The sequence below is a fragment of the Oncorhynchus masou genome, chromosome 1 (assembly GCF_036934945.1).
Source record: "Oncorhynchus masou masou isolate Uvic2021 chromosome 1, UVic_Omas_1.1, whole genome shotgun sequence".
In the NCBI taxonomy this organism is placed as follows: Eukaryota; Metazoa; Chordata; class Actinopteri; order Salmoniformes; family Salmonidae; genus Oncorhynchus; species Oncorhynchus masou.
The window spans coordinates 56899335-57171252 of NC_088212.1; the positions used below are offsets into that span (position 1 = coordinate 56899335).

Sequence of the window (271918 nt, forward strand, 5' to 3'; positions counted from 1 at the left end):
ATCCAGACGGGAGATGACAAGTGCCTGGATTAGGACCTGCGCCGCTTCCTGTGTGAGGCAGGGTCGTACTCTGCGGATGTTGTAGAGCATGAACCTACAGGAACGGGCCACCGCCATGATGTTGGTTGAGAACGACAGGGTGTTGTCCAGGATCACGCCAAGGTTCTTAGCGCTCTGGGAGGAGGACACAATGGAGTTGTCAACCGTGATGGCGAGATCATGGAACGGGCAGTCCTTCCCCGGGAGGAAGAGCAGCTCCGTCTTGCCGAGGTTCAGCTTGAGGTGGTGATCCGTCATCCACACTGATATGTCTGCCAGACATGCAGAGATGCGATTCGCCACCTGGTCATCAGAAGGGGGAAAGGAGAAGATTAATTGTGTGTCGTCTGCATAGCAATGATAGGAGAGACCATGTGAGGTTATGACAGAGCCAAGTGACTTGGTGTATAGCGAGAATAGGAGAGGGCCTAGAACAGAGCCCTGGGGGACACCAGTGGTGAGAGCGCGTGGCGAGGAGACAGATTCTCGCCACGCCACCTGGTAGGAGCGACCTGTCAGGTTGGACGCAATCCAAGCGTGGGCCGCGCCGGAGATGCCCAACTCGGAGAGGGTGGAGAGGAGGATCTGATGGTTCACAGTATCGAAGGCAGCCGATAGGTCTAGAAGGATGAGAGCAGAGGAGAGAGAGTTAGCTTTAGCAGTGCGGAGCGCCTCCGTGATACAGAGAAGAGCAGTCTCAGTTGAATGACTAGTCTTGAAACCTGACTGATTTGGATCAAGAAGGTCATTCTGAGAGAGATAGCGGGAGAGCTGGCCAAGGACGGCACGTTCAAGAGTTTTGGAGAGAAAAGAAAGAAGGGATACTGGTCTGTAGTTGTTGACATCGGAGGGATCGAGTGTAGGTTTTTTCAGAAGGGGTGCAACTCTCGCTCTCTTGAAGACGGAAGGGACGTAGCCAGCGGTCAGGGATGAGTTGATGAGCGAGGTGAGGTAAGGGAGAAGGTCCCCGGAAATGGTCTGGAGAAGAGAGGAGGGGATAGGGTCAAGCGGGCAGGTTGTTGGGCGGCCGGCCGTCACAAGAAGCGAGATTTCATCTGGAGAGAGGGGAGAAAGAGGTCAGAGCACAGGGTAGGGCAGTGTGAGCAGAACCAGCGGTGTCGTTTGACTTAGCAAACGAGGATCGGATGTCGTCGACCTTCTTTTCAAAATGGTTGACGAAGTCATCTGCAGAGAGGGAGGAGGGGGGGGGAGGAGGATTCAGGAGGGAGGAGAAGGTGGCAAAGAGCTTCCTAGGGTTAGAGGCAGATGCTTGGAATTTAGAGTGGTAGAAAGTGGCTTTAGCAGCAGAGACAGAGGAGGAAAATGTAGAGAGGAGGGAGTGAAAGGATGCCAGGTCCGCAGGGAGGCGAGTTTTCCTCCATTTCCGCTCGGCTGCCCGGAGCTCTGTTCTGTGAGCTCGCAATGAGTCATCGAGCCACGGAGCGGGAGGGGAGGACCGAGCCGGCCTGGAGGATAGGGGACATAGAGAGTCAAAGGATGCAGAAAGGGAAGAGAGGAGGGTTGAGGAGGCAGAATCAGGAGAAAGGTTGGAGAAGGTATGAGCAGAGGGAAGAGATGATAGGATGGAAGAGGAGAGAGTAGCGGGGGAGAGAGAGCGAAGGTTGGGACGGCGCGATACCATCCGAGTAGGGGCAGTGTGGGAAGTGTTGGATGAGAGCGAGAGGGAAAAGGATACAAGGTAGTGGTCGGAGACTTGGAGGGGAGTTGCAATGAGGTTAGTGGAAGAACAGCATCTAGTAAAGATGAGGTCGAGCGTATTGCCTGCCTTGTGAGTAGGGGGAAGGTGAGAGGGTGAGGTCAAAAGAGGAGAGGAGTGGAAAGAAGGAGGCAGAGAGGAATGAGTCAAAGGTAGACGTGGGGAGGTTAAAGTCGCCCAGGACTGTGAGAGGTGAGCCGTCCTCAGGAAAGGAGCTTATCAAGGCATCAAGCTCATTGATGAACTCTCCGAGGGAACCTGGAGGGCGATAAATGATAAGGATGTTAAGCTTGAAAGGGCTGGTAACTGTGACAGCATGGAATTCAAAGGAGGCGATAGATAGATGGGTAAGGGGGAGAGAGAGAATGACCACTTGGGAGAGATGAGGATCCCGGTGCCACCACCCCGCTGACCAGAAGCTCTCGGGTGTGCGAGAACACGTGGGCGGACGAAGAGAGAGCAGTAGGAGTAGCAGTGTTATCTGTGGTGATCCATGTTTCCGTCAGTGCCAGGAAGTCGAGGGACTGGAGGGAGGCATAGGCTGAGATGAACTCTGCCTTGTTGGCCGCAGATCGGCAGTTCCAGAGGCTACCGGAGACCAGGAACTCCACGTGGGTCGTGCGCGCTGGGACCACCAGATTAGGGTGGCCGCGGCCACGCGGTGTGGAGCGTTTGTATGGTCTGTGCAGAGAGGAGAGAACAGGGATAGATAGACACATAGTTGACAGGGTACAGAAGAGGCTACGCTAATGCAAAGGAGATTGGAATGACAGGTGGACTACACGTCTCGAATGTTCAGAAAGTTAAGCTTACGTAGCAAGAATCTTATTGACTAAAATGATTGAAATGATACAGTACTGCTGGAGTAGGCTAGCTGGTAGTGGCTGCGATGTTGACACTGCACTAATCAAGTCGTTCCGTCGAGTGTAATAGTTTCTACAGTGCTGCTGTTCGGGGGCTAGCTGGCTAGCTAGCAGGTTGATTGCGTTACGTTACCTTAAAAAGAACGACAATAGCTGGCTAGCTAACCTAGAAAATCGCTCTTGGCTACACAATTGTCTTAGATACAAAGACGGCTATGTAGCTAGCTAGCTACGATCAAACAAAACAAACCGTTGTACTGTAATAGTTACTACAGTGCTGCTATTCGGGGCTAGCTGGCTAGCTACGTTAAAAGAACGACAATAGCTGGCCAGCTAACCTAGAAAATCGCTCTAGGCTACACAATTGTCTTAGATACAAAGACGGCTATGTAGCTAGCTAGCTACGATCAAACAAAACAAACCGTTGTACTGTAATAGTTACTACAGTGCTGCTATTCGGGGCTAGCTGGCTAGCTACGTTAGAAGAACGACAATAGCTGGCCAGCTAACCTAGAAAATCGCTCTAGACTACACAATTGTCTTAGATACAAAGACGGCTATGTAGCTGGCTAGCTACGATCAAACAAATCAAACCGTTGTACTGTAATGAAGTGAAATGAAAATGTGATACTACCTGTGGAGCGACGCGGAATGTTGACCGGGTAGTTGGAGTTCAATTCGGTAGAGGTTGGCTAGCTGTTGGCTAGCTAGCTAGCAGCATTTCCTACGTTAAGGACGACAAATAGCTGGCTAGCTAACCTCGGTAAATTAAGATAATCACTCTAAGTCTACACACTCTAAACTGCACAATTATCTTGGATACGAAGACAGCGAAGACAACTATGTAGCTAGCTGTAGCTAGCTGACACTACGCTAATCGAGTCGTTCAGTTGAGTGTAATAGTTTCTACAGTGCTAGTGACCAAATACTTATTTTCCACCATCATTTGCAAAACATATTTTTAAGTGGAAGAACTTGCACAATTGGTGGCTGACTAAATACTTTTTTGCCCCACTGTATGTAGTGGAGGGGCAAACTCAACCAAGTATTTTGTAGATGCATGCCAGCGAAGCCACTACACAACACAACACTAACAATACATTACATGGACTATAACGGTGACAAACGGTGTCCACAAACTGTTAGGGCCTACACAAAGCTGTTCCGACAGCGGTGCTTTCCTTTCAGCACCGTGGAGTCAATCCTTACCACAACTCCACCTGGCAATCAGCGGAGACTCGTCTGGCAGTGAAACAGTTCTTTCAGCCGGATTTACTGCCTTTTTAAAAATCATAGCTGAAATGGCTGACTTGCTTAAATATGGTTTCTACTGACTCCTTGTGGATTTGTGTAAGTCGATAAGAACCGCATTCTCCTTCAATAATAATGTCACGCCTTGGTCTTAGTATTTTGTGTTTTAGTTAATTAGTTGGTCAGGCCAGGGCGTGACATGGGTTTATTGTTTGTTGTAATTCTTAGTGGGGTTTTTTAGTTATTGGGATTGTGGCTGATTAGGGGTGTGTGTTGCATAGGTTTGGCTGCCTGAGGCGGTTCTCAATCAGAGTCAGGTGATTCTCGTTGTCTCTGATTGGGAACCGTATTTAGGTAGCCTGGGTTTCACTTTGTATTTCGTGGGTGATTGTTCCTGTCTCTGTGTTAGTGTTCACCAGACAGGCTGTATAGGTTTTTCACGTTCCGTTTGTTGTTTTAGTTATTTCATGTATCGTCATTTTGTTCTTTTAAAAACATGAGTAACCAACACGCTGCATTTCGGTCCGACTCTCTTTCGACAAACGAAGAACGCCGTTACAAATAACACGTTTTTACTTGTTTTGAACCTTACATAAACATTATTACATTTATGTTCAGTAAATTCATAATGTTTGTTCTTATATATTTAACATTTACACTACTGTTCAAAAGTTTGGGGTCACTGAGAACTGTCCTTGTTTTTTAAATAAAAGCTCATTTCTGGTCCATTAAAATAACATCAGATTGATCAGAATACAGTGTAGACATTGTTTATGTTGTAAATGACTATTGTAGCTGTAAACGGTTGATTTTTTTAATGGAATATCTATGTAGGCGTACAGAGGCCAATTATCAGCAACTATCGCTCCTGTGTTCCAATGATTACAGAGGTTGTAATCGCTGCCAAAGGTGCTTCAACAAAGTACCTTGTAAAGGATCGGAATACTTATGTAAATGTGATATTTCAGTTTTTTTTTATTAATTTGCAACAACAACATAAAACTGCTTTTGCTTTGTCATTATGGGGTATTGTGTATAGATTTATGAGGGGGGAAAAATATTTTATCCATTTTAAAGTAAAGCTGTAACGTAACAAAATATGGAAAAAGTCAAGCGGTCTGAATACTTTCTGAATTTACTGTACACTTAGTGTTACTTTCTTAGCTACACTATACATATGTCTCTCCCTGGCATATTACATCACTACTGCAGCAGCATACAATACATACTTCTGGACTCACCTTTGTCGTGCTGTGCCCATTCGAACAGGAAGGTGGCGCGACAGTCCTTCTCGTGGTCAAACTTCTCAGTTACTGTGTCTGTGTTTTTCTGGCCTATTGTGTTGCGAGTGAAGGTTTTTATCTCTTTAAGGGTGTTCGTTTTGGATCATGTTTGATGTACCCTTAAAAGGGGGTAGGTCGTCATAATGCCTTTGTAGCCTGTAATCACCTTCACGCATGGTACACCAGCAAATGCCTGGGCAGGGGTCTGCTGACTCGTCATTGCCCCGCAGTGCTGTCTCACAATTGGCATTCAATTTAATGCATACTATAATTCTGGCAAACACGTACCTATTCTCATCCATTCGTTGGTTGTGAAAGTCATGGCTCGTCTATATGTATAGCTGAGCTACAACGTTTGACTTCCCCAGTAATCCCAGTTTAACAGCGTTGTCTACATGTGATACACAATTCTCATGTTTTGAGACCCTTTCTGACACGTTTTAAATCTTTAAGCCCACTTGGACCACCCACCCTCTCCACTGAATAGCAGGCAGTGGAAGCAAAATTGTGATTGCGTTGCTTCCTTCCAAACCACTCATTGTTGAATTTGAAATTTACAACTTGTTGTGTAAACGTTTATGTCCAATGGTCGATGTGCACCGAGACATTTTATCTTTAATATCTCTTCATATTACAGTGATTGAAAAGGATTTCCTAGTAGATTGTTGACATAATTCATGATGACTGCTTATCTAGCTAGGTAGTTTGCTAGCTAAAATTTAGAAGTATGATGTTAACATGATCAGTCCAATCAAAGCTACAAGGAGATATAACGTGATTTGACGTCATTTTATCTGTGGCCAATGATCTTGAGCTTTCTTGGACGGGCACTTCTCCTGTAAATCTATGGCAGCACCATAGGGGGTCTTGAAGTGCCTAGCTCTCCTTTAGATTCTGCAGTGATGTACAGTAGTGTCCCCATGAGCGACAGAACCATAAGCCAATCACAGCACAACCAGAGATGATTAACAACGCCTACTCTCTGGGCTTTCGCTGGCTACCTCTCCACCATAGAAGGCACTGAGATAGTTTGAAACAGATGCATTTTGCACAACTTAATACATTCAACTGAAATGTGTCTTCCGCATTTAACCCAACCCCTCTAAATCAGAGTGGTGCGGGGGCAAAAGAGACCAAGTTTGTATGCTGCTTTGTTAACTCAAGGATTTCTTTCAATACATTGTTTGCTAAAATGTGACACAAATTAATGTCGGAATTACATGCAAAGCAGGCCAACTTTTATTTTTTTTAAACAGGTGGCTCTGCCCTACCTGCCCTGAAAGACGGGTCTACACAAATAGAATGTCTATGTCTGTATTAATCATCTGTTAAAGGTTAAGACGAAGTTTGGATATCGTATTTGGGATGAACAACTGACTGAATTGCTGAAGACAGTTTCTGGGACCCCCGTGTTAACGTTGTCTTGGATGCACATCTTTTTCCCATCATGCACCAGTGATTTGGAGCCTATTTAGCCTCTGGATGTAAAGATCGAGGAAAAAAAATCTGTCCTCTGAAACTGGCGCTTGATCAGATTTTTGTCCAGTAACTTACTATGGTAAAAGTTAGGCCCAGGTGCCCAGACGCAGATCCTATCACAGTGCTATGTGCGTACGTACCGGTTTAGTTAGGCACCTTCTCCCCGGATTTGGGAGCTTTCAGAACAGACGCTGACGAGGCCAACGTCGTCGAAGGCAATATTACCATAACTGCATGAGTCTATCAGCTTAGCTGCTCCCAAATGCCAGATCCCTGTCAAGCGTGTCGCTGTCATCGCCGTGTGTCATGTCTGCAGCTTTACTGCAAATTCATTAGCCGAGCAACTCTGAGAAATTAAATACGTTTCAAGTGTTTTTTTCTGCTTCCTGAGTATGTTTCAATCTGAGCGTGGTTACGTAAACCCAAACCTAAATTTATCAACGCTCATTTTATTTAAAGCCTGAGCTCCCGGCGCAGCCTGTATGTGTGAGACTTGCTCAGAACTGGAGGATGCCTTTTGTTTCCCTTCGAGCCATTTAGTTTCTATTTTGGTCTGTGAGAAAAACAAGATTTAGAAAGGTCATGCTAATTTTAGTGCAGGTTCTTGGAGGAGGAAGATTTATGGCTTTCGGTTCACACTCGTGCAAACAATCAAAGCAGACCTCAATCATGTTACAGATGTGCAGCAGTTTACAGTCGACTATGAGTGAATGAGGTGAACGTTACATCTGCACATGCTGCATGCCTGCGCGTGTGTGTGTGCATGAGGTCATTGCCGCATGCATTTATATTTCTCTAGTTTGTGTGGCTGGAGAAGTGCTCTATTTCTGCAGGAAGCTGTTAGCATCCCTCTCCTCTCTTTCTTTCCTCCTCTCCTCGCCAGTCTGGGAGATGTCAGACTGAAATGTGTTAAGGTCATGTATCTCAAACAAGCAGTGACAGCACACAACTACCTCAGCTTAGCCAAGACTAGCGAAGACCGTTATCATTCTTTCAGGTGTTCAGTCAGTGTGCCACTCAAACGGCCATTCAACTCTCTCTTTTTGACAGATGGCTAATTACAATTCCCAAGTTATCTACAATAAGGACATATATTTATTGCTATATCTTTGTGAATAATGTTGTATCATATGTTGCTTTTCCGTGTTCATTTTCCACAGATACTGTATCTATTTAGAATGACTTACCTGGTGATTTTTTTTACTGTCCTGTTCCCCAGTAAAGGGTATTAGCAGGTGATCAATATCAAGATACTTCTCTTTTGTCGGGCTCATGCCATGGACTGAGAGACACCTTCAAAAGGCTTAGTACAGTGTGCAAACCAAAGAGCATACCACTAGAATGGTGAGTTGTGATATGCTCTGACGTAAATTCAAGGGCACATACTGTATTCCCATCCTTCAAAACATGTAGTTATTTACTATTTATGGCAGTTCAAAAGCGTAATTTGTCACCATAGACCAGGGATCATCAACTACATTCAGCCGCGCGGCTGATTTTTTTTCTTGAGAGGATGGTCAAGGGGGCCAGATCAAGGGGGCCAGAACATAATTACAAATCATTTGACTACAAATTGATCGCAAGAAGCCCAAACAAATATAACATTTCACTAAAACCTAATCATTTCAAACCTTGGTTACATTTGTATACAATCACATATACAGAATCTCTCTATTACACATGGAAATTCTTTGGAACAAATTTCTAAAATTAAAATCACTTGGAGCTGATTTGCTGGTGTTTTTTACAGTCTTTTATGTCAGAAAACTTGGGTCGCCAAACAAAATCACATGTAGGCCGTCAGTTGGGGAACCCTGCCATAGACAGTGACAACTTGCTACACAGAAGGATTTTTATTCTTGCCCTGCTAACAGTAATAAGTAGTTAGGAAGTCCTGAAATGATCACCAAAAGTCATATTTTGTCATGACCCTGTGGATGTTTTGCCTAGCTCCCGGTTGGTCCCCGGGACGTCCCTGAGGATGTTTTTAGGACATTCTTGGGACGTTATGTCATGGTCCCCTTGAGGTTTTGTCTTGTGCCCGGTTTGTCTCAAAGACGTTATGAGGATGTTTTTAGGGCGTTCTAGGGACATTGTGTCATCTTCCCCTAGAGGTTTTGTCTCGTTCCCGGTTTGTCCCGGGGAACGTCCCGAGAACAAACCGGGAACAAGAAAAAGGTCCCCCAGAGAACGTTCCTTTGTGACCATCACACAACGCCCTAAGGACTAGTTAAATTAACCTCCTGAGAACATTCTAAAAAGGGACGTCCCCAGGAACTTACCGAGAACTCGACAAAGGTCCCCCAGAAAACGTTCCCTTGGGACCATCACGCGACGTCCTAAGGACTAGTAAAACGAACATCCTAAAAAGGGCCTGACAATGTCCTCAGTGATATCCAGGGAACTTACAGGGAACTAGACAAAGGTCCCCCAGAGAACATCCCCCAGAGTGCTGGAATCAGAACGTTCTCAGGATGTTCATTTTGCTAGTCCTTAGGATGTCGGATCTTACAATGAACTAGACAAGGTCCCCCAGAGAACATTCCCTTAGGAGCATCACACGATGTCCTAAGGACGAATAAAGGACAATTAAAAATTAACTAAAAATGTCCTGACATGGTCCTTATTGACGTCCTGGGAACTTACAGGGTACTAGAATAAGGTCCCCCAGAAAACATTCCCATGGGTCCGGCACGCAACGTTCTTAGAGCGTCAGCGGGGTAACGTCAAGCCGAAACCTTTAAGGGACCTAATGGGAACGTCACCGCATGTCCTCAGGACATCCCCTGTTTGCTGGGTATGCACTTTACCTGGAAATCCAGTGGCAGGTTTTGATTGAACCGGGTCTTAGCCTTTGGTTCTTCAAATTCTGTGCACAACAGAACGTTTAGCCTTTTCAACAAGATAAACGTCTCTTTCAAAATGGAGGAGAGCTCTCCTCTGAATCAGTCCTGGAATCAGACTAGCCCCTTGCCAGGGTATGTTTTTTTTGCTCCAGACAAACCATACTGGCAGTTACCATGACAACAAACACAATTTTCCCTTCACACGTCACCCAAATGCATTTTCGCTGCCAGAGCAACACAGCGCACTCTCTCTACGCACAAACCGTTTCACTCTTGGCAGCATCCTCTAGAGACAAGGGAATGAGCTCAGACAGAGCTCCTGCAGACAATTGGAGCAAAACATCACGTGTTACATAATGCCTACTATCAAACTGATGTCTTATTTGCAGCCATTTCATTGATAGGCTGTGATGAGCCCAGAATATTACATAGTCATCTCAAAGTGCACACGTGAATGGCTAAACATTTGGATCGACTGCACTAGATCATACACAGACTCATTCTGTAGGTAACTGCTAAACATATTTCTAGCTCAGCACGTTAGAATGACAAGGTGACCACAGATGACCTAGTTGAATTGCCATTGCAGTGTAATGTATCATGATGTGTGTATTGAATATTATTGTCTTTAACATAGATCTTTAATGATTTGCTTCTTTTTTTAAAGACTGGTGTATATAGTCAAGCGAAGTTTATTCAAGCAGCAATTTTTGAAGAAAATTATTTTGTCCAGCATCCTTTTTTCTCTCTCTCCCTCTCTTTTCTTTTGCAACGGTAGACAGGGAGTTAAAGGAGTAAAGCCACCTCATCACAAAGCACTCCTCACATGACCTTACAAAACATGTTTTTAAATCCATTCAAGAATAGAATTCTCCCAAACCTTGTGGTTATCTTGGATCTGTTGGGATTACGGAACAGTAAAGACATAATAACATGCTCCAAAGCTCTGGCTGGCATATCAACGCAATAGTCCAAGACCTCTTCACTGGACCTTGACCTTCCTTTGGCAGTTGACCTGTTACCACCTAATCCCAACCACACAGAGGTGCCATGATGAATGTACTGTTGTGAGTTGATTACAGATGTTATGAGTTCAGTGTCAGGGGTTCAACCACAGATAATGATATATTGTACATGAATGGGCTTAATCTGTCTGCCTGTTCATCACATAGTACCAGATTGTTCCAACTTTATATGAAGGATCACCATTTGTAAGCAGTTAACAATGTATACTTTCAATGTAATTATAACTTACTTGTTTATTTGACTACCCTGCAAATGCATGATTTTAGTGTCTCCAAGGTGGGAGCACATTATTTTCTGTCATCTAGGGTGCCACCTCTTCCAAGTTAGGCAGTCCCAGCATATAGCAATTTCTGCTTACATTAAGATTTGATTTGTTTTGTCAGATGACGGCCTGAACAGTTGACAACTGAACAATGAGTGTAGGCACTGAAAGAGCATATTTGTATTTTTATCGACCCCCCCCCCCTTTTTTATCACACTCAAGTTTGCATTTCAGTATTCTCAGTACAGTATGTAATCACGGGGAAATGCTTCCCGTTCTCAGAATTAGACACGTGCAGGGTTAACAGTTGTGTCAACAAAGATAGTGCATGAACATTTAGTCTTTTCAGAAAAAACACCTCAGCAAACACTACTGCATCTCAAAACATATTTTTACATTATTCCGATGAAGGCCTTCAATGTGCTCACCTTAACAGTTTTATATTTACTTATGCGAGCAATATGTGATGAGTTGACAGAGCAAGAAAAATGTTATTGCTCAACATCCAAGGTCAGGGCCAGTCACACTGTCTGCAGTTCTTTGTAAACACACCCTTGAGGAAGGTTGGTGCTTGAGTCATATCACAGTTGTCTTTGACTATTATCGTTTTCAAAAAGTATAAGAACATCTTATCCATCAACATGACATGTTATTTTGTCACCTGTTGACATTAGTGGTGATTTGGTAGGACATATACGTAAGTTATCTCCATATATTTGACAACCTGCAGTCCTATTGTAAACACCACTATTGCAAATGGTAAGATAGCTCGTAGGAGGGAGGGATATGAAGGAACAGTGGTGTGTTTAGTAGTTAGACAGGTACCATTGGGGATTTGGGGTGTCCCATTTCAGGGGCCGGTACTATACAGAGGCATTATGTTTCCAGTGCTCCGAGTAGAAGGCGGCAGAAAAGAGGAACACCACATTTGCTGGCATGGGAACGTAGAGCTGGGCCTACCATGTGCAGGGATATTGTTCCCTGTCAAGTCTTGTGTTACGCCTTTGAGTGATGGAGCCTATTCCTGGAAGACGGTGGCAGGCGCGAACAAAAGCTATGGAACCGACGTCAAACATTACTCTATATGCGGTCTTGGTGTGTGTGTGTGTGTGTGTGTGTGTGTGTGTGTGTGTGTGTGTGTGCGTCGACATGTGTTTGTGTGCGCAGCAAGTGTATATAACCAGAACCTTTTGTATCCCCCTCTACAGGTTCACCCAGTTTCAGAGGACAGCTGTGATGGGCGCCCGGCTATATATAACTCCACACAGGTCTAATTTACGCCCCCGTGGTCTGGCCCCAGTGTCACACATTGACCTTTGAGAGAGAACACCATCCCACACAAAGACAAGTGCATTATTACCTCATTCCTTTTCTTAAAGGGGAGAGGACATTTCAAATACACCTGAAGCAAGGGTAACAAAATAATTGTCTCCTTGATGATCATTATGATAAGAATTCAGAATCTTCAAGGAGACAATTGTTTTGTTACCCTTGCTTTTGGTGCATTTCAAATGTTGTGTCCTCTTTAAAAAACATTACGAAGCAATATGCACGTATCACTTATTTCATGTTTCCTTCAACATTTTCAAATACTTTAGCTATTTGTACGATTTACGGCTTCAGTGGTATTTGTCTAAAAACAGCTGGGTAAAATGTCCCTGTGGTCAAGCTCGTGGTTTGGCTACTGCGAACAGTGGCTGCTGCTGTGGACGTGTCCCTGTGGAGCTAATTGTGACAAGCACAGAGAGCAGGTACAGCGCAATGCCTTTGACGAGGGCTTGACTGATGCGGCTGGCGCTTGTCCAAGAATCAAGTAATTGCAGCACGACGGACCCATTTAAAATATTTAAACAGCGCCAAACATGAATGACTCGAGCATCAGGTTTCAAAAACAACAACCTAAAGACCCTTTTGGAAGAAAACGCTATCGTGATTCTCAGTCTCTAGTGCTGAGTGAGAGACAAAAGGTGCCAGTTATTAAAAAACATGCTGGATCATTTTATCTAACTGAACAGTAACTGAGGGAGAGACTCAGAGCCAGCGAACCACTGCCTCCATGTTGGTGTCAAATGTTCCATGACATTAACATTCTGCTTTTATAATAAATGAATCATGATGCAACCAAAAGGGACAGTTCACATTCATTCCAACCAGCAACAGTTGATAGCTTACTTGCTGAAGTGGTTGACGATTTTGAACAACAAGATTCATATTTAGATGTGAGTTTCAGAGATTACACTGGTTATAGTCTCGCGATGCCGTACTTCCAAAAGCACATCGTTGTCACGCCTCCCTTGGCGGTCTGGAGAATTCTGTATAACAAAAATGTTTTGAATTGTCCGCTGGCTCACATCGACAAGATTTTGATTGGATATTACATTTCAAGAACCCTCCACCCACATGCCCATAGAAGTGGTGCTGTGTGTTATGTGCATCACTATTTTCCATCCGGGTAGGACACACTTTGTAGAGGGTTGCTAGTTTCAAGTGCTCGTTTTCAAGTTATCAAGTATGGCCGACAGTCTGCAATTTATATTTCTTAAAACTGAAAGTGGATCATGCTGGTAAAGTCAAACGTCACAACACATTCTAAACCGCTCTGGCGACAATTCCATTTGTCCACATGGCTGCGCTTTGCTATCACTTGAAAAATCTTGAAGATTATTATTTTGTTTTTGTAAGGATCCAAAAACAGAGTCGGTGGGAGACTCTATTCAAGTCAGTAAATACATTTTGAAAACTTTGAAAAAAATGATCTATTACCGTGCTAGTAGTAGGCCACTTTGAAAGCTAACTCAACTGAGCTGCTAGCTAGCTAACTAACTTTACACAATGTTTAGCTAAGGGAATTAAGTACATAACAATGGCTAACTGTGAAATTTAACACCTTCTCACAAAGAAACTGTGCATACCAGCGATATTTCTGTATACAACATTCGCTAACATAGGTAGGCCTACCTACACTCAGAGGCGTGAAGGTGTGGAGGTGTGGGGAATGTTTTCCTGGCACATGTAAGGTCCTTTGATACCAATTGATCAACGTTTCCATGCCCTGAAGAATTCAGGCTGTTCTGGAGGGGAATGGGGGGTCCAACCCGGAACGAGATGGGTGTTACTAATAAACGAATAACTAATGTATATGCCATGGGTTATATGTGTGTATGCCTACCTATGTAAGCGCATGTTGTATACAAAAATACCGTTAAACATCACACACAAGGTATAAACCTATTACAATTGGAGCAGGCCAATCCTGCTGAAGGTCTGCTGGTGTGTAGGATTATGTTTCAGCCCAGCAATAACACACCTGATTAAACTTATCAAACCTAATGAGTTGATAATCAAGTGTGCTATTGCTGGGTCAGAACACCCAGTAGATCAGGGATCAGTGGAGCAAGGTTGGCCACATAAGGAGTTTTTTTTGTTCACCTGAAATTATGCTTTAGCAATAATAGCCTACTTGTTACTACTCAATTATCTATTGTTGTTTATACCAGGGGTTCCAAAACTTTTTCTCTCAGGGCACCTCTTCCAGCATTGGGGAACATCCCACGCCACGTCTATTTTAATGGGCACAAGCACTGTTTATGACATAAACGGTTCACACCCCTCTTGTTGGTGGAGAGAATTTTGAGAGTAGCAGCAGCGTGGGGGGGGGGCAATGAAAATAGTCTGGGTAGCCATTTGATTAGGTGTTCAGAAGTCTTATGGCTTGGGGGTAGAAGCTGTTTAGGAGCCTCTTGGACCTAGACTTGGCCCTCCGGTAACGCTTGCCGTGCGGTAGCATCACATCACAGTACATCACTGGGGCCAAGCTTCCTGCCATCCAGTATCTCTATACCAGGCGGTATCAGAGGAAGGCCCTAAAAATTGTCAAAGACTCCAGCCACCCTAGTCATAGACTGTTCTCCCTGCTACTGCACGGCAAGTGGTACCCGGAGCACCAATTCTAGGTCCAAAAGGCTTCTTAAGAGCTTCTACCCCCAAGCCATACGACTTCTGAACAGCTAATCAAAGGGCTACCCAGACCCCTCTTTTACACTGCTGCTACTCTCTGTTTATTATCTATGCATAGTCACTTTAACTCTACCTACATCTACATATTACCTCAATTACCTCAACTAACCGTTGCCCCCGCACATTGACTCTGTACCGGTACCCCCTGTATATAGCCTCGCTATTGTTGTTTTACTTGTTTATTTTTCTTCTATTTTTTACTTAACACTTATTTTTCTTAAAAGTAAGCGCTTTCACTGTCAGGTCTACACTCGTTGTATTCGGTGCATGTGACAAATACAATTTGATTTGATTTGGATTTGATTCCATTTAGCAGCTTATCACATGGCATGCATCGTCAATGCAGCCATAGGCCTACAGTATGGTGGCGTTACTGGCCTCATGGGGACCTGTCATCTGAAACAGAGAATAGCTCAACTTTACATGTTGAGCTCTATGTTCTCAATTTAAAATGATACCAGCAGACACTGTATATGAGGCAAACCATATCCCAGATTTTGCACATGCCTTGTAAGTGCTGACATATACAATTGTTTTGTACAAATCCAACCCTTGTAATTTAGGTACAGTATGAAAATAAAGAGATGACAATTTGGCTACAGGAGATTGTCATTACAAGTAACATATTATGAGGTTTCATTTAATTTTATTAATTTTAACAATTTTGGTTGCAAAAGGTTTGCCGTTGTTCCCATAGTAGATAGACCAGGGGCATTCAACTCGTACCCTACAAGGTCCGGAGTCTGCTGGTTTTCTGTTCCACCTGATAATTATTTGCATCCATCTGGTGTCCCAGGTCTAAATCAGTCCCTGATTGCAGGGGAACAAAGAAAAAAGCATTGGAACTGGCTTCCAGGTTGCAGAGTTGAGTTTTGAGGGAGATAGGACTACATAGAGCAACCTTGTACTGTCTATCACTGACCCCAGATAAGCTAGATACTGGGTTCACAAATATCCTTTTAGGTCAGTAACATGCTGTTTAAAAAAACATGTAATGGCTTTCTACACGTGAGAGAAATTGAACTAGCTAGTAGCTAACGGTAGCTAGTTATACCTAGGTAGCTTACAAGGTTAGCTGACTTTTCTCAAAATGAACTTCATTGTGGCTAGCTACTTCCTATCCCTCATGCTAGCCTGCACAGCCAAATATCACTCCAGAAACATAATTGATATATATATATATTGATATGTTCAATATGTAGATATCTTTGGTCCTCACTGAACTATTCTGGTGTGCACCTTTGGAGCTCAGCCCAAGCAAGGCATTTGATTGGTTTGGCATAGTTTGACCCCTCTTTAGCTCATTTCCGCCATGGAACTTCCCCAGGTTTACTGTTTTTGGGAAGCCTGTTTCGCAACGAGGCTACACTGGTTATAGTCTCGAGAAATCCATGCAGCTCTTAAGATTTTTTTGAGGACATTGTTGTGGACTAACACATTTTAGCAATGGTGTACAAGGTCTTTCAAATGATGAGTTCAGAGTAAAATACAATTGTCAAGAGAAGTTTATACAGAATATGTCTGGTTATTGGGAAGCCTTCGAGGCAACTGGGTGACAGATGTAAGAAAGCTTGGCACATTCTAAAAGACCCTGGGTGACGCTCCGTTTCCAAATGTGGAAAAACTGGGATGAGTCACAGAATGCCTACGGCAACAATAAACATTTTTAATGTGAACATCTTATTCCAAATTTAATTCATAAAGTCCTTATTTATTGTAACTGCCATATGCGTCTTTGGATTTGTAATATTGTTGTACTGGTCAAGCAATGCTCTTGATGATGAAGTGCTCCTCAATGTTATACACATTGGAATCCCATGTCATTGTTTTAGATCTTTTGGTGCCAACATGGGTCCTATTACTGTAAAATTCTACATCTTGAACCCTGCAAAACATGTCCAACAGGTGCTTCTTGCATAAGGGCATAACCAGTCAATTACGAGGTAACATATGAATACCATTCATAGATCATGTTGTTGCAATCCCCTACAAGTCACTCTCGCAAGTTGTTTTTATTTCATATATTATATTTTTTCTTTATTCAACATTGCACATACTCCGTTCGATGACATCTCATATTGCTGCCTACAAAAATGATATTGATGTAGAAAATCCAAAAGTCTGAAGATTTACCTAAATAAAAAAAATAAAAAATAAAATAAAAATAAGGGTAGGAAATGAACGAGCTCCAAAGATAGTACAGAGAGAAGAAGTAACTGCAAGAAAATAATACAAACATCTCCATTTAGGATGCACTTTTCAAAAACAAAGAAACATGCAGAAAAAAAGCAAGGCTGACCAAAACATCGGTATTTTATCACATTTGGACTGTAGGAATATTATAACATCTTGAAATACACTTCTACGGAGTTGTTTTAATATCAACTTTAAGAGACAGTTTTATTTTGATTTCGCTCCCTTAAATGACCCTCCAGTGTTCATGAAAATGAATGGTTCAAATACACACACACATACTGGGACAGCATTAACATTTAGTTACATTTTAACAGAAAAATAACCCATGTCATTTCCATGTGGATGTTCATGGCAAACGTACTTCGTGATGGTACAATGATTCCATGGCTGAAACATATTACTGTAACCAAAACATACACACACACTCCCTACGTACGCCCACAAACACATAACATGCACGCACATTTATATTGACGCAACTCACACACACACACACGCACGCTGCTGCTACTGTGTATTATATATCCTGTTGCCTAATCACTTTACCCCTACCTATATGTACAGCACATACCTACCTCAATTACCTTGTACCCCTGCCCATTGACTCGGTACAGGTACTCCCTGTATATAGCCATGTTGTTTTTATTTGTTATTCACTGTGTATTTATTCCTTGTGTCACTATTTAAATGTTGTATTACATTTTTTAAAATCTTTAACCGCATTGTTGGAAATGAACGCGTAGGTAAGCATTTCACTGTTCGTCAACACCTGTTGTCTACGAAGCGTGTGACAAATAAAACTTGATTTGATTTGTTTATGTTTGTTATATTCATATATACAATGGACCCTTAGTAGCTACCCGATCTATACCCAAGAAGGCACAACTTTAAAATGTACACAATAGTTAAACATGTCATTATAATGATTTTCAAGTTGTGAACTTGATTTGATTTGTATATGTTTGTTATATTTGGGGCCGTTATGTATCAAGCATGTCAGAGTGCCGATAAAGGATCGGTTTGGCCTTTTAGATCAACAATGAATAAGATAAACTGGACAGGGGAACTGATCCTAGATCAGCACTCTTGAGACACTTTGCATGAACAACAGGTTAGTGTTCAAAGACAGACCAGCTATAGTTGTCAATTTTCTGGACCTTTTCACTGTAACTATGCACACCTTGAAGCAGGCCTCATATCTATACTAAAGATGCGTGTAGATACTGCAGGCAGGGCTAAGCCCCATCTTTGATATTAGGGCATTGTGAAAAGCCTTTTCATTGACTTTGTCTTTTCAGTTCGGTCCAATCACAGTTCATCCATTACCATAATGTAGTCAAATATCATTGTTGTGGTCTTGAGGCTACACAGGCTATACGGATGACTTAGAATGGCTTTTTGTATTTTTTTTTTTTTTACAGTCTCATCATTATGCGTAGTGCTTTAGGCCGGGACATAACACTGATTGATATTGCCAAAAGAAGCCATCCCTTCGGAGTTATACTACGGATTGGGCAGATAACTAGGGAGAAGGTCAGCTTTGCTAACAGTATACAGTATCTAACAGTATAGAAACATTGTAATATCCTAGAAAAACTTGATGTTGAAAGATACCTCTTTCTCTTCCCTTAAGTCACTGCTTATTCAACTACAATTTGGGAATCCAGAGTATTTTAGCGTAACTATGGCAAGACACAACAACTTCTTGCTAGGCACACCTAAATGATACCATTAACTGCTGAGGGATTTAGCCTTAAACTATTACACTTCGACAGACATCAATTATCAGAATGTGCATGGGCTTTGTGTTTGCTTCAAAATGTAAAACAATGGGACTATGGGATCAGGGAATAAACAGCACTTACTTTTTCTGCAATCATTGGTAAATAACCAGTTATGCTTAAAGAATTTGATAACAAAGTACATTTTAGCAGAGGCTAGCATGGCATATTTGATAGGGTTTTCTGAACATTGAGGAAAATCTTGACCACAGACCTTCACCTATTTTGTAATAGAGGAATATAGGGTCTCCAATAACAATAGACATGTATATGGAGTAGGGGTGGTTGGGGGTATAATTAGGATTTTCTATGTAAGCAGATGAAGAACAGACACTGATATGAGAGCACTTTTCATCTCCAGATTCAAGTGTTCTATGTCTTTTCAGACAGTACAATGAAATATGTATGTTTTCTTTTTATGGAAGAGAATAGAAATGCAGTCCATTGTCTATGTCAAAAATACTGTACATAATATTAGGTTCCACCCCTTTCAATAACATAAAAAGAATAAAGAACTCTGGTGTTGTTGGTGCCCTGAAGCACGGTCATCTTGGGCCGACATCACAATAATAGACAGCACGCCCAGGAGCGAGAATTACTAAGATCTTGGCTGTTGACTGAACATAAGAAGGATGGGCTTAAACATAAGCTGGCATTTATGTTTTAAAAAAGCAAACACTTGATTTGTCTGACAAAGCTGCAACAAGCAAGCAGTGCATACAACTATGTGTCTTTGAAAGCAGACCAAAAGAGAGCGGGCGGATTTTCTACGAGCAGTTATATGAGAACAGCACAATAAGAAACTCAATTGAAAAATCTCAAATCTAAATTGAAGGGCAAAATCACAGATCTTGTTGGAGCAGCATCCACAACATGTTCAATGTTCATGTAAATAAATATGGAACATGTCTTCTGAAGATATGAACATTGTTAACAGTCAAACTAAGTAGAATTGTCTCAAATGTCATGATTTGCGACACATTGTTGGACACAGAAATATAAACATCGGCATATGTTCTATTCAATGTGTATCTATTTTCACAACATCTCCAGAGGAAGTGTACACCACGTACAATAAAATCAGGGTTTAAACTTTGGTTAAGTAATAGTCAAGGCTCGGTTTAAAAAAATATATAACACACATCCATGTTACTTTGCATACAGTTAACTTTAAATGGATCGAGGTTTGTGTCAACAAAGCAGCTGGTCAATTATATCACTAACATAATAAAATTTGCATCTTAGGGAAAACCCTTTTGTGTCCCTTCGGTAGATCATTCTGTGTGTTTGTGTGTGTGTATGCGCACCTGACATCTTTTGTGTTTGAGAGTGTGTGAACAGATGCTTACAGTATGTGAAAAAAAAGGAGGACAAAAATAATCAGATATGTTTCATGTATATTGTAGAGTCATTTTGTCTCGTTTTTGACTCCCTACTCCTTTCTGAATTGTAATATAGTTGTCATAACATGATGTTGTGAATTGAAAGACATTGTAGCTGGTAGCTGAGCGAGCAGCTCCGCCTCAAGCCAGCCTTATTTTGGTTGACAATACGAAACAAGATAAAAATAGATCAACTCATTCTGCTTGCTGCACATAAGCAGAGAGAAACTCCACCATTTGGTTATCAATGACAACTACAAAGCAGACCCAACTAAAACATTGTCAACATTACAACCAAACAATTTTTCTCTATCTTAATAAAATATTCACATCTGTTCTTTACAAGACACTGTTTCACACATAAAGAAAAACATATTTGAACTCGGATAAGTCTCTAGTTTCATCACTTCATATATAGGTATATATGTAATAATTAAGGCAATCATTTGGGCCATGACTTACTCATTTCCATGCCTCCAGGCTTTCTAGGAAATATCTTTGTTCCTTGTGCGCTCCGTATAATGTCCCAATGTCTAATTTGTCCATTCAAACTTCTGATGTCCGATCGCTGGGTTCACTCTTGCAGTAGACCTGTTGGTTATCGATGTCCGTTGTCTCACCCCAGATGACCAGTCATAATATTTGCTCTTTCTCTGCCAATTCCAAGAATACCAGCCAGCACATCCTCTCCTAAGCCATCAACTGATAGCACTGTAACAAAAAAAAATAAAACAGGACATGAATACCAGGTTATCATTCCAGGTTATCTACAGATACCAGGTTATCAAAGACCATTCCCGGTTATCATTCCAGTTATCTACAAAGACCAATTTATCATTACAGGTTGTCGTTACAGGTTATGTATGGGTACCAGGTTATCATTACAGGTTATCTATTACCAGATATTATCATTCCAGTTATCTACAAATACCAGTTTATCATGCCAGGTTATCTAACAGCAGGTTATCAATATAGCATATACAATATCTATCAGGTTAGCAACTGGTGTCAGCGTTTATGAACATGAAACCATTCCCATATTTGAATCTCATGGGTACCAATACACTGCAGTCTCTCCTTTTTTTTATTATGGCCCAGTGGAATATCTGCAGCATACCACATCAGATAACAATCGCCCTCGCTCGGCCATTAAGTCTGAGTTATTGGGTCCCTGACACCCTTTTGTCCTCTGTTCAGCTCGGAGCCAAATGCCTCATGTAGTTCCAAAACATTAACCTGGTTTGCCAAGGGTGGGAACTGGAGGCCAACATGGAGGGGTGCGTCATTCCACTACTGGTGAACTGCATGCTCCCTCTGCGGCTAGGGCCTCATTGGGAAAATAAACCCAGATTTAAACATTTGGATAGATAAAATGTATTAAATATATGTTTTATTGCCTAGAGCATATCGTGAAAATGGACTCTTCTCGTAATATCTATATATGAGACATTGATTGAATTAGCAATACAATTCCTTAGCATTGCACTTCTTTTTCTGTGTAATGTAAACATACCTAATTTCATGTGTATTTATTTAATAGTAAAGACATGATCAATTCAAGAGCCCTCTTCTTTGAATGAAACAGCTGGTGTTTCAGTATATCAGTAATTGCAGGATTCCCAGATTTCTCACACTGTCTCGGGCCTAGACCCAGACGTTCTGTGTTAACTCCAAGCTATGCCAGAGACTAGACAACTACAACTTTCTTACTGAGTGGTTGTGTTGTGAATGGTCAGGCTCAAGGACAGTCATGTCTGTCCTTAGGCTGCTCTCCGAAATAACTGAATTAGCATTGCATCTATGTGACATGTCCTGCTGTCTCATTTTACAACACAAACGGTACATTGTTTCCATGCACTGAAGCCAGAACCTAGTGTTGTAGAGTTTCTTCTGATGACTTTATGGATATTTTATGACTGGTTAATGCCACTTATGTTTATACTAAACCACTTATGGGTAAACATACCAAGTGTGTAAACATTCTTCGTCAAACAATTGACACACTAGTAGCAAAGTCCAGAACATAGGTCTAGGAGAAGCAAAAGTGTTAGCTTTTCACGGGTTTCACACTAGCTAGTGTAAGTTATACAATTATACAATGGATTATATAGTAGCTCCCCAGTCTATACCTAAGAAAGCACTACATTCAAAATGTATGCAATGTCATTATAAAGATTTTCATGAGTTCCATGAGCGTAATCACTATTGTTTATGTGTCTCAATTCTTCAACACGGCCACATAAATCTTCATGAATTCAAAGTGGAAATCCCAGTCTCAATTGAGCTAATTGTGCTGCCACAATACTATCGTACAGCCACTGTCTCCCCTGCCACGATATACCATCATTGATGATGACAACATTTAAAACTATTCCCCTGAATAGGTAGAGGAGAGGGACCGTAAACCTGTGACCTCAGAGACTACTTTTGTCTAGAGTTGTCTTTTTCTCTGTGCTCCTTAATAAGTGTTATATGTGTCAAAGCGCACTCGATGAGCTGTATAGGGCCCTAAGCAAACAAGAAAATGCACATACAGAGGCGGCACTTCTCGTGGCCGGGGATTTTAATGCCGGGAAACCAAAATTAGTTTTACCAAATGCTTTCAAGGAGCGGGACACTAATCCGGACGCTTATAAGATATCCTGCGATGCCCTCCAACGAACCATCCAACAGGCCAGCTTCTATCCCCAAGCCATCAGTACAGGACCCGAGATAGTATCCTACTACACCGGCTCTGGCGCTGTAGTGTGACAGGGCTTGCAAACTATCACGGATTACAAATGGAAACCCAGCTGAGAGCTGTCCAGTGACGAGAGCCTAACAACGAGCTAAAATTATTCGATGCTCGCTTCGAGGCTTGCAACACTGAACCATGCATGAAAGCACCAGCTATTCCAGAGGAATGTGTGATCACACTCTCCAAAGCCGATGTGAGAAAGAACTTGTTGAAAGATAACATTCACTAGGCCGCAGGGCCAGATGCATTACCAGGATACATACTCAAAGCATGTGCTGACCAGCTGGAAAGTGTCTTCAATTACATTTTTAACCTTTCCCTGACCCAGTCTGTAATACCTACATGTTTCAAGCAGACCACCATAGTGCCCAAGAATGCCAAGGTAACCTGTTTTAATGACTATCACCACGTAGCACTCACATCTGTAGCCATAAAATGTCTACTCTAACAATTTGCATTGTATGTCCACCCCAACCCCTATTTTTACGCTGCTACTACTCTCTGTTTATCATATATGCATAGTCATTTTAACTATACATTAATATTATTACTACCTCAATTGGGCCGACCAACCAGTGCTGCCGCACATTGGCTAACCGGGCTATCTGCATTGTGTCCAGCCACCCACAACCCACCACCCCTCTTTTACGCTACTGCTACTCTCTGTTTAATCATATATGCAAAGTCACTTGAACCATATCTACATTTACATACTACCTCAATCAGCCTGACTAACCGGTGTCTGTATGTAGACTTGCTACTTTTATATCCTCGCTACTGTATATAGCCTGTCTTTTTATTGTTGTTTTATTTCTTTACTTACCTATTGTTCACCTAATACCTTTTTTGCACTATTGGTTAGAGCCTGTAAGTAAGCATTTCACTGTAATACCTGTTGTATTCAGTGCACGTGACAAATACACTTTGATTTGATTTGAAAATGCTTTGAAAGGCTGGTCATTGCTCACATCAACACCATCATCCCAGACACCCTCCAATTCGCATACCGCCCCAACAGATCCAACAATAATGCAATCTCTATTGCACTCCACACTGCCCTTTCCCACAAGGACAAAAGGATCACCTACATGAGAATGCTGTTCACTGACTACATCTCAGCGTTCAACACCATAGTGCCCTCCAAGCTCACCACTAAGCTAAGGACCCTGGGATTAAACACCTACCTCTGCAACACGATCCTGGAATCCTGACAGGCCGACAACACATCCGCCACGCTGACCCTCAACATGGGGGCCCCTCGGGGGTGTGTGCTTAGTGAAATTTCTTGACACTTTTTGCACTAACTATTTTGACTCATCATATGTGCTGCTGTTACTGTTTATTATCTATCCTCTTACCTAGTTACTTTACCCTATCTATATGTACATTTGATCTGGCCAAGACTTTCGAAACTGTCAATCACCACATCCTCATCGGCAGACTCATCAGCCTTGGTTTCTCAAATGATTGCATCGCCTGGTTCACCAACTACTTCTCTGATAGAGTTCAGTGTGTCAAATCGGAGGGTCTGCTGTCCGGACCTCTGGCAGTCTCTATGGGGGTGCCACAGGGTTCAATTCTTGGACCGACTCTCTTCTCTGTATACATCAATGATGTCGCTCTTGCTGCTGATGAGTCTCTGATCCACCTCTACACAGACGACACCATGCTGTATACTTCTGGCCCTTCTTTGGACACTGTGATAACAACCCTCCAGGCAAGCTTCAATACCATTCAACTCTCCTTCCGTGGCCTCCAATTGCTCTTAAATACAAGTAAAACTAAATGCATGCTCTTCACCCGATCGCTGCCTGCACCTGCCCGCCTGTCCAATATCACTACTCTGGACGGCTCTGACTCAGAATACGTGGACAACTACAAATACCTAGGTGTCTGGTTAGACTGTAAACTCTCCTTCCAGACCCACATCAAACATCTCCAATCCAAGATAAATCTAGAATTGGCTTCCTATTTCGCAACAAAGCATCCTTCACTCATGCTGCCAAAAATACCCTTGTAAAACTGACCATCCTACCAATCCTCGACTTTGGCGATGTCATTTACAAAATAGCCTCCAATACCCTACTTAACAAATTGAATGCAGTCTATCACAGTGCCATCCGTTTTGTCACCAAAGCCCCATATACTACCCACCATTGCGACCTGTACGCTCTCGTTGGCTGGCACTCGCTTCATGCTCGTCGCCAAACCCACTGGCTCCATGTCATCTACAAGACCCTGCTAGGTAAAGTCCTCCCTTATCTCAGCTCGCTGGTCACCATAGCATCACCCACCCGTAGCACGCGCTCCAGCAGGTATATCTCTCTGGTCACCCCCAAAACCAATTATTTCTTTGGCCGCCTCTCCTTCCAGTTCTCTGCTGCCAATGACTGGAACGAACTACAAAAATCTCTGAAACTGGAAACACTTATCTCCCTCACTAGCTTTAAGCACCAGCTGTCAGAGCAGCTCACAGATTACTGCACCTGTACATAGCCCATCTATAATTTAGCCCAAACAACTACCTCTTTCCCTACTGTATTTATTTCATTTTATTTATTTATTTTGCTCCTTTGCACCCCATTATTTTTATTTCTACTTTGCACATTCTTCTACTGCAAATCTACCATTCCAGTGTTTTACTTGCTATATTGTATTTACTTTGCCACCATGGCCTTTTTTTGCCATTACCTCCCTTATCTCACCTCATTTGCTCACATCGTATATAGACTTGTTTCTGCTGTATTATTGACTGCATGTTTGTTTTACTCCATGTGTAACTCTGTGTCGTTGTATGTGTCGAACTGCTTTGCTTTATCTTGGCCAGGTTGCAATTGTAAATGAGAACTTGTTCTCAACTTGCCTACCTGGTTAAATAAAGGTTAAATAAATAAATAAACATATCTGCCTCAATTACCTTGTACCCCTGCACATCGACTCGGTACTGGCACCCTGTGTATATAGCCAAGTTATCGTTACTCATTGAATATTTATTCCTCGTGTTAATATTTGTATTTTATTTTTCTCTCTGCGCTGTTGGGTAGGGCCTGTAAGTAAGCATTTCACTTACAAAAGCATCTGAAAAATACAATTTGATTTGTTTTGAAACTAATTATACCAAATAAGTAAATGATATAATATAATAAAATAAAATAAATTATATCAAATATACCAATAAATGTGAAGAGCAACATAGATCTCTGACTGGACTTCCCCTTTAAGGGTTCTAATTATATTTTGTTGAAAAGAAACACTTTACTTGTACAGGACTGAAGGTGACTAACGAGGCAAGTGCAGGGCTTAAATACCTATCGTCAGTCCCTTCACCCTGACAGAGATTGATATGAATATATTGCCAAAGTCAAACAGGAGCCTATTAGCGTGCAAAGAGGAGTGGATCTGTGTGCCCAACGACTTCAGAACCAAAGCTGATGCCATACATTTCTCCTTAAGCACAATACCACAAATTCCACTTCGGTAACATTTTACTTAAAACCTGCAGGTGTAATGCATTATGACGCAATTATCATAATTCACCACAGAATACACATGAACTGTGACACTATTTGTTTTGTGCTTTCTTTTTGATTCTTCAATTTATTTATTTTTCTCTTTTATTTTGATGTTTCTCCCCTGTGTACTGCTTGTATTTACCGCTTCTACGTTACCTTATACTCAATATAATACAAGATAATTGTTCACAAAAGAATATGCAGTTATCATGAGCAGTTGTCATGAGCATGAATGACCCCACTTAAATCTATTTCTAATAATCTCATAATAAACCACATTAAATACCATCCTGGTATTGGAGTAATCATTTCAGAAGTTCTAACTTCAAATATAAGACATTTTAAACTATTGACGTGTTTTATGATGCAGCTAACTCCCAAACATAGCTTCCCAAGGAACAACGTACCCGCAGTAAGACTGTAGCAGCTCCTTTTTAAATTGCTGTGGGAAAGGCCATGCTTGGGCTTTCGTCGAACAGCAGCGGTATCCCACAAACTGCTCCAAATAACAATCATTTTAAAAAAAGAAGGAAAAAACATTTCCTGGCCAGAGGAAAATCAAAACATGGCTTAATAGAATGTTTTCCCTGTGACATTTTATTTACAACATTACTTCCGACCTTCGGGAATCTGCAATACCAAACAACATTCTTCTCGAATGCAGCTACGAGCTGTGTTTCATCGGAGTCAAATGTGTGATGAATGCTGATTGGCTTGTTAGATTTCATGGAGTGGGCTTGAAGTAGGCGAGTTGTTGTCATAGAAATAGAATGTGATTCAGGAAATAAGAGAAGGAGGGAGGGGTTTGATGGGTTAATAGATTGGAGAGGTTCCGCATGAGGCGTCGCAATTTAGGCAAAACTCTCATGGGCTTCCCAGTGGACTGTTAAAACATTTTAGAACACTAAATGCAGTCTACAGTGGTCCAATAACAATTCTGCCACCAAATGTAAGTTACCTGTGACATTTGGGGAGTTACAAATGAAACACTCGCCATCTTTTTACTAACAGACCAAGAAAAAGGCCCAAGGGAGGAAAGGCATACAGAAGCACTGTAGAGGAGCGCTGTGATCTCTCATCGCGAAGAATAAGCGACAGTGTGCAGTGTCCTGCGATGCGTACAGATCGGTGGCAGAGCTCTGCCGTAATGTCCCCACACCTCCTCGACAACTTCAGGATGAAGTCGCCACTCCCCTAGTAGGAGGTTCCCCTTCCCATGTACCTTGCTCTATGTTTAAGGACATCTGGGCCCATCTGGGCGCAATGCGCACATCTAGCATGGTCCACATAACCTGCCATTGCATGGTCCACACCAAGGCAGGCAGCACATAACAGATGGGAATCAGAATGGGCCATGTAATTGCTGAAATTGCCAGGACAAGCCTTGTTAGCCTTGGACTGCTTTCTCTCCCCCTTCCCTGATGACTTGCTCGTTAAACCTGTCGCCATCTCGTTTCGACCGGGAGCGAAGCGAAGGATACACGCACCACAAGCTGCTATTCAACAAAGGTAACATTAGCTGGAAGCTAGGTAAGCAGAAAAAGAAAGCTTTATTCACCAGGGGAGTGGGAAATAAAGCAATTCTATATACTTTCAGGCTAGTGAAAATAGCTCTAAGAGTAATGCTAGCTAATTAGCAGGCTATAACCACCTGAGTGACGATAGGCAGCTAGCCACGCCAGTGGGTGTTAATAACCACTAGCGTGGGTACCCACTGGCATGAGGCGGCAGGGTAGCCTAGTTGGACTAGTAACCGGAAGGTTGCGAGTTCAAACCCCCGAGCTGACAAGGTACAAATCTGTCGTTCTGCCCCTGAACAGGCAGTTAACCCACTGTTCCCAGGCCGTCATTGAAAATAAGAATGTGTTCTTAACTGACTTGCCTAGTTAAATAAAGGTAAAATTTAAAAATATATATATATGCCGACTGTGTTTAAACCAAGTAACTTGAGGTAAAAATGCACTGCTAGGCTTATCTTTTACAAGGGGATGGTGCTTCAATGTTGGGGTAACACACTTTGAAGAAACAGCCACAATCCTGTTAGCCAAACAAAACAAATGGTGGCTTAGCATGAAAGGTTGCTAGCTTTGACACGTGTGGTGCCGTTCGCTATCTATCTAGATAGCTCGCTGAACTGTCGAGTGACCTAACTCTAAACGGTGGGAACCAACGTAGAGCTAGAGACCTTGAGTAGAAGCTGCTAAAACTAGTGGAAACCTGTTCTTAGCGGGATGCTAAAGCAGTGGCGCTAGCGAGTCAACAGCACTAATTGCATGCAGGCTGGCTACGTACTGTGGCTGGGTCGTTCCACCTAACGCACCTAACTCCACGTAATTGTTGCAGATTGTGGCAAGGGTTTGAATCTCACATTCGTTTTTTCCCCCCCTTTGAAAATATAGAATTACATTTATTGTGTTAGTGTGTTGAGAAGAGCAGGAAAACCTTGTAAATGAAAATGATGAATACCTTTAATGAGGAGTTTCTTGTTGGAATACCTCTTGCAGATGTCACATAGGCTACTACATACATAGCACAGCTACATAAATAATAATCGCTACTATAGGCTATATTACATAGACTACACTAACATGTACTATTTCTATGCGTTATTATAATCATCGACTTTGTCACATATGCGTTATTTGAATCAAGCATCGAGGACCAGCAGTGAACAGTGTTATCCTTAACAGAAATGCTTGATGCGAGGGGTGCTGAATCCAATGTTAATGTGCACTGTTGTTTCAGTGTCAACCGCTTTAGCAGTGTGTGCTACCAGACAGAAATGATGAAGACAGTAAATTACAGCTATTTGATAAGTCCATAATGATCTTCAAAAATGTTTTTAGGATGAATTAAAAACTTAAACGTTGTTGATAACTGCATATTTTTTCTCTCCATAAAAGCACATGGATGTGTGTGAAATGGATGAGCAAAAATGTGGGATTAGGTTTCCATCCAATTGGCGACAGATTTTCATGTGAATATTCTAAAATACGCATAAAGGAAATATGCACAGTTGACCTATTTTAAGAAATGCCATTGGTTGGTGGATATAAAGTCTAAGATATTTGATAGGCTGATGCAGAATTTGTTACAGGAAATAATCACTGCCACCTGCTCAGGTTAGCATAGGGCTAAATGTGTCAGGTTGTGTAATTGGAACAGCTAACGTAGCGTTTGATCACGTGCAAATAAGTCAACAATTTAATTGGCTGATGAGCATTTTGATGTCCAGGTTAAACTTAAACTTTTTCTAATGTTCGCAAGGAGGGACCCTGAGAGTCTCCTTAATGTACATATTGTCATGAATTTTACTTGTGATTCCAACTTGAATGTGTTATTGTGTATGTATTGTAATATCCATGAAATTCAGTATCTTTGACTGCCATGTGGATATTGGTAAAAACTTGAACTTGAACATGCGTGTGTCGGCTATCACCGGTTAACGCTTGATCTGATTGAATCTAGGCCTTGCCAAGTACAGGCATATCCAAGCAGTGAACAAGAGGTAGGCCTATACAGTGTGTTTCACCATAACTTTACTGATCTAAATTACCTGTGAAGAAGCTGCCTACCCTGCCTTAAAAATTCAGATTTCTTGGTACCAATACTCATAGATACGACAACCTCATAGGCAAAGCTTAATAATGACCAAAACCCAAGGCACATCTTTCTCAGATATAATTTGATAGACTAACGTAGGGACCAAATCCCTTGAGCCAGTGACACAGACTGACTGATGAAATGCAGAATTATCTTGGACTGCTAAGAATTCTCAACAGCCTCATTCAGATTCTTTGAATTCGTTCTCTATTGATGTTCAAGTGGCACGGATTTCAAGTGGATACAAACCGATATGGAGAGGACTGAAAACCTGAACTAATGGAGGGGATGATGGCTGTCATGAAGGGCTTCAAGACAATCGAGAGACTATAATGGAAACACTATGTACTGTAGTATGGAGAGAATTAAAACAGACAGCCTTAGAGACCCAACAGACACACGTAGCTCAGGAGGGGGGGGGGGGTGCAGCCTTCGCTTCCTGCACACTGACACTAATCCAAAGGCTGGAGGATTCTTTCCTCATTCTCCTGCAGGCACTGCTCTCAGATCAGTCCTGACATTCACAGTCACACAAAGCAGACTATAAATATGCAGGCCACACACACGCAAACGCACACAAATAATCAACATTCGGTTCACCATTCTCAAGCTCATTTTAAGCCCACAGCCGCCAATTGTCCGCAGAAAATATTCAGACGTCGTTTTGCTACGGTTCATCAATGCAGATTTATCTGCAATGTACTCTTTTGCTGCCATGGTTGAGTGCCCACACAGACGCTGTTTCTTTTTCTCATTGGCTGTGCTGTGTTGGTCAGCTGTGCTAGCCAAGGCAGCCCATGCAAACAAGCGTGGCGTATGTGACGTTTGTGGGACTCAAGTTGATTCAAAGCGACTAAGGGGGGGCACTCGGAAAGCACATGTGCAATGCACTGTGAGTCATATTACACCATGACAGACCATCACGGCGAATTAAAGGCATGGCGCTGGCGGGGTGGCGGCGGTCGGTAAACATCATTAATGCAAAGACGCCCTCGTCCCATGTAAACAAGCTCTGTGCACATGGGATGGCAGGACTGGCAAGAGCAGATCTACGAAATACGGTGTTTACGAGTGAATTCACTACAAACCGACTAAGGGAGCTTATACAGCCGCAACTCAAATAACTTCAGTCCTACAATAGCTTTTTTGTTGGAACATTGCTGTGAGGTTGAAGAAACTATGTTTAGACACTTTTCTACTGGTGTAAAAGTGGAAAGCAAACCTGGCTACAGTCAGGTTGCTAGGCAGTGACAAACGCTCCAAATGCACTGTGTTTATGGGATGTAGGGAGGTCATTGCTGGTATAATAAAAGTCCATAGCAAATATATGCCAAAAGATATTGAAATAATAACAACTAATGGCAGCTATACACAGTTATACATGTGCAATTCTACCATGGTTGTGCCACATTGTACAATTCACAGACACATTTTTTAAAGGACCAGGGCATCATTACTGGCACAGAGTGAGAGGTTCAACCATGAATAACTCATATTTATTTATGCACCAACTCACAAGGGCAAACAGTAAAATGACTGTGCATGTCTACCTTATAAGCTTAGGAAGGATATACTACTATTAAGAGCCATATTTCTACTTTGCACATTCTTCCATTGCAAATCTACCATTCCAGTGTTTTACTTGCTATATTGTATTTACTTTGCCACCATGGCCTTTTTTTGCCTTTACCTCCCTTATCTCACCTCATTTGCTCACATCGTATAAAGACATGTTTATACTGTATTATTGACTGTATGTTTGTTTTGCTCCATGTGTAACTCTGTGTCGTTGTATGTGTCGAACTGCTTTGCTTTATCTTGGCCAGGTCGCAATTGTAAATGAGAACTTGTTCTCAACTTGCCCACCTGGTTAAATAAAGGTGAAATAAATAAAAAAATATATAAAGTGTTGACAACGAAGTACAAAGTTTACACCTATTTGTTCAGATGGGGTTAAAATACCTCCCTAAAAACTAGAAACAAAACATCAAAATGTGAGGATAGAGGATTGCGAATGCACGAGCAGGACAAACCTGCATCGTGTGAAACCACAGCCAAAATGGGAAAGTTCAGCGAGCATGTCTGATTCTGAAGCCTCTATACAGCCAAAAGCAGAAATGGTAACATGTCTGTGACTCCCTAGCAGAGGAGAAATGCCAGAATGGTTGATTTATAGCCCCACTTCCCACATAAATCACACAGATGCATCTGAAACAAAAATTATATCAGCAGTCATCTCTACCCAGACTTCCATCCCTCCTCTTCGAATTAATTTATACTGTCAATGACCTTCATCCATACGAGAATGATAAAGCCATTTGTTTCCAATGAATTGCAGCTCATACAAATGATCTGTCCATGAATGCCGTTGTTTATGTATGTGTGCGCGTGTATGTCAGTAAAGTATTGAGTTAGCGTGTAGTAGGTCCCTGGTTTTATCGCAGTTACAGTTAGGCAGCAAACCACACAAATATGCTACACTGGTGTCAGAAGTGGGATGGATGGCTGTGGTCAGGTATTTTACATGAATGTTATATGACCAATTAGGCCCATGGGCCTTACTGAAGTCGCAAGATCAAATCTGGCTCACACGAGTGGAATTATTGCTTATTGCTTTTCCATTCCTCTTCATTACCACAACTCTGTCTGCCTATTGGATCATATTACGCTGGGGTCACTAGACACAGCTTTCTTTGTAACGCCTTTGGCCACAAGTGCCTTTCCTGACCGCACAGCACTGCTGAAGCTCCTTTGCCTAATCTTACAATAACACCTGAGAACAACTTAGTCCTCTTTACCTCCCACATTCGCCTACCACAGAAGGCCAATGCAATAAACAAAGGTTTGAGTTAGCGACGGCAGTTGGTGACACATTAAGCATAACTTGTAGTAAATAAAGCAAGAAATGTAGGAATGACCCACTTACACACATTAAGTAAAGAGTTCGGGTCAAGCAAGCAACTCATAGGACATAGGACACACATAAATAAAGTAAAATGCAAATGAAAAGTGCATTGTGCAGTCCATTTGGCGTGAATAGTGAAAAACCTCATTTCATAATTATCTTGTGCCAGGAATCCAGTAAGCCATGAAACGCTGCCCAGGCGTCTGGACCTGACTGAAACATTTGGACTTCATTAATGAGAAGGAAAAGGTGGATGTAGGGGGATGATTAAGGGGGTGCTGTGAATGAGAACAGCTGAGAAAAAACACATAAAATTGTTGCTTTGCTCTCTTTCTTGGCTTATTCCATTGATTAGCCATTTTTTTTTGTTAACTACAAAGGGGCTGGGAGCGGGTGAGCGTGATTAGCCAATGTGATTGACCACACAGTGATTGTTCACACAGGAACTTTCTGGAATTTTCTAACTATCTTAAGATGAATGCACGAATTGTAAGTTGCTTAGAGGGTCTGCTAAATGACTAAAATGAATCCGCTGCAGAACAAATACCATTCCCTCAATAATAGCATTTCACAGATGTAGCCCTTTGTAACAACCAAATGGTTTTGCTGTAATACTCGAGAACTTCCTAGAAGTGATCATATTAGTCAGAACCACAGGTCTCCAGTGGCTATCCGGATGCCAAGGAACCAATCTGAGCAGCATTACTTGATTGATGGGCGGTAAGGAAAGTCGATGAAGGAGTGCACGAAGACGTTTTGAAAACCAATACAAATTTCAATGTGGGTGATAACAGTATTTACACTTTCCCAGTCAGGAGCTAAAACACAGACAGACATGTATAAGGAGGAGTTCAATAGATGTTGACAGTGCCAAGGTCAGGAGTTCTGGGATAGATAGAATAGGATAGTTCCATCAGCCAGAGTGCAAAACACACGTTACACTGGTATCACTAGGCCTAGGATAATACGGTTATTATTCCACTGTTTTTACACCGTTACTCTATCCTTCTAATTCACAAACGTTGTGGGGTGGATACATCTCAAAAACAGTACATACACAAAGAAATGCAGGTACACAACCAAACAGTAACAAACACACACTTCCCGTGTGTCCATAGCTGTGTGAAATCTTGCTGCGCGACATAGAAATGACAGCGAAGTGCCACATTTTGACACGTGGCGTTGCAACTCTGAAAGTGTGATGAATAATGCAACCACACACTGAGAGTTAAACCACGCTCCCCAGTCAGAGGGCAGAAACCACTTAAGGGCACAACATGTAACACATCAAAAAGGATCAGAAAAGTGATATTAAGAGTTTTCCCAGTTTTGCTGAATTGCAGTTGGATTTCAGACTCCAACCCACAGGTGCTGTAACTGCTAGATGGAGTCACAAAATAAATCTCTCATATATTAAGTTGCAGTCTGCCAGTGGTTTGTTTGTGGGGAAACTGCACATATTTTCCAAACAGAGGGTGAGAGTTGGAAAAACAGACTCTCAAACCACTTAAAAATACACATATACAGATGAGCGTACACACACACGCACAGGCATACGCACACACACTTTACTCCGACACAGTATACATCAGAAAATTCCAGTCACGGTTGCTATGACAATGCTTACACCACAAATGTTCTCCTCTGCAGCTTATCGTGGCCCCCAGCCCCCTTGGGAAAAGTGTTTTTAACTTTAGGCCTGGGAACATAACAGTGGAGGAGCATAAGCCTCAACTGATTGATCAACTCTGATTGCCCAATTTGTGTTCCAAAGCTACACCGGAGAGCCTGGTATACAGTTAAACCTTCCAGATGTTAATATTCCCAATTATTTCAAAAAGCAATTTGGAAATGACGTAATACTCAATGATGAAAGTATGAAAAGGTCATGTGTTTGAGCTTTTGTTGGCATATGTATTGAGAGAAAACCAGAACTCTCATTGACTTGAATAGGAGCTCTTACAGTGTATTACAGATCGTTATCCTTCTCTTTTGAACTTACATGAATTAAGACAAAGGTAATCTCGTGCCACAAGGTTCTCTCTGTTCTCTGTGATGACACCCCTTGGTGTGTCTATACAGAATAAAGATAGCTGGCAACGCAACAACAAATGGCATCAAGACAGGTTATTTTCAAAATACAAAATCTCTCCCCAGCACAGCAGGAAATGCTATCAGCTATTTATAGCCTCAAACGTGCAATTTTTCAGCCAGCACTCAAGGGAGGGCACAAAGTCCCAATTAACTCACCGGAAACTCACCAAGGCAAACAGTGAGATTACTAATGATAAGGCAGATGCTCAAATACAAGCTAGAATATTTTATCTCAAAAGGCAGCAAGTACCACAGCCTCGCAGATGTGTCGTACAACAAAGGTGTTTGGCCTTAATACTATTAATCTCCTAAACAATAGCAGTCAACAACAAATGATTGTGGTTCAGTAGACTATGTGTAAATGGCAGCGGGGAGGAAATTGGACCGTTTTTAAGTGAATAATGTGGAAAATTGAGAATTCTTTGTGACCTTGTTGAGTGGGATAAATGTTCATGAACAGCATTTAAGCCACTTCATTCAGGATATTGCAGATTTGATCATTTCTTTACACCTCGGTCATTTTGTTAAATGCAGGTGTTTCGTTGCTTTTGGAACATTGAAAGAGTAGGCCCAATTCTACATAGGACATAAAGTGGCAGTTGCCCCGAACACAGATTAAGCTGAGTTCTGGACTAAAAATCTGTGTCCAGGAAACCAACCCAAAGAGTGCTGTGTGCATCTTGAGTATTTCTTGACATGCAGTGAAAAGTACAGTAGACTGGCTGTATGATCTGTTAATCGATGTCAAATAGTTAGAACGTGTTAACCAAACCATTAACATCATTACACTGCAACTATCTACAGTACAACCAGCTACCAAGTACACAAATAAGAAGCTGCTATGTTAATTGGAATTAAGGATGGAAGATCCCTTTATAAATCACCAATAAAGAAGAAACAAATAATACTTTGTCTTTCATCGTGTTTACGTTACCTAGTAATTGTTAGATAAACATAATTGCTGTATAATCATTTACTCGAGAGATCCATCTTTAATCTTTCTCTTTCCACCTGCCGGTGGAGCAGAGTTGTTTCTCAAGGATGGGTAAAAAGGATTATAGAAGAAAATAACAAATAAACAATTTGTTATTTATAAAAATGGAGATGGAATTTTCCATCACACGAGCAGTGTTTTAACGTGCCAGCTGTAGAAGACCTCTGACGAATGAGCAGAAAACCATGACTGTATAAAAACCAAGACTTGGCTTGAGGGAGAAAGGACTTACTGTTAGTGGCTCGAGAAGTAAAACAAAATCCTAAAAGAGAACTTTGTCGTTTCCTGCGTAATCCACCAAAGAAGTGAACGCCTTCCCAAAATAATTCTGTGGATCTGGCCAAATAAAATTTGAAGACATACAAAGCCCTTGAGCACTGACTGTTACTTGTAAAGAGAAGTAGCATGTTTTGCCAAGGGGCATATCTGCAAGTCTCCATCAAAACCTCTGTGAGGAAGCCAAAACCAATCATATTTGACCATTCAAGTGCTTACTGGTACATTTTTGTAACATGAGTTTTTATAAAATCAAAGACAAGGATAATTGTAAAGCAAAGGTTCCACAACGACTCCTTAGGAAAATATATCCCAAACATTTATGGTCGGGGGTAACGACATGTCTATGTTATCTGACGAAGCCGTGAGAGACTCCATAAGTAAATAAATCATTCAATTATGGATGTTAATGACATCAGCAATATAAAGTAAACAACAGCATTCTCCACCCCTCAGCAGTATTTCTGTAACTATTTACCTCAGTTGGTTTAAAAACAGCTCCCTTTGACTATGTACTAGACCAATTACAACCATGCGTTTCAACTTTTTCTTTAAAACGGCCAATTGATTTTTTGGGTAACACTACATTGAAGCATACTTTATAAAGGGTTTATAAAGGGTTTATAAAGGGATTGTAAGTAGCTTATGGACTGTTCATTAAAAATGTATGGTTAATAATAAGCAGTTATCACTAATATTAGTCTCACAATTTGTCAATCAAAATCTCAATGAGTATAGCTGTTTATTATATTACCTATAAACATATAATACATAGTCAATAAACCACTTACAAACCCTTTACAAAGCATATCTTGATGATGTAAAATGTTACCTGGTTTGAATCATTTCACTTTGAGAAAATATGATTCCGCTTGCTTCCCTTGACCTAAGCATATCTTTGAACAAAACCACGTGGTTTGTCAAGCACCATAACAATAAGGGTTCTCTTTCATTATCAGAATGTTCATAATTTTTTACAAAAGACCAACTCCCATGCACTTTATGCGGGGGATCTTGGTCTTTGTAGTCCTCCGGGTTGCCTTCTGAGTCATTTACAGTGAGTGGAGGCCCCTATAGGCTGGCTCCTTGTGTACACACGCATGGACTCACACACGCACTCACACATGCACCGATACACCCCGGGCCCTGGAGAGCTAGCATTAGTCACTCCACATAAAAGCTTCCAGTCACTCCAAAGCAGGAGAGCACAGAGAGTGAGTGGGAGACTAGGTCTACTTGGTCTCCATTTATGGCATCCATTTTGGCTCCACCTGGACGAAAGATGCCACTGCTTTGATTTTGGGAATACAGGCTTACGTTTATATAACTGATCAATAGAGAGGGAGGCTCTGATCACGTATCACGGGTCATCCAGGGTTGATGGTTTCAACGTCCATTGGGAGTGGCCTTGATTAGTCATGAGTGAAAAATGACTATGCTTGATTACATATATCCCTGACTAGGAACATGATCATGTTGCTCATTGCATTTCATAACATATGGTATCCATCGTAAAACGTGTGCTGGTTAACGTAATCGATTTGTAAACCATGATATTACTTTGGATGAAATCATGGGAAAACAAACTAATTAAGTGGTTTACATCCTTCACATACATTGTCATTTCGTGGTTGGATTACACAAATAACCTGGTTGCATTATCTAGGTCTAGGATCTATTTTTGAAGCAACCCACATTTGTAATGTGTAACATTTACACTATAGGCCTTCATTATATCAACTGATATTCAAACCTCTATCTACTTTACCTTTTAACCTTGTTGCTTTACCTGATTGTTCGACATTGATTGCGCAATCTTGGATATGAACACTACATGAAAAGTTTACACTGTACAGCTCATGTGACGTTGTTTGTTAGGTGTTTACGACAACCAGCGAGGCCCTGCTTACTCGTCCCTTACTTATCTCAACGCTCTGTTCAAGACTCCCAAAGCTGATGACACATCTGGAGCCACTAAAGTTTACCAGCAGGCCACTAGCCTCCCAGCCAGCAGCCCGCATCGTCAGGAGGAAAAAGTTTGATGGTTGAGCAGCTGTTGCATTGCATTAAATCTCGAGCTTGTTAATATACTACCACTGCTTCTCTGCAGGGCCTTCGCTTGCACCCCTAGGGACAACCAAGTCTGAGTAAGACTCCATGTGACAACTCTGGGAAGTGCTTACCTGTCCAGCGGTGTGCTAGGATTTAATTTCCTCCTGCCCCAGTTTACATGTGTGACTCCAAACTTGAGTCTATTCTAAGGACAATATACACACTTCCTAGCTACGCTCATTAAGACTACAAAGACTCATAAAGACAAAGACTTGGTAGCATTGTTGTGCCAATTTATGTCACCTTACCATAAGTCATGCTTTTTCATTACTCTGTAATAAGAGTTTAACTACTGTCCTTACACCGTAACATCACGCAACAACCGTTGTCTCCATACATGTGAGTCAGGAAACCCTGAAACCCTACACTAAAGCATATGTGTAACTAGCAACATTATCTACACGTCTAGAATGAGGTAACATAATCGACTCCTGCGCGCACCATCCGATTAATTCAGCTCATTGGAAAGATCTGTGGTGAGATTTTGTGTTGTTAACAAAGACTCAGGTTGCTATCTTTCAATGGAGGCATATTGTGTAACTTCAACATTGAAACCCCAAGGGGGGGTTTCATTTACACAGAGGTTAGTCTCCTTAAGCGCCCACGTGTACATTAGTCAATCTCTTCCGCAATTGAGAACTACAGTGGGATTGTTTCCATACAGATCAGCCTTTCAGTTTCCATGCACACACAATATTTGTGTAACTTAGAATTGCAATGCAATACAACATAACATAGTCTATAAATATGTCAGAGGGAGGCCCAGACATACTGCACATGTCCAAAGAGTCCTCTGTAGCTCAGCTGGTAGAGCAGGATGTTTGCAACGACAGGATAGTGGGCTTGATTCCTGGTACCACCCGTACGTAAAATGTATGCACAAATTAAAGTATTCAGACCCCTCTGAATTATTTTATTGTGTTACAAACTGCGATTAAAATGGATTAAAATGTACTTTTTTTGTCAAGAATATACACAAAATACTCTCATGTCAAATAACTCAAAATAGTTGTTGTATACAGTAAGAATTCAGCCCCTTTGTTTAGGCAAGCCTGAATGACTTCAGGAATTTTTAAAAACTAAATCCATTTTAATCCCACTTTGTAACACAATGAAATCCAAGGGGTCTGAATACTTTTGCAAGGCACTGTAAGTTTCTTTGGATAAAAGCATCTGCTAAATGGCATATATTATACTGTATATCATAAACTGTACTAGAGAAGGCTCCAAACAGAAATGTACTGTTTTTGCATCAGAGCAAAGTTTGCACCTATTATTCTCCCAAGGGAATAAAACATAAAAGGGAGAGACAACTTTGTGCTAAGTGAACTGTTTTTATCTTTTCGATCAGATCTGACCCACTATGTAGATTCACAGAGTATTCCACACATACAGTACGTAGCTTCAGTCAGACTGGTTGTACATACAGCCTCAATGGGAAAATGCACTAAACCAAATACAGTGTACACAAATTGACTTGCCAGGGTCACCAAAGGTCACCTATAGCAACAGCCATCCAAATGAACACTGTATCCTTTGAATTGATGCCTGGAGATGAAGAAACCCCATGCAAATCTGAAAATGTTACACTAATTTATCCTACTCTTCATATGAGGTGAGTGTATGGTAACAATTGACACTGCAAAGACCGTCACGCACATGAAATCAGAGGTCAAACACACTCATAATAATGTAAACTTATGACGCCTGACTTAACATTGGCATGTGATGCCCCAACCTCTTTTTAACCAAGCTTGATGGCAAGCAGTAGCCGTAGCTGACACAGGCTTAAGTAAAAATGTTTTAAGTTAAAATTGAAGGCATTGATGCCATGCTGGGGAAACGGCAAGCAGATGCTGAGTAACCTTTTTGATGAGTCTGGATATGAGTCTGAATGTACTGTTTCAAAAGAACAGTGAATGCCAGTGAATGTTTTTGTCTGACAGGCATTGACAGGTTTTCTGGATAAAGACCCAGAGCTCTGAGTGCAAAGAGTATACAAATACTGCTTTGTACAACTCAGTATTAAATATTAAAGTATTATATTAGGCAGAATGTCAGGGCCCCAAAAGCATCAATGCTGTCAAACATTAAGAGTGTGTGTTTGTGTGTGTGTGTATTGGGGCTGTACAACCAAGTAGTTTCGGGTGACTAATTAAATGAATGCAATCAGCAGGCTAGTAGTGGCCTGTGCAGCACATTATCGTTTGTTTTGATATAGTTGGCCTAGTCTATTCATATTTAATGGGATTACTACCGTCAATGGAAAAAGTGCGTGAAGTTATACCTTTATGTACGCGCATATCTTACTTTTTATAATGTTGCATTATTGAATATAGTTCAAAATGTATGTATATCCTACTATAAAATGTGGGTGTAATATGGCAGTACCTGACCTGATTCAAAAGCATTCAGCAAGCAACTAAGGCTTTCATCAATTCATTTGGAACGTCTCCAAATGGTTCCAAAGTGCGTCACATCAAGTGTGCGGTGACATCAGTGTGTGTGTCATGCTCATATACAGAAAACCCCATCACAAAAATGTGTATCTGTGAATGGTGATTGTATTTAAAAGGTGAACATACCTTGAAAACAATCGCCTGCTGGAGATCTTGGTGCTTTCTGGGATGACCAACAGACCTTCCTTTCTTTCTTATATTAGAGAACTGTGCACTAGGTCCAGCGAACAAGAGATAAAGTTCACAAACCCAAAGTTTCCATGATGACAGTCGTTTTTTCCCATGTTGGTTTCAGTCAACGTCCGTGTAAAGGGATATTGTCAGTTAGTTTGAGGTGGTTTTAAAGGGACGGGGTTGTAGTCGCGCAAGATATCCGTGCAGGACCTCCCGTGACAGCCCGTGTGGAGCAATTTCTCATGTCAATCTGCAGAGTATCTATTGTAATTCTTGTGCTTCACCTCCGTGGTTGGTCAATAAAAGGCTTTATTTAGGCCTAAGCGTTGCAGAGAATGTTGTTTGCCAAGCGGTTCACTTGTTGACCGCAGTGTGCTGCCGAAATAGATATCATGCTCATTTACTCAAGAATCTCACACATGATTTAGCTATTTCAATGTTTCCGATCGATATTGAATGTTTATTTTTTTTGTGTGTACACAGATAGGTTAGACCTACACTGAAACGCAATGAGAATGGATTATTGTTCACAATAAAAAAAAAATCTCAATACTCTTTAGTCAAACGAAGGGTGTATAGGGTGCCCTATGGCCTACAGTTTCTGTCTCTCAACATAACTTCAAAGTCTATCTCTCTTGAAAGTCAGCGACTCAAACAAGCTTTTACAAAAGTGCAAACAAGGCCTACTATGAACGTTGCCTTTATCGCATAACAGCAAAACGACATCTATATCTCCCCTTCCATTATTGACAAATGAAACTCATAAAGTGCGTATGCATAGCCTGTCTATTCAATATTTTCGATTTCATTTGTAGGTTTACGAGGCCCAGATAGGTAGCCTATATCTGATATCATATATATCTGATTACATTGGTGATAATAGTTATAAAGCTTTTGATTTGGACGTATATTTTCCCGTAGGCCTATATTCCTCTAATCAGCCACATGGCAAAATAAAACCCCATATTTGAACTTCCCAAAATCTAGCTAAATATAAAGTATGTGTGCGTCTGTCTGTGTGCGTCTGTCTGTCTGTGTGCGTGTGTGTGCGTTCCTGTATGCGCGCAAGTGCGCACTTGTGTGAGTCTGACCACCTATGTGTGTGTGATTTGACAGCATATCTTTCTTCACGGGAATAATATTTGTTTTTGTCATCACACATCAGTCTGTTGTGACTTTGAACATGTACTGTTTTTCCTGCCAATGTCTGTCCCATTTCCTTTACTCGGGCTTTTGTCCACCCCACACAGCGACTCCGTTACCCCCTCTTCCATCTCCATGTACTCCGCTTTATCACCCAGCGAAGAGCCTGAGGGGGAACCTTTACATTTTTTTAGAAAGTTGGGGAAATAGGGGCAGGCAGGTGGTGGGGTTTCAACAACCGGTGGCGAGTCTGCTTCATTATCAGTCTCCCTGTGGTAGAAGTAATTGAAGTTGGATACAATGACGGGCACTGGAAGAGCTATGGTTAACACACCCGCTATGGCACAGAGCGAGCCAACTATCTTCCCACCGACAGTTATTGGTTTCATGTCTCCATATCCGACCGTGGTCATAGTGACGACAGCCCACCAAAAAGCGTCGGGAATACTTGTGAATTGAGACGCGGGTTCGTCTGCCTCGGCGAAGTACACTGCACTTGAGAACAAAATGACACCAATAACGAGGAAGAAAATCAGAAGCGCTAGTTCCCTCATACTGGCGCGGAGGGTATGTCCGAGGATCTGCAGTCCTTTGGAGTGCCTGGAGAGTTTAAATATGCGAAAGACTCTGACAAGGCGGATTATTCTCAAGATTGCAAAACTCATTGCCTGGTCCCCTTTGCCTTGCTGTTGAGCAAGATCTGTGCCGAGCGTGATGAAATAAGGCAAAATGGATACAATGTCTATAGTATTCATAATGTTTTTAAAGAAATCCGTTTTACTTGGACTTGCAAAGAAGCGCACAATAATCTCAAATGAAAACCAAATAATGCATACCGTCTCCACAATGAAAAATGGGTCGTTAAAAGGGGTCTGTCCATGGGGTTCTGTCGAATTATCTCGTGGTTTAAGGTATTCTTTTTCGTCCCTGAACTCTGGCAACGTTTCCATACAGAAAATGACTATTGATATAACAATGACTAAAACGGACACGACTGCAATCCCTCTCGCAGGCTGTGAGCTCTCTGGGTATTCAAAAAGAAGCCAAACTTGGCGTTTGAACTCGTCCTCTGGTAAGGGTTTCTCTTCCTCTTTGACAAAACCCTCATCCTCCCGAAACTTCAGCATTGCCTCCTCCCCAAGTTCATAGAATTTCACCTCCTCAGAGAAGATGTCAAAAGGTACATTTTGCGGTCTCTTCAATCGCCCCCCCGACTGGTAATAATAAAGAATGGCATCGAAGCTTGGTCGGTTCCTGTCAAAAAAATATTCGTTCCTTAGAGGGTCGAAGTACCTGATTCGTTTGTCCGGGTCTCCCAAAAGAGTGTCAGGAAACTGTGTGAGAGTCTTAAGTTGAGTTTCAAACTTTAGTCCGGACACATTAATAACAACTCTTTCACAGCACCCATACTCACTGTAAACATGTTCGTATCCTGATTGGGGACGTCTATCTGTGAGTGAGACAGTCTCTTCATCATCCATATTACAGAGAAAACTGGAACTCTTGCTTCCCCCGTCCTCCTCTTCTCCGCCTTCCGCCTCGTCCTCCTCTATCATATCCTCCTCGGATCCAAGTAGCGCCAACTCCGAGTGGCGCAAGTCCCCACCGAGAGTCTGGCGACTCCTTCTCCAACGTCCTACGCCGCGTTGCTTTTTCCTTTCTCTGAGAACCTGCTGCTCAGACTCATGGTGGTGCTGCTGTGGCTGTTGCGAGGAGGAGGGGCGCGAGACGGTACTGCCGCTACTGTTGTTGGCATTTGATGAGGAGGCGGTGCGAGACTGATGCTGCTGGTGGTTGTTAAGGAGATGGCCAGAGGACTCCCCTCCTTCTCCAATTGCTGCACCCTCAGCAGCGGCTGTTGCCTGTTGTACCTGTCTCTCCCTTTCGTGCTCCCTTTCCCGTGCGCGAGCATACCCGTAAGGCAGTCGAGTTTTGCATCCATTATCTGAACCTATCATGGCAAACTCCATTTTGAGGAGGGTGTAAATTCAGTTCCCAGTGAATGATGTGATCCCTTTAGCGACTCGTGTAGGCTAATGGAAAGTAACAAGTTGTAGCAAAGGGCGCACAGGTTGGTTGATCCTGCTTTGACAGATAGCAGGCACCTGTTATTCAGTGAGGCGTAGGTGAGTTAAGAATGCGTAATTAAAGGTCCATTTTTGAACACAGTTCACGTTGTCGTTGACATAAAACACATTACTATATTTTTGTAAAAGCGAACTCATATTTTATGACATCATTATTACAGCCAAGAAAATATAGGCTGTGAATGTGTAGGCCTTAAATTCTTTTCAAATGTGCAGCCTATTAAATCACCAGTTATTGGACAATATATTCACAAAACCACCTCATGTGTCCCTCAGGTGGTTAACTCCAGTGTGAATACTTGCAGAAATACGGCATTTTTGCATTTTCGTGGTCCCTCCTGGTTGCCATCTTAGGTGATGAGAAAACCGGCCCTTTTATCCTGTACACCTTCAGTGATTCTGAATGACTTTATTCTACTGACGTCTTCAGCAGCTGCAAGGGAGAAAGAGCAGTTCGATTAGACAACCTACAAATGTATGTATTCAAATGCATGTCCTGTGTTTGGGCGATACATGCACTATAGCCTACGCATCACCAACTTAAGACCAGCAAAACACGACAAGTCTAATAATACTAATAATTATAATGACAATATTTATAACACGAATTAATCATTAATCGTAATAATAACAATAACTAGCATGGTAACAGGAGACAGACAACGCATGATAACGGCAACAATAGTCTGTGCAGTTAATCATAAACATTCCTTCAATTACGCACGAAATTGTGTTCACTCTGTTAAAAAAAATACCCCACCTTCATTAATTTAGACATTCTCCTTACATTTGATAAAGGCCGAACGAAATCGTTTCAGCACCTTACAAAATGTGCTGTAGGTGAGGATGCAATTCCCTGGTTTGCCCAATTTCGCATCTTGTTTTGGGAATATTAAAATCCCTCGACGTATCCAACCGGCTAACATATCACCTATACATCTGTGTTCGATTGCACTCGGGGGATGACACTTTTTTGACGCGTCTCGACGTTGTCTTGTCTCAATTCAACAGGATCTATCTACTGAGTATCACCCCATTCCCGAAAAAAGGTCCACCGCTGCATCAGTGCTGGAAGCGAAACAATATAAAACGCAGGTCTAGCGAGTATCAATAGCTCAGCCTATTCAAAGAAGCTGCGTCGGAGAGAGGGCAAATTAAAGTTTATGTTCATATGTGAAATAACCCACGGTTAAGTTAGCGCATCACATATCTGTCCGTTGCCTCTACCTCCCCTATTTCCCATTGTGCGTGTTATTGAGGAGTTGTGCCTCGTCCAAATCGAGCATGTGCCGCAGCGCATGCAGAGCTCGATCATCCCCCAGTGGATAGAGCGGGTCACTACGCACCTCAGCCACCACCACTTCTAACACTGGGAGAGTCAAATGCAACTGTTGTCACCTATCAAAGGTAACCCTCCAAAGTGCCATTGATATAATTTGACCGTCTACTATGCAACCAGATTGAAAGACACATGGAGCACATGCATCCTGCACCTGCTGAGCACCTCATCTAATAACATCTCGAAGCGAATGCAAAACAAAAATATATATAAAACATGCACATCAAATGATAAACAAATGGATAGCAAATCTGTGTCTCTAGTCAGCTTCAGGCAGAAGTGGAGACAGTTTTTGATCTGTCTTCAAAGTATTGACCTAATGGACTAGTTGCAATTAACTTATGCCTATATTTACAGAATTCCATCATCAAATAGCATAGTATAGAATAGATACTTTATTGTTCATTTGGTTAGAACGGAAATGTCAGCCTTTTCCCCAACACACCCAGAAACATGCTAGAGAGACAAGTGGTCAGCCTTCATACAGTGTGCCTGGATGGAGAGCTAATGTCAGTTGTGCCAGCAACCTCTACGGCCAAAGTCAGCCTGATTTTATGGTAGCTGTATACTGATATTCTAATGCACTGTTTTATATATATATATACACACACAGTGCCTTCGGAAAATATTCAAAGCCCTTGACTTTTTTCCACATTTTGTTGCGTTACAGCCTTGTTCTAAAATGGATTAAATAAATAACAATCCTCAGCAATCTACACACAATACCCCAAAATGCAGAAGCAAAAACAAGTTTAGACATTTTTGCAAATTAATTAAAGATAAAATACAAAAAGACCTTATTTACATAGGTATTCAGACCCTTTGCTATGAGACTCGAAATTGAGCTGAGGTGCATCCTGTTTCCATTGATCGTCCTTGAGATGTTTCTACAACTTGATTGGCGACCACCTGTGGTAAACTCAATTGATTGGGCATGATTTGGAAAAAAGTCAAGGAGCCTGAATACTTTCCCCGGTGGGCCTGGCACCTACTACCCCATTCAAAGGCACTTAATAATTTTGTCTTGTCCATTCACCCTCTGAATGGCACACATACACAATCCATGTCTCAATTGTCTCAAGGCTTAAAAATCATTCTTTAACCTGTCTCCTTCCCTTCATCTACACTGATTGAAGTGGATTTAACAGGTGACATCAATAAGGGATCACAGATTCACCTGGATTCTCCTGGTCAGTCTATGTCATGGAAAGATCTGGTGTTCTTAATGTTTTGTACACTCAGTGTATATGTGCGTAAATACACTCACTGGCCAGTTTATTGGGTACACCCATCTAACACCGGGTCGGAACCCCCTTTGCCTCCAGAAGAGCCTGATTTCTTCGGGGCATGGAAACATTGCTCAATTGGTATCAAGGGACCTAACGTGTGCCAGGAAAACATTCCCCACATCATTTCACCACAGCCACCAGCCTGTACCGTTGACACCAGGCAGGATGAGGTTATGGACTCATGCTGCGTACACCAAAATCCTAACTCTGCCATCAGCATGACGCAACAGGAACTGGGATTCGTCGAAGCAGGCGATATTTTCCCACTTTTCAATTGTCCAGTGTTGGTGATTACATGCAGAGTGGAGCCGCTTCTTCTTGTTTTTAGCTGATACACTCTTAGAAAAAAAAGGGTTCCAGAAGGGTTCTTCGGCTGTCCCCATAGGAGAACCCATTTGGGTTCCAGGTAGAACCCTTTTTGGTTCCAGGTAGAACTCTCTGGGGAAAGGGTTCTACATGGAACCCAATAGGGTTCTATCTGGAACCAAAAGGGTTCTACCTGGAACCAAAAATGGTTCTTCAAAGGGTTCACCTATGGGGACAGCGGAAGAACCCTTTTAGGTTCTAGATAGTGCATTTTATTCTTAGAGTGTAGGAGTGGAACCCGTTTTGGTCGTCTGCTGCAATAGCCCATTTGTGACAAGGACCAACTAGTTGCGAGTTCGAAGAGCCCATTCTGCACCCCGCTTTTGTTCTGCGCCATTATTTGCCATTTTCCTTCTACCTCTCTTCAACGAGCTGTTTTCGCCCACAGGACTGCCACTGACTGGATGTTTTTTGTTTGTAAATACCTAAGTCCACCACCGCTCGTTGGATCTACAGTTAAAGGGTAACATGTCTCAGGATCTCAAATCGAGGGTAATACTTCTCAGAGGATAACATGACTCATTAGTAATGAGAATAACATAACATGTCTCATTAGAGGATAACATAATAACACTGTCTCAGACAGTAACATGTCTCATCAGCGGAGTTTGATGGTATGAGGTTATTATGTATGTGGAAATATGAAAGGAGAAAGTACTATTCCCGAATATGCTGTTACCAGAGATAAAGTAACATATAAAGAGCATAATGGGTTCCTAGAGATTTGATTAAGTAACAATAGAAAAAAAATATATAATATACAACTTGCACACACACATGTATACGTCCGTAAGTGGTGTAAAAGGTATTAAGAGAAATTAATAGTGTAATGGGTTACTAGATTATGATTTTTTTTTACATCAAGTTTTTATTAATTCAAGTCATAGGATTCATACAATACATTTAAACATATATACATATATTTTTTAACCCCACCGGCAATCTGATGGCATGTAAAATAAATCATGAGATAAAACCAATAATATTACTTAGTAAATCTGTTGAACAGTCATCATATAGCCTCAGAGATAGTGTACAATTAATGATACACATTCATGGATGTTAAGGCCTATTGGTTAAGGGTTCAGAAATGTCCGCTGCTGCTTTTTTCAATGTGTCCAGAGTGGACACCGTGGCCCTATGGATTCTTGTCGTGGAGAGTTCCATAAGTACAATTTCCTTAAATGTGAGCAGCCAAGCGGGTGGCGCAGTGGTCTAGGGCACTGCATCGCAGTGCTAGCTGTGCCACCAGAGACTCTGGGTTCGAGCCCAAACTCTGTCTCAGCCGGCCTCGATCGGCAGGTCCATGGGGCGATGCACAATTGGCCTAGAGTCGTCCAGGTTAGGGAGGGTTTGGCTGGTAGGGATATCCTTGTCTCATCGCGCATTAGCGACTCCTGTGGCGGGCCGGACGCAGTGCAGGCTGACCAGGTCGCTAGGGGCACAGTGTTTCCTCTGACACATTGGTGCGACATGACTCTCGACCTTCATCTCTCCCGAGCCCGTACGTAGTAACTACTAAAAACAATTAGATACTATGAAATTGGGGAGAGAATTCTTTTATTATTTAAAAAAATATAAGCAGCCATTGTTTCAATGGTAACTGATGAGGTGGAATACATTTAAAAAATATATATATTTTAATTTTACCCACTTTTTCTCCCCAATTTCGTGGTATCCAATTGTTAGTAATTACTATCTTGGCCTCATCGCTACAACTCCCGTACGGGCTCGGGAGAGACAAAGGTCGAAAGCCATGCGTCCTCCGAAACACAACCCAACCAAGCCGCATTGCTTCTTAACATAGCGCGCATCCAACCCGGAAGCTAGCCACACCAATGCGTCGGAGGAAACACCGTGCACCTGGCGACCTTGGTTAGCGTGCACTGCGCCCGGCCCACCACAGGAGTCGCTGGTGCGCGATGAGACAAGGATATCCCTACCGGCCAAACCCCCCCTAACCCGGACGACACTAGTCCAATTCTGCGTCGCCCCACGGACTGCGACAGAGCATGGGCGCAAACCCAATGTCTGCGACAGAGCCTGGGCGCGAACCCAGAGTCTCTGGTGGCACAGCTAGCGCTGCGATGCAGTGCCCTAGAATGGAATAAACCTTTGTACAATAATTTTCTTAGCAGCTGTGGTTCCTGCCAAACACACTCTCCGTTGGCATTCTGACAAGTACAAATCAGACTCATCACAAAGCAACATCACTATTAGATATATTGGCAGTATTTTATCTATTAGTACAGAGATGACATCATTGACTTTCCCCCAGAATTCAACCACCCCAGGCATTTCCACAGCACATGCTGAAAAGTACCAAGATCCCATGTGGTGCAGAACACACATAATGGCAATGGACTAATACCCATGTGATGTATTTTTTGAGGTGTTAGGTTCTATCTATGTAAAAAAAAAATATATATATATATATTATTTGGTGATTGGGGTTTCTAGATGATCCAGATATATTTTTACATACTGTCTCCCAATTTAGCAAGAGTGAAATCCTTTTCCCATACAGTGGATAGAGTTAATGGTTTTTGTGCTGCTAGAATTAATTGACTACAGATATTAGAAACAACTCCTTTTTAGGGGTGTCTGTCCGTTAGAAGTTCGACCAATGGGTATAGTGCTAGTTCTGCTCCCCAGGAGACCCCATATGCTCCCATGGATTAGCAGAGTTAAAGGTAAAGACAAAATGATGCGCAGGTGTGCGTAATGACGCAGGTGTGCGTAATAATGGGCAGCCTGGCATCCTTGAGAACCAGTGAGGGGGAGCGGGAGCAGGCATGACAGTACCCTTCCCTCTAGGGGTGCCACTCGGCGTCCCACCTGGGTGAGCCTGACGGGCCGGCCGAGGCACGGGTGCTGGACAAGCCGGCTGAGGCGTAGGAGCCTGAATATCCGGCTGAGGCGTGACAGCCTGATGATCCCACTGAGGCGTGGGAGCCTGACGAGCCGGCTGAGGCACCCCCGTGAAGCATCAGCAGCAGCACCCAGAACCAACGTCATCAACAAAAACAAAAACTCCCTGATTCTTCAAAAACTGTGGTGTCAGCATTCTGTTAGGACAGACGCTTGGAGACGAGAAGCAAGTACAGGGAGTAAACATTGAATTAATTTAATGACATGGGATGGGAGCCTGCTGAGCCAACTGAGGCAAGGAAACCACTCCAGCCAGCTAAGATGTGGAAGCCCGATGAGCCAGCTGAGGCACCCCCGGTTCCATCGGCAGCGGCACCCAGACCTGACGTCACCAACAAAAACAAAAACTCCTCGATGCCTCAAATTGTGGTGTCATCATTCTGTGAAGACAGACGCTTGGAGACGAGAAGCAAGTTACGAAGGTGACAGGTTTGCTGGAGCAGGCATGACAAATTGAGATTCTAGCCTGCCAAGTGGCCATAGCAGACCATCTTTTGGATTTTTGGATCTTTTGAAAGGTTTCTAAGTCGTTCTTCCTGCAAGTAGTGTGAATAGAGGGGGATATGGTAATGCCTAAGTACCCAGACCATGAGCTGAATGCTGTGAAAGTAGACATTATTGGCTGGAGGGATTTCTGAGCGTTTGCGATGTAGACCAGTATGTCATCTGCATACAGAGAAATGTTGACGAATGCTTTGTGCCAGTGGTTCAAGAGAAAGAGTAAATAGCATAGGGGAGACGGGACAACTTTGTTTACATCCTTGTTGTATGATAAATGGAATAGAATGCGTAGTGCCTGCAGATATAATAGAAGGATTCACATACATGGTGCTAATCACATGCATAAATCTAGCTCCTAAACCAAAATGTTCAAGAACAAGCCATAAATATTCCCACGCTAAGCGGTCAAAGGCTCTCCCTGCATCTAATTGTAGCCTGGTGAAAGTAAACCCAGCACAGGACACAAACTAATTTGGGGTTGTTTATTCCGTCGAAGCTTACATTTAAAATAGGATAAATCATCACAAGACGAAGTCACCATGAAGTAAAATTCAGTCTAAATCACAATCAAGTGAAATAAATCTGTTAGTAAAGTGCATAAAAACAATCTGAGTGCAATAAGTACAAATGCACTGCCCACGAGATACCATAACCCCACATGGAACAGTAGATCCTCATCTCACCCATACAGCAGCTTCAAATAATATTATCATCAATGCCACAATGTGGTTCTGAGAGCACTGGTTTTCAGCTAGCAAGAAGCTAACATCCTCATGTCACTCCATCTAAGTAATGTTGGACCCACAATGGATTTCATCAGCTCTCCAGTGTAACTGCTTGCACTCACTCTTACACACTGCGCATGCGCAATCCCATAAGCGTTTGCACACCTTATTTATGGATCTCTTAAAGAGACAGTGCCATCTGGTGTATATAAATGAATACAGCTATGCTCTTTTACCACCTGGCTACAAAATGATTACACAGCACACTGGGTATCCAGATTGGAAGCCTCAGCAACCACATGAAACAGGCGGTGAATGTTATCGGTTGCCTGACGACCCTTAATAAACCCTGTTTGGTCAGGATGTATGAGCTTGTTACTAACTTTCTCTAGGTGCATGGCTAGAACTTTTGGCATACATCTTAATTTCTTTTCCGATTAGACTGATTGGCAGACAATTAGCACAATTTGTGAGGTCTTTTCCTTTCTTAGAGATTAGGGATATAATAGCTGTATTGATGTCTCTGTAGAATTGTCCACAGAGTTGAGCGAGTTGAGAATGAGTTTGGTAGGTATTCCATCAATACCAGGATCTTTCTTCATATTTTAAAGACCAGCTTTCAGTTCAGATAAAGTGAGAGAGTTTGGGCAACGTAAGGATCTCCAATAACTGCCGACAAGCAGAAGTATCAAAGCTATGTGAGGAATTGTATAAATCTGCTCTCTAAAAGTTGCATTAATTTTTGTAGAATCCGATATCAGTCCCTTAGTAGGGGATCTGATCAGCTGTATTGATGATCTTGTTTCAGCATGTTTAGGCTGCAGCGCCAGTAAGTGGCTAGGCCTACTCCTTTGAAAATAGTATTTTTGTCGTACCCTCTGCATAATGAATTCTGCTCTACGTAGCAACAGGTCTACGTCTTCTCCAGTTGAAGTCGGAAGTTTACATACACTTAGGTTGGAGTCATTAAAACTCATTCGGTTAGGACATCTACTTTGTGCATGACACAAGTAATTTTTCCAACAATTGTTTACAGACAGATTATTTCACTTATAATTCACTGTATCACAATTCCAGTGGGTCAGAAGTTTACATACACTAAGTTGACTGTGCCTTTTAAACAGCTTGGAAAATTACAGAAAATGATGTCATGGCTTTAGAAGCTTCTGATAGGCTAATTGCCATAATTTGAGTGAATTGGAGGCGTAACAGGGGATGTATTTCAAGGCCCTACCTTCAAACTCAGTGCCTATTTGCTTGACATCATGGGGAAATCAAAAGAAATCAGCCAAAACCTCAGAATTGTTTTCTTTACACCTCCGCAAGTCTGGTTCATCCTTGGGAGCAATTTCCAAACGCCTGAAGGTACCAAGTTCATCTGTACAAGCAATAGTACGCAAGGGGGAGGCTTGCAAGCCGAATAATACCATCCCAACCGTGAAGCACGGGGGTGGCAGCATCATGTTGTGGGGGTGCTTTGCTGCAGGAAGGACTGGTGCACTTCACAAAATAGATGGCATCATGAAGTCGGAAAATTATGTGGATATATTGAAGCAACATTTCAAGACATCAGTCAGAAAGTTAAAGCTTGATCGCAAATGGGTCTTCCAACGCATACTTACAAAGTTGTGGCAAAATGGCTTAAGGACAACAAAGTCAAGGTATTGGAGTGGCCATCACAAAACCCTGACCTCAAATCCTATAGAACATTTGTGGGCAGAACTGAAAAAGTGTGTGTGAGCATGGAGGCCTACAAACCTGACTCAGTTACACCAGCTCTGTCAGGAGGAATGGGCCAAAATCCACCCAACTTATTGTGGGAAGCTTGTGGAAGGCTACCCGAAACAATTGACCCAAGTTAAACAATTTAAAGAAAATGCTACCAAATACTAATTGAGTGTACGTAAACTTCTGACCCACTGGGAATTTGATGAAATAAATAAAAGCTGAAATAAATCACTCTCTCTACTATTATTCTGACATTTCACATTCTTAAAATAAAGTGGTGATCCTAACTGACCTAAAACAGGGAATTTTTACAGAGATTAAATATCAGGAATTGTGAAAAACTGAGCTTAAATGTATTTGGCTAAGGTGTATGTAAACTTCCGACTTCAACTGTACATATGCACACACTGTACATCGATCTTTCTATTTTTCTTTTCTTTTGTGTTATTGACTTTGTTTATGTGTCACTCTGTGTTGTTGTTTTTTCTGTGTTGCTATGCTTTATCTTGGCCAGGTCTCAGTTGTAAATGGTTAAATAAAGGTAAAATAAAATAAAAGGTCAGTTAGTTCCAGTACTTGTTTTTAGCTCAATTTCTCTCTCTGTTGAATAGTTGTTTTTAAGAGAGTCTTCCAGGATTTTACAAGGAATTTCCAATTCCTGAAACCTTAATTTCTGTAAATTAGAGGATAATTAGAGGATGTGTAGTGTTTCCTCATATGACACATTTTACAACTAATCATACCATAGTTGAGTCCTCCACAGAGTGGTAATTTATTAAAAACAATTATTTTAAATTGGATCTAAACTGAAAGATTATGTCAAGAGGTGTGTAGTAAAGTGTTATTAAACCTCAATCTCAGCGCACACGTTTTCATTGGGAAGAATTGAAATGTACAAAGAATGGGATTATGATCAGATAAAATGCGTTCTGAATGCGTTCAACTGAAACATGTCTTCCACATTTAACCCCTCAATGAACCATAAACAATTAATGAACATGCACATGTGGAACAGTCGTTAAGACACTAACAGCTTACAGATGGTAGGCAATTAAGGTCACAGTTATGAAAACTTAGGACACTAAAGAGGCCTTTCTACTCACTCTGAAAAACACCAAAAGAAAGATGCCCAGGGTCCCTGCTCATTTGCGTGAACGTGCCTTATGCATGCTGCAAGGAGGCACGTGTGGCCAGAACAATAAAATACAATGTCCATACTGTGAGACGCCAAAGACAGTGCTACAGGGAGACAGGACGGACAGCTGACATGTAGCAATACCTACACAGGATCGGTACATCCGAACATCACAACCAGCAACAACGTCGCCTATGGGCACAAACCCACCGTCGCTGGACCAGACAGGACTGGCAAAAAGTGCTCTTCACTGATGAGTCGCGGTTGTCTCAACTGGGGTGATGGTCGGATTTGCATTTATTGTCAAAGGAAGGAGCGTTTACACCGAGGCCTGTACTCTGGAGCGGGATCGATTTGGAGGTGGAGGGTCCGTCATGGTCTGGGGCAGTGTGTTACAGCATCATCGGACTGAGCTTGTTGTCATTGCAGGTAATCTTAACGCTGTGCGTTACAGGGAAGACATGCTCCTCCCTCATGTTGTACCTTTCCTGCAGGCTCATCCTGACTTGACCCTCCTGCATGACAATGCCATACTGCTCGTTCTTTGTGTGAGTTCCTGCAAGACAGGAATGTCAGTGTTCTGCCATGGACAGCAAAACTATATTAGACTGCACCAGATTTGCCAGTTCTTGCTGTGAGATGTTACACCAGATGTGTAAGATGTTAACCCATTATAAACTCATAAAAAAAATAAACGCCCTCTCACTGCCAACTGCGTTTATTTTCAGCAGATTTCATGTGTAAATATTCTTCCATCAAGGCACCTGCAAGTTCCCAGACATTTCTGGGGGGAATGGCCCTAGCCCTCACCCTCCGATCCAACAGGTCCCAGACGTGCTCAATGGGATTGCGATCCGGGCTCTTCGCTGGCCATGGCAGAACACTGACATTCCTGTCTTGCAGGAAATCATACATAGAATGAGAAGTATGGCTGGTGGCATTGTCATGCTGGAGGGTCATGTCAGGATGAGCCTCCAGGAAGGGTACCACATGAGGGAGGAAGATGTCTTCCCTGTAATGCACAGCATTGAGATTGCCTGCAATGACAACAAGCTCAGTCCGATGCCGGTGTTCAGCTATGGTATAACTGAACCACCATCAGAAAAAAATTGGCCCTAGGACGAGTTACGGTTTACAATGCTTGCCAAATATCAGAACTCAAAATCAAACTGATCATGCAGTATAATGTGCGTTGGGTGTATTTTGGACCATTTTCAATGATGTTGACTACTTTAACATGCAAACGTCACGCCTCTCACGCCATGTGTTAGCTAGCGTCCAAAAAATTGGTACATAGGTCCCTCTTCACACAAAACATATTTGTAGAGAAGGTGGAAAGTTTTAAGTTCCTCGGCGTACACATCACGTACAAACTGAAATGGTCCACTCACACAGACAATGTAGTGAAGGCGGCACAACAGCGCCTCTTCAACCTCAGGAAGCTGAAGAAATTTGGCTTGTCACCCAAATCCCTGACAAACTTTTATAGATGCACAATCAAGAGCATCCTGTCGGGCTGTATCACAGCCTGGTACAGAAACTGCACCGCCCTCAACTGCAAGGCTCACCAGAGGAATATGTGGTCTGCACAACGCATCACTGAGGGCAAACTGCCTGCCCTCCATGACACCTTACAGCACCCAATGCCAAAAAGATCATCAAGGACATCAACCACCCGAGCCACTGCCTGTTCAAACCGCTACCATCCAGATGGCGAGGTCAGTACAGCTGCATCAAAGCTGGGACCGAGAGACTGAAAAACAGCTTCTATCTCAAGACCATCAGACTGCTAAACAGCATTCACTAACTCAGAGAGGCTGCTGCCTACATTGAGACCCCAATCACCGACCACTTCAATAAATGGATCACTAGTCACTTTATACTATGCACTCTAAATAATGCCACTTTAACCCCCAACAACAACTATTTTCCAGACGTCGATTAAGGCAGCCCCCTGCACCGGAAGTGGCCTCTCCCGTGGTGGAGGGGAGACTGACCGGCAGTTTAACAAACCATGGCTGCCGCAGAAATAGTTACTGTCACCGCAGGGTCACTAGACTATGGTGCATTTTTCTCGGTTGAAACCTGCAGGACTGACTTTACTGAATGCAGCAGAGCCTGGCCAGCTAGGGACATGGCTAACTTTCCCTACCATTGCTTCATTGGTAACATAAGCTCCAGATCTCTTTGCTCCAGCGCAAAGTGTACATTTTAGTAACAATTTATTTGACAGTCTGGTTAACAACGTGTTTAGTTATTGTCCATCAGGAGACCTACAGACACTAGCCACCACCCTTCTTGGTTTGGTCCAACCAGTGGTGTAAAGCACTTACATAAAAGTACTACTTAAGTAGTTATTTGGGTTATCTATACTTTACTCATTTATATTTTTGACAAGTTTTACTCCACTACATTCCTAATGAAAGTAAGTTTTACTACATACATTTTCCCTGACACCCAAAAGTACTCATTACATGCTTAGCAGGACAGAACCAATTCACAGACTTATAAGGAGACCACCCCTGGTCAACCCTACTGCCTCTGATCTGGCAGACTCACTAAACACAAATGCTTTGTTTCTAAATTATGTCTGAGTGAAGGAGTGTGCCCCTGGTCCTGGCTATCTGTAAATGAAAAAGAAAACAAGAAAACGGTTTGCTTAATATAAGGAATGTGAAATGATTTATACTTTTACTTTTGATAGATAAGTGTATTTAAAACCAAATACTTCTATACTTTTTCTCAAGTAGCATTTTGCTGGGTGACTTTCATTTTTACTTGAGTCATTTTCTATTAAGGTGTTAACTTTTACTCAAGTATGACAATTGGATACTTTTCCCAACACTGGATTTATCTTCAAGTGTGAGCAAGGTTGGTGAATGTGTCAGAAATGATAAAATACTAGAGTCACTGACTTAGCATATTCCCCTATAAAATGATTAATATTAAACTGAATAATGGTTTAGTCAAATGATCGCACTTTCATGAAAATTAACCTATGCCAAATAAGATTCTTTAGAGATAAGCCTCAATTTAGCCATTCTTATGCATCGCCAACATATAAAGGCAGCCAATGGTTCAGAAGGAATGCAATAATTATGATACACCACAGAATGGGATTGTCAACCGAGTGCCTCCATTGGTCAAATAGACAGAACCTCTACAAGTGTAGTCACACAACCATCTCTGTTACATATTAATGTATCCAAGGAATATCTATAGTGCGGACAACACTGTTTCGAGTCGGAAATGACAGAGGATTTGGTGTGCTGTCCTCTTTCTGAGAGGGGGCTGACAGGCACCTACGTTATAAGAGATGGAGGCGTTATATGTGTTTCCCATGCGTTGGCAGTGTTACATGTTGTTTCTAGTGGGAGCACACACATTGCTAATGCATTTAAGCCATTCTGCTTTGACACAGATAGTCTAAAGGTGTGAGCTTGCTCCCCTTGTGTGGGTGAATTGACCTTGAGTTACAGACCTGAGCCTGTCCACGTACCAAAGGAGCTAAACCACTATATTTACACTTAGACAGACAGGTAAGACAAATCTCACTATTCCAAGGCAACAGAGCTTAAAAGATTTGAGTCCACCCCCGTGCAAGGTATAAGAAAGGTCTTTGTCAGATTAAAGCAATCATATATGGAGCAATACCCTTATGATAATATCTATACGTGCAGAGGATAACAGAGCTGGGGCAACCCTTCTCTAAATCAAAAGGGAGAACAGGTGAGCATGTTGACTTTGCAGACTCTTGTGTTCATTGCTGATTTCATTGACTATCTCTGCCTCTAAATGTCAAGCCTTAGTGTGTGTGTGTGTGTGTGTGTGTGTGTGTGCGTGCGTGCGTAAACTAGTGGATATCTGAATGGCATGCGTGTTACCCCTGAATATTTATGTTTGACTGTAATTTTTGTATTTGACATGCTCAAAATAGATGATACAACTTGTGGGGAGGTAGAACTTGATCTGGAAATGTTCCAAGGCAGTGTGATCTTTTCAATGTGACTAAACGGAATAGAAGAAAAATACAGGACAACTGCCATTGATAAATTGATTGATTGATAGTGTAATGTTTATTTGAATTCTAATGGTTTTATATTGTGGGAATGTTAAATTGTTACTGTTGTTGAAAAGTTGAAAAATTCAATGAGATTTGATTTTAAGATGTACTGTACAAATATAATCTCTTAATTGTCTCCCCTTTTCACCTTCTAATTTGCTTGGGTACCCTGACTGTAGCGTTTTATAATGCAATAATATAATAATACAATAACAACAATACATTTTTCCTCATTTCAAAAGACTCCGTGTAGCACAGATTATTTGATCAACTAATTGACGATTTAATCTGAACATTTCATGTAATCTAATTCAACATCATTTTGGTGATACATTTGTCCTCCCTTCTTCCCTCCCCTGGACGCCTGCATTGACTTACATCAAATTACTTTTTATAGATGATCTTATCTTGTCCACCGCACAGTAACAATAGCCTGAAGCTGTCACTCTTTGCACCCTTCATCCTGGCCACAAACATCTAAGAGTGCTATGTTGATGTAGAATAATCTATTCTCTTAATGAGTGAAGTAGCTTCCAACGATATACCATCTTTGTCCTCCCAAACCTACTATTGGTTTTGGCTCATGACCAAACAGAAAATGACTCATCTGACTGTCTGTATTCTTCATGTGATTTGATTAGAATCTCTCTTTGCGCATCTGAAGATCTCAGATTTTGATGGCATTATCTCTGACAAACATCTTTAACAGAGCCACAGCAATGTCCTCTGAGCGGTTGTGAGTCACTGATTGAAATGGTAGATAAAGGCCATCATTTTAGATGTCCATTTGGGAGACCAAGAGGGAATGTTATGTGGTCTGAGAAAATCTCATTTAGGAAACCCGCCACTATGGCCATAATCATATTCAGGTTATAATAGAAGTGATACAACAGGTACAATACTTTTGTCTGGTGCTATGGCAAATGTGGCACACATAACCCTATATGCCACCCTTCATATAGGATGACATTTCCTTAATGATTTGGGGTGCCCTTATAAAGGGAGTCTGAAGGCCTTATAAGATAAACGTTGTTTAAAGTGTGACCTAACATGCTGACCAGACCGCTTGGGCACATCTGCATGCACCATTGCACGCATGTTGATTTTGTCCACCCACACCAGATGCGATCAGGACATACAGGTTGAAATATCAAAACGAACTCTGAATCAACCACATTGTGGAAGCATTATGTACTGCAGCCACTTAAGGAAGCTGCAGCTGGCCATCATGGCAACACTGTGGATGACACCAGTGAGGGCGGGGACAGACTGCAGATGTGGCAGCCGACTAAACAACATGAGTCACGGAAACATCACCTTCTGCGCCGGCCTGTGCGAAACAACGGTAGCGAAATAGGGATAGACAGTACTTATTTAGGATTGTGTGTTTGTTTATTAGGTACCAAACTGGACAAGACTGACTGAAACAGGGAGGGCCTACCTGGACATATTTTTATTTTCTGATACAAAAAAATCTCTGTTGAGTGCACTAATGAACAACACTGTTGTTTATCAAAGGTTACAATTGTTTTTCATTACATTGAGTTATATTATGTTGCATGTGAGATGTTGTGTAATATATTGTAGTGTAGCCATGCTACAGTGTCTGCTGTTTAATTTAATTGTCTAGGACTATGTGCTAATTGAGCTAAATCATTAATTATACTATTTGATGTTGCACTAGCACCGTTTGATAAATACTGAACAAAAATATAAACACAACATGCAACATTTTCTAAGATTTTACTGAGTTACAGTTCATATGAGGAAATCAGTCAATTGAAATACATTCAATAGGAATCTAATCTATGGATTTCACATGCCTGGGCAGGGCAAAGGCCCACCCACTGGGGAGCCAGACCCAGCCAATCAGAATTAGATTTCTCCTCACAAAAGGGCCTTATAACAAACAGAAATATGCTGTCACACAATGGCGCCGACGGAGATGGCAGCATCGCGACTAGCTCTTAAGCAACTCTGCAGTATTTTGTTTGTTTATGTACTATTTTTTTAACGTTATTAGCTCAGGAATTGTTTTGTGTCATTACATACAGCCGGAAAGAACTATTGGATATTAGAGCAGCGGCAACTCACCAGAACATCCAGCATCACGGCCAGGATTACGACTTCCCTGGAGCGGATCCTTTGTTTGCTCTTCCCGAAAGCAATCACACTTATTCCAGAGGCTGACCCAAAACAACGCCGGCGAAGGAGAGGTACTAGAGGCGGTCTTCTGGTCCAACTCAGGAAGCGTGCACACCACCCACCGCTCCCGAGTATTTTACTGGATAATAAAATTGATGAGCTCAAGGCGAGAGTTGCTTTTCAGAGGGACACCAGGAATTGTAACATATTCCGCTTTACGGAAACATGGCTCTCTCAAGATATACTGTCTGACTCTGTAAAGCCAGTTGAGTTCTCAGTACATCACGACAACAGGAACATCTCTCCGGGAAGCAGAAGGGTGGAGGTATATCTTTTATGATTAACAACTTATGGTGTAACTGTGATAACATACAGGAACTCAAGTCCTTCTGTTCACCCAACCTAGAATATCTCACAATTAAATGCCGACCTTACTCTCTCCTGAGATCATTTATGTCAATAATAGCCATAGCGGTCTATAGATGGGATCCGTGGATAGATGGGAGCATTCGCGCAAAACTGACAGCACGAACTACTACATTTAACCAGGGCAAGACGACTGGGAATATAGAAGAATACAAATAGTGTAGTTACTCACTCTGGAAAGTAATCAAGCAGGCTAAACGTCGGTATAGGGACAAAGTTGAGTCCCAGTTCAACGGCTCAGACACGAGACGTATGTGGCAAGGTCTACAGAGAATCACGGATAATAAAAGGAAAACCAGCCATGTCGCGGACACTGACGTCTTGCTTCCGGACAGGCTGAACACCTTTGCTCACTTTGAGGTTAATACAGTACCACCGATGCGGCCCGCTACCAAGGACTATGGGCTCTCCTTCTCCACGGCCGACGTGAGTTACAGGCTGACGACACTGCTCGCATCGAATACTCGAGTGTTGCAAAATAAATTTAGACATCATATTCAGTTATTGTGCCAATGAGCATCTGCATTGCCAAGGGCTAAAATAGACACAGATCGCGCTGCAAATCCTGCCTCTCCCATCTCATTGGTTTGTAGAAGGAGGTACCCACGTCCCATCTCCTCATTGGTTATACCCACGTGGGTGACTGAAAAACGAACGAGGTCAGTGGTGGTAATGCACATAATTTATAAGTTGCCAATCGCAATATAAAGAGCAGAAAAAGCCTGGAAGGAAGAGAAATTACTAGAAACGATTCGGTTGACCGTTTTATGTGTGGATTCATTGGCGGAGTAGAGGACCTTGTGCATTTCAGGTAAAATAACAACTCAATGCTTGTATCCCAGGACAAATCAGCTTGCAATAGCAAGCTAGCTAAATAGGACAAATTAGCTAGCAAGTGCCAGCTAGCTAGCGAAATGCCATAAATGTTTAATGCTTTTCGACCTGTCCCCAAATTAATATAATTGGTTCAGAGTTTGTTTTGATATTTTAACCTGCGTGTAGTGATCGCGTTTGGTAGTGGGGGAACAAAATACATTTATGCACAATGGCGCACTCGCACAGCAGGTTTGGGTTCCATGTAAGACATTAAAGAGTGTTAACCCTCGCATGGCTGACAGCCCAGATGGTATCCCTAGCCGTGCCCTAAGAGCATGCGCGGACCAGCTGGCTGGTGTGTTCACAGATATATTCAAATCTCTCCCTATCCCAGTCTGTTGTCCCCACATGCTACGAGATAGGGACAATGGTGGCTAAGAAAGCAAAGGTAATTTAACTAATTGACTATCGCCCCATATCACTCACCTCTGTCATCATGAAGTGCTTTGAGAGACTATTTAAGTATCATATCACCTTCACCTTACCTGCCACCCTAGACCCTCTTCAATTTACTTACCGCCCAAAAAGATCCACAGACGATGCAAATTGCCACCACACTGCCCTGTCCCATCTGGAGAAGATGCATACCTATGTAAGAATTCTGTTCATTGACTATAGCTCAGAATTCAACACCATAGTACCCTCCAAGCTCATAATCAAGGTCAAGGCCCTGGGCCTGAACCCCGCCCTGTGCAACTGGGTCCTGGACTTCCTGATGGGTCACCCCCAGGTGGTGAAGGTAGGAAACAACACCTCCTCTTCGTTGATCCTCAACACTGGTGCTCCACAAGGGTGCATGCTCAGCCCCCTCCAGTACTCCCTGTTCACCCATGACTGCGTGGCCAAGCACGCCAACTCAATCATCAAGTGTGCAGATGACACAACAGTAGTAGGCTTGATTACCAACAGAGATGAGACAGCTTACATGGAGGAGGTAAGGGCTCTGGGAGTGTGGTGCCAGGAAAATAACCTCTCACTCAACATCAACAAAACTAAGGAGATTATAGTGGACTTCAGGAAACCGCAGAGGGAGCATCCCCCATCCTCATCGATGGGACTGCCGTGGAGAAGGTGGAAAGCTTCAAGTTCCTTAGCGTACACATCACTGACAAACTGAAATGGTCCACCCACACAGACAGTGTTTTGAAGAAGGCGCAACAGTGCCTCTTTAACCTCAGGAGGCTAAAGAAATGTGGCTTAACACCTAAAACCCTCACAAACTTTTACAGATGCACAATTGAGAGGATCCTCTCGGGCTGTACCACAGCCTGGTACGGCAACTGCACCGCCCACAACCGCAAATCTCTCCAGAGGGTGCCTAACGCACTACCAGAAGCAACATTTCCACCCTCCTGGACATCTACAACACACACTTTTTGAAAGGCCAAAAAGATCATCAAGGACATCAACCACCCGAGCCAGAAGGCGAGGTCAATACAGGTGCATCAAAGTTGGAACCGAGAAACTGAAAAACAGCTTCGATCTCAAGGCCATCAGACTGCTAAACAGCAATCACTACTGGCTACCTATAGACATAGATTAGGATTCAATGGCCATTTTAAAGAAATAAAACACTAGCCACTTTAATAATGTCTTTGTATCTTGCATTTCTCATCTCATGTGTGTAAACTATACTCTATACCATTCCACGGTATCTTAGTCACTTTCATTGTTTTGGAATATTGCATCACCCATCTAATATGTATATATACTGTACTCTATACTATGCCACTGTGTCTTAGTCCAATGCCGCTCTGACATGTATGTATATTCTTAATCCATTCCTTAATTAGATGTACGTGTATTTTGGGTATACAGCTGAAGTCAGAAGTTCACATACACCTGAGCCAAATACATTTGAACTCAGTTTCTCACAATTCCTGACATTTAATACTATTAAAAATTCCCTGTTTTAGGTCTGTTAGGATTACCACATAATTTTAAGAACGTGAAATGGCAGAATAATAGTAGAGAGAATGATTTATTTCAGCTTTTATTTCTTTCATCACATTCCCAGTGGGTCTGAAGTTTACATACACTCAATTTGTATTTGGTAGCATTGCCTTTATATTGTTTATCTTGGGTCAAACGGTTTGGGTAGCTTTCCACAAGCTTCACACAATAAGTTGGGTGGATTTCGGCCCATTCCTGCTGACAGAGCTGATGTAACAGAGTCAGGTTTGTAAGGCCTCCTTGCTCTCACATACTTTTTCTGTTCTGCCCACAAATGTTCAATAGGATTGAGGTCAGGGCTTTGTGATGGCTACTCCAATACCTTGACTTTGTTGTCCTTAACTTCCTGGCTGATGTCTTGAGATGTTGATTCAATATATCCACATAATAGTCCTACCTCATACCTTTTTTGTGCTTAAAATTAGAGCGAAATAAGCTTTTTGTGTGTGTATGGAACATTTCTGGTTTTTTTAAATTTCAGCTCATGAAACCAATACTTTACAAGTTGCGTTTATATTTGTGTTCTGTGTAGCTCACAACGGCAGCAAAAAAGTAGCACAATGAATCATGCAATAAAAAAAATGGTTTTCATTAACCGAATTGCAGACCGGTTTGAGCTGTCTTGCCAAGTCCTATGGTTATTGCCATGCCATTAGTTGACTATACATCACAACAGATCTGGGACCAGGCCAGTGTTTCAACTTACTGGTATGAATGCGGTCATTGACAGGATTTGAACTATCAGAGCAAACGTTTGCCACGCTCCCAGGGGGTGTGTAACTTCAAGGAGTGGTCCTACGAGGTTGACCTGAAAGGTTGTCCATCCGGGGCCAACCCCTACATTATACCTGTTGCCAAAAGCTGACTACATCAAATGCAAGACAGACAACTCCAACTGTGATCGCATAAGCATGGCAACACCCAGCTGTGTAGTTAACCCACTAGAAGCGTAATACTGTAGAGTTGAACTGTGGCTGCTCCAACACTCTGTGTAAAGCAACAGTTGGACTATTTTATGATACTGTTGTCATCATTGATATGCTCACAGAATAAAACACTTTAGTCAAAGTATTTGCTTTTAAATACTCAAGTATCAAAAGTAAATGTAATTGCTACAATACACTTAAGTATCAAGTAACAGTATAAATAAGACAATTATATTAAACAAACCAGAGCCGCGTGTTCTTTATTTATTGATACCCAGGGGCACAGTCCAACACTAAGATATACTTTACAAACGAAGCATGTGCTTAGCGAGTCCGCCATATCAGAGGCAGTAGGGATGTTCTCTTGATAAATGTGAATTAGACCATTTTCTTTCCTGTTACACATTCAAAAAGTAACAAGTACTTTTGGGGGTCAAGGAAAATGTTGACTAAAAAGTACATTATTTTATTTAGCAATGTAGTGAAGTAAAAGTAGTCAAGATATAGTAAAGTACAGAACAAATGAAAACTAAAGTAGTACTTCCCAGTATTTTTAATATCACTGTGACTATGGGTAATTTATCACTACCCATAAATAGACCTAATATGTCACAGAAAAGAATTGTGAAATTGCACAAAACACCCTTTATTGGAGCTCATCTGTGGTAAACCAGCACACTAGTTTTAGCCGCTTAACACCTCGTGGACATTTGAAGGAAATTGATGCAAAACCACACATACAATACTGAGGAAGCCACCAGTCACATCACCGATAATTATTCTAAACATTTTGTAGACCTGACCACAAGGGTTGGATTCTGGACACTCACATTTTAATAATGATTTAAGACCAATGTAATTGACAGCTGTGGGCACAAAACAAATACAGTGCCTTGCGAAAGTATTCGGCCCCCTTGAACTTTGCGACCTTTTGCCACATTTCAGGCTTCAAACAAAGATATAAAACTGTATTTTTTTGTGAAGAATCAACAACAAGTGGGACACAGTCATGAAGTGGAATGACATTTATTGGATATTTCAAACTTTAACAAATCAAAAACTGAAAAATTGGGCGTGCAAAATTATCAGCCCCTTTACTTTCAGTGCAGCAAACTCTCTCCAGAAGTTCAGTGAGGACTTCTGAATGATCCAATGTTGACCTAAATGACTAACGATGATAAATACAATCCACCTGTGTGTAATCAAGTCTCTGTATAAATGCACCTGCACTGTGATAGTCTCAGAGGTCCGTTAAAAGCACAGAGAGCATCATGAAGAACAAGGAACACACCAGGCAGGTCCGAGATAATGTTGTGAAGAAGTTTAAAGCCGGATTTGGATACATGATTGTGTCCCACTTGTTGATTCTTCACAAAAAAAATACAGTTTTATGTCTTTATGTTTGAATCCTGAAATGTGGCAAAAGGTTGCAAAGTTCAAGGGGGCCGAATACTTTCGCAAGGCACTATGTAAACCACTAATCAAAACAAGGGGAAAATTGCAAAAAACAATGCAGAAAACGAAACAGAAAATTCCTCACGCATGCCTACTTTCGAAAAAGGTCCAAACAAATCTGTCATATACCTTTTTCCCCCCTTGCATGAGTTCTTGTAGCGAGGCACCGGTGAAGTGTATGTGCATACACTTTCTTGAATTGAACCTCTGTACAGGAATTAAACTACATATGCAGTGTCTATAACACCTGGTTGAAACCATTGTGGGAGTATTATTTCTTATTCATTTACTCTTGATACATAATCAAATCAAGTTTCTCTTTTCGCAACTTCAGACCATTTCTTATTCTCGCTTTACAGAAAGATGTATTTATTATTGATCTCAACAGTCATAGTTGAAGGTCTAAGTGTGGGGAGACCCGCCAGCGTACTTGTTGTGGATGATCTTGCCCTCGCCCCCACCTGCTCATAGAGCCGCTTGCGGTCACAGCGGCACTCCACACCTGCGAGGGCTGCACTCGGGGCAGGGGTAGAAGCAGCCCATACATTCCGCATCCAGGCAGTCACATGTCCTTGCCGCAGGAGAGCAGGCGCCCTTTGCTGTCATACACTTTGCTCTTCGCCCCTATAGTCTGTCTGCAAATACACAAAAACGGGAACGTATGACAGCCCCGTCAGTTCTCTCTGACCTGCAAGTAACTAAATTCTGCATCTTGCACCATTTACAGAATGACACTGCTTTCTGTTGGATTACCTTCTCCCTTAGACCAATTTGCACTGACTAGTCTCTCCAGTAAAAAAGGCAACAATTTGAAACGCAATAATGAAAACAAGCATACATTGCAGCCTTTGAGGAAAGTAGCAGAGCAGTGCACCAATGCAGTGATGGATTCTGGAAACATGTGTCCACTCTTACCGGTCAGTGTTTGAGGAGACTCCTCCTCGTTGTCTTCTGCCATCACCTCTTCCCTGCAAAAAAAAAAAAAAAAAGAACTGAGTGAATGTTGATGACAGGGGGAAGTATGCTCTTGTGCATGTGAAAAAAGCCCCTGAAAAACAGCACTTAACTGTGCAAAAATGCACAAACTCCCTATATGCAGCAACAGGATTTACACTAACATTCATTTAAACATCATTGAGGGGTGATTTACCAAACAAAGTAAAGTATGAAATGTACGCGAGCTGTGAAAACATGACACACACACCTTGCCAGTATCCCGGGTACTCTTTGGCCTTGCTCTTCTCCAGCGCCTTAGCCCTCTCCCGGTCTGATGGTGCCCCGAAGCGATTAGCCGCATTTGTGTCTTTGGTCATTATCCCCCTTTTTCGTAATTCAGGCTGCAATGTTAACATGCATCTTATAGTCTAGTTGAATAAAAAAATTAAAAAGACAGTAGGCAAAGCTCGATGGAGCTACTATGAAACCACCTATTATCTTCGATTAATCAGCACCGAAAATGGTGGGCACTACATCTTCCCTAAGAAACTGTTTGCCATTGTAGTCTCGGAAACAATCTGGGTTAAAATGCTCTGAGCAGAGGCAAGTGTTAGGTGTAGGGATGAAGTTTTTCATCCCCAAACCTTGTACCCAAAGGTTGGCAAGCTGAGGTTTACTGATGGGGAACCTCAGAACAACAGGACAAGAAACACTGCTTAACACAAGCAAGCGCAGCTGACACATGCATTCCCTCTCTCGCACGTATAAACACACCTAATTTAGCTAGCTTGCTAACTAGACTCAACAGCGACGATCTAGTTAGCTGGCTAACAACTAGCGACAACAACATTTGAAGAAAGAGTTTGCTAACGATAGTTTGAAGTCCTTTACTCCTTACCTGTAAAATCTTATTTCTGACCCTTTGATAAACTTGTTGGTGCAGCCGTTTACTGCACAGATGACGGGCATGATGAACCTCCTGCTCGTATGGTCTGATGCCAATTTATTTAGTAACAATACAAACTATCAGAAGCGCGCGTCCACAACTCCTGTGATTCTTCTTCTATTATAAAATAGCTGTCTGCAAACAAACGTTTGCCGCCACCTACTGTGCTGGAGTGTGTAGTCAATCACGGTTTACAACATTTGCGCCACATGTCTAAATCCTCTTACCTAACTCAGTGCTTCTGATAAAATAAAAAAGAGCCCTACGAACTTCCAATAGACCCTTCCCAATCACCAAAATTCCTTCCAAACCCCACCAACCTCAATGACCCTACACTTCAATATTTCCCTCTCTTCAACATACTTACAACAATGTAACACATGCTCCACCATTTCATGACCACACACATGCTTGCCGACCAGCTGAAATGAGGAGTGCAATGTCCTAGGCACATTGGAGCAAACACCTCCTCTTTCTTCCTAATCAGACCTATGAATCTTGGTCCACCGACCTTTCTTTGGAGGGCATATTCTGTAAATGCCAGCTCTTGGGCTCAGAGTCCCATCACTTCTGCCACACATCTATCAAAATAGCTCTATTCTTACATTTGCCTCACCTCTAACCAGTGGAACATTAGTATCAATTATATCTTGTTTTAAAGCTCTTTTGGCTAACTGGTCTACAATTGAATTCTCTTCCACACCCGAATGGGCTGGGACACAGCAGAATCTCACTACCACACCCAGTCTCTCAATTCTGCATAATAACCTTATTACTTCCAATAGTAGGGCACTCCTATTAGATTTTTCCAGATGATAAACAATTCAATACAGACAGGGAATCTGAGCCCACCATAATTCTGACAAGTTGTATGTCCTCCACCCACTAGAGGGCAACTACTATCGCCAACAGTTCAACTGAGTATACTGACAATTTGTCTATTAGTCTTCAACATATCTGCACATCAAATTCAGGAATGTAAACACCTGCTTGACCCACTATCTGGATCCATCTGTGAAAAGTGCAAAAAAATTTACTTGTCAATCAGTTTCACTATATCACTGACTTCTGACCAATCTTTCCTTTTCTCTGCCAAAGTTGGATCTGGGAGTAACCATGGAGGAACATTCTCTATCACCACAGAAGGGCCAACCTCAAACCACTCTCATCAGCAAGCATTTCCAACTGTCTAACCAAAACCACTGCCTTGTCTATTAGTATATTCCCAACAGTCATCTAGAACAGTAGCAGTGGGATGGTCAACCTCACAGCCTAACCCAATAAGCTAATAACTATTTTTTCCGCTGTTTTTCCAAAGGCATCTCACCTGCCTCCAGAAGTAAGAAACATAAGGATATTGATTTAAAATGCACCATTACGTATCCTTAAAAACATATATAAAACTATGTACTGGATTCTGTCCAGCCTCTGAAGCCAAGTATTCGCTGCTGTTTCATAAACTATACACCAGTAATCAATTGTCGTCCTGACCAGAGCTCTATAAAATATTCATCAACGATTGTTTGCACCCTACTCATAACCAGACACCAAACACATAAGATTCACCACCTTCTCACACTTTGTTTCAAAATTTATGACATGCTCTTCCCCATGTATATCGCTCATTGAACCATAGACCTAAATATTTGTACTTAAAAACCCTCCCCATAAGCTGTCCATACAGAAACAACGGTATATTATCAGCAACTTTCTTCTTCGAGAAGAACATACAGCAAGATTTCACCGCTGACATTTTAAAACTGAACCATCTTTCAACATCCATTATAGCTTGTTGAATAGATATGGTCACATGAGAGATATTCCTTCCCCTCTTCCAAATAGCTCCATCCTCAGCATATAGGGAAGCCCCAATACTTTTATTTATTTAACCTTTGTTTAACTAGGCAAGTCATTTGAGAACTAATTCTTATTTACAATGACTACCTACACCGGCCAAACCACGAAAATGCTAGGCCAATTGTGCGTCGCCCTATGGGACTCCCATTCACCACTGTTTGTGATACAGCCTGGAATCGAACCAGGGTGTCTGTAGTGATGCCACAAGCACTGAAATGCAGTGCCTTAGACCGCTGGAACCGCTCCAGAAGTTCCAGCTCGGCAGGCTAACGTTATTTGGCTAATTCAGTTGCTAGCTATCACACAGTAAGCATATATTAATCATTATATACATGCCATCACAATTTACTGTAGCTAACGATGGCTGAAAACACAATCCTCGCGGGATGAACGAGTGTAAGGGACAGCCATTAAAAAAAAAAATCCTTCATTTTTTTTCTTAACAACAAATCAATACAGGAGGTACATGTGGGTTTAAAAGCACGAATCAATCTTTCCTCACCTTGTAAGTGTGTACTCGTTAGACGGCACCAGCAGTGTCCAATTAATTTGAGGGTTTGTCTTTTAGGTGTTTGGACTGAAGCCATTGTTTCCTTTTGATTTAACCAGGCAAGTAAGTTAAGAACAAATTCTTATTTACAATGACTGCCTACCGTGGGTTAACTGACTTATTCAGGGGCAGAACGTCATATTAAACTAATATTTTTCTATGGCTTTCGGTAGCCAAAGTAATGCTCCTTTTCGCCGCCTGGAGGATGAGCATGGTTCCAGACCACCATGACCTCTGTGATCTAACATGGAAATACATTCTTTGACCGTGTTTTCTTTCTGCTCTGCTTTTCGTATGTATATTTTGATGTGTATTGTCTGTAATTTGTCACCCAGGGCTCATCTGTAGAAGAGACATTGGTCTCAGTATGACTCCCTGATAAAATAAAGGTTTAACAAATTAAATAAAACCATGGCAGGAATGATATCGTTTGCTAAAGTCCCCACATATTCCAGAAATACTACCGCGTTCAGAACAACTGGGAGCTTGGAACTCGGAAATAACCGACTTCAGTGCGTTCAAAACAACTTGGAACTCGGAAAAAAACTAACTTGGATTTGAACGGTCCGAAATTTGAACCGTCTTCCAACTTGGAATTCCAACTCCAGAACTCGGGCCTCTTTCTTATATATCCACATGAAGATCACCGCGGTCACAATTTGACCTCGTAGTTTTCCGAGTTCACAGTTGTTTTGAATGCAGCATACATTGCGATCCCTCTTCAAAATGGAGTGAGTTTATAAATTGTCGTCGTGCTATCGATCAGAAGGTTTTGGACAAGACCGGGGCTGGTGCAGTTAAATATGTGGCATTCGTAATAATGCATTTTTGTTGTGTTTAGCTATGTGTCAACTCTGACAAATCTTTGCGTCGGTTGAAATTTATTTAGGCCTAGCTCTACCCATTTCCTGCTCAAGTCACATGATTGAATACACCAACCGTGCAGCAGGACTTCGTGGGATCTGTCTGGCTAGTCGCTACGAAACGGGGTAACTATCGGTTACAAACTCAGGCAAGCCACCAATTCTGACCTTTTTGTGTTGCTTAGGATAATTTGTCTTGTGATGCCAGTTTAGACATGATACAGTTGTCTTTTTCGGTCTACTGAAATAGCTAGCTGACGAACTTGGTAGCTAGAATCCACCACCAGCCAGAGTTAGCCCTTGAGCCTTAGTTAACGTTAGCGTGCTAAGCCTGTCTGTATTCGTTTACCGAACGAGCTAACATTAGCTAGTAAGCTCTTTTCTAATTAACTAGCAATAGAAAAACAGCGCATGACGAGCCACAGAAGACGTCTAACAGCTGAAATGTGAAGTGTTTGTCAAGTTTAAATGAGTTGTGCCTAGCTTGCTGCGTTAACAACTTGCTAACTACTAGTAGTTACCTAGCTAACGCTACCTATTTAGCCAGTTAACGTCAACATTACTGATGTCATCAGAAAACAATCTAGTTTGCTGGCGGTTAGCTAACTAATGTTAGCTATCTAACTACCCCAATGATCGTGATGACTTGATTGCGAAATCGTACGTTGGGATCTTGACATATATTGCAACAGAACTTCAATAGCAGGACAGTGTTGTCACATAAGTTAGCGAGGTACAATTTTATAGGTACATTTTAGCCGTTTTAAACAGACGCCCAGAGCGATTTACAAGAGCAATTAAGGCACATCGGCGGATTGTTCACCTAGCCGGTTCGGGGATTCGAACAAGGTCGCTGTGCTACCCTGCCGTTAATTTTGACATCAAAGATGATGGTGACTAATGGAGCACACTTTTCAGACAGAATTCTTACAAATGAGATTAGTTGTGTTTTTGAACATAGGTTGTTCAAATGTGTTTGATTAGCTAGCAGATTGTAACGGGCGAACAATGTTATGTTCCATTAGCCTTTATTTAACTAGTTAAAAACATTATTAATTTCATGGAACAGTGCCTTGTTAAATGCGGAACAACAGATTTTTACATTGTCAGCTCGGGGATTTGATCTTGCAACCTTTTGGTTACTAGTCCAACGCTCTAACCACTAGGCTACCTGCCGCCCCACACTGTGTGTGGAGGAAATAAAGGCACAGCACAGCACACCAACATCAAAACCTCAACCCAACTGTAAATGATTGTAGAGGGAGCATCATGGTTTGGGGCTGCTTTGCTGCCTCGGGGCCTGGACAGCTTGCTGTCATTGCCCGATAAATGAATTCCCAAGTTTATCAAGACATTTTGCAGGAGAATGTTAGGTTATCTGAAGCTCAACAGAAGTAGGTGACTCAACAGGACGACAACAACCCAAAACACAGAAGCAAATCAACAACAGAATGGCTTCAACAGAAGGAAATACACCTTCTGGAGTTGCCCGGTCAGAGGTACTGTTTGGTTTAACACAGTTAAACCAAGTTTTTAAATCAACCGTAACTTGGTGACACTAACTTCATTTTCGATTTGGCCAAACACTTATCTTGTAAAATGTCTGTCTAGTTGCAGGTGGTTCATTTGAATTTAGAAAATGCTCTGTTATTAAAATAAATGTTTTGCTCCATGAAGTAATCCAACAATGTGTAGGCTGCCATCTTTTCCATTTTAAAATCTAATCTCAAATTTTATTGATCACATACACATATTTAGCAGATGTTATTGCGGGCGTAGTGACATGTGTTCCTAGCTCCAACAGTGCAGTAATATATAACAATTAACAACAATACACACATCTCAAATTAAATAAGGGAATTCAGAAATGTATAAATATTAGGATGAGCAATGTCGGCGTGGCATTGACTAAAAGTAGAGTTGATGACAGTTTACATGAACGAAATGAGTAAAGCGGTATGTAAACATTATTAAAGTGACCAGTGGTTCTATGTATATAGGGCAGCAGCCTCTAAGGAGCAGGGTTGAGTAACGGGGTGGTAGCTGGCTCGTGATGGCTATTTAACAGTGATGGCACTGATAGAAGCTTTTTTTTTTTTAGTCTCGGTCCCGGCTTTGATGCACAGGTAAGTTGCTCGCTGGCATTAAACGTATCTTATAAAAAACAATCAATCACTAGTTAACTACACATGGTTGATATTACTAGTTTATCTAGCTTGTCCTGCGTTGCATAAAATCGATGCAACGCTGGGGGATGATTTAACAAAAGCACATTTGTGAAAAAAGCACACTCGTTGCATGACTACCTAACCATAAACACCAAGCCTTTCTTAAAATCAATACACAGACGTATATATTTTTAAACCTGCATATTTGGCTAAAAGAAATCCAGGTTAGCAAGCAATATTAACAAGGTGAAATTGTCACTTCTCTTGCATTCATTGCACACAGTGTCAGGGTGTATGCAACAGTTTGGGCCGCCTGGCTCGTTGCGAACTAATTTGCCAGAGTTTTACGTAATTATTTACATTTACATTTAAGTCATTTAGCAGACGCTCTTATTATGACATAACATTGAAGGTTGTATAATGTAACATGAATATTTAGACTTAGGGATGCCACCCGTCAGATAAAATATAGAACGGTTCCGTATTTCACTGAAAGAATAAACGTTTTGTTTTGGAAATGATAGTTTCCGGAATCGACCATATTAATGACCTAAGGCTCGTATTTCTGTGTGTTGTTATGTTATGAAAGTCTATGATTTGATAGAGAAGTCTGACTGAGCGATGGTATGCACAAGCAGGCTAGTAAGCATTCATTCAAACAGCACTTTCGTGCGTTTGACAGCAGCTCTTCCCTGTGCTTCAAGCATTGCGATGTTTATGACTTCAAGCCTATCAACTCCCGAGATTAGACTGATGTGAAATACTAGCTAGCGGGGTGAGCGCTAATAGCGTTTCAAACGTCACTCGCTAAGAGACTTGGAGTGGTTGTTCCCCTTGCTCTGCATGGGTAACGCTGCTTCGAGGATGTTTGTTGTCGATGTGTTCCTGGTTCGAGCCCAGGTAGCGGCGAGGAGAGGGATGGAAGCTATACTGTTACACTGGCAATACTAAAGTGCCTATAAGAACATCCAATAGTCAAAGGTATGTGAAATATACAAATGGTATAGAGAGAAATAGTCCTATAATTCCTGTAATAACTACAACCTAAAACCTCTTACCTGGGAATATTGAAGACTCATGTTAAGAGGAACCACCAGCTTTCATATGTTCTGAGCAATACTGCAAATGTATTGCTATTTGAGGTTCCAAATATATTGCTCAATATACACTATATTAACAAAAGTATGTGGACAGCCCTTGAAATTAGTGTATTTGGCCATTTCAACCCCACCCGTTGCCGACGTGTATAAAAATCGAGCACACAACCATGCGATCTCCATACACAAAAATTGTCAGAAGAATGGCTTTACGGAAGAGCTCAGTGACTTTTAATGTGGCACAGTCATAGAAAGCCACCTTTCCAACAAGTCAGTTCGTCAAATTTCTGCACTGCTAGATCTGTCCCGGTCAACTCGAAGTGCTGTTATTGTGAATTGGGAAGGTCTAGGAGCAACAACGGTTCAGCTGCGAAGTGTTATGTTATAATAAAGTCTATGATTTGATAGAGCAGTCTGACTGAGCGACGGTAGGTAGCAGCAGGCTCGTAAGCATTCATTCAAACCGCACTTTTGTGGGTTTTGCCAGCAGCTCTTCGCAAGCACAGCGCTGTTTATGACTTCAAGCCTATCAGCCTAATGGCTGGTGTAATCGATGTGAAATGGCTAGCTAGTTAGCGGGGTGCGCGCTAATAGCGTTTCAAACGTAACTCGTTCTGAGACTTGGAGAAGTTATTCCCCTTGCTCTGCAAGGGCTGCGGCTTTTGGGGAGCGATGGGTAACACTTCGAGTGTGGCTGTTGTTGATGTGTTCCTGGTTCGAGCCCAGGTAGGGGCGAGAAGAGGGACGGAAGCTATACTCTTACACTGTTAATACTAAAGTGCCTATAAGAACATCCAATAGTCAAAGGTATATGAAATACAAATGATTTAGAAAGAAATAATCCTATAAATACTATATTAACTACAACCTAAAACCTCTTACCTTGGGATATTGAAGTCTCATGTTCTGAGCAAGGAACTGAAACGTTAGCTTTCTTACATGACGCATATCAGTTTACTTCTCCAACACTTTGTTGACCATTGACCATGTTTCATTATTTATGAGGCTAAATTGATTTCATTGATGTATTATATTAAGTTAAAATAAGTGTTCATTCAGTATTGTTGTAATTGTCATTATTATTTTTAAAAAATGTCCGGTTAATCGGTATCAGCTTTTTTGGGGGTCCTCCAATAATCGGTATCGGCGTTGAAAATCATAATCGGTCAACCTCTAGTGTCTACCCCTTCTATAAGATTATAGCGGTCCGGGAACAAACGTTAGAGATGCATGCCGCCACCTACTGTAGTGTAGTCAATCACAGCTTAGAGACTAAATTAATAAAGAAACATTAAGAGAAACTAAACCCTCTTACCTAATCCTGTACTACTAAGAAAATAAGAGCCCAGCTAACTTCTAACAAACCCTCCCCCAAATCCCTTCCATCCCTGTCCAACCTCAATAACCATACACATCAATCTTTCCCTCTCTTCCACATACCGGTTTATATAGAACAATACATAAACGCATGCTTCACATGGCAGGTAGCGTAGTGGTTAGAGCGTTGGGCCTGTAAACGAAAGGTTGCTGGCTCGAATCCCAGAGCTGGCAAGGTAAAAATCTGTCCTGCCCCTGAACAAGGCAGTTAACTGTTCCTAGGCCTTCATTGAAAAAAATAATTTGTTCTTAACTGACTTGCCTTGTTAAATAAAGGTAAAAAATAAAAAATACACTCCAGTGGGTCCACCCCAAAGTGCAGTATGCCATTATGACACTCACCTGTCTCGCTCAATGACAGAATATTTTAAATAGACAAGATGGCGACGTACACATTGTTGGATTTCTTCATGAAGGAAAACATGGAGTTCTTTTAATAACTGAATTTAGGAAATGCTCCAACGAACCACTTGCAACTGGACACTGACTTTTTTAGAAGATGGTGTATTCAGACCCCTTCACCTTTTCCACGTTTTGTTAAGTAACAGCCTAAAATTTATTTTTCTTCCCCCTCATCAATCTACACACACTACCTCATAATGACAAAGCAAAAACGTGTCACATTTACAAAAGTATTCAGACCTTTTACTCAGTACTTCATTGAAACACCTTTGGTAGCGATTGCAGCCTCGAGGCTTATTGGGTATGACGCTACAAGCTTGGCACACCTTTTTTGGGGAGTTTCTCTCATTCTTCTCTGCTGATCTTTAAGCTCTATCAGGTCTCACCAGAGATGTTAAAGTCCGGGCTCTGCCTGGGCCACTCAAGGACATTCAGAAACCTGTCCTGAAGCACTCTTGTGTTGTCTTGGCTGTGTGTTTAGCGTCATTGTCCTGTTGGAAGATGAACCGTCACCCCAGTCTGAGGACCTGAGCATCCTGGAGCAGATTTTCATCAAGGATCCTGACTAGTCTCCCAGTCCCTGTTGCTGAAAAACATCCCCACAGCATGATGGTGCCAAGTTTCCTCCAGACGTGACGTTTGGCAATCAGGGTAAAGAGTCAATCTTGGTTTCAGCAGACCATAAATCTTGTTTCTCATGGTCTGAGAGCCCTTTGTGCCTTTTGGAAAACCAAGTGGGCTGTCGTGCCTTTCACTGAGTAGCTTCCATCTGGCCACTCTACCATAAAGTCCTGATTTGGTGGAGTGCTGCAGAGATGGTTCTCCCATCTCCACCAAAGAACTCTGGAGCTCTGTCAGCATGACCATCGGGTTCTTGGCCACCTCCCTGACCAAGGCTCTTCTCCCCCGATTGCTCAGTTTGGCTGGGCGATCAGCTCCAGGAAGAGCCTTGGTGGTTCCTAACTTCTTCCATTTAAGAATGGAGGCCACTGTTTTCTTTGTGACCTTCAATGCTGCAGAAATGGTTTGGTACCCTTCCCCAGATCTGTGCCATGACACAATCCTGTCTCGAAGCTCTACAGACGATTCCTTCGACCTCACAGCTTGGTTTTTGCTCTGACATGCACTGTCAACTGTGGGACCTTTTATATAGACCGGTGTGCCTTTCCAAATCATGTCCAGTCAATTGAATTTACCACAGGTGGACTCCAATGAAGTTGTAGAAATATCTGAAGGATGATAAATGGTAACAGCATGGACCTGAGCTCAGTTTACAGTCTCGTGGAAATAGATCTGAATACTTAACAGAAATACCTTATTTACATAATACTTTTGTAAAAATGTCATCTGTTTTTGCTTTGTCATTATGGGGTATTGTGTGTAGATTGCACATTATTCATTTAATCCATTTTAGAATAAGGCTGTAACGTAGCAAAATGTTGGAAAAAGGGAAGTGTTCTGAATATTTTCACAATGCACTGTACATGTTTGGCCAACTTGAGAATGAGGATAGTATCGTTATGGTTGGTCAAAAGTTCTCTGTGCTACTCCAAACAGTACCTATACGGTAACTGATAATTGAGCATCACATTATCCCTTTACTAGCTAGCAAAGCTAGTGGTTGTGTCCGTGTCCAATTCTACCTGTGTGTGTGGGAAATTTTATTCAATGTTACTTTTCTTTCCTCAGTGGGTCAACAGAGGCTAAACTCATAGGAATAGAATGACTAGTTCTCTACCTTAAATTCCCTAAAATGTGATTTTTGGATAGTCAATCTGCTAACGTTACTGTATCTTCCTTTCACACACTGTTTTCGGTGCTGAGTATGGAGTACTTTTGCTTAACCAGTAGAGTTACATCTGCTGATGTGACGTTCAGGAGAAAAATAAAAGTTACACCCAATTTGCTTACTGGCACTAGATGATCTACTGTGAGGGAGCTCGGTCTTCTGCTGCCTTTTACTGTGAGGTTGTACGTGCTCACATGCATGCTCCATCAAAGGAGGTACTGAAACTTGGGCATTAGCAACATTTTGTATTTTTATTAATGCTTTGAATGGTATCATCACCATTGTTCAGTAACAATCCCATGTTTACAAGTGAGGGGATCGTTCCATATAGTTCTCATGACAGGCTTAGAATAAAGTACAGAATAAAATAGGTTAAAGGGCATATTCCTAACTTCCTACCTCAATGTCCACTCCCTCAAGCCATGGGAATAAATTCATAATCTATTATGACCAAAAGGATATCTTTCAGGTTTTTGAATTAGGCCTCTTCAGGAATTAGTGGGTGTATATCATGAATTAAGGGGAAATCTGCATCCATTTTTTTTAAAGATTTTAAAATGTATTGTGAATGCCTCCTATGATGTAAATTCTACCTGTCTTTGAGAACAGTAGCACTCATTCCCTGGACAAAGGTACCTGACAAGCTCAACAGAGCATTGGACTTGAGTGAGGTGACTTTAGGTAGATGGTTACATATTACAATATTTCAATAATGTTTGTGAAAATACTACTTCATTAGTTCTTTGGAGTTCTGTACTTTACTATGTAATTATTTGAAAAAATGTTTTTCTCCCCAATTTTGTGATATTGGTAGTTAGTCTTGTCCCATCGCTGCAACTCCCATACGGACTCAGTAAAGGTCAAGAGCCGTGCATCCTCCGAAACATGACCTGCCAAACTGCACTGCTTCTTGACACAATGTCCTCTAAACCCGGAAGCCAGCCGCACCAATATGTTGGCGGAAACACTGTACAGCTGGCGACGAAGTCGGTGTGCATGTGCCCGGCCAACCACAAGGAGTCGCTAGAGCGTGATTGGACAAGGACATCCCAGCCTGCCAAACCCTCCCCTAACCCGGACGACGCTGGGCCAATTGTGCGCCGCCTTGTGGGTCTCCTGGTCACGGCCGGCTGTGATACAGACCCGGGTTTGATCCTAGGCTGTGGCGAGAGCCCTAAATTGTGTAGACACATTTGAGGTGTTGGCAGCTGCGAAGGCTATTCTCGTTGAGCGTGGCGACATACTGTTAACGTTTTATCCACTCCCTGTCCTTCGCTGTTGTAATCTGGGAAGACGCAGTGTTCTCAAACTGGAGGTTTAAACTAGTTCCTGGCTACGTCTCACAAAAGCACAGTTCAAATTTGCCAATTTAGATTAGAATTGATTTACAACGTGTTTTGTTTTAACGGAATAGCCTGAAATGTGTTTTTCAGCTCAGATTTACTCACGGCATAGGCCTGCAACCCGGCATAGCCTATACAGTGGGGCAAAAAAGTATTTAGTCAGCCACCAATTGTGCAAGTTCTCCCACTTAAAGATGAGAGGCCTGTAATTTATCATAGGTACACTTCAACTATGACAGACCTTATGAGAAAAAAAATCCAGAAAATCACATTGTAGGATTTTTTAAATGAATTTATTTGCAAATTATGGTGGAAAATAAGTATTTGGTCAATAACAAAAGTTTCTCAATACTTTGTTATATACCCCTTGTTGGCAATGACAGAGGTCAAACGTTTTCTGTAAGTCTTCACAAGGTTTTCACACATTGTTGCTGGTATTTTGGCCCATTCCTCCATGCAGATCTCCTCTAGAGCAGTGATGTTTTGGGGCTGTTGCTGTGCAACACGGACTTTCAACTCCCTCCAAAGATTTTCTATGGGGTTGAGATCTGGAGACTGGCTATGCCACTCCAGGACGTTGAAATGCTTCTTACGAAGCCACTCCTTCGTTGCCCGGGCGGTGTGTTTGGGATCATTGTCATGCTGAAAGATCCAGCCACGTCTCATCTTCAATGCCCTTGCTGATGGAAGGAGGTTTTTCACTCAATCTCACGATACATGGCCCCATTCATTCTTTCCTTTAAACGGATAGGTCGTCCTGGTCCCTTTGCAGAAAAACAGCCCCAAAGCATGACGTTTCCACCCCCATGCTTCACAGTAGGTATGGTGTTCTTTGGATGCAACTCGGCATTCTTTGTCCTCCAAACACGACGAGTTTAGTTTTTACCAAAAAGTTCTGTTTTGGTTTCATCTGACCATATGACATTCTCCCAATCTTCTTCTGGATCATCCAAATGCTCTCTAGCAAACTTCCGACTGGCCTGGACATGTACTGGCTTAAGCAGGGGGACACGTCTGGCACTGCAGGATTTGAGTCCCTGGCGGCATAGTGTGTTACTGATGGTAGGCTTTGTTACTTTAGTCCCAGCTCTCTGCAGGTCATTCACTAGGTCCCCCCGTGTGGTTCTGGGATTTTTGCTCACCGTTCTTGTGATCATTTTGACCCCACGGGGTGAGATCTTGCGTGGAGCCCCAGATCGAGGGAGATCATCAGTGGTCTTGTATGTCTTCCATTTCCTAATAATTGCTCCCACAGTTGATTTCTTCAAACCAAGCTGCTTACCTATTGCAGATTGTCTTCCCAGCCTGGTGCAGGTCTACAATTTTGTTTCTGGTGTCCTTTGACTGGTCTTTGGTCTTCGCCATAGTGGAGTTTGGAGTGTGACTGGTTGTGGACAGGTGTATTTTATACTGATAACAAGTTCAAACAGGTGCCACTAATACAGGTAACAGGTGGAGGACAGAGGAGCCTCTTAAGAAGTTACAGGTCTGTGAGAGCCAGAAATCTTGCTTGTTTGTAGGTGACCAAATACTTATTTTCCACCATAATTTGCAAATAAATTCATTTAAAATCCTACAATGTGATTTGCTGGATTTGTTTTCTCATTTTGTCTGTCATAGTTGAAGTGTACCTATGATGAAAATTACAGGCCTCATCTTTTTAAGTGGGAGAACTTGCACAATTGGTGGCTGACTAAATACTTTTTTTGTCCCACTGTAGGCCTAGTGTTTTTTTTATTTTGTAAATATATTTTTTATATTAATTTGGGTTCACATTGAGGATAGACCTGAGGTCCCCGTACCAAACGGTTCCGTACAAATAGTCTACTGTTACACCCTAACTTGTGATTTGTTAGCTCTGTTAACTAGCCTACTTTAGGCCCCTTTTTTGTTGTGTTTGTGAGAAGTGGCTGGTTAGATACACTCCAAGAGGAAAAGACTTGAGCAGCAACAAGGCCCTATGGGGATTTCAGAGCCATGCAAATGACCGATAGTTACCTCTCCTGTGTTCCCGTTTTCACCCTGCCTCCCCTCACTCCCTCTTTCTGTTTCTCTCTGACTCCCACAGAGTGTTGACAAGCAGAAGGGTTTGTTTCTCTGAAGATATTATTCTCGTAAAACTTCCACGTGACCGAGGACAGAGGGATTTAGTATTTTTTGTTGTTGAGTGGAACACACAAGCCTGTCCTTTCAAAGCTGTTCATCTGTCAATGCCAGGGTAGCAGCCACATTGAATGAGGTTTCAGTCTCACATGGGCAAGATGGACCGATCATAACAATTACTTCAAAGGTATGTTGAACACCAGATGCCCAATTCAACGGTCCCTCTGGTAAATCTCCTAAACACACTGACACACAATACTTGTGCCGCTCAAACGAGTAACAGGTCTATGCTACGTCTGTTTTATTTTTAAAATATTTTTTATTATGCCTACATTTGCCAAAATGTTTAATTGAATCAATGTCAATGCTCATATCTGAAGATAGGGCAGACGGCAATCAACTAAAAGTGTTAAAAATCTTAGTAATTTGCAGACGCTCTTATACATAGTGATTTACAGGAGCAATTACAGTTAAGTGCCTTGCTCAAGGGCACATCAACAGAGCCTAATCGGCTCTGGGATTCAAACCAGCAAACTTTCGGTTACTTGCCCAACGCTTTTAATCTAGGCCACCTGCCGTCCTGATTTTTTCTTAGTTGATCATGTTTGCACAATGCTGATGAAGGAAAAATACTGGCGTTTTTGTTGCAGGTACAGCCAACTAGTGCAAACTTTAAATTTGTCAAAATTATACAATGTCGCAATCATTAGTTTTGGGGCTATACAGTTTGTTTACTTACTTTACTCTAATGTTTGTAAACAACGTAAGCTTTGGGTTCTGATGGGGACAATTGAACTAAACTCATGAGGCATTTATGTTCTTAAAGAATTAGTTGGTATCAATGGTTCTACAAATAGAGTACAATTCTCATCCCTTTGGTATTTTAATTTTGTTAGATTAAATGAAGCGTCCTTTAATAAAGACCACATGGAACATTCTATATATATTTATGAATAAATACAGCATTTTTGTAATGTTTTTCAGACTTCTAGGAAGATTTCAACCCACTTAACCTCAGTCTCCTAATTTTCAACATCACTAAAGCCCTAGTTATGGGCAGTTCCACAGTAATGGAGACCCTTAAAATGGATACCAATCAAAAAAAGGTCTACTTTTAAGAATTGACCCAGAACTTTTTATAAAAACACATTTACTCAACTGTGCAGATGCAAAGTTTGGTAGCAGAATTTCAGTAACAAGTCATCACGTTTTCCTAAAAATGTTAAATAACTGCGCCAAATTAAGATTCAAAGATGTCTGCAGAAAAAATGGGGTGACAACTGACATGACATGTTGAACATCTCAGTTGGTTTTCAGTTAGTTATTGAACTACATTAAGTGAAGTGGATTTACACCTGGTAACAGAATTGTGCTAATACCAGAGATTCCTACGTGGCCCATTTTTATATTAGGCTGGTGGTAATATTGGGCTATATCAGCTAACCCGGGTAGACTTAGTTTGAAAGAGGAGTTGGGGCGAAATAAAGGAGAGTGGACACTTTTTGACTTAAGCTACATTTTGCATAAGTTGTGGCGGCAGGTAGCCTAGCGGTTAGAGTTGGGCCAGTAACCGAAAGGTTGTTGGTTCGAATCCCCGAGCCTTCAAGGTGAACCTGTCTGTGCCCTTGATAAGAGCATCTACTAAATGTGAACTGGATGATTTTCAAGCAGTGTGAAATCTATTTCCAGTCAGTGTTGGAGTCTATTTAAACTATAGCCTGTCATATTTAGGAAGTTAAAGACTAGTGCTCTGCTTCTGCATCCTATATAGCCTAGTCTACAGGCTATTTAATTGAGAACACACGTAGAGGCGCACTTGATCTGGCACACTTTCTACTTTTTCACTTCTTTATGGCATTTTCCTTTACATAAAGTATGGTCTTTTGTGTCTATTGGCTCTTATATTAGTTATATGATATTATTTTATTACCCCCCCAGGTGCAGATTTGATTTCGTAATGACAAGCTGCTGTGCAGAAGATGTCCACACTGTCTGCGACTGATATCACAGATGTTGGTCATGGTAAGAGAGCCCCATGTTTTAGTCATGACCTGACTGAGTCCTTGAACTGTTGATGTGAATTTACATTATCTCCCATTCATCAGCTGGGTTCTCAGTCGACCCCGCGTGTCATTACACTGATTGGGAGCATTGACATTGTAGGTCACTCCACAAAGTACACTACAGAATTGTAATCATTTTGACGATTTTAGATAATTATTTAAGAATACAGATGAAAACAACTTGAGCAGGCTTAGTCTCGTATTGAAAATATTAAATGTTTAAATAAATGAAATGGCTTAGTAAGATTACTTTCTTACCTTTTCATAATCTAAAACCCATCCGTTTCAGGGATGTGAAGTATTACTATTGTTTGTTTTCAACCTCCTAGAACCAATAGTGTAACAGGAAGACATTGCTGTTTGTGTACATTGTCGTAGAACCTAGCGTTGCCAGCCGATCGGCAGTAAAACATCTACTTTATAGCTTCATGTTGTTTACAACTACAGATAGGCCTATATCATTGGCATTTAGGACTGTTTTCAGGTGGAATTGTTGCATGTTGTCAGAGCCCATTTAGGCCTAAAAGGGAACTTCTCACAATCTTGTGACTTTTAGTATTAGAACTGAGTGTCATATGTGGCCATGTATGATTTCAAAAGTAAAGCCACAGTAAAGTGGTATAACATCTAAATTTGTAGGTTGTCCACCCACTCTGCCCACAGTGGGCGAAATGTTTTCTTATGTTATAAAATATATTTTACAGAGATCAATATTCTTGTTCCGAATCGTTCAGTGTGATCTTTCTCTAGCATATCATTTAACGTTATATCCAAAAAGTCAGATTTCGTAACCTAATACATCCCATAATAAGCACCGGGCTCTGTTGACATAGCTGTTCAGGTTTCCCTTAACTTTTTAGGATAAAAAATATTGTGGTTGTTTCCACGGGACGCAAAAAGCTAAATTAGCATGACACGAGCAGAATTACATTTTAAAATATTAAGCCTGGTATGCGCTCGGTTGACATTTCAGGCATGCGCTTGTTTTTGTAATAAAAGTGAGACGGTCAGGAAGACAGTTGCCTTAATTATTGCACAGAGGGGAGGAGGGGGCTCTTTTTATTCAGTCACCCTTATTCTGCCCATCCTACAAGGGTAAAACATTTATTGGAGTTTTGAAGATTATTTACAACCAGCGATTCTCAACTGAAAGTTTTGAATGGGTCGTGGGTAAAATACAATAATACTCCAGTCTGAATTTAAACCAGGTATGTGGAATGTTAATGTACTTTTTCACACTTGTTTTTCTGATGTATGAACTCACTACTGTAAGTCGTTTTCAATGCAGCGCTAATTAGTGCTATTTTTGGTAGATCTGTGGTCTCAAACCAGTGAGGTTATCAAGAATATGGGCATCATTTTATTATTGACATTGAAAGAGGTGGAAAGGATGAGCCCTTGTCATATAATTGCTACATTTGCTATCAATATAGCATAAAAAAATAGTTTTCCAGATTGTATTCTGGTGACTCTTTTTTTTTGTTTTTTTTTGTGATGTGAATATTGGGTTGCTACTGAGACAACCTGGTTCAATTTGGGTCCTGAGGCAAAACCAGTTGACAACCACTGATCTACACAATTTACATTATTTTACCCATTGGTCAAAATATGTGTTTTTGATTGGACACCCTACAATGTGTGTTTCTATTTATTTGTTTTACCTTTTTATGTAACTAGGCAAGTCAGTTAAGAACAAATTCTTATTTTCAATGACGGACGAGGAGAAGTGGGTTAACTGCCTTTTTCAGGGGCAGAGCGACAGATTTTTAAATTGTCGGCTCGGGGATTCGATCTTGCAACCTTTCGGTTCCTAGTCCAACGCTCAAACCACGAGGCTATCTGCCGCCCCGTATCACAGGTGAGGTGTTTGACGGGGACCCAGAGCTGCAGCTGGACTGCCTCTGCAGTGGTGACGACCGCAGCAGTGCAGAAATGAAGCATGAGGGCAACCTCCTCCCCCTGGAACCACCTGACCATGCAGGGTTTTCCAGCTCCCCCCAGAAAAGGCCTCCCTCACTAGCTGAGGATAGCAGCCCATTGCCCATGGAGCCCAGTGACATCAAGGCCGACCCCGCCGGCAGCATGCCTGCCAACACAGGTGCGCATGTTTTTGCATTTTGGTTTGATTTAACCTTTTGTTTATCTATAAATTCCCATTTGAGTTCAAGAGACCTATTTTGTGAGGGAGACCTGACACCTGTGTTCAGTAACGTCATCAAACCAGTCGGACTGGTCCAAGCATCAGGCTAATCTGTCTCATTTTATATATTTAGAATACATACCTATATTTTCCCAGATAGTTCCATATATTATATTGACAGTACATGTATGCATTTACTGTTTTCTCTGATATCTGCATATCATCTATTGATAGTACATATATTTTATATATTTCCACAGAGGGCCAGCCGGTGAAGAGGAAGAAGGGTCCAGCCCCCAAGATGCTGGGAAACGAGGTGTGCAGCGTGTGCGGGGACAAGGCCTCAGGCTTCCACTACAACGTGCTGAGCTGCGAGGGCTGCAAGGGCTTCTTCCGGCGCAGCGTCATCAAGAGTGCCCAGTATTCGTGCAAGAACAACGGCCGCTGTGAGATGGACATGTACATGCGCCGCAAGTGCCAGCAATGCCGGCTGCGCAAGTGCCGTGAAGCGGGCATGCTGGAGCAATGTGAGTTGTGGTTGCCACTGTTCCTTTTTATATATATATATATATCACACCTTTAGCTTCGGCAATACCTGTGCTTTTTTTGGGACCTTTTCCTTAGATCTGTCGGGAAATGTAGGATTTTTTCAAAATAACAAACAGAAGATGCTTCTATAAAAAGCTGAAGTACATCATTGAAATTTACCTCCCAAACTATGGTAGTACTTATTTTTCCTACTTTTCATTACTGTGCTGATTGTGTTCCTGGCACCCACAGGCGTTCTCTCAGAGGAGCAGATCCGAGTGAAAAAGATGAAGAAGAACGAGGAAGAGACTGCACGCACGTCTGCCGTGGTGACCCCCACCCCGGTGCCAGAGGTGGTCCCGCTGGCGCCCGAGCAGTTGGAGATGATCGAGAAACTGGTGGCCATGCAGAAGCAGTGCAACAAGCGCTCGTTCATCGACCGGCCCAAAGTCACGGTGATTGTCTGAGTGTCCCAATCCTTTGACGCCACAGGGCAAACTACAAACATATGTTATGCTTAGATATCTTAAACAGTTTGGATTGATTGACAGTTGCACTAATGTAAGAATTGGTATGAAATCGTCATCTTGATGTGGAATACAACATTTCTACATTCCACAATATTTACACACCACCTCCATGTTCAAAGACATGTTAGCCAAGAATACTGCAAATATATTCTTACTGTTGAATTTTGGACAAATTAACTGTCATCCAGACAATTTTTGGTAGTTCAGCAGCTTTGAGCACATGGTGAAATTCTTTTTCTCATCTAATTTCCAGCCGTGGCCCCAATGTCAGGACCCTCAGAACAGGGAGGTGCGGCAGCAGCGCTTTGCCCACTTCACTGAGCTGGCCATCATGTCGGTCCAGGAGATAGTGGACTTTGCCAAGCAGTTGCCTGGCTTCTTAGAGCTCACCAGAGAGGACCAGATTGCCCTGCTGAAGACCTCAACCATTGAGGTGAGTTTTTCTAGTGTATTGCTCTTTCCCCTCATATTCTCCCAGGTTTGTTAAAGTGGTAAATATAGTAATACCAAATGCCGGCTTGATATTGTCTTTCGCCTATTAAAACCCCCCCCACAAAAAAAACACTTGTAGTCAAGACCACTGGGAGGGGGGAATCATGTCTGGCTCAATAGCATTATGTTGGTTTTCAGGATCACATATCTCAATATGTCAAGTAGATTATCTACTTTGCAGGATGTTTCACACTTGATCCCCAGTCACTGAGATGTGCCTTGTTTTTTGGCAGATCATGCTGCTGGAGACATCGCGGAGATACAACCCTGCCATTGAGAGCATCACGTTCCTGAAGGACTTCAGTTATAACAAGGAGGATTTTGCCAAAGCAGGTACAGCATCATATTTTGTTTGTCTGAGATGTTCATGGTCTACATTCAAGCTGCAATCAGTCAAAAACAAGCTGCTCGCCTTCAACTCCCTTTTGTTCTGTACCCCATACTCCAGGGGCTCCCACCCTTTTTCCCCCAGGGTCTCCTTTTTAACATAAATTACTTTTATTTTTTTGAAGGTCATTTCCTGCAATTCCATGTAGTTTAAGAAGATCCATGACACATTTTAGGTAGGCTATTTGATGAGGATAATAATGGATAAGGAAAATTAAGTCTATACCAGTCTTCCCAAAAATGTTATTCCGCTTAAATGTTTTTATTATAATTTATGAACCCTCAATCTTAAAAATAAAAAGGTGAATAGATCAATTGAAAGCGACAGTCACACAAGATTACTTTGACTTTACTTTAGGTCGTAGCTCAGCTTCTGATTGTCATGGAGACAAACCAAATATATCCCCATGTGCATCAGTCGTGTCTTTATCTGACATTTTACCACTTAATCATTTTTTTTTTTATATATACAGTACCAGTGAAAAGTTTGGACACCTACTCATTCAAGGTTTTCATCAGGTCATCACTCGCCTTAGCAAATAGCCTTAGCAAATAGCCTTGGCAAATAGCCCTTACACAGACTGGAGGTGTGTTGGGTCATTGTCCTCTTGAAAAACAAATGATAGTCCCACTAAGAGCAAATCAGATGGGATGGCGTATTGCTACATAATGCTGTGGTAGCCATGCTGGTTAAGTGTGCTTTGAAATCTAAGTAAATCACAGGTAGTGTCACCAGCAAAGGATCATCACACCAACTCCATGCTTCACGGTGGGAACCACACATGCGGATATCACCCGTTCACCTACTCTGCTTCTCACAAAGACATGGAGGTCAAATTTGGACTCCAGACCAAAGGACAGATTTCCACTGGTCTAATGTCCATTGATCGTGTTTCTTGGCCCAAGCAAGTCTTCTTATTATTGGTGTCCTTTAGTAGTGGTTTCAGAAATTTGACCATGAAGGCCTGATTCACAGTCTCCTCTGAACAGTTGATGTTGAGATGTACCTGTTACTTGAACTCAGTGAAGCAGTGGTGGTCCTCATGGGAGCCAGTTTCATAGCGTGTGATGGTTTTTGACTGCACTTGAAGAAACTTTCAAAGTTCTTAATTTTCTGGATTGACTGACCATGTCTTAAAGTAAAGATGGACTGTTTTTTGTTTGCTTATTTGAGCTGTTCTTGCCATAATATGGACTTGGTATTTTACCAAACAGAGATCTTCTGTATACCATCCCTACCTTGTCACAACACAACTGATTGGCTCAAATGCATTAAGAAGGAAACATTCCTCAATTTAACTTAACAAGGCACACCTGTTAATTGAAATGCATTCCACCTCATGAAGCTGGTTGAGAGAATGCGTAGTGTGCAAAGCTGTCAAGGCAAAGGGTGGCAACTTTGAAGAATCTCAAATGTAAAATATTTAGCTTTAACACTTTGGTTAGTACATGATTTCATAGTGTTGATGTCTTCACTATTATTCTACAATGTAGAAAATAGTAAAACATGAAACAAGTTTTGTTTGGTCACGTAGAAAAGTCCTAGTTTTTGAAAAAAGCTTTTTTTCCCACCATTAAAATAATGTAAAATTGATCAGAAATAGTGTAGACATTGTTAATTTTGTAAATGACTATTGTAGCTGGAAACAGCTGATTTTTATTTAAATTTATGGAATATCTACATAGGCGTCCAGAGGCCCATTATCAGCAACCATCACTCCTGTGTTCCAATAGCACGTTGTTAGCTAATCCAAGTTTATAATTTTAAGACTACTTGATCATGAGAACCCTTTTGCAATTATGTTAGCACAGCTGAAAACTGTTGTCCTGATTTTAAAGAAGCTGATGCTCAACTAGTCTAAAGGCCAGTTTTATCGCATTTGTGGGTTCGATTACAGCTCAAAATGGCCAAAAACAAAGACCTTCTCAAATTCGGTGGTATATTCTTGTTCTGAGAAATGAAGGCTATTCCATAGATATTACATAAATCAGCTGTTTCCAGCTACAATAGTCATTTACAACATTAACAATGACTAGACTGTATTTCCGATCAATTTGATGTTTTTGTAATGGACCAAAAAAATTAGCTTTTTTTCAAAAACAAGGGTATTTCTAAGTGACCCCAAACTTTTGAACAGGTATGTATATACACATACACACACCTCCCTCAAATCAAGGAAGATCACGCACACCCCCCCCCAGGAAACTTTGGCGCCACCCCTGCCATACTCTGTAGAGACATTGACCTGTTACCCTTAACCCATATTTGTTTCCCTCTGTCTGTATTTCCCTCTCCTCTCATCCCCCTCAGGGCTGCAGTTGGAGTTTATCAACCCCATTTTTGAGTTCTCCAAGGGCATGAACGACCTGCACCTGGACGAGGCGGAGTATGCTTTGCTCATCGCCATTAACATCTTCTCTGCAGGTCAGAGGTCAAGTGGTATGCTAGTGTGGAACAGAGCCCATATGCAAGGTCCCTTTATTACAAAGGTCTGGACATTGTCGTAATCATTAGGGACTCACGTATGTGGATATTCTGGGCCGATACCAAAATAAAATATTTTCTTTGTAATATCGATTTTTTTTTTTAAATTTTTTTTTTAAAGTTATCGGCCGTTATCAATATTGTCACTGACATATTGTGCATCCCTAGTAATCATATGCGGAAGCGTCCCGAAAACAAACAAATTCATGGGAACAGAGCTGTTTTTATAGATTCTACAGGGTTTCAGGTGAAAATATGACCAGGGGTCAGGAAATTAAGTAATAAGGTGGCTGTAGATATTTTGAAAAACTTTTCAATAAATAGAATGACAGCTAATGATGCAGTGCCTTCAGAAAGTATTCATACCCCATGACCTATTTTAAAATGGACTGAATGTTATCTACATATAATATCCACATAATGACTAAGTGAAAACAAGTTTTTAGCAAATTTATTGAAATATAAAAAACATATCTAATTTCCATAACTATTCACAATACATGTTAGAATCACCTTCGGCAGCGATTTACAGCTGTGAGTGTCTGGGTAAGTCTCTATGAGCTTTGCACACCTGGATTGTACAATATTTGCACATTATTACAATAATTCTTCAAGCTTTGTCAAGTTTGTTGTTCGATCATTGCTAGACAGCCATTTTCAAGTTTTGCCATAGAATTGTAGGCCTATAAGTCAAAACTGTAACTAGGCCACTCAGAAATATTCAGTCATCTTGGTAAGCAACTCCAGTGTATATGTGGCATTTTGTGTTATGCTATTGTCCTGCTGAAAGGTGTATTTGTCTGCCAGTATCTGTTGGAAAGCAGGCTGAACCAGGTTTTCCTGTAGGATTTTGCCTGTGCCTAGCTCTGTTCTGTTTCTTTTTATCCCAAAAAAGTGTGAACACCTTCTGAAGGCACTGCATGCGTTTGCTGAGGAGTTCACTATGTATGTCTATTATCCACTTTGAGTGAATGGTAGCGGCACGGAAAGTTCACCATCAAAGTTATTTTCACCCGCCTCGCTGGTCTCCTTGCCTAAAAGCGAAAGAATTCTAAACAAAGAGTTTGGGATATCAAAATATTAATGTCTTGACCTGGGTACTACAAAGACCTTCCCCATATGTAGGAAGTAATATTCAACAGATATCTATGCATTGTATTGGGTGTAAAACATTCAGCTGTATATGTATGTTTCCCAGACCGGCCCAATGTGCAGGACCATGAACTGGTGGAGCGACTGCAGCAGCCGTATGTGGACGCACTTCGTTCTTACATCATGATAAAGAGACCAAACGTGAGTGTCCTAGTTATATATATGATTTACCTTGTACAAGCCGCCATGTGTAGGTTTTGAGGATTCAGTTGTCACATGCACCCTTGAGTCCGCGTTGAGTTCCGTTTTCAATTCCAGTTGGTGCAGGAAATGTATTGAAATGCAGGTCATGAGTGGGAAAATCCAAATAGAAAGTAATATGAAAATGTTGGGTTTAAAAATACAAAATGTATTGATCCCCACAACTGAATTATGAACAGGGTTAAAATAATCCTTCTTGGGCCTCCCGGGTGGTGCAGTGGTCTAAGGCACTGCATCGCAGTGCTAGCTGTGCCACCAAAGACTCTGGGTTTGAGCCCAGGCTCTGTCGCAGCTGGCCACAACCGGGAGGTCCATGGGGCGACGCACAATTGGCCTTGCATCGTCCGGGTTAGGGAGGGTTTGGCCGGTAAGGATATCCTTGTCTCATCGCGCACTAGCGACTCCTGTGGCGGGCCGGGCGCAGTGCACGCTGACCAGGTCGCTAGGGGCACGGTGTTTCCTCCGACACATCGTCTCTCCTGTACGGGAGTTGTAGCGATGAGACAAGATAGTAACTACTAAAAACAATTGGATATTACGAAATTGGGTAAAAAAACAACAATTATTTCTCTTCCGTCTAGGATCACCTGATGTTTCCACGCATGCTCATGAAGCTGGTCAGCCTCCGCACCCTCAGCAGCGTCCACTCTGAGCAGGTCTTCGCCCTGCGCCTCCAGGACAAGAAGCTCCCGCCGCTGCTGTCTGAAATCTGGGACGTCCACGAGTGACTCCACTGACACCCTCACGGAACTCTGCTGCGCTTCGCAAACGTGTGTACTTGGATGGACATTGGATCTGTCTTTCAAGTGTCGAAAAAAAGACTTGAGAATGAAGCGATGCCTCCAAGGCTAACCAAACACGACGAACCTACAGAACCTACAGATTGGAGGAACTTTTTAAAATTATATATTTTTTTTAATGTCTTCTGTGCAGTTTGGCAGGATATTGATGGCCCTCTGTCCTGCAGACTGGGACACTAATCTCATGGGGGAGGTTGGGGCACAGAAATGGAATGAATATAATTGGTATTTCTATGGGTTGAGGATTGTGCACACCTGATTTCTGTCCCTCGCCCATTCCGTTGTATTAAAGGTGAGACGGCTTGTGGTGAGATTGTGCTGCCATGGTCAGTTTGGCTCAGACTTGCTAGCCAGTGTTAACCATTTAAATCTATTGATATCTGTTGATAGTCAGTCTCGTGATAGACATATCTTTAATGACAATTGCCATGAAGCTTCAATTGCCAAGAAGCTCCACTCTCAGATCCACATCATCGATGATAACCCATAGTGAAAATAAATGGAAAAATACATGTTATAGCCCTGTGTTGCAATGGGATAGGATAGAGGTATTTTAACTGCTGCCCAATGTTAAGAAATGTCTTTTTGGTGTCCACTGTCCAGATGTATATTAGAATGGTAGGTCGCCTGCTTGGTACTGTTGCGATTTTAGCAGTTTAATATTCAGCCATCTGATTTGTTCTCCTCTCGGGGAAGGAACAGGAAAGCAATTCTGATTTGAATTGTTTAAGGTAAAGTGATTGGAAGTGTTGGTATCGTCTACCACTTTCAAGCACAGGGCCCCCCACCAACCGTTTGTAAATGCACTCAAACATTGATTTACATGTACAAAGTATATATTACTATGACAAAATATATATATTTAGTATGCCCACAAGTGAAGACATCCATACAAAACGACTGTACAATCAACACTCACTAACGCACAAGCTAGCGGTGATTTATTTTTAAGCATGACTGGGTATGTCACGGACAAGCTGAGACCTTATACACTGGAACAACTTCAATGCTACGCTTAGCTAAGCTTAGGCTATAGGAGGGGGCACAAAAAAACTGAACTCATCATGCAGTGGCTCGTGGATCTGCTTACCCACAATCTGCCCTGTCTACCTTGCGAGCAAAACATAGTGCTCCTTCCTTAGTGCTCCTCCCGGAATGACAGTGAAGAGAACACATTTTAGTTTTAAAGTCAATTTCCTGCAATTCTACACTTTTTGCCATAGGGCGGAGGCAAATGTTTGCAGTTTTTAATATGGTAACTGATTATCAACCGGTCGGTCATTCGACCATGCTTACTACAAGTTTTGTAAATTAGCTGGCCGCTAGACTGTCTAATTAAGCTGACCTGGGCTAATTGACTGATGCACAACCCAATTTTTTTTTTTAAATTGCACTTTGTCTTTTATTGTAACTCGCAACAGTAAGTTGAGACCCCATCCCTGGTCTAGTCATATGTACTGTCCTCCCCTCCACCAGATCAGCATGATTCAAGACATCGGAGTGGAAACTTTGTCTAAAATGTGCTTTGCATCCCACAATAGTTGGAATATCAAATTAAGTAATTGTGCTCCTTGTGTGGGCAGTACTTTCTTCAAAGGTAACATTTGTGGGTTACACTTTATAACTTCAATGAATAAACCATTGTAAATGTTTAAACGCTTATATACATCTATGAATGTCTACTAATAATGAAATACTTAATAGTTTTAAACTATTTATAAATGGTTATTCGTGAATGTTGTTATTCTTACCCATTTGATTACTAATAAGGCCATTATAACGTTTCACTCGACTAAGCTCTGTTATTCATCTTTTTTTCCCTTCATGTTTCTATCACAGTCCTTTTGTATGATGACGACTTCTCTAATGTGACACTTTTATTAAACAAACGTTCAGAAGGAATTAGAGAAGGAAAGCTTTTTTTGGTTGTGATTTGAGTGACAGTTTTGTCCATTCCTTACCTTACAACTCAAATCAGTGAAATAGAGGAGAGTTGAGGACTCAAGACAAAATGGGGCGATTTATCATAAGTTGCACAATATGTCAAAGTAGCACAGAGATAAAGGAGTAAGATACATTGGGGCAAAAGGTTTTCACACACTTCTACACTATTCAAAGGGTTTGCGCTTCCCTGGGCATGTGTGGAGCCATCTATTTTCAATTACTCTTGAGACCCAAATGTCAAAACCATACAATCATTTTTTTTTTTTTTTCATTCAATATGTGACTCATACCAGTGAATGATTGTCTGCATTGAAATTACATTATTTCAATATTAATAGAAACCTAAGCATTAACACAAGGTATGCAATTTAATGGTATGGAGTCTTGGGTCTAAATTATGTTTTCAGTTGTTTGGAATACACAATGTTCCTTGAAATTATTGTTAATACTGTTGGTAACTGAAAGTTGATTGTAATAGAATTACCGACATTCTGGTGTACAGAACTCATTTAATTCCCTTCTCTACATCTTAAAAGGGTGAAGCTGTAAACAATATTGTCATAAATGCAAACTTATTTGAATGTTTTAACACTTTAGGACCTTCTATATTCTTTTATATGCATAAATTAAAACAGAAATATTGTAGTCTATTGCCAGATAATGTTTCCGAAACACACATTTTCCAGATTTTTGTTCTATTATTATTACAATTTCAAAGTGATTTAAGCTCATACAACATTAATAAATTGTAATTGTTCCTAGTTTTTTTTCAATATGCTGCTTTTAAATATTTCAACACTAGGTGAAAGAAATGAGTTATTTCTCTTAAATGTAGCACGGCCAGTAAACCGGTCTTGGGAATTTATTCACCCACACTTGTTTATTTGGTGTTCTGTGGTCAAATAGCAAAATAACTGTTGACTGCTCTATTTATACTTTTTTTTTTTTTAAATCAGAAGCGCTTGTAAATACAGAATGAATTTGGTTAAGTTGGAAACTACCTTGGTATTTTACTGTATTGACAACCATTTACTGTATTACACAGTAGGCTTCATGCAATTATAGTTCTAGTCTGTTTGGGGTCTATTCTTGTCATTTAAATTATGCTTAGTGAGAGCTCCCAAATATACTGAACAAAAATACAAACGCAACACGTAAAGTGTTGGTCACATCTTTCATGAGCTGAAATAAACAATCCCAGTAATGTTCCATGTGCACAAAATGTTTCACGCAAATGTTGTGCACAAATTTGTCCTTGTTATGGCGCATTTCTCCTTTGCCAAGATAATCCATCCACCTGACAGAAGCTGATTAAATAGCATGATCATCACACAGGTGCATCTTGTGCTTGAGACAAAAGGACACTAAAATATGCAGTTCTGTTACAACACAATGCCACAGATGTTTTGAGGGAGTGTGCAATTGGCATGCTGACTGCAGGAATGTCCACCAGAACGGAATGTTAATTTCTCTACCATAAGCCGCCTCAAGTTGTTTTAGAGAATTTTGCAGTATATCCAACCGGCCTCACAACCGCCGACCACGTGTAACCACACCATCCTAGGACCTCCATCCGGCTTCTTCACCTGTGTCTGAGACTAGCCACCGTCCGGATGGAGGTCCTAGGATGGTGTGGTTACACGTGGACGGCGGTTGTGAGGCTGATGAAACAGGAGTAATTCTCTCTGTAATAAAGCCCTTCTGTGGGAAAACTCTATTTCTGATTGGCTGGGCCTGGCCCCCCCAGTGGTTGGACCTATGCCCTCCCAGGCCCTTCAGTAACTGGGCCTATGCCCATCCAGGCCCCTCAGTGGCTGGGCACAGGTGAAGAAGCCAGATGGAGGTCCTAGGATGGTGTGGTTACATGTGGTCACGTGGTCGGCGGTTGTGAGCTGATGAAACAGGAGTAATACTCTCTGTAATAAAGCCCTTCTGTGGGGAAAAACTATTTCTGATTGGCTGGGCCTGGCCCCCCCCAGTGGCTGGGCCTATGCCCTTCCAGGCCCTCCAGTGACTGGGCCTATGATGCCCTTCCACACCCACCCATGGCTGCACCCTTGCCCAGTCATGTGAAATCCATAGATTAGGGCCTACTTCATTTATTTCAATTGACTGATTTCCTTATATGAACTATAACTCATTAAAATCTTAAATTGTTTTATGTTGCGTTTATATTTTTTGTTCAGTATACATTGTAATGATGATTAAAAGTACACTAATCAAGTTTTAGTTGCTAATGAATTCAGTGTTGACTTTTCTCCTTAAACTACACAATCCTTACAATATTTCTGGCCATTTAGGAGACCCTTTTTGACCATTAACTAATTTCAATGAATTAGTCCCTGTATTAAATTCCGGAGACACCTGAAACCCCACCTCTTCAAGGAATACCTAGGATAGGATAAGTAATCCTTCTCACCCCCCCTTAAATGATTTAGATGCACTATTGTAAAGTGGCTGTTCCACTGGATGTCAGAAGGTGAATTCACCAATTTGTAAGTCGCTCTGGATAAGAGCGTCTGCTAAATGACTTAAATTTAAATGTAAATATTGGACTAAGAACTGGCAATAACACATCCACCCAATGTTACACAATGCAATCATTTGACAATCAATGCAATCATTTGCTGTAGTGGCAGCAAAGAGACTTTCAAGCTCCCTGTTCCGTTTTCCCAATGACCTATGTGAAGCTAGCCATAGTAAGGATTACCCACAAAAAAAGTCCCTCATTGAAAGTGATGCAAATGGATACAAATACACTTCAGAATTGCATTTGGGGCATACTTGTAATTCCCTTTACAGCCTTACCTATGGATTGGGGATCAATGAAATGGGGTGTCAGTCTACTCAGTGACACCTACAGAACAGTGAAGAGTTTACACAAATATTAGCATCGTAGCTCATATTGCGGGACTCTGAAGCGCCAACTCTAGGTCCAAGAGGCTTCTAAACAGCTACTTACCCCCAAGCCATAAGACTCCTGAACATCTAATCAAATGGCTACCCAGACTATTTGCATTGCCCACCCTCCCCCTCTTTTACGCCGCTGCTACTCTCTTATTATCTATGCATAGTCACTTTAATAACTCTACCTACATGTACAGTACATATTACCTCGACTAACCGGTGCCCCGGCACATTGACTCTGTACCAGTACCCCCTGTATATAGTCTCGCTATTGTTATTTTACTGCTGCTCTTTAACTACTTGTTACTTGTTTCTTATGCATTGTTGGTTAGGGGCTTGTATGTAAGAATTTCTGTTGTATTCAGCGCATGTGACAAATAAAATGTGATTTGATTTTTATTTGAAACCACTGTGAAATGAGCCACATTAAGCTTACCAATTAAGCCACTATGTGTATTGGAAATTCATTTTGCACAGTACAGCCTTACCCATGGATCCTGGATCAATAAAATGGGGTATCAGTCTACTCTTTGACACCCACAGAACACAACTGAAGGATTTCACAAATATTAGTCTCGTAGCTCATATTGCGGGACTTTGACTGTGGGAAATCACCTCCCCGTCAGTCTCTTGTGCGTATTGACATTCATATTGTACTGTACAAGTGATTTCCCACAGTCAATGTCTTGCAATAAGAGCTACACCGCTCATATCTGTGGCCCTAGGTTTCACTGAGTAGACTGATACACCATTTAATGTATGCACAATCCATAGGTAAGGCTATACAGTGCAATATGAATATAAATATGCACAATAGGCCCACAGTCAAAGTCCTACAATAAGAGCTAAGAAGAAGAATACCCCTCTCCCCACATGTGTGTTTACTACATCTGAGGGTTTAGAGATCGAGGTAGTCATCTCATACAAGTACTTGGGAGTATGGCTAGATGGTACACTGTCCTTCTCTCAGCACATATGTCTAGTTAAATAAAAATAAATAAACATATCAAAGCTGCAGGCTGAAGTTAAATTTAGACTTGGTTTCCTCTATCGTAATTGCCCCTCTTTCACCCCAGCTGCCAAACTAACCCTGATTAAGATGACCATCCTACCCATGCAAGATTACAGAGATGTCATTTATAGATCGGCAGGTAAGGATGCTCTCGAGTGGCTAGATGTTCTTTACCATTCAGCCATCAGATTTGCCACCAATGCTCCTTATAGGACAGATCACTGCACTCACTCTATACTCTTCTGTAAACTGGTCATCTCTGTATACCCGTTGCAAAACCCTCTTAGGCCTCACTCCCCCCTATCTGAGATATCTACTGCAGCCCTCATCCTCCACATGCAACACCCATTCTGCCAGTCACATTCTGTTAAAAGTCCCCAAAGCACACACATCCCTGGGTCGCTCGTCTTTTCAGTTTGCTGCAGCTAGCGACTGGAACGAGCTGCAACGAACACTCAAACTGGACAGTTTTGTCTCAATCTCTTCATTCAAATACTCAATCATGGATACTCTTACTGACAGTTGTGGCTGCTTTGCGTGATGTATTATTGTCTCTTCCTTCTTGCCCTTTGTGCTGTTGTCAGTGCCCAATAATGTTTGTACCCTGTTCTCTGCTGCCATGCTGTGTTGTCATGTGTTGCTGCCATGCTATGTTGTTGTCTTGGGTCTCTCTTTATGTAGTGTTGTGTTGTCTCTTGTCGTGATGTATGTTTTGTCATATATATATTAAATCCCAGCCCCTGTACCCATAGGACCTTTTGGTATATATATTTTTTAATTTACTTTAATTGACTTGTCTAGTTAAATAAAAGGTAAAAAAAAGACTGATACACTATTTTATTGATCCACAAGCCATAGGTAAGGCTTTACCGTTAAATAAGTATGCCCTAATGCAATTAGGAAGTCTTATACATCCACAGTGCGAATTCAACTGATTGTTAAATGTGTATAACAGTCCCACCTTGTTAAACATGTCGTCAAAATATGACATGACCGAAATATTTGCATCACTTTCAACGAGGGACTTTTAGTTTGAAGACGAACAGCAATTTCCACTTTGTGGCTAATCGTTATTGTGGCTAGAGTCACATAGGTGTCACGATGGTACAGTCTGCCCCCATCCGCGGAACTCCAGTCCCTGCAGACGATCTGGTGGAAATGTTATGAAGGCAGGTTTTAAGCCAATAATCATACGCGAGCAAGCATTTCAGTCTAAAATTAGGTGTGGATTTAAAGCACACATTGAAGAGCTGTTGAATCACCATCTCTGGAAAATGGATCCAGGATACTTATTACATATCGCTATTTGAAATACGTCTCAATTCATCTCACTCACTGGCTTTCATTCTACCATCAATAACATACCAGGCCGACGACGATTGCTAACTAGCTAGCGGGTATTCCTAGCCACCTATCTAACATACTGGTAAGATGTTCTTGCATTTTTCTATTCGCATCTTTTTTGGGAGCAAATTTCACAAATGTGACGTCAATTAGTACTGACGATAAAATGTTACTTGCCATGGTAAACAAACTTGAAGATCGACAGCCAGCTACTTATGATAGCTAACGTTAGCTACTTACGATAGCTGTTAGCTAATGCACTCGTGACGTACGTATGAGTGATGGAGTTGGTTTGCTCTGTAACTGTGTTCTGGAGGATGCTGATTATTTATAGATGGTAATAATCAGCTAAATACTGGAACAATAATTAAATGCAGGTCGTTGTAGATAGAATATCCACGTCCATATTGACATTGTAATTAAACATGGCATGGTACTTGTTAACCATTTGCCGGTAGCTTTTCCGTTAAACATAATTAAGTCACCATCACCACGGTCTTCGTCATTATTCCGTCAAGACAGTGTGAGGTAGTATTATAACTAAGCTCTATCTAGCCAGCAACCCAGGCTATGTAGCTATCCGAGAAGGGTGCCATTGCGGCTCGCAATTCAGGGCGTTCCTGCACCCCTCTTTATTACTTCGATTGATCCATTTTTAAGCTAGGACTCTGGTACAAAAGCTGGAGTTAGTCGCCCCAGTACAGTAGGTGGCGGAAATGCACTTTAACATTGGACGCCAACCACTGATAAAACCTCCGTATTTTATTTTTAAAATTTAACTAGGAAAGTCAGTTAAGAACAAATTCTTATTTACAATTACGGCCTACCGGGGAACAGTGGGTTAAAGGCCTTGTTCAGGGGAAGAACGACAGATTTTTATCTTGCCAGCTCGGAGATTCCATCCAGCAACCTTTTGGTTACTGGCCCAACGCTCTTATCACTAGGCTACCTACCACCCCTAGTGATGGGGAAACTAAGCTTTGAGGTTTTCCACCCAATTCTGTCGAAAATAGGTTAGTTACTCTAGGCTTTGACCAACAAACACAGTTACTATTGGCACCTGCTGGTCAAAATAATTTAGAGCTGCCAAATTGTTAGAGATGATGTCCCACATCCCTAGCACGTGCGCAATTAGCCTTTTTGTCTTCTACCAAACCAATACCAAACCAACCAGGTGGTGGTGCTTCGGATGTCATTGATCACATGCTCTGATAAATTGATACAGGGATTGGCACACTTCTTTGAAGTACACTGCTTAGCTATTTTGACACGTGCCTCGGAGCTCCGGGATCAAACGTACCATCACCAGGTAGACGGTGTCCTTCGCCCTGGCTATCAGGCACTGCTTTCCTGCAGTTTTGTTAACGATGGCGATGCTGTTGTTCGGGCAGGTGGGAGCGAAGGATACTGTGTTAGCTAGCTAGCTAGCTAGGACTCCTGTACACAGCAGGCGGGATAGGTAGCTAGCACAGCAGCAGACTGCACTTTGCTCACGCCTGTCGGGCACTGTTTTCCCGCAGTTCTGTTAATGAAGGCGAGGGCTGGTGTTAGTGAAGGACACTGGGTGCTAGCTGGCTGGCGGAATAGGTAGCTAACAATAGCTAGGACACCAGTGGACGGTGTACTTCGCCCCCGCCTGTCGGACGCGGCTTTCCCACAGTTCTGTTAACGACGGCGAGGCCAGGTGTTCGACAGGGAGCAAAGGACATGGTGTGCTAGCTAGTAAGCTAGCTAGCTAGGCGGACTCCGGTACACAGCTGGCGGTTGGCAGGTGCAACATCGCTAACTAGCTAAGACACCTGTAGACAGTGTCCTTCAAACTCAGATAATACTTATTTCCCCTTTGACCCACATTTTAATCCATAGACAATCAGAATATCCAGAATATCAAAAGTGTCACTCAAGCATGAAGAGGGCGTGCTTAGGGGGGCGTTCATGCAGGAACAATGAGATGCTCGAGGAGGGGGGCGCTCATGTACGCCGCAATCACACACTGAGTTAGCCTGCTTCTAGCAAGACACGATGTGGATGCTACTCAGAAGTCTTTGAGGGAAAACCTTTCTAAAGTCCCTATTTGTAGTTAAGTAAGGTAAAGGCTACCTTGGATCTTGGGGTCAAGGGCGTTTTGACCCATTGTCACCAATGATGTATTGTCACCTATGCAGAAGAGTCTTGCACTGTCTGGCTGCAGTTGCACGTCATCAATTATGATGACATTGCAAGAATGAGAGAATCTCAAGCCTATAGCTTAAATACTTGCGTGAGTACTATTAAAGCAGTTTTGCTTGTACTAGTCAGTGTCTTATTCATTTGATAGAGGGCATAACATATAGGCACCTAGGCCTAATATAATATATTAATTCTGCCTATGTCTGATTGCTGACACACTAGCCACAACATCAAGATCCGTTCCTTTAGGCAGCCCAAAAGAGATGTGAAGAAATAGCCACAGTTGTTTATTTACTATAAGACCATGGCCAGCCAGCTGGTGTGATGGAGTCATTTTCATGTTTTGAAACACCATCAAGAGCACCAATTTCCAGTGAATGGTGAAAATGCAGTATTTTAAACTGCAGTATTTCAGAATATTTCCGACTGTACAGCACTTTTGTGTACTTATGTTAAATGTTTCTCGGTGTCTCTCCACAGTTTTAGTTTTGTACGCAGCAAAACTAATAAGACATTGTCTTGTCCAATAAAGGGACAATCTGGCTATTTAAAAATGTGAGGCCACTGCAATAGGCTACATCCTTTCCATTTTGGTTGCAATTCAGTGTTAGAGTTGGTTTGCATGTTGTGTGAATCATATCTCCCCTCAATGCTTACATAACCAGTCAGTACCACCTGCAGAGTCGACCACTCTGACCAGATTCAGCTGTTGCCTTAACCTGGGCCATTATTTAGCCTCTGAAGATCATTCGATTGGCGGGGACCTGCTTTCTCTCACATGGTTCAGTCATTACGCTAGCCTACTCTGATTTTAAGCTCTCTGGGAAAGGAAGGCTTTGATTGCTTGACCCAGAGCTCACCTCTTGTCAGATGGTTTACAGTGTATCTTGTATTTTGTCAGTGTTGCTGTTGGATTGGTAAACTTGACCAGGAGCTCTAGCTCTGTCATCCCTACTTTAAAATGTGTATTTTCAATAACCCTATTTCAATATTATGTCAGTGTTAAAACTTTTTGTTGTAGGTGTTTATTAATATTTCCTCCCGCTGTCGAAACCCGACATGCAACGCATAGTGTACACAGTGACGTTATAATGAAGTAGGGTTATTGGTTTTGGTGAGGAAATTGTGTATGTTGTCAGCCCTGTATGTTGATGCTGGGGGCCTTCAATTCCAGGCCAAATATAAAAACTCTGGTGTTGTCATTAATGTGGCATAATGAAGGTGGCAGTTAAATGTTTTGCTATATATTGGACAGAAAATAACTGCCTAGCTGGGCCTTAACTGTATACATTTAGGCCTGGTTCGCAGTCGGTGTTCCAATTCCTCCCAAAGGTGTTCGATGGGCTTGAGGTCTGGGCTCTGTGCAGGCCAGTCAAGTTCTTCCACACCTTATCTCAACAAACCATTTCCGTATGGACCTCGCTTTGTGCACAGGGTCTGAAACAGGAAAGGGCTTCCCCAAACTGTTGCCCCAAAGTTGGAAGCACAGAATCGCCTAGAATGTCATTGTATGCCGTAGCATTAAGATTTCACTTCACTGGAACTAAGGGGCCTAACCTGAACCATGAAAAACAGCCCCAGACCATTATTCTTCCTTCACCAAACTTTGCAGATGGTACTATGCATTGGGGCAGGTAGCATTCCCCTCTCATCTGCCAAACCCAGATTTGTTCGTTCGACTGCCAGATGGTAACCACTAGGCTACCCTGCCACGCTTATGCGCTTCAGCACTCGGTGGTCCTGTTCTGTGAACTTGTATGGCCTACCACTTCGCGGCTGAGCCGTTGTTGCTCCTAGACCTTTCCACTTCACAATAACAGCACTTCTAGTTGACCAGGGCAGCTCTAGCAGTGCAGAAATTTGATGAACTAACTTGTTGGAAAGGTGGCTTTCTATGACTGCGCCACATTAAAAGTCTGAGCTCTTCCGTAAAGCCATTCTACTGCCAACTTTTGTGTATGGAGATTGCATGGTTGTGTGCTCAATTTTTTTTTTTTTCACGTCAGCAACGGGTGAGGTTGAAATGGCAAAATCCACTAATTTAAAGGGTTGTCCACATACTTTTGTTAATATAGTGTATATTGAGCAATATATTTGGAACCTCAAATAGCAATACATTTGCAGCATCGAATCGCAATAAGTCTCTTCTCGGCAACTATGTATTGTGACAATATTGTATCATGAGTTCCCTGGCAATTCCCATCCCTAATTTTTGCACACAGATTCCATCTCAGCCTCATGAATCATATTCAGTAGAGTTGAATCCAATTGGAGGAAGGCATCCTAATGGTAGTTTGTTACTTGGACAGGTTTGAATTATTTTGTAATGGTTGTCTAGATCCTTGAGGCATTTAAATTTAGCCTTTTGCAGTCTGCTACAGGCTGTTTTCAGTAGAGGTCGACCGATTATGATTTTTCAACGCCGATACTGATTATTGGAGGACCAAAAAAAGCCGATACTGATTAATCGGCCAAATTTTTATTTATTTGTTCATTTATTTGTAATAATGACAATTACAACCATACTGAATGAACACTTATTTTAACTTAATACAACAAATCAATAAAATAAATTTAGCCTCAAATAAATAATGAAACATGTTCAATTTGGTTTAAATAATGCAAAAACAAAGTGTTGGAGAAGAAAGTAAAAGTGCAATATGTGCTATGTAGGAAAGCTAACGTTTAAGTTTCTTGCGCAGAACATGAGAACATATGAAAGCTGGTGGTTCCTTTGAACATGAGTCTTCAATATTCCCAGATAAGAAGTTGCACGACTATTTCACTTAGGCCTAGTAGGCTAATATTTGACCCATCAGATCAAACACAACCATCTTTATCAGATATAGGCTACTGGTAAGCTGATCTGGTTGTGGAATGTTTGTCTTTCTGGGTGGAGTTTCAAAGGCACCACTTGCAAATGTATCTAGTTTATAGTGCAGAATGCACTGAGTAGTTGTAGGCACTGGACTACTTTGTTAAATGGTCACGTGGTCTGGCACTAGATGTAGCCTAAGCCTAACTTCTGAGTTATAGATTTCTAGGTGGAGCCAACATTTCAACACCATTAAGAAGGGCTCCCGAGTGGCACAATGGTGTAAGGCACTGCATCTCTGTGCAAGAGGTGTCACTACAGTCCCTGGTTCAAATCCAGACTGAATCACATCCGGCCGGGATTGGGAGTCCTGGGTTTTGCCGGGGTAGGTCGTCATTGTAAATAAGAATTTGTTCTTAACTGACTTGCCTGGTTAAATAAAAAAACTAAGGGAGGCTACTGGGAACAAGATACAAGCGTGCACAGTTTTTACATTGCCACAGATTTGTTATTTGCTGCCACTTCACTGCTGAGGTCCCTAGTGCATTAGCGCCCACACATTTGTAAATTAATTATGCTACTCCAACAAGGAAGGTAAACAAACCAGTGAAGAAGGCTCAGGCAATATTTCCTCTGTGTTATTGATATAAAAAAGCTAGGCCAGTGTACATGCGGTGGCATCTTAAATTATGATTCTAGACCGTTTATAGGCCTAGTTGCTTTGTTGACCATTCATAGGAGTGGGCCTTTTTTGACACCTGAGAATAACCTTCCATTGACATTTGTTTGTACCAGCCTTTGACGTCTGCTTAATATTGTAAGGGCATGACCTGAAGTTGAGCACACAATTAAGCATTATCCATATCCGAGGCCTGTGGGTAGGTAATTAGGCTTTATTGTGAAAGGAGCAACTAAACAAATGAGCTGCAGGCGTCATTGAGGAAATTGAATGAACTAGAGCTGCTGTAATCAAACATTCGGCTACATTTCAGTGAAAGGCCAGTTATGTACAGATTCTGCCAGAGAAACTCATCAGGATTCATGCCTATTTTAGATTGCAGCCTCAAGTTTTTAATGAACCCATTCACATTATTCTTTGAGTCTACTCGAGGTACTTGTCTTCTTCCCGTTTTGTGCTAAGTTTGGTCAGGCCTTGTCCAGAGCCATATATAGGCCTCATTCTTCCTGGTTTTTTTGCTTTGTAGCTGTCATGGTTAATTTCCTCATTTGACCTCATCGTATTTTGTAAAATGGCCCCTTAGCCTAGATAATAAAACCTTTGGTGCCACTGATAACATGGTGCCCTGCCCACTAACATTCTCTGATTTTAAGAATAGCCGACACACAGCTGAGCAAGAAAGAAGCAGGTTTGGGTTGCTATGACAACTATGCTGATTGTTATTACCTCAGGGCTGATCCTAGGGCTGTAGGCGGAATAAAAGATGATAGACTGTGTAGCAAGCAGGTCACATGACCAGTTGAGCAAGGCTGTTAGACTTCCATTCTCTTCTTTCTAGAAATGTTTCTCTCAGATCCAGCAGGTTTTACACAGACTCAGTATGCTGATATTTCCTTTATGAATTGTGCCTTAAGCCTAGTTTATATCCTATGTACTGATGCGTGGAAGAACTACAAGTAGCTATGTAAAATGGTGTTGCGTAGCAAACCTACACAGATATGCGCAGCCCAACAATTCATAATTTTGCACAAGAATGCAGGCTCTCATTTAGCATACTGTTTTTGTGTTGCGTACGTAAGGTATAAACCAGCCTTAATTGTTTTAGATGGGAAGGCAAGATGGCTATCCAATACAGTGGGGCAAAAAAGTATTTAGTCAGCCACCAATTGTGCAAGTTCTCTTACTTAAAAAGATGAGATGCCTGTAATTTTCATCATAGGTACACTTCAACTATGACAGACAAAATGAGGAAATAAAATCCAGAAAATTACATTGTAGGATTTTTAATGAATTTATTATGGTGGAAAATAAGTATTTGGTCAATAACAAAAGTTTATCTCAATACTTTGTTATATACTCGTTGTTGGCAATGACAGAGGTCAAACGTTTTCTGTAAATCTTCACAAGGTTTTCACACATTGTTTCTGGTATTTTTGCCCGTTCCTCCATGCAGATCTCCTCTAGAGCAGTGATGTTTTGGGGCTGTTGCTGGGCAACACAGATTTTCAACTCCCTCCAAAGATTTTCTATGTGGTTGAGCTCTGGAGACTGGCTAGGCCACTCCAGGACCTTGAAATGCTTCTTACGAAGCCACTCCCTCGTTGCCCGGGCGGTGTGTTTGGGATCATTGTCATGCTGAAAGACCCAGCCACGTTTCATCTTCAATGCCCTTGCTGATGGAAGGAGGTTTTCACTCAAAATCTCACGATACATGGCCCCATTCATTCTTTCCTTTACATGGATCAGTCGTCCTGGTCTCTCTCAGCCCCAAAGCATGAGATTTCCACCCCCATGCTTCAAAGTAGGTATGGTGTTATTTGGATGAAACTCAGCATTCTTTGTCCTCCAAACACGACCAGTTGAGTTTTTACCAAAAAGTTCTATTTTGGTTTCATCTGACCATATGACCATTCTCCCAATCTTCTTCTGGATCATCCAAATGCTCTCTAGCAAACTTCAGACAGGCCTGGACATGTACTGGCTTAAGCAGGGGGACACGTCTGGCACTGCAGGATTTGAGTCCCTGGCGGCGTAGTGTGTTACTGATGGTAGGCTTTGTTACTTTGGTACCAGCTTTCTGCAGCTCATTCACTAGGTCCCCCTGTGTGGTTCTGGGATTTTTGCTCACCGTTCTTGTCATCATTTTGACCCCACGGGGTGAGATCTTGCGTGGAGCCCCAGATCGAGGGAGATTATCAGTGGTCTTGTATGTCTTCCATTTCCTAATAATTGCTTCCACAGTTGATTTCTTCAATCCAAGCTGCTTATCTATTGCAGATTCAGTCTTCCCAGCCTGGTGCAGGTCTACAATTCTGTTTCTGGTGTCCTTTGACAGCTCTTTGGTCTTGGCCATAGTGGAGTTTGGAGTGTGACTGTTTGAGGTTGTGGACAGGTCTATTTTATACTGATAACAAGTTCAAACAGGTGCCATTAATACAGGTAACGAGTGGAGGACAGAGGAGCCTCTTAAAGAAGAAGTTACAGGTCTGTGAGAGCCAGAAATCCTGCTTGTTTGTAGGTGATATTTATTTTCCACCATACTTTGCAAATAGATTCATAAAAAAATCCTACAATGTGATTTTCTGGATATTTTTTTCAAATTTTTGTCTGTCATAGTTAAACTGTACCAATGATTAAGATTACAGGCCTCTCATCTTTTTAGTGGGAGAACTTGCACAATTGGTGGCTGACTAAATACTTTTTTGCCCCACTGTATGTGTAGATGAGTTTGTCATAGGCCTTATTAAATAAAGGTGAAATATATATATGTTTTCAAATTCACATGTCAGAGACATGCCTCCATGAAGTCGCTTCAGGCTCTTCTAGTATGTTAATCTGTTCTGTAGCCTAAACGGTACTTGGAGACATGTTTATGTCTTGCCGTATTTACTATCCAAATGGCCCATTTCGTGTTAACTTACAATGTCAGCCCAGCTATCTATCTCAAATCTCTGTCCACAGGCTGATTTGTGAGATATTTTGACTCTTAGCAAAAACTGCTTTCTGAGCAGAAGTGTCTGCTCTAATCACTGAATCATGCCTTAATTTCCACCCATTGCCATCGAGGCAGATTGATAGTTTTGCTTGGTCGAGTGCTGCGAGAGACTTGCAGCCCAAGTGATTCTCCACAAGCACTTCCTAATCAGAGTATTTCATTATGATAGCAGTATACGTCTTACCAAAATGTATGTTTTTGGAAGAGGAGTTCTAGGTCTTTGAATGTGGCACAATGAGACCTATAGTTTATGATACACAAACTCACTGGTCACTTTTCCTGATTTATGTTGAATTTGCAACGTGTGTTTTGAATTCCTACGTCTTAGTCATGGGTTGGTGAAGTTGTAAAGGTTGGATGTGTAGAAAGCTTATTTCCACGTTTCAAATCCCCTGTCCTTTGGGCTACATCTCCATAAATGCTTAGCTGGATTACTTCTCATGTTCTCAAACACTTGAGTTTGCAGTCCTCACTACAAATTATTTGACAGACCTGATCTGTCGTCTGTGAGATAATGCAGTACTATCGCTCAGCAAATGCCCTCTCTCTAGCGTTAGGAAAGTGCCTCATCAGATGGGCTTATAATTCAACATCAGCACAGCTTTTCTGGGAATATCAGATACCTGTTAGGCATACCAGAATGCCACAGGCCTTGCAAGCATTACTTTGTGGTGTCATGCACAATGAACGTAGCTCCCTTTAAGTAACTGTCCAGGGTTTCCAGATTTCTATGAAATATACAATATTAGTGAAATAGTTGTCCTTTCATTTCAAAAATGTTTTAGTTAAAAAGCAGCTTTACTGTGTTGGAATGATGAGGGCGTACCACAACAATGATGTGGTCATTATAAATATTCATGCGAGTTTAGGCTGTCCCCGAAAAAAATAATAAACTCTTGGTCGACCAAGAGTTGTTTGTTCTGTTATCGAAATCTGAAATGTTACCGAAATTTGTTTAGGAAAAACATTCCCTATTCCCTCAACCCATGCTCTCTTTATGTGACAGGTATGACCAAAGACCAGTGGTGGGGAAAAAGTACCCAATTATCATACTTAAGTAAAGATACCTTAAGAGAAAATGACTCAAGTGTAAGTGACCCAGTAAAATACTACTTGAGTAAAAGTATTTGGTTTGTAATAAACTTAAGTATCAAAAGTAAATGTAATTGCTAAAATATACTTAAGTATCAAAAGTAAAAGTATAAATCATTTCATGTTCCTTATATTAAGCAAAACCAGACAGCACAATTTTTTTTACAGATTGCCAGGGACACACTCCAACATAATTTACAAACGAAGCATTTGTGTTTAGTGTGTTCGCCAGATCAGAGGCGGTAGAGATGACCAGGCATGTTCTCTTGATAAGTGTGTGAATTGGACCATTTTCCTGTCCTGCTAAGCATAAAAAAATTAACGAGTACTTTTGGGTGTCAGGGAAAATGTATGGAGTAAAAAGTACAATATTGTCTTTTGGAATAAAGTCAAGTAAAAGTAATCAAAAAATATAAATAGTCAAGTACTACTTAAGTACTACATAAGTACTTTACACCACTGCTAAAGACCTATTCGCAAAGGACTATAATTACTAGAGAACGATATAGATACAGAATTACAGTATATGTCCAGGTGATGGGGCCATACTGATAATTCAAGCTTGGTTCCCAAGATTCTAAACCACACCGAACCGTCTTTGGTATAGTGTCGCCATAATATTTGAATTGAGGAAGTGTGATCATAATCATTAGGATATTTTAGCGATCCGCAGTACGTCCTAAATGGCCCCCAGCCTTCAGATGTGAGCTAAGTAGTGCAATTGCACTTGATGTGTTTTAAAGCTATGGATGAGAAAGTTAACTAGTGCCTACTTTGATAATAATAATAATAATTTTCACTTTTTGCAATGTAAAAATTTGAATAAAAGCCTTCCATGTATATTTGAATTGCCTCTTCGTTAATTCTCCTGACCCCACAAAAATTGTTATGTGAAAAAGTAGATTTTCACCCCGGGCCTAATATTCTAAGAATCAATTTGGGTTGGGCGGGCCTGGGTTTAGGGTTTGCGCAACATTGTAACCTATGTTTGAGACCAACGCGTGGCTGTGTGAGAAGCGCGCCAGTATCTCTCACATAACTAGAATGAGATTCACTTTCTATCATCTCTGCTCTGATAGACATGAGCCTGCAACTGTCATCTCTCCAGCGTTGCACTTAATAATTTATTCTCTTATAGATTCACAGCTGCCTGAAGGGTTCTGAACAGACTGCAGCACCCCTTAAAAATGGAAATACATTTGCCAAAGTTATAGAATTACTGCTGTCTGTTCAGAAATAAATGAAATCATTCAGAATAGCCTACTACACCATGATAAAGCCTATAATTTAGCCACAGAGGTTCAGTATCTTATTTAAATTGCTGCGCTGTGGATTGTAGCCCAATAACAAGGAATAGCCTACAGGCGGGAACGCGCGGCAAATCTCAGTGAACAAACAGCTGCAGACAAAACGGGCCTTAAGCAATATTTCAAATACAATCGAGGGAAAGCAAATGGCTCCTGCTGAAAAGAGAAGACTATGCTGTAGACTACCAAAATATTTTTATCAAATTATTTTGTTTTACAAAAGAGAGAGCGAGTGAGTTGCGCATCATTGGGCGAGTCTGTGAAACTGGAAAGCATTTTTAGGACTCATTTCCTCATATTGTAGCCTACAATGTGGCTCCACACACCTAGACCTAGGCTATTGATGGATTCAAGACAAGGTCGTTTTTATTGATCTCGGATTACTAATGTCAGAGTAGCCTGCCATTTCGATAATTTTCGCGGTATTAAAAAAAGATTATGCCAAAGTCATGTAAAATTACAGTCATGTAAAATTATGTAAAACTGCATGAAATGAGTTTATAAAAGGCCAAAATTTCCCCCGATCCTAGGCTACAAAAAAATCTCCCCATGTGTGCAACTTCTGTAACACGCTGACCAGACTGGACACGTCGCGTGCGCCGGAAAATAAATGTAGAAATCCACGTTATTCAATTATTGCACCCACACTGCTCGCGCGTGCCAACGAGCGTCTGCGACGCCAAGGGCTAAAATAAAACTCATTCCTATTTCTGACGCAGATCGCGCGGCAAGTCCTGCCTCTCCCATCTCCTCATTGGTTTATAGAAGCAGGTAACCACGTGCCTTCTCCTCATTGGTTGTACCAACTTGGGTGATTGAAAGACTAACTGTTTTGCCGGTAGTGGTGGTAATACAATGAACGTTTAGATGCGATCACCATATAAATTAAACGATGAAAAGGCCTAGAAGGAGGAGAGATGACTAGAAATGATTCAGTTGGCCGTTTTATGTGTGGATAAATTGTCGGAATAGAGGTTCTTGTGCATTTCAGGTAAAATAACAACTCACTGTTTATATTCCAGGACAAATTAGCTAGCAAAAGGAAGCTAGCTAAATTGGACAAATTAACGTTAGCTAGCAAATTGCCATACATGTTTAATGCTTTTCGGCCTGTCCCCAAATTAATGTCATTGGTTCAGAGTTTGTTTTGATATTTTAACCTGCGTGTCGTGACCATGTTTGGTGTGGGGTGGCAAAATAAATGTATGCACGATAGCGCACGCCTCTACTCTAATGCTACTATGCAAATGCAATGATATACATGCAATGCTTTATTATAAAGTTTATTTATTCATTTGTTTATGCATTCGTTACCTCAGAACTCCCCAGCCCCCCCCCCCCCCTTTGCTCTCACTTTTTTTCCCGGCACCTCCCAATTTACAAATGAAGCACTGAAGTTGTCATTTCTAAACATTTAGTTCAGCTATGCTGCTTTCCTATCTAACAGCAAGGATTGCATTTAATAGGCTCAATAGTTTTTACTGATGCATTTGGCAGTATTCAGTTATATAAACAAAAGCATTCACTGTGAAAGTTGATAGTCTACATGTAGGCCATTCATATATAAAGCTTATGCGTAGCACATAGTTAAAAAAATGTAATTTATTGTTGTACGAACCGCAAGCTGTCAAACAGACATTTCTCTCAAAACACAGGGATGTCGATTCGCACGGGACTAGTATTGTCAGAGGACATTGGAGTTCGCCAAGAAATAGTAGGTTATTCTGGCTGGAGTTGTTACTCTCATGCCATGTAAAACAAATACTGACATGGCAGATTCGGACAGAACTAAAATGACAGATATGGTGTTGTATACTTGTGCACATGATCACATTTCCCGACCTCCCCCAGTAAAACCTATCCGGTCCGAATATGGGGCCTGACTATGGGGCCCAAATAGAGGACGTGAAAAATAAACTGGGAATGGGGGAATGTTTACTGGTTGCTCAGGAGGTAAATGGAAAGTCAGATGGGTGGAATACATTTGACTAGTTGTGGAAAATACTAGAGAACAAGAAAGATAACATGCACCCAGCTCTTGCTCTTTATCTTATCTGTGCCAAACAGGTGCTGTATAGAAAACAATACGATTTTTCTGACCCTTTGGAACAATGTAAACAACACTAAATAAATTATAAGCCGACCAGAGACTCTGTAAAATTGTGTTTTTGTTAAGCCTTTATTACAGCAAAGACTCAAAACAGGAGCATTCATTATTGAATGCAATTTCCGTAATGGAACGGTTTGTTTATTGTTTAAACTAATTATTCATAGTTATATTTTAAAACAAATGTTTGATTGCATTTCAAATCATGAATGACTTGTATGCTGTGTGATGACATGAATGAATGATTGATACAGTAGCCTCTAAGTAAGTATTGAAATGTAGACCGAAGTAAGTTACGGTATTCAGACTAAACAGGATGAGCTCTTAGGCCAACAGCTCAATGGTGTTTATACAAGGCTGCTATCCTAAGGGTACTAATGACAATGACGTTACTTATGATCATAATAATAGTAATAATAACAAATATACATTTCATTTTGGAAGTGTAAACCACACTAAATAAATTATAAATAATACCAGAGAGTCTGTACTAATGAAAAAAGTGTAAAGCCTTTCTTACAGCAAAGCAAAGATTAAAAACAGCCAAATTTGGGAAGTTGTTTACTTGACATGTCATTCATTGCATGAGGCTTGGTGCTCACGGAATCAGCAGGCTATTAAACAAACAGTCACACTCAAACAGGCAACAGAAGCAGGATCTGTCTTATTTCTATAGATATATTGTTGATAAAGCCAGGCACATTTAACAGTTAGGCTACTGATTATAGACCTAATTAAGTTGGTTTCCTCTCTCCTCACTTTTCTTAGACAATAAGGCAAGGTCTGTTTTGTCATCTCCTCATTCTTCTACTGCCTCTGCTGCATTGTTCTCAACACCAATATGCTGGTTAACTTGGTCTAGGAAAAGGCGCCAATTCAACAGTGCACTGATGTGTGTTTGGATGTCAGAAGGTGAATTCACCAATTTGTAAGTCGCTCTGGATAAGAGCGTCTGCTAAATGACTTAAATGTAAATGTAAATGTTTGAACCGTGGACTGCGACTACTATCCAATGCTGGAGAAAGCGCATTTGTTATAAAATAATAATATTTTTATTCGTGTTGCATCATTGTTTTTACTTAATATAACCGTCTATATTTTCAGTAGCACATCTGACTGATGGACTGTGCCATCCCTATGGCCTCCACGATGTATCAGTCATTCGTAAAGTATTCAGACCCCTTGACTTTTTCCACATTTGATAAGGTTACAGCCTTATTCTGACATGTATTAAATCCTTTTCCCCCCTCATCAATCTACACACAATACCCCATAATGACAAAGCAAAAACAGTTTTGTTGAAATTTTTGCTAATTTATCAAATAAAAAAACTGACATCACATTTACACAAGTATTCAGACCCTTTACTCAGTTCTTTGTTATAGCACCTTTAGCAGTGATTACAGCCTTGAGTCTTCCTGGGTATGAACTACACGTTTGGCACACCTGTATTTGTGGAGTTTCTCCCATTCTTTTCTGTAGATCCTCTGAAGCTCTGTCAGGTTGGATGGAGAGCGTTGAGGTACAGCTATCTTCAGGTCTCTCCAGAGATGTTTGATCGGGTTCAAGTCCGGGCACTGGCTGGGCCACTCAAGGACATTCACAGACTTGTCCCAAAGCTACTCCTGCGTTGTCTTGGCTGTGTGCTTAGGGTCATTGTCCTGTTGGAAGGTGAACCTTCGCTCCAGTCTTGAGCTCTCTCAAGCAGGTTTTGATCAAGGATCTCTCAGTACTTTGCTCCGTTCATTTTGCCCTCGATCCTGACTATAGAAAACTATATACTTGCCTTTTTATATAATTTGATAAGTATTAGCTATCAACACTGCACTTTCAAATGGTGAATGCATGACGTTTGGTGCTTATAGACAGCTAGCTAATACAGCAAGAAAGAAATCACATTTTGTTGCGTGATAAAAGTATGTAGCCAAGGCTATATACAGTTGAAGTCAGAAGTTTACGTACACCTTAGCCAAAGACATTTAAACTCAGTTTTTCACAATTCCTGACATTTAATCCTAGTAAACATTCCCTGTCTTAGGTCAGTTAGGACCACCACTTTATTTTAAGAATGTGTAATGTCAGAATAATAGAGAGAATGATTTATTTCAGCTTTTATTTCATCACATTCCCAGTGGGTCAGTAGTTTACATACACTCAATTAGTATTTGGTAGCATTGCCTTTAAATTATTTAACTTGGGTCAAATGTTTCGGATAGCCTTCCACAAGCTTCCCACAATAAGTTGGGTGAATTTTAGCCCATTCTTCCTGAATGGGCTGGTGTAACTGAGTCAGGTTTGTAGGCCTCCTTGCTCACACACACTTTTTCAGTTCTGCCCACAAATGTTCTATAGGATTGAGGTCGGGGCTTTGTGATGGCCACTCCAATACCTTGACTCTGTTGTCCTTTTGCCATTTTGCCACAACTTTGGAAGTATGCTTGCTTGATGTCATTGTCCATTTGGAAGACCCATTTGTGACCAAGCTTTAACTTCCTGACTGATGTCTTGATGTTGCTTCAATATATTATCCACATAATTTTCCTACCTCATGATGCTATCTATTTTGTGAAGTACACCAGTCCCTCCTTCAGCAAAGCATCCCCACAACATGATGCTGCCACCCCTGTGCTTCACGGTTGGGATGGTGTTCTTCGGCTAGCAAGCCTCCCCCTTTTTCCTCCAAACATAATGATGGTCATTATGGCCAAGCAGTTATATTTTTGTTTCATCAGACAAGAGGACATTTCTCTATGATCTTTGTCCCCATATGCAGTTGCGAACCGTAGTCTGGCTTTTTTATGGTGGTTTTGGATCAGTGCCACTTCACGTCTTGCGCAACTCACAAAAGTGTACCCAGTTCCTAGTTGGCCTACTTCTTCATTGCACAAAGGAATATCCTCAACCAAATTCCAAAGACTGGTGACATCCAGTGAAGCGGTAGGAACTGAAAACAGGTTCCTAAGAAATATCCCTTGGCAATAACACCTCAGGGAACAGAGAGAGGCAAAAAAAAATCTGAACAGTTAGTCCTCTGGGTTATGCCTGCTACATAAGTTCTGTTATACTCACAGACATGATTCAAACAGTTTTAGAAACTTCAGAGTGTTTTCTGTCCAAATCTATGAATAATATGCATATCTTATATTCTTGGCATGAGTAGCAGGAAGTTGAAATTGGGTACGCTATTTATCCAAAAGTGAAAATTCTGCCCCCTAGCCCCAAGAGGTTCCTCTTGGAACTACCCATCCCGGATCCGGGAGATTTGTCATCAACTATACTAATTAGCATAGCGCAACGGTCAAAAAATATTACTAGAACATATTCATGAAATCACAAGTGAAATATAGTGTAACACAGTGTAGCCTTTTGTTAATCACCCTGTCATCTCAGATTTTGAAATTATGCTTTACAGCCAAAGTAAGACAAGCGTTTGTGTAAGTTTATCGATAGCCTAGCATAACATTATGTCCAGCTAGCAGCAGGAAGCTTGGTCACGAAAATCAGAAAGGAAATCAAATTTTTTGTTTACCTTTGATGAGCTTTGGATGTTTTCACTGACGAGACTCCCAGTTAGACAGCAAATGTTCCTTTTGTTCCATAAAGATGATTTTTTTTATACCCAAAATACCTCCTTTTGTTGGTCACGTTATGTTGAGAAATCCACTGGAAATAGAGGTCACGATGACACCGAAAATGTTTCCAAATTATGTCCATAATATTGACAGAAACATGGCAAACGTTTTTTATAATCAATCCTCAAGGTGTTTTTCAAATATCTATTCAATAATATATCAACCGGGACAATTGGCTTTTCAGTAGGAGCGAGAGGAAAAATGACTACCTCTGCCTTTTAAGGAAGAATCACTCAGAGCCCTCAGCTGGCCACTGACGCAATGTAGTCGTTTACGCTCATTCTTCAAAATAAAGGCCTGAAACTACGTCTAAAGGCGGTAGACACCTTAGGGAAGCCACAGAAAAAGGAATCTGGTTTATATCCCTTTCAATGGGCAATAGGGATGTATAGAAAGACGGGGGTTTCAAAATAAGAGTCACTTCCTGATTGGATTTTTCTCAGGATTTCGCCTGCAATATCAGTTCTGTTATACTCACAGACAATATTTTTTTTACAGTTTTGGAAACATTAGAGTGTTTTCTATCCTAAGCTGTCAATTCTATACATATTCTAGCATCTGGTCCTGAGAAATAGGCGGTTTACTTTGGGAACGTTATTTTTCCAAAAATAAAAATAGTGCTCCCTAGTTTCAAGTGACATCAATAAGGGATCATAGCTTTCAACTGGTCAGTCTGTCATTGAAAGAGCAGGTGTACCTAATGTTTTATACACTCAGTGTATATGTGTCCTTAACTTTATGCAGAAATGTGGTGGAAATGTGCCCCTTAAATTACTGTTCCATAGGCTTGGGCGATACCCTGGTATACGATACCCTTGCATAATAAGTAATGGTAGCCTTAGTATTGTGTACCATACATCCCATTCAAAAAGGTAGAGTTGTATTGTTCCATTTTCAACATTCAGGGAAAGTACAGGGAAATCCAAATGGCAGCCATTTAATTCAAATGACCACCCTTGTTGACTGACACGCTTCCCAGACTGCCTCCTATCTTTAAAATGTTCCTTAAGTGGGCGGCAGGTAGCCTAGCGGTTAAGAGGTGAAAAATCTGTCTACGTGCCCATGAGCAAGGCACTGAACCATAATTACTCCTGTAAGTCAGTCTGGATAAGAGCATCTGCTAAATTACTAAAATGCAAAATGTAACGGTATCTAGTAATGTACCATTTTATCATAAAATATACAATTTTGGGTATATTTGATTCTTATCCAAGTGGTTCAGCAGTGGGGGATGGTCATGGTTACTCCTGTTCGCTGAGCCTGCTGCCAGTACCTGTTAGAGTGATGGCTGGACTATAGTGCAAGCTCTGAGGGAGCTTACATTCCCGGAAGATCTCTCGCACAGGACCCCTTTACCCCCTAAGCTGCTTACTTTGAGACCCGCTATTGAAAAGTCTCCCTAAGTCCTACAAGTGCCTCCAACAGAAAGGAGGCTCAGTATAGAAATTGCCTGAAGGAGAGCTTATTGTCACATTTTGCAGTAGAGGTGACACAGAAATGCCACTGTTGGTGTTTGTTTTCCTTGTATTCATACTTCCATGTGCAACGCAGTTATCAAGCACTAGTTAGCACTTTCATTAGCTAGCATCAGCACACTCATGCACACTCATGTATATAGCCTTGGCTGCATATTTTTTCACACAACGAAATGTGATTTCTTTCTTGCTGTATTAGCTAGCTGCCTATAAGCGCTAAACGTCACCATTTGAAAGTGCAGTGTTGATAGCTAATACTAATCAAATTGTAGAAAGCTAGATGTACTCGCCTTTTTATCTAGTGATTACCAATAGTGTTTATTGACTAGCAACAGTAGTTGCTAACCTAGATACAGAGACAACTGATCATTATTAGGACTTAGCCTAAAGGCCATGATTTAATTATTGTGAATATCTAGATTATAGAATGTATTTTTATTTTTATACATAGAGCACATGCACTGAGTATACCAAACATTAGGAACATCTTCCTAATATTGAGTTACACCCCCTTTTACTCTCAGAACAGACTCATTTTGTCAGGGCATGGGACTCTAAAAGGCATTGAAAGCATTCCACAGGGATGCTGGCCCATGTTGACTCCAATGCTTGCCACAGTGTGTCAAGTTGGCTGGATGTCCTTTGGGTGGTGAATCAGGGAATGGAAGGTTGGGGAGGGAAGTGGTTCGGGGGGGGGGTTATTAACACTAAAGATAACAATTACATTACAAATATATATATTTTTTTATATTTCTTTTTAAACAATGGTAATGCTAGCTATTCTCTCTTGGAATCTGAAAGGCTTAAACGGTCGTATGAAATGTTCCAGCTGTCTTGATGTCCTAGCAAGAAACCATGTTGATAAAGCAATGCTCCAGGAAATACACCTGGTTCAAAAGGACTCGCATGGAATAGAGAACCATTTGTATTAACTGGCTGCTTTTTCATCACCCCCAAACAAAACTAAAAGTGTAATCATAATGATGCATAAAGGCTAACTAACTGAAAAGTTGGTCACATAAAAGAGACAACTGATCGTAGATTCTTAAGATATTTGCCCGGAGTGGACATGTTTCCAATGGTAATTGTCTGCACTGTCTGAGGTGGGGTGGGAATCAAATCAAATAAATTTTTATAGCCCTTCGTACATCAGCTGATATCTCAATGTGCTGTACAGAAACCCAGCCTAAAACCCCGAACAGCAAGCAATGCAGGTGTAAAAGCACGGTGGCTAGGAAAAACTCCCTAGAAAGGCCAAAACCTAGGAAGAAACCTAGAGAGGAACCAGGCTATGTGCGGTGGCCAGTCCTCTTCTGGCTGTGCCGGGTGGAGATTATAACAGAACATGGCCAAGATGTTCAAATGTTCATAAATGACCAGTATGGTCAAATAATAATAATCACAGGCAGAACAGTTGAAAGTGGAGCAGCAGCACGGCCAGGTGGACTGGGGACAGCAAGGAGTCATCATGTCAGGTTGTCCTGAGGCATGGTCCTAGGGCTCAGGTCCTCCGAGAGAAAGAAAGAAAGAAAGAGAGAAAGAGAGAATTACAGAGAGCATACTTAAATTCACACAGGACACCGGATAGGACAGGAGAAGTACTCCAGATATAACAAACTGACCCTAGCCCCCCGACACATAAACTACTGCAGCATAAATACTGGAGGCTGAGACAGGAGGGGTCAGGAGACACTGTGGCCCTATCCGATGACACCCCCGGACAGGGCGAAACAGGAAGGATATAACCCCACCCACTTTGCCAAAGCACAGCCCCCACACCACTAGAGGGATATTGTCAACCACCAGCTTACCATCCTGAGACCAGGCCGAGTATAGCCCACAAAGATCTCTGCCACGGCACAACCCAAGGGGGGGCGCCAACCCAGACAGGAAGATCACATCAGTGACTCAACCCACTCAAGTGACGCACCCCTCCTAGGGACGGTATGAAAGAGCCCTAGTAAGCCAGTGACTCAGCCCCTGTAATAGGGTTAGAGGCAGAGAATCCCAGTGGAAAGAGGGGAACCGGCTAGGCAGAGACAGCAAGGGCGGTTCGTTGCTCCAGAGCCTTTCCGTTCACCTTCACACTCCTGGGAACTCTCCTTTCTGTAGAGTCCGTAAAGCTGTGCATGTGCACGGCACACACTACCTCAAATTAGTAATTTTTTAACAAACTTTTTCAAGCTTGTCATAGCAGTATTAGCTAGACAAGCTTGAATTACAAAACAGTGTTAAACAAATAAGCCTTGTGTGGTTAGCTGCTTTTTCAATTTACCAACACTTTTTTTTAGGCAATAGATTTCCATTAAAAAAATGTACAATTACCCTAGCTTTAGCCTTGTTCACACAGCAGGCCTTAGTGCTCAAATCCGTTTAGAAATACTGACTTTTCAAACTGTAAGTTACAATTGATCAAATTGCATTTGTGTGTATTCAGACCGCAGTCATTTGCTGACATGGCTATGCTAGTTTTCATAGTAACGACGGGTGTGCGCGCAATGGTGTAGGTTGATTGGTGGTGCTCGTGCTTTCTATCAAAACGAGTCTTTTTAGGCGGACCACAGCAGTCAACTAGCTATCTAGATAGTTTTTCAGCTTTCTAACACTTTCTCTAATTTGTTTGGTAACAATTAACAAGCTAGTTAGCGACCGCATGTTCTTGTCAAACTGTCAACAGAGTAGCTAGAAAGCAACAAAATATGCCAAATAACAGTCTAAAAACTTGAGAGAAAATAAATCGCATGGCCAGGAATCAGATTTGTATGTGGCTTGAAAATCCCATTCCATGTGCTTTTGGGCTGTTCAGACTGCAGGAGTTTTTCATATTTATTTCTCTCTATTGTGTTATTGACTGTACGTTTGATTGTGCCATGTGTAACTCTGTGTTGTTGCTTGTGTCGCACTACTTTGCTTTCTTGGCCAGGTCCCAGTTGTAAATGAGAACTCGTTCTCAACTGGCCTACCTGGTTAAATAAAGGTGAAATAAATAAAAAAAGACTGCAGGAAAAATGTGTGTGCCAAAAAATTGGATTTGAGTCACTTCAAACTGCCAGTGTGAACAAGGTTTTAGTGACCGAATAAAGCTGAAAACCATAACCGTAGACGTAACACACTACATTTTCTTGTTTTACAGGTTTCCCCATTCTTTTCTCAGATGTCCACAATGACCACTAAGGTCCTGCATGCTCCTCCCACACCTAGCCCTGCCTCTTCGTGATTGAACAGCTGCTGACTGACCAGAGAGGTGATATATGTCTGTGTGGCCATGACTTAAAGACGTCATCAATCAAAGATGGAGAAAAAGAAAATGTGCCCCCGTCTGCTGGACTACCTGGTGGTGGTTGGAGCCAGGTGAGGACTTCGTAGGGATGGTTGGGAGATAACAGTCCAATCCCAAACTGATTCCTACTACCTCACATTATATTGTTAGGCCTTTGTTTTTGTGATTTTTGCATATTTTTTTAATACAATACTGTTTCTATGCCAATTCTCCCGCCATCCTACCTTCCAGGCAGCCCAGCACTGATACCGGGTCCCAGACCCCCCAGCTCCTTCGTCGCTACCCGCTGGAGGACCACCCGGACTTCCCCCTGTCTCCGGATGTGGTCTTCTTCTGTCAGCCTGAGGGATGCCAGAGCATCCGGCAGCGCCGGGTCAGCCTGCGTGATGACGCCTCCTTCGTCTTCGCACTCACTGATAAAGACTCGGGCATCACGCGCTACGGCATCTGCGTCAACTTCTACCGCTCCTTCCAGCGTGGGGGGCACCGCCGTGACAAGGCAGGTAGTGGTGGAACGGCGGCACAGACAGCGGAAGCGACCAGCGAGGGTTCTGATGGCAGTGGTGGCTGCCCCACTGCCTCCACGTTGCCGACACCTGCCAGTGCCGACACAACAGCCACGTCCACGCCAGGCACGGAGCCGGGACCGCCCGGTGGTGAGCCAAATGCCGGCAGGTCCCCTCGGCACAAACGCAGCACTGCCAAAATGGTTAATCGGAACCGCGACAGCACGCTGACCTCGCTGTGCATGATCAGCCACTACCCCTTCTTCTCCACCTTTAGGGAGTGCCTGTACATCCTCAAGAGAATGGTGGACTGCTGCAGCCACAGGTTGACCCAGCGCGCCGGCCTGCCACGCGGAACTCAGAGGTTAGACCTATGCATAGTGCCAGGCTTATCAAACAATGCATCCCCCTGGTTTCCATAATTCCTTTCAGGAGATTCAGTTGAGTAAAATCACAACGTTGCTAAAACTATCCTAAAACTACCCAGACTAGAACACTTCCAACCGTAGGCCTATCCCTACCAAAAATGTGATTCAAAGGTATGTGGTCAATAGTTTTTTTATTTAGGCTGTTTTTATTTTAAACCACCCAGCTCAGTTGCCACCACATGTGGTTGTCCACCTCTATTTGAAAGCAAGAAAAGTATTAGTCGTAAGCACTTATTTTGGAAGATTTGTTTGTAAAGTTTATAAATCCAGAGCTGATATTTGGGATCTGGTCACAGTATGATACATTTTAAATCCAGATCAACATCCAGATCAACAGATTCAGTCTGATCGGGTTGTAATATACACAGCCCAAAACAACATTTTTATTTGAGTATTTGACTGATTATTTGTATAAAAATAATAATAATAATTTAAAAAAAAACAGTCAACCAAATTGTATTTGGAAGTTTTCATTAAAACAATTATTATGCGTGGGAATGTATTTGTGTTTTTTCAAATACATTCCAATATGCAACTACTTGTTTTTAAAAATAAAAGTTATTGTTTTGAAATCCAGGAATTAGTTGAAATTGAGTTAATGAATTGGGAATAAAAAACTATTGAAAATACGGTAATGGATAATGTACCAATTTCTTATGGCCTTTCAACCCCACTCATGACATTTAATGGACTAGATGGAATTGCCTCACTCATTACATTTTTAAACAACACTATGGTCTCCCTTCAATTCTTGGAGGGAGTGTCAGTGAGTCAGCATGGCCTTGCCTTGTCCCCTATTGTGGGGTCTCCTAACAAAAGCAGCCTATCATGCTGCTGTCAGCTGGTGTTCATGCAAGGCAATTGATGAAAATCCGAGAACATTGTGTGCGTGCACCTTTACGCACACAGGATATGAGCCATTCCCATGCAAAAGCATTTAGTTTTATATACAATAAGCAAAATGTTAATGTTATTATAGAACACAAGTTCTATTATGTTTCCTTAGAGATTATATTGAAAATAAGGCTGCAATTGGAACTTATTATTTTAATAATTTTAACTTATTTATTTGCTCTAGGCAGCCTATCTTGTTTGAGCAGTGTGGAGAAGAGCGTTGCGGTGAAACACTATTAGACATGTATTTATTTTAGATTTTCTTTTAGTTCCACTGGTGCTCCCATAATAAAACCCCAGGTAGTACAGCAAAATATTAAGTCGTATATGCGTCCAAATTGGTGAGCACTTTAGAGCCCTGGCTGTGCTGCCTTACATAACACTGTATCAGTCTACTGCGTTGCAGGTTGCTGCTGCAACACACATACACACACACACAGGCGCACAGACAGACACACACACACATACAAACGCTCACACAGTCACACTTCCACACTCCCTATAAGTCTATGACATGCACCAATACACCCCCCCTACACACACACACACACACACACACACACACACACACACACACACACACACACACAGTGCTCGGCTGACAGATTGAGGTCTCTGACTGCCTTCAGGGAGTAGCTGCAGTGGGCGGTGGCCCAGGGCGAGCTCTGACGAGCTAATGATTAATCTCCCTCCTTCGGCAACAGATGCCAGGCAACTGCAAAGAGGGTTTAATGCCGCCAGGTTGTGTGTAAGGGTGTGTACGTTCAGAGTTGGAGGGCTGTCGACATATCGGCGGCCTATATCGGCATGTTGTTTGCTCATTACACAATGACAACTTACAGTAGAATGCACAGGGAATGGTGTTTTGTCTGTGTAAATGTAGTTATAAGGTTTTGATGATGTAGCGCTTGCCCAATATTAGAATAATTTATGTAAACAGGTGGAGTTGTGGTACGGTTTGATTGGGTGGATTATCTCCCAGGATGTGCTTGCTTTTATCACCTGTTGAGAAATATGATTGTGATATGATTTGTTCACTGTCTCCTGTCAGGGACACCATTTCCCTCTCCATCTGTATCTAAACTGTCTGTTGTCAGTTTGTTGACTGACTTGTCATTCTCCCTTCAGGGACACCATGTGGCGCGTGTTCACGGGGGCCCTGTTGGTTGAGGAGAAGGGCAGCCAGCTGCTGGCTGACCTGCGGGAGATCGAGTCCTGGGTCTACCGCCTCCTGCGCTCTCCGGTGCCCGTGGCGGGCCAACGGCGCGTAGATGTGGAGGTGCTGCCCCACGAGATGCAGCCGTCACTCACCTTTGCCCTGCCCGACAACTCTCGCTTCTCCATGGTGGACTTTCCCCTGCACCTGCCCCTGGAGTTGCTGGGTGTGGATGCCTGCCTCATGGTGCTCAGCTGCATCCTGCTGGAGCACAAGGTTAGGGGAAAGGGCTGACGTTTTTAATGGAGTTTACCTTGAGAACTACTTTATAGCCGTGTTTGAGAGCTTCAAATCTGCAACTGAGCAGACTGATCTACAAATCATAATAAGTAGTTATTTAGGATACAAAGTGGTTTGTCGATCAGTCAGTTGGTGCAGTCGGTGATCAGCGACTCAGAATAATTTATTTTTTTCCAACAGCTCTGGGCGTGTTCCACATTGCAGCCAACTTTAAAGGCAAGTCAAGACTGACTGATCTACAAATGACCTTGCATCATAAATAACTACTCAATATTATTTGTAGATCAGTCAGTCACAATTAACTCATGATATATCAAGGTTTTGATACTCTCGAACATGGCCTCTGCCTTTAAATATGGCTATTGCCCAGTCACAAATCAACCCATTGCCTTCTAGGTGTGTCAGTGGAATGAGTACTGTTGTGTGTTCCTGCCCTCAACAGCTATATGTTAGGGATGTGGATTTTGCTTAATGTTTAAACTGCCATTTTTTTCCCGTTAACTATCTTTTTTTAAATCATAAAATTCGATGTCAATTCACAATGCAGAATAATATTCCCATTACGTATCTAGTAGTAGACAAATATGGGAAGAAAGTTGGCACGGCCAAATGCTTTTTAGCATTATCATTACTGTATATCATTGTCATTGTAATGCATATTTATCTAAACTAGTTCTTTAAATATGCAAAACGTGTTTAAAAAAAATTCTGTTTAGACATTTTCGTTGGCTGAATTAAGTTCGATCTGTCTTTTGAATTGTGTGCTCTGTATTTCGTTTAAGATGCGTTCAAAGTAGGCCTATTGTAAAATAAATATAGTTAGCCTATTGCTGTCATTTGTTGGGTACGGTAGGCACTAGCCTTTCTTGGTGAATGCAGCAATACAGGCTGTTCAAAACTTATGAGATTTGTTTCATTCTGAGTAATTCTTTTGGCCAAATTTAAATTCCAACTGTAATTTTTGCTCCAATATGCTATCCTGCTCGTATTTTCCATATAAAAGTTTGACTTACATTTTGATACTGTATTGAACCTAATGAAGTTTAGGAACTTTTGTGAAGGTTTGTTGTGGCTATTAGCCTGCTATACTGCAGGCCAATGATATGAAGGCAGTGTGCACCGATGCTCTAATTGACTCCAACAGTTGAACTTGATGTGGGGAAGAATGTTTTAGGCCTACCAGAGTTACTCCTATAATCTTACAATACAATGCTTATCTTTATAAAAAAAAATGTAATAGAAAGTTAATGAATTAGTCACATACCTTTTGAATCACATTTTTGGTAGGGATAGGCCTGCCGTTTGAAGTGTTCTGGTCTAGGTAGTTTTAGGATAGTTTTAGCAACGTTGTGATTTTACTCAACTGAATCTCTTAGGCAAATGCAGCTACAAGCAAGGAATAAGAGCGGATCATTTGGAATGAGTGACTGGGTCGTGTCCATAGATATAGAACAAAAAGACTTAGCGACTGGGTCGTGTCTCGGGTAACCTAACCGATAGATTGAAAGGCCAACTGGCCGTAGATGTCGATACTAGGCCTATATTTTTGTTGAGGGATGAAATAGTAGCCTATGAATACATTTATCAAAATAAAGTTTTTTTAAATTTAATCAGTAACCGTTATAGGGAAGCAATTGTGCACTCTCGAGTTGTGCAAAATGACTCTTTTAGCACGACCGTGTAAAAAAAGCTGTTTAGCACGCCCTCTTGTTTACAATTTCTTTAATCTCGATCTCTCGCTGGGGATAGGCCTAAGCTTCTATTACTTTGTTATAAAATCCAAAATTGGACACCTACTCAGTCAAGGGTATTTATTTTGACTATTTTCTACATTGTAGAATAATAGTGGTCATAAACTATGAAATAACACATGTAATCACATTGTAGAATAATAATGAAGACATCACAACTATGAAATAATTTTGAACCAGCTTCACCTGGAATGCTTTTCCAAATGTCTTGAAGGAGTTCCCACAAATACTGAGCACTTGTTTGCTGCTTTTCCTTCATTCTGCGGTCCAACTCATCCCAAACCATCTCAATTGAGTTGAGGTCGGGTGATTGTGGAGGCCAGGTCATCTGATGCAGCACTCATCACACTCCTTCTTGGTTAGCCAAATCAAATCAAATTTTATTTGTCACATACACATGGTTAGCAGATGTTAATGCGAGTGTAGCGAAATGCTTGTGCTTCCAGTTCCGACAATGCAGTAATAACCAACAAGTAATCTAACTAACAATTCCAAAACTAATTTCTTATACACAGTGTAAGGAGATAAAGAATATGTACATAAAGATATGAATGAGTGATGGTGCAGAGCAGCATAGGCAAGATACAGTGGATGGTATCGAGTACAGTATATACATATGAGATGAGTATGTAAACAAAGTGGCATAGTTAAAGTGGCTAGTGATACATGTATTACATAAGGATGCAGTAGATGATAGAGTTCAGTATATACGTATACATATGAGATGAATAATGTAGGGTAAACATATTAGGTAGCATTGTTTAAAGTGGCTAGTGATATATTTTACATCCTTTCCCATCAATTCCCATTATTAAAGTGGCTGGAGTTGAGTCAGTGTGTTGGCAGCAGCCACTCAATGTTAGTGGTTGCTGTTTAACAGTCTGATGGCCTTGAGATAGAAGCTGTTTTTCAGTCTCTCGGTCCCAGCTTTGATGCACCTGTACTGACCTCGCCTTCTGGATGATAGCGGGGTGAACAGGCAGTGGCCTTGATGATCTTTGTGGCCTTCCTGTAACATCGGGTGGTGTAGGTGTCCTGGAGGGCAGGTAGTTTGTCCCCGGTGATACGTTGTGCAGACCTCACTACCCTCTGGAGAGCCTTACGGTTGTGGGCGGAGTAGTTGCTGTACCAGGCGGTGATACAGCCCGCCAGGATGCTCTCGATAGTGCATCTGTAGAAGTTTGTGAGTGCTTTTGGTGACAAGCCGAATTTCTTCAGCCTCCTGAGGTTGAAGAGCCGCTGCTGCGCCTTCTTCACGATGCTGTCTGTGTGAGTGGACCAATTCAGTTTGTCTGTGATGTGTATGCCGAGGAACTTAAAACTTACTACCCTCTCCACTTCTGTTCCATCGATGTGGATAGGGGGGTGTTCCCTCTGCTGTTTCCTGAAGTCCACAATCATCTCCTTAGTTTTGTTGATGTTGAGTGTGAGGTTATTGTCCTGACACCACACTCTGAGGGACCTCACCTCCTCCCTGTAGGCCGTCTCGTCGTTGTTGGTAATCAAGCCTACCACTGTTGTCGTCTGCAAACTTGATGATTGAGTTGGAGGTGTGCGTTGCCGCGCAGTCGTGGGTGAACAGGGAGTACAGGAGAGGGCTCAGAACGCACCCTTGTGGGGCCCCAGTGTTGAGGATCAGCGGGGTGGAGATGTTGTTGCCTACCCTCACCACCTGGGGGCGGCCCGTCAGGAAGTCCAGTACCCAGTTCCACAGGGCGGGGTCTAGACCCAGGGTCTCGAGCTTGATGACGAGCTTGGAGGGTACTATGGTGTTAAATGCCGAGCTGTAGTCGATGAACAGCATTCTCACATAGGTATTCCTCTTTTCCAGATGGGTTAGGGCAGTGTGCAGTGTGGTTGAGATTGCGTCGTCTGTGGACCTATTTGGGCGGTAGGCAAATTGGAGTGGGTCTTGGGTGTCAGGTAGGGTGGAGGTGATATGGTCCTTGACTCGTCTCTCAATGCACTTCATGATGACGGAAGTGAGTGCTACGGGGCGGTAGTCGTTTTGCTCAGTTACCTTAGCTTTCTTGGGAACAGGAACAATGGTGGCCCTCTTGAAGCATGTGGGAACAGCAGACTGGTATAGGGATTGATTGAATATGTCCGTAAACACAACAGCCAGCTGGTCTGCGCATGCTCTGAGGGCGCGGCTGGGGATGTCGTCTGGGCCTGCAGCCTTGCGAGGGTTAACACGTTTAAATGTTTTACTCACCTCGGCTGCAGTGAAGGAGAGGCCGCATGTTTCCGTTGCAAGCCGTGTCAGTGGCACTGTATTGTCCTCAAAGCGGGCAAAAAAGTGATTTAGTCTGCCTGGGAGCAAGACATCCTGGTCCGTGACTGAGCTGGATTTATTCTTATAGTCCGTGATTGACTGTAGACCCTGCCACATACCTCTTGTGTCTGAGCCGTTGAATTGAGATTCTACTTTGTCTCTATACTGACGCTTAGCTTGTTTGATAGCCTTACGGAGGGAATAGCTGCACTGTTTGTATTCAGTCATATTACCAGTCACCTTGCCCTCATTAAAAGCAGTGGTTCGCGCTTTCAGTTTCACGCGAATGCTGCCATCAATCTACGGTTTCTGGTTAGGGAATGTTTTAATTGTTGCTATGGGAACGACATATTCAACGCACGTTCTAATGAACTCGCACACCGAATCAGCGTATTCGTCAATGTTGTTGCCTGACGCAATACTAAACATGTCCCAGTCCACGTGATGGAAGCAGTCTTGGAGTGTGGAATCAGCTTGGTCAGACCTTCTTATTTCAGTTTCTGTCTGTAGGCAGGGATCAGCAAAATGGAGTCGTGGTCAGCTTTTCCGAAAGGGGGGCGGGGCAGGGCCTTATATGCGTCGCGGAAGTTAGAATAACAGTGATCTAAGGTTTTGCCAGCCCTGGTGGCGCAATTGATATGCTGATACATTTTAGGGAGTCTTGTTTTCAGATTAGCCTTGTTAAAATCCCCAGCTACAATGATTTTTTTTTATTTTTTACCTTTATTTAACCAGGCAAGTCAGTTAAGAACAAATTCTTATTTTCAATGACGGCCTGGGAACAGTGGGTTAACTGCCTGTTCAGGGCAGAACGACAGATTTGTACCTTGTCAGCTCGGGGGTTTGAACTCGCAACCTTCCGGTTACTATTCCAACGCTCTAACCACTAGGCTACCCTGCCGCCCCAATGCAGCCTCAGGATGTATGGATTCCAGTTTGCAAAGAGTCAAAAAAAGTTAGTTCAGAGCCATCGATGTGTCTGCTTGGGGGGGAATATATACGGCTGTGATTATAATCGAAGAGAATTCTCTTGGTAGATAATGCGGTCTGCATTTGATTGTGAGGAATTCTAAATCAGGTGAACAGAAGGATTTGAGTTCCTGTATGTTTCTGTGATCACACCACGTCTCGTTAGCCATAAGGCATACGCCCCCGCCCCTCTTCTTACCAGAAAGGTGTTTGTTTCTTTCGGCGCGATGCGTGGAGAAACCTGCTGGCTGCACCGCCACCGAGAGAGTCTCTCCAGTGAGCCATGTTTCCGTGAAGCAAAGAACGTTACAGTCTCTGATGTCCCTCTGGAATGCTATCCTTGCTCGGATTTCATCAACCTTGTTGTCAAGAGACTGGACATTGGCGAGAAGAATGCTAGGAAGTGGGGCACGATGTGCCCGTCTACGTAGTCTGACCAGAAGACCGCCTCGTTTCCCTCTTTTACGAAGTCGTTTTTTTGCGTCGCCGGCTGGGATCCATTCCGTTGTCCTGGTTGAAAGGCAGAACACAGGATCCGCTTCGCGAAAGTCATATTCTTGCTCGTAATGATGGTGAGTTGACGCTGATCTTATATTCCGTAGTTCTTCTCGACTGTATGTAATGAAACCTAAGATGACCTGGGGTACTAGTGTAAGAAATAACACGTAAAAAAACAAAAAACTGCATAGTTTCCTAGGAACGCGAAGCGAGGCGGCCATCTCTGTCGGCGCTGGAAGTAAATAGCCATTACACAGCCTGGAGATGTGTTGGATTGTTGTCCTGTTGAAAAACAAATGATAGTCCCACTAAGCATATTTCTGCAGAATGCTGTGGTAGCCATGCTGGTTAAGAGTGCCTTGATTTCTAAATAAATAATTGACAGTGTCACCAGCAAAGCACCCTCACACCACATCACATGCTTCACTGTGGGAACTACACATGTGGAGATCACCCGTTCACGTACTCTGCATCTCTTCTTCTTATTGGTGACCTTTTAGTAGTGGTTTCTTTGCAGCAATTCGACCATGAAGGCCTGATTCCACTCTCCTCTGAACAGTTGATGTTGAGATGTCTGTTACTTGAACTCTGTGAAGCATTTATTTGGGTCGATTTCCACAACGTCTAGGAGCGTTGAAGCGCGAGGCTAAACCTCTCTGCTGTCTTGCATTGTGCTCATCTCATTTGCTTATTGTAAGGTAATCTCGCTAAGTCTCCCTTAAAGTGAATCCTTCCTATTAGGCAAAACACAGATCTACAGTACCAGTCAAACGTTTGGACACACCAACTCATTTCAGGGTTTTTCTTTATTTTGACTGTTTTCTACTTTGTAGAATAATAGTGAAAACATCAAAACTATGAAATAACACACATGGAATCATGTAGTAACCAAAAAAACTGTTTAACAAAAAAAAAAACTCTTGGCATTCTCAACCAGCTTCATGAGGTAGTCACCTGGAATGCATTTCAATTAACAGGTGTGTCTTGATAAGTAATATATATTTTGATTTATCACTTTTGGTTACTATGTGATTCCATATGTACAGTTGATGTCGAAAGTTTACATACACCTTAGCCAAATACATTTAAACTCAGTTTTTCACAATTCTTGACATTTGATCCTAGTAAAAATTGTCTTCGGTCAGTTAGGATCACCACTTTATTTCAAGAATGTGAAATGTCAGCATAATAGTAGAGAGAATGATTTATTTCAGCTTTTATTTCTTGCATCACATTCCCAGTGCGTCAGAAGTTTACATACACTCAATTAGTATTTGGTAGCATTGCCTTTAAATTGTTTATCTTGGGTCAAACGTTTCGGGTAACCTTCCACAAGCTTCCCACAATAAGTTGGGTGAATTTTGGCCCATTCCTCCTGACAGAGCTGGAGTAACTGAGTCAGGTTTTTAAGGCCTCCTTGCTCGCACACACTGTCAGTTCTGCCCACACATTTTCTATGGGATTGAGGTCATGCTTTGTGATGGCCACTCCAATACCTTGACTTTGTTGCCCTTGCCATTTTGCCACAACTTTGGAAGTATGCTTGGGGTCATTGTCCATTTGGAAGATCCATTTGAGAACAAGTTTTAACTTCCTGAGTGATGTCTTGAGATGTTGCTTCAATATATCCACATAATTTTCCTAGCTCATGATGCCATCTGTTTTGTGAAGTGCACCAAGCCCCTCTTGCAGCAAAGCACCCCCACAACATGATGCTGCCACCCCCGTGCTTCACGGTTGGGATGGTGTTCTTTAGCTGGCAAGCCCCCCCCTTTTCCTCCAAACATAACGATGGTCATTATGGCCAAACAGTTCAATTTTTGTCTAATCAGACGAGGACATTTCCCCACAAAGTATTATCTTTGTCCCCATATGCAGTTGCAAACCGTAGTCTGGCTTTTTTATGGCGGTTTTGGAGCAGTGACTTCTTCCTTGCTGAGCGGCCTTTCAGGTTAAGTCGATATAGGACTCGTTTTACAGTTGATATAGATACTTTTGTACCTGTTTCCTCCAGCATCTTCACAAGGTCCTTTGTTGTTCTGGGATTGATTTGCACTTATCGCACTAAAGTACATTCATCTCTAGGAGACAGAACGCGTCTCCTTCCTGAGCGGTATTGTGGCTGTGTGGTCCCATGGTGTTTATACCTCCGTACAATTTGAATCTTCAGGGTCACTTGTCCGGCGGAATATTTCCCCAATGGACCGCAGTCAAATACCCTTGAAAGCGTCTCGGCTACGGCATGTTTGTTTGTCTGTAAGGGTACACTATGGAACTATCAATCAAATAATCTTAAACTGCCTGCGTGCAGCCTGCCTGCCTGCAATCTGTGCGCAAACCACTCTCCTAAAAAAGTACTTTTATAGTTTGTTAAATAATGTGAATTGCCAAGACATTTAGTAGAAACAGAACACATTTTCATCTAGGAATCGACTCCTAAGATCCAGTATCCTTGGAACGAAGGAGGCTGATTAGTTGGTGTAGTTTCAAAAACACGAACACTCGCATCTTTCATAGTTAGCTAGAGAGGGACAGAGCGAGAGCGGAGGGGCACAGTATAGGCAGGTCGGCTACCAACCAGACTGTCAGATCTGTGCACTAGGCCTGTCTATCAGCAGTCAACGCTGTATCTCGCTATGGAACGCTGTATTTCGTAATTTCTTGGCTTGCAATGTCTCGCAACTTCAGTAAAGCAGGGCCTATCATTAATGAATAGGCTAGGATATCTACATGCAACAGACTGAACACACACTCGCATCATTAATGAAATAGCAGGCGAGCCAGCTGCACTGAGATTTGAATTTTTATAGAAAAAATAAAGAAAAATATAAATAATAATATTGCCGTTAGGGTTTTTTCTTTACGTTAAGGATCCCAATATCGTTTAAATATTTAAACGTTCTCACCCCTATTATATGTCCAACTCTTGATATTGATTTAAATGGCCAACTCAAAAATGTTGTTCACAATCTCACTGGATTATTGAAGACCTAGTCCCACACTACCCATACATTGATTTTATATATAGCAGGCATATTTTATTTTATTATGATTATTATTTTTTTCTTTATTTAACTAGGCAAGTCAGTTAAGAACAAATTCTTATTTTCAATGACTGCCTAGGAACAGTGGGTTAACTGCCTGTTCAGGGGTAGAACGACAGATTTGTACCTTGTCAGCTCGGATTCAACTCTTACCCTACAAGGTGCGGAGCCTACTGTTTTTTTCTGTTCTACCTGATATTTAATTGCACCCACCTGGTGTCTTGCCAGTCTGATTAGAGGGGAACAATGGGGGGAAAAAAGCAGTGGAACTGGCTTTGAGGTCCAGAGGTCCAAGATATATTGTATACTACTCTATACTCTAAACTGTGTCAGGTTACCCTTGAAGCACCTCCTTTTGCTGTTCAAGCTTTAACATGTCACTGTTGTATATTGAAAACAGCATATTTTGGTCTGTATGTGGCTGTTGAATCAACTAGTCAGTGCTACATCTCTTATTGTGAAGGAATAAAACTAGGATGGTCATTGAATGTAATTGAGTATCTTGTATGGAACAAGCTGCATGTGATCACCTATGGCCAACAGTCTCATGAAGTATCAATTTACAATTGAGATGTTTAAATGCACTTCAAATAGTTTTTTTGGATTTGTGTCTTCCAGGTGGTCCTCCAGTCGCGGGACTACAATGCCCTGACCATGAGTGTCATGGCGTTTGTAGCCATGATCTACCCCCTGGAGTACATGTTCCCTGTCATTCCCCTACTGCCTACCTGCATGGCCTCCGCTGAACAGGTACGTCAATCAAACCAATGACTGCAGTACGGGTAGTTGTAGTACTATTAGGGAGAACAAATAGAGGGCTTTTTAATAGCTGGAACCAAGAGTTTATTTTTTATTTATTTATGGGATACACTTCTGCACACTGTTGTATTTTGGGGGGAATTCCTGCACCCTAATTGATTGCCTTTGAACGTTTCACTATTTTTATATGATTCGATTTGCCAATTTTATCATCCATTGCTTTTTTTGTGATTGTAGCTGTTGAAGAAGAGATTAGTCCCTGTATTATGTTGGGAGTTGTACCTGGGATTTGAATGCATGCCTAGTGGAGTTCTAGCCCACTAGCTTTAGTCTATGGTGTGAGGCTCCTCCTATTGGAGCTATTCTTGCTTGTGTGCTGATTTTGATTTTGTCTGATCGTGACGTCATACAATGTTCTTTCTACTCTCCTTTGTAGCTTCTCCTTGCCCCCACCCCTTACATCATAGGTGTGCCTGCCAGCTTCTTCCTCTACAAATCCGATTTCAAAATGCCCGACGACATTTGGCTCGTGGACCTAGACTGTAACAAGGTAAGTGCTCCAAAATGGAGGTGCGCTTCAGCATCCCTGCCACGGTCTCTGCAGATCTATGCTATTATTTTGCAGATCTATGCTATTATTTTGCAGATCTATGCTATTCGTTTGCAGGTCTATGCTATTCGTTCACAGGTCTATGCTATTTGTTTGCAGGTCTATTTGAGTTCCATACGGCATTCTCTCTGTTTGGGAGACAAGTCTAGACACTTGCTTGAGATGTATTTATTTTCACTGCTAAATCCCATTTGGGGTTCAGTTCTCTCATTGTGACCGTTATTGTGTTAGGCTAGATATCGACTTTATGCAGGAGGGAAAAACCTAGCTCTTGTCATCCTAATTTAAAACCTGTGCAGAAACTGATTTCAACATAAAAGTCCTCCCACTCTGTGAGACCGAAAGCATCCGGTGCTAAAACACACACCCACAGCCCAGACTGTCTTTCTAGGGGCAAACTCCTTCCCTTTCTACTATGTAGTAGGTAATGGTGACTGATGTATGCTTTGAACATTTGAAGGGGTATTTGTGTACACTTGTGAGTGTGTAGTGTACATGGTTGTTTTGCAAAAATGTTACAATTGAAGCATGCTTTGTTGCTCATCAGGTCAAAGCACCCACCAATGCAGAGCACCTACCCCCTCTTCCCGAGCCAGAATCCACAGAACTCAAGAAACACCTGAAACAGGTAAATATAGCCTGTCGCAACATACCTGAATAGCACTATTTTCAGTGGTCGTTCACGACGCATGTATGTTAGCACTGCCGACAGTTAACTCTGTTTATTTCATCCTCTTGTATTGTTTTATTACATAACACAAGAAAACCTGCAATATTACCATATGTGTTAACTATTTGTTTTCAAGTGATCAACTTCTCTTCTTTCAGTTTTAGATATGTTTCAAAAGAGGTTTGATGAATTGCTCCAGGCACATCGGTGTCCTTGTTCTCTCACCGTGTTGTATGTACTAACTATGCATATAGCGTGGGAGCATTGTTGAGTTAAGCGTTGTAATGTCCTAACGAAAACAAGTGTTGTTTTTTTTGTTTTTCTCTCTCTTTTCTTTGCATGCGCTAGCTCTTGGAGGTAAAAGCAGATACTGAGGTCTTACTCCCTGAGACCTCAGTAACAAGCTATAGCAGTAGAACTAACCAAATCCTCTAAGCCCAAATAACAATATGTAGATTAGAAGCTGGTTCTGATTCATAAGCCTCTCTTTCACATGTTGTGAAATGCCAATCAAACATTCCACTGTAGTACCACATCAGTTTAGCATTGTAACTAACACTACCTTGAATTATCAGTGAACATCTAGTAACCCCCACCTATCATTAGCATATTTTGCCAGTAACTATTCCTACCCAACATTGTCATCGTCTGTTTTTCGAGTTTATTTGATTTTTAAAGAGCATATTAAGCACAAGATGCTTTATGAAGAAAAGTTCAATGAAAAGAACAACAAAATGTATAAAATCCACCATATGAACAAATGTCACATTTGAGCGTTCGAGGCATAATTCATCATCACTGTTAAAATGCATCACAACTCGTCACCAAATGTCATTCAGTGGTTGTTTTTTAACATCCAAACCCACTAACCCCAATTTGAATCCCTAATCATACCTCATCATGTTGAAAATCCCTGCATATCATAGTTTGTTGATATGCTTTGAATCAGAATCAGTGCAGTATTTGTGTGTGATACACTTTGCTCTATCCCAGAGTGTGTGTGCGATTGATTTAAGACAGACCTGTATGTTGGCAGAGCCAAAAATCTGATATGGCAACATGCCATTTGAGTGAAAAGATATGGGTAAAGGTGAATTTTCATGGGTTCTATTGTTTTGAGGATTAAAGCAGTCCTCAGCTCTCCAAAACAGTAACAAACAAGTGGTAGCTGGTAGGTCCTTGCAGTCCCGCACAGAGAATGGGTTAGTATGCACTGAGTGTATAGAACATTAGGTACACCTTCCTAATATTGAGTTGCACCCCCTTTAGCCCTCAGAACAGCTTCGATACATTGGGGCATGGACTCTACAAGGTGTCTAAAGCGTTCCACAGGGATGCTGGGCCATGTTGACTCCAATGCTTCCCACAGTTGTGTCAGGTTGGCTGGATGTCGTTTGGGTGGTGGACCATTTGTGGAAAAACCCAGTAGCTTTACAGCTCTTGACACACAAACCTGTGCGCCTGGCACCTACTACCATACCCTGTTCAAAGACTCTTAAATATTTTATCTCGCACATTCACCCTCTGAATGGCACACATACACAATCCAGGTCTCAATTGTCTCAATGCTTAAAAATCCTTCTTTAACCTGTCTCTTGCCCTTCATCTACACTGATTTCAAGTGGATTTAACAAGTGACATCAATAAGGGATCATAGTTTTCACCTGGATTCACCTGGTCAGTCCACAGTTGAAGTTGGAAGTTTACATAAACTTGGGTTGGTGTCATTAAAACTCGTTTTTCAACCACTCCACAAATTTCTTGTGAACAAACTATAGTTTTGGCAAGTCGGTTAGGAAATCTATTTTGTGCATGACACAAGTATTTTTTCCAACAATTATTTACTGACCGATTATTTCACATTCACTGTATCACAATTCCAGTGGGTCAGAGGTTTACATACATTAAGTTGACTGTGTCTTTAAACAGATTGGGAAATGATGCCATGGCTTCTGATAGGCTAATTGACATCATTTGAGTCAATTGGAGGTGAACCTGTGGATGTATTTTAAGGCCTACCTTTAAACTCAGTGCCTCTTTGCTTGACATCACAGGGAAATCAAAAGAAATCAGCCAAGACCTCAGAAAAAAATTGTAGACCTCCACATGTCTGGTTCATCCTTGTGAGAAATTTCCAAGTGCCTGAGGGTACCACATTCATCTGCACAAACAATAGTACGCAAGTATAAACCATGGGACCACGCAGCAGTCATACCGCTCAGGAAGGAGGTTCTGTCTCCTAGTGATGAACATACTTTAGTGCGATAAGTACAAATCAATCCGAGAACAACAGCAAAGGACCTTGTGAAGATGCTGGACGAAACCGGTACAAAAGTATCTATATCACAGTAAAACAAGTTCTACATCGACATAACCTGAAAGGATGCTAAGCAAGGAAGAAGCCACTGCTCCAAAACCGCCATTGTCCCCATGTGCAAAATGTCCTCTGGTCTGATGAAAAAAAAAATAGAACTGTTTGGCCATAATGACCATCGTTTTCTTGGAGGAAAAAGGGGGAGGCTTGCAAGCCGACGAACACCATCCCAACCGTGAAGCACAGGGGTGGCCGTATCATGTTATCGGGGCGCTTTGCTGCAGGAGGGACTGGTGCACTTCACAAAGTAGATGGCATCATGAGGCATGAAAATAATGTGGATATATTGAAGCAACATCTCAAGACATCAGTCAGGAAGATAAAGCTTGGTTGCAAATGGGTCTACCAAATGGACAATGATCTCAAGCAAGCATACTTCGAAAGTTGTGGCAAAATGGCTTAAGGACAACAAAGTCAAGGTATTGGACTCACAAAGCTCTGACCTCAATCCTATAGAAGATTTGTGGGCAGAACAGAAAAAGCATATGCGAGCAAGGAGGCCTACAAACCTGTCTTAGTTACACCAGCTCTGTCAGGAGGAATGGGCAAAAATTCACCCAACTTTTTGTAGGAAGCTTGTGGAAGGCTACCCGAAACGTTTGACCCAAGTTAAACAATTTAAAGGCAATGCTACCAAAAACTAATTGAGTGTATGTAAGCTTCTGAACCACTGGGAATGTGATGAAAGACATAAAAGCTTAAATAAATAATTCTCTCTGCTATTATTCTGACATTTCACATTCTTAAAATGAAGTGGTGATCCTAGCTGACTGAAGACGGAGAGTTTTTACTATGATTAAATGTCAGGAATTGTGAAACTGAGTTTAAATGTAGTTGGCTAAGGTGTATGTAAACTTCTGACTTCAACTGTATGTCATGGAAAGAGCAGGTGTTTGTAATATTTTTTTTACACTCATTGTATGTCAGCATCTCACAGGTTAAGAGAGGGGATAATTTGAGTTGGGGGGTGTATGTACAGGAAACAAAGAGCCAAAAGGTTTTTAATTATTTTTCGTTATTGTCAAGAGATCTGCTCCCTTCTGTGTCTAAGTATCACCTCTCCATTGTAGCCACCGGTTATCCTCCCAGTTGGTAACCATTGATAGCCTCTTCAGGCTAACCTTGGCTAACTTGTGTTGGGTGTGGTATGGTGCATTACTGTTCCTTTTTGTGTGTTGTTTTGTCTCACTCATGTTTGTTTGTGTGTCTCTGTCATGGTTTGATCTCTGTAAATGTGTTTGTTCTCTTTCTCTCATGCACCACCTCTTCTCTCTCTACTTTTCTACTTCATTTTTTTTCTCTTGTTCTTTGGCTATGTCCCAATTCTTTAAATCTGCACCCTTCCTTTTCTCCCTTCTTTGGCAACCATTTAGCTGAAAGGACTGTATGTGAAAGCAACATGGAGGCATCTCCTTTTCCCCACTAGCCCACTTATTGGCTCGTCCAGGTTTCCACGTTGCTTTCCAGCACCCCGTCCTTTCAGCAGTTTTGTAGTCAGGCTTGAGAGGAGATTAGGAAAGGAATCCATTTAAAGGGAATTGGACATACAGCCTCCAATCTTGACCTTTTTTTGTCATGTGTCGTTTCAATTCTGCTCAGCAATTGGTCAGCTCAGCCTTTTCATGTGATCCTCTTCCTGGCATCTCTCTTGTCCCCCTCCCTCCTCCCCTTCCCTAGTGTCTGGTTAGGTTGACCGTGATCACCCAAAAGCAGATCTTCTCCTCTGACAATAAGGTTCCTAAATTCTCCTTCTGCGGAATGTGCCATGCTCCTTGCACGGATATTCTTCCTCACCAAACGTCAATATTTTTGTTGTTGCTTGTTATTATTTTTTTCTGAAGTGTCATACACTATTGTTGAGATGTTGTAACAGACTGGTGGCATAGAGATGGGTCATTTTTGAAGACCCACTACTGGCTGCTTAGTTTTGGCTTGAGCATGCTGGAATGTATGCACATCTATCTTTTCATCAGTGAGTGTTCCTTTAAGCAAACGCAGTGGATATGCATATTTTTGCTGTAACACATAGGTTGCGTCCAGGACTGACCTAGCCATCAAACGATCCACTGTGCTAACCCATCGTGCAAAACCCTGAATGAGTCTGCAGAAATCCCAGAGTGCTAGTGAATTCCCCCTGCTGTTACTTCTTCCCCCGACCTCTCCCAAATGACGCTCCCATTTCAGGCATCTGCAGAAACATGCACTCTTCAGATTCATTTGCTGGGAAACGGGCTTCCTCATTTTGTCCCGCACTCTCACCTGTCAGCTTATAACGGTCACATTGTGAGTCCTCCTAACTTAGTCCTTGTGTTTTATGAATGATTTATTCTCAAATGAGAACTTACATCAATCAGACAAAAAATAATGAAGCAGCACTACATAAAAAAATAATAATAATTAAAAAGTATTAACAAATAAAGGGGTAACCAAAAATAATAAATTATAATAGTTGGGACTCATTTTTATCTAATTTTGAGGTCTCCGAACCCCTGTACTACTCTCTTGCACCGTTTTGAACCCCAAACAGACTGTTCCACACTGGTCCTAGTGAGGCCATTCTGTTGCCCCACCCTTCAGCTGATGCCTGAGGTGAGAGTGCACCCTAGTGGGGCCGAGTGACCCCGTCATCTCTCCACGACAGTGTGTTGATTAAAACCTTCCTCACCTCTACCCGCTCCAGGCCCTGGCCAGCATGAGTCTCAACACCCAACCCATTCTGAACCTGGAGAAGTTCCAGGAGGGCCAGGAGTTACCCCTGCTCCCCCCCGGCCAGAACAAGGCGTCGCCCTCCTCCACCGAGTTCAACCCCCTCATCTACGGCAACGACGTGGACTCTGTGGATGTGGCCACCAGGCAAGGCTTAACAAAGTTTCTCTCTCCTTTTTTAAGTAGATCTCATATTATCCATGCAAGGCAATGTGTGGGGTTGGTTGAATTTCAATTCTTACACTCCATTTGATTTAGTCCCTGAATAATGTAGATATTTTATAGATATGAAGAGCTATTTGCATATGCACAATTCATGGATTGACTCCTGTTCCCACTTGAATTCTTCAAATCTGAAGTGCGTGCGGGGTCCTGCAAAATTAAGGCAGTTATACATTTGAAAAACGCTACAGTATATTCATAACAGATGTCATAACATTGTGTGGCCTCTACTACCCCATATCTATAACACAAAATCAATGTGTACATGTGTGTATAGTGTCTATGTTTGTGTTGCTTCACAGTCCCCGCTGTTCCATAAGGTGTATTTTATCTGTTTTTAAATCAAATTTTACTGCTTCCATGAGTTACTTGATGTGGATTAGAGTTCCATGTAGTCCTGGTTGCCTCCCATAGTCTGTTCTGGACATGGGGACTGGGAAGAGACCTCTGGTGGCATGTCTTGTGGGGTATGTATGGATGTCTGAGCTGTGTGCCAGTAGTTCAAACAGACAGCTCGGTGCATTCAACATGTGTTGAACATAGTGATGAAGCTAATCTCTCCTCCACTTTGACCCAGGAGAGATTGACATGCATATTATTGTTAGCTCTCTGTATACATCCAAGGGCCAGCCGTGCTGCCCTGTTCTGAGCCAATTGCAATTTTCCTAAGTACCTCTATGTGGCACCTGACCACATGACTGAACAGTAGGCCAGGTGCCTTTTGATAGTGCTGTTAAGAATGCAAAGCAGTGCTTTATTCTCCCGATCCGAGCAACTGTTGTATCAATGTTGTATATGACTCAACAGTCATAGTGTCATGTGAAACAATGTGTTTCATTTGAGCCGCATACCAATAACAAATGTCTCTCGTACGTGAATTTGATTAAACTTTTTGAATTTAAACACGACTAATTGAAGCGTTAACACACCCAACTTTCCTTCTTTCTCCAACAGGGTTGCCATGGTGCGGTTCTTCAACTCCCCCAACGTGCTCCAGGGTTTCCAGATGCACACACGCACGCTGCGCCTTTTTCCCCGGCCTGTGGTGGCTTTCCAGGCCACGTCCTTCCTGGCCTCTCGGCCCCGCCGCTCAGGCTTCGCTGAGAAGCTGTCGCACACCCAGGCCGTGGAGTACTACGGCGAGTGGGCTCTCAACCCCACCAACCTGGCCTTTCAGAGGATCCACAACAGTAAGTCCCTTACCCTAGCCTACACACCTGCTGTACTGCATATAGCATGCACTGACTGACAATTGGTGTGTTTGTGTTTGGAGCGGACACGAACCATACTGCTGCTAGCTTGGGATATTTATAGTGTGAAGTGAAGTGTAGCCCTTTACACTCGTACCAATATACGAGTTGAAAACGGCAGATTTGTGCACTAATTGTCTAAATTGGAACATAGTGGCTGTGCAGTAACATGCTATACATGAAGTTAGAGCTCTGGCTCTGCGCTTCACAGCGCTGTATGGGTTTTGACTGACAGGCGTTCTGAACTTGAGCACTAAGCGACTTAGAAGTTGCCCCCATCCCTCCTGGTAATTGGGCAACTTTAGCACATTTTTGGTTGTCTGAGTGAGGGAGATGGTGTAAATTTAAGATGACTCGATGTATTTTGGAGGATTATAATAAATTATAATAAGTCCTGCTTTGATGTCATAAAAGTAATCCAAACAGTCCAAATGTGCACTTAACATTTCCAAATTCTAAAACTTATCATCTACGGTGTCAATGTTTATGGTCACTATGTTTGATGTACAGTTACACGATTACATGTCGTCATACCCCTGGGTTGTTCTGATCAGAATGAGCCTCTGTTTGTTTATTGTGAAGAAAATTTGCCGCAGCACACGTACCTGAATGTACTAATGACTCCTTTCTATGCACACCAAAAATTCTTAATCTGTCTCTTGTGAAAGCCTAACACGGTAAGATAATATTTTATAACTTAGCTTGTCATGTTGGCAATAGAACAAGCTTTCAAATAATGCACATCTGACCCAGATTGCGATTTGTAATGGACCATTTTGGACTGGGTAAACAACAACAGTAATTTGTGTGACCGCACGGTTGTGTTCCAGGCGATACGACTACAAGTATTCTTGCTACAGTTCCTCGATCATCACAGCAGGAGTGCTCAAAAAAGTACCTTTTTATAGTTGAAGACTCTTCTTTGAGTCATAAAAGTGCTTTGAAATTGCAACCTTTAGAAAGGTGTGTGTGGCCACTTAGTTCTCTCACTCAAACCCTTTTCAATGTTTGTGTGTAAAATGAAAAAATGCACATGAAATCAACAGTGTAATGTTTGGATTCAGTCTTGTCAGGTGAACTGTTGTGTACTCAACTTTTTGGACTAATACTTGTACAATTATCTCCAAAATGTTCAATTGTTATGTATATGCGTTTCATATTTCTTCTCTAAGAAACATTTCAATTTAGCCCTATCCGTATAGGCCAATTTCCACGTGTGTAAAGGGTTAAGTAAAAAGATAATTATGCTATCAATTATTGCACTTTCCTTAGGTCAAATGAGAATATATACTCAGTTGTACAAAACATTAGGAACACCTGCCTAATATTGAGTTGCACTCCCTTTTGCCCTCAGAAAAACCTCAATTTGTCGGGGCATGGACTCTACAAGGTGTTCAAGCGTTCCACAGGGATGCTGGCTCATGTTGACTCGAATGCTTCCCACAGTTGTTGGGTGGTGGACCATTCTTGATAACACACAGGAAACTATTGAGCATCAAAAACCCAGCAGCTTTGCAGTTGTTGACACAAACCGGTGTGCCTGCCACCTACTACCATGCCCCATTCAAAGGCACTTAAATATTTTGTCTTGTCCGCTCGCTCTCTGAATGGCACACATACAAAATAAAAAAAAATGTCTCAATTGTCTCGAGGCTTAAAAATCCTTCTTTAACCTGTCTCCTCCACTTCATCTACACTGATTTGAAGTGGATGTAACAGGTGACATCTATAAGGGATCATAGCGTTCACCTGGATTCAACTGGTCCGTCTGTCATGGAAAGAACAGGTGTTCCTAATGTTTTGTGCACTCTGGTATATTTCTCTGAGCAATACAGGAAGTCTGAAGGTTTCCTAGTGTTTCTGAGCGTACCTCTGTATTCTGCAGACGTGTATGACCCATCTTTGATCGGAGACAAGGGCAAGTGGTACGCCCACCAGCTGCAGCCGGTGTTCTACCGCGTGTACGATGGCAGCTCCCAGCTGGCCGAGGCCATGAGCGGACCCCTAGAGGATGAGGCTAATGACTCGGACCCCACAGACGACAGGTAAAAAAAAAACACTGACCCCTCCACGTTTGGAAGGCATAACGATTCTTTGATTACTACTGTGATAACATAATTGATAATTGACATAATTGTTTCAGTGCCAGGTACTGCCAAAGGTCGAAAAGCAATTTTGCAATGTGGAAAGCATGTTAGTGAGCCATTTAGCATATAAAAACTAGATCTGAAGGGAGGTCCTTTCCTGTGTCTGATCTGTGAGTTCTCTGTGTGTCTGCAAGTGCGGCCGACGGAGACAAAGCAGAAGCAGCGGCATGGTAGGCTATAGAATGTTGATAGACAACACATTAGCCAACAGATGGCGAACTCTAAACATTAACTGGTAGATTTTCTAGTTGGCTCAATAGTTAGCTTGCTAGTCTTGCTAGACATGATGTATAATATCAGTTGAGGTTCATTTGAGTCTGAGATAAAGGTTTAGCTAGCGTTTTTTTGTTAGCCTTCTGTAGACGTGTAAGGTGTCACCAAGATGGCGTCCAGGGTAATGCCACTCTGTTTTGTTTCTGTGGCAGCGACAGCGAGGCTGGCTACGACGACTCCAGCTCTTCCTACTCGTCACTTGGAGACTTGGTGAACGAAATGATCAAATGTGACATCCAAGGGGACACGCCAAGTAAGTTTCTGTGCTATTTCACCAAGGCTGCATTTACACAGGAAATCCAATTCTAATATTTTGCCTAATTATTGGCAGAAGAGCTGATCTGAATCAGAGAAATTCATGAACAAAAGATCAGAATTGATCTGCCTGTGTAATTGCAGCCCAAGAACCACCCAGCTTACACATGCTTACTGTTGTGACAAAAAAATGGTCAATTCCCCCTTATTATAATAACTGACAGTTGTTTTCATCTTGGAAAAATGGCAACCTAAAATGACTATTTCCTTTTAGATAGTCACTAGCTAAACATTTTATTTTGTGACCCTTTGGCAACTAATATCTGTCTTCTGGTGTCGTAGACCTGGATCCCCCTACCCACGCTGCACTGGGAGATGCCAGCGAAGTGGAGTTCCAGGACTTCCAGGAGTTCAAGGGAGAGGGTCCCCTCCCTCAAGAGAAGGCACTGCCCGAGGGGGGCGATGGACCTCCTGAACCTCCTGATGGACAAGCCCTCCGCTCGAGCTCCAGCACAACCGCCAGCTCCAGCCCCAGCACAATCATCCAGGGAGTCAACAATGTCAGTGAACCGCTCAATTTACACCAGTATAAAATTATGCAGTTAACACTGTTTTTAACAACTGACATTTTTGGCGAGTGACGTTTGAATTCGTTCATAACTCTTGACCATGAGAACACAAAATTATATATTTGCTTGAGTTGTTTTCCTTCCTTTATAAAGTGGCAATTTAAGTGTATTTAGTATCAACCATTAGTAACCATTTGATGTTCATTGTGTCCAGGAGCAGGCAGAACCAGTGGAAATGGAGGCGTTGGCCAGTGCAGCTCTACAGAACCCTGTCCCGGGATTGGGCGTTCCGCCCTTCTCCAGACCTCCTCCAGACGCTGCCCCTGTGGGACCAGCCAATAAGAAGGGAGAGTACGACAACCCCTACTTTGAGCCTCAGTATGGCTTCCCTGCTGAGGAGGACCCTGAGGCAGAAGACCAAGAGGAGACGTACACGCCACGGTTCAACCAGAACCTCAACGGCAACAAGTATGTTACAACACACCTACGCCATAACACTGTACACACAAACAAGCATCATAAGCCACACATTCTGAAAACCATAGTTTAAAAAAAAACAAAACAATGATGTATACATCTCTTAAACATACACACCTAATTAAGTCTCTCAGCTTCTGAATTCTGCATCTATGATATGCCTCTGGTATAGCAGTCGAAAAACTACGCTAACAAAACATGACACTCCCTCCGGACCTCTAACACATGTTCTGCTCCACAGAGCCCAACGCCTCCTGAGGCCCAGCAGCCTAAAGCTGCCTGGAGAGTCGGATGGAGAGGGCGACTCCCGCAACAGTTCTCCAAATTCCACCATCTCCAACAACAGCAGCGATGGCTTTGGGGGCCTCATGTCCTTTGCTAGTGAGTCTCCTCAACCAGGGCCTATTTTAGTTGTATGATAATCACAGACCTGAATGGGCTGGATTGGTGACAGATACACTTTGTCCTCCAAAACACTGAAGGGGGAAATGTGTAAGGGTTACTCAGCGGGTAATACTGGTTGCTGGTCTTCTCAACCAGGAAGACAACCAGAAATGTACAGTTTACAACCAGAAATGTACAATATTTGCTAGGTAGGGATTGAAATGGAACTTGACGTTAGGCTGCAAGTCATCATGGGTATACTATAGGATGGTGAGACATGGTCAAATGTTGGTTTCTTTGTGAGACTTCATCGGTCATCAGCGACTCTTTCTCCATCACTGCAGGTAATCTGTACAAGAACCACGGCACCAGCTTCAGCCTCTCCAACCTGTCTGTACCCAATAAGGGGGGGCTGAGGGAGAAGGCCGCTGGGGCTGGGCCCTTCCCCAATCTCAAAGGTACATTACTAAATGGAGCCCTTTTCCCTGTTTTGTCCACCTTTCATGTTATCTTCACTCACCCTTCTTTTTTCCCCTTTTTTTGACCTTTTATCCATCTCATCTCCTTCTCAATTTCACTCTCTGTGGCTGTGTTCCCCTCTTATCTGTTTTCTGTACAATTGTTGTGCCCTACAGCAGATTGCGGTCAGGTTTGTCAGTTGAAGGCAGTAGAGGCAGGCTGTCAAAGTTCAAATGATTGTCATACAGCTCTTGCAGTGGTTACAAAGTATAAATGTTTTCGTTTTGTCATGGGCATTAAAAATAATATTATTTGGAGTGCAAATATCACCAGAGTGCACATTTCTACAATATTGTATACACCGTATCATGAAAAGACACATTGAGCATAAGCTATTCCCATTTGAAGTCATCTTAATCATTTAAAGTAACTGTTCAGTGATTCCAGATTTCTTTGAAATATGACCTATAATTAATTACAATATGAGGAAATATTTTTAATTCCAATTTTCTATTTAAGTTTGTTCAAAAGTAGCTTTTCTGTGTTTGAATTATTTGGGCATACCCCAACAACAGAATGGTGTCCGCATATACCAGTCTTTTAAAACCGCTGATTGGCCAGCTGAGTCTATGGGCCAACATGATGTCATATTCGATGAGGAAATGGCAAGCATTTTTGAAAAACTAAGTGTTTTATACTTTTTTCTCCAATTTGTGCTTTGGCCACAAATACAAGTATGGGATGAGTTAACATTATTTGGATATGAGTTAACAGCATATATTTTATTTTAAAAGTAAGATGTTCTCTTGATGTTTAGGCCTACTTCCAATGGTGTGGAGAAGGAAGGAGAGTAGAGATTACCATAATGTGTAACTCTGACTGACATGTTGAACTTCGTTAATTTCTTCTTCAGAAGCTGCTGCTTTGTTTGCACTAAGTAGAGTAGCCAGGATTAGTATTGACAGTATGTCAAGTAAGCATTCAGTGCTCATGCTGAAATGTCTGACAAGCCAGTTTAGGCTACACAGTATGGCATTTATGCAACTTTATATTGTAGATTTTTACCTTCTTTCCATTTGCCTTTTCCCCTCTAATTCTTACATTTTTATTTTACAAAAATATAGAATATTTTAATTTTGACGTAGAGGTCGACATTGAGGAAGGTTTGTAGAAATGTTTATTTTTATTATATATTTGTATTTTTTTTTGAATGAAGACTTTCATTCTACATTTGTATTTGTCCCCCTCTTGACTGCCATGTTGATGTATGGCATTAGGTGGATATTGAGGACCTGACAAAAGTTAGAATTTTCTCTCAAGTACCCTGTTTTCTATGTTCCCAATCCCACATGGTTGCCTGATTTTGTTATGAGAACATTTGTGAGAGAAAATAAGAAATGCATGTGTTAAACTCAATAGCCCCACACTGTGTGTGACAGCTGCCATAGCAAACCAACATTTGTTTCTTTTTTCCTTTGATGGTGATTTGTTTTGAATTGACTGTTCAGATGACAGCCCGACTAGTAGCCCTGGCCCAGACAGTCCGGGTATGTTATTGTCTGGTGTGGTAGTTTGTTTTGCCCTACAACTAGCTCCAACTTTGACCCTTATTCGACCCTACCTACCGGAGTCCATATTACTCAGGTTGCATACTAGGAGATATACCTGTATTTTCATTCATGTATATCCATATCCTTCCCTCTGTTTCCTTGTTATTCCTCTCTGTTTGGTGGGAGTCTGATGCGCGATGATGCACACATTTATAGACGACAGATCTCTTAATTTGCATACATATTATCCCCTTTATGTGGCATTTTCACTGGAATTTGGTGTTTTTCTCTTGGTTTCCCAGCAGGGTTGGGGTCAAGTCTGATTTCAAGTCCACTCAATATTTGAAGATGAATTCAGTTCCTGAATGGCAAATTACCCATCGCTTTCGATGAGGATTTTTCATTTCATCCATTGAAGTACAATTGATTACCCAAGTGGACTGGAATTGAAATTAAACTGACATGATCTCCTTGCAGTCTGTTGCCTTGCTTGCTGGCCTGTTCAGTGGCTCTCCATCATTCTTGTGTGTTCTCTGTCTGAGTTCTCTATGGTCAGAGAGCCCATAAACTCACGCTCCTCTGGACATAGACCCTTAAAATTGGCAAATACTTTCTCCCACCCCAAAATATGTCGGGATCCTAACAGAAGTAACCTAAATCTGATTGGTCATGAAATTTAATGGCTATAACCTTTTTAGGTTATGTCACGCATTATTTTATTTTTTTATTATTATTATTTATTTTTTTAAATGTGCTGCCCCCTTCCTTGGTCTGTCTCCCTCGCACTTTCGTTTTCTCCCTCTCTCTTTCCTGCTTTCTTTGTGTACTCTGTCAGTGTGTTGCGGTGCATGTGTGTTGTGGGTTGATGTTCAGACTGGTCCGGTCCGGTGTCCCTCTCTGTCCCTCTTTCCACTTCTCTGCACTAATTCTGGGTTTTGTGTCCAGTATTTGGACTAAATTCTCTAATGGAGATAATTACAGAGGCCGGCCCGGGGAGCGGAGAAGGTGGGTTCCGCCCTTTAAAAACTGTGTGGGCTGCATGCTTCTCCTAGCCAGTCAACTACGTCTCCCAGCATTCTCCTCACTCACCCCCTCAATCCTCTGTCACCTGACATGCACCATCGAGAGATCATTCATCGTCATACATCATCGAGTCTGTTCTGTTGTCTTTCACCATCCACAGTGACTGTTGCCCCAATCACTAACCTTTGCAGAGTCACTCCATCCATCTACACGTCTTTGTATTAGTTTGGGTTGGGCCCTCACAATCTTAGCTTGTTAGAAGCTGTGCATCCCATATTAACAGCTGCGAAGATGATGCCATTCATTTTTTTTGTGCCAATCTAAGTCTGCATTCCACAGTATTGTATGGGACGTGACAAGATGTTGATTCGAATTGGTCAACATCAGCTTTCCCATTATTCTCCAAGCCAAGCAAGAAGTTATATTTGCATGTTTGGCCACCTCTTTGGTCTCTCACATACACACCTAGACCTCCCATCACCTTTCCAGTGGAGGCAGGCCTTAGCCAATCAAAACTGCCACCCTGTAGGTAAGGCATAACATCATTCTTCCAATGCTGTGAGTTAGTTTTAATCCGTGTTTAATTGATAATTGAATTAAGCAGTGCAGTTTCGCAGCACCAAGAGTGCTGTTCTGTCTTACTTCCTAAACTCATAGTCACCGGTTTTGATTGGAATTGTCATTGGACACTTAGTTGGCTTTGTGGTTAATGAGCATCTGTACAAGTACCACAGTGATCAAATGGAATGGAATTATTTGAAGTCCTGTGATGCATGTTGTACAACTTATGGACGATACTTCGGAAAATGTTGGGCAAAATGTCATCATTGTCAGGTGAGGTCTTTGGTAACATGTGGTCATAGAGCCTACAATAATGCACAAGTAATGCCATGACAAAATCGGATATACCGGTAACAGATGACGTCTGTTTATGACAAGGAACCAATACATTTTTGGTGGGTGTTTTTTATTTGTATCCTCACTTTCAAGGCATTACCTTTAGCCTAAATGTTCAGTGTCAAACAGGTGACCCCCCTCGCTGGGCGAAAACATTGTTTCCAAGTCATAAAAAAAGTGTGATGTTGAATCAATGTGGAAAACTGATTGGATTTGCAAAAAGTTATCAACGTAAGGGAATCAAAATGTGACAACTCAACCAAATGTAAACCAAAAAAAGACGTTGAACTGAGGTCTGCCTAGTGGGTAGGCTATGTAGGCGCAACAATATTATAATCAGTTTGATAATAATATTGTTCACAGGCCCAATCTCTGCAAGTGATCCACCATACCTTTGTATAACATGGCACTGTGCGTTCATGTGAGTGTGTGTCTGTCTAACTGTACAAGGTGACTAACAGTGTGAACACTACAATATGTATCTTCCCGTTAGCCCTGTGTGTGATTGTTGACCCATCTTTATTTCTAGTTATTTTTCTGCATGACACAACTTGTCGGTCTTGTTGCCATGCAGATTCCGCTCCAATCTGACATCTGCTAATGTGTGATGCCCAAACACAGCGCAATTTTGACTCCTCCTTGATCTGTCCCTCACCTTTTAGTGTCTGAATATGAAACCTGTAGCTCATTAGCTCATTAGCTACTGTCCCTGAAAATGTGTGTGTCCTTTCATATATGCAGGATGTGTTCCATCTTCTTTGTCTAATAGTCTTTGATGTGGTTATCTAATTAGTACATCGTAGTGTGATTTGGGGGCTTTGTAGTGAAGTGTATAAGCTCATCCTGTATCAAGTCAGCTAGTATTTCTGTTTGTATGTCTCTGACTTGTCGTTTGTTATGGCTTTGTGCTTTCCATGGTATTTACTAGATACCTCACTGTTCTATATGGCTCCTGCAGGAGGCGCCCGCGGTCCCCCCAGGGCCCTCGTTGACCAGAAGTCGTCGGTCATTAAGCACAGTCCCACGGTCAAGAGAGAGTCCCCCTCTCCCCAGGGTCGTGCCAACAATACCAGGTAACAGACCCCTATGAGACTACTACCAGGACATTGCTGACTGACTAATGCTGACTGACATTTATTTAAATTAGTTTACCACCTTCATGGCATAAAGTCTTCATGGTATAATGTTGGCCATCAAAAACAAAAGCTGGTTGTCATAAACTTTCAATATAATGTCAAATTACAGACTTGGATAGGTAATATATCAATCCCCTTTAGGAGAAGGGTTGTCTAACTTAACTCTTGGAACTACCCATCCCGGATCCGGGAGAATTGTCATCAACTACACTAATTAGCATAGCGCAACGGCTAAAAAATATTACTAGAAAATATTCATATTCATGAAATCACAAGTCAAATATAGTGAAACACAGCTTAGCCTTTTGTTAATCACCCTGTCATCTCAGATTTTGAAATTATGCTGTACAGCCAAAGCAAGACAAGCGTTTGTGTAAGTTTATCGATAGCCTAGCATAGCGTTATGTCCAGCTAGCAGCAGGAAGCTTGGTCACGAAAAGCAGAAAAGCAATCAAATTATTAGTTTACCTTTGATGCGCTTCAGATGTTTTCACTGACGAAACTCCCAGTTAGACAGCAAATGTTCCTTTTGTTCCATAAAGATCATTTTTATACCCAAAATACCTCAGTTTGTTGGTCACATTATGTTGAGAAATTCAGCGGAAATCGCAGTCACAACGACACCAAAAATAATTTCAAATGATGTCCATAATATCGACAGAAACATGGCAAACGTTTTTTATAATCAATCCTCAAGGTGTTTTACAAATATCTATTCGATAATATATCAACCGGGACAATTGGCTTTTCAGTCGGAGCGAGAGGAAAAATGACTACCTCTGTCTTTAACGCAAGAATCACTCTGAGAACCCTCAGCTGGCCACTGACGCAATGTAGTCGTTTACGCTCATTCTTAAACATAAAGGCGCGAAACTACGTCAAAATGCTGTAGACACCTTAGGGAATATGTAGAAAAAGGAATCTGGTTGATATCCCTTTCAATGGCCAATAGGGGTGCATAGGAACACAACGGTTTCAAAATAAGAGGCACTTCCTGATTGGATTTTCCTCAGGGTTTCGCCTGCAATATCAGTTCTGTTATACTCAGAGACAATATTTTGACAGTTTTGGAAACTTTATAGAGTGTTTTCTATCCCAAGCTGTCAATTATATGCAGATTCTAGCGCCTGGTCCTGAGAAATAGGCGGTTTACTTTGGGAACGTTATTTTTCCCAAAATAAAAATTGTGCCCCCTAGTTTCAAGAGTTAAGAGCCAATGGTGACGTACAAAAAAAGGGGAGTGTAAATGGAGTGACTGAACCAGAGCTGTGTGTGTCCCAGTGAGAACCAGCAGTTCCTGAAGGAGGTGGTGCAGAGCGTGTTGGAGGGCCAAGGCGTGGGCTGGCTCAACATGAAGAAGGTGCGCCGCCTGCTGGAGAACGAGCAGTTACGCGTCTTCGTGCTGAGCAAGCTGAACCGGGCCGTCCAGTCAGAGGAGGATGTCAGGCAGGAGGTCATCCGTGATGTGGTGAGTAGCTCCACCCACCGAGGTGGGGAGAAAGGAATGGGGCAAGAGAGGTGGAGAAAGAACATTTTAATTAAATAATACTTTACAATTAAACTGTGTGTGTGTTCTACTCTTCAGGAAATTAGCAGGAAGGTGTACAAGGGCATGTTAGACATACTGAAGTGCACCGTTTCTAGTCTGGAACACTCGTACACCAATGCCGGGCTTGGAGGCATGGCCAGCGTCTTCGTTCTACTGGAAATAGCACGCACCCACTACCAAACCAAAGGTAACGTTCAGAGAACCTATACTCGACTGAAAGTGTCAACATTTTCTCTCAAAGGACACATTCAGTCAGCATGTTATGCCCCCTCCCAAAACTATTTCCTCTGAACAAAATGAAAGGTACTGATGCTTGATTCTTGTTTGAAAGTGCTTATCAGCGTTTCATATACTCCACTTATTTAAAGGCAACGTAAGTATTGGATAGGAAAAGGAGTACAATCTGGAGAATTTCTTCTAGCAACTCATTTGAAAAGTAAGCAATATGTTTTTACAGCAGTGAGTTCTGGTTTAATCTCTCTGAGTCAGTACCGCCAACGCATGCCTCATTTTTAGGTGACTTTTGCAGTTTGTTTAAGCATTCACCGAGCAAATTTGGGTCATGAGAGCAGAAGACAAAACAACTAGGGATATGACAAACGATAACATTTAATAAAATTCCACTCAAATTCACAGTGCAGCTTTGCTGCTGCCAGCAACGAGTTGGGTCTCAGTGCGTCCCTTTCAGATTTTTAAGCATTGCACCTCTTCCACCATTACTGTACCTCCCACCTTGCAAAGTTTACATTTCCTTCCTCATCTAACTTCTTAAAGTATTGCAATACAGGACTTCGCTGCTGTTTCTTGCCTTTCTCTGCCTTTTTTCCGAACTGTTAACGACGATGACGTAGTGGTGGAGTCGAATACAAAATAATTGATTCCTCAACTCCATGCATGTCGAGTCACATTTCTTAGTGTTAAGATTCGACTCTTAAGATTCAGTATTTTTGGAATGGAAGTGACTGATTAGTTGCCGTACTTCCGAGAACACAAACACTCGCATCTTTCATAGATAGCTAGCAAGGGATGGAGAGAGAGGGGAGGGGCACAGTATAGGCAGATCGGTCACCAGGCAGATAGGTCTAGTGCTATCAGCAATCAAAAGCTGTATTTCTTAGCTTACAAAGTCTCGCAACTTCAGTAAAGCAGGGCCTATCAACAATAAATAAGCTAGGATATTCTACACGCAACAGACCGAAGACTGAACACACTCGCATCACTAGCGAAGAGAAAGAGCAAAGGCGTGTGTAATCATTAGTCCAAATAGTTCCAGGCGAGCCAGCGTAATGGAGAGCGAGGAGGGAGCAGGCAGTAAAACAAATGTGTGCAACTATGGGGCAAAACAGACTGGGTTGGCTTAGATTGTTGTCTTGTAATCTATAGTATCCAATGTTTATTGAAAACATAAATACATTTGCACAATGAGCACATGTTGTCTCTCAAATACATCTTTGCAGTTGACGATTAGCTAGCTAGTGCATTCTTTTTGCCATATTTGCATTGACATCAAATCAGTCAAAATACCTCGGAACAAGAACTAGCTGAAATGAGTTACTTATAATTCCCCACATGGCAGTTTCTTGTCACAACTCACGGACGTATGCGCGTCATTTTCGTGTCAGCTAACCCATCTATATGTCTTGGTAATCTGTTTTGCATGCCTCGCAAATTCACCAATGTAGACTAAAGTTATATTTAAATTAAATTACACAACTTGTCTAGTTAGGCTATAACATGGAAAATAATATGTTTTGTGATCACTCCACTGCTATTTTAATTATGTGTGGTGGGGGGGAACAGCAAAACAAGTTTTTTTTTTTCTTCGGTTTGGGATTTTTCTAAACGTTAAAGAACCCAATTTCATTTTAGCATTTAAACGTTCACACCCCTACAAACAACTGTCTATTCTAACCTTCAAACCTCCCACTGCAACTCTATACTTTTTCTTCTCTTGTTACTATCTCTTCCCCTTCTTCCATTTTCTTCTCCCTTTTTCCTTCTTGGTGGCCCCAGTAGACCCAGAGAAGCGCAAGCGGAGCCCCAGTGACTCTGCAAGCAGCCCGGGCAGCAAGGGGAGCCCGTCTCCCCGCATGGAGGGCACCAAGCCCCCGGGGCTCCTTCTGGTTCCCCGTCTTCAACTGCCACACCCCACCTCCGGGGGCAAAGGCACCCGCCACTTTGACACCCGGAGTCTGAACGAGGAGAATTTTATTGCCTCCATTGGTGTGTAACCCACCCCATCCCCCCTTGCATGCACTCTGAGAGCACCCCTTGCCCCCCTGCTCACCAGTCTAAACCCTGCCCTACCCCTTGACCCACCTCTCTCCAACCAGGCAACAAGGGGCATGCTGTCCCCTTCCTTAGAAAAAGAGCCCCTTATGATATTCCATTCACTTTGACCCACACCAGTGATGTGCGCCCAATGGTCAGCATTTAAAGCTGTAAAACTCTAAAATATATTTAGAACGTAAATACGCTATGCTGGTTTGCCATAATATTTAGACACAGGTTGCATATTTGCACATCATGCAACTCTAATTCAATTTGACAAATAACCACATTTGAATTCCAGATCTGGCCTTGGGTAATATGTTGCTATGTGTGCGAGATTGGAACAGCCTTGAGCGGTGTAGGCGTGTGTGAAATATTGCATTGAGCCCACCACCCACGGCCTAGATGTGTTGTCCCTCCCCACCCTTCTCTGAATGTTGAGTGCCCCTGTTTGCTGCCACCTCTCGTGGAGTCCTCCTTTGTTTGCCTTCTAGCACCTTGACTGCATGTCTTCGTTTTCCGTTGTCTTCTCGAAACTCCAAATCTGCAGTACTGTGCTAAGGAGTCTGAAGACCTGTCTCTGCCTTTACTGCAGGTTTCCTTAAAGCCCTCTGTACAAGTAGCAGCTCTCTCAGCTCTAGCATGGAGGGTGGAGCGTCACTCCCCAGTAAACAGGCCCAAGGAAGAGACAAATTTCATGCTCACCGTTAGCAAGCCACGGTTGGAGTTTAGCTTAGGGATAGGGCTAATTAACACTGAACATCGTGGAAAAGGAGCGCTGCATTGCTTCTCCTTTCGACCACCTTTCTACCTCAAATGTTACTTTGGGTCTGTATACAGGGGACAGATTCACCCAACTCCCTCAATCTCCCAACCTAAGCTCACTTCACCAGCCCCTTTTTTCTCTTTGGGAAGATGCAGCTTCAATTCTACGGAATGTCTTTTTGAGACTTGCACCCCTGCTTCTGCAACAGCTCCATTCAACCTGCTGGCTAGCTGGCTGGCCACTCCACCCCCATCTCATGCCCTTCACAAAGCCCTGCTGCCTCTGTCACCCTGGTTCTGGAGAGCCACACACTGCTAGACAATAAGTTAGCGCCTCGGTCACAGAACATTTTAAAGGAACCCCAGTATTCCACCTTGTGTGGTTCTCCAGGACCATGGTCCAGGAGTGTTGGGTGTGTTGTAATGTTACACCTCAGTAGCAGTAACTGGCAATGGATCAAACTCTGCATACATATAATTATGTCATAGTGTTCCATATTGCCAAGCTGAAATGTGACTACTCTCAGACATTACAAAACATCCTCTATTGTTAAAATAACAGAATTTTTTTAATGCCTAATTTTGTTTTATGTTATGGTTTATCTAATGCTCATCCTCCATACCTGCCTACTCAACCAGCTCTCTGACACTCTCTCTGTCTTTCTCTCCTTGCTTGCAATGCATCTTGGGTAGAATTGTGGAGCAGGCACCATGAAAAGGATAAGCAAAAAGCTATGGAAAAACAACAGAGTAAGATATTTTTCACACACAAAACAGACTGGGGTATTGCATAACTGCCAGCTCTTAACATTTCCACGCCCTTCTCTCCACCTTTCCCCAACTTATGTTTACTAGTCACAAATTATTTAAATATTTAATATAAGTGATCATGTTGACATGGATAATGATTCTAGGACTAGGTCTATAATCTTGATTTGAGGTGTGTTCGTAATTTTTTTTGTGTGTAAATTCTGGGTGAATCAAGTCTTGATATCGGTGGATATCGGTGGAAGTTACGCTTGCATATCTCAAATCAGGAGTCCGAACATAGTGAGTCTCTTACTCTCCATAGAGATACTCTGTCATACGTTTGCCAACAACTTGTTCCATTCCTATTCCCTGAGTTGTGAAGAAGTCATTGGAAACGTAGTCTGTCAGACACATACCCAATCGTTCCCTGTTTTTCCTGGGCTCCTGAGGTTCTATCAAGGTTAAGACAGTTGTGGCATTTCATTTAGCAAATGTCCTTTTCTGGAAAATCACTACGCGGCCAGAAGGTAAATTGTACATAGTACTTAAAAAAATATATCTGATAACTGAGCCATGAATGAATACACAATAGAGTACAAACATTGCTTGCAGGTTTGTTGGCTGCATGACCAAATGTATCACAGAAGTCATGGTTACATTTGCATTGAACTATTATAATTGACTGTACTTTCTTCCAATGTCAAGGTTTGATATCCTGGACTCTTCGAAATGTACAGATTGCAGGCCAGCATTTGTTTCATTGTAGTAAAATGTTCCTAGAGGTGCATTATGTGAGTCATAACAAGGTGTTTCTGCAACAACTGACTGATATATTAACAACAGCGCTGTTGTTCAATGCTTGTCTAAAAGCAAACTTGTGCAGCAAATGGTCCCCTATTTTGACTGTCCCTCAGTTTGTCTGCATGCCTAACTGCCTGAGTCTGTATGTCAACTTTGACCTCTTTTTATATTGGTATCTGCCTTTGTCAATTACAGTTTGATCTACATCAATCAATATTCCTACTAATTTTGCACTCTCCACTTGCCTCTAAATAGTCACATGCTTGGTCCTTTGAAAGCTGACCACTGGATCATGTTCATTAGGGCACACGTACCAATGTTTTGCAACCAAAAACACATTAGATAGTATCTCTCTGTTTTGGGCTATTTACTTCTGTTTTGGCCTACTGAACATGAGCTATTGTTATTTATTTATTTTATTGATCTTTTTTTAATGCTTCCTGAATATAAAAAACAACAACAACATAGCTGTTGTTCATTGAATTCCACAACAAAAAAAGAAAGACAAGATCCTCCGGCTGAATGGAAGTGTCCCTATTTTAGTGCCAGTATTTCCGGTCAATCCCAAAGTTATGGTGTTCGAGGTCAGACACACACCAATAGCGTTTGCTGGCAGAGAGTACCTTGCACCTCTGAACGTAATTTGCAAACAGAGTGCGCACCAATTCCACATGGAGAATCGTGTGAAAAGTGTCGTCAGTCAGATCGGAAGACGAACGCTAAATCCACATTCAGTGTGACGTGTGCGAGCCTTTCAATAGCAGTTAGGTCACCATCCCCCCCTACCTCTCTGCCAGTTGCCAATCATGTGACACTTAGTAAGGGGGCAGTGTGGACGTGCGCATGGCACCCGTGCTGACCTCAACATGTATCCTGCAGGAGCGGAGGGGGCTAAGAAACAGCACCCTGAGCTGACCGACTTGGAGGAGAAGAAGTCCCAGATCAGTGCTGACAGTGGCCTCAGCATCACCTCCGGATCCCAGGTCTGTTCTTATCCAAAGCCAGCTCTTGTAACTAAGCAAACCACAAGTGGAATCTGACATTTTTCACGTCGGTTATCTCCCAACTCTGGCGCTTAGGGGCCACAATGTCTGCTGGTTCTCATTCTTGCCTTTTAATCTGAGTCTGATATAGACCTGGGCAACCAGGGTTGTAGACTGAGTGTTTGGATTTCGATGACATGGACTCATGAATTAGTATTAAGGAGATGACAAAAAACAGGAGTCACTACGGCCCTTGAGAAGAAGTTCATTTCCAATGTTTCTATATGCCTCTGTCTGCTCACCTCTCTCTTTCTCAGTCTTTCTCGGTCTTGCTTTGCAGAAGAGTGACACAGAGTCTGTGACCAGCACTGAACCGCCAGTCCTTACCCGAAGCACCAGCCAGGACTCAGAGGCCAGCACAGTGGTAGGGCATAGCCAACACAGATAAACAATCTCACCCCAATCCTAAACCCCTCTCAACCTTATCTCCATGTGACTCATCCCAAGGACCGCTTACTCCCAAAGTGTGATTTTTATCCTTAGTCTAGTCTTACAAGGTTTACACTCAAGCTCAAGCCATACATCCCCAGTAACACTCATCGCAAACCAGGTTGCTTCCCAATTTTACTATATTCTGAGCTTGATTAATTTCTAGTCTTTGCTAACTTTGGTCCTACTCATCTCTTGTCTTGCTTTGTCTCAGCCTGGCACAATGGCTCTTGCCAAAACCGTACGTGTCATACTAATCTACCTCATCCCCGGTGTTTCTTAGCCTTAGTGTAACTCAGTGATCCTCAAAAAAAACCTGTAGTACTGTAGCTCTCCAAGAGCAGGGTTGAGGAGTACTGATCTAACTCTTGTCTCTTTTGGCCTCAGTTGAACACATCCTGTGAGTCTTTTAGCCTTAGCCTTACTCAGTGTGAGTTCTCTGTCTCAGTATGCCTGATATTCACTAGTCTCCTGACACTTTGACCCCTGACCCTTCCAGATAAGTAACAGCTCAGGGGAGACGCTGGGAGCTGACAGTGACTTGAGTAGCACCGCTGGAGAGGGCTTGGGTGGCAGGCAAGCCCCCCACCTCAACCTTTCCAGGGGAACACTGTCCGACAGCGAGATTGAGACCAACCCGGCCACCAGCTCAGTGTTTGTGAGTGGAAAGTCCTTCCTGGCTGCTTGATTCACCAGTTAATATTAGTGCAATTGTTTTGTTTTTTGGGGGGTTTTCTAGATGTGCAAATGCATTCCCTGCAGGACATGAAGTCTTCCTGTGGATGTCAAACTTGTAAATGCAGGATTGAGGGGTGATTCCAATTTTTGAATGTCTTTGGCAAGATGAAATTACTCCATGATATGTTTTGTGGTGTTTGCCCAGGGTAAGACCCAAAAGATGAAGCCTGGTGTGAAGGAGGCAAACTCTAAACTTGTGCCTGTCCTGGCTAAGGGGCCTCCCGCCCAGCCCTTGGAGGATATAAGCATGAGGATTTACCTGTGTGATGGCCTGCTGGGTATGTTCCAAGATGGCTGAAGTTTTAGAAAGGCTGTGGTTTAATATCTACTCGTGTCTTCTTTAGTCTCCCTCTGTTCAACTTTGTGGTAAAAAGTTACAGTAAATATGTAGTAGACTCAGCAAGATGTTGCATGCACAAAGAAACAAAATATTAGGTCAATTTTCACATCTAAGAGCGTTGAAGTGCGAGGCGAAACGTCTCTGCTGTCATGCTCATCTCATATCTGCGGTGCTGCTCGTTGTAACGTCATCTCGCGAAGTCTACCTTTTTTTAAAGTGAATCCTTCCTATAAGGCAAAACACAGATATACACAACCGGTCAAAAGTTTGGACACGCCTACCCATTCCAGGATTTTTCTTTATTTTTACTATTTTATACATTGTAGAATAATAGTGAAGATATCAAAACTATGAAGTAACACATGAAATCATGTAGTAACCAAAAAGGTGTTAAACAAATCAAAATACTCTTGGCATTCTCAACCAGCTTTTCAATTAATGCATTTCAATTAACAGTTGTGTCTTGTTAAAAGTTAAATATTTTTTGATTTGTTTAACACTTTTTTTTGGTTGGTACGTGATTCCATATGTGTTATGTTATAGTGTTGATGTCTTCACTATTATTCTACAATGTAGAAAATAGTAAAAATAAAGAAAAATCCTGCAATACCAATGGCACGTTGTGTTAGCTAATCCAAGTTTATCATTTTAAACGGAAAACACCAGTCTCAACGTCAACAGTGAAGAGGGGACTCCGGGATGCTGGCCTTCTATGCAGAGTTGCAAAGAAAAAGACATATCTCAGATTGGCCAATAAAATTAAAATATTTAGATGGGCAAAAGAATACAGACACTGGACAGAGGAACTCAGCCAGCATCCCGGAGTCGCATATTCGCTGTTGACGTTGAGACTGGTGTTTTGTGGGTACTATTTAATGAAGCTGCCAGTTGAGAGACTTGTGAGGAGTCTGTTTCTCAAACTACTGTAGACACTCTAATGTACTTGTCCTCTTGCTCAGTTGTGCACCGGGGGCCTCCCACTCTTTCTATTCTGGTTTGGAGCCATTTTGTCCTGTTCTGTGAAGGGAGTAGTACACAGAGTTGTATGAGATCTTCAGTTTCTTGGCAATTTCTTGCATGGAATAGCCTTCATTTCTCAGAACAAGAATAGACTGACAAGTTTCAGAAGAAAGGTATTTGTTTCTGGCCATTTTAAGCCTGTAATAGAACCCAGATACTCAACTAGTCTAAAGAAGGCCAGTGTTATTGCTTCTTTAATCAGGACAACAGTTTTCCGCTGTGCTAACATAATTGCAAAAGGGTTTTCTAATGATCAATTAGCCTTTTAAAATGATAAACATGGATTAGCTAACACAACGTGCCATTGGAATACAGGAGTGATGGTTGCTGATAATGGGCCTCTGTACGCATATGTAGATACTCCATAAATCTGCCGTTTCCAGCTACATATATATGTATATGTGTGTGTGATTTTGTCAAACTCTTTATCACTATTTGACTAACACTGCATGAACTGTACTATAAAGCGTGAAGGTAGGTCTGAAGTGTATGAGGTTGGGTCCATTTATTTGTTCTTTCACCCCTTCTCTCTGCTTTTGGCTTGCCATTAACCCACTCAGCTCTGAGCGTAACCCTCTTTGCTCTGCTGCTCCTCTTCCTCCCTGCTGCGTGTCCCGGGAACACCTTGCAGGGCGCGACAAGAGCTCCATGTGGGACCAGCTGGAGGATGCTGCCATGGAAACCTTCTCTCTGAGTAGGGCTGACATCTTTCATCTTTTGACCTTCTATGTTTATGCTTGGATGCAATGCCCACCTGGGTTCTGGTGCTCATTTCTGTATTGTCTGGTGCTTTGATGTGGTGCTTTGATCTTTACTGCCACTGGATTGCCCATCACACTGAGGGGTTTGTATTGTAAACAATGTCGCAAGGCTCCTATGAATAAGAAAACAAGAGAAAATGTCTCTTGGTTGAAAAAAATACTTTTCAACAATCACATGGTCAGGTGTGTTGTGTTTGTATGGATGTGTGTTTGTATGGGTGTTTTGTATGGGTGTTCGTGTGTGTGTGTGTGTGTGTGTGTGTGTTTGTGTGTGTGTGCAGTTATGTAAGGTTCTGTGGGATCATGTGTCTGTTAATGCATGTCTACTGGCGAGTGTAGGGTGACATGTCGTTGTCAGTGTGAAGGGGATTTTGACCTAGTGATGAGTTTGTACAGTAACACTCGTTTTGTGTGCCCTTGTGATTGTGGTCATGATGTGTGTGTGTGTGACCTTTGGACACAGATAAGCCCGTGTGTGTTATATTTGTGTAGGTAAGGAGCGCTCTACACTGTGGGACCAGGTCCAGTTCTGGGAGGATGCTTACTTGGATGCTGTCATGTTGGAGAGGGAGGGGATGGGTATGGACCAGGGACCTCAAGAGATGATTGACAGGTACAGGTTGCCTAATAGATTGGATCTGTATTTTTGAAATGTCAGCCATCCTTGTATAGCTGTGTTTCCTGTTTCGAGTCTGATGGTTACCACTGTTTACACAGATACTTGTCACTCGGGGACCATGACCGTAAGCGCCTGGAGGACGACGAGGACAGGCTGCTAGCTACTCTACTGCACAATATGATCGCCTACATGCTAATGGTTAAGGTGGGTCACACACAATGTTTGACTCTGTAACCCCCGTATGTCAACTGCAGCAACTACAAATGTTAAGATAGGTAGGCATCATATATGTATACATATATCATATACATATATCAATGTGTCTTGCTAAATTTGTTTGTCTGTCTGTTTCTGTCTGTCCAGGTGAGCAAGAATGACATCAGGAAGAAGGTGAGGCGTCTGATGGGGAAGTCTCACATCGGCCTCAGCCACAGCCAGGAGATCAATGAGTGTCTGGACAAACTGGCTAATTTGGTAAGAACGAACCAAGGGTTCTCTCTCTTCAATAAAATAGGAGCCACTAAGGGGAGGGTCAACTGTTCTACCAAGTGGCATATAGATTAAAAGTTTTTTATATGGTCCTTCAAGCCAGATAATTTTATGCAACACATGTTTTTAGTGTATGTGAGATTATCAGTGTTGCTGATACAGTATCTCTGTTTAACCCGCTAGAGTCTAAGCCCTGTCTAAGCCAGGAATGAAACATTTGATTTGGCATTCATTTTTTTACTCATAGAAAAGCATTGAATAATAGATTCACTACATGGAGCAAAAATCCCCTAGAAAAATCTAAAGGAAGTTTTTTTCTTATATCTGAGAGATATAAGAAAGATCAGGAAATGTGTATTATAATTTGACATGTATTTAACCCTTATTTTAGTCACTAAACAGTCTCCATATATACTTCCATAGATTATTTTAAAACTGGTACTGGGGACCTTCAGATGAGGCTTGTGGGCTTCCTAAAGCAAAACAACTGACATGTACAGTACCAGTCAACTTTGGACACACCTAATCATTCAAGGGTTTTCTTTATTTGTACTATTTTCTACATTGTAGAATAGTAGTGAAGACATCATAACTATAAAATAACACATATGGAATCATGTAGTAACCAAAAATGTGTTAAAAAAATTGAAATATATTTTATATTTGAGATTCTTCAAAGTAGCCACCCTTTGCCTTGATGACAGCTTTGCACACTTGGCATTCTCTTCTCTTTTTCAAAAATAAAGAAAAACCCTGGAATGAGTAAGTTTGTCCAAACTTTTGACTGGTAGGTGTGTCCAAACTTTTGACGTGTTCGTGAGAGACTCACCTTTCTACAGAGGGGTCATATTACTGTGTAGCTCAAACTGTTTGGATGCTACAGACAGAAGTTGGCAGATGGGTCTGTTACAACTTCGTAGAGCAAAACGGAGAACACCATCGGGTTTGTGAGAGTCATATTTCCACAGAGGGTTCATAATAGTTTTATAGGCTAAACTGTTCAGACGCTACAAACATTTTTGTGAGAAGACCAATTTTCTGTGTATCTCGTAGTCTGACAAACACCGTTCTTCTAATTCTGCCACCTTTCACCACAGATGTGGTAGGGCGATCTCGGCGGATGCGGTGGATTGAGATGCAGCCCATGCAACAACAAAAAACATATCTCTAGCTTAAACAGATGTATTTTGACTCAGATTTATTTATGTTAATTATATTTCCATGGGGCCTCATAAATTGTAGGAGAAGGGTTAGAGTATTGTTCACTCACATTTCAGAATGGCCGCGAGCTGTCCATCAGACCTAGCGGAAGCCGTCACATCAAGAAGCAGACCTTTGTGGTGCATGCTGGGACAGACACCACGGGGGACATCTTCTTCATGGAGGTATGAGATTCACTTTCCCGGACCTTCCTTGTACTTAGGCCTTGTTCATGTTTTTTTATTGTGCCCAAGAGATACATGAAAGCCAGACAAGAGTATCTGAATAGATCAAATTTACCAATCATTGTCAAGAACTGTCAAAATGCTGTAATTTGTAGTTTCAGTAGATCAAGCGTTTAGGTCTACAGTAGATATCAAATAATTGCATCCTTTTCCTCTCTCGTTTTCCCCCATTCAGGTGTGTGACGACTGCATAGTCCTGCGCAGCAACATCGGCACAGTGTATGAGCGCTGGTGGTACGAGAAACTCATTAACATGACCTACTGCCCCAAGACCAAGGTGCTGTGTCTGTGGAGACGCAATGGCCAGGAAACTCAACTCAACAAGTTCTACACCAAGAAGGTGAGCCTCTACCGTCCGCTCGCGTACTAAAATGCGGCTAGCAATTATGAACACCATGATATCCGTGTTAGTGGACCCTCTGATTAAGGTGACTGTAAATGTGGTGACTTTTGTGTCAGACTTTGTATAGACACTTTTCCTATTCCATAGTGCATAATCTGAATTCAAATGTTTTCTTGTCTAGTGTCGTGAATTGTATTACTGTGTGAAGGACAGCATGGAAAGGGCTGCTGCACGACAGCAGAGCATTAAACCAGGTATGTGTGCATGTTGGCTAGACCCTTTGAGGCAGCACCAATGTATGATTGCTCTGCGTTTTGAAAATGTATAGCCCTTGGGCAACGGTATTCAAAGTCTAGGTCGGGACCCCTAGTGGAGTTGCAGAGGAATAGCAGTGGGATTGCCTAAATATATTTAAAAAATATATTTAAAAAATTTAGATTTTTTGTTACTGTTGAGAGTACAGATTATTGTATGGCACAATACACAAACGTTTATGAGAAAGATCAATTTAAAAATGAATGTATTGGATTCTTTTAATTTTGATAAGAGAGATGAAAATGTAATGAATTGAAGGTTATTTGTTTATTTAAAAATGGACATTTTCCAGTTTTAAGATTGGGTCATTGCATTTGTCAAAATAAAATGGTGTCCCCAGAAATGCTGGCAAACAAAATGGGGTCCCCAATGAAAAGGTTTGTATACCATTGCCCTAAGGGCTAATTGCAGTTAGTAATAGTTCATAGTCTATGGAAAAGTATACTCAGAGTTATTCCTACACCCTAAAGTTAAAGGTGAGCTCTAGATTACTGCTTTATCATCCAATAAATTCTATAATCTTTTGAGTCAATCAGCTCAGTTGGCCAAGGAAAGAGTTTAATATCTGTCATCACTAACACTTTTCACAAGAGATGTACAGCAGAATGGATAGGGGAGGGATCCTTTGGTTTAAGCGATCTGCCCCTCTCTCCATAGGTCCAGAGCTGGGTGGAGAGTTCCCTGTGCAGGACATGAAGACGGGCGAGGGAGGACTGCTGCAAGTCACCCTGGAAGGCATCAACCTCAAATTCATGCACAGCCAGGTAGGAGGCCTGTATTACCACATACACACATATACAATATATACACACACGCACACATACACACACGCAAAACCACTTAACCTCTTTCCACCCACCTCAATTGTTCTCTTTCTATTTTCTTTCTTTCTCTCTCTCACACACACACACACACACACACAACTGTGGCTCACTTCCTCTAAGGTCCCTTTAAAAAAAAGAGAGAGAATAGATGGCATTTAGGGTTGTTTATGTTTGACATTGATAAATATTTTATAGCCTACTGAATTGAGTGCAAAAGCAGAGTATATTTTGAAGGTACTTTCAGTCACTGTTTTGATCATGACCTTAGAGGAAGAATACATTTTTGTGCTTTGTCTTTCTATGATTTAAAAGATGTTATGTTTTATTTGTGCAGTCACTACGATGTGTGGTTCAAGAAGAAAACGCATATCCACTTAAACATTTCTGTTAAAGGCCTCCCGAGTGACGCAGTGCTAGAGGCGTCACTACAGATTCTGGTTCAATCCCGGGCTGTGTCGCAGCTGGCTGTAACCGGGAGACCCATGAGACGGCGCACAATTGGCCCAGCGTCGTCCGGGTTAGGGGAGAGTTTGGCCGGCTGGGATGTCCTTGTCCCCATCGCGCCCTAGCGACTCCTTGTGGCGTCCGGGGGGCATGCACGCTGACTTCAGGTCGCCAGCTGTATGACACAGGTGCGGCTGGCTTCCGGGTTAAGCGAGCAGTGTGTCAAGAAACAGTGCGGCTTGGCAGGTCGTGTTTTGGAAGATACATGGCGCTCGACCTTCGCCTCTTTCGAGTCCGTACGAGAGTTGCAGTGATGGGACAAGACTGTAACTACCAATTGGATATCACGAAATTGGGAAGGAAAAAAGGGGTTAAAAAATATAATAATTGGACATTTCAAAAATATATATAAAATACAAAAATATTATGTTAATACTTAGCATTCTTACTTGTGGTGCCCAAACCTTGTCGTCTGTTCGTGTGTGTGGGGGAAGGCGAGTGTTCTGTTTGTGTTGGAGAGATTTCAGAGGTCAGAGATAAGACGGATGACCTTGTGCAAAGACTTTTCATTAATAATTGCCATTTTATTTTACTGTTCTTTTAAAGTTTTGTCCCCTTCAATTCCCTTGACCTGCATATAAAAGTTGGATGAAAAATACCTCAAGTATTCACATCTTTTGGGGGTGGGGCAATTACATTTCCTTAATCAACTTGAGTAAGAATATAATTGACCTAAATTCCTCACCACTGTCACAAGTAGATATTTTTGGACTGAAAGGAAATGCTTGGATCTGAAATAACAATTATACAATTGCTCCGCCAATGATTGAGGGTCATAGGAGTGGGCACTCATTTAATATAAGCAAAGTGACAAAACACACTGGACATATCACACTGTAGGATTGGGGCAAAAACGCATTGAATCAACACAGAATGCCTACTCATAAGGTAATACTCAATTGTAGTAGAATAGAAAATAATGTTTCTGAACACTACATTCTTTATGAAAGGTCCTATCTCTTTGAACTGCTTTCTTGATTTCTTTAGATCACACAGCGCACCTAATTGAAAGTTGAGGCTAGACATTGCAGCGGCCAATCGAGAGTGTATTTGATTGTGCCTTCTTTTTGATGCAACACTTCAACACGTTGGTCTAATTTGAGCCACCTAACAGGTTAGAACACGTTGCTATGCTTGAAGAACAGTTACATCATTGTCATCATCATATAGAATTTAACAAGGGTACAAGAGTCATAAGTTTGTAAAAACCCTTTTCCTACTACAGACGCCTAACTTACCTTTTAAGGAACAACACATACGTTTGTGCAAACCAGCTTGTGCAACCTAATTGTACGACAATGGTCATGGCTCTCATTGAGATGCTGCTTGGCAAATTCAAACCACCTCTTTTTCCACCGTCAGCTCTGCAGGAGCTTAAGCACCAGTAGTAAATGTCATATTCATAGACATCATTCACGCAATAACAAACACTTAACAATCTTGTTGTAAAGAACTTTTTCATATAATAGTTAACGCCAACACACTACATTTTCCCAGTGCAGGCCCACCCAAGCTTCCAGTGTCAGACATGGGTCAACGTAGGGTTAAATACGTGGGCATGTTACAGAGGGGTGAGGTTGTTATTAGTGACAGCCCGTTTTGTTGGGGAGGCGATGTGGCAGAGTGCCCTCTTGTACCTGTGCTACTGAGCTGTTGGTGCCAGCCCTTGTTGCTGGAGGAGGGGGCATGGAGGGCATTGGGGGTGGGAGTGGGTTCCCAGCAGTCAAAACGGGTTGAAATAATGTAATTACATCGTGCATTATTATTGGTTTTGGTAAGCTGGTAGTAACTGTCATTTTCTGGGTTAGGCCCAGGAACAAACCAAAAAAAGGACCAGCTGTTAAAAGTATAGACTCGACCAACTTTCAGTAGTTATTATTTTTTCCACCTTTTTGTAGTTTAGCATTTTATCATTCCAGTAGAAATGTCTGTGATGGGTATATTATATTGCCATTGATAGCTGTTAATACATCAAGTCCTGTCCATTAGGTTGATTGTTTTTTGGGGGATAGTGCAGCGCCCTCTTTGAGCGCCGCCCAGTGTTTGTGCTCTTCTGTCCGGTAATAATTCGATCCGTTTCTCTTCCATGCTCTCTCCCCCTGCAAGGAGCGGAAGGTACACAACCTCTGCTGTGTTTATTTGTTAGCGGTTATGCCATTTTTTGGTTGGGTTATTTTTCCACAATTGTTTTAGCTGTGTGTGGCAAACTTTATTTTATGTGTTTATGTGTTTTCATATGGAATTTCCATGTATTCTAAGCATTACATGGGCCACAGTGCATTTGCATTAGTCGGGAAAACCGGATTTAATAGCAGTCACCATTGCTTCACTGTTGCTTCACAATAGCTTCGCTGATGCACACGAAGGCACTATAGTGAGAACAAATTGCCATATTATAGTTTCATTCAGTAAGTAATCATTAATAGCACTCACTTCATCATAGACCTTCCCACAATGCATTTCTACTCACCTAACCCCAGCCCATGTAAGCATTCAATCATGGAAACTTCTGTTTTGTGCTTTCCTATTTCTTTTTGGTAGCATTTAAAAGCTTGCATATACCATCAATTTTTCCCTTTTAGTATTGACTAGATGAGAATTTAACGTTGTTCATTTTCTATCTGAAATGTTTAATTTCAGCCTGTTGTCATTGAGTTGCTAATGTTCTGTCTTGCTGTTTTTGTTTGTTTTTTGTTTTAGGTTTTCATAGAGCTGAATCACATTAAAAAGTGCAATACTGTGAAGGGAGTCTTTGTCCTGGAGGAATTTGGTAATTACCCCATCTATTGATTCTAGGTCTGTACTCGACACGGCAGTAACTCAGCTTCACGACAAACGCAACGCTGACACACAGAGATAGCAACTGTCACGACTCGGGGTTCAGTGGATTCACAACAGCTCTTGCTTACCTCGGGGCAAATATAGTCCGTGTTAGAATTAGCTAGTTTCATTTGGCAATTGAGAAGTCCAGCCCTCACGAATAGGCATGTTTGCTAATTTCATATTTATTGCTGATTTTATAAAATAAGACAAAACAACCCTATTTGTGAGATTTCTGTTTTTATTTGCTGTCATTTCATTTTGTCCAAAACTATTTTTAGTTTTTAACCATGAGATCTTAGGAGTTAGAGCTGTCATATTATAATGGAAGACTTAGTGGAATGGAAATTAGTGCTTTTGGGTTGGAAATCGTTTTAGGGTTCACTCGACCAAATAAGATGGTATGTGCATGAGAGGGAAATTCATCAAAGCCCATCAAAGGGAAGCAGAGCCCCAGATCTTGTTTTAACGGTTTTAAAAACGCTCATTAAGAATAAAGGACACCTACGTTGATTTTATGTTCTCAGCTCTCAGTTGAAGCTGAATTATCTTGAAAAATTGTTTCAATTTAGATTCCTAGGGGGTACTTGATCTGCTTGCTTGATCTTCAGGATAAAAGGATGCTAACTTGTTGGAAATGGCCACATCTGGGTTGCTTTGAGGAGGCACAAAAAAAAAACATTAAGAAAATGAAAATGTGCTTTCTTAGGCATGTTCAGGTAGTATCTCAGCCATTTCAAAACATTTTTGCTCAATGGTGCCTACTAAATGCGATTAGTGATTCCTTTCCTGAGACCAGGGCTACTATTTAGATATTTAGAGCATTTCCTTCTTGATGTGTACAGTAGATGGTTTGTCATGGCTTATTATACTGCCATATTTGAAATCGATAACCAGTGACCAGCGAGATTGTTAGGAGAGGCCTAGATCTGTGAGGTTATAGCCCACATTAATATCAGCGCTGGACTGGGTTACTGCCGTGTCTCTGTGCTGCTTTTGTAATACGTTACCCTCATCTTTGCCGCTATGAAAACCTTCATTCTCCAGCAGGTAAAGTGCTGTCAAATTTCTCTTCTCTTTTCCTCACTTAAGAGCATTCCTCCTCTCCGTTCCCACCTTCTCTCATGCCCCTCATTCTTTATGCAGAATCCCCCTCGTTCCTTTCTTGTACCCTTGCCTGAGTTTCTGCCTGTCTTTCTGACAGTTTATGAAACTTTCTGCTCCTCTCCCATCACTTGAAAAAAGCAAACCCCTCTAGCGTTGTTTTTCCCTCAATGTTTTGGGGGTTTTGAGATGAAGAAACCTGGCGACTTGACAATGTGGGGAGCTGAGGGTTTTGAACTGCCCCTTTCCCTCCCCATTTTTTCCGACCCCTACATCTCTTTCGTAGGTTCAGTTACTAATGAAAAGTCTGTCCTCCGACACTGGCTTTGAACTTGGTCTAGGAAGTTGGGCCTCATTTAAAGGACACTTCGGGATTTTAGCAATCTACTTCCCCAGTCAGATAAACTCGTGGATACCATTTTTATGTCTAGTATAAAGGAAGTTAGATGTAGTTTCGTGAGCCCATAAACGCCGTCATTACGCTAACGCTAGTTAGCAATTGATTTAGTTAGCAACTTCCTTCAAACTGCACGCAGAGACATAAAAATAGTATCCATGAGTTAATCAGACAATGGGGAAGTAGATAAAGGGCCTCAATGCCAAAATGCCAAAGTATCCCTTTAACAGCTTATGTGTTTGTGACATCTTTAAGTGTTCAGTTTGTTTTTCCCCTATAATGTCCTGCTTAGTTTCTTTCACATTCTCCACATTGTTTTTGTTGTTGCTGTACACATTTGTTCGCACTGTGACTCATGCACAGTCTCAGATTTTTTTGTATTTTCAAACCATTCGTGTGAGTTCTTTCCTTTTCCGTGGGCCATGTATGTCCTTCTTTACACAATAATTTTGATGCCTGTATTCAAATGGTTTGCTGCTACAAACAGTTTAATCTATTCACCAAAACAAATCTAGGAACAGTAAGTAAGGAGGGCAGGAAAAAACACTTTTTAGGAAACAACCAAACTATATATTTTTTTATCAGGTGAGAAACTGAGCCAACTCATACAGGTATACTGTTTGACATGTACCACAAGGACAAAGCTGGCGGCAAGCTAGAAGCGAGGTTGAAGTTTGGGTGGTTCTCGCAAACTAAGCAAAAATAAACAAACTAGCCAGCTTTTTGTCAGAGCTGTTTGCCACTCGCTGTGGACTGGGCAGATGAAATTCTCTAACTTTGTGAACTCATCTCTGGTGAACTATGCAGACAGTCATCAAGATGGTAGTCCGGTATGCAAACATGGTGGAAACATAACCAAACTGTCCCCAAGTTTTATTCACACACAAGCAGTTTTCCATAGTTAGCTTTAAAGGTGATAGCGAGCTACGTAACTTAGCTGTGGCTGTTTGCCAGTCAGCATAGCTTGTAGAAAACTGCTTTTTGCCCTGGGATAGTGCGACGCTAGCCCCTGTGTCTTTGTTCAAAAAGACATGCAAGCCGTTGATTCACTGTGAACACCTCAATAACCACAGTAACCAGAATAATGGTGAATATATAGTAGTAAAGATGTGTGTGGTTTCTACTAGAGAAAATTAATAATAATACAATATTAGTAATGTATATGCATTCACTAGATAAGACATTGACATAAGTATAGAATTGGTAATATGCATGAACAGTCAAAAGGAATGTATACTTAAACATAATGGCAATAATACCTAAGAAATAGGCATACATAATAAGTGGCTGTGATGTATACATAATAGGTGATACACGTAAACAATATGCATATATTGGTTGCAATAATAAACTGTGCCACTAGGCTGCAGATGAGCCCTGTAATAGCTCTAATTGCAAAGGCTGACTGACATCCGGGAAGATTCCGGAAAGGGCGGCGCTAGAGAACGACATCTCTTAATTAGGGCTGCGTTTCAAACTCAAAGCAGACCTAGGCACTAAACCCTCAGGCCTTGAATGACGTTTTTCATTGTCACATCCGAGTGTTCTTTTAAATGTCCCTTGCCCAAGCGAGGGAGAGTGATGATTGGAGAGGCAACGTCCTTGGTGGAAATCTTGGAAGTTGAGCTTAAAAACAACCAACCTAAAGCTATTAATCTTTTATTACATTTTTATTTAATCAGGGTCTGTAGTAACGCCTGTAGCACTGAGATGCAGTGCCTTAGACCTCTGCGCCACTCGAGCACAATGTACCTAGTAAGATAACGTAGCTAGCTGCAGTTACCCATAGCTGGCTAGCTCGTTTTATAGTTTGGTAACTTACTCTAATGCATTTCTGAATTCCAAAAAATATGTTTATGACTATAGCTACGTTTTATAGGCTCCTCACTACGAGACTATGCCAATTTTCCAATGCTAAAATCAATGTTTATATATTATTTAGCAAGCTAGGTTCGTAGGTTGTTTTCTAACATGCCGAAAATGCAGCCTTGTTGATTTAAATGTAAAACTTTGTGGCCATCAGAGTTTGACATGTGACTACAAATTGAATTGTGGGTGATATCCTGATACCCTGCAAGTGACCAAAGTTCTTCACTCGCTCAGATGGCAATCAAACTGCGTCCAGTTTCACTGGAGATTCCCAGAGGGGAAAATTGCTAGACCAAGGGCTGAGTGGGTAAAAATAACGTGTTTGGACTGCAGCCTCGTGGGTGCCGTATTTCCCCATAGAGAATAACAGGCATAAATGGCGAACTGCCTAAATGGCCTGCAGTTACATACAACACTGTAGAATAGGAATTTACAGGTACAAATAACATGCAGGGCGTAAGCATACATGGTAACAAAATGGATAGAAGTAAGATTATATGGAATATAAACCTGTACAAGATACTGTTCTGACCACAGTTTACCGCAACAGTGAATAGACCAGTTAGAGAAACCTTAATGGAAGCCTACATAATATACAGTTTAACAAGGAACTTGAACTATACGTCGTAACCCAATACTGATATATTAATTTGTAATAGACAATATATAAAAATGAGTAGCAAGGCTACATTAACTGGGAACTATCATAGGCTAACCAGGATAAATTAGCAAGGCAAGATAGCAATGATGCAGTAGAATGTTACAGGAGTAATAACTTGGTTTATCTGTGGCGACTATACAACAGGCATAGTAAAAAGATTCTAATCAGATTACAGCCATAAACATTTTTTTTTTTAAATTGCGCTAACACCACTTTGCTTTCTAAATCACATTCAATTCAGCATTGGAAAAAAGACGCGTTTAAGTTTATTCCACCTGAGTGAGTCTGACCACAAGTCAGAGACCACTATAATGATGCACCAAATGCATTTGGATACTTTTTGTCTTCTACTCTGTAGCGGTGCATGGGTAATATCACTGGGGAAGCCAAGCCAGGGAAAAAGCCATGATATTTGCATTGTTTGCTCTGTAACCTGTTAGTTCATATGCCTTGCGACCGTGTTATATCGGGCCTAAGGCCGAGACAATAAAAAGACAGTGGCAGAATAAATTCAACCAACGATGCAACTTTCACTGGGGATGGGGGGGGGCATTCTGAAATAGCATTTTTGTCCCACCCACTTTTAACAAAACGAGGCAACGGGGTACTTTAGAACCATGTGGATGCCTCTGAACGGTCGGGTAGGCTGTTTGGATTATTTATCCGAAAGGATTAAAAATGTGTCCCCTTCACTTCTAAACCAAAGTTGCGTCCTTGAATTCAACCACTTTGGTTTCATCACAAAACCGGAACCGGAGCGTAACCTCTGTCTGTTGAAGTCCACAAAGCATACTGCATGTATAACACAGTCACATGACCTACAGCATGGTCAAGCAAGTTGATGTTTACAACATTTTCGGACTACTAAACAACTGTTGATTAAGAACAAAGGAGCGTTACCACAAGTTGCAAAGAAAACGGGAGTTGCCTCCACTATTCCAACACCATTTCAACTTCAACATTTCAACATCATCAAATCATCTATGCTTAGTCTCGAATACAGTGACAACTAAAAGATACCGAAAACAATTTAGTCCAATCAACGTAAGCTAAATATGATGTGGCTGTCCATGGTTTTATTTGTGTGTGAGAATGCAGAAAAAAACATGTTGACTCACCCTACTACAAGCATTTCACTACACCCGCAATAACATCTGCTTAATATGTGTATGTGACCAATAACATTTGAAACGTCAATGACATCCTCTCATGTTGACAAAACAGTCTGACTGTCATACACTATACGCTTTTATTTGTTGTTATCCTAGACTACCTAGCTAAAATGCTCGCGAGCCTAACTTCCTTTTGCGGGAAACGTTAACGAGTTAACATTAGCCTTCTCCGTATAGCTACATAGCTATTGAACTATCATCCTCTCAGTACAGGGTAACAATGTATGGATTTATGGTTGGATCAGAATTGCCTTTAGAATTATTGCCTAGTACGGAGAATATTTTTTTTTTTTTTAAGTCCAAATCCCTATCTCCATCCATGACAAGGAAAGGGCTAATTTTAGCAAGCTAGCCACTGAAGGACAACAACTCGAGATGCAACAATTCAAATCATCACATTTTATTTGTCACAATACAACAGGTGAATACAGTGAAATGCTTATTTACATGCCCTTAACCAAAAATGCAGTTAAGGAAAAAAGTGTTGAAGTATTGACTAAAATAAACTGAATTTAAAAAAATAACAAATAATTAAAGAGCAACAATAAAATAACATTGAGGCTATATACAGGGGGTACCGGTACAGAGTTGATGTGCGGGGCACCGGTTAGTTGAGGAATGTAGGTAGAGGTAAAGTGGCTATGCGTGGATAATACACCGAGAGTAGCAGGAGTGTAAAAATGGGGGGTGGGGACAATGCAAATAGTCTGGGTAGCCATTTGATTAGCTGTTCATGAGTCTTATGGCTTGGGGGTAGAAGCTGTTAAGAAGCCTTTTGGACCTGGACTTGTCTCTCCGGTGTCTTTGGCAATTTGTTGGGCCTTCCTCTGATACCAATTTGTATAGAGGTTCTGGATGGCAGGAAGGTTGGCGCCAGTGATGTACTGGGCCGTACACACTACCCTCTAGTGCCTTGCGGTTGGAGGCCGAGCAGTTGCCATACCAGGCGGTGACGCAACCATTCAGAATGCTCTCGATGGTGCAGCTGTAGAACTCTTTTTTTTTTTCTCTCTCTTTTTTCTCCAGAGGACCCATGCCAAATCTTTTCAGTCTCCTGAGGGGGAATAGGTGTTGTCGTGCCCCCTTCACCAACTGTCTTGGTGTGTTTGGACCATGATAGTTTGTTGATGTGGACACCAAGGAACTCAACCTGCTCCACTACAGCCCTGTCGATGAGAATGGGGGTGTTTTCGGTCCTCCTTTTTCTGTTGTCCACAAACATCTCCTTTGTCTTGATCATGTTTAGGGAGAGGTTGTTATCCTGGCACCACACTGCCAGGTCTCTGACCACCTCCCTATAGGCTGTCTCATCGTTGTCAGTGATCAGGCCTACCACTGTTGTGTCGTCGGCAAACTTAATGATGGTGTTGGAGTCGTGCTTGGCCGTGCACTCATGGGTGAACAGGTAGTACAGGAGGGGACTGAGCACGCACCCCTGGGGGGCCCCCGTGTTGAGGATCAGCGTGATGGATGTGGTGTTACCTACCCTTACCACCTGGGGGTGGCCCGTCAGGAAATCCAGGATGCAGTTGCAGAGGGAGTTGTTGAGTCCCAGGGTCCTTAGCTTAGTGATGAGCTTTGAGTGCACCTTGGTGTTGAACGCTGAGCTGTAGTCAATGAATAGCATTCTCACATAGGTGTTCCTTTTCTCCAGGTGGGAAAGGGCAGTGTGGAGTGTAATAGGGATTGCATCATCTGTGGATCTGTTGGGGCGGTATGCAAATTGGAGTGGGTCTAGGGTTTCTGGGATAATGGTGTTGATGTGAGCCTTTGAAAACACAACATGGCTACAGATGTGAGTGCTATGGGTCGGTAGTCGTTTAGGCAGGTTACCTTGGTGTTCTTGGGCACAGGGATTATGGTGTTCTACTTGAAACATGTCAGGGAGAGGTTTAAAATATCAGTGAAGACACTTGCCAGTTGGTCAGCGTATGCTCGGAGTACAACAGCCTGGTAATCCGTCTGGCCCTGTGGCCTTGTGAATGTTGACCTGTTTAATTCTTAACGCTACCCATCCCTTAAGCGGGATAATTGTCATCAGCAACCGCTAAATAGCATAGCGCCTCAGTCAAATAATATTACTAAAAATATTCATATTCATGAAATCACAAGTGCAATATTGCAAAACACAGTTTAGCCTTTTGTTAATCCATCTGTCGTCTCAGATTTTGAAATTATGCTTTACAGGGAAAGCAATCCTAGCGTTTGTGTAAGTTTATCGATCGCATGACAAAACATTAAGTACACTTAGCATCAGGTAGCTTGGTCACAAAAATCAGAAAAGCAATCAAATTAATTGTTTACCTTTGATCTTCGGATGTTTTCACTCACGAGACTCCCAGTTACACAACAAATGTTCCTTTTGTTCCATAAAGATTATTTTTATATCCAAAATACCTCCGTTTGTTTGGCGCATTATGTTCAGAAATCCACAGGAAAGAGCGGCCATAACAACGCAGACAAATTCCAAATAATATCCGTAATGTCCACAAAAACATGTCAAACGTTTTTTATAATCAATCCTCAGGTTGTTTTTAAAATATATAATCGATAATATATCAACCGCAAATGTCTTTCACAGTAGGAGAGGAAAAAACAATAGCTGTCCAAATTCTGTTGCGTGAGCAAAACTCATGTGACCACTTGGCGCGATGTTATCGTTCTGGCTCATTTTTCAAAATAAAAGCCTGAAACTATGTCTGAAGACTGACACCTTGAGGAAGCGATAGGAAAAGGAATCTGGTTGATATCCCTTTAAATGGAGCAATGGAAGGCTATGGAACATGGAGTTTTCAAAATAGAAGCCACTTCCTGGTTTGATTTTTCTCAGGGTTTCGCCTGCAATATCAGTTCTGTTATACTCACAGACAATATTTTGACAGTTTTTTGGAAACTTTAGAGTGTTTTCTATCCTAATGTCAATTATATGCATATTCTTGCATCTGGTCCTGAGAAATAGGCTGTTTACTTTGGGAACGTTATTTTTCCAAACATAAAAATAGTGCCCCCTAGCTTCAAGAGGTTTAAAGCTATGGAGAGTGTGATCACACAATCGCCCGGAACAGCTGAAGCTCTCATGCATGCTTCAGTGTTGCTTGTCTCGTAGCGAGCATGGAAGTTATTTAGCTCGTCTGGTAGGCTCATGTCACTGGGCAGCTCGCGGCTGTGCTCCCCTTTGTAGTCTGTAATAGTTTACAAGCCCTGCTACATCAAACGAGCGACGGAGCTGGTTTAGTACGATTCAATCTTAGTCCTCTATTGATGCTTTGCCCGTTTGATGTTTCGTAGGAGGGCATAGATTGTTTTCCCATAAGCGTCCAGGTTAGAGTCCCTCTCCTTGAAAGCGGCAGCTCTACCATTTAGCTCAGTGCGGATGTTGCCTGTAATCCATGGCTTCTGGTTGGGGTATGTATGTACAGTCACTGGGGACGACGTCATCGATGCACTTATTGATGAAGCTAGTGACTGATGTGGTGTACTCCTCAATGCCATCGGAAGACTCCCGGAACATATTCCAGTCTGTGCTACCAAAATAGTCCTGTAGCTTAGCATCTGCATCATCTGACCACTTCCTTATTGAGTGAGTCACTGGTACTTCCTGCTTTAGTTTTTGCTTATAAGCAGGAATCAGGAGGATAGAGTAATGGTCAGATTTGCCAAATGGAGGGGGAGGGAGAGCTTGTACACGTCTCTGTGTGTGGAGTAAAAGTGGTCTAGAGTTTGTTTTTATTTTCTCTGGTTGCACACTTAATACGCTGGTAGAAATGATGTAAAACGGATTTAAGTTTCCGAGCATTAAAGTCCCTGGCAACTAGAAGCGCCGCCTCTGGATGATCATTTTCTTGTTTGCTTATGGCCTTATGCAGCTCTTTGAGTGCTGCCTTAGTGCCAGCATCGGTTTGTGGTGGTAAATAGACTGCTGCGAAAAATATAGATGATTAACACTCAAATAGTCTTGTCTACAGCTTTTCATGAGATGCTCTACCTCAGGCCATCAAAATCTTGAGACTTCCTTAATATTAGATTTTGTGCACCAGCTGTTATTTACAAATAGACACAGACCGCCACCCCTTGTCTTGCCAGAGGCAGCTGTTCTATCTTGCCGATGGACTGAAAGCCCCGCCAGCTGTATGTTATCCATGTCGTCTTTCAGCCACGACTCGGTGAAACATAAGATATTACAGTTTTTTATGTCCCGTTGGTAGGATAGTCTTGATCTAAGCTCATCCATTTTGTAATTCAATGATTGCACGTTGGCTAATAGGACTGATGGTAGAGGGGGATTACTCACTCGCTGTCGGATCCTAACAAGGCACCCCCCGACCTATGTCCCCGATATCTCTGTCTCTTCTTCATGCAAATTCTGGGGATTTGGGCCTTGTCGGGTGTCTGAAGAAAATCCTTTGCGTCCGACTAGTTAAAGAAAAAATCTTCATCGAGTACGAGGTGAGTAATCGCAGTCCTGATATCCAGAAGCTCTTTTCCATCATAAGAGACGGTGGCAGAAACATTATGTACAAAATAAGTTGCAAAAAAACACAATTGGTTAGGAGCCCGTAAAAACGGCAGCCATCAACTCCGGCGACCATCTCTACATCAATTCAAGTTGTTTCTATCAATTACGTAATTTTCTTGATTCACCCAGGAGCTTTCAAAGTTGAGCTCACTCAGTTCAGCGCCACGCTGATTGGCTATTATTTTATTTACAAAATATCAAGGGAGGTCAAATCCTCGCTGGCTTCCCTTGCATTCAATGCTACGGGTGGCAACTATGTCATACTCAACAATGTCATAAGACCAGACTGCATCAGATACGGTGGGGAGAACAAGTATTTGATACACTACCGATTTTGCAGGTTTGTCCTACTTACAAAGCATGTAGAGATCTGTAATTTATATCATAGGTACACTTCAACTGTGAGATACGGAATCTAAAACAAAAATCCAGAAAATCACATTTGTATGATTTTTAAGTAAATAATTTGCAATTTATTGCATGACATACAAATATTGTATTTGATACATCAGAAAAGCAGAACTTAATATTTGGTACAGAAAACCTTTGTTTGCAATTACAGAGATCATACGTTTCCTGTAGTTCTTGACCAGGTTTGCACACACTGCAGCAGGGATTTTGGCCCACTCCTCCATACAGACCTCCAGATCCTTCAGGGTTTGGGGCTGTCACTGGGCAATACGGACTTTCAGCTCCCTCCAAAGATGTTCTATTGGGTTCAGGTCTGGAGACTGGCTAGGCCACTCCAGGACCTTGAGATGCTTCTTACGGAGCCACTCCTTAGTTGCCCTGGCTGTGTGTTTCAGATCGTTGTCATGCTGGAAGACCCAGCCACGACCCATCTTCAATGCTCTTACTGAGGGAAGGAGGTTGTTGGCCAATATCTCATGATACATGCCCCCATCCATCCTCCCCTCAATACGATAAAGTTGTCCTGTCCCCTTTGCAGAAAAGCATCCCCCAAAGAATGATGTCTCCACCTCCATGCTTCACGGTTGGGATGGTGTTCTTAGGGTTGTACTCATCCTTCTTCTTCCTCCAAACACGGCAAGTGGAGTTTAGACCAAAAAGCTCTATTTTTGTCTCATCAGACCACATGACTTTCTCCCATTCCTCCTCTGGATCATCCAGATAGTCATTGGCAAACTTCAGACGGGCCTGGACATGCGCTGGCTTGACCAGGGTGAGCTGCAGGATTTTAATCCATGACGGCGTAGTGTGTTACTAATGGTTTTCTTTGAGACTGAGGTCCCAGCTCTCTTCAGGTCATTGACCAGGTCCTGCCGTGTAGTTCTGGGCTGATCCCACACCTTCCTCATGATCATTGATGCCCCACGAGGTGATCTTGCATGGAGCCCCAGACCGATGGTGATTGACCGTCATCTTGAATTGAATAAATAAAATAAAATGCAAATGAATTACTTAAATCATACAATGTGATTTTCTGGATTTTTGTTTCAGTTTCCGTCTCTCACAGTTGAAGTTGTACCTATGATAAAAATTACAGACCTCTACATGCTTTGTAAGTAGGAAACACTGCCGATTTTGCAGGTTATCAAATACTTGTTCTCCCCACTGTAGATGTCCTACACATACAGAGACAGAGGGGCACTGTGTTGCTCTCTCGGGTGCTTTCTACATTCAGCCTCTTGCAAATTGATTTAAAATTATGAAAAGACTAAAGATATATTTTTGGTCAATTTTTCAGGGAAGCCTGGCTTCCCTTAGCATCCATGAATACACACCACTGCTTCAAATGCCCCATAAGGGGTAAGTAATCCAAAAGTAACTGAACGTAATCAGATTATGTTACTGAGTTTGGGTAATCCAAAAGTTAGGTTACTGATTACAATTTTGGACTGGTAGTAATTGTAGCAGATTACATTTACAAAGTAACCTATCCAACCCTGCTCGTGACTGAGGTAGAAGGGGATTCTTCACCGAGCTAGCTAGCTTATTAGCTGGCTAGCTACCTACAGTGGCTTTCTTAGCGCATTATTGAACTTCGCTTCGCAACTCTATAATTTGAGAGGGTTTATGAAGAACATATTTTATGTCTGCAAGAACCACCCAAAGTTGCAATTCGATTCTACTGTCCCTCCCCCTTAAATATCAAATATATTTGCTAGACCTAGCAGTAGCAGAAATGTAATGTTGACAATACCACACTTTTCAGATAGTATATGAAAGTATCCACCGTCTTGGACTTCAGGTTTTTATCATGCCCAAGTAAAGCGTGTCTGTGTTTTGATTTGGTCCAATGTAGCATATACCCAAAGCAAATCGGGTAGCATCATTTTCGAGATAAGTGTCAACTCTGAACCAGTTCAGTACTTGTGGACTCTCTTGGCCCACAGCCTCTTTTGCGCACCCTCTCATAGTCTGAAAACATTGGTCACATGCTACACCCCTGCTACCCCCAGCTCTCACTTTTTTTCTTAAAGGGGGGTTTCAACCTCTTGAATCCTTTGTTTTGTCTCTTGCACCTGCACTTGTAGTTCCTGAAACTAAAGAAGTGGTGATCCACAAGTACAAGACACCCATGGTGAGTTGAACTCTTCCGCTGTCGTAGCTAACGCCATACTCTTGCCATTCAATAGCCACCAGATCTGTTTTAACAGTACTGCATAGCGTATATGTCCTGACACAATTTTGAAGAGTAATACCTTTTAATTTCTAAAATGCATGTAATATATATATTTTTTCAAATAATATAATCCTCTTTTTGTTCATAAAACGATTAGTGTAAGTTCTACAGAGCCATGACACCAAATAATAAAGAGTAAGGAGGCACAAGTAGTATGACTACGCCCCAAGTAGCTATGTCAAAGCTACACTTCCCTCATGCTCTTTTTTTTATCTTGCTCTCAAACAGGCACACCAGATCTGTTACTCCGTCCTCTGCCTTTTCTCCTACGTGGCTGCGGTGAAGGGGAAGGAAGCAGAAGGCAAGTCCAAGCTCCTATCTCCAAGACCCCTGCCCAGCTAGTCTACGACCCATCCAATCTACCCCCCCCTCCCACACACACACACACAAAACCCCCTGTGCCTCTCACTCTGCAACAAAGTGGAATCTCGGTCCCACTATGCCATTGAGTTCTGACAATCCTTGACCTACTTAAGCACACACCTCTACTCCTCTTTGCACCCTGTACATCTCCAAGAAATACCCTCTACTCTTTGTGCATGGCCCTGTAAGTAAAATCCCGTGTGTGTGTGTGTGTGTGTACATAAACTAAGCAAAAAAAGAAACGTCCTCTCACTGTCAACTACGTTTATTTTCAGCAAACTTAACGTGTAAATATTTGTATGAACTTAACAAGATTCATCAACTGAGACATAAACTGAACAAGTTCCACAGACATTTGAATAACAGAAGTGGAAGTGTCCCTGCACAAAGGGGGGGTCAAAATCAAAATTAACAGTCAGTTCCTTGTGTGGTCCACAGCTGCATTAAGTACTGCAGTGCATTTCCTCCTCATGGACTGAGCCAGATTTGCCAGTTCTTGCTGTGAGATGTTACCCCACTCTTCCACCAAGGCACCTGCAAGTTCCCGGACATTTCTAGGGGGAATGGCCCTAGCCCTCACCCTCCGATCCAAACAGGTCCTAGACGTGCTCAATGGGATTGAGATCCTGGCTCTTCGCTGGCTTTGGCAGAACACCGACATTCCTGTCTTGCAGGAAATCACGCACAGAATGAGCAGTATGGCTGGTGGCATTGTCATGCTGGAGGCTCCTGTCAGGATGAGCCTGCCGGAAGGGGGTACCACATGAGGGAGAAGGATGTCTTCCCTGTAACGCACAGCGTTGAGATTGCCTGCAATGACAACCAGCTCAGTCCGATGATGCTGTAACACACCGCCCCAGACCATGACGGACCCTCCACCTCCAAATCGATCCTGCTCCAGAGTACAGGCCTCGGTGTAACGCTCAATCCTTCAACGATAAATGCGAATCCGTCCATCACCCCTGGTGAGACAAAACCGCGACTCGTCAGTGAAGAGCACTTTTTGCCAGTCCTGTCTGGTCCAGCGACAATGGGTTTGTGCCCATAGGTGACGTTGTTGCCGGTGATGTGTGGTGAGGACCTGCCTTACAACAGGCCTCCAGCCTATTGCGGACAGTCTGAGCACTGATGGAGGGATTGTGCGTTCCTGGTGTACCTCGGGCAGTTGTTGCCATGCTGTACCTGTCCCGCAGGTGTGATGTTCAGATGTACCGATCCTGTGTAGGTGTTATTACACGTGGTCTGCCACTGCAAGGACGATCAGCTGTGTGTCTTCACTCCCTGTAGCGCTGTCTTAGGCGTCTCACAGTACAGACATTGCAATTTATTGCTCTGGCCACATCTGCAGTCCTCATGCCTCCTTGCAGCATGCCTAAGGCACATTCACTCAGATAAGCAGAGACCCTGGGCATCTTTCTTTTGGTGTTTTTCAGAGTCCGTAGAAAGGCCTCTTTCGTGTCCTAAGTTTTCATAACTGTGACCTTAATTGCCCACCCTCTGTAAGCTGTTAGTGTCTTAACGACCGTTCCACATTTGCATGTTCATTGTTTATGGTTCATTGAACAAGCATGGGAAACAGTATTAAACTCTTTACAATGAAGATCTGTGAAGTTATTTGGATTTTTACAAATTATCTTTGAAAGACAGGGTCCTGAAAAAGTTTCTCTTTTTGCTGAGTTTATATATGCATGTATGTATGTATATGTGAACCCTGGTCTGTGGCATCATGCGTAAAATTTCCCAACCCAGGTCACGTCCTCTAGACTCCTCCCATACAGGCCCAGCCTGAGGCCTTGGCTGTAAACGTGCTTGTTCTTCAAGGGGAGACTTGGTCCGTCCGTCCCCCATCTTTGTCCCCTCTTTGTGACTGTCCTCTCGTCCTGGCCTGCTGCCAAGGTCTCATTGGTTGATTTTTAATGGGATGGAGACGGCGAGGGGGAGGGATATGTGAGGCACAGCCCTGCAAGTCGATATGAAAGCAACCAAACCTCCCTGTCCACTCTGCGACCGTGTGATGAATATTCTATGTGCTACGTGGTATTACTGTAAAACTCCAGTCTGTCCCAAGTCCAAACCAGTGAAATGTTTAAAAAGCACTCTAGTACTGATGGGTGTCACTTTGTTAAATACTACTACTGTTAAATACTACTACTGTATGGTGCATCAAACACTGCATGTAAAAGCTTTTTAAAGGTTTCGTTCCTTTTGATCACAAAATATATTGTGTGGTCCAAGATGCGCGTATCTCTTTAGCTTGCCCGGTGAGGCTAAACTACTGTAGTTCTACTGTCAAATTTCTTGTCTGTGGTCCTCTTTATTGAATTGCATGTTACTATGGAGAAAAAAATATTTGAAGAGAAGCAAAATGCTGTACATTTCACCATAAAATGTTTTACAATGTGTGGTTTATTCACTAGATGTGCAATACTTTACATAGTTAGCCAGAGCCAGATCATTGTTCTGATAAAACATCTCAGCTATTCTGGCTTTCAAAGTGCAAAGAATGTAAAAAAAAAATATTTAAAAAAGGACTTCCTTGTCTTACATATTTATTGAAGTGAATAAATGATGACCTCTTGTTTATAAGTGCAAAATCACTATTTGGAGATTCTAGACCTACTGCTGCGCTATCAAGCCCTGCTGTTATGGTTTTGTCCGTTAAGTCTTCATGTTGTGTCAGTACTGTGGTAAGAGAAATAAATACATTCTAGCCCCATTTCAGCCCAACTGTAAATCCCACAGTTTGAGTGTGTACATGCAGTGTATTGTTTTTCCAGATCAGCAATATATGAATAATACAGCTATATGATCAGGATATTGTTTTTAATGTTTAAGTGGCTTTTATTTTTTAGAGAGGAAATGCTTGTGTAAGGAACATAGTTACAAATTCCATGAGGCAATTATTTAAGGCATTTCATTATTGACAATAAAAACACTGGTGTAAATATGAGGGTCTCAAGAGTTAAGACTAGGTATAGTTTCTTAGACTAGTTACATATGAGAACCTTAAGAAACGGGAGTATTTGAAACCAACCAACCCTATTATTGTGGTAGCTAGCCTGCTGCTGTGGTGAAAGTGATGGAATAATTGAAATGGGTGTGAAAAAAAGTATTTATAGAACATGTACAGCTTTGGCAATATCAAAATAAAAGTTGTCAAAACTAAAGCCCTCCATTTTGTCTCAAGTCATTATTATGTCACAGTTTGGATGAACACAAATGATGTAGCACATCCAATGTGCATACATATATTTGGAAAACATATCAAGAATGAAATCTAGAGTAACATTTGTGAATATTTAATGCAATACCCTTTTTTTAAATTAACATCACCACAAATTATTACAATGAGCGCTGTTCGCATGAACTACATATGTAATATAGAATAGACAATTGACACCTATGATTGTAACAAACAATAACAAATATTTGTTGCTACTGGAACAATGCCAAGTTGCACAATATTTGTGGCTTTCAACATGCACATGTATTGTAGAGGGCAAGTTGCCCTCCATTGAAGACAAATGGCAGATCTATTCATTGACAAAACAATGTAAATAATCTATGCCATTTAGGGAGTGAACTTTGCGTGTGCATACATTTTACGTATAGAGAGTTATTAAAAACGTATTGATTTGGGGGGCTAATACTATTGCTATACACTTTTTTCTTAAGGTTAGATGGCTGGAACTGAACGAGACACAATATTATATTGTGACAGGTAGAAAATGTCACAAACTTAAGACATTGAGAAGTAGATGTAGTGAAGTGCTACCAAATTTTGACCAGCAGAACACAGGCCAAGAAAAATAGATTAGAGCAAAGCGAAAGATAACGAAAATATTTTCACTTTCATAACCCTAGGAGCAAAGGCATTATAGTCTACCTGCTTCATACAGTAAATTACAGATTGTTCATATGTATGCTACTCATACAGTTTCTATGCCTCTGTTAGCACTTATGAAGAGGAGTGTTATTCATTTACGGAAGTGCTAAACCCTTTTCCCTCAAATTTCACCCCATCTTCTTGCACTTTGCCCACTTGTCACTCTGTTCAAAAGACTGGCAGCCATCTTGACCCACACAGGGGTAGCCGTAGCCTACTCGAATATTAGCCTCTTTTCCCCGCTCCGAAATCCTCTCTCCAACCCTGTTCCTGGAGAGATACCCTCCTGTAGGTTTTAATTCCAACCCCAACTAATTATTAGAATCAGGTGCACTAGGGTTGGAGTGAAAACCTACAGTACAGTAAATCTCCCGGAACAGGGTTGGAGAGCCCTGCTGTAGATCGATGCTGTTCTATATAGTTGGAGGCCTCACTCTGGGGGCTTGGTGGGTCTAGCTCTCTCCATTGACAGACTTGCAGAGTATTCGCAGGCGAGACATGACTTCGTCCCAGTCCAGGTAGGCTCCCTCCAGGTGTCTCACCCGGTCTGGGTGGCTCAGATAGCTCTTCCGCCCATGGAGCAGGCGCCAGTTGTCAAAGGTGACCAGGTCGCCTGCAGGAGGAGGTGGAGGGATATGCCCACTCAGTACTCACCCATGATATACAGATATTTCAAGATGAAAGTTAAAACAAATAGGCTACCTCTCAAGTGCCTCTTCAGTATGCCATATAAAAAAGATAACCAATAGTCATAGACGGTAAGTCTACCACCTCTACAACATTTGTAACTACAATTCATGCAAAATCTTACAATACAATTCCTATTGCCAACTTTTATCCAGGGAAGCTTCAATTGAACTGCTAATCTTGAAGGGGCACACTCATGCACACACACACTAACCAGGCTCCATCTTGTAGGTGAGCATGTTTTCTGGTTGCGTCATGAGCTGGATGTAGGCCTTGAGGGAGCTGTAGAAGGCCTGGACCTGGTGCAGGGGGAGGTCCAGCACAGAGTCCCTGGTGGCATTGTTGTAGTTGATCCGTACCACCCGCCCATCACTGTCAACACTGCTCAGAGAGAGGAGGGGTGCCAATGTTAGTGTGTGTGTGTCAACCTTTAGAAACTATGAAAATGACTACATGATGGACATCTAGGTCTTGTTGCATAACAAGTTGACAAGTGTCAGATGCTCATATCTGATACAATCATATAAGAATGATCAGTGTCCATAATTAGAAATTCCCACAGTGACCTTGCTTGCTCACTTAAAATCACCTTCTCACCCATCAGTTGAAGGCAATGTTCCCTCAAAAAAAATTGGGCACTGAGCAAAATTCTGTGCAACTTCCGGGGCACGTTTACTGTGAACACTGAGGCTTTAACGCTTTAAGTTACAGTTTTAACAGTGGCCAAGTTGGTTACTGTGGGTATTTGATCATAATGTAGGCCTATTAGAGTGGCCTACCATCAAAAAACCATGGAGAATTTTAACATGTAAATAGTTGGTCTATCATTCAGCCTACGGTAGCAGCAAATGTGTGGTGTACAAAGTAGGTCTACATTCCATGAGACTTTTGGAGAAAAAAAAACATGCAAGGCTTGACATTAACCTGTTTATCCACTTGTTCCTCAGACAAGGAGGTGACTGAAAATGTTGTGTGGTTTGATGCAAGAAACCAAAAATAAAATGTATTATTATTCCCATTCCACTTTACAGATAACCAGAAAAGGTATGCTACCCTCTACCTATTGGCTACTTAGCTTATTCAAGACCATCTCAAAATATAACACTGCCCCTTTAAGACATAAACAAGCTCTTTACCTGACTTGCTTTTCAAAGATGGCTAGAAATGCGCAAATTTTGTGTTTTTGCTTCAAGCAACCAGTCCCCCATTGCTGAACAAAAAAGTGGCTATAACTGGGATAATAACTCACTAACTAGCAAAGAATATGAACAAATGTGCACAAGTGGCTACATAAACTCTCGCTTTGATGTAAAAACAAGCGCATCTACTCACGACTGCTCACGCTGTAAACACAGTCCAGTTCAAAGTAAATGGAACAGATCCATATGGCAATGTTTTTGCATATAGGCCTACTGCAGCTCTGATTGTTTATGGTTCACTGGTCTATCTAGAGTATGGGCCTGAGTCGTGCCTGTCAATGCAATTGAATCCTACTCCAATGCGCTCTTCCTACAAGAAAATCTCTTGCACAGTTAGTTTAGCATATTAAGTCTTGCATAGTTCGTTTTGTTTCTGTATGTTACATTGAAAGTGGCTAATATTGGTTGATTCGAGCACAATTTCCACAGTAGAGTGAAATGTTGAGTGTTAACTAAAGGGGAAAACTCTAGAAAGTTGTGTGAATTTCAATCTCATGCTTCTCTGCACGGGCTGATATTTATTCTACGCACAGCTCCTTAGAGTGAACATGGGTTGCAGGTTGTGCATTATACATTGATTCTGCGGTTTACATTCTGAGCAGCAGATGGCGACACATATCCATCATGCTCCTAAATCACATCCATGTAGCTTTGAGATAATCTTGAGAATGTAAGTGAGTGAGTGTCCATATCCGTGTGTATTTTGGTCAGTGTGCAACCTGGAGCAGTTCTAGACTGACCTCCTGTCAAGTCACATTAATATGTAAGCTGAATGATGGCTATTATGTGTGCAAAAAAACAGGCCAATGCATCCATGTCTTATGTATTTTAATGGTGTGGCGCTCACTCACTCTATGATGTGGTTCTTGGACTGCACCATGAAGTCACAGTAGTCGGACCCTGTGTCGGTGAAGTCCACCTGCAGGGAGGTGAGGGTCCTGAAAGCCTCTGGGTCTTCTCTTCTCAGTTTTTCTGCCATGTGGAAGCCGTCCACCACTTCACTCTCCCCACCCTCACCAGCCTGGCTCAGGCAATGCAGGAACTGCACCTGCAACCAGCCATACAGGATATTAGTACTGTTGCTAACAGCCATCCCATACAGGATACATACATCTTAAAATATGGGGGGTGGGGACTGTGTGCAGTAAACGGCTTAAATATATGCGTGTGCGTGCACAAGAGTGTTTTATCCAGATGTGACTCAGCTGTCTGACTGATAGTGGGAAAGTAGAGGATTAATGTAGATTTCACGGAGATGACGGTGGATCCTGTCTACTCACTCCAGGTGGATAGTGCAGTGCTGGATAGTCAGTGTGGAGACTGAGTTTGCCAGCGGTGTAGGCCACATTGTTAGCCTGGGATTTGTCCTGCACCTGCCATGTGTGTCTGAGGAAGGAATGAGAAAAATTTAAGAAAGGCCTGTTATTAGTGATTATTAACTAATTATCTAATCACAAAAGGTGTTGAGAACTAAGGACCAAGTCATTGTCTTTGGAAACATTAAAAAGGTTCAAGAGCAACAGGATGTGGAAAAAGTTATTCATCGTCCTACATTTCTAGCATTTGTTAAATGGATGCTGTTAAAATAGTATGCCAATTATACTAGGTGTCTTCTTTGCTCTTGGCATGGAGTTGCTGTGCTCAAATATATGCAAATATGTGCCCTGGTTTTATGTTGTGTCTCTTGGGTTGTTGATTGCGGAAGAATTCTTTTTTTTTTTCTTTACAATAAATAAAAACTGCAGCTTCTTTAATGACATGTCTCTTGCTTTGGTTCGCAGCTGTTAGCTTCCTCTGACCTGGGCTAAACTGCTGGCTGTGGGATGCTTGTTGTTCCAACCTCAGCTTTATTGGCCCACGTGCAATCATTGGCAAACAAACTGGACGATTTACGAGTAAGACTATCCTACCAACGGGACATTAAAAACTGTAATCTCTAATGTTTCACCGAGACGTGGCTGAACGATGACACGGATAATATAGAGCTGGCTGGCTTCTCTGTGTATGGGTAGGACAGAGCAGCTACATCTGGTAAGACGAGGAGCGGAGTGTGTGCCTATTTGTCAATAACTGCTGGTGCACAATGTCTAATATTAAAGAAGTCTTGAGGTATTGCTCGTCTGAGGTAGAATACCTTATGATAAACTGTAGACCACACCATCTATATTATTCATAGCCATCTATTTACCACCACAAACTGATGTTGGCACTAAGACCACACTCATGAGCTGTATAAGGCCATAAGCAAACAAGAAAACGCTCATCCAGAAGCGGTGCTCCTAGTGGCTGGGGACTTTAATGCAGGCAACCTTAAATCCGTTCTACCAGCATGTCACATGATGGATGGAAAAAGAAACTCTAGACCACCTTTACTCCACACACAGAGACGCATACAAAGCTCTCCTTAGCCATCCATTTTACAAATCTGACCATAATTCTATTCTGCTGATTCCTGCTTATAAGCAAAAACTAAAGCAGGAAATACCAGTGACTAGATCAAAACGTAAGTGGTCAGATGATGTGGATGCTAAGCTACAGGACTGTTTTACTAGCACAGACTGGAATATGTTCCGGGATTCATCCAATGGTATTGAGGGATATACCACCTCAGTAACCGCTCTTACCACACCGGCTCTGACGCTCGTCGGATGTGGCAGGGCTCGAAAAATATTACAGACTACAAAGGGAAACCAAGCCACGAGCTGCCCAGTGACGCGAGCCTACCAGACGAGTTAAATGCCTTTTATGCTTGCTTCAAGGCAAGCAACACTGAAGCATGCATGAGAGCACCAGCTGTTCCAGACGACTGTGTGATCACAGATCAACAAGACCTTTAAACAAGTCAACATTCACAAAGCTGCGAGGCCAGACGGATTACCAGGAAGTGTACTCAAAGCATGCGCGGACCAACTGGTAAGTGTCTTTGCTGACATTTTCAAACTCTCCCTGACCAAGTCTGTTATACGTGCATGTTTCAAACAGACCACCATAGTCCCTGTGCCCAAGAAGGTGAAGGTTATCTGCCTAAATGATTACCGCCATGTAAGTCAGAATAGGGCATGACAACACCTTTTCCCCCTCAGGAGACTTGGCACGGGTCATCAAAATCCGCAAAAAGTTCTACAACTGCACCAATGAGAGCATCGCGACCGGTTGCATCAGCGGCAACTGCTTGGCATCTGACAATAAGGCGCTACAGAGGGTAGTGTGTACGGCCCAGTACATCACTGGGGCCAAGCTTCCTGACATCCAGGACCTATATACTAGGCGGTGTCAGAGGAAGGCCCAAAGAATTGCCAAAGACACCAGTCACCCAAGTCATAGACTGTTCTCTCCGTGCTACCGCACGGCAAGTGGTACCGGAGCACCAAGTCTAGGACCAAAAGGCTCATTAACAGGTTCTACCCCCAAACAATAAGACTGCTGAACAATGAATCAAATGGCTACCCGGACTATTTACATTGACCTCCCCCCTTTATTTTTACACTGCTGCTATTCCGTTTATTATAAATGTATAGTCACTTTACAAACTACCTCGACTAACCTGTATCCCTGCACATTGACTTGGTACCGGTACCTCCTGTACATAGCCTCGTTATTGTTAAGTAATTATTTTTTCATTTGATTAGATTTTTTTTAACTTTCGTTTATTTAGTAAATATTTTCTTAACTTTATTTCTTGAACTGCATTGTTGGTTAAGGGCTTGTAAAGAAACATTTCACGGTAAGGTTGTATTCGGCGCATGTGAATTTTTTTATTTGATTTGATTGAATGTATTGGGTAATACCTCGGGTTTAACATCCCCTGGATTAATTTTGGACTGAGGCCTACCTACCAAAACTCAGTTAGGTTGCATGTCCATAAAGTTAGGTTGCATGTCCACTTCTGGATAATCCAGACTGATGGCAACAATAGTGAGCGTAGCGTTCAGTCTGGTTTAACCACGCTGTCCATGTTATCCTCAGTATACAAAAGGAGTGGATAGTTGAGAGTAGCAATGGGTTTCTAGAATTAGGATATTTAGGAAAATGAGACATGATGGCAAAGTTCAAACGCACCCTAATGAATCTGCTGCAGTGGAAATATAAAGCTGTGTGGAAAATGCAGAGCTTTTAGAAATTGTGTGCCCGTGGTTTGGCTTAAGATTGTATGAAGCTAATACAGTCAGAGGGCATGGTTTCTCACCCATAGAACGTCAGTCTTAGGTACCCGATCCTCTGGCTGAGGCGGGCCACCTGACCCTGCTCCACCGGCGCCCCCTTCAGGTAGACGATTCCCACGCGGCGTAGAGCCAGCAGCCAGGCCAGGGCGGCCTTGTCATCGTGGAGGACCTCCTCGAAGTTGGCCGTGGGGATCTGTAGCTCTGAGTCCCAGTACATACGCTCTGAGTGAGCCAAGGAGATAGATGCACTTCATTAAAGTATTGTATCATCCTGTATAGTCTGTATCATATAGTCTGTATTATACCGTCCTGTATCATTGTTTGTCAAAGTTCCCAGGTTTTTCAGAAATTCCAGTTGGAGGTTCCCCAGAATCAGGAGGGGATGAGTAGGGAGGGAATCCTTCAACTGAAAATCCTTGAAGCAGGATTTCTGAAAACTTGGTAAATCTCCGGAATTTTTCAACGTAAGCATTTTGCAATACAACATTTCGGCCATTTTCTACCAATGCTTGTTTGCCTTGGTATAGGACAGCTCAGGTTGCCACAACCATATGGACACATGAACAGAAACCACAGTCTGTCAATGGACAATGGACTCTAACGGCAATATGTGTAATGCTCCTGGACACAGTCTGTACTGTCTGTAAATAATGTGTCTGTGTCCATGAAACGTTTCCTCCAAGGGATAGGAGGGAGGGAGGGAAGCCAGCTCGCTACGGTTGGAATACTCTGTGAGGAAGAAGGGGAAGGGGAGAGAGGGGTGAGAAGAGTCTGCATGTCTCGACTGACAGCAGTGGAAAAAGCCTCCCACTGCTTCGCTTCGCACCCAGCTGGCTTCAGCCCTTTTTCCATAGAGGCTCTCTCCAGTGGCTCCTGCATTGCAGACACAGCTGCCGAGCACATTTAGTGTGTGTGTGTGTGTGTGTGTGGGGGGGTACAAAGTTAGTGTTAATTAATTATTCAAAAACAAACCAAGGGGGTACAACAAACCTCTTCAGTGGCAATTCATCTGGATTAAGTGGAGTACAAAAGCAAGTCAGATGTTAGAAAGCTTGACTTTGCATCAACTCAGTTGACGTAAATATTTGTGTGGCGTAGTCAATGGATTTTGCTCCGTGAGTATAGCTATGGTAACGCATGGAGTCTCTGTGTGTGTAGGGGCTTATGCAGGAAGAAGCTGCAGCTTGATTGCCACCCCTGGGAAATGATCCTGACCCTTTTCAGCTGAAACAATGAGTCATCGAGATACAATGATACCCTTCACTGATACTGATGACTTAACCCACAGCAGGTTTTTACATCTCCCCTCACGCTGTCATCTCCCCCAAAAAACTGTAGCATAGGTCAAAAAGTTAAATAACTCTTTATTAAAGGCTGGCTGATGTTGAGGGTCACCGATGAAGAGAAGGTTGAAGTATGGGTAACTTCTAGAATATAGGCTAGTTCCTTCCATTATTATAATGTTCCAAGTACTCCCGTGAAATCAGACTAGCCCATAGATAGCATTTGACAGCTAGTATGTATCTGCACACAAAGGAGGACATAAAGTTCTTGGCTAGAGGCAGAACGGTGATTCAGGGACAGCACTGAGGTTTTGGATATCACACATGACGGAGTAAGCCATAACAGCGGAGGTAAAAGCATGTCATATCAAATTAGGAGTTTTGGCTGAACTTGCCTTCCCCCCCTGTAAGTGGACATTTTCTTGTCTGGTAAACGTGGCTGGTTATCTCCTGACTTGACTCAAGACCAGTACTCACTACCTTCACTGTTACGTTTTGAACAAATCGATTTTCAATCCTTAAGAGACAAGAAAAATGAAGAGAAGAGAGTAAGGAGAGAGGAAATGAGAGGAAGAGAGAGACAAATTGAGAGGGAAGAGAGTGAGAGAAAGTGGAGAGTGGAAAGGAGCATAGAGAGAATCAGAGCAGAGAGAGCTAAACCCAGGTAGGCCCTTTAGTGGATGATGGATGGGGTAAGAAAGCGGCTGGCTGGGCAGTGGGCCCGGGCTGGGAAGGTTCAGATGGTGCAGGGCCCAGAGCGTTCTGCTCGGTTATTACCGTGTAATGCTTGACACTCAAATTCTCACCAAGCGCAAAATCGCTGCTCTGATTTCCGGGAACGTGTAGCGTTGGTCCACCAAGCCAATTAGCGATTAGGCTCCCTGACTCTTACATAGTTTTCAGCCAGGGTTAACTGAGATACACACACACGCAGCCTGAGATTGTGTGTTTTGAGAGAGCTAGTTCCTGTGTCGGTCCTAGTATGTATGTGTATTAGAACCCAGGAGTTTTTATGTGACACTATTATGCTTGTGTACGTATTATGTGTTATCTTTCTGTTTGATGGAAGTGTGTGTATGCACACACGTTTATGTGAGTGTATTCATGTGTGCATAATGCCTTTCCTCCCTTCCGTTGGTCTTGGTCTGCTGCTGTGGCTTTTCCAGACGAGAGAACCTGAAGCTGCGGTTCCTGTTGCTGACGGCAGTCTCTCTCCCTCTTATTTTCTCTCTCTCCACATCTCCCCCACCACCCGCTCTCTCTCCTCCATCCCCCACCCTCTCTCTGTCTGCTCTCCTCTCGAGCTGGAAGTTCTCTCAACGCTCTACTTGAGTCGTGGTTCTCCAAAAGGCTGTTTTGTGTGTAGGCAGGGTCTTTCACAATTCTAATCCACTAGATCAACTTCCTCAGAGGGTCAAATTGTGGAGTTCAGTCTTTCTGACGCCCCTCTGTTTCGACTGAAGGAATTAGACGCCGTATTGTATGTGTTGTAAAGGCCTTCACAAACATGGTGGAATTCATCAGTGCTTTCATTGCAAAGGGGGCTGAGGCCAGTGAGTGTGCCCACTATAATTATCAGGACAAGCTTGCAGCTGTACTGACATTTTAGATGAATGGAATTGTGTGGTATATCGGCCGGAGGAATGTTAACATCTAGTGGAATACGGAGGTTTCCTCAAAACAACTACAATCCTGCATCCAATCATGTGAGAAGCGAAGTCACATAAACACACACACACACACACACGTCACCTGCAGTGTATCACATTGTAGCTGTTATAGTCTTATTTACAAAGTGTCTGTCTTAAACTGACGTGGCACAGCTAGTCCTTCTCTGGAGAACGCTTCCCACCCTCCGTCCAATACAACAAACTAACCTTTCTCTGTTTAATGGAGAGACCTGCACCACAGAGCCACCTCTGCCTTCTCAGCTTTAATAACACAGTGTATACAGTGTTCTTACTGGAACGCTCAAGGACTCTGATGACCAAATCCAAACCGACCCCTAATTCCTACCTCTGCCCCATGGTACTTTTTATAGATCTGGAAGACTTGGATAGGAGTCAGCAATAATAGCTTGCCCCTCTGATTATAGCTTGACCTAGCCCTCAGGTGGGCTGGATGGAATTTCCCCATGTTGCTTACACCTATTCAGTCCTTCCAGATGTTTAATATCATTTTCACTCTCCTGAGCAGTAAAGCTGAACTGAGCTGAGCTGTACTGTGCTGCGCTGGCCTGGTTACACATCCACTTTAGGATACCACACACATCCAACTGTGTGTGTGTGTGTGTGTGTGTGTGTGTGTGTGTGTGTGTGTGTGTGTGTGTGTGTGTGTGTGTGTGTGTGTGTGTGTGTGTGCGCGCATGTGCTCAGCGGGGAGATTCATCTTCTTGATAGACAATCAGTGTGTGTGTATATGGAAATGGTGAGGTTTGGGGAAAGATGCGTGTTTTTCCATTGATGCACCACTACAGCTATGTTTTCAGGGGCCTTGTTTTTTTTAAACTGATGTGTTCTCACGCATCGCCACAAGAGCACATAGATTCTACATTCATGAGTCAAGGAAGATCCAGACTCCCATTAAGTCAAAGGAAAGACATATCAGCTGCTGTTTGGATGAGGAGGAACCAATCAAGTTCCATTAGGACTAACTGAGGCCCAGTCGTGCAGATTATCATCACATTCAGACAGTTTGCTATTAGAGCTGATGAGAGTATTATACAGTGCCTTGCAAAAGTATTCATCCCCCTTGGTATTTTTCCTATTTTGTTGCATTACAACCTGTAATTTAAATTGATTTTTATTTGGATTTCATGTAATGGACATTCACTACTTTGTGTAAGTGAAATGAAAAAACATAACTTGTTAAAAGAAATTCAAAACTGAAAAGTGGTGCATGCATATATCAGTAGGCACTATGGTCGTGACCAAGCAGACAGTGAGTAAAGGTGTTGACACATTTACTGGCAGCAGTCGGTGGAGAAGAGTCCAGTGGAAGATGTGTGAGAAAAGACTGTGGCCTCTTGGGTAAGCCAGCCAACACTGCTTCGTCACCTCACGGTAGGTAAAAGGCTCAAAGTACACTAGCCAGAAAGTGAGAACACCACATCACTCACCGAGGATAATCATTATCCTCCTCAAGCGTTCAAAGAGGCCTTAAGGACACAATAGTGGCAGTTTACAGGCTTTATTACTGTTCACAGGAGGCGGCACGATGGAACATTTGATAAACATACAGAAGGTAATGACTACTACACTCTCAAAATAAAAAAGGTGCTATCTGGAACCTAAAAGGGGTATTCGGCTGTCCCCATTGGAAAACCCTTTGAAGAACCATTTTTAGTACCAGGTCGAACCCTTCTGGGTTCCATGTAGGACCCTTTCCCCAGAGGTTTCTACATGGAACCCAAAAGGGTTCTGCGTGGAACTAAAAAAGGGTTCTCCCTGGAACCAAAAAGGGTTATCCTATGGGGACAGTAGTACCCTTTTGGAACCCTTTTTTCTAAGAGTGTACTGATAATGTTAATAATGTAGGTCTAGATAGATAATGCCTAATAATAATGGTAATAATAACTACACTACTGTTGGAGGTACAGTGTCAAGAAAAAGTATGTGAACCCTTTGGAAATACCTAGACTTTTGCATAAATTGGTCATAGATGAAGATCAGATCATATTTTAAGTCACAACAATAGACAAACACAGTCTGCTTCAACTAATAAACACACAAAGGGTAGCCTAGTGGTTAGAGCGTTGGACTAGTAACTGAAAGGTTGCAAGATTGAATCCCCGAGCTGACAAGGTACAAATCTGTCATTCTGCCCCCGAACAAGGCAGTTAACTCACTGTTCCTAGGCCGTCATTGAAAATAAGAATTTGTTCTTTAATGTTCTTAACTGACTTGCCTAGTAAAATAAAATAAAAAAAGATTGGATTTTTCTTGTCTATACTGAATACATAATTTAAACATTCACAGCGTAGGTTGGAAAAAGTATATGAACCCCTAGGCTAATGACTTCATCAAAAGCTAACTGGAGTCAGGAGTCAGCTAACCTGGAGTCCAATGAATGAGACGAGATTGGAGATGTTGGTTAGAGCTGTCTTGCCCTATAAAAACTCACAAAATGTAAGTATGCTATTCACAAGAAGTATTGCCTGATGTGAACCATGCCTCCAACAAACGAGATCTCAGAAGACCTAAGATTAAGAATTGTTGACTTGCATAAAGCTGGAAGGGGTTACAAAATTATCTCTAAAAGTCCACGGTAAGACAAATTGTCTATAAATGGATCAAGTTCAGCACTGTTGCTAGCCTTCTTAGGAGTGGCTGTCCTGCAAAATGACTGCAAGAGCACAGCACAGAATGCTCAATGAGGCTGAGAAAAATCAACTAAAGACTTACATAAATCTCTGGAACATGCTAACAGTCTACGATACGTAAAACACTAAACAAGAATGGTGTTCATGGGAGGACACCACGGAAGAAGCCATTGCTGTCCAAAAAAAAAACACTTTTCTGCACGTCTAAAGTTCAAAATATTCTGTGGACAGATGAAACTACAGTTGAGTTGTTTGGAAGGAACACACAACACTGTGTGGAGTAAAAAAGCACAGCACACCAACATCAAAACCTCATCCCAACTGTAAAGTATGGTGGAGGGAGCGTCATGGTTTGGGGCTGTTTTGGTACCTCAGGGCCTGGACAGCTTGCTATCAACTACGGAAAAAAAGAATTTGCAAGTTTATCAAGACATTTTGCGGGAGAATGTAAGGCTATCTGTCCGCCAATTGAAGCCCAACAGAAGTAAGGTGATGCAACAGGACAACGACCCAAAACACAAAGTAAATCAACAACAGAATGGCTTCAGCATAAGAAAATACTGAGTGGCCCAGTCAAATTCCAGACCTCAACCCGATTGAGATGCTGTGGCGGACCTCAAGAGAGCGGTTCACATCAGACATCCCAAGAATATTGCTGAACTGAAACAGTGGTCCAAAATGCCTCCTGACCATTGTGCAGGTCTGATCCGCAACTACAGAAAATGTTTGGTTGAGGTTGTTGCTGCCAAAGGAGGGTCAACCAGTTATTAAATCCAAGGGTTCACAATGTTTACACGGTGTGTTCAATAAAGTCATGAAAACATTTTGTTTGTGTGTTATTAGCTTAAGCAGACTGTCTGTTTTGACTTATGACCAATTTATGCAGAAATCCAGGTAATTCCAAAGGGTTCACATACTTTTTCTTACCACTGTACTTCAATATAAGAGCGCTATCCAATATTTCCCATGGAGGGGTGATTGAAACAGATCCATAAAATGATTGAATCAGATCCACAGCCCCCAAAGCCACATCTCCAAGACAAGGGTTTCGGAAACGAAAATGACTACGGTACCATTCCTAAAATGACTTTGGAATAAGAAGGCAAAACAACTCGCGGTTGCTAAGGCCCTCGGTAAGATAAACAGGAAGTGTAAACACTAACAAATATAATGATGACAAACACTGCTTGTAGATTCCAATCTCCCTGTGCACAAAAGTCTTTGAGTGTTTGTTTGTATACTATACACACACTATGGCTTCAAGCTCTAGCCTAGATGATTGAGTGAGGTCAGAACCAGACCTGGGTTTAAAATATTACTTGAAATAATTAAAACACTAATGCTGTGCTCGACTGAGCTTACATTGCATAATATAACCAATGGAATAGTCTCAAAAGTGCAAACCCCACTCGCCTGGCACTCCAGGCAGGCTCAAAAATGCCAAATAGCCTACTATTTGAATAGCTTGACTGGTCAGAACAAGGTCCCCTCAGTTGCAGAGAGAGTTGAGTTTGGCTTTCAAAATGGTGTCTCTAAGCATCCACTTCCACTAAGCCTCCCTATAATCAGTATTCCATATGGCAGAGGCAGAAGAGGGGATTTGTACAGGACTGCACACAGACTTTATCCCTTGCCGAAGGTCTCAGGTTATTAAGCTATTTCACATACAGCCGCTGCATACCTCAGCGATGTAGTCTGGTCTACGTGTGAAAGCGGCATCCTCTGGGCTAGAGATTGACAGGCTGCACACTTTGACAGAAGCAGCCGTGTCTGGGGAACACCATATCCTTGGAAAGGATTGGGGCATGTGGACCCGGAGGTTGGTCTAATGGTCAACACAGCCGCCTCCGGACTACATGTGCCCTCAACTGCGGGGGTTCAAATCCAGCTTCTATACTGTCCATTCTCCAAATCTCATTTCTATGCTGTCTAAATATAAATATGTTTTATTTAAGTAAATGGTTAGGGGGAAACTCCTAATTCCTACTGACACTAAAGGACAAAAAACAAGTGAGTTGTGATTCAGTCTGAAAACACCTCATATCATATTGACCTCGGCGGGTGCTACACTTTCACAATCTTACCCATCTTCTGGGAAAACATACAGATGTTCAAAACTAGGCCCATATATGTGCGTGGAAAGAGAAAGAGAAAGAGAGAGCTATAGGGAGCTAGGTAGGGATGTGAACTAAACTTGAGTAACAAGACTTCCACATGTGAACATTATTTCACCATCCATCCATCTCAAAATGTAAACTTTTCCAGGATTTTTCGGCAGGAGGAATTTCAGACCAGACCTCAGGAGGATATAATTAAACCCAGAGACAGGGGGGCTGGTGTGTGTGTGTGTGTGTGTGTGTGTGTGTGTGTGTGTGTGTGTGTGTGTGTGTGTGTGTGTGTGTGTGTGTGTGTGTGTGTGTGTGTGTGTGTGTGTGTGTGTGTGTGTGTGTGTGTGTGTGTGAGAGAGAAAGAGAAAGAGAAAGAGAAAGAGAGAAAAAGAAAGAGCACAGAGCCAGACAGAACATGAGCTAAACTCTGTCTGGTAGGAGCACTCCTGGTGTCGAGCTAGCAACCGTGGAAGAACAGAAACCCTGCACTGACAAAGTGTGTGTGTGTGGGGAAGGGGACCTCTTACACTTGTACTAAAGGAGAGAGTGGAGAAGGGGGGGTTGCTATTGACACACTGCTTTTAAATCACTCGAGTGGAGACAAAGCAGGAGCCACTCAAACCTGTGGGTCCTTCAGGACCACGTGTGGACATACAATAGTCTCTCCTCATTTGAAATGCAGCTACAGCTTTCATTTCACTTTTACACAGCTTTTTTTTCTTCTTTTTTACAGACTGACCAGGTGAATCCAGGTGAAAACTATGATCCCTTATTGATGTCACTTGTTACATCCGTTTCAATCAATGTAGATGAAGGGGAGGAGACAGTTTAAAGAAGGATTTTTAAGCTTGAGACAATTAAAACATGGATTGTCTATGTGTGCCACTCAAAGGGTAAATGGACAACAAAATATTTAAGTTCCTTTTGAACAGGGTATGGTAGTAGGAGCCAGGCGCACCGGTTTGAGTGCGTCAAGAACTGCAATGCTGCTGGGTTTTTCACGATCAAAGGTTTCCTGGCCCACCACCCAAAGGACATCCAGCCAACTTGACACACCTGTGGGAACCATTGGAGTTCACATGGGTCAGCATCCCCGTGGAATGCTTTCGACATCTTGTAGAGTCCATGCCCTGACGAAGTGAGCCTGGTGGGTGCAACTCAATAATAGCAAGGTGTTTCTAATGTTTTGTACACTCGGGTGCATTGAAGTGTATTTACGTTTTTTAACGGCGTGTGATTAGATTCATCCTGCTCAGTTTTAGAGAGAACAGATTATCAACTATGTTAATAATGTCAATGATGTTAAACTTAGTTTATAACCGTGTGTTTGTGTGTGAGTGTGGGGGGGGGTGCATGAAACCTATTGGATATGCAACAGATATTACAGAAATGTTATCTTGGATGTTACACATATTCAAGATTAACAGTCTGTACTCAACCCTTAGCTAACCAGCTGACCATTTAGATAACTTGTAAAAACCCTAAAAACAGTAAAAACCCTTAATATCAATAATGGTTTTCTAAATTACTTGTAGCCTGTAGCATATGTTTTTTAAACAACTGAAAATTCAGTTTGTATTGCACAAAGAAAATGCCAATCAAAAAGAAACATTGGAATTTGCAGGATTCTTGCTTTAAGTACTGTATGAGGGCACAGACCATTATTTTCTTTTTCAGATAAACTCTTAAGGGATATTTTCAAAAACGAAAATCCTTTATCTCATGGGTCTTCAAAGTTACGCAGGAGTCAGCTACTGCTACACCAGACTAGAACGGACACTGTCAGCATGACTGAATTGGCAATGTATGTATGCATGTACTGTACTGTAGCAGTCAATTTCAATAGACAGAGACACATGCTCAACCCGAACTAACAGCTATGAAACTATATAGGCCCTACCAGTTTGGGATTGGACCACAATCAATAATGAAATAAACAAAAGATTTATCCTGATTTATTCCAGAATATCTACTTTCAGCAACAGTGGGGAAATTGCCATATAGCAGTCCTAGGCGTAATAGTCTTACTGTTGAGGAAGAGCTCCTCTTGTAGAGCTTGTCTGGCAGCAGGAGAGAAGCACCGTTTCCTCAGCCATTCTGGGTCAAACTCGCTGGTGTGCTTGTCCGGCCACACTATGGACACCTGAGGGCAACCACAGAGGTTGGTTAAGCCTTCCTTAAAGGCAGCTCACACTAGTGTAGCACATGGGGATGTGTAAAACTTGCTCCTCAGCCTTTAGTGTCCCCATTTGCACCAGCGCATAGCTAGCTTTTTGTGTGTTGCCGACTGTTGAGACGCGTCAAGAAGGCGGTCACGTGTGCTAGCAAGGCAGAGGTCCCGAGTTCGCACCGGGTATGAGCCGAGGAAGTGGTACTCGCTACGCAAGCAGCGTGATGTCCTTTACAGTGGTGCCTAGTGACTCAGTGGTGCCTAGTGACTGATCTACAGTTGCGCTCAGCTCAACACTGGGGTCGGTGTTGAGTAAGTTTGAGGAGTGAATGTAGCACATGTGGATGTGTGAAACTTGCTCCTCAGCCTAAAGTGTCCCCACTTGCGCCAGTGAAAAGCTAGCTTCTCGTGTTGCGCCAACTGGTAAGCAGCGTGAAATCCTTTACACTAGCAACAATATTGCCATCTACACTGAACAAAAATATAAACGCAACCGGTAAAGTTTTGGTCCCACTTTTCATGAACTGAAATAAAAAGTGCCCCAAAATTTTCCATGCGCACAAAAAACGTATTTCTCTCAAATGTTGTACACAAATTTGTTTTCATGCCTTTAGTGAGCATTTCTCCTTTTCCAAGATAATCCATCCACCTGACAGGTGTGGCATATCAAGAAGCTGATTAAACAGCATGATCATTACACAGGTGCATCTTGTGCTCGGGACCATAAAAGGACACTCTAAAATGTGCAGTTTTGACACACAACACAATGTCACAGATGTATCAAGTTGAGGGAACATGCAATTGGTATGCTGACTGCAGGAATGTCCACCAGACTGTTGCCAGAGAAGTGAATGTTCATTTCTCTATCATAAGCCACCTCCAATGTCATTTTCGAGAATTTGGCAGTATGTCTAACCGGCCTCTCAAATGTAGACAAGTTGTATGGCGCCATGTGGGCGAGCGGTTTGCTGATGTCAACGTTGTGAACCATGTGCCCCATGGTGGCGGTGGGGTTATGGTTTGGGCAGGGATAAGCTATGGATAATGAACCCGATTGCATTTTATCAATGGCAATTTGAATGCACAGAGATACCGTGACAAGACCCTGAGGCCCATTGTGGTGTCATTCATTTGCCGCCATCACCTCGTTTCAGCATGATAATGCACTGCCCCATGTCGCAAGGATCTGTACACAATTCATGGAAGCTGAAAATGTCCCAGTTCTTTCATAGCCTGCATACTCAACAGACATGTGACCAATTGAGCATGTTTGGGATGCTCTGGATCGACATGTTATGACAGCGGTTTTCAACACAGCCATTGAAGAGGAGTGGGACAATATTCCACAGGCCACAATTAACAGCCTAAATCAACTCTATGTTAAGGAGATGTGTAGCACTGCATGAGGCAAATGGTGGCCAGATACTGACTGGTTTTCTGATCCACATCCCTGCTTTATTTTTTCGGGTATCTGTAACCAACAGATGCATATCTGTATTTCCAGTCATGTAAAATCCATAGATTAGGGCCTAATACATGTATTTCAATTGACTGATTTCCTTATATGAACTGTAAATCTGAGGAAATTATTGCATGGTGTGTTTATATTTTTGTTCTGTACGAAATTAACTTAAGTGGAGTAAGATGAGTGCCATTAGATTGACACTTGATATAAGGTAAGTTTTACATTTTCCTCCTTATGGTTACATTTAGAATTGGGGAAAGATAAGTTGATCCAAGATCTGTTACCCTGTTGTTGTCAATGACTTGGACCCGGTCGACCCCAGTGTGGATGTCCAGTTGGGAGAGCAGCAGGCTGCGGGCCTGGGCTGACTGCAGGGTACACAGCGGGCATTGACAGTTGTCCCTCAGCCATGTGTACGGGTACATGCTATGCCTGCTGTCCTCCCACTCCACCTCCAGTTGCCTTTCCTGCTCCAGGGCACGGACCTGCCTCACCCCAGGGCTGTTCCCCAGAGCAGTGGAGGGGAGCGGGGTGGGTGCCTGGGTCCCATACCCACAGAGCTGCCTCCAGATCAGGTGAAGAGAAGGAGATGGAGAGGTGGCAGCTGTGGCAACTGCCCATCTAGGCCTACCCTCAGCCCTCAAGGCATGGCAGGCCAAAACGGAGCTTCGCTTGCGCATGCTCGGCAGGGTGCATCGTGCTATAGTGGTCGTCCACATCCTCGAACCAGGACCTCCGGATGAGCTGCTTCTCCAGAAGAGAAGGGGTGTCGGAAGAAGCAGGGGAATAAGAAGGAGTTTATGGAAGGGTTTAAAGTTTCAAAGGGTGATTATTGCTGCATTGGTTTATTATACCTTATGCCACCTTCTTATAAATGGCCTAATAAAACATGAGGAAAAAATACAGCCAAGCAAGTGCGCTTCACAGTCACAGCCATGGAAACTAAGACACATCATTAGGTTTATCTGATGTTCCGAAGACTAAATACTTTTATGCCACGACACGCACCAGGACAGTACACTTTGGGTTCCAAATCAACATAAATATTCCAAAGGTTAATAAGGTTGCAGGTCAGAAAACATGTAGACCTGTATTACTTGTTTTTTTTACTTTTATTTAGAATTTATTTAGAATTATTGTTTTAATGTTTTGTATTATCTAGGCATATTTCACCATAAATGGAACTGAGAGGTTTTAAAAATGCACTTTAATTTAAATCGTTTTGATTTAAAATAAGCTAGTTATATAGGCAAAATGTGTTATAATACTAAATGCACCTTGCTACCACACTGATGAAAATAGGACCTTGCAACTTTTGGTATCCAAAATTGCTTTCACTTGTTATTAAAAGCGCGAAAACATTGGGTTGTCACTAGTTACCACAGCCACAAAGTCAAAACCCCCGCCTATTTCTAAAATGTATCTTCTAAATGTGATTTTACACATAATCCTAACCTTAAACACACTGCTAACCCGAATCTTAAATTAAGATAAAATACGACAACAAAAACTATTTTTGTACGATAGCACACCCAGGTCAAAATTGACTATCTAGTGGAAACCACAATATCTCGCGATATAATAGAACATTATTATCAAAATATTTTATTTGTGAATGTTTCAGCGTTGGAATCTAGTTGAAAGGTCAAAACAATGAGCAAGCGTCCCGAAAGCGCTACAGATTTACAAAAATTGCTAATATATATGTATGTGTATATGTAATAGATAGCCAAATGTTTTTATTTTGAAACCTTACAAACTATATATTTTTAACTATTTGTACTTATGCGAATCTGAACTGCTAGGCTAGCTTTACTGTAGCTATCTTCTACTAGTATTACCATTTAATTTAGCCTCCAATTACAAAATAGTTGCCATTAGACGCTCGCTTGCTGACATTAATAGGAGGATTTACAAAAAGCCATTGTTTGTAGCGAGCTAGCTAGTATTAGCTATCGTTAGCAAATATCCCATTAATTTATGTGGAGACAGGTAACAAATTCATTACCTAGCTTTCACTACACAACAAGACATTCCAGTGACAACACATGCTATATTTACCCGCAACATTACAATATGTAGTACCTAAAAAATTATGAAAAATGGATTTACCTGTTATTTTGGTAGGCTTTTTAACTTTTGAATGTGTTTTGTCAAGGAAGCGTCTTATCAACAGCGCAGGTTAGGTTAGCACGTAAGTGAGTGACAACCACTGTCGTGGCATCAGATGGTGAGTCAGTGGATTTTGCTGAGATGACATCAAGGCCAATGCACATTTATTGATAGCCACAGACCAGTGTTATAGTGTCCCAATATCAAGGTTGGGAACTCAGGAAGTTGATTACAATTAGAATAGCTTAATTAATCATTAAATAAAATCCATATCATTCTCCCACTCGGTTTCCATATTACAGAATATGGCAGAGCAATCTCTTACCTCTCAGCTCTTCAGTTGTGTCAGTGAGACAGTTTGGACTTGTCCAGTGTAGTTTGTCAGTAACAGGTTGAATTAAACCAGCCTGGGTACAACTGCTTAAAACTATATTTACATCACTCAGAACCCTGTTAGTGGAGAGTTACAGTGTTCAAATTATATCCTAATAAGGTAAAATCACATTTTATTTGTCAAATGCGCCGGGTACAGCAGGTGTAGACATTACTGTGAAATTCTTACTTACAAGTCCTTAACCAACAATGCAGTTAAGAAAATATAGTTAATAAGAACATATACAAAATAAACTAAAGTAAAAAACAACAATAATGAGGCTATATACAGGGGGTAACGGTACTGAGTCAATGTGCTGGGGTACAGGTTAGTTGGTCAAAAGTTTTAGAACACCTACTCATTCAAGGGGTTTTCCTTAATTTTTTTACTATTTTCTACATTGTAGAATAATAGTGAAGACATCAAAACTATGAAATAACACATGTCATCATGTAGTAACCAAAAAAGTGTTAAATCCAAATATATTTGAGATTCTTCAAATAGCCACCCTTTGCCTTGATAACAGCTTTGCACACTTGGCATTCCCTCAACCAGATTCATGAGGCACCTGGTATGCATTTCAATTAACAGGTGTGCCTTCTTAAAAATTAATTTATGGAATTTATTTCCTTAATGTGTTTGAGCCAATCAGTTGTGTTGTGACAAGGTAAGGGGTATACCGAAGATAGCCCTATAATGGTAAAAGACCAAGTCCATATTATGGCAAGAACAGCTCAAATAAGCAAAGACAAATGACAGTCCATCATTACTTTAAGACATGAAGGCCAGTCAATACGGAACATTTCAAGAACTTTGAAAGTTACTTCAAGTGCAGTCACAAAAACCATCAAGCGCTATGATGAAACTGGCGCTCATGAGGAACGCCACAGGAATGGAAGACCCAGAGTTACCTCTGCTGCAGAGGATAAGTTCATTTGAGTTACCAGCCTCAGATTGCTGCCCAAATAAATGCTTCACAGAGTTCAAGTAACAGACACATCTTAACATCAACTTTCAGAGGAGACAATGTGATTCTATGAGGACAGACTCTGGGAGACGAAAAGCAAGTACAGAAACATCAACTGTTTAGAGGAGACAGACCATGGTCGAATTGCTGCAAAGAAACCACTACTAAAGGACACCAATAAGAAGAAGAGACTTGCTTGAACCCAGAAACACGAGCAATGGATTTATTTAGAATTCAAGGCACACCTAAACAGCATGGCTACCACAGCATTCTGCAGCGATACGCCATCCCATCTGGTTTCGGCTTAGTGGGACTATCATTTGTTTTTCTACAAGACAATGACCCAACACACCTCCTGGCTGTCTAAGGGCTATTTTACCAAGAAGGACAGTGATGGAGTGCTGCATCAGATGACCTGGCCTCCACAATCCCCCGACCTCAACCAAATTGAGATGGTTTAGGATGAGTCGGACCGCAGAGTGAAGGAAAAGCAGCCAACAAGTGCTCAGCATACGTGGGAACGCCATCAAGACTGTTGGAAAAGCATTCCAGGTGAAGCTGGTTGAGAGAATGCCAAGAGTGTAAAAAGCTGTCATCAAGACAAAGGGTGGCTATTTGAAGAATCTCAAATATAAAATATATTTTGATTTTGTTTAACACTTTTGGTTACTACATGATTCCATATGTGTTATTTCATAGTTTTGATGTCTTCACTAATATTCTACAATGTGGAAAATAGTACAAATAAAGAAAAACCCTTGAATGAGTCGGTGTTCTAAAACTTTTTCTTGGGTATGACACTACAACTTTGGCACACCTGTATTTGGGGAGTTTCTCCCATTCTTTTTTGCAGATTCTCTCAAGTTCTATCAGGTTGGATGGGGAGCAACGCTGCACAGATATTTTCAGGTCTCTCCAGAGATGTTTGATCGGGTTCAAGTCCGGGCTCTGGCTGGGCCACTCAAGGACATTCAGAGACTTGTACCGAAGCTACTCCTGCGTTGTCTTGGCTGTTTGCTTAGGGTCATTGTCCTGTTGGAAGGTGAACCTTTGACCCAGTCTGAGGTCCTGAGCGCTCTGGAGCAGGTTTTCATCAAGGATCTCTCAGTACTTTGCTCCGTTCATCTTTCCCTCGATCCTGACTAGTCCCCCAGTCCCTGTCTCTGAATAACATCCCCACAGAATGATGCTGCAATCACCATGCTTCACTATAGGGATGGTGCCAGGTTTCCTCCAGACTTGATGCTTGGTTTTCAGGCCAAAGAGTTCAATCTTGGTTCATCAGACCAGAAAATCTTGTTCCTCATGGTGTGAGAGTCTTTAGGTGCACTTTGACAAACTCCAAGTGGGCTGTCATGTGCGTTTTACTGAGGAGTGGCTTCCGTCTGGCCACTCGACCATAAAGGCCTGATTGGTGGAGTGCAGAGATGGTTTTCTTTCTGGAAGATTCTCACATCGCCAAAGAGGAACTCTGGAGCTCTGTCAGAGAGACCATCAGGTTCTTGGTCACCTCACGTACCAAGGCCCTTCTTCCCCGATTGTTCAGTTTGGACTAGGAATTGTCTTGGTGGTTCCAAACTTCTTCTATTTAAGAATGATGGAGGCCTCTGTTTTCTTGGGGACCTTCAATGCTGCAGATATTTTTTAGTACCCTTCCACAGATCTGTGCCTCGACACAATCCTGTCTCGGAGCTCTACGGACAATTCCTTCGACCTCATGGCTTGGTTTTTGCTCTGACAAGCACTGTGAACTGTGGGACCTTATATAAACAAGTGTGTGCCTTTCCAAGTCATGTCCAAACAATTGAATTTACCACAGGTGGACTCCAATCAAGTTGTAGAAACAGCAAGGATGATCAATGGAAAGAGGATGCACCTGAGCTCAATTTCGAGTCTCATAGCAAACAGTTCAAATACTTACGTAAATAAGGTATCTGTTTTCTTGTTTTGTTTTTAATTTTCAAAAAATATTAAAAACCTGTTTTGCTTTGTCATTATGGGGGTATTGTGTAAAGATTGCTGAGGATTTGTATTTGATCCATTTTAGAATAAGGCTGTAATGTAACAAAATGTGGACAAAGTCAAGGGGTCTGACTACTTTCTGAAGGCACTGTAGGTCCTGGATGGCAGGAAGCTTGACCCCAGTGAGATACTGTGCCGTACGCTCTACCCTCTGTAGTTTCTTACAGTTGGATGCCGAGCAGTTGCCATATCAGGCGTGGATGCAACCGGTCAGGATGCTCTCGATGGTGCAGCTGTAGAACTTTATGAGGATCTGGGGACCCATGCTAAATGTTTTCAGTCTCCTGAGGTGTTGTTGTGCGCCCTTCACGACTGCATTGATGTGTTTGGACCATGATAGTTGGTCGGTGATGTGGACACCAAGGAACCTGAAACTCTCGACCCACTCCACTACATCCCCATCGATGTGAATGAGAGCGTGTTTGGTCCTCCTTTTCCTGTAGTCCACAATCAACCCTTTTATCTTGCTCACATTGAGGGAGAGGTTGTCCTGGCACCACACTGCCATATCTCTGACCTCCCTATAGGCTGTTTCATCTTTGTCTGTGATCAGGCGTTGTCTACAACTGTTGTGACGTCAGCAAACTTAATGATGGTGTTGGAGTTGTGCTTGGCTACACAGTCGTGGGTGAACAGGGAGCACAGGAGGGGACTAAGAACTCTGAGGGGCCCTTCTGTCGAAGATCAGCGTGGCAGATGTGTTGTTGCCTACCCTTACCACCTATGGGCGCCCAGTCAGGAAGTCTAGGATCCAGTTGCAGAGGGTGGTGTTTAGTCCTAGGGTCCTTAGTTTAGTGATGACCTTTGTGGGCATTATAGTGTTGAACGCAAACAATGTGATGAAGGTACAAACAATTTAATGGAGCCTGCATAAATAGTAGCCTACATGAACTCCACAATAGTTTTTAAATGTTGTGCAGTTCCATTGGTGATGGTAAGTTAGCCCAGGATGTTCAACAATGAACTTTATCAGATAATCATGACAAACAAGTTGTCTGTGCTCTGTTTAAAACATGTATCCTTCCTATAACAGGATACTGGCCTGCATCTGAAGTCCATGCATTGGAATCTTTCAAGGTGTAGAAACAGCAAGATATTTTTATTCTGTTTCCATGATCATAAATACAGAGGGATCATAAATACCAGCATAATAAACAATAAAGTGCATACTGTTTCTAATAAATCAACTAGAGCCATGCCAAGAGTAAATCTTTGAACATTGTGTTCTCACTGGCCTAATTGCTCATATCGCTATTGCACGCACAGCCCTTGACTTCTGTCAGGCTACCACCAGGGTTGGGATAAATTCCATTTTAACTCAGTCATTTCAGGAAATGAAAAAAAATGTATTGAGTTGGAAATCAACTGCATTATTACACATCAAGCCATGAATCAGGGTTTTTCAAATCTTGTCAATCAAGATGTGACATTTAGATGTCTACACGTAGCCTACTTTATGTAACACATTGAGCGTTACATATCTACTTTTTATTGTGTCACCATAAGTCTAGAGCAGTGCTTCCCCAAAATATTATACACAAATAAAATGTTTTTAAGGAACTCAGTCCGACTTTAAACTTACTCTTGAAAGTTGTAACAGTAGAATTCACAAGGTGCAATTTTGAAATTGGGGAGTGCATCATCAGTTCCTTTTGTCATGTTAGTCATTGCATACCTTAGAGCTATTTATAACTTGTCAGAAATATACAGATCAACTAGCCCAAGCCAACTAACGTTTTTATTTATTTTTTTTAGCACAGATTCTGTTGTCATTTTTAATATCAAATGTATAGAATTGCAAGAATATTTGCTTTAGTAATGAAAAATTATTTCCACCAACAAGAGGGATATGAACAATGTCATGAAGAGTGCTATTTTAGTTGTCAGTATTTATTATGATTTAAATGGCAAAGCAGAATAAAAATATCCAAATATGAGTTAAACTCCCAGCAGAGCCCCAAGTCCAATGGGTATATCCTCTGGCCTGTTGATGTTAATGCGTTGATGTTCTCCGTATCCATAGCCAAAATGATTTTGCAGTGCATGGTGATCAAACAGGTTTCCTGTTATATTCATCAGAGATGTACGGGGGTGAAGTCTGTGAATCCACAAAATAGCACATGACAGTATTCATACCTTGGATTTTGTTCAGATACCTGCAGACACAGACACAAAAGTGAGCAGTTCAGTCATCTGCACCCAATACAGCTAGCCTTCAACATATTCTCATAGTATTCAGTACATATTCTTACCTCTTTGTTCATTGATGTCCATTTTCTGTTTTAGAAAGATTTGCACAAATATTAAAAAATAGATGGTATCATTATACAACAATATCAATTTAGGTCATACAAGAGATGAACCTGTAAAGAGGCCAACTACCATTTGACATAGAAAGCTGTGCAAATCATTGGTTTCACCAGCTGTAGTTCAGTCTTGTCTATAATAACGAGTTGTCCCAACACCTGAGTAGAACTTCAAACACAAAATCTTTAATTAAAAACGGAACACACAAAACCTTTTAGGAATGTTGCCACAGACATCAGTGTTTGAAGTCCATGAGTGCTGCCTGCAGTCTTAAGTATTTATCATACTTGTTGCCATATATATAATTTTAAAAAGAAAAACAATATATATTGCAGATATTGAAACATATTAGCCAAAAATAACGAATACAATTAAGCTCTTCCGTCACATAGATATTGACACGCACAGCATTTATTCCAATAACATGCTCTGAACATTTCCCCAAATGATATTGCATTCACAAAATGGCAAAGGGATATAGAAATAATAAGTCACAACCTTACATGTTTAACAAAGTCAAGAATTGTTCAAAGTATTATTTAAAGCTCGTGTTAATTGGCCTTACTGTAAAAAGAAAAATGCAAATTGTGATGCATTGTAAACATTTCAATAATTTCCAGCCAAATTCACTCAATTGAAGGCAAGATTTATGAGAGAAAAATGCTGCCAAGTAGATTCTGTTGGCCTATGTCACATACTGTATAAATAACACCTGTTGCAACTGTTAGACAACGTCACCGCTATGAATGAATAGTCATCTTTGAAATCTCTGTCAGAGCAAGGCATCGACAATTATCAATTGCAAAGGCATTTTAACGCAACGCCATATTGCAAATGCCCAAATAATGTTGCCACAAGTAAACCTACCTACACAAAATGAACCGACAACATTGTCAATTAATTACATTTTACTAGGTCTATTGTTTTTTTTGAATAAATAAAACACTGGTATCATATCTGTCTCTGCATGTTTTATCTCTCCGTTAATATAAATATGCAATGAAATTCGACATGACTTCGACAATATTATTTTCCTCGTAGTCTACTTTTACAACTAGGTTTAACCGATTTACCCAAGTTTAACCTTCATGTATTCATTTTTCAGTCGGCCTAATCTGGTCCCGTGACTTCGAATTATGAGAGAGAGAAGCTCGTGTTTATCCTTCAACCCCACAGATATGTCCAGTGTTCCCTTTAGCACGTCCCTTGTGTGGACAACCATGTTCAGAAAGTCGTCGTTTATGCGGTGCTCCTCCTTCAGCTCGTTCTGCTGACTCTGTTTGAATTTCACCTCCAGTTCTAACAGAGCCTTTTCAGAGTTTGTAAAAGCCTCGCCAATCTGAGTCGTCTCCCTTCTCAAATATTTTCCATAGCTGTCCTCTCCGTCCAAATCAAAATAAATACTTTTTCCGATCCCCTCCAGCATTCTGGCCGCGTCTTCGATGTGTCTCTTGATGATCGTGAAATCGTCTCGGATGACCGAATCTTGGTCCTCGTCAAGAACGCATTTTCGGTCGTCTGTCATTTTAAAAAGCATTTGACATTTTTCCGGATCATCGTTATTCTCATAGTCGCCGTCTGGCACAAAGTAGTGGTGGAACGTGCCGTTAGACATCTCGGGATACAGAGGTCCATTAAAAAACGCACCGCAGAGCGGCAATGAAAACATCCCAATAGCGAGTAAGTGGAGAAAAGCCATCCTATCCACTTCTGGCAATACGTGAGAAATAGAAGAGGCTTTCCTTTATCGCGCAAGAATTTTTTTATTTAATTCCCTCACCAATCACAACATTTCCAAACGTGCAGTGCATGTGGTATCCAAGTGTTAAAAGACCGAAAGTAGCTAGGTGTCCAGTCAGGCTTTGTGATATTTGTAAGTCTTCTTTAAGGTCGCTCCTCGTGTAGCCTATGCAGCAAGTGTTGCCAACTATTTTTCAAGGAAAGTAGCTGTTGGTTCAGCCACAGACAGTCACGTGAAAGTTTGGAATACTTTCCCAACACTTTACACAGATAAACCCCAAAGACGTCACGCAGGAGTAATATACCAAACGCATCCAACTGAAATAAATTGAGAGTGGCCGACGTAGCTTTGTACCTCAATTTCAAGTTCAACATCTGGATTTCTCAAGCACCGCGCTTGGTTTTGACTGATGATAGCCTACCCCCTCTCAACTCTCAAATTACATCCCCGCTCCGTCACTTAAAAGGAAGCGCAGTCTCATTTGACTGCAGGTCCGGTCCTGGCCTATATGCAGATAAATATAATACAGTCTCGGCCTACAATACACTTTAAAGTTTAATGAATGCCTATCCATGTGGTAGCCTACTTTTGTAAAACAGGCAGTTACATTGGCTTTATAGTCGTGATACCTGACAGACTCGTGACTAATTATACTGAACAAAAATTAAATGCAACATGCTAAAATTTCAAAGATTTTATTGAGTTACAGTTTATAGAAGGAAATCAGTCATTTGAAATACATTCATTAGGCCCTTTCACATTACTGGGCAGGGGCACCGAATCAGAATCAGTTTGTCCCTACAACGGGATTTAATTACAGGCAGAAATACTCCTCAACAAACCCCCCCTCCTCCCCTCCTCAGATTATCCCGCAGGTGAAGAAGCCAGATGCTGAGATCATGGGATGGCGTGGTTACACGTAGTCTGCGGTTGTTAGGCCACTTGGATGTACTGCCAAATTCTCTAAAATGACATTAGTAGCTTATAGTAGACAAAAGAACATTAAATTCTCTGGCAACAGTTCTGTTGGATATTCCTGCAGTCAGCATGCCGATTGCACACTCCCTCAGAACTTGAGACATCTCTGACATTGTGTTGTGACAAAACTGCACTAGAGTGGCCTTTTCTTATCACCAGCACAAGGTGCACCTGTGTAATGACCAGGCTGTTTAATGAACTTCTTGATATGCCACACCTGTCAGGTCGATGAATTATCTTGGCAAAGGAGAAATGCTCACGGTGGGACACTGATTTATTTAGAATTCAAGGCGCACTTAACCAACATGGCTACCACAGCATTCTGCAGCGATACGCCATCTTTTCTAGTTTGGGCTTATTGGGACTATCATTTTTTGTTCAACAGGACAATGACCCAACACACCTCCAGGCTGTGTAAGGGCTATTTTACCAAGAAGGAGAGTGATGGAGTGCTGCATCAGATGACCTGGCCTCCACAATCCCCTGACCTCAACCAAATTGAGATGGTTTGGGATGAGTCGGACTGCAGAGAAAAGCAGCCAGCACATGCTCAGCATATGTGGGAACTCATTCAAGACTGTTGGAAAAGCATTCCAGGAGGGTGGCTATTTGAAGAATCTCAAATATAAAATATATTTTGATTTGTTTAACATTTTTTGGTTATTACATGATTCCATGTGTTATTTCATAGATTTGATGTATTCACTATAATTTTACAATGTAGAAAATAGTAAAAATAAAGACAAACCCTTGAATAAGTAGGGGTTCTAAAACTTTTGACCGGTAGTGTATGAGGAACCATAAATAATTCATGTGTACAAGTTTGGATAGATTTGAGCCATGTTTTCGATTTTAATTTAAAATTAAAGGGGGTGGAGGGGCAAGACCATGCAGGAACTTAAAGACAAGGCTTGCATCTGCTTAAAGCTATCCAGATTGAAATAAAATATGTTTGTGAATGATGTGACAATGGTGGTAACTGTTTGGTTATCAGAAATCTTAAGTGTTTGTTTGTAGATTCAATTGGTTTCAGAAAAGTAGCTCCTGATTGTGACCAGCATGTGAGGCAATATTGCAGATGTGAAGATCATAGCATGCATATATCGTTTGGTGGCCTCCAGAGGAAGGTAAGGTCTTGTAAACCTAATGTTGGATAATCCAAACTTGACCGTGTTAAGCACCTTCTTCACATGTTTCTTAAATGTCATGTTGGAGTCCAAAATGATGCCGAGATACCTGAAGTTAGACACCAGCGGAGCTTGTGTCTTCACACTCCAGACCAGACACTGGGCGCCGACAGAGATGGTCGCCTCGCTTCGCGTTCCTAGGAAACTATGCAGTACTTTAGTTTTTTTTACGTGTTATTTCTTACATTGGTACCCCAGGTAATCTTAGGTTTCATTACATACAGTCGGGAGGATCTACTGAATATAAGACCAACATCAACTCACCATCATTACGACCAGGAATATGACTCTCCCGAAGCAGATCCTGTGTTTTGCCTTCCACCCAGGACAATGGATCGGATCCCAGCCGGCGACCCTCAGGCGCCGGAGACAGGCACATCTCGCACCACTCCCTAGCATACTACTCGCCAATGTCCAGTATCTTGACAACAAGGTGGATGAAATCCGAGCAAGGGTAGCATTCCACAGAGACTGTAACGTTCTTTGCTTCACGGAAACATAGCTCACTCGAGAGACGTTAACGGAGTCGGTGCAGCCAGCTGGTTTCTTCACACATCCGCCGACAGAAACAAGCATCTTTCTGGTAAGAAGAGGGGCGGGGGGGTATGCCTTATGATTAACGAGACGTGGTGTGATCATAACAACATACAGAAACTCAAGTCCTTCTGTTCACCTGACTTAGAATTCCTCACAATAAAATGTCGACTGCATTATCTACCAAGTGAATTCTCTTCGATTATAATCACAGCCGTATATATTCCCCCCCAAGCAGACACATCGATGGCCCTGAACTAACTTTATTTGACTCTATGTAAACTGGAAAACACATATCCTGAGGCTGCATTCATTGTAGCTGGGGATTTTAGCAAGTCTAATCTGAAAACAAGAGTCCCTAAATTCTATCAGCATATCGATTGTACTACCAGGGCTGGTAAAACCCTGGATCATTGTTATTCTAACTTCCACAACGCATATAAGGCCCTCCCCCGCCCTCCTTTCGGAAAAGCTGACCACGACTCCATTTAGTTGCTTCCAGCCTACAGACAGAGACTAAAACAAGAAGCTCCCGCGCTCAGGTCTGTTCAACGGTGGTCCGACCAATCTGATTCCACGCTTCAAGACAGCTTCGATCACGTGGATTGGGATATGTTCCGCATTGTGTTCAACAACAACATTGACGAATACGCTGATTCGGTGAGCGAGTTCATTAGAAAGTGCATCGGCGATGTTATACCCACAGCAACGATTAAAACATTCCCAAACCAGAAACCGTGGATTGATGGCAGCATTTGCGCGAAACTGAAAGCGAGAACCACTGCTTTTAACCAGGGCAAGGTGACCGGAAACATGACTGAATACAAACAGTGTAGCTATTCCCTCCGCAAGGCAATCAAACAAGCTAAGTGTCCGTATAGAGACAAAGTAGAGTCGCATTTCAACGGCTCAGACACAAGAGGTATGTGGCTGACCAGGATGTCTTGCTCCCAGACAGACTAAATAACATTTTTGATCGCTTTGAGGACAATACAGTGCCACTAACACGGCCCACTACCAAAACCTGCGGGCTCTCCTTCACTGCAGCCGAAGTGAGTGAAACATTTAAACGTGTTAACCCTCTCAAGGCTGCAGGCCCAGACGGCATCCCCAGCATGCGCAGACCAGCTGGCTGGTGTGTTTACAGACATATTCAATAATCCTTATACCAGTCTGCTGTTCCCACATGCTTCATGAGGGCCACCATTGTTCCTGTTCCCAAGAAAGCTAAGGTAACTGAGCTAAACGACTACCGCCCCGTAGCACTCACTTCCGTCATCATGAAGTGCTTTGAGAGACGAGTCAAGGACCATATCACCTCCACCCTACCTGACACCCTAGACCCACTCCAATTTGCTTACCGCCCCAATAGGTCCACAGACGACGCAATCGCAACCACACTGCACACTGCCCTAACCCATTTGGACAAGAGAAATACCTATGTGAGAATGCTGTTCATCGACTACAGCTCAGTATTTAACACCATAGCACCCTCCAAACTCGTCATCAAGCTCGAGACCCTGGGTCTCGACCCCGCCCTGTGCAACTGGGTACTGGACTTCCTGACGGGCCGCCCCCAGGTGGTGAGGGTAGGTAACAACATCTCCACACCGCTGATCCTCAACATTGGGGCCCCACAAGGGTGCGTTCTGAGCCTTCTCCTGTACTCCCTGTTCACCCACGACTGCGTGGCCATGCACGCCTCCAACTCAATCATCAAGTTTGCGGACGACACTACAGTGGTAGGCTTGATTACCAACAACGACGAGACGGCCTACAGGGAGGAGGTGAGGGCCCTTGGATTGTGGTGTCAGTAAAATAACCTCACACTCAACGTCAACGTCAACAAAGGAGATGATTGTGGACTTCAGGAAACAGCAGAGGGAGCAACCCCTATCCACATCAATGGGACAGTAGTGGAGAGGGTAGTAAGTTTTAAGTTCCTCGGCGTACACATCACGGACAAACTGAATTGGTCCACCCACACAGACAGCGTTGTGAAGAAGGCGCAGCAGTGCCTCTTTAACCTCAGGAGGCTGAAGAAATTCAGCTTGTCACCAAAAGCACTCACAAACTTCGACAGATGCACAATCGAGAACATGCTGTCGGGCTGTATCACCGCCTGGTACGGCAACTGCTCCGTCCACAAGCGTAAGGCTCTCCAGAGGGTAGTGAGGTCTGTACAACGCATCACAGGGGGCAAACTACCTGCCCTCCAGGACACCTACACCACCCGATGTCACAGGAAGGCCATAAAGATCATCAAGGACAACAACCACCCGAGCCACTGCCTGTTCACCCCGTTTTATCCAGAAGGCGAGGACTGTACAGCAGGGACCGAGAGACTGAAAAACAGCTTCTACATTTACATTTACATTTAAGTCATTTGGAAGACGCTCTCATCCAGAGCGACTTAAAAATTGGTGAATTCACCTTATGACATCCAGTGGAACAGCCACTTTACAATAGTGCATCTAAATCATTTAAGGGGGGGGTGAGAAGGATTACTTTGTCCTATCCTAGGTATTCCTTAAAGAGGTGGGGTTTCAGGTGTCTCCGGAAGGTGGTGATTGACTCCGCTGTCCTGGCGTCGTGAGGGAGTTTGTTCCACCATTGGGGGCCAGAGCAGCGAACAGTTTTGACTGGGCTGAGCGGGAACTTTACTTCCTCAGTGGTAGGGAGGCGAGCAGGCCAGAGGTGGATGAACGCAGTGCCCTTGTTTGGGTGTAGGGCCTGATCAGAGCCTGGAGGTACTGCAGTGCCGTTCCCCTCACAGCTCCGTAGGCAAGCACCATGGTCTTGTAGCGGATGCGAGCTTCAACTGGAAGCCAGTGGAGAGAGCGGAGGAGCGGGGTGACGTGAGAGAACTTGGGAAGGTTGAACACCAGACGGGCTGTGGCGTTCTGGATGAGTTGTAGGGGTTTAATGGCACAGGCAGGGAGCCCAGCCAACAGCGAGTTGCAGTAATCCAGACGGGAGATGACAAGTGCCTGGATTAGGACCTGCGCCGCTTCCTGTGTGAGGCAGGGTCGTACTCTGCGGATGTTGTAGAGCATGAACCTACAGGAACGGGCCACCGCCTTGATGTTAGTTGAGAACGACAGGGTGTTGTCCAGGATCACGCCAAGGTTCTTAGCGCTCTGGGAGGAGGACACAATGGAGTTGTCAACCGTGATGGCGAGATCATGGAACGGGCAGTCCTTCCCCGGCAGGAAGAGCAGCTCCGTCTTGCCGAGGTTCAGCTTGAGGTGGTGATCCGTCATCCACACTGATATGTCTGCCAGACATGCAGAGATGCGATTCGCCACCTGGTCATCAGAAGGGGGAAAGGAGAAGATTAATTGTGTGTCGTCTGCATAGCAATGATAGGAGAGACCATGTGAGGTTATGACAGAGCCAAGTGACTTGGTGTATAGCGAGAATAGGAGAGGGCCTAGAACAGAGCCCTGGGGGACACCAGTGGTGAGAGCGCGTGGTGAGGAGACAGATTCTCGCCACGCCACCTGGTAGGAGCGACCTGTCAGGTAGGACGCAATCCAAGCGTGGGCCGCGCCGGAGATGCCCAACTCGGAGAGGGTGGAGAGGAGGATCTGATGGTTCACAGTATCGAAGGCAGCCGATAGGTCTAGAAGGATGAGAGCAGAGGAGAGAGAGTTAGCTTTAGCAGTGCGGAGCGCCTCCGTGATACAGAGAAGAGCAGTCTCAGTTGAATGACTAGTCTTGAAACCTGACTGATTTGGATCAAGAAGGTCATTCTGAGAGAGATAGCGGGAGAGCTGGCCAAGGACGACACGTTCAAGAGTTTTGGAGAGAAAAGAAAGAAGGGATACCGGTCTGTAGTTGTTGACATCGGAGGGATCGAGTGTAGGTTTTTTCAGAAGGGGTGCAACTCTCGCTCTCTCAAGGATATCAGACTGTTAAACAGCCACCACTAACATTGAGTGGCTGCTGCCAACATACTGACTCAACTCCAGCCACTTTAATAATGGAATAATTGATGTAAAAAAATGTATCACTAGCCACTTAATATAATGTTTACATACCCTACATTACTCGTCTCATATGTATATGTATATACTGTACTTTATATCATCGACTGCATCTTGCCATCTTTATGTAATATATGTATCACTAGCCACTTTAAGCTATGCCACTTCATGTTTATATACCCTACATTACTCATCTCATATGTATATACTGTACTCTATACCATCTACTGCATCTTGCCTATGCCATTCTGTACCATCACTCATTCATATATCTTTATATACATATTGTTTATCCCTTTACACTTGTGTGTATTAGGTAGTAGTTGTGGAATTGTTAGGTTAGATTACTTGTTGGTTATTACTGCATTGTCGGAACTAGAAGCACAAGCATTTCGCCTACACTCGCATTAACATCTGCTAACCATGTGTATGTGACAAATAACATTTGAGTTGATTTGATTTGAACGTTCAGATTCTTCCCATTATCAAGAACAGCTTGTTGGGAAAAAATCTATTAATTTCTTAGAGAAGTACATGCAAACAGTGTTGTTGATATTTATATGCAGGCAAGAATCAGTCATCCATTTAGAAACGTATACCATAGCTTCAGTTAACTAGTTAACAACTTGTCTATTTTTTGAGTGTACATACAGGACTGTATCGTCTGCATTCATCTGTATGTTAATTTGTGGGCAAACAAGTGGAATATCATTTATATAGATGGTAAACAGAAGGGGGCCTAATATTGACCCTTATGGGACCCCAATGTTACAGTAAAGAGAATCCGACTGAGTGTCCCCCAGACGAACCCTTTGACTTCTGTTCATCAGATAGGAATAAGTGGCTTCGGTGGACACATTAAGGGAGGATAGTTTGGATAGGAGAATAGTTTGGATAGTTTGGATAGGAGAACCATGATTCACAGTATTAAAGGCCTTTTTAACATCCAAAAAGACTGCACTGACTTCACCACCTATGTCCAGTTTAGATTTAAGCAATGAAGACCCAGTCTGGATACAGAACATTTCTGTCAGCTATTGACAAAGTAGATGCCTCTTTTACCAGGACATTTCAATGTAAGCCAAGACGGACAACCTCTCTACCATGGCTCAGCGAGGACCTCTGGAGGTAGATGAGAGAATGCGATCTTTCCTTGAAAAAAGCCCGAAGTTAAATCTAACTAACTGGCTGTAGCTCAGGACCTGAAGCAAGGATATGTATATTCTTGATTCCATTTGAAAGGAAACACTTTGAAGTTTGTGGAAATGTGAAATTAATGTAGGAGAAATAACACATTAGATCTGGTGAAAGATAATACAAAGAAAAAAACGTTTTTTTTTCTCCATCTTTGAAATGCAAGAGAAAAGTCATAATGTATTATTCCAGGTTAGGCACAATTTTGATTTTGGCCACTAGATGGCAACAGTGTGTGTGTGTGTGCAAAGTTTTAGACTGATCCAATGAACCATTGCATTTCTGTTCAAAATGTTGTATCAAGACTGCCCAAATGTACCTAATTGGTTTATTGATACATTTTCAAGTTCATAACTGTGCACTCTCCTCAAACAATAGCATGGTATTCTTTCACTGTAATAGCTACTGTAAATTGGACAGTACAGTTAGATTAACAAGAATTAATGTGTTCTGCCCATATCAGATATGTCTATGTCCTGGGAAATATTATTGTTACTTACAACCTCATGCTAATCACATTAGCCTACATTAGCTCAACCGTCCCGCCGGGAGGGACACCGATCCTGTAGAGGTTTTAACAGATCAGACCAGTCAATTTGACTTATAGCTGCATCGTGATTACTCTGCTCACCTTTCTGGATTTTTTTTATCGCACTGTTGCACATTAATATGGTTCTTAAATATCTTTTTAGTTAGCTTTCTAATCACCAATGTAACGTTGTGGTCAGATATGCCAGTTGGTAAGGTAACGGACTTAGTTATTCGATCAGGTCTGTTAGTAAACACCAGATATATTTGAGTCTGGGATGTCTGTGTAACGCTGGTTGGTCCTTGTATGATCTGGGGTCTGCAAGTTTTGTTTTCCTAGTTTATATTGAAATCACCCATGAAGATGATCTACTTATGTTCACATTCTTTAAGCATATCATTTAGATGGTCATAAAATGAGATTGATGTTGGTGGTCGATATAATCCAATAACAGTGAGACACATGAGGGGAGAGGAAGAGATTCAGCCCCATACATTCAAGGTCATTGGCATGTTTCCATATGATAATACAATTGCATTTAAAGCGATCTTTCATGTACATAAGCAGTCCACCCCCTATATATATATATATATATATATATATATATATATATATGGCATATCCAGGGATATTAAAGACAGAAATAGGAGAAGATTTCTTCAGTCATGTCTCAGAGAAACAGAAAAAAATCAAGATTAGTCATTCAATAAATGTTCTACCTGTTCACTCTTAGAAATAATGCTATGAAAATTCAGTTTACTGCTTAATATTCCTATAGACTTGGAACAAGTGTCCCAGAGAATTGTAGCCTTGATTAACAGTTTGAAAAAGTTTCATGGTACAATGTTTTCTAATAGCTGGATTACGGGAATTTAGTTTGTCTCGAAGGTGGGTTTTATTTGGGACATTTATCAAGAGTTTGCATTAAAAAGAGATTATCTGCAGATTGCTTATTCTCTTGAAAAGCCATGTTAGTGACAGAGGTTATGCTCACATACACATAATATCCTTCTCTGAACCAGATAAAAATATAATATAGGCTACTAAAATATAGATTATTAATGCTGGCTTTACACATTAAACTTTCAAATAACTCTTTGTTGACTGTTGCTGTGTGCTATCGACCACCATCAGCACCGGCCTGTACCCTAAATGCCCTAAACTCTCTCTTAGCCCCTTACACTAAGTCTGAATTTGTCCTGCTAGGTGACAAACTGGGACATGCTTAAACCACCGGACTAAATCCTAAAGCAATGGGACTCCCTAAATCTTTCTCCGATTATTACCAATCCCACAAGATATGACTCCAAACACCCAGAAAAGGCTACGCTCCTTGATGTTTTCTTTACAAATAATCCTGATAAGTATCAGTCTGGTGTTTTCTGTAATGACCTTAGTGATCACTGTTTTACAGCCTGTGTTTGTAATGGCTGCTCAGTGAAACGACCTGTCCTGATTTGTCATAGACACTTGCTAAAAAACTTTAATGCGCAAGCCTTCCTTCATGATCTGGCCTCTGTAAATTGAAATAGAATCAGCTTGATCCCCTCTGTCGAAAACGCTTGGACCTTCTTTTTAATAGTTTCAGTGGTATCAGTAACAAATACGCTCCCACAAAGAAAATTAGAATTGAATAGAGGTTCAACCCCTGGTTTGACAGTGATCTGGCAGAGTTACTCCTCAAGAATTCATTGCCAAATCGCTCTGCACACGCATACTCAGGCTGACTGGGTCTCGTTCAGGCAAATTAGAAATAAGTGTCACGATCGTTACAATGAGTGGACCAAGATGCAGCGTAGTATGGTTCCATCCTCTTTATTTTGAAGTGAAACTCAAAGAAAACAATAAATGCAAAATGAAAGGTGAAGCTGCCATAGTGCTCACAGGCAACTATACATAGTCAAGATCCCACAAAGCACAAAGGGGAAATGGCAGCTTAAATATGATCCCCAATCAGAGACAATGATAAACAGCTGCCTCTGATTGAGAACCATACCAGTCCAACATAGAAATATAATCACCTAGATGTCCCACCCTAGTCACACACCGACCTAACCAACATAGAGAATAAAAAGCTCTCTATGGTCAGGGCGTGACAGTACCTCCCCCAAAGGTGTGGACTCTGACCGCAAAACCTGACTCAATAGGGGAGGATCTGGGTGGGCATCTACCGTTGGGGGCAGCTCCAGTGCGGGGCGAAGTACCCACTCCGCTCGTGGATATGTCATCCTCAATGGCGGCTCTGGTGCAGGGATCGCCGGAGGAACCAGACCACAGATCGTCGCCGAGGACTCCGGACCGCGGACCGTCTCAGGAGGTTTTGGGCCGCGGACCGTCTCAGGAGGTTTCAGACTGTAGACTGTATCAGGAGGTTCCGGACTGTAGACTGTATCAGGAGGTTCCGGACTGTGGACCGTCGCCGGAAGCTCTGGACTGGGAACTGTCGCCGGAAGCTCTGGACTGGGAACTGTCGCCGGAAGCTCTGGACTGGGAACTGTCGCCGGAAGCTCTGGACTGGGGATCGTCGCAGGAAACCTGGTGCGTGGGGGCGGCACTGGTGGTACCGGGCTGGTGACACGCACCTCAGAGCTAGCACAAGGAGCAGGCACAGGACGTACTTGACTGGGAAGACGTACTTGAGGGATAGTTCGAGGAGCAGGAACAGAACGCACCTGACAGGTAAAGCGCACTTCAGGGCGAGAGCGGGGAGGAGGCACAGGACGTACTTGACTGGGAAGACGTACTTGAGGGATAGTTCGAGGAGCAGGAACAGAACGCACCTGACAGGTAAAGCGCACTTCAGGGCGAGAGCGGGGAGGAGGCACAGGACGTACTGGACTGGGGGCACGCACTTCAGGGAAAGTACGAGGAGCAGGCACAGGACGTACCTGACTGGGAAGACGCACTTGAGGGAGAGTGCAAGGAGCAGGCACAGGACGTACCTGACTGGGAAAGCACACTTGAGGGAGAGTGCGAGGAGCTGGCACAGGACGTACTGGGTGGTGAAGGTGCACTGTAGACCTGGTGTGTATAGCCGGCATCAATTGTTCCGGAACTTTAACACACTTATCAGGACTAGTACGGGGAGCTGACTCAGGTAGAACCAAACTGACAACACGTTCCTTAGGGCAAATACCGTGCATCCTCCACCAACTCAACAACTCCCCCATTTCTCTCTCCTCCAAATTCTCCCTCTTCTCCCAGACTGGCTCTGGTTCACTCCTCGGCTCTGCCGACTGCTCCATGTGCCCCCCCCAAAAAAATTATTGGGGTTTCTGTGGCCTTCCTCCCCGACCTCGTCGCTGTCCCTCCTTCGCTGATTCCGCCTGCTTCCATTTCAGGCTCTTGTCTCCTGCCATTATTTCTTCCCAAGTCTTTATTAGAGAGGGGTAAAGAAAGATTTTGTTCGGGCGCCAGGCAGGTATTAACCATGCCGAAAGGAAAAGAGTAGAATAGAGAGAGTACCACTACCAGACCCACACACATCAGCAGAAGAGACTGCCTAGAGTGTAGCCTGTTTATCAGATAGCCAGTGGAGAGAAAAGAGAATACACACCATATAAAACCCACATCACAGCACAGGGGTAACCCCAACAAGATTACCTCATACAATAATACTAATACTAATAATGGCAGAGCAATTCAACAGCGACTTCATACAAGAACGAACCCAGTCATCAACAGAGGATTTGCAATAATCTGTATTATTTTCTAGTGGATGAGTGCAGGGGGTATGAATGTGGGGGAGGGGTGTTCATCGACACAACAAAGGCCTTAAAAATGTCCACAGTCTTCTCGGCCACATGTCATTAGTACACCTCACCTCAATACAGTTCAAGTGAACAATACACAACTTGCAAGCAACCTCCCTTTTAACTAAAATGTCCATCCAAATACTTCTAGCAGGGCAATAATAGTCCAGCTCTAATGAACTTCAATGGGAAGTGCATTGGAAAAATAGAGAGTCTGTTGCAGGGTAAAGGACTGGAACGAGAGGGAAGAGAAAGAGAGAAAGAGAAAAAGAGAAATCTTAGCTGTGATCTTCAGGCTTGCTGGTGTACTGTCTGACTGTCCGATGGTTTGTTGGTTTGTATGTTAAAGCTTCGCAACAATGTTGCTACTAATCCATGCGATCCATAACGGGCACGGTCCCAAACAAAAACAAAAACAACCACGATCTAGAGCGATCACACCGATGATTGAGTTAAATACTTTATAAACTTCACACGCTGAAAACAAAACAAAAACAACCACGATCTAGAGCGATCACACCGATGATTGAGTTAAATACTTTATAAACTTCACACGCTGAAAACAAACAAAACTTCTGCAGCACAGCACACACAATCAAACTGTCGCGCCACCCAAGAGCTCTTCCCCAAAGAGCTGAATGAGCTCTCTTTTATTTCCTCCTTCCTTACTGCTCATGCGCTCTTAAAGTGGCAGTGCACGGTGAAGGCTCCGTGCAGATTTCGCCACACTCCTCCCCCCATGAAAAAACAAAGCCTGTAGAAACAGAGAGGACGCAGGCTTTGACAGGTTCATGTTCCTGCTACACAAAACCAGGGAAGTCCTCCTCATCAGAGTCCTCCGCGAAGAGGTCCTGCAGGTATTGCATTTGCCTGCGATCCAGCTCTTCTGCCGTAGGGTAGCAGGGCTTTAGGTAAACAACATGCACTGTCCTGACACCTTCACCAGTGTCCTCCAAACAGACCAAGTAGTTCACTGGTCCCAACTGCTGCACTACACGGTATAGACTTTTCCATCTCGAAGCTAGCTTGGCAGTAAACTTCTTAGATGCCTTTGACAGATGATGTGAACGTACCCAGACACGAGACTGGGGTGGAAAACACACGTCTCGTCTATGTTTGTCATAGTTTCTCAGCTGTCGTTGTTTGGCTTTGGTTTTGCTGGACTCCACTCTGGCTAGCAAGGTGTGGTGGTGTTGTACGGCATCAAATGCTGGGCAGTCAGGTGAAACATTCGAACTTTGCAAGACCCTGTCCATCGGACCTTTTAGTGGTCTTCACAGGTGGAGTTCGGCGGGAGTGACCCCAGAAGTCTCCTGCACGGCAGAGTTCAGTGCAAAGCGAAATTCTGGAAGATGCTGATCCCACCTTGTGTGCTGATCCCGCACGAATGAAGCAATCATCCCCTTCAGGGTTCGGTTTACCCTCTCGATCAGGTTGGTCTGAGGATGGTAGGCTGTGGTCAGCTTGGCAATTACACCCCAGTAGGTACAGAGCTCTTTGTATATTCCTGATATGAACTGCAGACCTCGGTCAGAGAGGATTTGGTCGGGAATTCCGAATCTGGTAAAAACCTCCCTAATCAAATCAAATCAAATCCTTCGCAGAATTAGAGCAATGGCTGATGCAGTGGCTTTGCTGAGGGGAAACAACTCCACCCAGTGTGTGTAGTAGTCCACTACCACCAATAAAAATTCATTCCGTGTCCCCCGGCTGGGAGGAAAAGGTCCCATGAGGTCAATTCCCAACATTTAATTTGGATGGTTCACCACGGTCTGCTGCATTTTCTCCTCCTCACAGCTGCCCATGCCCCTTAATGTTGATGATGTGGTTGTTACTGATAAGGAGCACATGGCATATTTCCTCATCTCTCACCCTTTCTAATGCGACTATCCCCGATGCGCCACCCTCTTTTTCCCCTGCTCCGCTACAACATTTCTCCCTGCAGGCGATCACTGAGTCCGAGGTATTAATGGAGCTCCTTAATCTTGACCTCCCCCCTCCCAAAATAAATATCTGGGTCAGATGGTTTAGACCCTTTCTTCTTTAAGGTGTGAATACTACCTCTAAGGGTTTAGAGCTTGAGGTAGTCACCTCATACAAGTACTTGGGAGTATGGCTAGATGGTACACTGTCCTTCTCTCAGCACGTATCAAAGCTGCAGGCTAAGGATAAATGTAGACTTGGTTTCCTCTATCGTAATCGTTCCTCTTTCACCCCAGCTGCCAAACTAACCATGAATCAGATTACCATCCTACCCATGCTAGATTACGGAGATGTAATTTACAGATTGGCTGGCAGGTTAGGGTGCTCTCGAGCGGCTAGATGTTATTTTCCATTCGACCATCAGATTTGCCACCAATGCTCCTTATAGGACACATCCCTGCACTCTATATTACTCTGCAAACGGGTCATCTCTGTAGGCCTCACCCCCCCCATCTGAGATACCTACTGCACCCCTCATCCTCCACATACAGCACCCATTCTGCCAGTCACATTCTGTTAAAGCTCCCCAAAGCACACACATCCCTGGGTCGTTCCTCTTTTCAGTACGCTGCAGCTAGCAACTGGCATGAGCTGCAAAAAATACTCAAACTGGACCGTTTTATTCCATCTCTTCATTCAAAGACTCAATCATGGACACTCACTGCTTTGCGTGATGTATTGTTGTCTCTACCTTCTTGCTGTTGTCTGTGCCCAATAATGTTTGTACCATGTTTTGTGCTGCTACCATGTTGTGCTGCTACCATGTTGTTGTCATGTTGTGTTGCTACCATGCTGTGTTTTCATGTGTTGCTGCCATGCTATGTTGCTGTCTTAGGTCTTTCTTTATGTAGTGTTGTGGTGTCTCTTGTCGTGATGTGTGTTTTGTCCTATAAATATATATATATACTGTATTATTATTATTTTTTATTCCCAGCCCCCGTCCCCGCAGGAGGCCTTTTGGTAGGTTGTCATTGTAAATAAGAATTTGTTCTTAACCAACTTGCCTAGTTAAAATATATTATATTATATTATTATTATATTAAAATAAAAAATAGATTAATAAACATACAAATAATGAATAATAAACAAAAATATATATAATTTCCACCATTCATCAATGATTTCGGTCTGGATGGCTACTTAGGGGGACTTTTCTCCACTTCTCCCAGAATTACATCCTCCATATCAGCCTTTTTTCTGCAGGTGACCTAACTACAGACTCTAATGGGGAGCTTGGAACCCTGGGCTGCTTGGGTGTTTGTTGAATGCGGATTGTTTTAATGAAGGCCACCATTTATGTTTGGCTGCCTTGTTTTGTGTTCCGCAGAGAGTTGCACCGCCTTTGGGGTCCCTTACTGTCCTCAGAGTTTTCTATTGGATTATAATTGTCACTGGTCTCAGTAGCCACTTTCCCAGCTTCATTTTTAGCATTTTCCCCCTTATTCTTCTTGGAATGAGAGGTCATTGTTGTAGACTCTGGCTCACCAGGTACCAACTCCAATGTTTCATTCACTCTGTCTTTGTCCTTGGGAGCTGAGAAATTATGCTCTTCAACCTGTCTCACTTTCTGTCATTTCAGCTGAGATATGTGATAGTCTTTCACGGGGAAAGGATTGTTGTCCTATATAGTGTGAAAAAGTTGTCTATGCACCTTACATTGCCCAGTGTAGTATGACTGTACTCTACCATCCCCTAACCCCCTCTAGTGTGAGATTGTGTCTCACACTCGCCACCACCTTGCATACAGCTTTTGCCAGAAACTGAGTCACAACACTATCATCTGTTGATTCAGGTAGTTCTTTAATTATAATTTGAATTGAGTTCGGGTCAGCCATGCGTGACTTCAAATTGAAAGCACTATTCTCTTTGAACATGTTTTCCTCTGATCAGAAGCTTTGCCCTTGCTTCCTTACTAAGAAGATATATATGCCAGAGTGTACGTACTCTGTACTGACCTCAAGTGGTTTGGATGATTTTTATGTATGAGACTGTGGTAGAGCTCCTCCTCAGTGAGGTTGGCTATGGCCTCCTCCTTTGTCAGAATGACTAAATCCATGATAAAAATTGGTAAAACAGTGTCCTTTCGGGGCATTTCGTCTCACAATCTTGTTCCAGGTCTCCATGTTTTTGCATCGCTGGAAATAGCCACAACTACAGCAGCCATTTTAATTGTAGTGTTAATGTTAAAAGTAATTAGTTTAACATTGAAATGGATCAACAACACTATTCATCATTATATAGTGAGGATATTTCATACTCAAGAATTGATGAATGGTTGATACTCAAATAGATATTTGTTTTCTCCAGCAATTGAAGCTTCTTAGTTGGGCTGAATACTGAGACAAAAGGAGATGTCAAAACATAACAGAAAATATGGATATACCTTTGTGGACCTGACAGGCCGGCTGTATATTTTTTGTATTTTCTACATTTTAGAATAATAAGTGAAGACATCAAAACTATGAAATAACACATGGAATCATGTAGTAACCACAAAAGTGTTAAACAAATCAAAATATATTTGAGATTCTTCAAAGTAGCCACTCTTGGCATTCCCTCAACCAGCTTCATGAGGTTGTCACCTGGACTGCATTTCAATTAACAGGTGTGCCTTGTTAAAAGTTCATTTGTGGAATTTCTTTGAAACACACAGCCATGCAATCTCCAAAGACAAACATTGGCAGTAGAATTGCCTTACTGAAAAGCTCAGCGATTTTCAACGTGGCACCGTCATAGGTTGCCACCTTTTCAACAAGTCAATTCGTCAAATATCTGCCCTGCTAGAGCTTCCCTGGTCAACTATAAATGCTGATATTGTGAAGTGTAAATGTCTAGGAGCAACAACAGCTCAGCTGCGAAGTGGTAGGCCACACAAGCTCACAGAACGGGACCGCCAAGTGCTGTAGCACATAGCTCGTAAAAATTGTATGTCCTTGGTGGCAACACTCACTACCAAGTTCCAAACTGTCTCTGGAAGCAACGCCAGCACAATAACTGTTCGTCGAGAGCTTTATGAAATGGGTTTCCATAGCCAAGCATCCGCACACAAGCCTAAGATCACCATGTGCAATGGCAAGCATCAGCTGGAATGGTGGATAGCTTGCTGCCATTGGACTCTGGAGCAGTGGAAATGTGTTCTCTGGAGTGATGAATCACACTTCACCATCTGACAGTTTGACGGGCAAATCACATTTTTGGTGGATAACAGGAAACCTCTACTTGTGCGAATGCGTAGTGCCAACTGTAAAGTTAGGTAGAGGAGGAATAATGGTCTTGGGCTGTTCTTCATGGTTTGGGCTAGGCCCCTTAGTTCCAATGAAGGGAAATCTTAACGCTGCAGCATACAATAGCATTCTAGATGATTCTGGGCTTCCAACTTTATGGCAACAGTTTGGAGAAGGCCCTTTCCTGTTTCAGTGTGACAATGCCCCCGTGCACAAAACGTGGTCCATACCGAAATGGTTTGGACCTAGCTTTAAGATGAGTGTGGATGAACTTGACTGGCCTGCACAGAGCCCTGACCTCAACCCCATCGAACACCTTTGGAATGAATTGGAATGCTGACTGCGAGCCAGGCCTAATCGCCCAACATCAGTGCCTGACCTCACTAATGCCTCTTGTGGCTGAATGGAAGCAAGTCCCCGCAGCAATGTTCCAACACCTAGTGGACAGCATTCCCAGAAGAGTGGAGGCTGTTATAACAGCAAAGGGAGGACCAACTCCATAATAATGACCTTGATTTTGGAATGAGATGTTTGATGAGCAGGTGTCCACATACTTTTGATAATCTAGTGTGTATATACATATACACTACCGTTCAAAAGTTTGGGGTCACTTAGAAATATCCTTGTTTTCCATGAAAACATACATGGAAATAGTTGCAAAATTAATAGGAAATATAGTCTATTTGTGGACAAGGTTATAAATAATGATTTGTTATTGAAATAATAATTGTGTCCTATCAAACTTTCGTCAAAGAATCCTCCATTTGCAGCAATTACAGCCTCGCAGACCTTTGGCATTCTAGTTGTCAATTAGTTGAGGTAATCTGAAGAGATTTCACCCAATGCTTCCTGAAGGACCTCCCACAAGTTGGATTGACGTGATGGGCACTTCTTACTGTCAAGCTCCTCCCATAACAGCTCAATAGGCTTGAGATCCGATGAATGTGCTAGCCACTCCTCTCTCCAGTGTCTGTGTTCTTTGGCCCATCTTAATCTTTTCTTTTTATCGGCCAGTCTAAGATATGGCTTTTTCTTTACAACTCTGCCTATAAGGCCAGCATCCCGGAGTTGCCTCTTCACTATTGACGTTGTTTTGCAGGTACTATTTAAAGAAGCTGACAGTTGAGAACTTGTGAGGCGTCTGTTTCTCAAACCAGACACTCTAATGTACTTGTCCTCTTGCTCAGTTGTGCACTGGAGCCTCCCACTCCTCTTTCTATTCTGGTTAGAGCCATTTTGCGCTGTTCTGTGAAGGGAGTAGTACACAGCATTGTACGAGATCTTTAGTTTCTTGGCAATTTCTTGCATGGAATAGCCTTCATTTCTCAGAACAAGAATAGACGGACAAGTTTCAGAAGAAAGTACTTTGTTTCTGGCCATTTTGATCCTGTAATTAAACCCACCAATGTTGACGCTCCAGATACTCAACTAGTCTAAAAAAGGCCAGTTCTATTGCTTCTTTAATCAAAACAACAGTTTTCAGCTGTGCTAACATACTTGCAAATGGGTTTTCTAATGATCAATTAGCTAACACAGGAACACAGAAGTGATGGTTGCTGATAATGGGCCTCTGTACACCTATGTAGATATTCCATAAAAATCTGCCGTTTCCAGCAACAAAAGTCATTTACAACATTAACAATGCCTACACTGTATTTCTGATCAATTTGATGTCATTTTAATGGACAAAAATGTGCTTATCTTTCAAAAACAAGGACATTTCTAAGTGACCCCAAACCTTTGAATGGTAGTGTATGTATAAAGGAAGTGAAGTTTAGGCATAACCCCAGAGAGATAGAGATGTGCCGGTGCCATGCTACGACACCAACATGCATTTCTTTATGTCAGATGGCTACTGTGTCTGCTATACAGATATAGAGTGCATAAGAAGGGTAATTTGTAAATATTCAATCTGAATATTTTGTATAAAGATAAGCATTATATTGTTAGATTATAGGAGTAGCTGTCAGAATTGTGTGTATAGGTGGCAGGGAAGTCAGGCGCAGGAGAGTCAAACACAGTGTAAAATGGAGTCTTTTAATGAATGTCCACGTAACATGCTCCATAACTAATAAGAACAGAATATAAACAAACATGGGTACGAGGACCCATCGCGCACCTATACAACAAACACAACACTGACAATAAACAATCTCTGACAAAGACATGAGGGGAAACAGAGGGTTAAATACACAACAGGTAATGAATGGGATTGAAAACAGGTGTGTGGGAAGACAAGACAAAACCAATGGAAAATAAAAAATGGATCAAATGATGGCTAGAAGACCGGTGACATCGACCACCGCCCGAACAAGGAGAGGCAATGACTTCGGGCAGAAGTCGTGACAGTAACTATGGTATGCCTGAAACAGTCTTCCTCATCTCAAGTTCAATTGTCAGAGTCAGTTGGAGCGCCAGGGTGCACTGTCTTCATATCATAGGCCTGCAGTAGCTAAAGCTTAGCCACACCAAAGCTACAGCCACACCATACTAAACCTTCACAAACATTTATAAACTTTATTATGGTGATATCAAAAGTAAGTCCAGCCATTGTTTATAGGGAAAATACAAGCAGAAGAGCAAAAGTAAACCAGGGAAAAAATGCAGTACCCTCTCCTGTTCCCTCCCAAAAATTATACACCCAAAAGTTTGGCCTCTTCAGTAAATTTCGATCTGTCACCAAAGTAAATTTAAATACATTTGCCAAAGTTATATAATTACTCCTGTCTTTACAGATGTAAATGAAATTATTCAAAATACCCCCAACACAAAGCATGACAGCCACAGAGGATCATTAGCTTCTTTAAAAGAAAATAGGTATGGATTGTGTCAAATCACAAGCGAGGAGGCCTATGCCTAGTTGGGAAGTCCACAGTTTGGACAGCACATGTGGCAATAGGCCTAGCTGATTATTGAGTTGCTTTTCAGTGAAAAAATAAACAAGTGTGAAGATAATGTGTCTTTGGAACATCTCTCTCCAGAATGCACTCAGCTCTTCAGAATGTGTTCAGCTGCCTCCCGCCAATTCTTGTACATTAATTCTTTATTGTGTGAGTTGTTTGCCCTTTGTTTTTTAAAATATAAATTCCTCATTATATACAGTGAGCTGAAAGTATTGGGACAGTGACACATGTTTGTTGTTTTGGCTCCAGTACTTGAAATAATACAATAACTATGAGGTTAAAGTGCAGACTGTCAGCTTTAATCTGAGGATATTTTTATCCATATCGAGTGAACGGTTTAGAAATGACTACACTTTTTGTAGATAGTCCCGCCATTTTAAAAGGGACCAAAAGTATTCAGACAAATTCACTTATATGGGTATTAAAGTAGTCACATGTTTAGTATTTGGTCCCATATTCCTAGCACACAATGATTACATCAAGCTTGTGACTCAACAAACTTGTTTGGATGCATTTGATGTTTGTTTTGGTTGTGTTTCAGACTATTTTAGCCTACATGATTTTGTTGGGAACTATTTCGCAATGTGTGTATCTTGAAGTGGAACATTGATTGTTCCAGTCTAATTCGAAAACAAATAGTCTTGGGTGTCATTTTTATGACGGATAGACTGAAATGGCAACAATAATATAATAGTGTTATACCACACAAATTTAAATAATAAATAGGCTTACATTAAAACTTTTACACAAATGTAAGCTTTAGTGCTGAGCGATTAGTGCTTTTTGATGATGGTTCAGTTTCGGATAGTCACAGTTTTCGATTTCAATTCTATTTTTTTACAACATTAGATGCACTATGTATTATGTGGGTTGAATGCTGTAACAAGAGAAAAAAAACAATTAATACAAGTCCCATGATGGTAGGAACTACTCATTACTACTTATCAATTATTAACCATCATTTATTTACATTTACTTTAATGAAATATTTCAGTTGTTGTACATATTACATGCTTTATTTGATGACTAGTATTTCATTCCAAGTCATCCTCTCATCTCGTCTCTATAGAGCTGCGGTCTATGCTGTCTGACAAAATCACTCCTTTAGTAGTTATTCAAAGTAAATAAGGCCTACTTTTATAACTGCTGAATACCAAATATCAATCACTTAGATAATGTATTTTCAGGTAGCGATACCGAGCTAAGCAGCTGCTCTCTATCCCTCTCGACTGTGCAGTCTCTCCTTTCCCTCTCCATGTTTGGCCCCAGGGATATGTAGGTTACTTTCTACTAGTTACCTGCCCAAAATTGTAATCAGTAGCATAATTGATGAATTACCCAAACTCAGTAATGTAATCTGATTACTTTTAGACTACTTTTTGAAGAAGACAACAATGTATGTTACCAATTGAACGACATCTAACATCTAACGACATCTATTGCAGGATAAATCAATGTTAAAGTTTACATAGCTGGCCATATATACAACCACAATCTGTAAAGCGCAAAAAGCTCAATGAGAGAGCAGCAGTGTGCTATGTAGAAGACATAGCTTGGACTGTAGCCTACAAAAGCCTATTTCTGCTCTTTTCCCGCAATCCATCGCATTGCGGGAAAAGACACATTTGGTGTGTCATCATAGGGGTCTCTGATTTGTGGTCAGACTCGCTCAACTTTCTTTCACAAACATCCTTTCTGAATTTAAAAGTAGTCTCGAAGTAATCATCTAGTTTTTCAAAAGTATACGTAATCTGATTATCACGTGTTAGGGAAGACCCAGATGCAGACAGTGTCGAAGTAACAAAAATGTATTACTAGAATAGGGGGTAGGAAAAACGACAGGTCAAGGGCAGGCAGAGGTTGGTAATCCAGATCAGAGTCCAAAAGGTACAGAACGGCAGGCAGTCTCAGGGTCAGGGCAGGCAGAGGTCAATAATCCAGTGTGGTGTGACAAGGTACAGAACAGTAGGCAGGGTCAGGGCAGGCAGAATCATCACAACTGGGAAAACTAGAAAACAGGAACCAGAAACAAACAGGAGCAAGGGGAAAACCGCTGGTAGGCTTGACAAACAAAACAAACTGACTGGGGAAGATGGGCGACACCTGGAGGGGGTGGAGACAAGCACAAAGACAGTTGAAACAGGTCAGGGTGTGACACTGATTGCAATATTTTTGCTGGTAACATAACATATTACAGATAACGCTTTTTTGTAATCCCTTACATGTAATATGTTATTCCCCAACACTGTCTGCCCCACACTAACCTAAAGTAGCAGGCATAAAAGAAACACACAGACTGGACAAGTAGGAGCCCAATGGATTATGGTCATTGTAATTAATTACCACATTAAATAAAGCATAATATTTGCCTGTTGGAAACTATATCTCCCTACATCATCGCACATTTCGGGCTTGATCTGATTTATCTCTAGAGAAACTGTGCAATATGCGCATTGAGCTCTCAGAAAAAAACGAACGAAAGGAAATTCAAATAGTCAATTAGTTGTTTAAAAACTGAAAATTAACTGAAATGTTGGTTAATCGCTCCGCACTAGTAAGCTTAGACTCAAGTATCCACATTTGCAAAGCCCACCCTCGCCAAAAGTAATTCCCAAGAACTACATGCCACCTGTCATTTCCATTGGGAATGTCAGTACTGCACATGCAGCCTAAAACGGGCATGACTGGTTCCTATTTTTGAGTGAGTGAAAAGAGACAAAACAGTTTAGCTTATGTCTCTAATACATGTGTTACATAAAGAGTACATCTAAAAATAATTGTGAACATTTTTAACGTTGAGTAGTATATGAAAAGTTGTTCTCGCCACACAGCTCAACATTTGATGGCAACTAATCTATATCGAAGACAGTTATCGTCAACAATATACTGTACCTCTATCAATTTCGTATTTATGGTAGTATTGTTTTAGTTAAATTTCTACAGAGGGTGAACAGGCAGATTGCAGCATGGCTTTATTTTCTTATTATGTCGATATTATATTGATACAACTTTTACGATAAATATGTACCATATTAGACTGTGCAGATTCTAGTCAGTAATGTCCAGTGGAAAAGTGGTGAACCACATTTTCTTTTAAATTGGAACATTTTCATTCAACATTTTTGCACCACGGTGTCATTCACTGAAAGTAGCATTGTCAAGATGGCTATAAAACCTTGAACAATGGCTAAAAGTTGGTCACGGAACTTTAACCCACATGTCCAACACATGGAGACATGGTATTTAAGGAAATTATGACTGCTTATTGCTTTTATAAAGCAGGAAATTACTATACAGTTGAAGTCAGAAGTTTACATACACCTTAGCCAAATACATTTAAACTTAAACATTTAAACATTTAAACTTTTTCACAATTCCTGACATTAAATCCAAGTAAAGTGTTCCTGTCTTAGGTAAGTTAGCATCACTACTTCATTTTAAGAATGAAATGGCAGAATAATATTAGAGAGAATGATTTATTTCAGATTTGATTTCTTTCATCACAATCCCAGTGGGTCAGAAGTTTACATACACTCAATTAGTATTTGGTAGAGTTGCCTTTAAATGGTTTAACTTGGGTCAAACGTTTCGGGTAGCCTTCCACAAGCGTCCCACAATAAGTTGGGCAAATTTTGGCCATTCCACCTGACAGAGCTGGTGTAACTGAATTAGGTTTGTAGGCCTCCTTGCTTGCACACGCTTTTTCTGTTCTGCCCACAAATTTTCTATTGGATTGAGGTCAGGGCTTTGTGATGGCCACTCCAATACCTTGACTTTGTTGTCCTTAAGCCATTTTGCCACAACTTTGGAAGTATGCTTGGGGTCATTGTCCATTTGGAAGACCCATTTGCGACCAAGCTTTAACTGATGTCTTGAGATGTTGCTTCAATATATCCACATCATTTTCCTTCCGCATGATGCCATCTATTTTGTGAAGTGCACCAGTCTGTCCTGCAGCAAAGCATCTCCACAACATGATGCTGCCACCCCTGTGCTTCATGGTTGGGATGGTGTTCGTCGGCTTGCAAGCCTCCCCCTTTTTCCTCCAAACATAACAATGGTCATTATGGCCAAACAGTTCTATTTTTGTTTCATCAGACCAGAGGACATTTCTCCAAAAAGTACGATCTTTGTCCCGTGTGCAGTTGCAAACCGTAGTCTGGCTTTTTTATGGCTGTTTTGGAGCAGTGGCTTCTTCCTTGATGAGCGGCCTTTCAGGTTATGTCGATATAGGACTCGTTTTTACTGTAGATATAGATACTTTTGTTCCCGTTTTCTCCAGCATCTTCACAGGGTCCTTTGCTGTTGTTCTGGGATTGAATTGCACTTTTCGCACCAAAGTACGTTCATCTTTAGGTGACAGAACGCGTCTCCTTCCTGAGCGGTATGATGGCTGCATGGTCCCATGGTGTTTATACTTGCGTACTATTGTTTGTACAGATGAACGTGGTCTCTTCGGGCTTTTGGAAATTGCTCCCAAGAATGAACCAGACTTGTGGAGGTCTACAAGGTTTTTTCTGAGGTCTTGGCTGATTTATTTTGATTTTCCCATAATGTCAAGCAAATAGGCACTGCGTTTGAAGGTAGGCCTTGAAATTCTTCCACAGATACACCTCCAATTGACTCAAATGATGTCAATTAGTCTATCGGAATCTTCTAAAGCCATGACATCATTTTCTGGAATTTTCCAAGCTGTTTAAAGGCACAGTCAACGTAGTGTATGTAAACTTTTGACCCACCTGAATTGTGATACAGTGAAATAATCTGTCTGAAAACAATTTTGGGAAAAAGTACTTGTGTCATGCACAAAGTAGATGTCCTAAAGACTTGCCAAAACCATAGTTTGTTAACAAGAAATTTGTGGAGTGGTTGAAAAACGAGTTTTAATGACTCCAACCTAAGTGTATGTAAACTTCTGACTTCAACTGTACATGTAGCACCATTTGGGCCCCAAAAGGAATCCAAGAGGTGGTGCTATTATTGTACTTTCAAACTTAGTGAATGGTCTTAACTTTCACGATGCATACAAGGTCCTACCCCGCCCTCCTTTCGGAGAATCTGACCATGACTCAATTTTGCTCCTCCCTTCCTATAGGCAGAAACTCAAACAGGATGTACCTGTGGTAAGGACTATGCAATGCTGGTCTGACCAATTGGAATCCATACTTCAAGATTGTTTTGATCACGTGGACTGGGATATGTTCCGGGTAGCCTTAGAGAATAATATTGACGTATATGCTGATTCGGTGAGTGAGTTAATAGGGAAATGTATAGGAGATGTTGTACCCACTGTGACTATTAAAACCTACCCTAACCAGAAACCGTGGATAGATGGCGGCATTCGCGCAAAACTGAAAGCACGAACCACCGTATTTAACAATGAAAAGGTGACTGAATGAAAACGAGTTTTACTGAATAATTTTGCACGCCCAATTTTTCAGTTTTTGATTTGTTAAAAAAGTTTGAAATATCCAATAAATGTCATTCCACTTCATGATTGTGTCCCACTTGTTGATTCTTCACAAGAAAATACAGTTTTATATCTTTATGTTTGAAGCCTGAAATTTGGCAAAAGGTCGCAAAGTTCAAGGGGGCCGAATACTTTCGCAAGGCACTGTATCGCCGAACAAACAGTGTAGTTATTCCTTCCGCAAAGCAATCAAGCAAGCAAAATGTCTGTCTATAAACTATGTGGAGTCGCAATCAACTGCTCAGACACGAGGTGTATGTGGAATTGAAGGAATGATGGATGGCGCTAAATACAGGGAAATTCTTGAAGGCAACCTGTTTCAATCTTCCAGAAATTTGAGACTGGGACGGAGGGCTGGAGCAGGATGTCATAAGGTGAATTCACCAATTTGTAAGTCGCTCTGGATAAGAGCGTCTGCCAAATGACTTAAATGTAAATGTAAATGTAAATCACGGACTACAAAAGGAAAACCAGCCACGTCACGGACACCGACATCTTGCTTGCAGACAAACGAAACACCTTCCTTGCCTGCTTTGAGGATAATACAGTGCCAAAGACGTGGCCCGCTACCAAGGACTGTGGGCTCTCCTCCTTGGTGGCTGATGTGAGTAAGACATTTAAACGTGTTAACCCTCGCAAGGCTGCTGGCCAAGACGGCATCCCTAGCCGCGTCCTCAGAGCATGCGCAGACCAGCTGGCTGGTGTGTTTACGGACATATTCAATCTCTCCCTATCCCAGTCTGCTTTCCCCACATGCTTCAAGATGGCCACGATTATTCCTGTACTCAAGAAGGCAAATGACTATCACACCATAGCACTCACTTCTGTCATCATGAAGATCTTTGAGAGACTAGTCAATGATCATATCACCGCAGTGGTCTAAGGCACTGCATCGCAGTGCTAGCTGTGTCACTATAGATCCTAGTTCAGAGTCCAGGCTCTGTCGCAGCCGGCCGACCGGGAGACCCATGGGGTGGCGCACAATTGGCCCAGCGTCATCCGGGGTAGGGGAGAGTTTGGCCGGCAGGGATGTTCTTGTCCCATCGCCCTCTAACGACTCCTGTGGCGGGCCGGGCGCAATGCACACTGACACAGTCGCCAGGTGTACTGCGTTTCCTCCGACACATTGGTGCGGCTGGCTGCCGGGTTAAGCGGACATTGTGTCAAGAAGCAGTGTGGCTTGGCTGGGTTGTGTTTCGGGGGACACACGGCTCTCGACCTTAGCATCTCCTTCGTGTCCGTATTGAGTTGTAGCAATGGGACAAGACTGTAACTACAGTACTACTGTACCAACGAAGTTGGGGAGAAAAAATTATAATAAATAAACCAAAAAAACATATTAATTAAAAATAAATAACAATATTTAAAAAAATTACAAAATAAAAATAGGATCATATCACCTCCACCCTACCTGTCACCCTAGACTCACTTCAATTTGCTTACCGCCCAAATACGTCCACAGACGATGCAATCGCCATCTCCCTGCTCACTGCCCTATCCCATCTGCACAAAATGAATACCTATGTAATAATGCTGTTCATTGACTATAGCTCAGCATTCAACACCATAGTACCATCCAAGCTCATCATTAGGCTTGAAGCCCTGGGTCTCAACCCCGCCCTGTGCAACTGGGTCCTGGACTTTCTGATGTGCCGCCCCCAGGTGCTGAAGGTAGGAAACATCTCCATTTCACTGATCCTCAACACTGGGGCCCCACAAGGGTATGTGCTCAGCCCCCTCCTGTACTCCCTGTTCACTCATGACTGCGTGGCCATGCATGCCTCCAACTCAATTATCACGTTTGCAGACGACACAACAGTAGTAGTAGGCTTGATTACCAACAACAACGAGACAGCCTACAGGGAGGAGGTGATGGCACTCGGAGTGTAGTGTCAGGAAAACAACCTCTCACTCAACGTCAACAAAACAAAAGGAGATGATCTTGGACTTCAGGAAACAGCCGAGGGAGCACCCTCCAATCCACATTGACGGGACAGCAGTGAAGGTGGACAGTTTTAAGTTCCTCGGCGTACACATTATGGACAAACTGAAATAGTCCACCCACACAGACCATATAGTGAAGAAGGCGCAACAACGCCTCTTCAACCTCAGGAGGCTGGAGAAATTTGGCGTATCACCTAAAACCCTCATAAACTTTTATAGATGCACCATTGAGAGCATCCTGTCGGGCTGTACCACCGCCTGGTACGGCAACTGCACGCAAGGCTCTCCAGAGGGTAGTGAGGTCTGCACAACGCATCACCGGGGGCAAACTACCTGCCCTCCAGGATACCTACAGCATCCGATGTCACAGGAAGGCCAAAAAGAACATCATGGACAACAACCACCCGAGCCACTGCCTGTTCACCCCGCTACCACCCAGAAGGCGAGGTCAGTACAGGTACATCAAAGCTGGGACTGAGAGAGTGAAAAACAGCTTCTATCTCAAGACCATCAGACTGTTAAACAGTCATCCCTAACACAGGGAGGCTGCTGCCTACATACAGACATGAAATCATTGGCAACTTTAATAAATGGATCACTAGTCACTTTAAACAATGCCACTTGCATAATATTTTGCATAATATCTTGCATTACTCATCTCATATGTATATACTGTATTTTATATAATTTATTCCATCTTGCCTATGCTGCTTTGTTATTGCTCATCCATATATTTATATGTATATATTCTTATTCCATTCCTTTACTTAGATTTGTGTGTATTAGGCAGTTGTTGTGGAATTGTTAGATTACATGTTGGATATTGCTGCACTGTCAGAAATGGAAGCACAAGCATTTTGCTACATTCGCAATAACATCTGCTAACCATGTGTACAGTATGTGACCAATACAATTTGATTTGATTTTGATTTGATTGAATAGGGTCCCATAGTATTTAGTGCTACCTAACTCCCATGCGTCTCCTGTCCTGAATATGTGCACAGTACTGCAATGGAAACATCAGACATACCACCATTTTCTGTTCAACCCCATCCTTTTATACTGAAGAAGTCCTTCTGTTTTTAAACGTTATATCCCTGTGCAGTCCAAACCCTCCACCTGATGATATTCTAGACAGGCCTGTTGAGTGATGACTTGGAGGTCATGACCTCCAGGAACTGAGTCTGAACAGACCCTGGTCCTGCATTTACATCACCATGTCTTTGCTATGGCCTCTCATTTTACATCCTCCACAAGGAAAATGTTCAATAAATCAACTAGGATGTAGTCGCCAAAAAAGTGAAGTCATATATTCCAGCAAATATTGTTTAGCGTGAAGTTTGTCTCCTGTCCAAATCATGGGCTTTAAAAGGTGTTTGAGGCTGCCACTGCTGCATAATGATAGAGGCAGATGTATTATTCTCACACAAATGGGTATTTATATACAAACTTTCCGACGAACATAGTTTATGGGTTTATGTGATTTTGAAATTACAGGCACTTTTGGCATTTCTTATTTTCTTGAAGAAAACTTATCAACAGAAACATTTTTCCCAGTTTGTCAGGAACCATAAACTGGTATTGGCTGTGGACATTTTATTCGACAATACATGGATTTTACTCAGTTTTTCCATAACCCCTTCTGCTGATGTCGTCACCATCAAATCACAAATCATTACTTTTTCTTGTACTGAATGACATGCCCAATGGGTTTTTGGATTACCTGGTTAATCTGTACTGCAGCATTAAGAATTCATTATTGTAATTCCTTAATCCATAAATATGGGCCTGCATTGGCTGTGCTGTATACTTGCATGTAGGCTACCATCAACAGTGCAAGTTTCTTGTTAAAATGTATATATACTTAACAAAGATAGAAATGCATCATGCAACAATTACAAAAATTTACTAAGACACAGTTCATATAAGGAAATCAGTCAATTGACATAGATTCATTAAACCCTAATCTATGGATTTCACATGACTGGGAACACAGTCATGGATCTGTTGGTCACAGATACAGTTGAAGTCGGAAGTTTACATACACTTAGGTTGGAGTCATTAAAATTTGTTTTTCAACCACTCCACAAATTTCTTGTTATCAAACCATAGTTTTGGCAAGTCAGTTGTCTCATGCACAAAGTAAATGTCCTAAGTAATTTTTCCAACAATTGTTTTCAGACAGATTATTTCACTTATCATTCACTGTATCACAATTCCAGTGGGTCAGAAATTAACATATACTAAGTTGACTGTGCCTTTAAACAGCTTGGAAAATTCCAGAAAATTATATCATGGCTTTAGAAGCTTCTGATAGGCAAATTGACATAATTTGAGTCAATTGGAGGTGTACCTGTGGATGTATTTCAAGGCATACCTTCAAACTCAGTGCCTTTTTGCCTGACATCATGGGAAAATCAAAAGAGGCCAACAAACCTGACTCAGTTACACCAGCTCTGTCAGCAGGAATGGGCCAAAATTTGCCCAATTTATTGTGGGAAGCTTGTGGAAGGCTAGCCGAAACGTTTGACCCAAGTTAAACAATTTAAAGGCAATGCTACTAAATACTAATTGAGTGTATGTAAACTTCTGACCCACTGGGAATGTTATGGGAATGTTATGAAGGAAATACAAGCTGAAATAAATCATTCTCTCTACTATTATTCTGACATTTCACATTTTTAAAATGAAGTGGTGATCCTAACCGACCTAAGACAGGGAATTTTTACGAGGATTAAATGTCACGAATTGTGAAAAACTGAGTTTAAATGTATTTGGCTAAGGTGTATGTAAACTTCTGACTTCAATTGTATATTAAAAACACCCCAGTTTAATCCCAAAGTCATTACACACGTTTTTATAGTGACAGTCCATGGTCAGTGCATGGACAGTGCATGGACAGTGCATGGACAGTGCATATGGAGCACGTGTCTGATCATTAGAAGAAAACAAAGGCAGGGTGACGTAGACTTAATTTAACTTGTACCAGGCTTCTTAGAAGCTCCCATAAAGAGGGTTTTGTCGGGCTTCTTTTGCAGTAATGCCTGCGTTCTGTGCTAAGGATCAATTTATATAAGAGATCTGGCGCTGTAAAAAACACATATTTATTAAATTTACAGCTTGGCATGCTTGTCTGACAGCTTTTCCAGCCAAATGTTATCAGAGTAATCACCCGGCTTCCATTTTCCGTTCAACTCCCCTAACAAAAAGGCTTTTTATTGTCCTGTAATAAATGTGCTCCTTTTTTGCCACGCTCATGCTGTCTCATATGGGATCAGTATCATGCCAAATGTATTTGCAAATGTAAATCACCAATGCACAAATATAAATCACCAATCCACAAATGTAAATCCCTTTCTACAAATGTAAATCACTTTCCACAAATATAAAACCCTTTCTACAAATGTAAATCACTTTCCACAAATGTAAATCACCAATCCACAAATGTAAATCACTTTCCACAAATGTAGATCACCAATCCACAAATGTAGATCACTTTCTACAAATGTAAATCACTTTCCACAAATATAAATCCCTTTCCACAAATGTAAATCACCAATCCACAAATGTAAATCACCAATCCACAAATGTAGATCACTTTCTACATATGTAAATCACTTTCCACAAATATAAATCCCTTTCTACAAATGTAAATCACCAATCCACAAATGTAGATCACTTTCTACAAATGTAAATCACTTTCCACAAATATAAAACCCTTTCTACAAATGTAAATCACTTTCCACAAATGTAAATCACCAATCCACAAATGTAAATCACTTTCCACAAATGTAGATCACCAATCCACAAATGTAGATCTCAAATCCACATATGTAGATCACTTTCTACATATGTAAATCACCAATCCACAAATATAAATCACTTTCCACAAATGTAGATCACCAATCCACAAATGTAGATCAGTTTCTACAAATGTAGATCACCAATCCACAAATGTAGATCACCAATCCACAAATATAAATCACTTTCCACAAATGTAAATCACTTTCCACAAATATAAATCCCTTTCCACAAATGTAAATCACCAATCCACAAAAGTAAATCACTTTCCACACATGTAAATCACCAATCCACAAATGTAAATCACCAATCCACAAATGTGAATCACCAATCCACAAATGTAAATCGCTATCCACAAATGCAATTCACTATCCACAAACAAACACCTTTTGATTTGTATTTGTAAATTGAGGGTCTTAAGTAAAATGACCGCCATAAAGATTTGCACATTGGAGCGATATGCGCAAACATGACAGATACGGAAAACCCTGCAACTCCATATTTGGAAGCGCTTTAAGGTCACATGACTGTTGGCAGGGATGGACGACAAGAAAAAGACAAGTTCTTACGAGTAGACAAGAAGTTCTCACACATAGAAAAAAGTTCTCACGGTAGAAGGCGATAAATAGTTCTCACGCATATTAAAAAAGGGAGCACATGTGTCTGATTATTCAAAGAAAACAACGGCAGGGTGACAGACTTAATTTAACTTGTACCAGGCTTCTTAGAAGCTCCCATAAAGAGGGGTTTGTCGTGCCTCGTTTGCAGTAATGCCTGCGTTCTGTGCTAGGGATCAATTTATATAAGAGATCTGGTGCTGTAAAAAACACACATCTTATTAAATGTACAGCTTGGCATGCTGTCTGACAGCTTTTCTAGCCAAATTTTACCAGAGTAATCACCCGACTTCCATTTTCTGTTCAACTCCCCCAACGAAAAGGCATTTTTTGTCCTGTAATAAATGTGCTCCTTTTTTTTGGCACAATCCTGCTGTCTCTTATGGGATCAATATCATGCCAAAAGTATTCGCAAATGTAAATCCCCAATCCACAAATATAAATCACTTTCCACAAATGTATATTGTTTCAATATGCTTTGTGTTGTGGTCATGACAGACAAATATATAAAGGTAAGCAAACTTTACAAGGCATGTTGTCAACCAGCACAATAATAAAGTAAATAACAATTGGTTTCTGTTTCCTGTGTAACATCAATATGATTAACATCAATTTGCTACATGTTCTCTTTTTTTTTTCTTCTTTTTTTTCACAACAAAGGCAGACTCCACCTAACGTTGGCTTGTAGTCCATGTCTGAAATAAACTGGAATGTGAACTGAATGTTTGTTTACTGTCTCTGACTGTCCATTAATTATTATAATTTTATACCTTCACACAAATTCTTTCAGGTGTATAAGTTTTCGGATGGCCTTACCAGGCCTTGTGTGGGGAGTGTTGATTACATCAGGAGGTGCTTGACTTGAGATGTTTGGATCTTCTTGTTGAGGTGCAGCGTTCACCTCTAGGTTGTGTTCACCACCCTGCTGGGCATCAGCTGGTGCTCTGTTTACTGGCTCTGTGCCAGGCTCCTCAACAGTGGGGAAATCCTCCTCTATCTTTCTGCTCTTCCTCAGGTGTCCTCCTGAAGACTTGTCCCTGTTCTGTCTTCACCTCATAGGACCTTTGCTCCACAGGTCGGACTACTATAGCCCTCTGCCACCACTGTTTCTGTCCTGTAAGTGGCTGAACTCTTACCCTGTCATCTCGTTGCAGCTATGTGAGGTCCTTATCAGAGGTGTCATAGTACTTTGCCTGTTTCTGCTGTCTTTCTTTGAACTTCTCCAGCTGACAGTTTGCCATCCCCGGGTCTCAGAAGATTTTCACTCATTATAAGTAATGCCTTTGTAAGTCTTCCCATGAGCAGCATTGCAGGGCTGCTGTCTGTTCCTTGTGACGGGGTATTTCTGTGATCCAGCATAGCCAGGTATGGGTCAGCACCTGCTCTCTTTGCTTTTGCCATCAGTCTTTGGCTGTTTTCACTGCCGATTCCACTTTCCCATTAGTGTGCGGGTATCCTGGAGATGATGTTTTGTGTGTAAAGTCTCAAGCCTTGCTGAAACTTTGGGAACTTGTCTGAAGAGTACTAGGGACCATTGTCTTGAGTAAAGGATGTCAGGTATCCCGTAGCGTGCAAAGTGTGTCTTCAGTTTTCGAATGACGGTGTTCGACTGTGTGTTCTCCAAATGGTCCACTTCTCAGAGGTTGGAGAGATAATCTACTGTGACCATGTAGTCGCTGTCGTTGAACTGGAACCGGTCAGTCCCTATTTTTACCCAGGAACACTTTGGTGCTTCGTGTGGCCTCAACGTTTCTTTCTGCTGCTTCATACCCCCATGCAGTGCAGGTGCTACATTGTGCCATGTATGTTCTCAGCTGTGCATTCATGCCTGGCCAGTAGACACAATCGCAAGCTTTTCTCAGACATCCCTCTGGTCCTATGTGTGAGGAATGGATTCTCTGCATCATCTCTTCTCCGGATTCAGCTTGATATTGAGTTTCTGCATCTGTCCAGGAGCATTTTCAGGTTTTTGTCATGGTCCAGAGTCACCGCTTCATCGTTGTTTCCTTCTCCCACAATTTGACTCCTGGAAGACCTTCCATTGCCTGGTTCAACTTCCTCTGAAAGATATCTGGGGCTGAACTGATTCCCATTTGCATGCGCAGCCACCTGTAGCGTCCCATGGGAGTAGAGAATGTGGTGAGATAGCTGGATTCCTCCTCCAGTTCCACATGCCAAAATCCATTTTTTACATCACAAACAGAGAACATGCATGTTCTGTTAAGATCTGGCAGAACGTCTTCAATAGTGGGAAGTGGGTAATGGCTCTTGAGCGCCTTGTTGAGAGGTTTCGGATCAATACACACTCTTAGTTTTCCAGACGGTTTCTTCACTACGATCAGGCTGCTAATCCAATCTGTGCTTTTTTTCAACTGCTTTTATCATCCTTCTTGTCTTTAGACCACTGAGCTCCTATTTGAGTGGTTTATATAGTGCTACTGGCACTCTTCTCTGGCAGCTGGACGGGCTCCACTTGCTCATCCACTTCCAGCTTCAGTTTGCCAGGTAAGCATCCATCTCCCTGGAATACATCAGAGTACTCTGGTTTAATTTGCTCTTTAGTCCAGGATCCTGTTGTTTTCTCGATGGCCAGGATGTTGTGATGCTGCACAGTAATCAACTCCGTAGCCTGGATAGTCTTACTGCCTAGAATGGACCTGTGCACATTCTTGTTGGCTACGAGGAACTCAACTCGGTAGGTTTTCTTATTGCTCGGATTTAATTGCACACTTTAAGTGTACACTTCCCCAGTGCCATCAGAGTACTCTTGTTATACATTACCAATACCTGACTGCAGGGCTCTAGGTGACTGGCTTTTATGAGGTTTGCATGGTTAACATTACATCTAGCACCACAATCTAGCTGAAATCTGTTGACCAGCATGTTTACAAAGAGAGTTGCATTGGGGTCTGTGGAGTTCTCCCGCACCACGTTGATGCTTTCTGACTTTGGCCCTAGTGCACAGAACATCCTTACTGCTCTCTGAGTCCGCTGACGCATTTTCCATTGCCAGAACTCTGTTTCTCTTGCTGGTCCCTGTGTGTTTGCAAACCGTAGAAAAGTGATTGTATTTTCCACAGGATTTACATTGTCCATATGCAGGGCATTTTTCCTTTTTTCTCTCATGTGTCTGTCCACAGTATCTGCATTGTATAATGCTCTGTCCCTCTGTAGGGTCTCCTCTCCCTCTCGGTCTCCCTTTCTATGTTACTGCATGCACTGTACATTTATGACTTTAGCTCTCTGTCTGGACAGTTCTGCAGCTCTTCCAATCTGTATGCATTTCTCTAAACTGAAATCAGTCTCTCTGAGCTCTCTTATGTGTGGGTCACACATGCCACACATAATCCTGTCCCTGATAAGAGTCTGTGATTACTCAAGTTGCAGGTGGCCACTAGAGTCCTCAGTTCAGTGAGATATATCTCTAAATTCTCATTTTGGCCCTGACGTCACATTAAAAAATTATCTCTCAATTGTTTCATTTTTCTTTGGATCACAAAATGCATCCAGTACTGCAATTACTTTCTCAACAGAGATTGTCCTTTGTACTGCTCACTCATAGGGTCTCACAAATCTCTCTTCCTTTTCCCCCAATGAGATAATACAGTAGCTTCACTTTGTAGTCCTTAGGTTATTCTCTCATTGTAAGAGCCATGTACAAATTGAATTAATCTTTCCATCTTTTCCAGGTCAGTGCTAAATTACAATCATCAAAGTCTATTTTTCCCGGAGGTTTCAGTGCGTTTGCCATGCCGATTTATTTGTAGAATGGAATGTTAGCTACTCACAAATCTGCTTGTATACAATAGCCAATAGCTATCTTTTAGCATAGAGTCACTCGCAATAGCCTGCTAACTTAGACGTCATCGGCGCGATGACTAGTCTGTAAATGCAGCACTTTCTCAAACTGCCGCCTGGAATGTATTCTTAATTTACATCGATGAGATCCAGGTTATTTTGAGTACCACTGCCACCATGTTTCAATATGTAACATCGATATTGCTACATAAATCACCAATCCACAAATGTAAATCACTTTCCATAAATGTAAATCGCTAACCACAAATGTAATTCACTATTCACTATGTATTTGTAAATTGAGGGTCTTTAGTAAAGTGTTTAAGAAGCGTTTAAGTTCACTTGACTTTTGGCAGGGATTTCACAACAAGTAGACAAAAAGTTCTCACACACAGAAAAAAGTTCTTACGGTAGAAAGTGATTTGTAGTTGTAGAAAAAAAGTTGATCCCATTGATGCTGTTGACCCGGATGCTATTAGCGGTGTGTGCTAATAGCGTTTCAATCGGTGACGTCACTCTCTCTGAGACCTTGAAGTAGGTGTTTCCCTTGCGCTGCAAAGACCGCGGCTTTTGTGGAGCGACGATGCATCGAGGGTGACTTGTCCTTCAAGCCCAGAATGGAGTGAGGATAGAGACAGAAGTAGTACTCTTACAAAGTCTGATCACATATCCTTCACCTCCCCTCTACCTTTAGCATGCCTCTCCTGGGAAAACGGTTAGAGGCCTCAGGAATACTAATGCCTCCTTAATGCTCATTGTTTGTGCAACATGAGACAGCGGATGGATTATAATCACTTACGCTATCACACTGGCCAGCTAATTCAACTATTTGGGTGATGAACGGGTGTACAGCGCAATAGTGTTGCAAACATAAATGAATCTAGGGCTAGGGTTTCGATTATTTACGTTGGACATACTATGATTACACATATGGTTAACATATTATGGAAAGGCAGGCATCAACATGGCAGAACGAGAGGCTGCCAGCGATTTATAGAAATCGCTTTCTATGGGTACAAACCTTCTTTTTTTTTCTATGACTACAAATCACTTTCTGCCGTGATAACTTTTTTTCAATGTGTGAGTACTTCTTGTCTTATTCTTGTCGTCAAATCCATGCCAAAAGTCAGGTGACCTAAGCTCTTCCAAATACGGAGTTGATTGGTGATTTACATTTGTGGAAAGTGATTTACATTTGTGGAAAGTGATTTACATTTGCAAATACATTTGCCATGATATTGATCCCATAGTCTCTGTGCACATCTGTCCCCATGAAAATTTGACACATTGTTTTAGTGACTCAATGTGAACCAATGTTCGCTTGCTGAAATGTGGAATAGACTGCATGAAAAAAAAGTATCCTGACATTTTAAGCATACACAATTTCGATTTTTTTGCAGACATTAATATTGGTGCTATGCAATCTTTGCAAAAGGGGACAGGTACAGTAGGGATGGATCATGCTTCTTCTCTTTGTACATCAACACATTTGTACTCATAATGGCTGCCTGTCTGAATCTTCCAGGTAACCAACAGATAGGCAAGCAAACAAACTACTATAACTTGTTTCGTACAAGCTCACTGTCTGACTTAACCCCTTTCATGGTCTCCACTTTCTAATTGCTCAGAAATAGCAATCATGTTTCTGCTGGCAACCGACAAACAGAGATTACAGGTATACATTCCCTGGAGATAATGGGAAGTTGGGCGACACCTGGAGGGGGGTGGAGACAAGCACAAAGACTGGTGAAACAGATCAGGTGTGACAAACTCTCCCATTCCATTCTTCAGTAAACTGATCAATGAGCACACCATATAACCCAGGGACCTTAGAATGCCTTCCTAAGAACTCTAAAGATGTATTTTCTAAAGCTGCCACCCCAAACTTGTCTTTGTTGTATTGTTGTTTTTTATTATTGCATATATATTTTAGCATTGTATTATATTAAAAGTGTCTTGGTAGTTTAGGTTTTTACTATTTGATCATTATTTATGATTGTAAATTGGTGTACAATTGCAATAATTGTAATTGAAATTGGTTTATGACTGCGAGAAACCAATAACACCTATTACTACTTTAATCTACATCTTGTAAAGGCAAAGTAAATAAAGTCCAAAGAGGTCCTGCTGTGTTTCATTGGCCTTTTAATTCCAGTGACAGCCTCTCTGGCATCTAAGGAGTTCATTGCTGTCTAATGCCATGGTGTTTAAAAAGGGAGCTGCAAATAATGAAACTTGCTGCGAGCCCAAACAGCAATGTTTTATCGGGTTCCACAATAATAACGATGAAACAACAACCGCACAATAAATGTAGTCCAGATCAGTTCAACTGGCATAGGTACAAGTTCACGTGAGGTTCGCGGGTTTATGAATTGTCGCCTACTTCCCCTGAGATGCTATGTTGTAACTTGTGTGAGATGAGTCCAGCCTCTGATGCATTGAACAAAGTTTAATTAAGTCGTATGGTCTTTAATATTTTATAGAGGAGGTGACAAACAAGGATGTGGTGAGGTGAGCTTGAGACTACAGTAGATTAATGCCAAAGTAGAGCTTCATGGCCATCTGCAAGGGAAGGAGATCAAAGTTGGTACCTTTCACATTGATGTTGCATAAGGCTGGATTTACAGCCTCACCACACACCTCACAGCGGGCTCTGAAAAGAGATGTTAATGCATGCCAGAATCTTATAAATCATCAGTCAGTGACATTTTTCTGAGAAGAACGCTTGGAGAAGTAGAAACATTGGAAGTGCCCCTTCATCCAGTACTGTAACTATAGTCAAGAATTTAGGATATGTTGACGGTTCTCAAAATGTATTTACCCAAGAAAGGTAAGGTATGTACCGGCAGTAGGGCCTACAGGCAATTACAGACTACAGTAATGTTATATTTATGTTATATTTTTTAAAGTATTCCTTACCTGCATGAACGCTCTAACTTGGTGCTTACTCTGGTCTAGGGCCTTTATAATGTAAAGCGTGGCCAGGACCTCCTCTTTAAACAGATACAAGGACATCTCAGGAGGGACCCGGACCTAAAGGGATGTAAAAGAAGCCAAGGGGTATCTTGTGTTTAGCTCTGTCATAAAAGTTCAAAGAGTCTCTGGAGGAGGCCACTCTGGCGGACTGCAGAACTCATCACTGACAACACATATACACACACCAAACCTCTTTTCCAGTCTCCGCAGTATAATGACAGTGAGGTCATGAGCCACTTTGTAGGATTTTTACGAGACGAATTATCTTGCGCAACTATTGTAGGTGGAGGAGTCAATCCTGAATGCGTCATGTACAATATGTTGTGTGCCACAACAGGGTTCAAACGAAATTAAGCAGACACACCCTTATGACTCACTTTTCTCATTTTCCTGTCAGGATTTCATCTTGACAGACACCAGACTGGAATTCCTTTGTCAGACTAAGCCTTTTGGGTGGAAGTTGTTGTTCTTCTCCAGGCTTATAAGGGGTTTTGCCATTACCTTACAGTGGCACACAGCGGGACACACCCTTGCAACTTATTATACAGTACATTTATTACACCATACCACAATACATTTAGATGTTTTAATTTGTCATATATATTGGCACCCTTGCACTTTTCTTGAATAATTCCCTATTTCTTCGAAAGCAATTTCAAATAGAAAAAACAACTTTGGGTCCCCACAAATTGATATTGGATTGCCAACATTGCAGAACCAAATTTGTTTTTGTAAACTTAAGTTTACAATTTTACACTGAACAAAAATATAAAATGCAACATGTAAAGTGTTGGTCCCATTTTTCATGAGCTGAAATAAAAGATCCCAAAATACATACAAAAAGCTTATTTATCAAAACTATTTGTCACAAATTAGTTTACATCCCTGAGCATTTCTACTTTGCCAAGATAATCCATCCAACTGACAGGTGTGGCATATCAAGAAGCTGATTAAACAGCATGATAATTACACAGATGCACCTTGTGCTGGGAACAATAAAACACCACTCGAAAATGTGCAGTTTTGTCATACAACACAATGCCACATGTCTCAAGTTTTGAGGGAGTGTGCGATTGGCATGCTGACTGCAGGAATGTCCACCAGACCTGTTGCCAGAGAATTTAATGTTTAATTTATCTACCATAAGCTGCCTCCATCATCGTTTTAGAGATTTTGGCAGTACGTCCAACCGGCCTCACTACAGCAGACCACATGCAACCATGCCAGCCCAGGATCTCCACATCCAACTTCCTCACTTGCGGGATCATCTGAGACCAGCCACCCGGGTCTAGGGTCTGACTGCAGTTAAGCATCGTAACCGACTTCAGTGAGCACATGCTCACCTTCGATGTCCACTGGCTCGCTAGAGAAGTGTGCTCTTCACGGATGAATTCCACTTTCAACTGTACCGGGTAGATGGCAGATAGTGTGTATGGTGTCGTTTGGGCGAGCGTTTTGCCTACAGAGTGCCCTATGGTGGTGGAGTTATGGTATGGGCAGACAAAAGCTATGGAAAATGAACACAATTGCATTTTATCGATGGCAATTTGAACGCACAGAAATACCGTGACGAGATCCTGAGGCCTATTGTCGTGCCATTCATCTGCCGCCATCACCTCATGTTTCACAATGATGTACGGCCCCGTGTCGCAAGGATCTGTACACAATTCCTGGAAGCTGAAAATGTCCAGTTCTTCCATGACCTGCATACTCACCAGACATGTCACCCATTGAGCATGTTTGGGATGCTCTGGATGGACGTAATCAACAGCGTGATCCAGTTCCCGCCAATATCCAGCAACTTCGCACTGCCATTGAAGAGTAGTGGGAACAACATTCCACATGCCACAATCAACAGCCTGATCAAGTCTAGACGAAGGAGATGTGTCATGCTGCACAAGGCAAAGGGTGGTCACACCAAATACTTTTTTTAAGGTACAGTTGAAGTCGTAAGTTTATATACACCTTAGCCGAATACATTTAAACTCAGTTTTAAATTATTATTATTATTATTATCTATTTTTTATTTTATTTTATTTTTTTACAATTCCTGACATTTAATCCTGGTAAAGATTCCCTGTCTTAGGTCAGTTAGGATCACCACTTTAATTTAAGAATGTGAAATGTCAGAATAATAGTAGAGAGAAGGATTTATTTCAGCGCTTTTATTTCCTTCATAACATTCCCAGTGGGTCAGAAGTTTACATACACTCAATTAGTATTTGGTAGCATTGCCTTTAAATAGTTTAACTTGGGTCAAACGTTTTGGGTAGCCTTCCACAAACTTCCCACAATAAGTTGGGCAAATTTTGGCCCATTCCTACTGACAGAGCTGGTGTAACTGAGTCAGATTTGTAGGCCTCCTTGCTCGCCTTTTTTTCAGTTCTGCCCACAAATCTTCTATAGGATTGTGATCAGGGCTTTGTGATGGCCACTCCAATACCTTAAGCCATTTTGCCACAACTTTGGAAGTATGTTTGGGATCATTGTCCATTTGGAAGACACATTTGCGACCAAGCTTTAACTTCCTGACTGATGTCTTGAGATGTTGCTTCAATACGCCATCTATTTTGTGAAGTGCACCAGTCCCTCCTGCAGCAAAGCATCTCAACAACATGATGCTGCCACCCCCGTGCTTCACAGTTGGGATGGTGTTCGTCGGCTTGCAAGCCTCTCCCTTTTCCCTCCAAACATAACAATGGTCATTATGGCCAAACAGTTCTATTTTTGTTTCATCAAACCAGAGGACATTTCCCAAAAAGTACGATCTTTGTCCCCGTGTGCAGTTGCAAACCATAGTCTGGCTTTTTTATGGCGTTTTTTTAGCAGTAGCTCCATCCTTGCTGAGTGGCCTTTCAGGTTATGTCGATATAGGACTCGTTTTACTTTGGATATAGATATTTTTGTTCCCGTTTCCTCCAGCATCTTCACAAGGTCCTTTGCTGTTGTTCTGGGATTGAATTGCACTTTTTGCACCAAAGTATGTTCATCTCGAGAAGACAGAACCTGTCTCCTTCCTGAGCGATATGACGGCTGCGTGGTCCCATGGTGTTTATACTTGCGTACTGTTGTTTGTACAGATGAACGTGGTACCTTCAGGCATTTGGAAATTGCTCCCAAGGATCAACCAAACTTGTGGAGGTCTACAAAAAAGTTTTCTGAAGTCTTGGCTGATTTCTTTAGATTTTCCCATGATGTCAAAATCAAATCAAATGTATTTGTCACATACACATGTTTAGCAGATGTTAATGCGAGAGTAGCAAAATGCTTGTGCTTCTAGTTTCGACAATGCAGTAATAACCAATGAGTAATCTAACCTAACAATTCCAAAACTACTACCTTATACACACAAGTGTAAAGGGATAAAGAATATGTACATAAAGATATATGAATGAGTGATGGTACAGAATGGCATAGGCAAGATGCAGTGGATGGTATCGAGTACAGTATATACATATGAGATGAGTAATGTAGGGTATGTAAACATTATTAAGTAGCATGGTTTAAAGTGGCTAGTGATATATTTTACATCAATTTCCATCAATTCCCATTATTAAAGTGGCTGGAGTTGAGTCAGTGTGTTGGCAGCAGCCACTCAATGTTAGTGGTGGCTGTTAAACAATCTGATGGCCTTGAGATAGAAGCTGTTTTTCAGTCTCTCGGTCCCTGCTTTGATGCACCTGTACTGACCTCGTCTTCTCGATGATAGAGGGGTGAACAGGCAGTGGCTCGGGTGGTTGTTGTCCTTGATGATATTTTTGGCCTTCCTGTGACATCGGGTGGTGTAGGTGTCCTGGAGGGCAGGTAGTTTTCCCCCGGTGATGCGTTGTGCAGACCTCATTGCCCTCTGGAGAGCATTACGGTTGTGGGCGGAGCAGCAGCCGTACCAGGCGGTGATACAGCCCGCCAGGATGCTCTCGATTGTGTATCTGTCGAAGTTTGTGAGTGCTTTTGGTGACAAGCCGAATTTCTTCAGCCTCCTGAGGTTGAAGAGGTGCTGCTGCGCCTCCTTCACGACGCTGTCTGTGTGGGTGGACCAATTCAGTTTGTCCGTGATGTGTACGCCGAGGAACTTAAAACTTACTACCCTCTCCACTACTGTCCCATCGATGTGGATAGGGGGGTGCTCCCTCTGCTGTTTCCTGAAGTCCACAATCATCTCCTTTGTTTTGTTGACGTTGAGTGTGAGGTTATTTTCCTGACACCACACTCCGAGGGCCCTCACCTCCTCCCTGTAGGCCGCCTCGTTGTTGTTGGTAATCAAGCCTACCACTGCAGTGTCGTCCGCAAACTTGATGATTGAGTTGGAGGCGTGCATGGCCACGCAGTCGTGGGTGAACATGGAGTACAGGAGAGGGCTCAGAACTCACCCTTGTGGGGCCCCAGTGTTGAGAATCAGTGGGGTGGAGATGTTGTTACCTACCCTCACCACCTGGGGGCGACCCGTCAGGAAGTCCAGTACCCAGTTGCACAGGGCGGGTCGAGACCCAGGGTCTCGAGCTTGATGACGACTTTGGAGGGTCTATGGTGTTAAATGCTGAGCTGTAGTTGATGAACAGCATTCTCACATAGGTTTTCCTCTTGTCCATATGGGTTAGGGCAGTGTGCAGTGTGGTTGAGATTGCATTGTCTGTGGACCTATTTGGGTGGTAAGCAAATTGGAGTGAGTCTAGGGTGTCAGGTAGGGTGGAGGTGATATGGTCCTTGACTAGTCTCTCAAAGCACTTCATGATGACGGAAGTGAGTGCTACAGGGCGGTAGTCGTTTAGCTCAGTTACCTTAGCTTTCTTGGGAACAGGGACAATGGTGGCCCTCATGAAGCATGTGGGAACAGCAGACTGGGATAAGGATTGATTGAATATGTCCGTAAACACACCAGCCAGCTGGTCTGCACATGCTCTGAGGGCGCGGCTGGGGATGTCGTCTGGGCCTGCAGCCTTGCGAGGTTTAACACGTTTAAATGTTTTACTCACCTCGGCTGCAGTGAAGGAGAGTCTGCAGGTTTTGGTTGCGGGCCGTGTCAGTTGCACTGTATTGTCCTCAAAGCAAAGAGGCACTGAGTTTGAAGGTAGGCCTTGAAATACATCCACAGGTACACCTCCAATTGACTCAAATGATGTCAATTAGCCTATCAGTCAATTAGCCTATCAGAAGCTTCTAAAGCCATGACATCATTTTTCAAGCTGTGTAAAAGCACAGTCAACTTAGTGTACGTAAACTTCTGACCAACTGGAATTGTGATACAGTGAATGATAAGTGAAATAATCTGTCTGTAAACATTTGTTGGAAATATTATTTGTGTCATGCACTAAGTAGATGTTCTAACCGACTTTCCAAAACTATAGTTTGTTAACAAGAAGTTTGTGGAGTGGTTGAAAAACGAGTTTTAATGACTCCAACCTAAGTGTCTGTAAACTTCCGACTTCAACTGTATATATATATTCCTCCATGAAAATGAAGTGATGTTTTTATTATTATTTAGGAGTGTGCTAGTCTTAAGGGATTGCATTTATATGGTGTGTGTCACTACCATAGGCCTTAAAACGATTTATACAGGTAGGGGGTATTCGCCTCATCAACCTGTAATTTGAAGCTCCCACCGAAGTGGTGCAACGGCAGCCATTTTGCAGCTATCAGAATGCAGAAGTGATTCATTCATTTTGTCATGACAATACAACAGAACTGTTGTTTGTAATACAGTCACCTTCAGAAACATTTACACATTCGATATGTGACTTATTTAGGATGGAGTCAGAACTACTATCGCAAAAGAAGATAAGGTATAGAACACCCCTGTTAATTCTGGAAAGATTGGCATGTTTCTGTCTCCTCCATAGTTAGTATAAAATGTACAGTATGTTCTGTTGACAGCCATCCACCAGGAATACCTTGAGTTCTCAGGAAGAGTATTGTAGTGCTTTTACTTATGACACAGACTGTAGGTCAAGGATCTCAAACAGACAGATAAACATCCATTCACCTTAAATCGTTGTGAGATGTCTCCTTGTCTAGAGTCAGATGCCAGAACAGCATTGCAATATTAACTGACATCTTGTATTTAGAAGCAGTGTATGGAATAGCATTTATAAACTGAGTATCAAGATGTCTAAAATCACTTGCCCTCTGAGTGAGCCAATTCAGTGAGGTAGGCAATACGTAATGTACTATGGGAAGAAATATTGTCTCAGACTGTACAGAAATCAGAAATTGCTGTTGATGGATCATTAGATGCTCGTTGTTGTCACCAGCATCAAAAAATGTGATCTCAATTTTATTATTGGATGTGATTTAACCTTAAAAAGTTCAATGTAGACATTTTTATCTCAATATCAAATCATTTCTGGGCAACAATTAAGTACTTTACTGTGATTGTTTTCAAAATAAAATAGTCAAAAAGAAACAAAAATAGCTTCTTAGCAAGAGCAATTTCTCAAGCAAGAATTTCGCTAGGACTGCCTGGGAGTGGTCTGAGTGGTGAGGGGAAAACCCAAAACTAGCTTCTATTGTTTTTGTCAGAGTGGTTTGGAACTGTTTCTTATTTGTCTGTTAACTCATTTACTGCGCTGGTGATGTCACCAGACAGGCCAAAACTTTAATCCCACCATAATAGGCAGATTTTTCAGTCTATTTTTAAACAGCTCTAACACTAAAAGGGCATTATCATAATTTCACAGTATTATTCCAACATCATAGGGGCGGTTTCGCTGTCAGATTACGCCTCATCCTAGACTAAAATGCACTTTTAAACTGGACTAATTGAAATGGCATTTCTCAGACATGGTTTACAATAGTCTCAGACTTGCCCTCGTCTAGATTTTAAGTCTGATTTCCAGAAGGTCAATTAGAGTTAATCTAGATCTATGTGAAGGCGTGAAGTTAAACCTGCCTCTGGCCAGGTTTAATTTAAGCCTTCACTTAGATCTAGATGAACTCTAATTAATGGATGTTGAGATTAATGGATGTTGGCCCCCAGGTTGATCTTTGCAATAGAGGAAAATAGATTACCTGGACTATTTCAATGATGATCAAAGAGCACCACCAAGGCCAGACAGAAGGGTGGTTATAATCAGGAGCAACACACACACTGAATGACTGTTTCCGTATGTACAAAGAAAATCCAGCTGACATCATTTGTTTGCATGAGCCAAGGCTATCTGACTCTCTTAGGGGAAGGCCCATCCCTTCTTCCCTGCAAGTACTGATCCCCTTGAGGTTTTTGGCATCTGGAAGCTTCCATTGCGAAACAGGAGATTTGTGTGATGTAAGTGAACCGACTGTATGCAGAATAGTCCACAAAGTCTGAAATGCTATATGTGAACTGAAAGACAATTACATCAACTTCTCAGATGCAGCTGCCCAAGCCACCTACAAGGTAGATTTCTATGAATATGGGAACTTGCCTGGAGTCATTGGCTGTATAGATGGATGTCATATTCCCATCAACTGTCCCTCTACAGCAGATGCTGAGGAATACCGGAACCGTAAAACTGGTTCTCAATAAATGTACAAAGTGTGTGCGCTCCCAATTTGCCGTTCTCTAACATTGATGCATGTTGGAAAGGTGCAACTCGTGACTCAAGGATTTTCCAAAACTCCTCTTTGTATGCCCAGCTTGAAGGACGACAGACAACATAGTGGAATCATACTTGGTGACAGTAGTTATGCACAGACCAACTACTTGTTCACCCCTATCTTCATGCAATAAGACCTGAGCAACAATGGCACAACCAATCTCATATCTGCACCAGAGGTGTTGTGGAGTGCATGTTAGTTGTATGGAAGAATTGTTTCCAGTGTCTCAGAAACACATTGCACTTTCAACCAAGAAGATGCTGCATTGTCATAATTCCAACAGCAGTGCTTCACAATTACCCCAAACAGCATGTCTGCCTAGGTCCTCTCATTGAAGATGAGGATGACCCAGATGTTCCCATGGTTGAGGCAGACAATGACAGTAATGGACTAGCCTGCAGAGATGCTTTTACTAGGCACCATTTCTCACAACAGAGATAGCTCAAGTGGTTGAAGCAAACAACAGCCATGAATGAAAGGTTTTTAATTCACAAATGGAAATATCGGTACCCAGAACTAGTGCTTGTTTGAGAACGTTGGTACTGCTGTTGCTTCATGTTGCTCTCCTCCTCCTTCAACTCAACACAAAGGATGTGCATCTTCATATCATGCTCCTCTTGTAAATACATTTGTTGGTGCTCATGAAATTCCAATGGCTAGTTTCTCATGCATGCTCAGCCTCTTAGTGACAGAATCTTCCCTCCTGGCTGCTGCAGATGTAGCGGGCTGCCTTCATCCTGTCTTATGCCCTCCGAGCCACGGTGATCATCTGTCTCTAGAAAATGATGACATTCCTGCATTAGAGAACATTGTTTCTTCAAGAGTTGAGTTCATTACGAAATGTATATTATGGGAGTGCAAGAGATGACTGACAACATTACATATTCCCGGCAGTCCGGGGATGGCACATGTTGAATGAATGTGTCCTACCAAATGAGGATTGGAATGGTGCCTCATATGAACTGTCCAAATGATCACCATCGGGGATACCTTCCAGGAGTTTCTGGCTATCAATGATCCCAGTCAACAAGTCTCCCAGCTCATCTGTCTCTGGTCTTACTGGGGGTCCACCACCAGTCTTGAAACACTCCCTGTGTGCAACAGCATTTGTCTTCTTTGTTCGAGATCGATGTCCCGTCCACGTGATAGTTGAGCTGAGGTAGGCTTATGCGATTAGCATGAGGTTGTTAGTAACAAGAACGTTTCCCAAGATGTAGACATATCTGATATTGGCAGAAAGCTTAAATTCTTATTAATCTAACTGCATTGTCCAATTACAGTAGCTATTACAGTGAAATAATATCATGCTATTGTTTGAGGAGATTGCACAATTTTGAACAAATAAGGCACATTTGGGCAGTCTTGATGCAAAATTTTAAATAGAAATACAATGGTTAATTTGATCAGTCTAAAACTTTGCACATACAGTGCCTTGTGAAAGTAATGCACCTGCACTGTGATAGTCTCAGAGGTCCGTTAAAAGCGCAGAGAGCATCATGAAGAACAAGGAACACACCAGGCAGGTCCGAGATACTGTTGTGAAGAAGTTTAAAGCCTGATTTGGATACAAAAAGATTTCCCAAGCTTTAAACATCCCAAGGAGCACTGTGCAAGCGATAATATTGAAATGGAAGGAGTATCAGACCACTGCAAATCTACCAAGACCTGGCCGTCCCTCTAAACGTTCAGCTCATACAAGGAGAAGACTGATCAGAGATGCAGCCAAGAGGCCCATGATCACTCTGGATGAAATGCAGAGATCTACAGCTGAGGTGGGAGACTCTGTCCATAGGACAACAATCAGTCGTATATTGCACAAATCCGGCCTTAATGGAAGAGTGGCAAGAAGAAAGCCATTTCTTAAAGATATCCATAAAAAGTGCCGTTTAAAGTTTGCCACAAGCCACCTGGGAGACACACCAAACATGTGGAAGAAGGTGCTCTGGTCAGATGAAACCAAAATTGAACTTTTTGGCAACAATGCAAAACGTTATGTTTGGCGTAAAAGCAACACAGCTCATCACCCTGAACACACCTACCCACTGTCAAACATGGTGGTGGCAGCATCATGGTTTGGGCCAGCTTTTCTTCAGCGGGGACAGGGAAGATGGTTAAAATTGATGGGAAGATGGATGGAGCCAAATACAGGACCATTCTGGAAGAAAACCTGATGGAGTCTGCAAAAGACCTGAGACTGGGACGGAGATTTGTCTTCCAACAAGACAATGATCCAAAACATAAAGCAAAATCTACAATGGAATGGTTCAAAAATAAACATATCCAGGTGTTAGAATGGCCAAGTCAAAGTCCAGACCTGAATCCAATCGAATCTGTGGAAAGAACTGAAAACTGCTGTTCACAAATGCTCTCCATCCAACCTCACTGAGCTCGAGCTGTTTTGCAAGGAGGAATGGGAAAAAATTTCAGTCTCTCGATGTGCAAAACTGATAGAGACATACCCCAAGCGACTTACAGCTGTAATCGCAGCAAAAGGTGGCCCTACAAAGTATTAACTTAAGGGGGCTGAATAATTTTGCACGCCCAATTTTTCAGTTTTTGATTTGTTAAAAAAGTTTGAAATATCCAATAGATGTCGTTCCACTTCATGATTGTGTCCCACTTGTTGTTGATTCTTCACAAAAAAATACAGTTTTATATCTTTATGTTTGAAGCGTGAAATGTGGCAAAAGGTCGCAAAGTTCAAGGGGGCCGAATACTTTCGCAAGGCACTGTACACTGCTGCCATCGAGTGGCCAAAATCTAAGTTGCACCTGGGCTGGAATAATACATTATGGCCTTTCTCTTGCATTTCAAAGATGATGGTACAAAAAAAAATACAAAAGAACAGTTTTTTCTTCTTCGGATTATCTTTTACCAGATCTATTGTGTTATATTCTCCTACATTCCTTTCACATTTCCACAAACTTCAAAGTGTTTCCTTTCAAATGGTACCAATAATATGCATATTCTTGCTTCAGGGCCTGAGCTACAGACAGTTACATATGGGTATGTTATTTTAGGTGGAAATTTGAAAAAGGGGTGGATCCTAAAGGTTAAGTAGATTTGCATGTTTTTCCACAGGACCTTAGAAAAACAAGACAATATAGGAATTATATTGTTTGTGTTACATTTCTGTTACACAAATACATTTAGGCCCCACTGTGTAGTGTTATACAAGAAAACAAACATTTCAAAGTGACTTTGATTTGTAAATGTGGGCTAACAATAAATACAGTATCTTACCTGAAGTTGTTGTAGTGTCCTTTTGTTAACTTTTTAATTTGAGTTGAATTCATTACAAATGGTAGTCCAGGCATTCTTTTTCTTGTTTTCTGTCGATGAATCATGCTGTTTGTTCTCGATAATTGTTTGGTTTGACACAATTCGCTTCAAGAGGGTCACATTCTTTGAACATTTTCTTTTACCTCTGTCCATTGTTTGGTTTAGGTGACTTGCTCCAATTCCACACAATACTTATGTATTAGTGTCCCATCCCTGGTTTTTGAAGCATCCTCAGGTCAGCACCAAGTGCACATCATTATTTTACTTAGGCTTCACAAAGATTAATTGGTTAGTCCTTACTTAACTTAGTCTGGGACTCCCTAGTCTAGATTGAATTAATCTGAAGTTAAGCAATTTCTCAGAAAGCCATTTTTTAAATATGGATTAATTTGAGTAGAAATAACCTTGTCCTGACTTAAATTGAACTCTGTCCGGGAAACTGCCCCATAGTGTGGAAATGTATGTTATAACGCAGATAAATTACGTATTTACGACTGCACTGGGCCTTTACGTGAGGTTGCTGTGGGATGTGTCATTGGTGTGCATGTTGCACACCCGCTTGTTCTTATGTAGCTACAATAGAACAAATGAAAGATTGGGTTGAAACTTGCTCCTTTTTCTTGCTTAGCAATCACTTTAGTAAATACAAGGACCCACCTTCATCTTTGCCTCATCTACTTGAACTCCTTCCTCACACGCACACGCACACGCACGCACACACACACACACACACACACACACACACACACACACACACACACACACACACACACACACACACACACACACACACACACACACACACACACACACACACACACACATTTACAGTGACATATCCATGACCTGGGTTTGTCACTGGTTGCACAGATCTAAGAATTTTGCTTTGGGATATATGACTCACTGCCATTATGGAAACATAGGAAGAAAGTTTTACATTTCAAGCTGAACAGAATGTTTCTCATGTAGGGCCACTTTCAAGCAAAGCAATACTGAAGCAATTACACTACCATTACACTGCAGGAACAGAAAGGGCACAACACAATTACAATATCATTATCCTAAATGGATGTGGAGGGAGTATGATTGCCTCTCTTACTCTTTGAAAGTGAGTTAAGTTCATAACAATTAGTGCATTTGCGTTTGAGTAATTCACAGAAAAGGTTGACTGGTCACTGATGTGTTCAAATCTGTGCACAAAGTCCACTCTTTTATTAGCCCATATCAACTACTGATACTACTAGGACATCTGTCTGTTGATGAAAAGACAACCGTTCCCTGTACACAACGTAATATTATATAATAGCAGTGAATGAATGGGTCATACCAGTTCACGTTTCTATTGAATGTCCTCCAACAAATATCCACATGCTTTTAAGAGTTCCTTTTAACAGCCTGTTGGTGTTTTATGAACCTCTGGGGCTGCCATGGCGAGAACCCGAGCCCAACATCCAGTTTTAGCCTCCAACGTGCCATTCAATATTTAGGGGAGAAGCCATATCTCCCTCTTTGAGAGGTAAAGAGAGGAAAACTGACTTCAGAAAAGATTGTCAGACCCTTTAACAAGGAGCGTTTCCTTTGGACGAGCACCACCAACCACACAATGTGGCTAGAGAGGGAGAGAGTGAAATATCAGACTCCGATTGATGTTTATAATGACGCTAGACACAGCAGACAGGGAGCCAGCACATTTCAGAATGGAAAGAGCAACCAGAAAAACAAGGCATCCATCTTTTTTTATGAACTGAATTGTTGGAGTAGCTGGAGAAGCAGAATATGATCTCCTTAGAAGAATCACATTTTACATTCCGACTGAGGCTGAGAGGAATCTTTCTTGCCCATTCATCACTAGTTAACCGAGGGGACGGATTAATCACGAGAACAATTTGTTCTGACTTGTGGATACTGGCTCAATGGTGCACCTGATCTCACTTCTTCTGATCTTTCATTTAAATGAAAGTAGACATCAAGTGGAAATCAACAGCGCTATAAAAAAAGCTATTCATGACTTTGTCTCTCCCATGATCAAGGGGGACATATTTCTACTTAAGTTTTTGTAGCATGTTTAAACACTTATTCTACAGCAACATCAATACCCTTTCCTTAATAGTCCCAATTGATGAATGAGAACTAAATGAGTGCATGTGATGATCAATACAGTGGTGTCTGAAATTATTGACCCCCTTGATAAAGATGAACGAAAATTACTGTATAAAATAAATAATTCAAGATATATTGTAACCAAAACAATTGGGAAATTCTATTTTATACTAATACAATTGCTCAGAGAAAGAGATTTGTTTTTACAAGTAATGCTTTTTTTCTTAAAAAGGTAGGGGTCAAAGTTATTGACAGCCCTGTTTTAATACCTTTCAATACCTCGCCTTTTGAGAACACATTGTAAGGGATCTTAGACCATTCCTCCATACAAAATGCTTCCAGATACTTGATATTGTTCGTCTGTTCGTCAAACCACATACTTTCAATGGGTTTCAAGTCCGGAGACCAAGATGGGCATTGCAAAATGTTGATTTTGTAGCCAATTAACAATTAATTTGTGGATGTTGATGTGTGCTTGGGGTTATTGTCTTGCTGGAAGATCCACTTGTGGCCAAGATTCAGCCTCTTAGCAGAGGCAACAAGGTTTTTGCCTTAAATGTCCTGGTACTGGGTAAAGTTCATGATACCGTTGACTTTAACAAGGGCCCCAAGACCAGTGGACGAAAAATATCCCCATAACATTAAAGATCCACCACTATATTTTACAGTAGGTATGGGGTTCTTTTCTGTTTATGCATTCTAAATTTGACGCCAAACCCACCAATGGTGTGCATGGCCAAAGAGCTCTATCTTCATGTAATCTGTTAGATGACATGAGAATAAAACTATTTTATACTGTCATTTTTGCTCACCTTTATCAAGGGTGACAATCATTTCAAGACCCCACTGTATATTAGGAAATGTCCCCCCAAAAATCCCATCATGTTTGCTTCAATAATTTTTAAACGATCCATATTGTACAATATAGAGGTACACAGAAATCATTCTGCACATCCTACCCTTCTGCTGAGCATTGCTGCCATTGGCAGGAGCAGCTGTTTTGAAACCAACTTAAGAAAGTCACAATACAAAAGACTTCAACAAACCAGGTTGAAACAACCACTGCTTGCCCCAAGTCTATGGAACAAAACAAATAGATTACTAATCCCCGGGGATGTTGTAAGGAGAACTTGGATGTTCTGCTTTGCTTTCATATTGAACGTTGTAAATCAAACCAGTTGCCTGCTGGCACAAAGGGATGACTAATGGAGAACAGAGGTTAGAGATGTTTCCAATCAACTAACGGAACATAACAGCGTAATGGTATTCATCTAGTAGAACATGGGTAGAATGTAATCTCGGTTGATGTCTTATTGCCCCCCGAAAAGCTACATACATTTGTAAAGAAACAAACATTGAGGATGATCACAAGCTTTTTATTTATTTAAATAAATATTTATTACGTCTTTCTGCAACAAAGCCAACCTTATGTGTGAGGGTGCGTGTGCATGATAGTGATATAAAATATATGTCATAGTTTCCTTTCTCATGATCACAATCTTGTGACTCTCCAAGATCCCCCACAGTTCCCTAATAGCTGTCCCTCAATCATTCGAGACGCCTCCCACAGTCCCCCCCCCCCCCCGGAATAAAAAAAATACAAAAATACAATTACAATTCCATTCCCCACTCCCAAGAACCCCCCCCCCAATGCACCAATAACCAAGAGAATGAACTAAAGAGAAAAAAAGGAAAAGACAGGATGATCCCAAGCTTAATGTATAGATGGAATTCAACAGTAGGGGGAAACAGTGCCACTGGCCATTGTTTTTGTTGCTGAGCTGAGGAGCATCGCACATCATGGTAAAACAAAACTGCTCTTCTATCACGCATGCAATGATATTCAAGAGTGAAAAAACTGTGTTCATTGTTTGCAGTAACTTTTTGTTATAGTTGTAATATTGCAAACGGATGTGGTTGATTCACAATTAAGGATTCCAGATTTAAAAAGACTGGGGTAACAACATGAGCCAGTCTGATTCCCCTTCACCAGGAACCAAGTAAGCCAAACAGTCTGGTGAGACCCAGATGACTGCCAGGATCACAGAAAAGGGCTGAATCAGATACGGTTGACAATCAGACAAAACTGTGGAGCGAATCGAACATTCGCCCTCAAGAATCAGTCTGACAAGGTAAGGGATAGATCAAGGTAACCCACAGAATCAGACAGACAAGGTGAGGGATAGATCAAGGTAACCCACAGAATCAGACAGACAAGGTGAGGGATAGATCAAGGTAACCCACAGAATCAGACAGACAAGGTGAGGGATAGATCAAGGTAACCCACAGAATCAGACAGACAAGGTGAGGGATAGATCAAGGTAACCCACAGAATCAGACAGACAAGGTGAGGGATAGATCAAGGTAACCCACAGAATCAGTCTGACAAGGTGAGGGATAGATCAAGGTAACCCACAGAATCAGACAGACAAGGTGAGGGATAGATCAAGATAACCCACAGAATCAGACAGACAAGGTGAGGGATAGATCAAGATAACCCACAGAATCAGACAGACAAGGTGAGGGATAGATCAAGATAACCCACAGAATCAGACAGACAAGGTGAGGGATAGATCAAGGTAACCCACAGAATCAGACAGACAAGGTGAGGGATAGATCAAGGTAACCCACAGAATCAGACAGACAAGGTGAGGGATAGATCAAGGTAACCCACAGAATCAGACAGACAAGGTGAGGGATAGATCAAGGTAACCCACAGAATCAGTCTGACAAGGTGAGGGATAGATCAAGGTAACCCACAGAATCAGACAGACAAGGTGAGGGATAGATCAAGGTAACCCACAGAATCAGACAGACAAGGTGAGGGATAGATCAAGGTAACCCACAGAATCAGACAGACAAGGTGAGGGATAGATCAAGGTAACCCACAGAATCAGACAGACAAGGTGAGGGATAGATCAAGGTAACCCACAGAATCAGACAGACAAGGTGAGGGATAGATCAAGGTAACCCACAGAATCAGACAGACAAGGTGAGGGATAGATCAAGGTAACCCACAGAATCAGACAGACAAGGTGAGGGATAGATCAAGACAACCCACAGAATCAGACAGACAAGTAGGGTGATGAATTAATTCATGGAACAAGCTAAAGAATGAATCCGAGGAATTCTAGAGGAATTTTACATTTGTGACATCTCCACTTTCCATGGCATATTGGGGCTCCTGAGTGGCACAGTGGTCTAAGGCAATGCTAGAGGTGTCACTACAAACCCTGGTTTGAAATTCCAGGCTGTATCACAACCAGGCTGTGATTGGGAGTCCCATAAGGCGGCGCACAATTGGTCCAGCATTGTCTGGTTTGTAAATAAGAATTTCTTCTTAACTGACTTGCCTAGTTAAATAAAGGTTAAGTAATATATTTTACATTTTTATTGGACCTGGCAGATTTGTGAACTCAGTGGAGTAACTCATGTTACATAGCATTTGTTAGAGTGGGGATTAAATGGGTGTAAAGTGTGTGCCACTTTGGATTCAGTCAAGGGAGACTGGGCAAAACTAGCGGGAAGGAAAGAAAACAAGAAATGAAGTCAGTGTTGAAAGTCCTTGAAAGACCCATGACTGCCTTTAATGAAGCTTATGCTTTTATTGCTGTGGCAGAGAGGTCCACGACGTGTAATTACATGAGAACACTCCGCCTTGGGAAACGGTCGCAGATGGTGCATGTCTGTTCCAAAAAAACAGGCGGTGCTATTTTTCAAGTCATACTGTTACAGCTTGATGTAGGACACCGTGTGTGGAGGATTGTTGCCCTTGTGAACTGACCTAAGGTCAGTTTTGCAATTTACCTCCTCTTGGTATTAGGTTTGAAGTAGATGATTCTAGATCAGAATGTATGTCCAGGTGGTTGACTGAGATTCATTGTAAACATCAGGTGTGAGTGACTCGAGCTCCTGTGTGGTGCAGCGGTCTAAGGCACTGCATCTCAGTGCTAGAGGCATCACTACAGACACCCTGGTTCAAATCCAGGCTACATTATATCACAACCGGCCATGATTGGGAGTCCCATAGGGCGGTGCACGTTTGGCCAGTGTAGACTGTCATTGTAAATAAGAATTTGTTCTTAACTGACTTGCCTAGTTAAATAAGAGAGAGTGAAATGCAGTTCCTCCATTGGGCCGATTTCCACAATAACTAAGAGTATGAGTCTCGTGACTAAACTTCTCTGCTGTTTTGGTCCCATAGCTATCACATTGCAGCAGTGTGAACACCTGTGCACATGCACATACAGTATATTTGTTTTGCAAGTGCAACGTCTTGCATCACTCTCATCTGCAATGTCCTGCTGCTCGTGGCATCGTCATATTGTAGAGTCTCAGTTTAAGGATGGGAGATGGCATACACTGATAATGTTATTTATTGATAATAGCACCTAAATACAAACCATCCTTGAAACAGTTGTTGCATCTACAGAATGTAACATACGACACACATTGTTCTCTAATTTTACTGTGCTGTTCCCAATTTCATGACAACACTCAGGAAATTGCAACGCCAATCATGTGGCATGTAATCGGATGAAAGCAGTCATGTCCTTCCACAAATAGACTAATGTTAAAAGGCTTGGTGAATGACAACTGAATTCATATGTTAATCATTTCAAGTCACATAAAAGAAGAGCCATTTCACATTCTGTTACTGTTTTATTCTTCAATAGGTGTGCAAGTTAGGATACTCGTCCTGTGGTAGCCATCCCTCCATGATCATTGAATCCCAACACCTGCAAATAGGTTGTAATTGCAGACCAAACCGTGTCCTTTAAAAGTGCAATTCAGACACACAATGGAGTTGTTGAGTGTCTTTTGAAACGCAGCCATGTGGCCTGCTTATTTTTGTTCGGTGAGCAGGGAGCACACATGCTTTCCATATGCAGTAAGCATTTTATGTGGTAGTTGGCAACACAGCTGAGCCGGTGCGGTAATCGTTGGACTGTGCTGCTGGTGAATAGTGGCAGTGGTGCTAAACTCTGTGCTGTCTGCCAAAGTGCCCACCACAGGAACGGACTCGTGTCCTCAACATCTGCCGGCTGCCAGCACCATTAATGTCTCTATTGTGCCCTGATGCTGGTCCTGGCATCTGTATGGGCACAGAAAGCTCTCCTGGGCAAATGTTACTGAAGAGAGTAAGTGCTTTCTGAAATACAGTGGGTAGTTTCCTGATTGGAGAGACCTATTGGAGATCCTTTCATGCTAATAATACCATCTTTGCATTTGATCAATTTCATTTCAGAGTCTAAAATAACATATGTGCAGAACGTGATCCAGATCCTTAGCTTTGAGAAGGAGATTTCTGGAGGGGCGGGGTGGTGGCAACAACTGTATTCGCAGCCAAGAGCTTAACAATAAAAGAGCCTACATATCACTTATAAGTAAGTACACACATTTATTTGACACTTCGCAATATAACTACTGACCACATACCTATACTGTGGTCAATTTAACATAATGAAGCTTTAGTTTCTTTTTTAACCACCTTTGTTACATTGACGTTTCTTGGCTGTAGTGCCTTTCACCTTTCTAAGTCCACCCGGCCCAGTGGGATCAACATAATCCAGATTTTTGGCATCAAGACTATCCTAATCATTACCTGTGAGTTTTGAAAAACGCCCAAAAAAATTACATTGAATCCTGATTAAAAGTCAGATTCGATTACCAAATATGAATTCTTATCCGGAGGATCAGAATAAAAAAAATGTAGTTTTGAAAAACCCAATTCTAACATTTAATGCTATCCAAGTGCTGAATTCTGATCAGATATCTTTTGAAAAACTGGGCCCTGGGGCTTGCTGAACTGAACAAATCGCCTGTAATTGTCACGAATATTACCGAAGGGGACTCCCCTTCTTGTTCGGGTGGCGCTCGGCGGTCGTCGTCGCCGGTCTACTAGCTATCACCGATCCGTTGTTCTGTGTTCCTTTGGTTTTGTCTGATTGGTTTCACCTGTTTCTTGTTTGGTTGTTAGGGTAGGGTTATATATAGTTTGTTCAGCCCGCTTCTGTTTCGTGCGGGCTTGGTCGTCTGTTCTATGTTTGAGTGTATTTTGGGTTTCGCGCTGTCCGTTAATATTGCTGATCATTTGTTTTCCTACTTTTGTTCATGTTATTTTTCCGGGACATTAAAGCGTGTTTTTTTTGCTCTCTGCACCTGACTCCACACCTCCTCACTCATTTGCCGTAACAGTAATGTCCGAACGGACGTGTCCACAAGCTTCACGGGAGTTGTCTGAAGGTAACCCGACATTTCCACATCAAAGTTATATTGGCCATTCCATGGTAAAAAAAAAAATACAAATACTGACCTTCTCTCATAGATATAGGACCAGTGGCAATTTTAGCATGCAAATCTTGGTGGGGCAAAAAAAATCAATTGTGGGATGCAAGCCAGCAAAGCCACTACACAACACAACACTAAACAATATGTTAATTGCACTATAACAGTGACAAACGGTGCCCACAAACTGTTAGGGCATACAGCAATCCCAACACCTTACCACTGCTACACCTGGCTTTCAGCGGAACAGTTCATTCAGCCTCATTTATTGCCTTTTTACAAAACATAGCTGACATGGCTGACTTGCTTGTTGGTAGAAACAAATGTGGTTTCTACTGACAATTGAGATGTCAAACTATGGCATAAGCAGACAAGTGGATAAGAGGCAATCTGTAATTTTGATTAAGACTTTAATGAGCGAGCGACGATGGATGTAGTCAATATAAATATTTGTTCAGCACTTTTGAAATGTACAGCAACAGAATTCAGAACATGGGACATTCTTACTGTGTACTACTATCAGTAGCACTGTCAAAGATGTACAAAAAAGTTTGCAAACAAGCACAGACCTGAAATGAATGAAGAGTTTACAATATTGCGTTGGTGAAAATAGACCAAATTATTTGGGTGAGGCACATGGGCTACTGACAGCTTACTACACAACATACACTTAGTATTACTATCTTAGCTACAGTATGCACATCTCTCTGGCATCCTACATAATTTTTGAAGCGGCATAAGACATTTTTGGACTCACGTTGTTGTGATGTGATTGTTCAGGAAAGTGGTACCGCGGTCCTTCGTGGGCAAATTTTGTCATCAAAGACAAAGATGCCGGATTTCCAATGCTGAGTTGATGACCATTCAAAACGTATTTTCTCAGTCGCATCTTGTTTTTCCAGAGTTTCTAGTTGTCTTGAAATCACAGTTAGCCACGGATTCCTTCCCAAACCACTAATTTTTTAATTTGCAATTTCCAACTTGTTATGTAACGTTTATGTCCAGTAGTCGATGAGCACCGATACGTTTTATCTCTAATTTATCTTCATATGACAAGGATTGAAAATGATTTTCCAGTAAATTGTCGACTTGATTCATGGTGATGACTGCTAGCTTGCTAGCTAAGTTTTTGAAAGTATGATGTTGACATGTTGGACATCAGTCCAATCAAAGCTACTGTAGATATAATGTGATTTGATTATATCTGTGGCCAATGACCTTGAGCCTTCTGGGATGGGCACTTCTAATATAACTCTATGGAAAAACCCAAAACCCAAAACATTTTCTAGCTCTAACCTTAGACAATGGGGTGACGTACTGTCCCATGAGTTACAGAAAACTGAGCCAATCGTGACAGAAAACTGAGCCAATAAGACGTAACGCTCTGTATTTTCTGCTGGTCAGCCCCACCACCACAGAAAGCACTGAGCTAGGCTGAAACGCCTGCATTTTGGAGCTGCCTTACTCAAGAAAGCAAAAAAGAGACCATGTTTGTATGCGGCTTTATAAACTCAATTAAAAAAATTTTTTAAACATTGTTTGCAAACTGATATGTGACACCCCACCAAAAGCATATACTGTATATTTGATTTGATTGATTGATTGATTGATTTATTACCTAAAAGTGTGGGGCTCAAAACAGGCTCTGCTCCACCTGCCCTGAATGACATTGCCACTGTATAGGACCATGGTTGGGTAGGTTACTTTCTTAAGGTAATCCGTTACAGTTACAAGTTAACTGTCCAAAATTGTAATCAGTAAAGTAACTTTTGGATTACCCAAACTCAGTAATG

General features: G+C 42.0%; 5 protein-coding genes and 1 pseudogene across 33 annotated transcripts; 2 read left to right on the top strand and 4 right to left on the bottom strand.

The window, feature by feature from the left end:
* Positions 1 to 16762: 16762 nt before the first annotated feature.
* On the bottom strand, positions 16763 to 44376 carry LOC135546566 (potassium voltage-gated channel subfamily A member 1-like). The gene is made up of 2 exons (XM_064975105.1): positions 40961 to 44376; positions 16763 to 20853 (listed from the first exon to the last, which is right to left on the bottom strand). Exon 1 carries the CDS (start codon positions 44119 to 44121, stop codon positions 42163 to 42165), a length of 1959 nt encoding a protein of 652 aa, XP_064831177.1. The 5' UTR covers positions 44122 to 44376; the 3' UTR covers positions 16763 to 20853; positions 40961 to 42162.
* Positions 44377 to 65082: 20706 nt separating this feature from the next.
* Positions 65083 to 70322, bottom strand: LOC135546607 (ARL14 effector protein-like; annotated as a pseudogene).
* A 60-nt stretch (positions 70323 to 70382) lies between these two features.
* On the top strand, positions 70383 to 95007 carry LOC135546570 (oxysterols receptor LXR-alpha-like). Of its 7 annotated transcripts, XM_064975136.1 has the most exons (12): positions 71004 to 71374; positions 76774 to 76943; positions 81493 to 81714; positions 83466 to 83549; positions 85449 to 85688; positions 85991 to 86257; positions 86511 to 86713; positions 87042 to 87221; positions 87514 to 87613; positions 89979 to 90107; positions 91351 to 91445; positions 92087 to 95007. In XM_064975136.1, the coding sequence occupies exons 4-12, from the start codon at positions 83507 to 83509 to the stop codon at positions 92231 to 92233; spliced, it is 1404 nt and encodes a 467-aa protein (XP_064831208.1). In that variant the 5' UTR covers positions 71004 to 71374; positions 76774 to 76943; positions 81493 to 81714; positions 83466 to 83506; the 3' UTR covers positions 92234 to 95007. The 7 variants fall into 7 exon arrangements, with proteins under 7 accessions (XP_064831223.1, XP_064831228.1, XP_064831208.1 ...); XM_064975151.1 differs by lacking the exons at positions 71004 to 71374; positions 76774 to 76943 and adding an exon at positions 70383 to 70448; XM_064975119.1 differs by lacking the exon at positions 76774 to 76943 and having other exon boundaries at positions 71004 to 71397.
* A 4286-nt stretch (positions 95008 to 99293) lies between these two features.
* Positions 99294 to 184373, top strand: LOC135546615 (MAP kinase-activating death domain protein-like). 23 transcript variants are annotated; one of them, XM_064975222.1, is made up of 37 exons: positions 99294 to 99594; positions 120917 to 121134; positions 121295 to 121933; positions 124020 to 124323; positions 133503 to 133634; positions 134080 to 134193; positions 134801 to 134881; positions 139978 to 140150; positions 141180 to 141415; positions 143361 to 143520; positions 143757 to 143792; positions 144048 to 144148; positions 144493 to 144710; positions 144934 to 145187; positions 145438 to 145577; positions 145925 to 146038; positions 150468 to 150582; positions 151927 to 152113; positions 152231 to 152381; positions 154208 to 154417; positions 155924 to 155980; positions 157661 to 157764; positions 158105 to 158188; positions 158753 to 158911; positions 159137 to 159269; positions 160983 to 161045; positions 161605 to 161725; positions 161830 to 161935; positions 162095 to 162205; positions 163498 to 163605; positions 163841 to 164005; positions 164190 to 164262; positions 164981 to 165087; positions 168352 to 168421; positions 180689 to 180735; positions 181066 to 181138; positions 182950 to 184373. In XM_064975222.1, exons 2-37 carry the CDS (start codon positions 121076 to 121078, stop codon positions 182961 to 182963), a joined length of 5019 nt encoding a protein of 1672 aa, XP_064831294.1. In that variant the 5' UTR covers positions 99294 to 99594; positions 120917 to 121075; the 3' UTR covers positions 182964 to 184373. The 23 variants fall into 23 exon arrangements, 22 of the variants coding, with proteins under 22 accessions (XP_064831294.1, XP_064831257.1, XP_064831276.1 ...); XM_064975185.1 differs by having other exon boundaries at positions 181066 to 184373; XM_064975204.1 differs by having other exon boundaries at positions 158105 to 158185; positions 181066 to 184373.
* Positions 183984 to 204675, bottom strand: LOC135546725 (gamma-butyrobetaine dioxygenase-like). The gene is made up of 8 exons (XM_064975373.1): positions 204595 to 204675; positions 202767 to 203229; positions 200876 to 200990; positions 191159 to 191357; positions 188253 to 188358; positions 187824 to 188020; positions 185988 to 186154; positions 183984 to 185699 (listed from the first exon to the last, which is right to left on the bottom strand). Exons 2-8 carry the CDS (start codon positions 203199 to 203201, stop codon positions 185539 to 185541), a joined length of 1380 nt encoding a protein of 459 aa, XP_064831445.1. The 5' UTR covers positions 203202 to 203229; positions 204595 to 204675; the 3' UTR covers positions 183984 to 185538.
* A 5001-nt stretch (positions 204676 to 209676) lies between these two features.
* LOC135546730 (fin bud initiation factor-like) lies at positions 209677 to 212422 on the bottom strand. Its single transcript, XM_064975386.1, has 2 exons — positions 210209 to 212422; positions 209677 to 210112 (listed from the first exon to the last, which is right to left on the bottom strand). The coding sequence occupies exon 1, from the start codon at positions 211960 to 211962 to the stop codon at positions 211333 to 211335; it is 630 nt and encodes a 209-aa protein (XP_064831458.1). The 5' UTR covers positions 211963 to 212422; the 3' UTR covers positions 209677 to 210112; positions 210209 to 211332.
* Positions 212423 to 271918: the final 59496 nt, after the last annotated feature.

What these genes read in the sequence shown, in the direction of transcription:
- LOC135546566 (XM_064975105.1), bottom strand. Translation starts at nt 44,121, where the DNA reads ATGGAGTTTGCCATGATAGGTTCAGATAATGGATGCAAAACTCGACTG.
- LOC135546570 (XM_064975151.1), top strand. Translation starts at nt 83,507, where the DNA reads ATGTCCACACTGTCTGCGACTGATATCACAGATGTTGGTCATG. An exon ending in TGAAGACCTCAACCATTGAG is followed by an intron (nt 87,222 to 87,513) that starts GTGAGTTTTTCT and finishes GTTTTTTGGCAG; the next exon opens with ATCATGCTGCTGGAGACATC. An exon ending in GGAGGATTTTGCCAAAGCAG is followed by an intron (nt 87,614 to 89,978) that starts GTACAGCATCAT and finishes CATCCCCCTCAG; the next exon opens with GGCTGCAGTTGGAGTTTATC.
- LOC135546615 (XM_064975185.1), top strand. Translation starts at nt 121,076, where the DNA reads ATGGAGAAAAAGAAAATGTGCCCCCGTCTGCTGGACTACCTGGTGGTG. An exon ending in CGGCCACCAGCTCAGTGTTT is followed by an intron (nt 158,912 to 159,136) that starts GTGAGTGGAAAG and finishes GTGTTTGCCCAG; the next exon opens with GGTAAGACCCAAAAGATGAA. An exon ending in CCTCAAGAGATGATTGACAG is followed by an intron (nt 161,726 to 161,829) that starts GTACAGGTTGCC and finishes CTGTTTACACAG; the next exon opens with ATACTTGTCACTCGGGGACC.
- LOC135546725 (XM_064975373.1), bottom strand. Translation starts at nt 203,201, where the DNA reads ATGTGGACGACCACTATAGCACGATGCACCCTGCCGAGCATGCGCAAG. An exon ending in AGAGGAGCTCTTCCTCAACA is followed by an intron (nt 191,358 to 200,875) that starts GTAAGACTATTA and finishes TGGCTCACTCAG; the next exon opens with AGCGTATGTACTGGGACTCA. An exon ending in CTAAGACTGACGTTCTATGG is followed by an intron (nt 188,359 to 191,158) that starts GTGAGAAACCAT and finishes TTCCTTCCTCAG; the next exon opens with ACACACATGGCAGGTGCAGG.
- LOC135546730 (XM_064975386.1), bottom strand. Translation starts at nt 211,962, where the DNA reads ATGGCTTTTCTCCACTTACTCGCTATTGGGATGTTTTCATTGCCGCTC.